The 257485-nt window shown below is 47.0% G+C and overlaps 6 protein-coding genes across 17 annotated transcripts; 3 read left to right on the top strand and 3 right to left on the bottom strand.

Annotated features, from left to right (window-relative positions):
* Positions 1-3641: 3641 nt before the first annotated feature.
* Positions 3642-47792, top strand: FAM20A (FAM20A golgi associated secretory pathway pseudokinase). 2 transcript variants are annotated; one of them, XM_044981746.1, is made up of 11 exons: positions 3652-4245; positions 27270-27454; positions 28613-28663; positions 30128-30206; positions 32252-32344; positions 37238-37353; positions 38652-38832; positions 39593-39702; positions 41238-41319; positions 41921-41980; positions 46245-47792. In XM_044981746.1, exons 1-11 carry the CDS (start codon positions 3896-3898, stop codon positions 46507-46509), a joined length of 1572 nt encoding a protein of 523 aa, XP_044837681.1. In that variant the 5' UTR covers positions 3652-3895; the 3' UTR covers positions 46510-47792. The 2 variants fall into 2 exon arrangements, with proteins under 2 accessions (XP_044837682.1, XP_044837681.1); XM_044981747.1 differs by lacking the exon at positions 46245-47792 and having other exon boundaries at positions 3642-4245; positions 41713-41980.
* Positions 47793-49428: 1636 nt separating this feature from the next.
* On the bottom strand, positions 49429-71092 carry PRKAR1A (protein kinase cAMP-dependent type I regulatory subunit alpha). Of its 4 annotated transcripts, none has more exons than XM_044981749.1 (12): positions 70898-71092; positions 68996-69066; positions 67978-68156; positions 59294-59467; positions 58450-58541; positions 58127-58188; positions 57536-57582; positions 56414-56572; positions 55455-55515; positions 54811-54932; positions 53881-53962; positions 49429-51878 (listed from the first exon to the last, which is right to left on the bottom strand). In XM_044981749.1, exons 3-12 carry the CDS (start codon positions 68152-68154, stop codon positions 51706-51708), a joined length of 1149 nt encoding a protein of 382 aa, XP_044837684.1. In that variant the 5' UTR covers positions 68155-68156; positions 68996-69066; positions 70898-71092; the 3' UTR covers positions 49429-51705. The 4 variants fall into 4 exon arrangements, with proteins under 4 accessions (XP_044837684.1, XP_044837683.1, XP_044837685.1 ...); XM_044981748.1 differs by having other exon boundaries at positions 68996-69063; positions 70898-71091; XM_044981750.1 differs by lacking the exon at positions 70898-71092 and adding an exon at positions 70155-70447 and having other exon boundaries at positions 68996-69063.
* Positions 71093-92648: 21556 nt separating this feature from the next.
* On the top strand, positions 92649-135044 carry WIPI1 (WD repeat domain, phosphoinositide interacting 1). Its single transcript, XM_044982348.1, has 13 exons — positions 92649-92830; positions 96453-96535; positions 98999-99168; positions 104001-104097; positions 116851-116948; positions 117856-117948; positions 118645-118715; positions 120900-121007; positions 122380-122544; positions 123165-123272; positions 124294-124415; positions 127309-127409; positions 134507-135044. Exons 1-13 carry the CDS (start codon positions 92748-92750, stop codon positions 134552-134554), a joined length of 1347 nt encoding a protein of 448 aa, XP_044838283.1. The 5' UTR covers positions 92649-92747; the 3' UTR covers positions 134555-135044.
* A 1647-nt stretch (positions 135045-136691) lies between these two features.
* Positions 136692-217489, bottom strand: ARSG (arylsulfatase G). 4 transcript variants are annotated; one of them, XR_006572767.1, is made up of 13 exons: positions 217233-217489; positions 183096-183964; positions 179080-179267; positions 177218-177265; positions 176169-176280; positions 175141-175278; positions 163300-163496; positions 161451-161531; positions 157366-157474; positions 148154-148274; positions 141333-141489; positions 138591-138681; positions 137032-137081 (listed from the first exon to the last, which is right to left on the bottom strand). XR_006572767.1 is itself a non-coding variant. In XM_044982066.1 (12 exons), the coding sequence occupies exons 2-12, from the start codon at positions 183317-183319 to the stop codon at positions 136783-136785; spliced, it is 1608 nt and encodes a 535-aa protein (XP_044838001.1). In that variant the 5' UTR covers positions 183320-183964; positions 217233-217438; the 3' UTR covers positions 136692-136782. The 4 variants fall into 4 exon arrangements, 3 of the variants coding, with proteins under 3 accessions (XP_044838001.1, XP_044838003.1, XP_044838002.1); XM_044982066.1 differs by lacking the exon at positions 141333-141489 and having other exon boundaries at positions 136692-137081; positions 217233-217438; XM_044982068.1 differs by lacking the exon at positions 141333-141489 and having other exon boundaries at positions 136692-137081; positions 175141-175275; positions 217233-217438.
* On the top strand, positions 200302-214195 carry SLC16A6 (solute carrier family 16 member 6). The gene is made up of 6 exons (XM_044982070.1): positions 200302-200552; positions 205375-205616; positions 206375-206518; positions 208363-208491; positions 209997-210818; positions 211517-214195. The coding sequence occupies exons 2-6, from the start codon at positions 205382-205384 to the stop codon at positions 211756-211758; spliced, it is 1572 nt and encodes a 523-aa protein (XP_044838005.1). The 5' UTR covers positions 200302-200552; positions 205375-205381; the 3' UTR covers positions 211759-214195.
* A 1466-nt stretch (positions 217490-218955) lies between the features above and the next one.
* Positions 218956-241900, bottom strand: AMZ2 (archaelysin family metallopeptidase 2). Of its 5 annotated transcripts, none has more exons than XM_044983904.1 (7): positions 241780-241900; positions 237910-238192; positions 236384-236557; positions 234513-234641; positions 224622-224785; positions 221679-221855; positions 218960-220871 (listed from the first exon to the last, which is right to left on the bottom strand). In XM_044983904.1, the coding sequence occupies exons 2-7, from the start codon at positions 238190-238192 to the stop codon at positions 220725-220727; spliced, it is 1074 nt and encodes a 357-aa protein (XP_044839839.1). In that variant the 5' UTR covers positions 241780-241900; the 3' UTR covers positions 218960-220724. The 5 variants fall into 5 exon arrangements, with proteins under 5 accessions (XP_044839840.1, XP_044839841.1, XP_044839839.1 ...); XM_044983902.1 differs by lacking the exon at positions 241780-241900 and adding an exon at positions 241674-241768; XM_044983903.1 differs by lacking the exon at positions 241780-241900 and adding an exon at positions 241261-241481.
* Between the last annotated feature and the right edge of the window lie 15585 nt (positions 241901-257485).

The following is a 257485-nucleotide window of genomic DNA, read 5'->3' as shown; positions in this document are numbered from 1 at the left end:
AACTGTCCTTATGATCTAGAACAGTGGTCCCAACCTTTTCTGGGTGGCGGGCACCGGACGATGAACCACCAAGGACCGTGGCCAGCGGACAAGCATCCGCCGAAATGCCGCCGAGAAGCAGCAATGTCAAGAGGCGTCGCCGCTGAAATGCCGCCAAAAATCAGTGGCATTTCGGGGGCGACGCCTCTTGGTGACGCCACTTTTCTGCGGCATTTCGGGCAGCGACGCCTCTTGATGATGATGCATTTCGGCGGATGCTTGTCTGCCGGCCAGTACGCAGGCGCACATAGATACTCTGGCGGGCGCCATGGCATCCATGGGCACTGCGTTGGGGACCACTGATCTAGAAATATAAATCAAGGTCTTCCTCACCACTGCCAGGTTCTCTCTCCTTGGGTACACTAAAGGCCTGATCCAAAGCTCACTGAAGTCAATGAGTCTTTCCCTTGACGTCAGCAAGCTCTGAAGCAGATCCTAAGCCAACACCTTCGAAAGCAGGGCCCCCTCTCAGACAATCACCCTACAAGTGTTAATTTAGCATGTTAATTTAGCATGGCAAGAGACAGGTGCCTGGTCAGAAGCAGTGACTGACAACCTTTAAAATATAGCTGAAAACCCAACTATTGTGCCTGCAGTTACCTGGGGTCAAATCTGGTTTAGATCATAAGTGAAACCAAGTTTAATGGTTTCATCTTACTCCCAAGAGGGCCCAAGGCTGCTGCATGGTCAGGCCCAGCTGATGGCCTCACTGTAGTCACGAGGAGTCTGGTGGCACCTTAAAGACTAACAAATTTATTTGGGCATAAGCGTTCATGGATAAAAAACCCACTTCCTTAGATGCATGGAGATAACAGATACAGACTAACTCGGCTCCCCCTCTGATACTTGGTCTCAGTGTAAGAGGATCAGGATTGGGGCAGATCACACCCAAGTTGTGTTGTCAGTGTCACTAGATTGTGTAGCCATTACCTGCACTGTGACTAGCACTAGCAATCCCTTGTTTTCACAAGAACTAATTAGTTCATGAGAACTAATTTGACTCCTAGTTGGTGCCCTTGCTTGTCAATATTCTTCAAAATCCATATACAGCTTTTCCTGAAGAAAATGCTGAATTCTAGAAAAAAATAGCTGATATCACAGCACTTTAAAGCGAATCCTCTTCAAATAACTCGAAACTCTTTAGCTCGTGAATAAAAGAGAGAACAGAGCAAAGGATCTCTTCTTTGGAAAGAGTGTAAAATGGCCCAGGTCTTCCAAAGAACAAGAGAATGGAGGAGAAATGGAAGAGTTGGGTTTGGAATGTTCATTTCACTTATGCCTGTTTCCAAAGCAGAAAGCGCTCTGTGCTGTGTAGGAGACCGAGGGTTGTGCGTCTCCCCACAGCATGCTGGGGGACAGATGGGCCTCTACGTTCTGGTTACTGTAGGAATGGTTCATGCTTGGTGGAGTAGTTGGGAAATACAGGTGTCAGGATAATCAGGGCACACATCTTGAGTATAAATCTTCCCAGAAGTTTAGAAGAAAAAAATAGAAAGGACCAGAATTTCCTCCACTACCTGCATACAAATAAAGGGTGTTTTTATTGGGATAAAAGGAATGGGAGGCATGGGGCTGCATTTTCATTCCATGTACAGTGTGTGGGGTGGATTCTGACAGCTCTAACACTGGTGTAGATCCTCAGTAACTCTATCCAAGTCAGTGGAGTTACACCAGTATCACTGAGATCAGAATGTGGCCTCCTAATTTTGAGTTACCAGCCCTAGTTCGGTGATGCACCACCCGAGTTTGGTGATGCTCGGCAGCATAGTACAGGTGAAGTGGAGAGATAGACACCTATGCGCCCTCTGAATTCCTAGCCCAGGCATAACTTAGAGCAGTCAAGGGGTTACTCTAAATTACACCAGCCTTGAATGGCTGCCTATGGGCCACTTTTCCAGTACAGCACAGCCAGAACATATAGCATACCAGCTTCTATCCCCAGACTGCTGGGGCAGCACAGGAAGGCAGTGTAAGGTTGCACTATGACCCCTACATTGGTAGATTCCCCATTCGCCCCTCCCCCTCTGGGTTTTGACAGCATATAGGGCTAGGGTGCAGAATCAGAGCTTTCAGGTACAAAACACCCTAAAACACAGGCATGCAAAATCTGAGATGAGAATTCCTGCAGCCTCTTTTCAATGTATCTTTTCCCCTCTATATGATAGAGTAGGGGTTAAAAATCATGATGCAGAATCTCAGGCGGTAGCTCCACTGACAGCAGTGTCTCCCACCTGTGGATCAGGCCAATTCACACTCAAAACAAAAATCCCTTAGCTTTGTGAAAAATAAAGCTTGTCAGTTTGTCTGCTAAAAAATATAATTTTCCTTTCCCCCTTTCTGCTGTTAATTTTCTGTTCATTCCGCTGGAACAAAGAAACTATCTCAGCCTTGTCATTCACCCTTTTGTTTATATTCAGTCCCTCCTCTCTTTCACTTCTGTGGGCTGAGGGTTAAGTAAGGTGCTTCTCAAGCTTAGTGGGCTCACTAGCCAGGTTCCAGCAGGGACCGTTCCTTTTTTAGCATTATGGGGAGGGGCACAGCCTCTGCTCTTGTCAATTGCTGCACCATTTGGCTTCTGCAGGCTGCAGAGGCAAAGTTAAATCCAAACAACAAATTGTTTTGTTTATTGAATCATTTGAATTTAGATTTAAATAAAGGGCTATGTGCTTTTTTTAAATCAGGGCCAGAATCAGGAGTAGCTAGGATGAAGCTAGTGGAATTACAACAGGGGGTATCAAACTGGGGGGTCGGGACCCCTCAAGGGGTCATGGGGTTGTGAGCTGTCAGCCTCCACCCCAAACTGTACTTTGCCTCAAGCATTTATAATGCTTTTAAATATATAAAAAGTGTTTTTAATTTATAAGGGGGGGGTCGCACTCAGAGGTTTGCTAGGTGAAAGGGGTCACCAGTACAAAAGTTTGAGAACCACTGAATTACAACCTGTCCAAGCCCCTTTTTATACACCTGCAGCGATCTGCACAGGTAACTTTCCCTAATGTAGACAGGTCTGAAGGGAGAGAAGAATCCATCCCAGCCTTCCCCCTCAGTGCTTGGCCTCAATACTTGTGCAGTCCTGCTTGCACTGTTACGCCCCCATCCTGAAATTATATATATATATAATATAATGTTTGTTTAACTTCAAGCTGGTGCTTAAGGCTTGGAAGCATGAAGTACCTTAAGCAGCTACCCCCTCCCGCCTCCGCGGTGGCTGCCTTTTAGTGGAAGGTGAAATGATTCCTATAGCCTGGACGGAGTATAAGCCCTGCCAGAAAGGACGGGCAAAGGAAAGCCGGTCCCCAGAGTGGAAATGCGGTGACCCCTGGAGCTGGGGCTGCAGGAACTAGTGTAGCTCGTCCCATCCCTGGGGGAATCCCGTGGCACCTCGGGGGTGAAAGGCGGTGCCTGGAGACCAGCTCCAGCTCCTGCTCCCGTATGAACACGAGAGGGGCCCATCCCTGAGCTCCCGGCGAGCTCATCCCCTCTGACGCGCCCCTCGCTCCAGGGCATTTCCGCAGCATCCCACGGAGGGTTCGGGCTTTCGTGGGCGCGTCTGCCCTGCTGCAGTGCGAGCTGGCAGGTGATCAGGGCCGGCTGGAGGGGGTGGTTAGCGCCTAATACCTCCCCCTGGAGCGGAGCCACACGCGCGCCGGGCACCGCTGCCCGGGGGGGCTCTGGCAAGGTGCGGGCTGCGCGGCCGCTCTCCCAGCGGCTCCGGGTGTGAAGCAGAGACACTCGCCGGGCGCTCACCTGCCGCCAGCCCGGACCCCTCCAGCCCTTCCCCTCGGGGAGCGCCCCGGTGCCTGCGCTGCCGCTTGCGCCCTCGCCCGGTGCCTCGCCGGGCTCCGCCGCGCGGGCCATGCCCTGGCTCCGGCGGGGCCGGCTGCTCATCCTGCTGCTGCTCGGGGCGCTGCTCAGCGCCGATCTCTACTTCCACCTCTGGCCCGAAGTGCGGCGGCAGCTGGCGGGGGCCGAGCCGGGCTGCCCCTGCCGCCGGGCGCCGCGCCCCGCGCTGCCCCCTGCGCCGGCGGCCGCCTCCCCGAGCGCCCGGGCGCGCAGCGCCGGCGGCTCCAAGCTGCGGCGGCTCTTCGCCCACCCGCTCTACCGCGCCCCGGAGCCGCCGCCGCCGCCCTGGGGGCCGGAGGAGACGCTGCTCGGCCGGCAGGAGGCGGTGCGCTACTACCGCAGGAAGATGGTCCGCTGGAACAGGTGCGTCCCGCCCGGGTCCCCTCCCCGCCGGGGCCAGGCTCCCAGCTCGACCCGGACCCCCCCCCCCTCCGGGGACAGCCCCCGACCCTGGTACCCCCTGCTGCTTCTCCCCTGCCCCAGCTCGCCCAGCGCCCCCGCCCACCCCAATCCCACCGCCCCTGGCGGATACCTGCCCGGCCCCCATTCCCTGCCTGTGTCGCTAGGCTCCCCGCACACAGACACTGTGTGTCTTGCGTCCTGGGGGCAGCTGCTTTGCTCTCCGGTTGGTCTCTCCAGACCTCCAGGCTTCTCAGCTCCCTCGGGCCCTGCCACCCTGTCCCCAGTGACTGTCTGCGGGATGCCCCATGCGGGCCCATGGTCACCCTCCTCTCAGGCAGCGTCAGGCCAGATGGAGACCTCCCCCAGGCAGTGCACAGCTGGCTTCACTGTGCTCTGTGATGCCGGGTGGGAGGCTTCCTGCAGGACCATTCTCCAACTTTGCTGTGAGAGCATGTCCCAGGCTTTCCTTTCTCCAGGCAGCCTGTGAGATCATCTCTCTGTCTGGGTGGCTCTTCTCTAACTTCTCTGGGCTGATTTCTTAAGGCAAAAAAAACCCACAGTGCTGGCCCAGGCTTACTTGGGCAGGTGGGTGACAGCCAAGCGCTGTCCGTGGTGAGCGAGGCTGGGCTGACTCTGCTAGACAAGTTAACTCCTTTTCAGGGCTTTGGACTGTGGTTCATACCGCATGTGGCCCCAAGGCATGTAATGGCCTCTATCAAAGGTTGGCAGTGGGGACTGACCCTGGGATCTGCAGCACCAGAAGTACAGCCCACGGGCAGCACTGTTGCTGTATGCCCACCAGAAAACACCTAGCCACTAGCCGGAGTGTGGGAAAGAAGTGAGCAGCCCCTCCTCTAGGGATCCTCCAGAGCAGGAACTGTGGGGAAAGATCCCAGGGCAGGACGGAGGAGTCAGGCTGCATGGACGGTCCATGATGGAGGAGAGGCCTGGATGTGGCCCTAGGTGGAAAAGGGTTCCCCCTCTCACAGGATCCATAAGGTTGGGAGTCGGAGGAGCCTCCAAATTTACAGGCAAACTCCCCCAGCTTCCTTTCCCCCAGCTCCTGCCCAGGGTTTTTCCCTGGGAGGGGTGATCTGGCCCATTCATGTAGCCTCATAACACAGCTGGGCTGGAGGAGATGAGTTTTATTATCGTCATCCCTGTTTTGCAGAGGGCATTGTTGAAGCTCAGCAATGGGCTGATTTTTCAAAGGTGCTGAATGCCTCCAGCTCCCACTAACTGCGGGTGCCTCAAGGCCTTTGAAAACCAAGTGGTAAATATCTTGCCCAAGCTCAGACGGGCCGGTCCGTGGCAAAGCAGGGAATGCTCTGACCCAGGTTTCCTGACTCCCAGAAGAGCTTCCCCACCCTCCTAGCCCATCGACAGCCCCATAGAGCTGAACACTCTGCAGCTTCACCCTTAGCAAGCAGGACAAGTAGGTTCCTAGCTGTGCTTGAAACAAAAACGACTGTGGCTGGGACGGAGCCTAGTTCTACGAATTCTCTTTTATTTCCCTAGGTCAGAGTATGTGGAGCAGGGATCCGGATATGGCCCTAGCAATGAAAATAAGTAATTGCCTCTTCTAAAAAAACAGTCACAGTACAAAACAAATGTGTGTCAGCGAGGGGGCTGTGTGCCAAAGCGCGCTGAGACGATAACCTTTGTAAATGCAGTGCTTGTGCTTGTTTAGCTACTTATCTGCAACCTTTAAACCACAGGGTCACTTTTTCTGCTTGACTTTTCTGTGGGACATATGTTGGCACGGCAGCCAAAATCATCCTCACAGACCTGCCTGCATATCTAGTTGGCGCACGCGCTCTAAACCGTGCAGCTTACGTGTCACAATTTCATCCTTTTTAACAAGAAATGATCTTGGATCCAGAAGATCAATGGGAGCTTGTGACTCTGCTCTGGGTCAGCACTGCAAACTGTACGTCTATATAACCCCTGGGATGTAACAGTGGAGATAAACGAGCCTGTCACTTACCATAAGGGCCCGATCCTGCTGTCCCGCTGGAGTCAATGGCAACAGACCCATTGACTTCAGTGGGAACATAAGAACATAAGAACATAAGAAAGGCCGTACCGGGTCAGACCAAAGGTCCATCTAGCCCAGTATCTGTCTACCGACAGTGGCCAATGCCAGGTGCCCCTGAGGGAGTGAACCTAACAGGCAATGATCAAGTGATCTCTCTCCTGCCATCCATCTCCATCCTCTGACGAACAGAGGCTAGGGACACCATTCTTACCCATCCTGGCTAATAGCCATTTATGGACTTAGCCACCATGAATTTATCCAGTCCCCTTTTAAACATTGTTATAGTCCTAGCCTTCACAACCTCCTCAGGTAAGGAGTTCCACAAGTTGACTGTGCGCTGCGTGAAGAAGAACTTCCTTTTATTTGTTTTAAACCTGCTGCCTATTAATTTCATTTGGTGACCCCTAGTTCTTGTATTATGGGAATAAGTAAATAACTTTTCCTTATCCACTTTCTCAACATCACTCATGATTTTATATACCTCTATCATGTCCCCCCTTAGTCTTCTCTTTTCCAAACTGAAGAGTCCTAGCCTCTTTAATCTTTCCTCATATGGGACCCTCTCTAAACCCCTAATCATTTTAGTTGCTCTTTTCTGAACCTTTTCTAGTGATAGAATATCTTTTTTGAGGTGAGGGAGTGAAGCCCAGGTGCCTTGTTATAAACAATATTCAGCAGCAGAGAGCAAACGTATGAATGCTTGTAGCACGCCTAGCTAGTGACAGAGAGGTGCCCCTTTCGCCCTTCCGAGTCGTTGTTTAAACAGCATCAAATAAAAATAACAGGCTGCTACACAAATTTGACTCCAGAGATTAATACAGAAAACAAACTAAAATGGTGCTTGAGCAGAATCCTAACTGTGTGATGAGACTGCTCCCCCGGAGCCTTTTCCCTAAGGCTCTCAAAGCACTGCAGAGACATTCGTTAACAATGCCTCCCGCTCCCCTTTGGTGGGCCGTCTGCTCAGTTTACACACAGGCAGACTGAGGCAGAAAGAGGTGAAGTGACCAAGTCGGTGGCAGAGTGGAAAATAATGCCTGGTGTGCTCACTGCTGATACTTCTCGAGAAGCACTTCCCTGTTCTAACCATTAGACCACATTCCCCACACTCCGAGATACTCTGGGCCCCATTCCAGCCCCAGTGGGTGCAAGCCCCAGGGAAGTTAATCAGGGGAGTGCCCACATATGTTGGCGCTGAATTTGCCCTTTTGTCCTTGCATGGCACACTTTCCTGTAATAGTGCCCCTTGCCACGGTATATGCCAATACACCATGTGATGCTGCATCAACACACCTTTTCTCTCATGCTGTGGCTCTGGGTCCCGTCTCAGAAGCCTGAGGACACCGCCTCTTTGTCATCACTGCAGCCCCAACCATTTTCCTGTGGTCCGCAGTTTTTCTGGACTATTGGAAGCTACTGCCCTCCCCCTCCACCCACCAACTTGCTGTCACAGCAAGAAAGCCTGGCCCCCGCTGGAAAGGAATTGCAGCAACGCAGCCGGGCAGGCTTTCAGAAGTGACAGTTGTGCAGAGAAAGGCAGGGGGAGTAACTGGCAGCCGTCTGCGCTGCGTGCTGTGTACAGCAGTTTGTGAGGAGGAAGAGGGGGTGTGAGCAAGGACTTGGGGAAGGAGAAAGTCCAGGGAAGGAGCTGAGTGAGCGCGTGAGGAGAGCTGGTGGGGAATTTTCCAACAAACCATTTTTACATCGGAAAATGCTGATTCATCGACACCGAAACAGCTGCCAGGAAAGGGGCAGGTTTGCCAAAACTACAAAATTTGGAACATGCTTGGGGAGAAAAAAAAAGTTTTGATCTGGTTAAAATGCCCTGGTTCGACATTGGCTAAATGAAACATTTTGTTTTCCTGTTGGAAATGACTTTTCGGTTTGAAATGTTAGTTTATTTATACCAAAACATAAAAGTTAAAAATGTTGAAAGATCAAAACTGAGACAAAATGCTTGGAGTGGCCCAAGGGGATTTTTTTTTCAGCCTATCAGTTCATGAAATTTGAGGTTTCAGTTTTGGGGCCTGCTTCAGGATGAGAAAAAAATTCAACATCTCAAATTTGTCATGGGGCAGGAGACCAGTTTCTGGCAGCGGCTAAGGGGGGACCTGGTATTCTGGAGAATGCCAGTCAGGTGGCTTAAATGGGAACCACTCAGCTGGGGAGTGAAACATTCATAGATGCTCCCTAGAGAGATGCAGCTTATTCTATGTCATGCTACCCAGTCCTAAGATGTTCAGCCCAAAGAAGATCACATGAGAAAGGCGGTCAATTGCGTTAGCTAATGCTCAGTGAATGATTATCCTTAGCACAAAACCAACACCCAGTTCAGCTTATTTAACAGTTCCTGTGCTGGAGAGACACAAGCTCCGAAGCTGCTCATAATTCATGCTTGCTATCTAATTTATACCCAAGATAAACTCCAAACCTGCTCCTACTTTACAAGCAAAAGCACACACCCTTGCAACAGTGTTTGAAAACTCTTCGCACACTACTACATAGATCCTAGCAAGCACCACTTCCTTCCACCCACTAGGTCTGCTGCGAGGGGAATCCAAACCTTTGCGCTCTGCTTTCCATGGGGTGTTTCGAGCTCCTGGAGCTTGAATGGAGTCCAGCTACTGCCTCATTCTTGGGGTCCCTGCATGCACTCTCAGGGTGTTGGAACTCGTTCTCCATCCACCTAGCCCCTCTGGGTGCAGCACTGACCTTTCAGCCTCCCCAGCACTTAAACACACCCCTCGTCCAGAACTCCACCCCACCGGTCCAACGCTGCTGGTTTCCAGTTGAACTCTCTCGGGGGCAAGCAGTGGTTGTGAAGCAGTCAGCACACACACGCTTTGCCCAGTCTAACATCTTTATATTTAAAACAGAGAAGAGTACAGATCATACAAAACTATAAACACTAAACGCATGGCCCTGCCTCAGTTTCCTCACCACTCTTTGGGCTGGAGTCTGAGTCTCGTGGATTGGCCAGAGTCCTCCAGGCCCTCTGGGATCAGGAATAGGGCAGGAGGGCCCTGCCCATATCAGGCTGCAACCTCGCCCTCCTGGCCTGGAGACTATGGACCCCCAAGTTAGCAGATCAGCCTCTACCCTTTTAAAATCTTCAGCCCCCCACCCTCCCATGTCAGGTGACACCCTTGCCAGGTTCCCCATATGAACACAAACCCCTCTCAGGTGACTGTTACCAGGGTGACTTGGTCCCTGCTAAACCAGTTCTTCTGGACAGGGACCAGTCCTTTGTCAAGCATGAACTAGTACCCAACAATTGGGTACTTAAGAGCCAAATCCCCTCTATGGTTATTCTTTTGTCACCAGCCTTTGGAATTTGCAACCCAGCCTAGCAGCAAACAGTGTACAGCCTGACCCAGCCCTATAGGATTCATAACCTCACACAGAATTCATCAGTTGCACAGCTATAGTCCCAATCCTGCACATTACAACAGCCAGTTTGTCGTAACTAACCGGTCCTGGGCCAGAGATTAGCTTCCCAAAAGCATTTGTTTTCTGTAGGTCAATGGGAGTCAGGCTGAATTTGGCCCAAGATCATGCCCAGAATGACAGTTTCTAGCCCCACCTTTGAGTGGCGAGTTTGAGAGTTTCTTAGCTTCTGTGCAATCTCCCTCACCTGGTCTGGTCAGGTCAGCCCCTGGCCTCGGGTAGGTGTCAGGCCTACAGTTCCATTGCAAACACAGCCTCCTGCTGCACTGGTGATCACATGGGTCCAGAGACAGAACCTCAGCCTAACAGATGACCCAGGTATTCACGCCAGTCCTTGTTGTGTATTTGGTTGTCATGGTTTTGTTGCTATGGCAACTGAGTTAGATTATTATGGGTTAGCTCAACCGGTTTCAACCGGCTGAGGAGCTCTCTGTATATATGTAAATAAAATGGAGGTTTTGGTTAGCTGCCTGCTCTCTGGCCTCAAGTGATTGCTTCCTACACCGGCTGCCCCAAGGATATAACAGTCCTGGCACCTCCAACACTGTGGACGCACCTGGGCTTGCTCCATTTGGCAAACACACGGGGCTTGCATACATAGAGTGACATTTTTCAAAAGTGCCTATGCAACTTTGGAGCCTTCGTCCCATTTTCAAAAGTGCTTTAGGTACTGAAGTCCCATTAATTTTCAATAAGATTTAGGCTCCTAAGGCCCAGATCCTCAAAGTTATTTAAGCACCTGTTGATTTCAATGGGAGTTAGGCACCTAAATATGTTTGAGGACATGCCTAAGAGAGAGAACACAGAAGGGCATAAATATGTCAGATACCCAACGCCTATTGAAAACCAATGGCACTTAGGCACCTAACTCATTTAGGCAAATTTGATAATCCCACTGTGTCACTTTTGACAAAGGCACTTAGGGTCCTAAATCAGTTAGGCTCAGCTTTTGTTATTTTATTTTTATTGTTATATAAAATGTAAACACACAACAAAAATAAATACATGCACAAGATGGCCATACCAGATCAATAAAAACATTCAGTGTTCATTAGGTGTAAAACCGGGGGAGGGGGAAGCAAATCAAAGACCTGAACCTGTAGAAGTCATGCAGGGCATCGATTGTTAGAGCGACTAACTAGCTAAATAACTGAGAACACAGGCTCCGCTTTTTAAATGTATTTAGGCATTAACTAATTTAATTCAGGCATTTAGGCTCAATGTTGCAGCACCTAAGTGATTTAGGAGACTCATTTTCAAAAGGGGTTTAGGCATTTAGGAGCCAAAATCCCATTGACAGTAGATGATGTTTAGATTCCTAAGTGCCTCATTTACTTTTGGAAGTGAGATGTAGGCACCTAAATCAGGTAGGCATTGCACTGCTGAGTGCAGCAACCTCTGAATACCTTTAAAATTCTGGGCCGTCACCATTCTTGAACAGTTCAAGCCTGGCCTCTTTGTGCAAATACTATCGCTTGCTTGCTTTTCAGGGTAGCTTTATGCCCAGTCCCAGATTCTTTCGTAAGTGCCACACCAATGTGCTTTGAGCAGGTGCGGCTCCAGACCCCAGCACGCCAAGCGCGTGCTTGGGGCAGCATGCCGCGGGAGGCGCTCTGCCGGTTGCCAGGAGGGCGGCGGGCGGCTCCAGTGGACCTTCCGCAGGCGTCCCTGCGGCGGGTCCGCTGGTTCCGCACGGCTTCAGTGGAGCCTGCAGGACCGTGGGACCGGCGACCGGCAGAGCGCCGCCCGTGCCATGCCGCCCTGCTTGGGGCGGCGAAATGTCTAGAGCCGCCCCTGGCTTTGAGCTAGACGGTTTGAATGGTGGTTGAAAAGATGCCATCTTCTTAAAGAAGTCTGTCCTGTGAGCAGATCAGATCTATCAGACTGGGGTTGTGTTGCGCCCTAACTTGCCATCAGAGCTGATCAGAACATTTCAATGTTGGTGAAAAATGGAAACAGAGTCATGGAGGTTTTTTTGTGTGTGTTTTCCAGCCAACTCTGCTTTTACGTGCAGACATCTGTAAGTCTCTGGATGTTAGTGCATACATTAAACACTGGAATAATCTCTCGGGCAGTAGACGTCCCGCTGAATCACACTCACATACAACAGTGCTGAGGGCCATATGAGCGCCTGCATAGGTCTGAGACATAAAATTAGACAGGCCAAAGGAGTAGAAAATACCCTGTAGGGGAGAGTCTTGTGTTGGCAGAGGGATGGAGTAGTTCACCTAGTGGAGTGTTCATTTCATTCACTTTTTGTTCTAGGCTTACAATAAGCCTTAGCCTTATCCTGTGTTTTAAATTCCTGCCTGGTGTGCAGTGCATTAGATACCAGGAGATGTCACCAGTTGGGGGAGATGCAACACAGCCTTTCACCCTGTGCAATCCCACTCATGGCAACATGTGACACTGAATGGCACCTCAGGTACTGTATACCCCGGAGTTCTGCTGGAGGTATAGGTCAACGCTGACTTTGAGCCCCTTGGTCAGTGACGTCGTAGTGGGGCACCTCTCACTCCCACGGTGCTTCAGGTTATATTGGCCTTTCCCTGTGTATTGGCATCACTGCTGTCTCAGCACAAGCTCACTTCACGCAGTGATGCCTTGTGAGTGTGGGCCCTGGGCAATGCTAGGGGCTGGTGTCTGAGCTGCAGAAAACAAGAGTTAGTGCTTGGCTCCCTTCACCGGCTCTGGCCTTTTGCTGTTTCATACTCAGGAGCCTTATCCTTCCAGGCCCTGCCTAATCTCAGCTGTCTCTATCTCTGTGCTCGTTTCCTTCTGCTTCGCCTCTCCCTTCCGATGTCCTCCCCGCTCACGTCTCCCTACTGCTCCAACACGTCCCCATCTCATGCTTGGCTTAGTATTATTTTTCATGTGTATTACCATAGCACCTAGGAGCCCAAGGCACGGACCAGGACCCGTTGCGCTAGGAGCTGTACAAACACAGAACCAAAGGACAGTCTTCACACGTTCATGCTGCACCCTAGTCTCACCACCAACTCCCCAGTCCTTGTCCCCCAAGCACCCTCTTCGAATCACTGCTTTAAAAACAACGGGTGTTGGGGGGGGTGAGTGCTAACGAGACAATTCAATTGACAGTAGGATACCAAGGGAGAAAAAAAATCACTTTTGTAGTGGTAATGAGGGTGGCCCATTTCAAACAGGTGACAAGAAGGTGTGAGTAACAGTAGGGGGAAATTAGTTTTTGTAATGACCCATCCACTCCCAGTCTTTATTGAGGCCTAATTTGATGGTGTCCAGTTTGCAAGTTAATTCCAGTTCTGCAGTTTCTTGTTGGAGTCTGTTTTTGAAGGTTTTTTTTATCTTGGTAAGGCAACTCCCATCTTTTCATGTACTATGTATAAATATACCTGCTACTGTATTTTTCCACTCCATGCGTCTGATGAAGTGGTTCTAGCCCATGAAAGCTTATGCCCAAATACATTTGTTAGTCTCTAAGGTGCCACAAGGATGCCTCGTTCTTTTTGCTGATACAGACTAACACGGCTGCTACTCTGAAATCTGTCACCATACTTTAAAATCTTTTGCCTTCCAGAAAGCCTCCAGCCCTTGCGCGCCTCTCCACCACCTCCCATGCCTGAGGTCTGGTGCTGGAGGCAGGGCACCTGTCGTACTCTAAGTGTAGGTGTTGCAAACCACAGTGCACTCTCTTCAGGATTTACAAAGAGCCATAGCAGGTCACGGACACTCTTTGTAAATCAGCCTGTTGACTGAATAGATCCCCAGCCCATTATCTCTTTGATTGGCTGAGATCTTTCCAGAGTGAGGGAAAAGCAAGCTGTGAAAACGGGACCATCAGCAGGTGTAAACACTGTATTCCCATTGAAGTCATTTTACATCAGCTAAAGAGCTCACCCAAGATGCCTAGGGAGTGGGTAGCAAACAGGGGAGGGAAGGGAGTCATAAAGAAATGTGCCATGCACAGATTGCTCCCCCCGGATTCTGTTTGAGATGGAAACCTAGCCACATGTGGATTATTTTCCTGAGACACATGAAATGCTTTGAACATGAGAACAACCTTGATCACGTAACAAACCACAGCAAAACATTAATGTAAATAAAAAAAATGAGGAGTCCTTCTGGCACCTTAGAGACTAACAAATTTATTTGTGCGTAAGCTTTTGTGGGCTAGAACCCATTTCATCAGCTGTATGACATAAAAGATACAGGAGAAGGTATAAATACATTAAAGGATGTGGGTTGCTTTACCAAGTGTAAATGACGTGTTGATTAGGGGATGAGGGAAGGATCCTCTTGTCTTCCCCCGGTGGATACTCAATGCACTTTCTTTTGTTGGGGCGAAGGGAGGCTGAAACTGCATTCCATGCACTTTTCCTGCAGCTGTGGCCGCTGCTGGGATAAAGGACGCTCCACAGAGCATCCATGTAAACGCCAGGATGTGCAGTGTGTGGCTGGATCTTGAGGCTCTTGTACAAGGGATCACTTTGCTGTTGGATTTAAATTCACTTCAGCAGAGATCAACATATTTCTGCCCTGGTTTACTTGTAAAGCAGTTAATTAAGTTTCAACCACCAAGTTCTGCTGAAGAGGCTTTGGGGGGAAAATATATTGCTCCTTGTGCACAGTCAGACACTGCACGAAAGGTCACAGAGCATGTCCTCTGGAACACCAAGGCTGACATTGTTCTATAGCGAACTGAAATAAAAGGAACTCCCAGTCTTTCTCCTTTGCGCTGCATACGGGTACCACTCCATGTCATTGTATATCACATCTTGTAAACGCCCAGCTAAATATGTACACAGCTGTGGCCTATGTGCTGCCCTCATCCCTATACTGGGCCTGATTCTCCACTTCATTACTTCAGCATTACACTGATGTAACAACGGAGCATTGCATTGCAGTGGAAAATCAGGCTCGCTTCCTCCAGATAAACACAGGCAAGAGACATAGTTTGATTCCGATCTCATTCATTCCAGAATTGAACTTTGTTGAAGTCTATGGAGGATTTACGCTGGTGTGAGCAACACCGGAGTCTGACCACATGTGTCAGTAGACTAGATGAGAAAATATGATGAAGACAGCACTGGCAGAACGCTACGCTCAGAGTGGACGAGAAAGAAACTCAGGGGCAATTGGTGCAACTATTGGTGTAAACCAGAGCTAGAGCTCAATTTTAAAGAACAGAAAACAGACATGAGAGGAAGTCTTGTCCAGTGGTTAGGGCATTAGCATCAGACTTGTGAGACCTGGGGTCAAGTCCACATACTTCCTGTGTGGCCATGTCACTTAGGCTAGATTGCTGAAGGTATTTAGGTGTTGCAAGGCCTAACTGATTTAGGAAGCTAAAGCTCATTTGCAAAAGAGCTTTAGCACTTAGGAGCCTAAATCCCGTTGATGGGATTTTGGCACAGAAGAATCTAAATCCCTTTTGAAAAGGAGATTTAGGCTCCTGAATCAGTTAGGCCTTGCAAGCACAGCAACATCTAAATACCTTTAGAAATCTGAGCCGGAGGCGCTGTGTGCCTCAGTTACCCCTCTATAAACTGGTGATCATGCCACTTTTCTATCACACTGGGAAAGATTCCCAGACTCCAGAGATCATGGTAATGGGGGCCAGATATGTATCTTAAGTAGAAAAAAGATTCTCAAAGAGAGGCATTAACCATGGCACAGCACAGTACTCTTCAGCCTGGAAACGCGGCAGTGTGCTGGTGAGACCTTCTTTATTTTTTTCAAGTGGTAAACAACATCTGGCATATGCTAGTCACATTGTTCAGTGCCTTAGTGGACGGTGCTCAGATATCATGAGGATGAGCGTGGCAGAACCTGATTAGACTAGAGAAGCAGCCTGAAGCATTTTCTGTGCTAGTTAACAGACTAGTCCAGCGCTATGCAGGCCAGTGAACTATACTGTAGTGATATAAATAAATATTTACTTAGCAATGCTAGTTTCTGAGAGTCCTGGATTCGCCACTGCTGCCCTCAGGCATGTCAGTTAAACCCACCTTTTCATCAGTGGCCTGTCATTTGGATACCTCCATTATGTGATGCCCAGTGTGAGACACCTAAGACCCAGTTTGCAGGGGAGCTGAGCATCTCCAGTGCCCATTGAAGTCAAGGTGTGAAGAGGCACCTTGGAAATGCTTGAGCACCGTTTAGTTTTTACCGCTGACGTGCCTGGCACTTACCCTCTGCAAACAGCCTGCTGTGTTGTGATTGTGTAGAACAAACTAGGAGCTGATGGGACCTGTGCCTTTTAATACCTTTGCACAGTACGTTTACATGGCTGAGCAAACTGGGCACTCAAGGCAGTGAGGTGGCTGTACTTATTCACAACAAAAGCTGGAGAAATATAGTTGAGGGTTACTAAGTAAAAACCATTTAAGCATTATCAGGTTATGCTGCCGTTCCTGTGACTGGCCATTGATTTGGAATTTGCTTTGGGAATAATCTCAACCAAGACACTATCTTGTTATAGCAGCACCTTAACAATAACAAGCAACAAAGAGGCCTGTGGCACCTTATAGACTAACAGAAGTATTGAAGCATAAGCTTTTGTGGGTGAATACCCACTTCGTCAGATGTCTGATGAAGTGGGTATTCACCCACGAAAGCTTATGCGCCAATACTTCTGTTAGTCTATAAGGTGCCACAGGCCTCTCTGTTGCTTTTTACAGATCCAGACTAACACAGCTACCCCTCTGATCCTTAACAATAACAGTAGGCTGCAAGTTAGATGCTCAGAGTGAACACCAATTTAGCTATTATGGCAGATATGTGCGTGTCTGACATGTAGGGTCTATATAGGAACTATCTATAATCTGCATAGGTTCTGGAGCAATGCAAATCTCTATTGTGCTCCGCAGAGAGATTACATTTTTAAAAGCCGGGCAACGTGTCGGGAATATATTAGAAATTTGAAACTAAGATGGATGTTCCCGGAGCAAGTGCACTGTGGGAACTTTAAACAGAATCAGATCACATAGCTGATTTGATGACACCCTACATCACCAACAAAAGCCCATAACACTAAATGCTGGCTGCTTACAGCAACACTCCCATTATTCTGCTGCCTTCTAACCCGGGGCACAGGTCCTACGATTTGGTAATAAGTCTACCCCCTTCACTTTGCAGCTTATTTGGTTTGTGGTGAAGAAATGATTGTAGTTTGCCTTTGGTTATGACGTTTATTTATTACCCAGCCAGGAGCGAATCCGTGCTGCCCAGGCAGTCGCTTGCCCTTGTTTGACTTAGCTTTGTCGCATATTCTTTTGGGGGGGTGTGTATTGATTATTCCTCACTCACTTTGAAATAAAATATATAGTTCTCATAAACATGAGAAGCCTTCTGAGACCATGCTCAGACTGAATTAACTCACACCCGCCTCCCTCCTGGGGCACTAAAGGGCAAATGGAATATACATTTGGGCTCAGCCCAGGCAGCTTCTGGAAAGGGGCTTTTTATACTAGGTGTGACCTGTCCATTGATTCTGTAATGCAACCAAAGTAGAGCATTTTATCCATTTAGTTTATGCCTCCGGTAGGAAGTCGGCTCACCCCAAATACTGATTAACTTCTGGCCCCGCCTCGGCAGGGGGTGTTACGGGACTGCTCTGTAAAAGAGAGACGGCTGTATAACTGAAGTTGGTTAATGGGAAAAAAATCTCATCTGCTAGCACATAGGAATATGCAGTAGTGCCTGTAAGTTAGTGGGTTCAATAAAGTTGTTGTTGTTATGCTCTGCAAATGGCTTTCATTGTACAGTGCCTAACCGGTGGTCAATGTCAGCATTCACCAGTCCCCTTGTCTATTCGGTGCCACAGTTGTGTGCTCCACAAACCTCCAAACTCCTATCGTCTGCGACCTTGTGACCGTCAGAGGGAAGCAGGGAAGGGGTGAGCCCCATACTATCATCAACCACCTCCCAAAGCAGAATTGCAGGTCCCAGCCCCGTTCCAAGTGCCCTGATTTAACACTTCCTCTTTATTCAACTCTTCTAAAGTGCTGGATTGAGAGGCCCGGGGACTGTTCACATTTATTCCCAGGGTGAATCTCCACTGGTTGCTCCCGAATGTCAGTCCAACTTGCTACGGAGCACGTGGGGCTTTGACCATTGCATGGAAGAAAGCCCACAGATGTGCCTTTGAGAAACTGTGAGCTGAATCCTGCTCCAGGAGGTACGCAGAACCCAGCAGATGCAGGTGGGAAGGCTGGAGGAGAGCAGTGGAGTGATGATGTTACTGGGAGATGCGCCCACAAAAGAAGGCGGCGTGTGGTCCCGAGAATTTGCCAGGCCAGGCCAGACCATTGGTCCATCTACTCCAGCATACTCAATTCCTCAGGGCCCAGTGGAAAACACCAGCCTCTTTGCACGTTGCTGCACCGTGTGTATCCAGCAGTGACCCCTAGTGAATTATTTAGTTACGGTTTAGGGGAAAGGAGCAGCTTCCGGTGTCGCTTCTCATCCGTAATCCCCACACCCTTCGGCCACAGCTGCAGGTCAGGATCAGCCTGGCTGAAGTCTGCAGGTGCCATCCAGTCTGAGTGCACAGCCGCCTGCCTGCTGCAGGGCACCGGGGGGGGCTGCACAGTGGTTGCCAGGTGTAGATCAGTGAGTGCAGCCCCACATACAGCGAGAGCCTTCTGGGTTTCCTCTCCCACAGCATGTCGTTTTGTTCCGACCGCTTTGAACGCCGCTGACTCAGGCATTCGACCTCCGTTGCTTCGATGCCTTTAATTTTGTTTACGTGGGGAATCCAGAAAATAAAGCTCCTTGTCAGAGGCAAGTTTCTTTTCAGCTTTTGTGTTGCCCAACAGTGTGTGTTTTGTTAAGGGCCTGGATTAACTTGGAGCTTTCCTCTTCTAAAGTGTCCAGTCCCAGCCAGTGCCCTTCTTTGTTAATGAACCACTTGTTATCAGCTGCAGGCTCCTGCTCTCTTTCACTGCTCTACCCTGGCACTTCAATGCAAGCTGGGCTGGAGAGGCTGCGTTCCCTTTATCAGGACTGTATATGCTGTCTGGGGCTCTGCTGCTATTAATGAACAGCCAGTGCTCCCTCCTCCAATGGTCCCGCCACTAGCCAGTTAATTTCACTGCTGTTTAGCAAGGATTGGCCCAAAGCTGCAAATAAAATGCTAATGAAAGGGCGCAATCCCCCCCACCCCCGATCTCCCCAAGTTTTGCTATGAAACCCAGGAGTGCTGCTCCGCTCTGCTTACCAAGGAGGGTCCAGGTTCCGGTAATTGTCTTTTATACCATTAAATCAATGTAGTGCTGTCAAATTGCTTCATAGAGTTATCATGAATGCTAGGGCAGTAATAATGGGAAAGCTGGTACTGTCACGGTGTTTCACAGCACTACATTAACACTTTACATTGATAGGAACTTTTCTACTATCCAGGACCTTAAACACCATGGGGGAAAAACCAACTGTGGTGGTCCACACAGAATAAAAGAGACAGAGTTTGATTGTAATTAATATAAAAAGATTCTTTCACAGAGGCTTCTGGACTCAGACACGACCTTACCTCTCCAGCTTGGTTGATCTCTCTAGACTGGGCTGCCTACCATCACCTCTCAGGGTCTCCCTAAGTCCTGACCTGGAGTCCACTGTCATGGAAGGCCCCGATCTTGTGTTATATTTTGGCCTCCTAAATGCCTTCCTCGCCCTTTTAAAAAGCATGCAACCAACATGAAAACAAACACCAGTTACCCAAGCCCCGAGGTACAGCTCTGGTCCTTAAGAAAGAGTTTCATACAGAGCTCTGTGTAGGGCCAGTGCAACCATTTAGACGACCTAGGCAGTCGCCTAGGGCACTAGGATTTGGAGGGGTGCCATTTTCTTCGGCAGCAACCGCGGCGGCCGGATCTTCAGCCGCCCCGGTCACCGCTGGCATTTAGGCAGAGGGAGCCGGGGCAGGGGAGCACGGGGAGGGCCACCTGCAGCAAGTAAGGGGGGGGCGGCACTCAGGGGAACTCCCCGCCCCAGCTCACCCCTGCCCTGCCTCCTCCCAGAGCACGCCGTGGCTGCTTCACTTCTCCCGCCTCCCAGGCTTACAGCGCCAATCAGCTTAGGTGCTGCAAGCCTGGGAGGCGGGAGAAGTGAAGCAGCGACGGCGTGCTCAGGGTGCTCGTGGGAGGAGCAGGGGCGAGCTGGGGCAGGGGGGTGCCTCAGGGCAGAGGGTGGAGGGTGGGGAGCTGCCACAAGGGGGGCGCCTCAGGGCGGGGGGGGGAGCTGCTGCGGGGGGGCGCCTCAGGGCGGAGCTGCCGTGGGGGGGGGTGCCTCAGGGTGGGGGCACAGCGGGGGAGGGCGGGCGCAAGGTGGAAGTTCCGCCTAGGGCGCGAAACATCCTTGCACTGGCCCTGCTCATCTGAAATCCCGCTGCGTGCCAGGGGAAATAGTAAGGCCTAGCCTTGTGTAGTAGGGCCCTAGGGCCAGATCCTGAGACCTGTCTGGGCTAGGTTGAGCACAGCACCCAACTGCCTTTGCACTCCCCCAGTCCTGGAGCAGCCAGGCTGGGTTTGGTCCCATATGTCTACACCGCTGCCTAAAGCCAGGCTTTGACTCAGGTTTGACCCCACTTCTGTCCACACACAATTCTGCCTGTATTGCGCCTGATCAGCAAGCACTCAGCTTGCTCAAGCTGCAGACCTGAGTCAGAGGAGCTGCATAGTTCCGTATGGACGTTAGCACAGCTCTGAGACTTGGGGCCAGCAACTGTTAACCTACGTTTACCATGCGGTGTGGACACACAAAGTTGGGCTTGGAAACTTCCAGTCCACAAGCCCGGGTCCCACAGCCAGCCCTACAGTGCAGTGTAGACATGCCCACAGGGGCCATTCCACCAACCCAGGCCCCAACACACACCCTGCGCCAAGTGGGGCAGGCAGGGGTGACAGAGCTGGCTACACTGGCTCTAGCTTGCTGGGAATTCCCTGCACCAGTAGATCGCCCAGCTCAGGCAGCCTTCCAGCTGTTTGCAGTAATGTAATAAGCGTTAGTTACTGCAAATACATGTCACCACGTCTCCTTTGTCTGGGTTAATAACAGCTTTAAATCAGCCGAGCGGTGCAGGTCATTTCTGGCACTGCACCATTCAGATCCCAGGGCGCGGAGCAGACACCAGCCCCGAGGAGCGAGGGCGTGACTGACGGCATTTGCTCTCCTTAGGGACGAGCTCGCCCTGCTCTGCAATAACAACGGAGCTCGGTGGGGCTGCCCCCGTTTCTGGTGCTCTTGGACCACATTTTCTTGGGGGTACGTCTGTATTACCACCCAAGCCAACAGCCTCTGTTACATCTGAGTCCAGCTGCCTGTCCAGTTACCGAATGGCCCCAGGAGCAGCCTCTGGGACCTTCCCACTTGGACCCTCCTCACCAGGCAATCCAAGGTCAAGCGCTTGCCTGTCCTTGAGCCCGTCTCATTCCAGGCCAGAGCTTCAGCGGGTTTAACCAGCCTGCTGTGAGGGGAGCTATCCTGATTGATCAGCTGTCTGGCCCTGTATCGCCACCTTTCTCTGACTAACCAGCCTTTGCGAAAAAGCAACCATCTGCCTGGCACATAGTTACTCCTGGGGAGCTCTTGTGTGACATAATCACCCCCCTGCAGGCACCGCTTCCAGACAAGCTGCAGCAGAAACATCCGCCGATAGGATGAAAAGGATGCTAGGACTGCAGGTCTAAGATGAGATGAAGAGCACTTGCGTCGTTTTTCCAGCACACCAGCACATATTCATCACCATCGTTTGGCCTCTTCCTGGGCTTGGTACAGTGCCGGAACAGACTGAATCGCGCACACTTTATCCTGCTGTTCTTCACTGGACTTAGAAATAGACTCCATTAATAATACGTCACTGTGATAGGGAGTGTTCCAGCTGAGGGCCTTGAAAGACTTGACTAACCTGTCAGCATTCAGCTTCACAACACCCCTGAGACGGAGGAACGGTTACCCCCATTTTATAGATGGGAAAATTGAGCCACAAATTGCCAATGGCGTTTGGGGGATTCAGAGACTACGGTGCTGGCGAACAGTATAAAACCCTAAGATTAGATGGGTAGATGAGCTGGAATCACAGAGCAGAAAGGTAGAAACAGAAGGCAGACATCCAAACTAATCGTCCCTCGTACATTCACACCCTCCTTTGCCAAGCACTTGAGCCCTGTCGCTGAAAATACTGCCCAGAAACAAAGCACCACACTCCGGGACTCTTTCCTTTGCCCCCACCCACCTTGGCTAGTTCCCCAATGAGTCTAGTTAAAGGGCCCTCAGATGCCTGAGCCTGGCTGCTGTAAGAGGGAGTTTGCTGACCATGTGGGGTTTGTCACCGGCCTACTTTTCCCCTTCTCTCCTCATTCATTTACTTAGCAGAGGTTGGCTCTCCTGCTTTTAGGACCTGGCAGGCTTTCCAGTGAACGTGTGGAATGTTCATTTTTCCCGCCGGGACCGAGGAAAGCCGCATGCCACGGTGTCACTGGCCTGGCTTCGGAGTATGCTGACCCAGACCAAAAAGTCCAGGGTTACTTACATTTCAGGCGTAAGCTGTTGAATGCCCCCTGGCTCAATGATTAGCCCTAGGCACTAAGCTGTCGTTTGCATGGACAAACGCAGTGAAGTTACTGGGCCAGTGACTGTCCATGAGAGGTGGGGGATGGGTAAAAGAGGAGCACACATCCTGTCTATGCATTTTACACCCTTTCTCCGCTCAAGAAGAAAACTCTTTCCATGAGGAAGGAAAGTGGTCAGCTCCCCACACCTGCTCCTGCCCTGTCCCTGCAGCAAGCCCTCACCTGGGGCCAGAGCACCCACACTTTGGGTAGGATGCAAGCCAGAGACAGCAGGAGGCAGGCCGGGGTCAAGCCGTAAATGTAAGAGAAAGATTTTAACTTTGCACGTGCCCTGTCACTCAGAGCAACCACCCCATGAGAGGAATCCACTTAAAATCGAATGCAGCTGCAGGTTGTATCGACCTCTAAGCAGAATTCCTTCTGGTCTCTTGGATTCTCTTTAAGGGCTGGTGGGGGGGAGGAGGGGTCCCTAGTGTGGAGTCCTGTTCCCCAGGTCTTGGTAGGAGATTATGGGGGCTCAAAGCCAGTAAAGAGGCACAGGTCCTCCCCAGGGAGACCCTCATTCGCCAACAGACCCCCTGTACTCTGGGCAGACATAGAGAGGTCTGTAGGTTCTGGGGAGCAAATGTGAACCCCTTTCCGTCAGTGGGAGAGAAGGAGAAGCCAAGCCCTCCTATCCCTGACAGAGCAATTAGCTGAGAACACTTCAGGGGAATTCACTCCCTAGCCCCTTCCTGCTGACTGTCCCCTCAGGAAGAAGCTATTAACCATGTGGCGCAGTATTAAACCAGCACTGCTCTCCCTAGGTCTCCATGCTCCATCTCAGGGTGGATTTCCTGCACATTCCTGCTTCTGAGCTTGGCTCAGTAAACAACACAGAAAATGGCAGGGGAAACCTAGCAGCGCTATTTCTGCACTGATTGTGATGAGTAGCAATGGTGGGGGCTAGAGGTGGGTAACACCCAGGCGGTCAGGGGACAGACGCTGTGTAAAACCCTTGCACAGCTCTGGCAGGCCACCTCCTGTTCCACTGTTGGGCCTCTCACAGCTGTGCTTTGGGTTTTAATGACACTGAGAGCCACCCACCAGCAGGAACTAGCCGAAACCCAGCAAATGCGCGGCGGTGCTATGACCGTGGCGTCCCTAACCAGTGTGACAGTTAATATATGGTCAGTCCTGCAGCTTGCTCTGGGTGTAGCAGGAAGGAAATGTAGGCATGGTCTGTGTCTGCTCTCAGACAAAACTCCAGGTGACTCCCATGGGAGATTTGCCTGAGAAGGGTTCAAGCAGGAAGCGGGTTTGAGCACTGTGGTGGAAGAGAGGTGATGGTATGTGACCAGGAGAGTCGAACAGCTCCGGACGCAACCTGGAGTAGCTGGGGTCACTTCCTGATCACCACACATGCCAGCACCGCCTTCGTTCACTCACTAAATGAACATGTCGACGGCGAGCGTGTGAAAGGGATGATGGAGAGGGAATCTCCAAAGCGGTGTGGCTGAGCTAACAAGGGGGCCTATGCAGAGCTCATCAGTCTAAGGCAAGGCCAGCCCTCCTCTGACTGTGCCGATGCAGCTCTCCAGCTAGATTACAGTTTCAAGGTCTGCGTTTAGAATGACAGGTTTCTGAAAGCCTCATTAAATTGGCTGGTAGTTACAATTCGTCTCACAAGATCTGAGGCACGCCGCAGCCAGATCTATAATTCCCTCGTGTGCTGGGGTGGGGGAGCAGACGTTTTACGAGATGTTCTGAGAGGCTCCGACTCAACATGGCAAAGAAACACTATTTAAGTGCCATTTTCTCTTCTTTATGGGGCACTGCAGAAGAACATATGCTCTAGCAAGGGTGAGTCCCTTGTATCCCCTGGAAGAGCTCTGTTTTGTGGATACAAAAGCCAGCAAATGAGCTTAAACTGGAAGTTTGGAAAGCTGCCGTCGCTTCCCTTGTCTATGCCATCTAGGATTAGTTCTCCGTGCCGTGTGCCTGCACCGTGAGAATTCTGTGCTCACACTCGAGCTCACTATATTTTACCACCTCTCCGTTCCACTCTGGCCAATGGTTGGAGCAGAATCAGTTAGATGAGGAGACGTTTCAGCCACACTTACGCCATCTGAGGGTCATGTAGGGCAGGGACTATGACAGTGAAAGGGGAAGCAACATGGGGAGTGGTGAAATCTCAATGATCTAGTGGGGTGGGAATATAGACAAGAAACTTAATCTCTACCAAAATAAAACCCTCTGCTGCATAGAGCTGGTCAGAAAACTTCTGAGGAAGCTGTTTTTCATTGGAAAATACCATTTAGACTAAACCAAAATTTGTCATGATGTCGCATCAATTGCAACAAAACATGATTTTGGAAAAAAAAAACTGGAAAAGCCTTTATAAAATGTTGAAATGGCCTATTCTGACATTTCCAGAACAAGGAGGTTTGATTTTTCATTTTGAAAAGATGATTGTTTAGACACTTAATTTATTTTATATTAAAACCAATTTAATTTTTTTAAACGTTCCAAAAATCAAAAAGAAATGATCAAAGTGAGCCATTTCAATGGCCCTCCAACAATTTATTGTTGCTTTTAGGAATTTCATTCCACAAAAATAATTGAAAGTTGGGCTTTTTGTCCCATAGACAAACTTTTTGAAATCCCAATTTTTTTCACAAAACAGCAGATGTGTTTGCCAACTAATGCTCTCCTGGGGACATGATCAGCGAGTAAACCACGTGTGGCAGATGTTAGTCCTGTTGATTCGTCCACTACTGGAATGCACTCAGCTGCTGTAGAGATGAACCTGGTATAAGAAACTGTATAAAATAGAATAGACGCTTGGCATTTTATTAGCACCAGCCATCTGAAGAGCTCAGGCTGCTTTTCAGGCATTAATGAATTAAGCCAGAGAAATTTCCCACTGGCCTTGGCCCTAACGTACTCTGGTGTGACTAGAGCCCTGAGAAACGATTGCAATGAATCCCCAACCCATGCGGAACATGGCCGGTAAGTTACAAAGCAGCGACTCAAAGCAGGTTTGCTGATGCGGATGAATCAGGGCGAGGGGAGGAGGGGAATCCTTTATCTGAGCAAGCTTGGGCAGATTTAGGGCTTGGCCCTGAAGGCGTGTGAAACCTGTGGTTCCCCAGGATTCCCATCCAACACCAGCTGTGACTCTGCTGTTTCCACTGAGTTTGGCTTTGAATTTTGGGGCGTTTTTAAATCCAACCCTCAAAGTAAAACTGGTGGGAAAAGGGAAGTGCAAAAATTCTGCAGATCGTAACCAAAATAAATGTTCACGCAAACCCCTGTGAACTGAAACCACCCAGCCTCTCAGGGCTCTGATTTAAACACGCGCCAGCTGGTATGGGTCTCTAAGCCAACCCAGCCCAAACCCCTCTAGACTGGGGAATTGCAAACACATCATTGCAAATGGCAATGGCAAAATACACCATATTCTGGGATGTATTAGCAGGAATGTTGTAAGCGAGACACAAGAAGTAATTTGTCTGCTCTATTCTGCGCTGATTAGGCCTCGGCTGGAATATTGTGTCCAGTTCTGGGTGCCACATTTCAGAAAAGATGTGGACAAACTGGAGAAAGTCCAGAGAAGAGCAACAAAAATGGTTAAAATCTAGAAAACATGAGCTCTGAAGGAAGATTGAAAAATGTGGGTTTGTTTAGTCTGGAGAAAAGAAGACCGAGAGGGGACATGATAACAGTTTTCAAGTACATAAAAGGTTGTTACAAGGACGAGGGAGAAAAATTGTTCTCTTCAACCTCTGAGGACAGGACAAGAAGCAATGGGCTTCAGTTGCAGCAAGGGAGGTTTAGGATGGACATTAGGAAAAACTTCCTGTCAGGGTGGTTAAGCACTGGAATAAATTGCCTAGGGAGGTCATGGAATCTCCTCGTCACTGGAGATTTCTAAGAGCAGGTTAGACAAAGACCTGTCAGGGATGGTCTAATACTTAGTCCTCCCATGAGTGCAAGACTCTAGGTCCCTTCCAGTCCTATGATGCTATTCTCTGAAATGTGCCCTTTTCAAAATGACTCTCTTAGGCACTTGACTGCCCCCATCACTACAGTACCCGAGGGCCTCGCAATCTTTCATGGATTTATCCTTACAACACCCCAGTGTGCTAGGGAAGTGCCCCTGTTATCCCCAGTTTGCCCATTAACATTCAGCAGGCGCAGCTTCTTCCCAACCTGGCCTTTTCTCGCCTTTGTTCAGTTTGCTTTTCATTTGCAGGCATCTCTGTATGAGTAAGACCCTTCTGCGGACTCTCCTTCCCTCCCTGCCTTCCAACCCCCTAAGAGTTTCATTGAACAGACTATCAGAAGATCCCGCTCTGTTGGCCCACCAGCCGGACCTTTCAGACTGCTGCCCCAGCAGCTCCAGTGGGAAGCTATTGTAAAACTAGGAAAACTTCTGCGGGTATCTCGTCCTTCCTCCCCCATTTGTCAGTTTATTTGCCTCTTGTGCATTGTCTCAATCCTAGCTTGTGAGGCAGAGGCTGTCTGGCTGTTAGCTTGCCTGGAACTCCAGCAGGGGTCCCTAGCTACTACGCCAGTATAACCCTAAAAAGGTAATGGACCGAATATTTTTGCTCTCTCTGGTTTGGCACAGAGAACACCACCTTAGGAATAATGGTCACATGGTGAAGACATGACTTAGGAGGCCTGGGCTCTGGTTCCAACTTGTCACAGTCTTCCTGGGCAACCTTTGACAAAGCACTCGCGCTCGCTCTGTGCCTCAGTTTCCCCACCTGTAAAATCAAGATCATAATCCTTACCCACTCTCGTAAGGCAATTTGCGATCTCTGGCTGGAAAGCTCTGTATCGCGTGGAACTGTCGGTTAATAGCGTTTTCCCAGCTCTTTGAAAACCAGCAGCCTGCTTGTTTTGGAGCACTAAAGATTCACATTCAGTGACGTGCCCTTTTCATCGTATCACGTAATGTTTTTCAGGAGACATAAGCTTTCCAGAGAGGAGCTCAACCTAACTTCTCCGGACTCACTGCTGCAGCTTGGGCGGGAAGCAAGCTGGCTCCAATTCCACCTGGGCATCAGTCGCCATGGGCTGTATTCCAGATCCAGCCCTGCCATTGACAAACTCCTCCATGACATGCAAGATTTTAACACTGTCAGTGCCGGTAAGAGTTTCCATATACTCACATACAGCAAGAGTCAGGAAAGGCTGCTCACTTGGTACCATAATAGAACTGGTTGGAATCTTTCAAATGAAAGGATTTTTTGTAAAATACATACACAAATTTAGTGACCATTTGCCAGCCTTGGGGTTTTATTTTTATTTTGTATTAAAGTTTCTCCAAAACCTTATTGAAAACGTCACTGACAAATTTCAGTGCATTGTCAACGTGCTTTTAAATAGGAAAAATAGGTTTTCACTTTTTCAACCTGCTCCTAAGTGCCCGAGGGTGCGTCTACACTGCAAACAAAAGACCCGCGGCGGCGAGTCTGGGTCGACTGACTCTGGCTCGCGCTGCGGGGCTTGAGAGAGCCGGGTAAATGTTCAGGCTTGGGCTGGGGCCTGGGCTCTGAATCCTAATGAGGGGAGAGGGCCTCAGAGCGCAAGCTGCAGCCGTAGCCCCAGTGGTTCCCAACCAGGGGTCCACAAGCAGGTTTCAGAGGGTCCGCTAAGCAGGGTTGGCATTAGACTTGCTGGGGCCCAGGGTAGAAAGCCAACCCCCATCTCATGGCGCTGAAGCCCAGGGCCCTGAGCCCCACTGCCTGAGGCCGAAGCCTAAACAAGTTGGATTTGTGGGCCCCTTGTGGCGTGGGGCCCAGAGCAATTGCCCTGCTTGCTTCCCCATAACGCTTGCCCTGGCTTGGATATGCAGAAAACCAGTTGTTGTGGCAGAGGTGGGCCGGGGAGTTTTTCGGTGCGCCATGGAGTGGTAGGGCCTCAGATAGGAAAAGGTTGAGAACCCCTGCAGCACACTGCTACCTTTACACCCACACACGAGCCCCAGGCAGTTGACCCAAACTCTGAGACTTGCTGCCAGGGGGATAGTCGCTTGTGAGAAGTGACTGCTGGGCTCACGCTGGTCCCTGACTCCGCCTTCTCCGAGAGTTGTACTGAGCCAGACACCAGACCTACCTGACCTTGCTTCATTTCGTTTGCATCTTAGCAAGTTGGTTAGCTCCAGCAGCACCAATCTCCAGCGGCACCAATCTCCAGTGGCACATGTCTGTTTTGAAATGGCAGCAGCCGGGTCGTGAATAATGGCTGGAATGAGTCCAGGTTCAATGTGAGCGATTTTCTCTCATCCCTTTTTCTTTCCCTGCAGATTACAGTCAGGACGAGAAAGCTTTATTAGGAGCCTGTGACTGCACCCAGAGTAAGTGATTCATTTGTGTCCTCGCTACTTGCAGCTCATTTTACCTCCTGGTACTAGCTAGCTTAGCAAACCTGACACCTTGTACGGAGAGGACATTTTTTTCTGTTAAACGCAATGCTTGTAGAAGAAATAATAGCTCTGAATTTTCCTTGAATCCCACATGAACATTTCCTGCTTCATTTGGCAATTCCTCAGCCTTTGTGCAAACTGCTGCCTTAAAAAATAAAGGTGAAAGTTGCAAATCCAGCCCAGGTCAGTACTGAGCCAAAGCCCTTACCTCTCTGCTGGCTCTTTGGTGGCCTGTGTGAAGAAAGCTGATGGCCTGAGTTCTGTTTCTAGTGGAACTGGGATCCAGATCACAGAAGCACGTGACCACAAGTGGGATTAATTGGTGCCTTTGCTTTTAGTCTCAGAAAGCGAGGCCAAGAATTGGGGAACTGCTCCCAAACTCATTGAATGCACTGGGAGTCTCTGCATTGACAGAATGAGCATTGAGTCAAACCCGGAGTGAGCATGGATGTGCATTAACCCCCTCAGCCCCTAGAGGGGACCCTTCCAGGTTGGGGTTGAGACCCCTTCGCAGGGCAGCATGGGGGAAGCTCACACTGCTCCATGCCCAGGCTGTACCTGCTCTGAGAACAAGCAGAGAGCTCCATTCTCCAGGGCTCTCTATGCAGTTTTGTCACTCAAATGCTGAAATCTATGGCCCCAACCTTAAATGAGGGGGCGGGGCTTCAGTTTCCTTGGTAGGCTCCGCCCACCATCTCAGGATGTAAACCCGCGGGCAGCTTTCACCAGCATGAAATTCGCTTTAAATGGCAGTGGGTGCCAATGTAACACTTATGTCACCCCACAGGGCGGCTGGGACCAGCTCTCAGCCCTGCTGTTCACTCTATTTTTTCTAAGAGTGTAATAACTTGCACAGTGCCTGGTGAGAACAGCTGAGTAGGCATACCACAGCCCATGCCCCAGGCTCCTTGGCCATCCCCACTTACGCTCCTGCGCTGGGTTGAAGATTTTCCTAGAAGGCAGAATCCAGGCAGCCAGCTCCCACCCGGCACTCCCACTGCAGATTTTTTGACTTGCACGTACGCACAGAACCACCAGCAACTTTTACTCTTGCTTATTGTTCAATAAAGGCAAGTGAGATGGAGAAATCCAAGATCACAGAGGAGAAATGTCAAATGACTGAGGTCTAAAAATGCTAAAGGAAAAAAGTCTGCCTAGCATAGAGCAGGATCAGGGGAAATTACCGTGGCAAGAACTATAGGGGTGAGATGCAGCAGCGAATTAGCAATAAATAGACCATCTGACATGAGCTATTTTATCCAGACTGAGTTGGGAGATTTACTCATGTGGAGAAGGAAGATGAATTTCTCTGACACCAAATGATACTTAAGAAATATTTTACCAGTGTCAAATCAAGAATTTCCCACTCTGTTTTATTCTCCTCCCCAACGCAAGTTGTGAAGCCCAGCGGTGTACATCTGAAACTGGTCCTGAGGTTCCAGGACTTCGGGAAAGCCATGTTCAAACCCATGAGGTAAGGAGAGTGTACATACACATACGTATTAGCTCTAAATCACCTGCAGTCGCTTTTTCCCAGAACAGCCTCACCTAGCAGTTAAGCAAGGTGGCCTACGCTATAATAAAGGCAATTGACCTCTGGCTTCTTTAGCAGAGCCATCTGTGCAAATAACCACTGACAGCAAACAACCCAAGATGTTTCAGCAGGGGACATGATGCAAGTGAATAGCTCCAGGCTGGAGTGGATGGGGTGAAGCAATGGGACACTGACAACCTGGCTTTGTAATAACACAGGTTGACAAAGGACGTGGAAATTGCATTAGCATTTTTGTCTCCTTTACTCAGTAACCCTTATCTTGACGGCTCAAAAGTCTGCCATAAAAATTAGCTCTCAGTGACTGTTCCCACTGTGTCACAGGTGTGCCTGGCACAGAAAAACACACAAAGTTCTTACACCTGTTGTTGGAAACCGGATTCGCTCCACACTGCTGACAACGCAAGACAGTGCTGTCTGTCGTGTATGTGTGTGTGCGTGAGGTTGTTGAGGCCTATACATTTCTGCTGTTTCCCAGCTGAATTCCTGTTTTCCTTCATTTGTTTTTTTTATTGAAGTCCCAAGTATATTTCCAGGCGCTAGCTCCTGGTGTTGCTGGGCTTGACTAGCAGTTTTAAATTGCTTCTGCGTTTATTTATACCCCTTTTGGCCCTTTACATTTATTTCCATTCCGATTGCTTTCTGCGCACCGCCTTGGCTCGGCATGATGGGCCGAGCTTTTCGGAGTTCAACTATGTGCTTATAACAGAGGCTCCTCTCCCTCTCTCTTCCCCCCATGGCTTGTCTCTATTAATGCCAAGAGGTAAAATATGTAGTTTCCGAAGGCACTCACTCAGCTGTGGCTGGTAGGAAGGTATGTCTCAGCTCGCCTGCTGTGAGGAGATGAGGCCAGCAAGCTTTGGATTGCAGCATGCTTTCCTGTTAAACACATGAGCTTGGAGGACTGATTAGCTCAGGGGACATGGAACCGCGGAGACGGTGGTGACTCAGAATCACTATTTGGTGGCCTGAGAGAAATAAGCTGCTGGTCTCAGTCCTGTTGCTAAAGGACAGATGTCCACAGCTGACAGTAAGGGAATGGCTACATGCTATCAGGAGATGTGACTGCAGCACGGGCAGACTTCATTTACCTAGATCTCAGCTAGCTCTAGTAACTACAACGGTGAAGCTGTAGCAGCATGGGTGGCTGCACAGATTAGTCCTCCTCCCCCAGGTCCCTGGGTGTATACTTGAGTGACCACTGTCACCACACATGCTGCAATCACACCTCCCAGTTGCAGAGTAGACATACCCCAAGTCAATGGTTCTCAGACTTTTGTACTGGTGACCCCTTTCACATAGCAAGCCTCTGAGTGAGACACCCCCCCTTATAAATTAAAAACACTTTTGATATATTTATAACCATTATAAATGCTGGTAGCAAAGTACAGTTTGGGGTGGAGGCTGACAGCTCGCGACCCCCCATGGAATAACCTTGTGACCCCTTGCGGGGTCCCGACCCCCAGTTTGAGAACCCCTGCCCTAAGTCTTTTGGTGCCAGTCTCAGCAGAAGGACCAAGAATCAAAGAGATGGGGAGAGTGAGACGCTCTGCCCCCTAGCGGTGGTGGTGAGGAGTGAGGCATGTTGGCAGGGCAGCCTGGCCCCCGGCTGCCTGCTGCCTTGTGGGTAAACAAGGACTCTGGGGCTGCCAATCCAGGCACAACACGCAGAAGCACCACCCACCTTCCGCCTCTCTCCGTATGTCTGCCATTCCAATAAATATTTGCACACTGCTCTGTCCAGCTGCTGCTTTTAATCATTCCTGGCCCGTCACCGGTGTCTTTAAAATGACAGCTGTAGCCTGATGCTCTTGTCCTTCGGCGAATGTCAGCACAAGCGTTGCAGGTCTCTGCTGGTGCACGGGGCTCTTCTGTAAAGCTCACTTCCCACCTTGCTCCCAGGTTGATCCCATCCTTCCCCAGGTGTGTTCTCCTGGCCCGGTTAGTAACCCCTTCATTTCTTTCAGACAGGAACGAGAGGAAGAGACTCCAGAAGATTGTTTCTACTTCGTTGACTTTCAGAGGCACAATGCGGAAATAGCCGCCTTTCACCTCGACAGGTACCTGTGCCCAGAACACAGAGCTTCTAAGTTACTCCTCTTCTCACTTCCTTGGGAGAAAAGCCATTAAATCAGTTCCTAAAAACCCGCAGGATGAAATCCAAGTCATAGTATGGGCCTCCTCCTCCTTCTCATGGGCCAGAGTTTTAAGGGTATTTAGGTGCCTAACTCCCACTGAAGTCAAATTCTGGGCAGAAGAGCGTTGATGTGAGGAAGCAGGATTGGGCATTGCATGACTTGAGCAGCTTTTTGGCCAACGTCAAGCACAGTGTCAGTCTAGTATTTCATACATCTTTCACTGCGGGACTATAGACTGGATGCACATCCCAATGGAGTCAAAGGGAAGACCCCTATTGACTTCACTAAGCTTTAGATTAGGCACGTGCATGACGACGGACTTGATGATGAATTACCTGCAGTGAATGGGTCAGTGGCTTGCTGGCCTGGTGAACTGTCTTGTTTCTCCGAGGCAACCACCCCAGAGTTAGGCAGGGGAGTCAGAGGAGGAAATGAGAGAGGGGGTCGATAGGCGCATGGGATTTAATAAGCTTTTCCCTTTTTATACCCCCTTCCAGCCAAAGACTTCCAAGCACGTTATAAATGCTAATTAATTCCAACTCAGAGCACCGACTCTGTGAGGCAAGAAAATGTTTCCTCCATGCTATGAATGGGGAAAATGAGGCACAGAAAGGCAGGATTAGAACTCAGGAGTCCCGACTCCCAGTTCACTGTTCTGGCCAGGCCACTCTCTCTCCCATCGCTAATCAAAACCTCTGCTCGCCCTAAACTCCAAACGGTCGGACATTGTCCCCTTCCTCCCTTGCAGTAGCTTCCAGCTACAACGGAGCCAGGGTTCTTGCAAAGCAAACCCTTCCCTAGGAGGCTGACACTGGTTTGCAAGATCTGGAAACCGCACTGGCTGTGAAATATTGCTTTAAAGTAGCTGAGTGGCTGGACTCCATTCTGAAAACAATCAGCCAAAAGGGGATACGATTAGAATCCCAGCTGTTATCGTACGTCCTCAGTGCACAGATGGAGCCAGATTTTAGCGAGTCTTTACTTGTGCAAAACTCCTGTTGAGGTCAACGGTCCTTGATTATTGAGCTGCAGCGTTTAGGTCCAGATCTAGATTTCAAACCCCTCCAAGTCTGGGAGTGTTTGAATCCCACGTTTTTAACTGCAGTTTGGAGGGATGAAAGGCCATTTGCTAAATCCAGATTTGTTTCCATTTTCGAGTCAGGCCCATTTCCAAGGACCATCAAAGGGGACAGCTTTGCATTATGGGAAAAAGCTGCAGCGGCTCCTTGTGCCTAGTCATTACACATTTTGGCCCTGATCCTGAGACGTGCTTGATGGAAGTCAGTAAGAATTTGCAGCAGCTGAGATCCTTTTGGGATCAAGCCTTTAATCACACACAATATCCTGAGTCACTTTTGCTCGCTGAGACCAGAAACAAACACCTGACAATGCAGGAGAGTTTGTTCCGTGAGCCGCCACTTCAGAGGGAAATGCAGAATTGCATTAGGCCTGTTTTCCATACTGTAAATTCTCCAGTCCTTCTGAAGTGAATTATCGGCTCCATTCAAAGTGCTCACTGCTCTCTAGTAAGGCAGAACACTAGTCTTGTCAGCCCTCACATTCTTTTCCTTGAAGTTGAGTTCAATTAAATAGGGGCTGCATGACGAGGGAGAGCCTTTCATCTCCAAGGTACCTGTCCAAATTTGGCAGTTTCCATCCCATGTCTATTGGAAACCCGGTGAGCCAGTGGTTTCAGTCCAGTTCCAAGTAGCCACATGTCCTCATTCCAAAAGCAGCCATGAGTTGGCAGTCTTAGCAGACTATCTGAGGTGACTCACCCTTCTTAGCCCTCCAAGTGGTCTGGCCCAGTTAGGGCTGGGGGCCGTTTGGGGTGTAAAGCCTGGTTGACATTCACAAAGTTGTACCGATTTAGTTAAACCATTACCTCTTTGTGTGTGGACATTCTTAGATGGGTTTAAACTTGGCTTATAGGGGTTTTGGGCCCATCAGGACATTTCAGGTGCTGGCTAAATCGATATCACCAGTTTTAAACGTATGTAAAAGCATCCGCTGCTCCAGTTTATCTACATCAGGTTTCAAATTGATTTGAATTAAACCGGTGCAACTTCTGTTTGCAGCGAGCCCACAGTGAAACAGGCTGTGACCCTGAGGGGGGATAACCTGGTGCCCTTCACCAGCACTAGGTTACAGGTAACAACATAAAATGAAATCCCATTGGAAAAGGAGCCAGCTTTCCTCTCCCTTAGGAGAGGTCCCACTAAGCACAAGGGAGAAGTGCCAAATTTTGCTACATTTTGCACTCCATCTTCTTCCTTTCACAAAGCCAGCTTAAATGAGGAATAAGGCTGGCTGTTAGGCCTGTAGCTGGATCATTCAAACCCTGGGCTAGGGCGTCAGGAGAACTGAGTTCTTTCCATTTCTAGCTCTGCCACTGCTCTGTGACTTGGAGCGACGCACCTAGACTCCCTGTGCCTCAATGCCATCTAACCTCTCTGGGACTCAGTTTAACCATCTATAAAACAAAGCTAATGACACCAGTGTGACATCAATTTTTAAAAAGGGCTCCAGCAGGCCTGTCTGCAGTACTGGGTAAACTAGTTGAAACCATAGCCAAGAACAAAATTGTCAGATGCATAGCTAAACGTAATTTGTTGGGGAAAAGTCAACATGGTTTATGTAAAGGGAAATCATGCCTCACCAATCTACTAGAATTCTTTGGGGGGGTCAACAAGCATGTGGACAAGGGGAACTCAATGGATATAGTGTACTTAGATTTCCAGAAAGCCTTTGACAAGGTCCCTCACCAAAGGCTCTTAAGCAAAGTCAGCTGTCATGGGATAAGAGGGAAGGTCCTCTCATGGATCGGTAACTGGTTAAAAGAAAGGAAACAAAGGGTAGGAATAAATGGTCAGTTTTCAGAATGGAGAGAGGTAAATAGTGGTGTCCCTCAAGGGTCTGTACTGGGACTAGTCCTATTCAACGTATTCATAAATGATCTGGAAAAAGGGGTAAACAGTGAGGTGGCAAAATTTGCAGATGATACTAAACTGCTCAAGATAGTTAAGTCCCAAGCAGACTGCTAAGAGCTAAGGAGTCCAGGCAACAAAATGGCAGATGAAATTCAATGTTTATAAATGCAAAGTAATGCACGTTGGAAAGCATAATCCCCACTACACATATAAAATGATGGGGACTAAATTAGCTGTTAACACTCAAGAAAGAGATCTTGGAGTCATTGTGGATAGTTCTCTGAAAACATCCACTCAATGTGCAGCAGCAATCAAAAAAAGCTAACAGAATGTTGGGAATCATTAAGAAAGGGATAGATAATAAGACAGAAAATATCATATTGCCTCTATATAAATCCATGGTTTGCCCACACCTTGAATACTGCATGCAGATGTAGTCGCCCCATCTCAAAAAAGTTATACTTGAATTGGAAAAGGTTCAGAAAAGGGCAACAAAAATGATCAGGGGTATAGAATGGCTTCCATATGAGGAGAGATTAATAAGGCCGGGACTTTTCAGCTTGGAAAAGAGATGGCAAAGAGGGGGGGGGATATGCTAGAGGTCAACGAAATCATGACTGGTGTGGAGAAAGTAAATAAGGAAGTGTTATTTACCCCTTCTCATAACACAAGAACTAGGGGGTCACCCAATGAAGTTAATAGGCAGCAGGTTTAAAACAAACAAAAGGAAGTATTTTTCCACAGGTTGACTCTGTGTTGTATGCAACTCCTTGCCAGAGGGTGTTGTGAAGGCCAAGACTATAACAGGGTTCAAAAAAGAACTAGATAAGTTCATGGAGGACAGGACCATCAATGGCTGTTAGCCAGGATGGGCAGGGATGGTGTCCCTAGCCTCTGTTTGCCGGAAACTGGGAATGGGCAACATGGGATCGATCACTTGATGATTACCTGTTTGTTCATTCCCTTTGGGGCACCTGGCACTGTCCGCTGTTGGAAAACAGGATACTTTGGTCTAACCCAGTATGGCCGATTCTTATGTTCACCTGCCCCATTTTTTAAAGTGCTTTGAAGTCTGAAGAGGAAAGAGGCCAGATAGGAGGGAAATATTGTGTTTTTCTAAGTGCTCGGTAATTGACAAGCTAAATCCAGTTTCATGTTTGATTCTTGGAAGCTGAGTGCATTGCTCAGTGTTTGCATCAGGGCATTTCTGATCCTGCCCAGTGGTTACTGACTCAGGAATCAGCAATGGTTTTCCACTCCCAGAGTCATTAAAAATTCCCTCAGCCCCAGGCCGCTGATTATCCGAAGTGAGATCAGTGAGATGAATAAGCTGTGACAATAGGCTAAGCGGCTCCTGGTGTGTGCGAGCCCCTCCCAGCTTCCCACTGTCTGTGCTGTGCTGTAACAGGCTCAGCCCATCTCTGCAGAGTGTCAAACACGACATTGTGCAGGTCCTTGGCAGGCTCTCGCCCTTGAAAGAGACAACAGACTCATATGGATACACGATCCATTGGCTGGGGAAAAGATGCTTAGAAATTACAGCAGATCCTGGATGGAATAGCCAAAATGTCTCCAAACTCTTACAAGGCCCATCTGTCGAAACAGCAAATCCCAGATCATACCTCTTTTGGTTTGGAGCGTAAAATGGGCTTGCATATTTGCTAGAGATCACACAAGAAAGATTCTAATTGGGCAGTGCTGTCAGACTTTTAAAAAGGAGCGTGGTTTCAGAATGGAAACAAGCTCCTTTACATGGAGCGGGGTTTGGATTCAGTTGCTGGACCGCTTTCCCAGTCCTTCCATGTGCTGAGAAATCATCTCCCTTCCCCACCTCCCGGACTCTCCTCCAGGACCCTTTGATTAACACGTTCTCGCTTTTGCCCAGGATCCTGGATTTCCGACGGGTCCCACCCACGATCGGAAGGTTGATCAACGTCACCAAGGACATCCTGGAGGTCACCAAGAATGAAATCCTACAGAGCGTCTTCTTCGTTTCACCCGGTATGTGAGTGAAGGTGCAGAAGCGAGTTCCTTTTACGAATACATTCCTCAGTACCAAGCTGATGGGGAAAGAGGTGTACACAGGAAAGGTCCAGAGGAAGTGTGTGCTAGATGCTGCATTGGAGAGATCAAACTCGGCATGACACATGTTTACGATAATACCTCTATAGCGTCCTCCATCGAATCAGGGCTTTGTAGTAAATGAGGGTGGTGTGTTTAGCACCCTGTCTCATTTGTTGCAGAAGATGGAAGGTGTGTGGTGAATAAGACAGGGTATTGCAGGAAGAGAAAGGGATGATCCCATGGTTAAGGCAGTGGAATGCTGGGCTGGAGAACTGGATTCTATCCATGTAATTAAAGACTGTATTGTAAGGCACATGCACAAAGGGGCTGAATTAAGCACAGGCAACTCTAAATCTGGCATCTCCTAACTTCTGAGTGCTTGACTTGGCAACCTTACTAATGTTCTGTTAGTGGGGTTTGGTGTATGTAACATTATTATGTAGCTAGTTAAACATGAAGTGGGGAATAACAGGTGGGCTACACCCACCGCTCACACTCAGCTTCCATCCTGCAGAAGGCAGTGGTGGGTGTGGGTGTGGGTGTCTCTCTCTCTCTGACATTATGACTTGCAGTCTCTTCAACAGGTAGAGAGGTAAATCCTCAGCTAATGTAAATTGTTATAGCTCCATTGACTTCAATTTACACCCGCTGAGGATCTGGTCCAGAGAGTGTTTTTTTTCCATCATTTGCAACTTTCCTACAGGATTTATTCCCCCTCCAGGGGCGCCAGAACAGAGGGGACCAGAGGGTTATGGCTCCATCACTTTTTACTATTCGTAAGGGTGAGGGTTGGAGAGGAACGAGCAGGGGGTGGAGTCTTGGGGAGAAGGGGCAGCACAGGGGGGCGGGGCCACGGTTCGGACACCAGTAGCCCCTCACTTTTAAGGAGCATCCGCCACTCCTGCCCCTCACAAGCACACACGCATAGACAAAAGCCAGTGCTGTATGCAGTTGACTACAGCTAACCATAACGAATCGGTGGCCATCTAGGACTTCCTGTTACAATGCTAAATGTCATGGCCACTCAGAACTGCCTGGCAACACTGAGGTCTTCCTGATGCATAAACACCACTTCCAGCACCTGAGTTAAAGGTGAATCTCCATTGGGTGGTGGCAGTGTAGGCTCTATGACCCAAAGCAGAGCCATTCCAACCCCACCCAACAGAGGGCAGTGGTGCACATATACAGTCGCCAATTCATTATATTAACCAGCTGGTGCACCGTTCTTCCCATAGCCAGCAACGTGTGTTTCTTTGCAAAGTGCCCATACATGTGCAAGACGGAGTACGCCGTGTGTGGGAACCCTCACCTGCTGGAGGGATCCCTCTCCGCTTTCCTGCCGTCCCTCAATCTGGCCCCGAGACTCTCCATCCCAAACCCCTGGATCCGGTCCTACTCGTTTGCTGGAAAAGAGGAGTAAGTGGATAAACGGCAGAGGAGGAGCAAGAAGAGGGCGAGTGATCGGGCACAGGGGGGAGGAGCAGAGGCCAAGACTCAGAGGCCGCCTGCATGTAGCCAACCAGCTCCTGATGCCTGGGCCTGGTGCAGAATCTCTCCCCACCCCTCTCCGGCTGCTGCTATTAGGATGGTTTTAAGTCAGCCGAAGGGGAGTGCGGATTGGGGGATATCGCGGCTGTGGCCAAGAGACAAGAAAACCTGCCAAGCAGGGTAGCCAGCTAAATGTGGCAGGCACTGAGCAGTGTCCCCGGTGGAAGCAGCTGGCACTTGTCAGCAGAGCCGCCGCTGCTCATGCCAGCCTTGAATCCAGCCCTTGGCATCTCAACGCTGCCCATTCTCCGGGCTCAGGGAGTCGTGGCAAGCAGGGCCGGCTTTGTGACCCGCGGGGCCCGACTGGAATCCTCGGCGGCGGTCCAGGGTTTCGGCGGCACTTCGGCAGCGGGGGGTCCACTCTTGGTCTTTCGCGGCACTGAAGGACCCTCCGCCGCAGAAATGCCGCCGAAGACCCGCGGGGCGGGGCCCCCTTAGGTGCGGGCGTGGGACCCTCTTCAGCACGGGGCCCAATTCTGGGGAATCGGGGGAATCGTTGTAAAGTCGGCCTGGTGGCAAGGCAGAGCTGGCCGGGGCAACCACGATCACATCTCTGCCTTCGAGTGGCTCCCGGATGATGTGTTTGAGAAGCCACCTTTCGTTCACGCTTCCCCTCTGTTTCCTGTAGGTGGGAAGTGAATCCACTTTACTGCAACACGGTGAGGGAGATTTACCCCTACAACAGCGGCAACCGGCTGCTCAATATCATCGACATGGCCATATTTGACTTCCTGATAGGTATGATGGACAGAATAATAATGAGCTCCTGCTCGCTCCCTTCATCTCCTCCCTTCATCTTGTGTCTTTCCTCCCTTCCCCACCCCCCGCAGTAATTCTCAAGGACACTCCGTGGCTCAGAAGCCAGTTTTCCAAATCTTACTCTTGCTCTGTAGAGAAGATTTGAGAGATTCAGGCCGTCTTCGAGGCTCCCGTCTCATCCTGCAAGCACACAATGCCCAGCCAACACAGAGCCCCCCGGTGACCTTATGGACACAGGCTGTGCTTAATTTGGAATGAACAAAGTGCCGGGGCTCAAGCAGATTTTTTACATTCATAACTGACACAGAAAGCCCAGAGGTGCCGGGGCTCTGAACTGCCGAGCCCAGAGGTGCCGGGGCTCTGAACTGCCGAGCCCAGAGGTGCCGGGGCTACAAACTGCCGAGCCCAGAGGTGCTGGGGCTACAAACTGCCGAGAGGTGCCGGGGTGCAAGGACTAAGGCAGTGGTTTTCATTATCTTTTTTTAGTGGAGATGCCTTTGCAATAGCCTGGGTGGGTACATGTCTCCTCAGCTCATCTCTGCTTTATCAGCTCCCCTCCCTGGCTCTCTTTCCTACCCATCATTGTCCCCTGGGTATTTCTCTTGCTTCATTTTGTCGCTCTCCTGTTTGGTGGCGTCCCCTCCCCTGCTCAGCGCGTGGCAGTGGATTCAGAAGGGCGCAGTGGGGCCAGAGAGCACAGAAGCAGGAGAAGGTCGCTGCAGCCTGACCCGTGTGTGAGAGCTGTGCTGGGGCAGCGACGGGCGCTCGGGGATGGGGGCCAGGCAAAGGAGGGTAAGCCTTCCTGTTTGCAGTACAGGCCTGGGCAGATTTGGATCCACCGTCCCTCTGCAGTCTGGCCCCTTGTGGTCTTGTCTCACTAATCAGACCCCGGCTGCCAGGTTGAGGTCAACTGACGCAGAAGTTTATAAGCGGTGCCGATATCCTTTCATCCAGGAATTTACATGCCCTTGTCACTATAATACCTGAGCGCCCTTGGCATAGACAGATGTCCACCTTCCACTCACCTTACAGGAGGAAGATCCAGAAAAGGGAGCCTGACCTAGCGAAAAAACAAATCCTGGAGTTAGCAGTTCTGGGGCTCATCCCCTTAGGTGACTCATTTCACCTCACTCTGTGCCTGTTTTCCCGTCTGTAAAATGGAGTTAATCGCTCATAGATTCTGAGACACTGTGGTGATGAGGGTCATATACGCACCTCACTAGCCAGCAGGGAGGTAATTTCATTACTGCTGGTAAAGCACTTTGAGGTGAGATCCTGGGATTGGGGGTACTAGGGGAGATCAGACTATTACTACTGTCAGGTAACTCCAAGCCTCCTGACTCACAGCTGGTGTTGCACAAATACCCCACCCCTAGCCAGGTAACCCTTGCTCAGTGCAGGCCTGAAGAATGACATAGCGGCAGAGTTTTCACCCTGGCCAGTTCAAAGGGGTACTCAGTCACTGCTCAGTGCATGGCAAGAACACTATGTTCTCTCTCGCTCTCTCTCCAAAGGGAACATGGACCGTCATCACTATGAAATGTTCACTAAGTTCGGGGATGAAGGCTTCCTCATTCACCTGGACAATGCCAGAGGGTAAGGCACTCGCCCCAGCAATGTCTTTTCGGGCACCTGGAATGTGAGATGGAGACACGAAAGGGGGCTGAGTGCCAGGGGGCATGGGAGTAGGCAGACAGTGCTGGGGGTCAGATTGTGCTGGGGGGAGACGTAAGTGGGGCCCAATGAAGCTGGGGGGTGGGCAGATGGTCCAGTGGTTCAAAAGGGGCAGATGGGAGGGGGCAGGCCTCAGGTGGCACTATGAATGACTTGATCTCTGCCCTGACATCCTAGAATGTGCATCTAAATTTACTTTGGGAGAAGAATTTGTTGCCCATGAAAATGAAAGGCGTACTGCCCAGGCACGCACAATGGGGATACAACCTGCCCCTGCACAGCACACTCTAACCTGTAACATCCCTGCTCCTGCAGGTCCTGGCATCTCAGCCTTTCCAGCATGCCTCATGGCCAGTTTTGTTTCATTCTGTTATGTGAACCAAGGAACAAGGGTCTGATCCAGCCCGGTGCTGAGTGCCTCCTCTGAACACTTCTCAGATAGGATCGGACCCTCTAATCACAGCTTTGTGCCTGGGGCGTTGGTAGTAGCAGCGGTTCACCCTTGCCTTCGTTTGTCCCCTAGCTTTGGAAGACATTCCCATGATGAAACCTCCATCCTGGCGCCGCTCTCCCAGTGCTGCATGTAAGTGAGATGGCAAGCTTGGTTAATTGTACTTGCTAGCCAGTCATGCTAGGGTAGTCACCTGCATTACCCCAGGGGAGTCTGGGAAGAGAGCTGAGACATTATTCTAATATTACACAATATTATAGCATTATGGCCTACACAACTGTAGGATTCTATGGTGTTACCCCACACGCTCTACAATGCTGCAACATACTATAGCGCAGTGGTCACCAACCGGTAGATCGCGATCGACTGGTCGATCCTGGAACCTCTGACCCTCGATGGCGATCTCCGGCTACTGACAGTCCAGCAGCGCAGTGGGGCTAAGGCAGGCTCCCTGCCTGCCCCAGCCCCACGTGCTGAGTCCCGGAAGTGGCCAGCACACCCCTGGCGGAGGTGAGGGAGGGGGAGGGGATCTCCGCGCTGCTCCTGCTTACACTCCCATTGGCCAGGAACAGGGAACTGCAGCCAGTGGGAGCTGCAGGGGCGGTGCCTGGGGGCAGCGGGCTGAGCCACGTGTCCCTCCCACCTCAGGGGCCGCAGGGATAGCCGCTTCCGGGAACGGCACAGGGCTGGGGCAGGCAGGGAGTCTGCCTTACCCCACGGCACCGCAGACTGGGAGCCACCCGAGGTAAGTGCCGCCTGGCAGGAGCCTGCACCCCAACCTCCTGCCCAAGCCCTGAGCCCCCTCCCACACTGCAAACCCCTCAGCACCAGCCCAGAGCCCGCCCCAGCCTGGTGAAAGTGAGTGAAGTTGTGGGAGAGCAAGCAACAGAGCATGGGGGGAATGGCATGAGCAGGGCGGGGCCGATCCTGGGTTGCACTTAAATTCAAAACGTGATCTTGTGTGAAAAAAGGTGGGAGACCACTGCTCTAGCGTTACCCAGCATAATATTATAGTACTAAGCGCTACAACGCTGCAGTATACTATAATATTGTAGCATATTAGACTTTCCAACTCCTAATGCTTTCCATTTCTCTAGTCCCTTTTCAGCATCTTACATCACATCAAAAAAGCCCAGCTGGGCTGCCCAACACCCCAGGCGTTACATAAGGATTTGGTGCAGAAGAGCAACTCTTTGAAACAGCCATGCTTTTGTAACGCCAACAGATGTTGGTGGCCAGGATCAAACCTGGGACCTCTGGCGCTTACTGCATGAGCTAAGACACCAAGGCTGTTGCAGGCTCATCAAGCGCTAGCCTGTCTAGGTGCCATTAGAGGGGGATAGCGTGCCACACCCAAGCAGGCCTGGGTTACACTTTCTTCCCTAGAGGTTGGGTAGCTGATCTGTCCATAGGCTTGGAAGGACTGGATTTTTATCAGTAAATGACCACACACATTGGGTTCTGCGTGCATGGTGAAATCAATGAAAAAATATTTCCACCGCTAACAATCAAAATGTACAGAGAGGCAACGTCTGAAAAAAATGCTGCTTGAGAAATTATCAGGGTTTGATTTAAGGCTATTTACTTTGTTGTGATGGGCGACATTGTCAATTGGTGTTTTAATATTTATAAAGTGTTAGAGCTTTTTGAACCTCACCCTCCGCTGGCAGGCAACAATTACTGTCTGACCTGCCCCCACCGTAAGTTCATTCAATGGTAAAATCAGTACAAATCAGGGAACAGAGGCTTAACACCCACTATTTTGCGCAACTGTGAACATTTTAAATCAACACAAAAATCTAAAACACTGAAAAATAAACCTAGATCTCCATCAAAATGATCAACAAATCAAGGCATAAGGTGAATTTCAGCCCCAATTCTTTCGAAGCCTGCCCGGAACACTCAGACAATCTCTGCCTTTTAAAGGCCTGGGAGAATGTGGATATAGTTAATCAGTCTGGTTTCCCTCTCTCCAACTTATTAAAAAGCGCTCATACATTTTACTCTGAATCCTATCTCAGCTACTCCCTTATTAATTCACATAAATCAATAGCTGAAAGTTAAATTAAAGGGCTGGTCCCTGTGGTCTGTGCACTGTGATGAGTGCTGCTGGTCCCTGTGGTTTCTCTTTAGGAAACGTCTAACCTATTTCTTTACCATTCGTACACTTGTATTAGCCAGGTCGAATGTTAAAAGCAGCTATTCGCACCTAGCAAGACTTTTAATTTACAGTCAGAGGATTTCAGTAAATCCTTCCCATGGATTTCTATTCTGTATGGTTGAAATTAACTACTCCTCACCAGTTAGCCAGACCTGCAATATCTTCACAACTCCATCAGCCAGGGGGCATTTTTAATTTGGTTCCTTTGTAAAATGTAATAGGTACAAGACCTACCCCCTGCACCGTCCAGGAGCCAACTAATTGCATCATAGAGTAAGAGAGCAACTCAAGCACCTGCAAGGATACATACCCATTGTGCCTTCTATTTTATTAAAGAGAATAAAATGTCTCTAGGAAAGCACAAAAGTGCCAGTCATACCTCTTAGGGCCAGAATGCTTCCTTCTGATCATCTAGTCCAGTGGTTCCCAAACTGGGGTTTGCGAAATGTTACAGGGGGTTCTCGGGAAAAAAATCCTTAATAGCGGACAGAGCTGTCCCTAGGGACCCTGGGCAGCACGGGGCCAGCAGCCCTGGGCCCCTGGACTTCCAAGAGCTAAGCAGATCAAAGCAAGCAGATCTATCACATTGAGATTTCAACTTCAAGATTCCTTATAAGAAAAGGAAAGGGAGGTGGATATTTTTTGCTGTTTTTAAAATTAAATAGGCAGCTAGTCTTGTTTTTAAAATTATGAAGAACAAGTTGAAGCTTTGTTGTAATGTGCGTTGTTTGCCTGGACTGCTCAAGACCTGAATGCTTGTGTAGGAGGAACTCTTTGAGATGGTTTCTTAAATACTTTCATGCTGTTCCACATCTGATACTACAAGGAGCCTTGTCTTATAACAGGCTTATTCAAAGTGATACAAGCTACGAAAGTGAGATCTTGGAAGAGTATTGCCGTTCTCATAATGTAATAAAAATACTGTAATAAATAATAATTGATATAAATAGTGTGTAATAAGCATGTCATAAAACAAATTTTATATTTCCAAGATCATTGCTTTTATAATTTATACTCAGGTAAGGGAGAAAATTCCTGGAAATATTCATTTTTAGGAGGGGGGTTGTGAGACTTGACATTTTAGTGAAAGGGATTCACAGGCTGTTAAAGTTTGGGAACTACTGATCTAGTCTGATTTCCTGTATAACACAGGCCAGAGAATTTCACCCACCCATTCCTGCATGAAGCTGAAGAACTTGTGGTTCCACTAGATGAGCATAGGCCATACCCTCACGTTAGAGTAAAATCTACGGATTTCAGTGCCAATTTAACCCAGCTGAGACTCTGGACCAGCTGTTTGTTTTGTTTTTTTTTAAATAAAAGGACATCGTTCTAGACTTAATGACTCTAATGGAGATGCTACCAGCTCCCTTAACAAGCTGCACCAAAGTCCTTCACCGTTAAACATTAATATCTTATTTCCCCTTTGAGTTTTTTCAAACTTCAGCTTTGTGTTGTGCCTTTGTCTAGTAGGGCTAAAGAGCCTGCTAGAGTCAGGTAAAGGTATTTATACACATAGGTCAAGATATGCTCTAGTTCAAGATGTTGCTGTTACCATCACTTACAAAGTGTCCTCAGTGGTTTTATAGCTATACAGCAAAAGAGGTTCCTTGTCCGAGCTCAAAAAAATCTAAAGCTAAGCAGAGAGAAGACAGAGTGGTACTTGGCAACCTTAAAGGGCTTCTCCTGGTTGGTAAAGTGTCTAGAGGTTCTTGGCTCAAATCTCATATAGCCACGCAAACATGTATCATCGCTACACTTCTGTTACATTATGTACTGCAATATTTTAAAGGAACTGAGGCCTGGGGGGAGAATCAGTCTAAGTTATGCAACTTCAGCTACGTGAATAACATAGCTGAAGTTGACACACTTAGATCTACATACCACAGTGTCTTCACTGCGGTGGGTGGACTGCTGACGCTCCCCCGTCAACTCCACCTATGCTTCCCGGAGTCTACAGAAGAGCGCTTGATTTATTGTGTCTTCACTAGACATGATAAATCAACCCCTGCTGGATCAATCACTCTGGAGGTAAGTGTAGACATGCCCCGAGTGTTCTGCAACCATCTAAACACCACTTTGTCAAAAATACTTTGACCCAAAAAAAAAAAAAATTATGAAACCCATTCTACCCGTCATCCACTAGCAAATTGCTGGGCTGACACAGCAGCTTACTGCTGGGAGGATACAAAGAGTTGGTGTAAAAGAATCTGACCTGAGTCCTTGTTTTCCCAGAATAAAGAGGACAACGTTATTACATCTGCAGCTCCTGGCCCTGCCTGAGTACCGGCTCAGTGATGTCATGAGGGAATCCCTCCTGCTGGATCACCTGTCACCTGTCCTCACTGAACCTCACCTCTTGGCTTTGGACAGACGGTTGTGGCTCATCCTGAAGACCGTGGGGAAATGCATAGATGCACATGGAGAAGACAAGGTTGTGGCCAACGACACCAGGCAGCTGGAAGTGCCCTTTTTTGACAGAGTGACACCAACCAGCTAGAGCCTTCAATTCTTTTGGGGGCAGGGAAGAGCCCCTGGCAGCCAGCAGGTGAACTTTAATTGCTGATAATTTTCACCTACACAAGCCTGTTGGATTGAGAGGGGAAGCTCTTTGGAAGGGCTCAGATTCTTACTGGGCTTTTATGGTGATTGCCCCACGAAAGCTTCAGTGCATGGGGTAAACTTTTGCCAAGTACATTTGCACGCCAGGGCCTGACCACTACACTCATTCCATGAGCTGCTGTCCTTCAGTGGAGCAGCACCGACGCAGCTGCTCTGTAACTGCAAGGCACGCCCCTGCTAAGAGCCTGGGCATTAGCTTGCTGTACCTGCACAGGAGCCGCGTCCTGTCCTTGAGCTGCCCCAAAGCAGGATCCAAAGAATGAAGCTTGACTAAAGCAATGCTGAAAGGAAAACGTGCTTAGCAGGGCCAGGTTCTGAGCGAGAGTTCATGCCTTTGAGTCAAAGTGGCCATCACTTCAGGCTAGGGCGGAATCTGTCACTTTAAAGTCAGGAAAGCACATGGGGCCAGCTCAGCACCACCTGTCTACTACTCATGCAATCAGAAGCACCTCCATCAGCCTTGGGTAAAATGACAAGCAGCTCCAGGTGAGTTGTGTGTCACAAGGCCCACCTCACAGAGCCAAATTATTTGAGTTTTGCAGCTGGTGTTATGGGGGTGGGGAGGAAGAGAAATTATGCCGTGGGTTGTAAGGGACAGGCAATTTCGCATTCATATTATTTAGGCCCCAGCAGTGCAGTTCTGCAAACAATAAAGAGCTTGACAAAGATGCAGCACTGTTAAATCCACTCAGCCAAGAGCTGGGCTGCTAAGCAAGGGGCTCTCTCTCAGGTTAACGCAGGCACAGAATAACAGTGTTAAAAACCAATGTTTATTTAAGCAGTTGTAAAGCAGTCCATCAGAACACAGTGGAAGCTAGCAACAGATTGATTCTCTCTAGCACCTCTGCAGATTTCAAAAAGTATCGTAGGAACTGGAAACCAAAACAAAACAAAACATGCCAGCTCCTCAAAAGGCCTTAGATAAGCTGTCCTCTTCCCCTTGCCTCCCTAGGATGAGGCTTAAAAATAGTTTGCTAATTGAACCTTTACCAACCAGTTCCATTTTTTAAGTGTTCAGAATGATGGAGCTGAGCTTTTTTAGTAGCCCAATGAAAGCAGTTGAGAACTTGACAGTTATTTTCCAATGATTTGTGCCAAATTATCAACACCACTGTATTTTGTGGTGTGCTTGATAGAACGTTTGACACCTGTCAGCTGAGAATTTGATGCATTAAACCTTTATAAACAGACACGTGGATTTCAACTCGAGTTCTTAACCAGCTTTCAGCAAGCTGCCTCAGCATTAGAGTTTTGGTGCTAGCCGAAGTTTGCCATTTTAAGCCAGTGAGTTTTCCGTAGTGATAATGGGTGCAAAATGAAGATTAACCTCAACTTGAGCTTAATCAAGTCTGTCCCCATCCTACCTACCCTCTCCAAGGCACTGTACTTTAAATTTACCCAACTCCAGAATTATTTTTAAATTGGCTATGTTAACATACTGTAACAGGTCCACAGCAGACTGCAATTATCCTTTGGAGTAATCAGAGTAATGTTTTGGCAAAGCTAACATCCTCTCAGTGATTCTGTGGCAAATTAGTTAGTGGTAAATCTTTGCTTCCCTACTCTGGGTTAGCAAGACAGATCCCCAGTTGTTTTTCTGTTTGAGGAAGTTTGATTTGTTTTGTCTTTTATTAAAGATTCCTCCAAATATTTTAATGTAATAAAGATAAAAAAAACAAAGAATAGGTGCCTGGCTTGAGTCTTAATTCCATCAAGTGTTTCCACTGAGCTTTTCTACCAAAGCAACTCTGTATAAAGCAGTTAACTAGTTCTCTATTTTCAAGCAGTGCTCAAAAGAGCTCTGCATACTGGTGAGGGTTCCCTGCTCTCCTTTACATTGATTCTAGTAGAGCAGAGAATGGGTTAAAATAAATGGACTTGAGAGATTTAGCTTCCAATGTAGTGTAGTTATTTCAATGCATGTCTTGATGTTCTCAAAGTCAGATCTCCCTCTACTGGTGATTTTAGTGCAAATGTATCAGAAGGAATTAGGGCTGATCTCTTGCTCTAAAATGTGCTCTGAGGCTTCCAATCAGCTGCTGATTTCACCAGGGAAAATAGATAGGAACACCCCTGGCTGATTACCCAGAAGCCACCTCCACCAATCCCAGATCGGGAACACATCAGACCAGATTTTCCTCACCCGTAGTGAGTCTCTAGCTGTCAATGGTGTTACTTTTGCTTTACACATCAGCAGGGGTGAGGTAAGAATCGCACCCACCTTTCTTTCTTTTCATGTGCCCAGCAAGACATGCACATATAGTCACCAGATAGTCAAAGTTTCCATTCAGGTCACGTATGAGATGGAAGTGGACAATTTAGAGAAGCTTATGAGCTCCAATAATGGAGACCAGGTCAACAGTTTGCTATCTTGAATGGGGTAAAGCGAGTTCAGTAGTAGCTAGATTGGGGAAGGCAGAAGAGGCATAAGATGCAGATTTTACAAACATTTATTCTATTAGTTGTTGTGTGCACCAAATACCTGTGAACAGATGCTAGACAGACAACTGAGAATGGTCAGGGCTCCAAAAAAAACAAACAACAAAAAAAAACCCACCATGTTATGTGTCCAAGAGGAACAGCTTTGCTAGCTATAAAAACAGACCACAGGGTAAGTGCTGTGAAAGGAATTCTCATTTGTGAGCTAAGCGGTGATTTGAACTCAAGTCTGCAGAGGTAAAAAGCTAATGCATTAAGCTACTTAGCTTCCTACAAGTCATTAACAATTCATCCTTGAACACCACAGCAAAATAAAATGGGGGGGGGGGAAAAAGAGGGAAAAAAAAGACAGATTGCATTTAAGAATTTAAATCATTTTTATTGCTTTACCTGCCATTAGGACAATCTATAACAAAAGGAATAATAATATATTAGCACATACAGTACATCAGACTTATATAGTCAGATAACAATACAAAAATGGTCCTCTGGTTGACTATAGCTCTCTAGGGCAGTAGACTTCATAAATTTGCTAAAGGTGGCCTAGCAAGAGATTACTTCTAAAGCCCTGAATGTTAGCTAAGGCAAACTATGCCAAATTGTGGTTTCAAACATATTTAAATTGCACACAAAGGTAAAGCTATAACTGTGATTAATATTTAACTCAGACTTAGCTGGTTTATCTTAATCTTGTAGGTAAAACTACAAAAGGGAGTAAACAGCAAGCTAAAAAGATGCAATAGTGAAACCTGATTAGAAAGCATTATATAAAAAATGTGCATTTTTTTTGTGGAGCTCTAACTAGTTTACATAGGTGTTTGTTTTTTGGTGCATCAACAAGGATCAAATCAAGCTTCAAAGTAACTAAAATATATGAAGAAAAAAACCTAGTTAGACTGAAAACTGAAGAAAATAGTTTTAGAAAACTAGTTTTGTTTACTCCTGTAGAGCACTGATAGGAATCCTCCACTCAAAGATCTTTTGAAAAACAAATAGTTCACACAAGGCAAGCATTTCACAATTAATCCAATCACAAGGAGTTTGTGGATATATCCCTAAAACTGCAAAGATCTGATACTGTCAACTTTGTATTTATGTCTGATGAGCACACATTTTAAAAATGTCTACAAGCCTGGAAAGTAGTCTACCATGTCCAATTACCTCAAAAAGGAAAAAAGAAGGGATCCATCATTAGAAACAGTTGCAGAATGAATACAAAAATGCTTGCTGTCACTCCCAAATACAACCCTACTCTAGTTTATATAAATTACAGTTTAAAGGAAGCCTTAAGTTGCCTACATTATTGAACTGTGGAATTCAGTCAAATTTGTTGGGTAATATTGGTATGCACAGAATAATACAACACAAAGCTGGTAAATACTGAAATACATTTAAGACTCAGCAACAGTTTCCAAAAATATGTAAAATATTTTCTCATGTGAATCTGAAAAGCTGGGCAGGAAACAGAAGATGCAGGATTTGTGTTCAGACTAACTTTAAAATGAAAACTAAAAAGGTAAAATAACTTCTGGTTGGTTTAAAAATATATATACACACTTAAAAACAATAGAGTAGCAGGAATAACCAAAACATTCACTTTTTCTGCCTCACATTCTCCCCAGCATCTCTATTCATCTCATTGGGCTAGCTGCTCCACCCAGCATCTGATGCTGGTTGTGAACAGGCAAAATTAGTTTCCCGGGTACCAAGGAGTTAACTGAGCAAAGAATCTTTTGAAGGACAGAGTCAACTGTGAAATAAGTAGCAAGCAAAAGTTACAGGGCAAAACAATGTACGCTTCCAATTCCTGCACTGCATCCGGAGCACAAACATTACTATTTGGCACTAGCTGGGTAGTTGTACAATTCTTGTGCCAGTCTAAGGACAAGTGACTGAAGTTAAGAGTTTAACCCAAAGTTTGGCTATGGTTATGAACAGGTATGATCTAGAGGGGTGAATCCACAGCTGACAACAAGACAGGCAAAGATCAGTTGCAGTGAGGGTCAGGGAACTAAGTAATATCTGCAGCAGTTGACCAGAACTATAAATCTTAAAAGCTTTTACATGAAACCTGACAAAACATAACCAAGCAATCTTGAACCAGTACAAGGGTACAGAGCGACTGCTAACTTCCAACTGCAGCTGTAACAGCAGCTGATACCTCAGGATTGAACTGAGGATTACAGTACCCAGAAAATTTAAATCTAGAGAAGCTCAATTACAAGGGCAGTTCTCCTTTGAAAAGAAATACAGTAGATTAGGACCACAACCTAAAAATATGAACAATTTGAAAAGTATCTGTAAAAAAAATTTTCTCCACTGTTACATCCTTACTCTATGGCAATTAGCTTGGTGCCAAGAGACCTCTTCACCAAAAACAAGGCAGCGGTGGCCCAACTTGGACACTAGACATTGCATAGAGAGAAGCAGTAACAGCAAAAGTCTCCATAGAACTCTTTCTATTTAACGGGATAGAGAGCACAGAACTAATGCTCTAAAATAAAAATGGTGCTTTGATAAAGCAATTTTTCTTTAAACAGACAGGAAGCTGCAAATGCCAGTGGCCGTGTGGCTCTGCACAAGAGAATAAAGCAGTCTGCATTCGTGAAGCATGTATTTGAGAGGGAGCAAAATTTCAGACAGACAGGGATACAAAGCTGTTGTACTGCTGGATGTTTCGTTTGAGAATATCCGAGCACGGACCCAGGACACGCTCAAATCGGGGTCGGTCAAGCTTTACACATTTCAATGGGCCACGAGCAACGACTGTGGCAGCACGAGGACGGTTCATCAATAGAGCTATTTCACCTGGGATGACAAAGCGAAAACACGGTTAAAAGAACTGTAGCTACCACACTATTTAAAATTGCTACAAGAGTGCAGAGTAGATAACCCTAGGTTTTTAGCACTGATCAGAAAGATCTGTGAATAGAGTTGCATTAAAAATGAAATCAGTGTTTAGAAACCATTGAAGGATTGTCAAGTCAGCTGCTTCAAGAATAGTGTCTTCTATGAAGGTAGACTTGTATTTAAAAAAAAAAATTGGGGATACTCTGGGGTGTTCAGGACAGTTTGCTGCACTGTATTTGTATAGGTTTCACTATTCATAGGCAGGCCAAGTCATTTTTCTAGTGAATGAGTGGTAAACAAAAAGGTAATAGGTAATAATTGGAGATATACCAATCTCCTAGAACTGGAAGGGACCTCAAAAGGTCATCGAGTCCAGCCCCCTGCCTTCACTAGCAGGACCAATTTTTGCCCCAGATCCTTAAGTGGCCTCCTCAGGATTGAACTCACAACCTTGGGTTTAGCAGGCCAATGCTCAAACCACTGAGCTATCCCCTCCCCATAAAAAAGTAACCGTTTACAGTAAAGCACCTGCATAGTTATTAACATGTTGTAGAAATGACTGTTTATTTATCTTATCAAAACATAAGGATTGTAGGAGCTGGTATCAGAGGACATCTTTTTAAATGTAAAAACCAACAAAGCACCATTTGAATACAACCAGCTCTGAAATCTATGACTACTAATTTGAGAGATAACAGTTCCCTTAGTTTAGATATGCTTTGGCAGCGGGGTAATGGAGATCCCATATCGGGAAACCTCTAGCTTCCCATTTAAGAAAAAACAAAGTCAAAAAGCTTTGTTTCAAAAACCTGTTACAGTTGTTAAGTAACAACACAGTTAACTATCACAGAGCCTACATACCTAGAACAGAGACATGTTCAACTTGGCAGTTCTATTTCCACCAGAACATTCTGTACCTATGTGTAGCAACAGTAACCCCTACAAATACTTAAGTGAAGAGTTTGAGGAAATAGACATTTTTCCCTGATTACTTTGCATATACTCAACCTCAATGGGTTTTTTGATAGAAAGTTGCACTTCCAGTTTCATGCATCTGCCTGAGGACCGTGCACATTACTAGTCCTCTGCATGTTCTTCAGGCTCTGCAAGAGGCTAAATGCTAATTAAAGCAACAGCAAAGCTGAAAAACTGAATAGGCCATAGGTAGGCTTCTGCACAAAAGGAAAGGAGAGGGAGAGAAGGCCTGTGCATTTTTGCATTGCTCTGAAGCCATTCCAAGATATTTCTTTAAACCTCAGCAGAGGAGTTAAAAATAAAGCGAAAACGGACACAATTCAAAAACTATTTACTACACTATTTAAAGATTGCTGGACCCAAATAAAGTAAGTCAACAGATTTTTAAAAAAAAACCCTACATGGTCAAGTTAGTGTCCATTCAAAAAGCAAAGTAATTTACAGTTAATTTTACATTACCCACAAAATATAGTCTTAAAATATAAAGAAATGTATATTTCATCACAACCTTAACAGATGCAACATATATACACATTAAAGCCCTTCTGAAGAAAATGTGTATGTACATGAAAGACTTTGTTTGAAGCTGATTTACATAGTTTTCCATAAATCAATAAATGTTATATTCTATCCAACTAAATATTTTCCTTTGCTATCAATGTATCAATTTTTAAACTAAAAATACAGAGGCTAAAGATGTCTTCATAATGGAAGATGGTTGAGACCTTGGAACTAAAGGAGATGGTACCACCTTTCCACAATACATGGACTTCTGAGCTTTTAGTAATTTACATGGTACTCAAAGGATTATCAGTGTAGTTACAGAAGTTAATCAAAACAGATATTCTCAAACAATTGGCAGATAACCAAATCCATCCTGCCACTATCACCCTCTTAACCCACAGTAAGAGAGAGATATCACGCAGCTATGGAGACAAACAATGACAACAGTGCAGCCAATTACACCTGCAGCAATGTAACTCACCAAAATAATCAGAAGGTGCCAGTCTGCCCACTTCAACAAATTCTTCATTCTCCGACCTCCGCTGTAACACTGCAGCTGTGCCCTTTAATAAATCAGTTATTAGTAAAAGGAATTTGCCAATATCATTTGAAATATCTTAACTTTCACAAGAACTCAGCTTCATTGCAGCGTGTCATACAGGAAGTGTCTTATCCATTAAAAACCCCATTACACACTTCACGTATGTCACTATCCATTCATATTAAAACAAGGGTCCTCTGGGTCTCTCCTTTAAATCCCCTTAGGATGGTACTTATATGCATCATAGAAATCCTACTGCCTTCTTTGTTACTTTACAGGCATCATATAATTTGATTAGCAGGAAACACTCAAGAGATAATGGAACCAGTAACAAGAAACGTTACTAGCCATCTCCTGATCTATTCCTCTGTACTCAGAAAAATTAGGGAAATAGTATTGCCCTCTCAGACCTGCACTATGGATTATCAAGACAACTTTAAAAAAAAAAGTCCTTAGAAATATTGTGGTTCATATATTATGAAACTAGCAAGGCAGTTTCTGGAGATGCTTGCTTATCTAGAGATGCACTATAGCACATACCAGAACACCTACAGCTACTTTCAGGTATAGGACCAGAATAGTTTTACACCCACCAAAAGAGGATATCTAGGGTTTCCAATTCCCTCGGCTAACAGGTACTTGAGTGGGTTGATTTATGGACTAGACCAGCTACCTCACTGTCTTGGAAGTGTCATTTGTAAAAACAGCAAAGCAAGTTTACCTTCACCTTGCCCGGGCTCCCAAAAGTGTAAGTTTTAGTCACGTCATTCTCAGAATTTTACAGACACAAGGAGAATAAAATAAATTCTTAGAACCAGATGTTTAGTTTTGTGTAACTCAACATACTAAGCAGAAGTAACATTCACTTACCTCTAAGATAATAAAGAACTCATCTCCTGGTTCTCCCTGCACCACAATTTTCTGTCCATCCTCAAACTGTACCGGTTCCAAGGCATCAGCTACAGTGAGACGCTCCCACTTGTCCAGAGATTCTAAACAAAGTCAACAGTCAAAGGCTTTAGTATGTGTCATGCAATCTCTGTTCCCACTCTCAAAACATTACTCTCTCTCTGGTAGTACACATTTGTAAAAATCAAGACCTTAATTATAATAGTCTTAGGCTATGGCTACACTAGAGAACTTACAGCAGCTCTCAAGTATAGCCACTCTAAGCCAATGGGAAGAGAGCTCACCCCTCGACCTAAATAATCCACCCCCAACAGCAGTTATGTAGACAAGAGAAGTTCTTCTGCTGACATAACACTGTCCACACCGGCACTTAGGCTGATGAAACTTATGTAGCTTGGAGGAGAGGGGTGGCTTATTTACACCCCTGAGCAATATAAGTTACACCGACATAAGTGTAGTGTAGACATTGCTTTAGGATTATGCAAAAAAGCAGCACACACTATGGACTTGGTTTTAACAGATTACTACTACAGAGGTTTAACTGGGTATCCACCTCACTACATCCGCCATTACATCAAAGTTTAAAGTGAAACCTTTTCACTCACCCAATATAGATACTTTACTAAGGAATTCTTCATACATCTTTCTCTTTCTCAATGTACTGCCCTGTTTAAAAAAAACCAAACACCAAGATAAGCTTTTATTTTCTACTCATAATTTTGTAGTAGTTTTAAAAGAAAGTTAGATAAGCCACAAAAAAAGGCCACACAATTCAACAAGACTTAATATATTCTCTTTTAAGGGACCAAATTTGCAAAAAAGCATCAGTGCCTTCAAATCTCTGACCTCAGTGAGATCTGAGAGTGCTCAGCACCTCACAGAAGGCACTCAGGCAAAGGCTTGCACAATATACTGTCCCTAAATACTTAAAAAAAAACAAACGCATTCTTCTTGTAATGAACTTTGATAAGAGTTCAAGATTTGCCCATATCCATTATGATCAATGCTTTACATAATTTATAGCCCAATACTGCAACCATTACTCATGTGAGTAATAATGCTGGAGTTTAAGGGACTACTGGCAGGAGTAAGGACTGCTGGATCAGCCTCAAGTTTATTCTAGGCTGCATGGTTGACTGTAGTCGCTTATGACTATTTAAACACAGACCAGCAAAGTGGCAGGCTTAGAGAGTAGGAGAATCAAAGTCCAACAAGAGCAATCACACTGTTATAGCAGATCAAATATAAGCACAGATACTGCATTTGTAATTTAAGATGTGTCTTGGCCTAACAAGACACTCAAAATCTTTCCCTCCCCTTCTTGCCAGATGCACACAAAATCTGTGTGAATGACAGCACTGTTACTAGTCATGACCTAAACGAGTCTGACATTTCTTTTTATCCAAGATACAAGTCCCTCTGCATGACAACGCAGACAGAGGGCCTAGTGACCAGATCACTCAACGTCACAAAAAGACATTTCCGTTGAGTAAATATGCTACCTTGAATTAACTGCACAACCCATACATTCAAAACAAGGGGAAAAAAAAAAAAGAGAACTTGCCATAAGGATTCTTCTATAGCTGTCTCTGTCAATACCCCACAATTTCACATTTGTTTTTGCTTTGACAGTTGCTGCTCTGGGTGTTCCATAAATCAGGGCAAGTTCTCCAAAGCTGCCGCCTTCACCAACGTTGGTTGCCCACTCGTTGTTCACATATACCTGAAAGGAAACATATTGGTCAACAAGGGCAAACAACTGGCCACAAAGATACTTTAACATTTCCTCTTATTGTGTGCTATATTTTTAAACTATATTACACAGGGAAATATTCTAGTTTAGATCACCCCTGAAAGACTGGAGATTATTTAAGCATGAATTTGGCACCATTTCCAGGTTGTACTGAGATTTCAAAGACTTTGAGGAAAGGACTGTCTTTGTATGTACTATCATAATACTACTTTGTAGGTATATTCCATTTTTCATCCAAGGATTGTGAACTTAAGTCTCAGAACTTGATAGACCTGTGAAGTATTAACTCAGTTTTACAGCTGGGGAAACAGAGAAAAGATCACAAGAGGTTATGGCAAAAATTGGAATAAAACCCAGGTCTGTCTTTACTAGTCCTGTGCCTCAACTACAGGAGTATACTCCAGGGGTAGTCAATAGGTGGGCCAGATGCTTTTGAACGGACTGCAAAAGTCTATTTACTTATTATCAGCATTGTTATTTTTGTCTCTGGCGTCTGGACCTTGATTATACCTTGACCAAGAAAGTTGGACCTTGACAAACAAATCAATTAATCAATAAATAATTGGATTACCCCGGTATACTCTCTCTCCCTTTGTTTCTGTGCTCATATAGCATGAAACATTGTCAGCATTCAAACTGTTCATTTGGAGTCGCACAATATAGGATGTGTTCATGTTCTGCACAGTTGGGCAGTCCCATCCACAGGGCTGCTCAAAAGGAGCCAAGAGTAACAGACAAAATAAGCTTTCTTGAGAAGGATCCTGTTCTAAAGGAATATCCCAAAAGAATGGATAACAGAACAGTTCTGCCAGAGAAAAAATAATTTCTCATTTTCACATAAAGAAAGGCCACAAGAGGTTACTAGTATTTCTGCAAGGGGTGGATACATTCGCAGTTAATACAATTAAAATCTCAGCCATTACTAAAGCTTACATCCATTTCTCCTTGATCAACAACATAGAAGTTATCTCCTTCATCACCTAAAGAAAAAAAACAGATACAAAATTCAGTTGCAAAAAAGCTGTAAAGTGATTCATGTTTTATAAAAATGGCAGAGGAAAATTAAAAAGGCACTTTGGGGGTTTAATACATTAACCCTCGGCACCAGGCCTGCCAGAAGATGCCTCAATAGGGCTAAAAAAAAAAGGGCATTGCCTATTTTATGCTGGAAAAATGTGTCAATACAAGTGCATTTCCTCATCCTACCTGTGCCAGGGACACCTGCTCTTATGAAAGAGAGCAGCAGCCTTCCCTCTCCCCAGTAAATTCACCCAATATATTCTACAGAACCATCAAAAGAGTTTTCAAGCTGCTGATACAGACAGGGACTACCTGCAGTGACTCCACTCTCCTTTCCCCCCGGCCCCAGCCCCAAAGTAAGTTGTGGTTCACATAAAAAGCAAGCAAGCAGGGTCTACCAACAAGTGTTCTTACAGCCATAAGAGCAGAACAAACAAACCCATAGATCCAGAACCTTCTCACAACCTACAAATTGTTTATTATCAATGCAGCACTGTTACTTACCTTGCTGGATCACAGTCTCGCCTGCAATGTAGGTGACTGGGAACATAGCATCAAAGATGTCACTGGAAGAGATTTTTCAAAGTTATCAACAGTTTGGTTGCCTGTTATATGCACATGTGTTACTACTGACATTTGAGAGAGATTTTTCAGGATTTCTCTAGTTATTGACCTGTCTGGACTGACTGCTCCCATAAAGCTGTTCAGTTTTGCAAGTTGTCATTTGTTTAAAATGTTTGTTCTTTAAAACACTAAAATCTTTAAAAAAGCAACAGTGAAATCATACTATTAGCAAAGCAGAGCCAGATTAAGAGATTAACTCCTACCTTCTTTCATTATCATCAAGATGGGCAAATAGCACATTCTTCTCAATTGCTTTAGCCAAAGCAGCCATAGTCTTGTAATCTTTAGGAATAACCTAGAGCATAATCAAAACCAAAGTAACTCCGATTATAAATGTTGAAGAAAAAAATCTTTGCACTTAGATGGCCAACTAAATGAATCCAATTACCCCAATAAAACATTAGTATGGCCTCATTTTTTCTTTCAAGTGCTATAGAAAGAAGAGGAAAAGCTTGTCACATTAAGATCTGTTTGAGCCAGTATAAAGAAAATAGCATAAGTGATCTCTTAAGGTTAACTATACAATTCCATGCTGAAGTTTGCAATTTCTCTCGCAGACCCCAAGGATCTGTTTTGACCTGGGTTTGCTCAAAACAAGTAGTAATATACCCATAAAAGACGGAAGAAAGCTGTCCACCATAATGGTGCACTGTATTGAAATTCTGCCAGAGACAAGAAACAAGAAGAAAACATATCCAAAGATTTTATGGAGCAAGACAGCGGAACAGGATGTGATTTGTCCAGAAGTGGGAATGGCTCAAGTGAAACCAAAGTCTTGTTACCATGCATCACAGGCTACAACCCAGAGTAAACATGCTGGCTTGGCATGACTGCTTTGTAGACCTACCATGTGGGTTAGCAAGGCCACACCAGCTGGGTACTATCCAGAACTCATGCACAAAGCTGCAGTGGTTTGGTATGCATTTATGTAACATCATTGGGGCAACACACAGAGGACAGCAATATGCCCCCTGGATAACAGAGAGGCCTAGATATGACCAAAGATTAGATTTGCATGGGTTTGGGAATGGTTAAAGTATAGGCCACCTTTCTAACGTAAGATGCAGCATCCTCTTCTGTGTAGACTTCTGCACTGATGGCCCCACGTCTTCTTCGGCCCTTCACCACAGGGTTCATAGGTGGAGGAGGGGAGATTTCATCCTCACGCGAGTCTGAACGTGATCCAGATTTCTGTTGATTCAACAACTGTTTTGCTTCCTCCTAAACAGGAAGGAGATGTTTCCGTGTCACATAATCCAAGGGTAAAAATGCAGTTACATATCATATTCCAGTTCAATCTGCCAACATAAGAGATTCCTCTCTACTATTAATATCATACTATGGCAGATGGGAAGATACTTCTATAACAGTAAGGCTGCTATGTTTTAAAGCAGCATAACAGACACAAGAGTCATTCAAAATCTATTTCCCTTATTAAAATAAACTGGCACTTTCACCCCACTCTTATGACGTAACCAGCACACAATGGAGGAACTCCACCTTTTAAGTGCTGCTGCTTGCATAGGATGTATTCAACAAGTGAGCCCAGTAGTTTTTCCCTGGACTGAGTTGTTTTGGGTTTTTTTGCTTTTAAAGACAGAAGAGCAGTTACCCAGAAAACCATGTTATAGAAGCAGCTAGAAAACAAGGTCAAATCATTGACCAAGAAGGTATTTAATAACCTTAGGTTATTTTAACAGAAACATAAATGAGTTATTGGATGGATATTAGTGTTCATAAATCCAGCCATTGGTTTACATTCCAAGCCACAGATTTGTTAGCTTTTATAAGAGGTTTTTTTTCCCCCATACTGATCACTTGTCAAGTTGAGTGAGAGACACCAGACTATCAGAACTGAAATAAAGTTAAATCTAGCTAGTCAGTCACCCAGAATACTGGTTCCTCTATATGTAGATAAATCTCTGCATTAAGCATCTTCACATAACTATCATTTTCATATGACTTTGTATTATGCCTGTTCATATAACCTTGCATTAAGTCTTCCCATATAACACCTCTATTTTCATACAACTTTATATCAAGTCCTTTGATATAGGAACTCTACATCAAATCCTTATACAAAAACTTTCTATTGAGCCTTGGTATAATGTTATAGCCCCTAAGGATAATTAAGGTAGAAGAAAAATGTCTTTTCACAAGGAGTAGAAGATCTCCCCCTTTTCATCTACTGCCCTGTTGAATGAATGAGGCGTGAATGAGCAAGGCATGGAAGGCAAGCACCTCCAGACAGCTGCAAGGGCTGGAGAAGGGATGGAAGCCAGATCCAAGAACAATAGAACTTGTCAAGTGGGCTCTATAAGAAGATCAGACACACTGACGCCTTGGGGGTTAGAAGCGAGCACCTTCTTTTGAAAACACCCTCTTTGAAAATTAATGTGGCAGCATTAAGACAACACCCAGAAGGAAGCACCACTGATGACCAACTGACAGACACAGATTTTGCATCTGGTATAGATTTGCATGAGAGGGCAGCTGCTATAAACGTGAGGTGTCTTGCAGAGGATCCTGGGTCTTGTCTTGTCAACATCAGAGCATTGATCCGGATCAACAGTAGCTCCACCCCTCCCCCATCTAACTCACCTGGCCAGTGAAGTTAAGGGGAGCAACTAGTTAGTAACACCACCACCATGACGGCGTGTGCTTGTGTGTGAGCGCGCATGAGTTTAATATATATCATATGCATATGATGTAGTGTTGATTGATACACGTATTACCAATAAATGTGGTGCTTTGCCTTATCCTCAACCAAAGTAAGGTTGAGAGGAGATATGATTGCTCTCTTTAAATATATCAGAGGGATAAATACCAGGGAGGGAGAGGAATTATTTCAGCTCAGTACTAATGTGGACACGAGAACAAATGGATATAAATTGGCAGTTGGGAAGTTTAGGCTTGAAATTAGACAAAGGTTTCTAACCATCAGGGGAGTGAAATTCTGTAACAGCCTACCGAGGGAAACAGTGGGGGCGAAGGACCTCTCTGGCTTTAAGATTAAGGGCTTGGCTACACTTACTAAGCTTGATAAGTTTATGGAGGGAATGGTTTGATAGGATAACACTATTTAGTCAATAGGTCAATAACGTGCTGCCACTGGTAATTAGTACCGAGAGTCAATGTTGGGATATTGAAAGTCTTTTTCCTGAGTGTCTGGCTGGAGAGTCTTGCCCGCATGCTCGGGGTTCAGCTGATCGCCATATTTGGGGTCAGAAAGGAATTTTCCTCCAGGGTAGATTGGCAGTGGCCCTGGAGGTTTTTCGCCTTCCTCCGCAGCATGGGGCAGGGGTCGCTTGCTGGAGGATTACCTGCTACTTGAAGTCTTTAAACCAGGATTTGGGGACTTCAACAGCTGAGTCAAGGGAGAGAATTATTTCAAGAGTGGGTGGGTCAGTTTTTGTGGCCTGCATTTTGCAGGAGGTCAGACTAGATGATCATAATGGTCCCTTCTGATCTTAAGTTCTATGATTCTATGATCCTCCCTGAAAAGATCCTGTGCAGTACTTTAAGTACAACATATATGCACTGAAGGAGTTGACTCGGGGTAGGTCTACACTGCAGGTAGGAGGTGCTATTCCCAGTGCAGGTAGACAGACTACACTAGCTCAGCTCAAGCTAGTGCACCAAAAATAGCAGTGTGGACGTTGCCACACTGGTGGTGGCTCAGACTAGCTGAGAGAGTCCATGCCTGCCTGATGTCCTGGATCTGCACTCATGTGGCTGGCTCAAGCCAACACCAATGCTGCAATAATCACACTGCTAGCTGCAGTGTAGACAATGAATTAAGTAGATTTGATATTGCTAGAACCAAAAGTGGAACCAAAGTATTTAAAATCATGACAGCTTCAGCTAAGTTTTCCAAGCATTTTGGTATGGAACTTTGGGATAGTTCCTCAGTTTTTAAGGTCTTATCTGCTGTGCCTGGATCCCAGGCCACTTTTAATTGCAGGCTCTGATCCAATGTCCTTGACCGAACTCTCCCCTCCCACGTACCGCCAGGCAGTGTTCTGCTCGGCTGCCATCCTCCACTCCGGATATACATGCAATGCCACTTAAATGCTATGTATAACCAGAGTGCTTTGGAAAGAAAGAAATCAGATAACCATTACAGCGAGTTTACATTTTATGCTTCTTTGCTGGCCAAAGAAACTCCACTGGCCTGTTTAGTCAGTTTCACTTCCTGCTTCTCATGCAGGAATGAAATAGTGTGTGATGTTTCAAAGAGCTGGGGCATATTTAAACTTCTTTCTATTTTTAGGGAAGAGTCCATTACACTCAAGTTTTGTTAAAAATAGTTCAGTGACATAAGGGTTGGGTTTAAACTACAGTATTTGACAGCATCCTTTCTATGGCATATATGACAACATCTGCAAACATTCACTCATCTTCCACAGCCCACGTCCAAGGATGGCCGTACCACACATACTCAGAATATACATAGAAAGTTGTTTTAAAATTATATCTATTTATCTGTGACACAAGATCCACTCTATTTGTTCCAATACTATAGACATATCAGGAGGAACACAACTTGAAGTCCAGTAAGTTTAAGAGTTAGGAGTACTGAAAGTAATACACAGTCCACCCCAAATTACCCTTCCAAATCTTGTCATTCAACATTCATGTTCTTTTTTTAAAATATGATTTCTCTCCCATGTGAAAGGTCCAATCAAACAATAGGGTAACTGACTTATGATACAGGGGACACGGTGAAACTAACTATACACTAAATGTTTTCAAATTTACTAAATAAAACTGAAGAGGTAGAAATGTATCTTGCTAAATTACTCTCTCTTACAGCGATCAAAAATGTTATACCAGACAGCAGTAGTATTTTAATTAGTATCCCCTTTTATAGTTTCAGGTGTTAAGTCATTTATACCAGTTGAGACCTTTAGGTGCTACTGTAGAGCAGAGAGCCACTGTACTAGGCCCTGTACAAACTTAGAAAATGGCAGTCCTTGCCCCAGAGAGTTTACAATCTAACCATAATTTGTGATAATAGGTCAAAAACTCCACTTTTCCCCCTCAGTTTATAAAGGCTATATATCGCAGCTAGATATTGGACAGAAACGTTTTGCATGGGGACTGGCAAGAGAATCATCATAATTACAGGGATGTCACATTCCTCCAAAAAAGGAAGACAATTTTATCAGTGACAGCAACTTATGCATTAAGCCTGTACTAAGGTGTCATTTGCTGACTTGGACCCTGATCTTGCAAGCTGCTCTGACAGCTTCCAGGACTGGGGTCTTAACTGTTCACACCATCAGGTCACAAAAAATTATGGCATTAGAGACAATTTAGAGCATTTTACTGTGGGCAGTCAAGCAAACATTTAACATTAAAAAGAAAAAAAGTAACTGTTTGTTACATGACCAAATATCTAGAAAATGTAATGAGTCTGTATAATGTGTACTATATATAACACAGAGAGAGAGTGTAAGTATTCTGAAGGTAGAGTTCTATCTAGGGACAAAACTAACATTTTTTAATAGGCCATTATAGGAAGTACTCTTTCAGTTTCAGAACTATTGGACTGCACAGTTAGATATTTTAATTACTTCTGAACCCAAACCTCATTAAGTGACTCATTAGTCTCCGTTGCTTCTGTGCAATTTGTACTTCTAATGGACGGTAGCAAATCAGCATGCCACTCTAGACATCTGAGAAAAAAGTTAGCATCCGATGGCTTAATACTAAAACAAGGAATGTTAAAAGATCTCCTTTAAATCCACAACAGCAAGGTGAATTTAAGGGAAATAACCTCATTGTGCCCGTGTTTTGTACATAAGTCACTCACTGTGTCAAGCGCCCTGCAATTCCTAAGCATGGGAGAGTGTTTTGGCGGGGGGTGGGAGGAGAGGGAGGAGAGCATGGCACAGCACAGGGGAACAGGACAATTTAAATCTTTTTTGTATTACACAGTTATATATTGACAGTATTTTTTAAAAAGTGTACTTATCCCCATGGACAGCTATGCCCATTTTTTAACAATTACCTAACCGACTGTAGTAGTGACCTTTGCATTATCTACACTAAGCTTCTACAGCTCATAAGCCAGAGTATGAGGCCAGGCACAGTATTGTGTAGCTAGTAACTTATTATTCTTCACCGGTGTTAAGTAAGTCACATGTTTGCAGAGTAGAACACACACAAAAGTCTTAGTCTGCCACACGTAGACCAACTACATGGACATTTTATTTAAAGTGTAGTAGTTTGGTTCATATGGAAACATTCTTCACCAAATTACTTTTAAAAGGAGGAAAAAAGGCTCTAATTCCTATAAATAAGTTGGACACAGGAATTTAATACATATATCTAGGTAGAAGTTTCAAAACTGATTTTTTTCAAACAGATGGAAGCTAATTTTTAAGGCATAAAATAATGAATTATGGTTAGAGATACATCATGTGGAAGAGGTAATCAGAAATATAGAACTACAGAAAGGAAGAGCTGAACAGTGATCTTTATTTCAGCAATATGTTTAGCCTCAATTTTTAAAGTAATGTTTCTTACTAGTATGTTTTTTGTCCATATTGCTACAGCAGCCTCTATCTTCCCCCATTTAACAGGGTTACGGGGGTATATCAACAGATAGGTCAAGATGTATCTCTGACAAAACAGAACTTAGAAAGGTCCGAAGGCCACATTCCTTTGCAAATCTCTTCACTCACCCAGGAGTTGGAGGTGATTAATAATAGTGCTTAGCACTTGTGCTCTTCAGCCACAGATGTCAGAGGACATCTTGTTCTAGACTAAAACTTTGCTGATCTGTTATTTGATAGCTATTTAGGCGTTATGACACCTGGTTAGACTAAGGCCAAGTTTAGAATCAGTGGGCCTAATGGATGAAACTAGTTAGAGAAGAGTACAATTTGTTTTTTAAATACAAATCTGCATATAAAAATGGACTTCAAGACAAGCAAAGTGTTTAAATTCATATCATGCTTTCATCTGAGATTAACGAGAGATAAAATAAATAAATAAAATAAAGTGATTGCACTAGAGTCAGTTAACATTATATATGGTGATTTATCTTTGATAATACTGAAGGACCTTTACTGAAATTTACAAAAATCCATTTAGGGGGAAAATGTAAATATTGAACTACTGTTATTTTTAACCTTCTGACAGGTTTGGACTCTGAGTGAATACAGCTTGCTACATTTGAAACAAAAAAGCCTTGAGTTATTTCAGCCTGGACGAATACATACACTTAAGTACAGAGCTAGCAGGACCTGTTGTCTTACTAAAAAGGAATCTGAGCTTCCTTTGCCAGATTAAATATTGCATTCACTGCATGTTAGCCTACTACATGGAAACATGTGTCTTTTCCCCTTTTACATCCCAGTAGCTATTCTAACTATGTACTGTGAACTAAATGCACTAAAAAGGTAATTATTTTGCAATATTCAAAACAGTTACTCTAAAAAGTGCTGAAATGCAGAATTTAGGATCTATTTGTGATTAGAGTAACTCAAACCCCACACCGACAATCAGTGAACTTTACAGAAGTTGGGTAGTTTGCTAAAGGCATTTTATGGAGACCGTTCTTGAAGATGCAACTACACATTCAGGTTAAAAATGTAGGAAGTTGGACAGAAGATTATCCCAGTTCTTGGCCACAAAACAAGGGATGTTTTTCTTCAGATATTGTGCCCAATACTAGAGTTTGTATTAAAATCTGCAGCATTCACTGATGGATCCAATAACTAAACAGTGGTCTGCATGATGGAATCATAAGGAAGATGCCACAGTTTGTTTGCTGTTTGACCTTGCTATTCTACAGATTGAAGTACAGAGGGGAAAAACTATTAGCAAAAGTGAATTAGAATAAGGAGAAAAATATTATATATGGTGTCATAACTATAAAGGGAAGGGAAGGGCCCTCCTGTGTACAATACTATAAAATCCCTACTGGCCAGAGACACCAAAATCCTTTTACCTGTAAAAGGTTAAGAAGCTCAGGTAACCAGCCTGACACCTGACCCAAAGGACCAATAAAGGGACAAGATACTTTCAAATCTTGGTGGGGAGAAGGCTTTTGTTTGTGTGCTCTTTGTTTTGGAGTTGTTCACTATTGGGACCAGACATCAATCCATGCTCTCCAAATCTTTCTGAACCAGTCTCTCATATTTCAAACTTGTAAGTAACAGCCAGGCAAGGCGTGTTAGTTTTATCTTTGTTTTCTCAACTTGTAAATGTTCCTTTTTGCTAGAGGGTTTACCTCCGTTTGCTGTAACTTTGAACCTAAGGCTAGAGGGGGTTCCTCTGGGCTCTATGAATCTGATTACCCTGTAAAGTTATTTTCCATCCTTACTTTACAGAGATGATTTTTACCTTTCTTTCTTTATTTAAAAGCCTTCTTTTTAAGAACCTATTGATTTTTCCTTGTTTTAAGATCCAAGGGGATTGGATCTGGACTCACCAGGAATTGGTGGGGGAAAGGAGGGGGGATGGTTAAATTCTCCTTGTGTTAAGATCCAAGGGGTTGGATTAGTGTTCACCAGAAACTTGGTGAAGAAGTCTCTCAAGACTATCCAGGGAAGGGAGCTAGTATTTGGGAGTGGTGGCAGCAAAATCAGATCTAAGCTGGTAATTCAGTTTAGGAGTTCACATGCAGGTCCTCATATCTGTACTCTAAAGTCCAGAGCGGGGAAGGAACCTTGACATATGGATTCTGTAAATCCATATAACGAGAAGAGTGCCTGCAACTGACTATAATGTGAAGTGACAGCAATAGCCACCACAGTACTTACCAAAGACTATTGGTTTGCAGATGCAGAATAGCATAGATAGTAACCGGCAACAGAAAAGTACTAGATATAAATATGCTGGTAGAAAAGATCAGTTACACCAAGTTTTGCCCTTAATCACAGCTTACATAAAAATGCTATTGTAAAGATGTTCAGAGATAAGAAATAGGTATATTAAATAATCACTCACTCAATGGGGCTAGTCTTCGTTGCAAAAGTGGGCATTGGAATGTGAGGATCATATTTACACAGTGCTTTCCATGCACAAGGATCCCACAGTACTTTACACAAGGTGTGTGCAAGAATCATTTAGCTCACCTCTGGGACAGAATGTACCAGCCATTTAACAGAAACACTGAGTTCAGGACAGAAAGCAAAGACAAATTTATCTATTTGAAATGTGGGTACGAATCTCAGCTGAAGTACAAGAGGAAAGTCACCAAATGTTAATTCTCAGTGAACAAGTCTGGTTAGGATTACTATTTTTCCACGCTCACCAATATTATATCTGCAACTCACTATAGAAAATTAATTAGCCTCAATATAAAAGTTGAACATCCATCACTAAAATACTTCAGGGTTATACATAAAAATAAATTTAATAATTTAGGTCATCATAAATCAGGCCATATGTCCCACCTATTGACCCCAGTACCAAACTGACAGATTTTATTTTCAGTAGCTAACTTGAATCGGTTTCCTTACTAGTTTCTCTCTCTCCTCATCATATGGGCATACTTTTGGTTGCTATAGGGATGCTTTTCACTAGTGAGCAACTGGCATTTAGCTATAGAAAGGACACTTTCTTTTCCAAACAAATACTTTGCTTCAGTTTCAAACTTAAACTATTAATAAAAAATATTGGTCAAATCTGAATCTCAGTCTTTATTTTAAGAAACTATGAGAGAGACTGTAAATAAATGCATTCTCCCCCCTGCTCCGCAGACTTATTTTTACCTTCTCCAATCTTTCAAAATATTCCCTGAGGAATCCCATGGGTCTCTCGGGTCGAACTGTACATAGCTGTACAATGCAGTCCTTCAGAAGCTGCTGGATGTTGTGTTTTTGGACATAGAGTTCACATTCTCTGAGGCTACGCTCCTCCTCGCTGGTGTTGCTGCTAGAGGTTGCCATTGCTGATGTTTAAGGAAAAAAAAAATTACATGAACTGCATAGAGAACTAAGATGATCCAGCTGACGTGCTGCCTAGCTATGCTTCATATTAACTTTTGTTGCAGTGATCTTGCTTAAAAAAACCCTAACTTATCTGCAGGGCTAGTAATTAAAATAAATGTTCAATTCCCAAGTCTGTGCTCTGGCCCAGCAATGCAAAGAGGTGATGTACTTGGCATCTGGGAAGAAATGGGAACCTTGGGCTGCTCTACAGAAATTCCCACAGGCCCAACAGGAGCAGAGGTTCCCCTCGCACTCCCTAACCCCGCTCCCCAGCTGAATGAAACTCAGCAACCCTGGCCCCCTGAGCATTCTGAAAGACATGGAGTCATATGGGCATAGGCTGTCAATTACAGCCCAGATTTCCTGCCCCAGTGAGGTCCCTCTCACACCACAGAGGCAAGTTTTAAAAATATTTGAAGTATGGTGACACTTGTTAAGGTAACAGCAAAAGTCAGCTCCCTGGACAGCTAATAAAAGCCATGGAAATACAGATGTTTGCCCAATGGAGATGCTCTTTACTTCAAAGTAAAGAAAATGGGGTGACATTTAGACTAAAACACTGTAATTCTGAAGTATGCTCACAGTAATTAGAACTATTAGATTTCAAAACAATACATATAATGCCAGATCTTAATAGGATTTATTAATAGCATAATTTCCAGTGCATGAAAATTTCCATGTTACTTTATCCATTTTTGTTTATGCAAGTTGCTCTCAAAAAAGGTTAACAGAGAAAAGGCTAAAGTAAAAATATGTTTAAAAAGGCATTTACATAAAAAACACATGTAAAGAAAGTTACCTGGGGCACAGATAGGGACAGCTCTGGATACGTAGAGAATTTATAATGCAGTGTGCTGATCCCAAAATCTGCTTTTGGGAGGGAAAAAAATTAGACAGAAAATCAGATATTAAACATGCTACTTAACAGTCACTGCGAAAATCCAAGTGCTACAGTCCTATTACACATGCTTTTTCCATTTAGGCACGGGATTGACAAACATAGCATACACAGCAATATAGTCAATATAACTAACTATGCTCCTTTGAAATGTGCTACTAGAGATTATAGGAGGACTAAAGTTAATTTAGAACAGACAACACTTCAAACAGGTTGCATTCTTGTCACTTATCTCAACAAAAGTATGTAGAGAAGCAGCTACATTGTAATATTTATGCAACACACACATGTGGTTTACACTGAGGAAAGGCTGCCTGAAAGTTCTACAGTTACCCCTTCTGTTTTGACAACTTGCATGCTGAAGGTCAATAAGTAGCCTAATTAAATGTCCAAGAGTAACTTTGTGGCTCCATGACAGCCTGCAAATTAGAGTCTATGGAAAAAGCATCATGATGCAGATAGACAGCAAACGTGAGTCGCTAGTGGCTCAAAGAGACTACTGTGAAAAAACAATGCCAATAGAGTACATATCAAGCAACCAAGCCAGCCCTATTTTTTCCATTGAACTTTCTACATTTTGTAACAATAAAACTTATTTTAAAAGCCACCATACACAATTGCAATGACTTTACTATGAGAACCCAAACAACTCCATACTTCGGGGAGTTATAAATCCTGATCCAAATTTTGGACCTTAATCCCATCTCTAATTTTTAGTTCAATTTCCAGTGCCAAAATTGAAGCCTCTACGTGGAATCCTGATGTGAACAACAACCAGAATATATTCAAACCACAAAATAAGCTCCTCAGGTGCGGTGAGGGAATCCCCCCAAACAGCAGCTGAAATATTAGCCTCATCCATTTGTGAGGGAGATTCCCTCATTCTGAGATTAGTTTTGGATTTATAAGCAGCAACAGTCTGAAGGAGAAAGACTTAAATAAGTGAAATTTGAAGTCTCATTGAAAACCTTTGCAAAAATCCTTTTAAGAAAGGGGATGGATTTTTAATGTTTTAAAGTCCAATGTAAACCCTGAAAACCTAAACATTTTCCTATAATACCTTCGCACTTTCAGTGAAGCAAAACTTGGCAGATCTGTGGTTTACTGGCTGGGTTTGGTGCAGCACATAAAGGAAACTCCTTTCAAACTACCCCAGCTTGGGATCCCCGCAATTCAGGTGGAAAAGGTAACCCTGCCAAGTCGGATTCCCTGCAGGAGGCAGCACCCTCTCCCAGCGATCAGATCAGGCGGGATTCACATTCAGGGGTGCATGTCAATAAAGTGAAACCTCCTCTTCCTGCACGGGGGCGCAGGGCATGAAGATTTCCCCACGCCCACCCCATGCAAAACACCCACACACACACACACGCCGCCAGCATAGCAAACCTGCTCCGGGTCTCATGCTCCCAGACAAGGCCATAACACCGTATCTCCACTATACTGCTCCCAGCCCAGCCCCCCTCCAGGTCTCCCCCCCCCCAACCCAAACCCAAGGCCCTGCCCTCCTCCCCCACCTCCTGGGTGCCCCACCAGTGCCCTGGCCTCCTCCCCCGCCCTCCCCTCACCCCCAGATCTACCCTCCTCCCCCCACCCCCCTAGACCGCTCCGCCACCAGCGCCCCCCCTTCCCCTCCCCCATCAGGGCCCTGCCCTCCCCCGGGGCCTTCCTCCCCTCCCGTGCCCCGCCCCCTCGCCCACGGAGCCAGGCCTCCCGCCGCTCCGGGCGCGCGGCCTCTCCCGGGGCCTCCTCCCGCCTCGGCTCCCGCCCAGAAGCCTCGCGGGCCGAGGCCGGGCCCGCACTCACCGCGGGGTCCGGGCGGCTCCCTCGGCCTCTCTCACCCGCGTCCCCCCCGACCCGGACTCCGGCCTCGCTGGTGATCTCGGCGGCGGCGGATCCCACCGGAAACCAGCTCCCTCAGCCAATCGCCGGCCAACCTGACGTCAATGCGCCTCGCTCTCACTGCGAGCCGTCACCCCCGGCAACCTTAAAGGGGACGCACAGCTCCGTCCGCGCCTTAAAGGAGCCGCCGACACATTCGTCGCCTCCCGCTGATAAGGGACCGCGGCGCCCCCGTTCTGTCCTCCCCGCTCGCCTCCCGTTGACAAGGCTCCGCAACCGGCCCCGCCCCTCAGGGGTCGGCCAGGCCCAGCCGCCTCCTCTCCTCTAAGGAGCGGCGCGCCCCGCCCTGCCCCGCCCGGCTCCAGCCTCCCCCGGGGCGCTGCCGCCCGCTCCCTGGGAAGGGGACGCGGTGGGCGGCGCGGGCTGGAGCCGGGCGGGGCACGAGGGCCCGGCACGTGCTGGGCACGGGGCCCCGGGTCCGGGCTCGGTACGAGCCCCAAGGGCCACGCGCGGGCCTGGCCAGGCTGGGCAGGGGGCCCCGGGTCTGGGCTCGGTACGAGCCCCAAGGGCCGGGCACGGGCCTGGCCAGGCTGGGCACGGGGCCCCGGGTCCGGGCCGGGCACGAGCCCCAAGGGCCGTGCACGGGCCTGGCCAGGCTGGGCACGGGGCCCCGGATCCGGGCCGGGCACGAGCCCCAAGGGCCACACGCGGGCCTGGCCAGGCTGGGCATGGGGTCCGGGGGGCTGGGTACGAGCCCCAAGGGCCGTGCACGGGCCTGGGCACGGGGCCCCGGATCCGGGCCGGGCAGGGGCCTGGCCAGGCCGGGCACGGGGCCCCGAGTCAGGGGGGCTGGGTACGAGCCCCAAGGGCCGTGCCTGGGCCTGGCCAGGCCGGGCACGGGGCCCCGGATCTGGGCTGGATACGAGCCCCAAGGGCCATGCACGGGCCTGGCCAGGCTGGGCACGGGGCCCCGGATGCGGGCTCGGTACGAGCCCCAAGGGCCGGGCAGGGGGCCCCGGGTCCGGGCCGGGTACGAGCCCCAAGGGCCGGGCACGGGCCTGGCCAGGCCGGGCACGGGGCCCCGGATCCGGGCCGGGTACGAGCCCCAAGGGCTGTGCTCAGGGCGTGGGACATGAAGACCGGGCTGGGCTTGGGATGAGGATTGGGGCTGGACACAAGCCCCTGAGATGCTAGGCTGGGGATGAGGGACAGGCTGGGCACAGGGCCCATGTCCCAGGCATGGCCTTGGCTAAGCACTGGCCCCGAGGGTCCAGGCCCTGAGATCCAAACACGGGCTGGGCTGGGGACGAGAGCCAGGCTGGGCTGGGACTAGATATGGGCTCTGGGAACCAGGCGTGGGCTGAGCTCAATATGGGTTTTGAGGGTCTAGTCGGGACATTAGAGGCAGGCGGAGTTGTGCCGGGGTTAGATATCGGCCCTGGGAACGGGCTCTGAGGGGCATTAGTTGGCTGAGCCTGCACCAGGTGCGAGTCTTGTGGCCGAGGACAGGCAGGCTGGACTGGATATGGGCTGAGACAAGTCCAGGCCCTAAGGGCTTGGTTCAGGCTTGACGTACCTGTGTGTGTCTGGATTCAAATTAGGTCAATCATTTTAGTTCCCAGGGTCCCGCATCACTTTTGTGTTGTTTCCCCCCGGCTGCCTTTCTCACGATTGTTGCTGTAATGTCCAGCTTTTCATCTGTCAAATTAAATTAAAGTGTCAATCAGAGTTCTTTAGAAAGGAAGTATTGTTATCCTCACTTTCCTGCTGGGTAAACTGAGGCAAGTAGCTGTGAAGTGACTTACCCCAGGTCACACAGTGGGCCATGGAGTCTAGGTCTGCTGTGTCTCACTTCAGTGCCCCATCTGAATCATTAACATCAGAAATTTAGACTCCTGTAGCTGAGGCTCTAGGCAGAGTCACTCACACCAAAGGAATCACGCCTACGCCCCTGTGCATTTGCTGCATGTATAATTTTGTCTCTGTTTTTGACTTTGTCATAGATTGCATCCCACATTTGGGCCTTGGTAGGCTGAGAGGTAGGGGGCTGGGTGCCAGGCTCAGGACCAAGTATAGATCAGATACCAGGTCTGTAAGAGGTGTTAAGGACATCAGCACTGGGCTCTTACAGTCTTCCTCCCCAGTGTTCTTATCCTACATTGGGTTCCAATGGGAATTAATTGAGCAGCTTCATCCTTTGTCTGGGAGGAGAGGAGAAGAGAAAACACCCCACCATAGGTTAATCTCCGATATAGCAGGCATAGGGTTGGTCATGCTGCAACTGCATTTTGCAGAGATGTCTGCACAGCACTATATGGAGATATACCTATCTCACAGAACTGGAAGGGACCCCAAAAAGTCATGGAGTCCAGCCCCCTATCTTCACTAGCAGGACTGATTTTGTCCCAGATCCCTAAATGTCTCCCTCAAGGATTGAACTCACAACCCTGGATTTAGCAGACCAATGCTCAAGCCACTGACCTATCTAAATTGTACCAGGATTGAGTCCAAAAAGGACAATATGCACTCACAAGACTTTCCAAAATAAGAAGTTTCCCAATCAGCCAGCTGGCCCACCACCCATCGCCACAGGCCAGATCCACTGGAGAAGCCCAGAAAAATACTTAGGCTTTGCAACGTGGTCTGATAGTCAACAAATTCAGGCATTATTGTATCAAGGGGGAGTGAATTTTCAGAATTAAGCATCCCTTTGTGGAAGCCTAAATACCAAGGTGGTGGGCACCCTAGAAATAACATCAACTATACAGCTAGAAATGACATTGTTGCCAGCATCTTCTTGTTTAAAGCTGCAGGGTGTAATTAGTGATTCAGTATCTGTTATGAATGTCTCAGTTGCTTTTTAAAACATTCATAAAAACAATTTCAGATCTCTTTATCATCTGAGATTCGCTGTTTGGATTTGTTAGTTGTGTATGGTTAAAGCTTCCAAGGAATTGCTCAAGTTCTCAAAATTAAGGTAAGCTGATGCATGCCACATGTAATGTAAAAAAACCAAGAAAATAAGAAATGAACGTTGGTCCTCAGTCTGCTGATTTCTATATCAATAGGAACATTACCTTTGTTGCAATTGCTTGAGAATGTTTAAGCTGAAATTTCATCTCTCGTTTAATTCCATTGAAGCCATTTATGTTGTACCCTACAAATCTAAATGCACCAAGAATTGGAGTATAACGTGCATGTGACCCTTGTCATCCCAAGCTGCTAATGCTTTCACTGTCACTTTTCAAGCCCTCGACAACATGCCTCAGTGTTGTTTCTTTTAGGTTTCTCTTACTTTCTTACTATTTCTCACATTTAAAAAAATAATAGGTTAGATCTGCTTACAGGTATAAGAGACAGGCCCAAAGCAGCTCCCTGGTTCAAATCCTTTGACCTTTGGAGATCTCAGCTTCGTTACACAAGCGTCTCTCTGTAACAGATTAATTGGAAAAATGCCCCACCAAACTTTGGAGAATTTCAGAGCTAGATCCCAATCTAGAGCTGAACATCACAGTTCGAGCCCATCTCTATATGTAAACTGTGAGGAGTCCTTAATGTTTGTGAAGTGCTATTGATATTGAGCATTATTAGTAAACGTCAAATCCACTTAATGCTTTAATTATAGCTTTTTTCCCTAGTTAAACTGAAAAATCTTACACGTATCCCTGCAAACAGCTGTATTTTGTTCTATTTTTTGGCTTTCAGCTGTTGACACATTGCGTCACTGTCTGTTTGGACATGTCCTTGTACAGTTTTGGGATAGAGCCCATATCCTGCCATGCCTAGAACAAAGATCAAACCAGTAAGTAAAATTTGTCTCACAGCACTCTCTTATCAAGGGGAAATGACAGTATTCTACAGGACTGATGCAAACCACTCCATCATACTGCAGTCAGATCAAAGGTGCTGAAGTGTTGTACTTAATATGTGGAGCAGAATACTCTGGGATTTGTAAAGACATCCTTGCAATGCTCATCTGAGCTCCCTTCTGTTAAGTGCTTTTGATGCAGCTCCACCTTGAATACAGCTCCTTAGAGCCTTCTCTGTGTGAATTAAATTTCCATATTCCTCCCAAATACCTGCCAGTAAATATTCATGTGCTGACTCTTCTTAAGGCTGTTTCTCAAATCGTGAAAGAAAAAACTCTGTTAGAGTCTATCCATACTGCAGTCAAAACCATCCAAGTGACATTCATGTTTCAGCACCATTGTTGTAGCAGAGTTTTAAAGCTTCATCTACACAGAGTCAGGGGACCTAGTTACAACATGATTTTAGTTTGTAGCATAGATGCAATGTTAAGTGTCCTCCACAACCATGCTAAACCCTCAGAAATATCCATGGGCACATAGTACGTCTTGGAAACCTTGAACCCTGCTTTATTCCTATTTGCAGTGTCAACAGGTCTTGAGAACCCTGTTATAAACACATGCTATATATTATCTCCCACTTGAGAGACTACACTACACATATTTACCAAGTTGGTAACCAGGTTGTTGTATGCCTGAGCCTGCACTTGACTTCAGTGCGTTCACAACATGCATCACATACGGTTCCTAGCAGTGTGGTTGTGAACCTTTCTGTAATGGTATAATCACATCATATTGCAATAGTATTATAAATGAAATAACTTAGATCACTGTCAGTGCTGCTCCCTAGGTAATGGCTGCGGCAGTATGGGGAAGCTACCCAGGTTTCCCCCCAGAACGTACAGATGCAAGCATGGCTGTGCTGCGTGGTAGGTACAGAGAGGCCAACTCAGCTGACATGAGGTTGTGGAGGGGAATGGTGCTGCATGGATGTTGTTGAATGATTTTAGCTGCAGCCTTGTCAGAGCAGCGTGGTTACATTAACGTGGGTCTATCTCCGGTGAAGCTCGGCCCTCTAGCATGGTTTTGCTAGCTCAGTTCTCAGCTCCTCTCCTCTCTGGAGGGGACTGTCTATAGCTCAGTTATAAGATGGCTTGCGGACAGAGAAAGGGGGAATCTTGTTAGAACCCTTCTAGCCACAATCATGCTTTAGCAGTGGTGTTGCTATCATGGTTACAGCCATAAGATGAACTGGGCTCTGGAACGTTCACTTTTCCAGATTGGTAAGTGCCAGAACAGGGTCTCAGCCTGAAGGAGATCGGATGAATTCCCATGGACTGTGAATCACGAGGTGATGTACACTCAGCAAGCAAAGACTTGTGGATGTGACTTAAAAGGATCTCATGGGGCTAATTGTTCTAGTTGTTGTCTAGGAATGTTGCCCGAGGACTGGACTTTCTGGAGGGATTAGTTCAATGGCCTGTGTTATACAGAAGATCAGATTAGATCAAGGGTCTCAAACTCAAATGATCACGAGGGCCACATGAGGACTAGTACATTGGCCCGAGGGCTGCATTACTGACACTCCCTCCCCTCCCCCGGCTGCCCTCAGCCCTGCCCCCTCTCCACCCCTTCCATGAAGCCCCGCCCATGCCCCGCCTCCTTCCACCCCTTCCCTGCCCCCAAGGGGTGCAGGAGGTGTCTGGGAGGGACTCAGGGCACGGAGTTGGGGTGTGGGGTGCAGGAGGAATGAGGGGTGTGGCAGGGGGTTGGGGTGCGGCAGGGGGTCAGGGCAGGGGATCAGGGTGCAGGAGGGGTGCGGCAGGGGGCTCAGGGCAGGGGGTCAGGTGCAGGGTGCGGCAGGCGGCTCTGGGAAGGGCATTGGGGTGCAGGAGGGATGCGGGGTGCAGCAGGGGGTCAGGGTGCAGGGTACAGCAGGGGGTTGGGGTGTGGCAGGGGGCTCAGGGCAGTGGGTTGGGGTGCAGGAGGGGTGTGGCAAGGGTGCAGAGTGCAGCAAGGGGCTCAGGGCAGGGGGTTCGACTGCAGGAGGGGTTCGGGGGGTGGGCTCTGGCCCAGTGCGCACCGGGGGCAGGGCAGGCTCTCTGCCTGCCTGCCCTGCCCCCGCACCACTCCAGGAAGCAGCTGGAACATGGGGGAGCAGGGGCATAGGGGTGTTTGTGTTGCTGTTGTTTCAGGCACCACCCCCAGCATCTCCCATTGTCCAGGAACGGCCTCTCCTCCCCCAGGTTCTCTCCGCTTCCTGGAGCGGCGCCTGCCCTGCCCCCGGTGCGCATCGGGCCAGAGCCGCTCTAGGTAAATGCTGTGGAAGGGCGGGGGGGGGGGCGCGAGGAGCTCATGGGCCGCAGAAAATAACCTTGTGGGCCGCGTGTTTGAGACCCCTGGATTAGATGATCAGAGTGGTCCCTTCTGGCCTTGTAATCTATTCATCTATTACTTCTGCTGACTCAGAGGACACTGCTCCAGCCAGCCATCATGAGCCAAACTCATCCCTGGTGAAACTCCACTAAGATCAGCAGAGTTACTCCAAGTCTCAAGTTGCCTCCATACATTAGTTGCATTTTTGTCATGCTCTAAACAGTGAAGTGAGGGAACCAAAAGCAAAAGCTTTACAGCAATGAATCCAATTGCAGATCAGTATAACTGGTCCTTCCTCCCTTTCTCTCTCTCTCTCTGGTTCCCTCCCATCTTCCTCACACCCACACCACTGAAACTGACCTCCCTGGCAGCCTCCTACGAAGAGAACTGAAGGGGCTGGGATGATGTGCCACATCCTCCGGAGCTGAAATACTAGCTGTAAAGGAAGGAGGTTCAGCCTCCCCAGACAGGTGCAGCTCAGTCACCTCAGTGTAGTGCTGGTTGTCTCTTTTAGATTTAAAATGACCAGCTACCAGAAGAAAGCCTGCTGGGAAAGAGCCCGACAAGGGGGTAAACCCAGACTGGGAGCGGAGGCTTGGCCACACAAAGGTGAAAAGGTAGCAGCAGTAGTTAATGGTAGCGAAATTCCCAATCCACGGAGGAGCTGAGATATGGAGGGAAGATACCACAGCCAGAGCTGGGTTCTTTATGTACTTTGAAGTCTTTCTGCCCATCAGGTTTTGCACTTTGCTCTGCTATTATGTTTATACAGTAAACCGTCAGATTCCCCTTTAGACAGCAGCTGCTGCCTGTGCAAAATGCAGCTGCTAATATCACCCTCCTTTCCTGTCTTTCTGACCACATCACCCTCTTCAACCACACCACCATTGGTATCCTGTCTTTGCATACATCAGAATCAAGCTCCTTATCCTCACCTTCAGTGTCCTACACGATATCTGCTTGGCGTTCACCTCTATTCCTTTCCTTCTCTTCTTCCTCTTCCCTCACTCCCTAAACTCCTCCCAGCCCCCTCTTCTTTCCCACCTTTTGATCTCTTTTTCCTGCTGTCAGCTTTTCCCTTCTTCCGTGCTGCCTCCTATGCTTGGAACAGCCTTACCCATTTGTTGTTCCTCAAATGCCCCCCTAGTGTGCTGCACTTCTCTTAGTCGGATACATTCCTCCCTTCTTTCCTACTCTCCTCCCCAATGACCTCTCCACACCCTCTACTCCCATCAAGTGCTTTAGGGAAACCTTGTTAATCGCTGCGTACATTTAGGACATAATTTTGCCATGGGGAAGCATTTAATGAGTTATTATTTTACGGCACCCAATGGTGTGCTGGGTGCCTGGCAGCACAGAAAAGAGAAGTTCCCTGCCCAAAAGAGCTTACATTCTAATTTAGACATGACAGGGAAAGTGACCAAAAGGTGGTGATGGGAGAGGAAGGCCTGGGGTTACAGCAGTGTGATTACACAGTTACTCAGTGAAGCCATGAGAGTCATGGGGCGGGGGTGGGGGATGGGAGAGGGTATACTATTAAACTATGATGATGCACTTCTCATGGGGGCTGCAGTAGAAGCTGGCCTTTCCCTTGACATATGGGATCACAATAAGTCTTAAACAGGAAGTGTTTATTATAGAAAACAACTAGAACAGATACAGATTTCCACAAAACTTGTGTTCCAGCTCTGTCTCCCTTTTTTACCAGAGGGCAACTATAAAGCCTACAGAGGATGAATACTATCATGGAAGAGTATATTGGTTCTTGACCCCTGTGCTATTAAACATTTGTCTCAATGACCTGAAAGAAAACCTAAAATCATCGCTGATAAAATTTGCAGACGACACAAAAATTGGAGGAGTGGTAAATAATGAAGAGGACAAGTTACTGACACAAAGCGGTCTGGATCGCTTGGTAAACTGGGCACAAGCAAACAGAATGTGTTTTAATTCCACTAAATGTAATTGTATACACCTATGGAGAAAGAACATAGGCCATACTTACAGGATGAAGGACCCTATCCCGAGAAGCAGTGACTCAGAGAAAGACTTGGGGTCGTGATGGATAATCAGCTGAACATGAGCTTCCAGAGCAATGCTGTGGCCAAAAGGGCTAAATGCAATCCCTGAAGGCATAAACAAGGGATCTTGAGTAGGAACAAAGAGATTATTTTACCTCTGTATTTTGCACTGGTGCTGGGATACTGCATCCAGTTCTGATGTACATAATTCAAGAATGTTGAAAATTTGGAGAGGGTTCATGAGAATGTTTAGACAACATGCCTTACAGCAGGGGTCGGCAACCTTTGGCACCCGGCCCATCAGGGTAAAACTGCTGGCAGGCAGGCACGGAGCCCCGCAGCTCGCCATTCCCAGCCAATGGAAGCTGCGGGAAGTGGCGCGGGCCAAGGGACGTGCTAGCCACTGCTTCCCACAGCTCCCGTTGGCCGGGTACGCTGAACCACGGCCAGTGGGAGCTGCGGGACCCCGTGCCTGCGGACTCTCCAGATAAACAAACAGGCCCGACCCGCCAGTGGCTTTACCCTGACGAGCCGGGTGCCAAAGATTGCCGACCCCTGCCTTATAGTGATAGACAAGGAGCACAATCTTTTTTAGGGTGACCAGATTTCCCGATTTTATAGGGACAGTCCCCATTTTGGGGTCTTTTTCTTATATAGGCTCCTATTACCCCCCCACACACACACACCCTGTGTCCTGGTTTTTCACACTTGCTGTCTGGTCACCCTAATCTTTTTAGTTTAAAGAGAAGGTTAAGGGTGACTTGGTCACCATTTATAAGTACCTATATCAGGAACAAATATTTGGTAATGGGCTTGTTAATCTAGTAGAGAAAGATATAATATTATTCAATGGTTGGAAGTTGAAACCAGACACGATCAAACTGGAAATAAGGTGTACGTTTGTATCAGTGAGGGGAATTAACCATTGAAACAATTTACCCAGGGTCGCAGTGGACTCTCCATTATTAGCAATTTTTAAATCAAGATTGAATGTCTTTCTAAATGTTATGATCCAGACATTGTTTTGGGGAAGTTTGATGGCCTGAATGGATACAGGAGATCAGACTAGATAATCCCAATGGTCCTTCTGGCCTTGGAATCTATGAATCATCGCAGCAATCAGGAAGAATTTAAACTAGAGGGTCTGGACTTTGAAGACCAGCTCTAGGAAGGAGTTCCATGCAAAGATTGTTGTGGGAAAAGAAGACACATTGGGTATTCCAAATGGCATTGGTGGTGCAACATGGTAAGAGACAATAGGCAGGACAGAGTTAAGCAGGGCCTTGGAAAAGGAGAACAAAAAGTTTAACATTGATGTGGTGGAGAACGAAGGCAGAGTCAGTGCATGGATTTGGAGGGAGAATGAGGGGAATGTGGTCAGATTGGCAGGCCAGGAAAAAGTATTTCTTTAAGAAGCTGTGCTTTGCATACTGTGGAGGTGATGTGGATGTTGGTGACACCAGAGATAAAGAGGTTTCATTAATAAAGATGGGAGGTAAGGGCACGGAAGAGAGATTTTGCTCTACAGCTGATTTGCTGTGCAAACTTTGACATGTTTAACTCTAGTGCCTCAGTTTACCCATCTACACAATGATTATAATAATGCCTATCACGACCGATGTGTAGTGGTGCTCAGTTAATGTTTGCAAAGAGCACTGGTTGAAGGACACTGTAGAAGGGCAAAGTATTATAATAATCTCACATCTCTTTCATCGATTGCTTCATATTATATTGAGGTCTTGTGACAAAGAGCCACGTATTGGGTAGTCAGGATACAGAGTGAGAACCGACGTCAGTAGATGTGTGATGTTACTGGTATTGACGGGGCTCCCGACTCTAACCGCCTTGCGATCTGCGCTGTGAACTGACATGCAATATTCATGGACCCTGAAGGATGACACAGGGAAGCCAGCTGCTGCCTATCAACCGCACTGCCACTTGTGTGAAATGGTCCCACTGGAAAATAAGTTTGCTTTGGGCAGTGGATCTAAAATCATTTCCGTGTGTTACTTTGAGAAAGAAAGTGACTGGTAAGCCCAAAACACAGAGAGCAGAGACAACTCTTTGAAAGACACAATCTTTAACCTATTAAGTTAAAAGCCCCCTCAAGTAAGTCATCCGTGCCTGCGGGCTTTGTCATCATGAACCGCAGAACTATCAGATCTCACAAGCTCTGCGGGTGTGGGATAGTACAGTTCTGAGACAGGACTTCCAAGAAACACACATCAAGGAGCAGAGGTTGCACTTTTCCCCTCTGACTCAATACAAAGCCAGTGATCTGACATAGCACGAGGGAACGTAGTGCTGCTGGAGGTGCCATCCTCTCCTTAAGGTATGAAACTGAGCACCTTTATTTTTATGTCAGCAAAGAGTCCGTGACACTTTATGAAAAAGCCAGGGTGCCCTGGCTAAATCCCGCTTGAGTAGTTGCATTCTGCCTGCCTAACGCTCCTCCTGTAGTTTCAGCAGGATACAATATTCTTCCGTTCCTCTACATTAAGATGCTGTACGTGGTTGCTGAGCACTGTTAAACGGCTGCCATGTTGCGCTACAGCTGCAATTCTGTGGTGGGTGAAAAAATTCCTGGGTATTACTTGTAAATCAGCTAGTTATAAGAACACTCCTGGAAATATTTCCTGGTATTGTCATGCATATGTCTATTCAGACACAGAGTCTCATGAGTTTCTGTGGCTCTGGGTGAGAGTATGCAGTAATAAGTGCTCACGTGTTTGAGCCCTTTCTGAAGTACTCCAGGATGGCACGTAGATGGAAGACAGTATTGCAAAGCACCAGAAAAAGACCCTGTAAGGACCAGTCCTCCAGGGGCAGGGAGATGGACTAGATAACCCCACAGGTCTTGCCTTCTTTCTAATTCACATGGGGGCGATATTGCTTCGTGCTTCTACAATCCCAAAACAACTCAAACAGTTCATCTGCTGCTTCAGCATCTGCAAATGTGATTCTCCCACCTTGTCAGTTTGTACTGAAGCAAACTAATTTTAATGGGACAAGAGAGAGTGTAGCAGCCATTAACTTATTTTCCTGAAACAAATGTCATCTAGTTACCAGGGTTTGTTTATCAGTGGACTGTAAATAATTTCACTAAAAGGATCCCAACTTCCCTAACAGTTGGAACGCAAGCACTCTGGAAAATGTCATTCACAGAACAGCTTCACTGCAGAGTTATATGCCCCAAACTTCCCACGTATTTATTCTTCCGGTGTGCTTGATGCGTAACAACAGGTGGCTGAGTAAACACATAAAGAAGTCAATCTGATCCACTATACTTAGTCTAGATTGGCACCCAAATAACATTTTACTGGCTGCAGGATCGAGTGATTTCTGGTGCAGGTCTGTACTTTCCCCGAGCTTATACACAAACACTGTAGACATTTTTACAACTCTCGAAGATGTCTCTTTCAAAAAACAAAAACAAAACCTCAGCCTTTGAACTGTCAGCTGGCTCCTTGTTTGTGTGCTGAGCCTGAATACAAACCATATACAGCAGGTGGGAAGTACACCCTTTTAATCCTCAGTGTAGTGGTACTTCTGAAACAGAAGGATGGGCCAAGGGGTAGTGGTAATAGGATTTTAACCAAATAATACATGTCCAGAAGCTACTCAGTGTATTTACTTGTGCCTCTAAACAGGTTGTTTTCCCACATTGAAGTTTTGAGACAGGAACCAGTCACGTGTGCTTTTTAAGGATTTATTCAAATAAGCAAACAAATATAAAGCTAAGCATGTATATGGACTTGTCTACACTTAAAACCTGCCACAGCTACAGCACTTCAGTGAAGATGCTACCTATGCCCCTGGAAGGGATTCTCCTGGCAGAGTAGGTAACCCACCTCCCCAAGAGATGGTAGCTAGGTCAATGGGATAATTCTCTCACTGACCTCGTGGCATCCACACCAGGGGTTAGGTCAGTTTAACTGCGTCGCTCAGGACTGTGGATTTTTCACACCCCTTAGTGACATAGTTATACAGGCTTAATTTCTTAGGCCTGGTCTACACTAAGGGCAGGGGTCTTCGCGTAGCTGAACTTGAAGTACCCTAGTTCGACTGACTTACCCGTCCAAACACGGCGGGGTCGAACTCCGCGGCTCCAAGGTCGATTCCGCCACCGCCGTTCGCGGTGGTGGAGTTCCGGAGTCGACCGCAGCACTTCCGGAGTTTGAACTATCGCGTCTAGATCAGACGCGATAGTTCGAACTCCGAGAAGTCGAACTCACCGCGTCGACCCGCGCGGTGAGTATGGACCTGCCCTTAGAGACATAGGCCTGTTCTATACTAACTAATTTATCTCTAATTTCCCTAAACTAAGCCAATAAAACACAATGCAATGGTCAAATCAAGGTTACAACTTGAATCTCAGTAACTAGATCAATGGTTCAATTTATTTGGCTCGCAAATTACAACAAGAAGTTATTAAATCAATTTATAAGGTTAGCACAAGAATTACTTCAGTACTTCACAGGGAAGTTCAGGAGGAATGCCTTTCTTTTAATCTAATCAATTGGGTTCAGGCCATGTCTACACTACAGCCACTACAGCATGGCAACTAAGGGCAGGTCTACGCTACAAACTTGAATCGGTGTGGCTGCACCGATGCAACTGTGCCACTGTAACGTTTCTGGTGAAGACGCTCTAAGCCAAGGGGAGGGAGCTCTCCCGTTGGCTTAATAACTCCACCTTCGCGAGAAGCATTACAGTGGCACAGCTGTATTGAGACGCTGTCCCGCCAACATAGCGCTGTCTACACGGGGGGTTATGGTCGGTATAACTATGTCACTCCAGGGGTGTGGATTTTCACACCCCTGAGCAACGCAATTATAGCAAAGTATGGGTATGTCTACACTTATCTGACGCTGCTGCGATCGATCCACCGGGGGTCGATTTAGCGGGTCTAGTGAAGACCCACTAAATCAACCATAGATAGCTCTCCCATCGACTCCGGTACTCCACCAGAACGAGAAGAGTAAGGGAAGTTGACGGGAGGGTGTCTCCCATCAACATAGCATGGTGTAGACACTGCAGTAAGTCGACCTAAGCTACGTCAACTCCAGCTACGTTACTCACGTAGCTGGAATTGCGTAACTTAGGTCGACTTAACCCCATAACATAGACCTGCCCTCAGTGTTTAATGTAGAGCTGGTCTAAGGTACTGCAGCTGTATTGTATTGTAGACGCTTCCTACATCAATGGAAGGGGTTTTTACCATCTGTGTAATTAATCCACTCCTCCGCGAGGCAGTGTCTAGCTCAATGGAATAATTCTTCTATTGATGTTGCCACCTCTACACCAGAGGTTAGGTCAAGCTAATGACAACGCTCTGGGCAAGACATTTTTCACAGCCCTGAGTGATTTACTTAGGTCAATCTAATTATTAAGTGTAGAGCAGGCCTAAGAGTCTACTAAAAACAGAAGCTGACTCTTGCCTTTGTTCTAAGGAAGTATAACTCTTAAAATGGTTTCTTTATAACTTCCCACTTTGGTGTTCCACATTCAGTTTCCCTGACCATACAACCAATGTTAAACTCTATTTCCTATGGTAGGATCCCTTTTAGAGGAGACCTTAAAAGAAAAAATAGCCCACCAGATGATGTGTCTGTTCAGCGCGGACACAAGAGAGCCCACGGTGCTTTTCATAAAAGGGAGCACGTGCTGCTGCTGTTAGCCAGAAACTTTCCTCTCCTCTCTTGCTTGGCATGCTGGCTGCTCACAACCCTCCCATACAGAGGTGGACATCATTTGGTGGGGAGCTATTATTGGTCTAAATCCTAACATTCTTATGTGGGCGACATTCCCATTGAAGTCCCTCAGCGGAAGTGTTGCTTGAGTGAGGACTATGCCATCACCAAGTGAGAACATCACCAAGTAAGAACATTATTACCACTGTCACCTCAGAAGAGTTACGTCCCTCACCTCAGCAGGTGCTAAAGCCAAGGGCCAATGACATATGGCCGCAATTGTCTTCTTCCCTCCATGATCATGATTGCAGCCCCTGTCTGTTTTCATACACAAACCCAGCTCATTGGGAAAGTTGACTCCCAGAAGCAAAGCAGCAAGGGGGATTTGACAGCGATGCAATATTTCTGCAACTCAAATAAGAAAGCCATCAAGGAAAACAAGGATTCTGGGTTAGACACCGTTCACCAGAACAACATCAGGTGGGAAGTACTCACCATGGCTGGGTGTGACCTTGTGGTTCTTACTCAAAGACAGGAGAGTTTTGCCTGAATAAGGACTGCAAGATTTAGCACATTAATCTAATTCACAAAAACACAGGGCCAGACTGGTGAGCAGTTATTCATCCAAGTAACCACATTAGCTTCAGAAAGATTACTTGTGCAAGTAACTTCTTTTTAAATGGGAGTAAAGGCTTCACAATCTGGCTTAGGTCAATATCTGAGGTAAAAAATAGGTAAAAGAAATAGCTACATTGGAAGTGATACCCCTTTTTTAATCAATGGGCTCAGTGAAGTACCATTAACCCTAACTGGAGAGACCTTGAGTCAAATTCAGACCACTTGCATGCATGCATTCAACTCTAGTCATTCGGTGGAGTTACTCATATTATCAGTACGTTCTATGGTTTGTATTTATGTAAATCTACTATATATATGAATTGCCAGTAGATGGCACTCCAATACATAGCATCATTTCTGGGTTTTGTAAAATAAGCTCCATAAAGCTTGGTGTATGCACTGCAAATGGCTTCCTTTGTGCAGCTCTGTACACCCATTCTTAACTCCTGCTTACACTGGGTCTGAGTCTGCCCACTCTCCTAAACTAGGGAGACAAGTCAGTTCTCACAGTAACTCCAGCACTAAGCTCTTCTGTGCAAGCTGTGCAGCCTTTCTTCCATCCTCTCCATTGGATACACAGTACACTGGATCAAAACAACCGAGTCATGGACTGATCACCTCATTATAAGGTCACAAACCTGAACTATCCATTTTCCAATACAGCCAAGCTTCCTGATTTGTCAGATGACAGATTTCAGGTCATATTTACAAAGTGTAGCAAATCTGTGTTTCCTACCTGATTGCAGAGTTCATATAGTTCTGATTTGGGATTGGGAATTACTTGGTGTCTTTTTTTTTTTTAATTACTCCAGAAAGTGAACCACCTCTCCACCAAAGAGGTGCAGCACAGACAATGGAAGGCTACATACAGCTACTGTTCTTCTGTCCTACGCTGGACAAGGCACCTGCAGGGTTGAGAGGCAATTTCAGACTCTGTGCTGGCCCAGGATATGGTGTCTCTTGTGAGGCAGCTATTGCTTTGGAGGAAGAAATAGCAGTCAGATTTTTCAGAGACTGCTTGGAGTCTAATATTAACGGGTTGAAAACATTGTTTTTTCATTGCAAAATTAAGTCAGCAGTGTGTCTATTTTGGAGGAGATTCCAGCATGACCAAGTTTAGCAGCACTGGTGTAGATGGAGCATTGGTGATCTGGGCCGTACAGGTAAAGACACAATGAACAAGACCATTTTAGTTCTAGATTTGGTATTTTTTCAAAGCCATGGAACAATTTATATAAGCATGGGCCATAAACAGGAATAGCAGTTACAAGGTTAACAATACATTGATTTTAAATGGCAGAGTTTGTATCATTTGAGTGTTTTCCTCGCACATGCTATCTGAGCAGTAGAATCAGAGAGATGGAAGACACTTTTGATGTTCTGTTTAGTCTAGCTCCTGGAAACAAATGCAAAATGCTCCTACAATATATTCTCTTCTGCTTTGTCCAATCTAGTTTTAAGTTTCCCTACTGCCAGTGCTTAATTACTGCCAGGACTGAGCCCTGGCACCTCTAGTCTTGGCAGTTCATAGCCCCCATAGATCTGGGCTTGCTGCATCAATTATGAATGTAAAAAAATTGCTTGAGCCCTGGTACCTAATCACTTGAATGCCAGCACCGCTTCCATTACAAATTAAGCGCTGCCTACTGCTGGGGTTTCCACCACTCCTCAAGGAAACCATGCCACAGTCTAAGATACTATGGTTAGAAACTTTTCTCTGGCATTTGCAACCATTCACACTCTATAACACTGATAGAGAGATATGCACAGCTGTTTGCTCCCCCAGGTATTAATCACTTACTCTGGGTTCATTAATAAACAAAAGTGATTTTATTAAGTATAAAAAGTAGGATTTAAGTGGTTTCAAGTAATAACAGACAGAACAAAGTAAGTCACCAACCAAAATCAAACAAAACACACAAATCTAAGCCTAATACATTAAGAAACTGATTACAGGTAATAATATCTCACCCTCAGAGATGTTCCAATATACTTCTTTCACAGACTAGACTCCATCCTAGTCTGGGCCCAATCCTTTTCCCAGTATATAAGAACGTAAGAACATGAGAACGGCTGTACCGTGTCAGACCAAAGGTCCATCTAGCCTAGTATCCTGTCTACCAACAGTGGCCAATGTCAGGTGCCCCAGAGGGAGTGAATCTAACAGGCAATGATCAAGTGATCTCTCTCCTGCCATCCATCTCCACCCTCTGACGAACAGAGGCTAGGGACACCATTCTAACCCATCCTGGCTAATAGCCATTAATGGACTTAACCACCATGAATTTATCCAGTTCTCTTTTAAACGCTGTTATAGTCCAAGCCTTCCCAACCTCCTCAGGTAAGGAGTTTCACAGGTTGACTGTGCGCTGCGTGAAGAAGAACTTCCTTGTATTTGTTTTAAACCTGCTGCCCATTAATTTCATGTGGTGACCTCTAGTTCTTGTATTATGGGAATAAGTAAATAACTTTTCCTTACCCACTTTCTCCACATCACTCATGATTTTATAGACCTCTATCATATCCCCCTTTAGTCTCCTCTTTTCTAAGCTGAAGAGTCCTAGCCTCTTTAATCTTTCCTCGTATGGGACCCTCTCCAAACCCCTAATCATTTTAGTTGCCCTTTTCTGAACCTTTTCTAGTGCCAGTATAGCTTTTTTGAGATGAGGAGACCACATCTGTACGCAGTATTCGAGATGTGGGCATACCATCAATTTATATAAGTGCAATAAGATATTCTCAGTCTTATTCTCTATCCCCTTTTTAATGATTCCTAACATCCTGTTTGCTTTTCTGACCGCCTCTGCACAATGCGTGGACATTTTCAGAGAACTATCGACGATGACTCCAAGATCTTTTTCCTGACTTGTTGTAGCTAAATTATCCTCATCATATTGTATGTATAGTTGGGGTTATTTTTTTCCAATGTGCATTACTCTACATTTATCCACATTAAATTTCATTTGCCATTTTGTTGCCCAATCACTTAGCCCTTGTTAGTTTCAGCAGATGTCTTAGGTGGTAAATTACTGGGACCCCTTTGTCCTGTTCCACCCCCCTTTATAGCTTTGGCACAAGGCGGGAATCTGTTGTCTCTCTGGGTCCCCATTCCTCCTTCTAAATGAAATAGTACAAGATTTAAGATGGATTTCAGTATCATGTGACATGGTCACATGTCACTGTAAGACCCCAGCCTCCATTCTTCCAAGGATGCCCCCCCCCAAGAAGGTTTGCAAGAAAACAGAGCCATTTACAACCAATTGTGTTAGTCAATGGGAGCTATCAAGATTCTAAACCACCCATTAATGGCCCACACTTTGCATAATTACAAGAGGACCTCAGAGTTATACTTCATATTTCTAGCTTCAGATACAAGAAGGATACATGCATACAAATAGGAGGAATATATTTAGTAGGTTATAACCTTTGTTATGATACCTTACAAGAGACCTTTTGCATAAAGCATATTCCAGTTACATCATATTCACACTCATAAGCATATTTCCATAAAACATATGGAGTGCAACGTCACTTGCCAAACCAGTTTCTCCAGAAGCGGCTTGGATCCTGTGGAAAGGAGGATCTAAGGCCTGGTCTACACTGGGCGGGGGGGTGTCGATGTACGATACGCAACTTCAGCTATGGGAATACTGTAGCTGAAGTCGACGTATCTTATTCCGATTTACCTCCCGTCCTCACAGCACGGGATCGACGTCTGTGGCTCCCCCGTCGACTCCACTACCACCACTCGCTCCGGTGGAGTTCCGGAGTCGACAGGGAGCGCGTTCGGGGATCGATATATTGTGTCTAGTGATATATTGATCCCTGATAAATCAATCGCTACCTGCCAATATGGCGGGTAGTCTGGATGTACCCTCTGAATCTCAAAGGGTAAAGAGACACATCCTCCTTCAAGGATAGAGGCGAGTTTTAGAGAATAAGATCCCAGAGCTTGCTGAGTGGAGCCCTGGGGGAAGTTAGATCTACTGAGGTGCCCATCAGGAGGACAGGGAGACTCTAGATAAGAATGAATGTAGACCTTTTGTTTTAAAATCTTTTTTTCCTATGCTATGTTTTAAGAAAGCTGGTTTGGGTCACTAATCCACTGATCACAAGCTCCCAAAGGGCAGAATGACAGAAACCATACCCAGTTAGACCTGCTGGGTGAGCAGGGTCGACACACAGGGTACTGTAGCCCAGCACCCAGTCTAAGAATGGAAGAATCGCATGATTACACCCAAAGAAAGGTAAAGGCTCAACACTGGTGATGGGTGCACTCAGAGGCCAGAAAGGGGGCTGAAGTGCAGTTAGCCCTGCATCTGTGACACAGCCCCTAATCTCCAAAGACAATCTATCAAAAACCTGAAGTCTGACTCAGCTATGTTTGATGTTTGTTCAGAGCTGGTGGTATTTTCCAACACTCCCTTCACTAAGGCGAGCATAGTATGTCTTCACCACAGAGGTTAAATACTAGCTGTAGGCAGCTAGCTGCAAAGAAGATTGGTCAATACTCTTGCAACAGTGTTGGATGGCAAAATATAAGTATGGTTACAACTTGTATTACACAAGTCTCAGTTGCTCTTGTGGATGGATTTTAAAAACCTGTCTATGGGTAATTTTATTATTACTACCCCAAACAGCAAGCTTTCAATTACAGGCGCTAATCAGACCAAATTCCTTAAAATAGGCATGACGTTCATCTGTTCAAGCTCGACTTTTCTTTGGACATTAATATTTCATCAACAAGCACTGCTTGAACTTGAATAGCAGGTAATATAAGACCAGCTTTTACATTTTGTTTTTAAAAGATTTAATATTAATAGAAGCATTTTCCTGCAATTCTCTTAATTTCAACTGTTCCTCCTGCTAATGTTTGCAAATTAGTTCTACACTACAAAGTTTAAAAAAACTGCATCTGAAGAAGTGTTTTTTTACCCATGAAAGTTTACGCCCAAATAAATCTGTTAGCCTTTAAGGTGCCACCGGACTCCTCGTTGTTTTTGTGGATATGGACTAACACGGCGACCCCTCTGATACTTGACTACAAAGTTAGTTCAGCCTAAAACATTGCTCAGGGCTGTGAAAAATTTCACTCTGTGTGTGATGTAATTAAGTCAATCTAAGCCCAGGGGTGAAAGTAGGCCGGTAGGGGCCGGTATGACATACCGATAAGAAGCCAGTACCGGCCTGTACGCAGCTGTGGCAGCGCTTTAACGTCGCTGCCCCTTTTACCTCCCCGTTGGCCATGCCAGTAGAGACCCTACCAGCAGGACCCTACCAGCAGGGCCGCCGATGGGGTGCAAAAGGAGCAGCTGCCCCAGGGCCAGCGATTTAAAAGGGCCCGGGGCTTCCGGCCGCTGCTACCATGGCAGCAGCCCCAGGCCCTTTTAAATCACTGACGGAGCCCGCGCGGCATGAGCCAGGCAGCGCGGATGGACTCGCTAGGGTAGGCTGACCTCCAGCCCCGCTCCTTTCACCCGAGGCCCCACCTCTTCCGCCAGAGGCCCCGCCCCTTCTGGGGGCCCGAAGCCGGGCCCCTGTACCGGTAAGTGTTTCGTATTACTTTCACCCCTGCCTAAGCCCCAGTGTACCAGTAGGTCAAGGAAAGAATTCTTCCATCCTTCCGTCGTCTCTGTGGTAAGTGTCTACATTGCAAGGCTGCAGCTGTGCCACTGTATTGTTCCAAGTGTAGACATTCCCTTAATCACTACATTGCATTGTGCATTAGAACCATTTGCCATGAACTTCACTGGGCTCAGAAATAGTGTTAATTTGGAGCTATTTGTTTTAACAGAAACACTTTCCCTAATATACGCACGTTGTCAGAGACTGATAATTCTGACATGTTTGTGGGTCGTTAATTCTAAAATACTGGAACAAAAGAGATTTCTATAATAAGGGCCTAGATCCTGTGAAAAGGGATTCATCCAGGTAGATACTTATGTCCACATGGAGTCCAACTGACTTTGGTGGGACTCTGTGGATCCTTTTACAGGATCAGAGCCATGTCGTATAGCCGTATGATCACGTACCTACAACAAATTCTCTCATGTTATCCTTACACGTACAGCATTCCCATTGACTTTAGCACTCACATGAGGATTACTCATCTAATTAAGGGTTTGCAGGATCTGCCCTCAAGTTTCAATACACTCGTTTACTTAACCGTTAGTTTAGTTATATTAACTTTTAGAACATTTGTGATTTAGGAGCATGTTTTCCTTTTTCTTGGTGTTTTCTAATTAATAGGCCTGGACCTACATGTGACATGAATAGGTTCGTTCCTCCACGATTTCAGTAGGACTGGCTGCTCGACTAAAGTTATTCACATTGTATGAGTGCTGGTGGGCTTGGGCCACAAGGTGCACAAAACACTTGGCAGTTCTACAGCACCTTTCATCCAAGGACTTCAAAGTATTAGGGATTACCGATATGATGGCAAAGGATGAGCTGGTTTTAAGGCAGCGCACTGGGACTCAGGAGCCCTGGGTTTGATTCTCAGATCTGCCATCGATAGCCTGTGTTTCCTCCATCAAGTCGCTTGATCTCTCTGTGCCTTAGCTAAATGTAGATCAAAGTATTACTCCCTTTCTCGTACCCATTATTTGTCTGGTCTAGTCAGGCCTCATTCCGGCAAAGATTTTTACAAATTTGCCTAGAGTTACACACTTCAGCTACTCCCATTGACTTTAGAGGGACCTACACTTCAGTCTTTGCAAGATCAGGAGCTGTCTTACTCTGTGTTTGTACCCTGCCTAGCACAGTGGAGGGGCCTGATTTTGGATGGGACACTGGTTGCTAAGGGCTTGGTGCGTGGGAGGGGGAAGGACAGAATTATTCCAATAGCTGAATGGTGTTAGCTATCATCCAAGGCACTCATTTTAGCTAGCCAGGAGGGGCTAGGGCCCAGCCCAGCTGTTCCCTCCCTTCCAGCTGTTCCCTGCCCCCAACCCCTCCCCCCCACCACATCTGTCATGAGTCCCGTCTGATGCAACCACAACACAACCACGTGGCCATAGGCAGGCGCTTCTCCCCTCTAGCCAATCACAGCCAGCCCTGTTGGCCGAAGGGGCGGGGCGTTCCCCTCCAGGCACGCACGCGATAGGCCGAAGCGAGCGCAGCGGCGGGCGGGGTGGCGGGTCCGAACGCCCGTTGGCCAATAGGAGGCCTCGCGCGGGTGCGGCGACGCCCGCCCGCCCGCCCGCCGGGGGCTCCAGCTGTTGCTGCGGCGGCTGGCCGGGCCCGCGGGGAGCCAGCGAGGCCGGAGCGCGAGCCAGGCCCCGGGGTCCGCGCGCCGCCCATGGAGGCCGCAGCTGGAGCCGGCCCGGCCGAGGCCGCGGGGCCCGAGGCGCTGAGCTGCTTCGCCTACAACCAGGACTGCACGTAGGCGCGGCGGGAGCCCGGCCGGCCGGCCGGCCGGCGGGCGGGCGGGCGGCTGGGTGGGGGTGGGAAGAAGAAGGGGGGGAGGGAGGCGTGCAGGGGATTGGGTGGAGATGGGGAGGGAGAGAGGAAGGAGAAGAGGGGATGGGGAGAATGAAGGCCCGAGGTGTGCAGGGGATTCGGTGGAGATGGGGGGGGGAGGGAGGAGAGGGGAAGGAGAGAGTGCAGGGGATTCGGTGGAGGGGGGAGGGGATGGGGAGAATGAAGGCGGGAGGCGTGCAGGGGATTCGGTGGAGATGGGATGGAGGAAGGGAAGGGGAAGGGAAGAATGAAGGCCCGAGGTGTGCAGGGGATTCGGTGGAGATGGGGGGGGAGGGAGGAGAGGGGAAGGAGAGAGTGCAGGGGATTCGGTGGAGGGGGAAGGGGAGGGGAGGGGAGGGGGAGAATGAAGGCGGGAGGCATGAAGGGGATTCGGTGGAGGGGGAAGGGGAGGAAGGGGAGGGGAGGCATGCAGGGGATTCGGTGGAGAGGGGAGGAGGAAGGGAAGGGGATGGGGAGAATGAAGGCGGGAGGCATGCAGGGGATTCGGTGGAGGGGGGAGGGGAGGAAGGGGAGGGGATGGGGAGAATGAAGGCGGGAGGCATGCAGGGGATTCGGTGGAGAGGGGAGGGAGGAGAGCAGGAGTCAGGTGAGGATAAAGGAGAGAATGGGGCAGGGGATGAGAGCCAGCCAGGCTAGGGTGCTGGCCCTGACTTGTCCCCAGAGGAGGGGAGGGAGAGCCCGTTGCTTGGCCCGTGGCAGGGCAGCTGCACTGGCACGGGAACAAAGAGGCAGCTGTGTCTCCCTGGCTGGCTCGTGTACCTGCAGCTTCCAGGCCAATTCAGGCTAGTCCTGGCAGCCTCGAGTCTGACTAACCAGGCTGGGCTTTAGCTAATTGTTGCCGCCTCTCAGGCTTTCCAGCTTGTGCCAGTTTGCTGGGTCCCAGCAACTCAGTTTCTGTCCCACACTGGAGCAGCTCTTCTGTTGGGAAAGAGTTGGCCCCAGCATGGCAGAGCCTGAGCACTGAGCTTATAGAAAGGGTTGCTTGTGCCAGAGCTGTCAGGGTGCTGTTGTTGAAGTTTTCTCTACCAATAATATTCATCTGTGCCATGTTTGAGCCTCGGCCCCTGGGGATAGCTGTGTGTTGGCATGCAAGTTCACTCCAACTCAGCTCTCCCCTCTCCTTCAGTACAACAGCCTTCCTTCTTGTAGCGTAGAGCCAAACCACTTCTTGTGTTGGGCCCAATCTTGCAAGGTGCTGGGCACCCTGAAGTTCTTGCACATTGGAGACCAGGCATTTCATGGGATGGGGCCCCTTATGCCACCCAATTATTTACATTCCAGCTGAGGGGATAGAAAGTTTAACACCTTGCACAGTATACTTGTTACACACCCAGGGCCATGTGTCTGTGGCAGTGCACAAAGCATCGTTGTGTGGGTGAGTGCCTGCGTGTCACAACGTACGATTGCGCCCTTCTCAATCTGATATAGTTAGGGCACTGGAGTTTAATCCCATCTCACATCACACTTCCTGCTTTACCAGTTTGTGCTTTCCTCACTTAGTGTCATTATTGTGCATTCAGGGCTTGGCTGGTCATGAGCTACATTGATATTAGCTGTGCAGACCTGTAATGGCAACATCTGGATGCCTATGGAGATTGTGAGCCTTAGTTTATGCCCCTGCTTTTTTCTTAGAGCCATTCAGTGCACGTTTATTGGCAAAATGGGCATTTAAACAATTGTTCAGCTATGAACTATTTCTTGGCAAGATGACTTGTGTGGTAGCGTACTAAGTGAAGCTTCCATTGGGCGATCTCTCTGCTTTCCAAGGCAGGGTGAATACTATCTCCAGTTTACAGATAGGGAAACCGAGGCATAGCAAGTGTCTGCCAACTTCACCTGGTGAGTTAAATATCAGGGCTGAAATAAAGCCTAGGTCTGACAGTCTGCTTTTGTAGCCACTAGACTTGAGCTTAGTCTCCAGTACATTTTAGAAGAGGAAAAAAATGTGAACAGTATTCCTAATATTTAATAATTCATCTCAACCATGAGTCTCCCTAAGTAGCTCAAAACTATTGCAAATACAGCATAACAAGTTTTGCAGGAGTAGGGAGGTAGGTTTTCCTAGTGGTTGAATCCACCAGTGGATGTATTCTTATGCCTGTGTATTTATGGAAAACGGAATGTGTTCTATAGTTGCTAGAACACTAGCTTGCAGGAGAACTGAATTATCTATTCTGCAGTTAACGGGATATCTGCCATCAAGAGTAGGCCTTGGTTCTTGGTAAAGTCTGGTACCAATCACCAGTAGCTGTCCCTGCATGGGGCACCCCCAAAGAGGGAGCTTTCTTGGCAATTCTTCTAATAAAGTAGCTAGCTCCATTAAATAGTGTCAAATACAGTTTTGCTTAACCTGTGGTTTGACTGTCTACTGGAGAGCAACTTTTACTGGGTCCTCGGGTGCTCACTTAAGAGAAGTTTCACTTTAAAAGACACGGGCTGCATTCTACCAGTTCACTTGCCCTTTACTACAAGACCAAAGTCAGTTGCTAAGATATCCTTATATATGTACTCAAGGAAGGTACAGATACCAATATTTCTACAGAGATTTTGAAAGAAATAAAGTTCTCTTGTTACGTTTGTGCTGCTATCTTACCGTACATTCCTAGCTACTAAGTATTTGAACAAAGAGTGCTTGGATGGAGTTGGTGATGTGCTTCTGATGTGGCTACACTGAAGAGCGCCACTGTACAAATACTTCACTGTTCTCCCTTGGTCTCTGATGTTCTAAACTGGTTGCTGATTTAAACTTAGATGTTGACAGTGACCTTAGCCAAGATCTGGCTAGAGCAAGTCTGCAGGGAAAGAATAAGCCAGCACTTTGCGCACATATTCTTCTACATACACTGGTGCTTCATTATCTTTCTGGGTGTCCTGGAGGCAGCAATCAAACCAGCGAGTCCTACCCAGCCTCCCAAAACTCCAGTATTTCTAGACAGACATTTAAAGACAGTCTCTCATCTTAGATGCATTGGAGTCAGAGAAAGGTCTTGCTTCTGCTGGCTAGAAGTCTTTATTGGTAGCCTAACAAGTGTATTATTCTCTTTCCCTTCCCCTAGCAGGCTTTGGAGATTTTTCTATGTATGGAAGTTCCCACACAGCTTTAGTAATGATGCTCAAGTTAATATAGTTGATAGTCATTAACTTATCAAGGAAGTTAGTAGGGACTTCAGTTTAAAAGCCAGATGGCAGGATATGGCCCCAGTGTACTTCAGTTTTTTCCTGCTGTGAAACAGGACTATTGAACCCTCTCAAGGTATTCTGCAGTTTAATTAACATTTGTAAAGCTATCAGCCTCACCTGCAAATTGCTATTAAGGCACCTGTTGTATGCACCCAACAGTCAGATAAAAACCCTACTACTGGGGTGGACAGTTATATCTGCTTTGGGTTGAAATTTGCATATATGACCAGGGGAGTGGCTCCCTGTAAATGCTGCATTGTATTAGGATCTACTAATTTTTCTATGACACTCAGTGGTTTCAAGGTTAGAGCAATACACTATAAACACATTTTGTCTCTTGCAGCTCCCTGGCAATCGGAACCAAAACTGGATACAGGCTTTTCTCCCTAAGTTCTGTGGAACAGTTGGACCAAGTCCATGCAAACAGTAAGTCTGTTTTATCTTGATGCAGCAGAATATTGGATGATGGTAGGCTTTAGTTTTTATTACTGCACTTGTGATCTGTCTCAAAGGAGCAATTCCATTTGGTTAGCTTTCCTACTATTGCACAGATGGCATCTGCCTCTACTGTATCCTCATTGGAGTAGAGCTGTGCTAGTTACACCTGTGTTTAAAGGGACATTGTCAGGTTAAAAAAAAAAAAGTCAATTGGAAATACATTCTTACCCATATTACTAATACCATTGTAGATTATTAGACCTGAGCATTTAAGAGCCGATTCACTTTTCACCATTAGGTTGTGAGTTCACGCTTTCCAGTGTTCAGACTGAATGAAGTGCAGACACTAGTCAGTCTTGCTTTCTGGTAGTTTCATATCTCAGTTCCTATAGGTTAGCTCAGTACAACTGTTGTTTGAGTTGCAGACACAAGACGACTTAAATGCAGATACTTCCTTTAGGATCAGTAAGTTTTAGACACAAAACTTCAGCCGTCTACCTGAATTTGATATTAAGAATAAGGGTATGCTACCAGGATTTCTCTTTTAGGGACCCATCTTATTTATATGGAGATATACCGATCTCATAGAGCTGGAAGGGACCTTGAAAGGTCATCGAGTCCAGTCCCCTGCCTTCACAGCAGGACCAAGTACCATCCTTGACAGATTTTTGCCCCAGATCCCTAAGTGGCCCCCTCAAGGATTGAACTCACAACCCTGGGTTTAGCAGGCTAATGCTCAAACCACTGAGCTATTCCTATCTGTAAGGGGCTCAACTCTGTTGAGCAGTTTTTTTGTTGCCAAACGGTATATAATGCAGTTTTGTTTGCTGAGATCAGACTGCATTATAGGTTAGATTTAAAAATGCTCTAACCTAGATGCTCTGCTAAAGCCCTTTAACCTTGTTAGAACACAATTTAGCCCTATGCATACTGATGTGCCAAATAGATCAGCCAACTTGGTTTAAGACCTTGAAGTCCTGCATAGGCCACCCAAGGCCCTATGTCAGATTATACTATTTTGTCAACCAGATTGGGGGCCAGCTCCTAGAAACATGGTAGTCCCAACAGATAGAGCGACATTTCAGTCTCACAGCATAGCTGGAACCGCACAGTGTTCCTGAAACAGGCTATAATCTTGGATTTCTGCAGCATTCAGGGACACAGTTTGGTTCCACTAACACTGGCAGCTGGAAGAGTGTTCTAATAGCATCACAGACTACACTGTTGTAACAGGGTCCCCCAAACGGAATAAGTGACAATGTACAAGAGACCTTAGAGAACAGGCTGGCTTGCCTACTTTAGGGGGACAATCCTGATCCACGCTAGTTAGAGAGCCCATACTAGAACCTTGCTATCTCCAGAGTTGCCTGTTGTTTTTACACCCCACTTAAAATACTGTAATCCAGCTCAAGCACAAGAATAGCCTTTAAACAAGATTGGAGCTAGCATAGGCCTGCCCTCAGTGTGGGTCAGTGCAGGGATCAGGTAGAATATTCGCTGCCTGCAGCTAGAGTGAAAAAGGAAGAACTTCTCCCAGGTTATCTGGGTGTAATGGGGAGGAGGGGTTGTGGTAGTAAGAGAAAGAGCCCTATATATCAGGGGTTCTCAAACTTGGGGTCAGGACCCCTCAGGGGGTCACGAGGTTATTACATGGGGGGTCACGAGCTGTTGGCCTCCACCCCAAACCCTGCTTTGCCGCCAGCATTTATAATGATGTTAAAGATATAAAAAAAGTGTTTTTAATTTATAAGAGGGGGGGTGTCGCACTCAGAGGCTTGCTATGCGAAAGGGGTCACCAGTACAAACGTTTGAGAACCGTTGCTCTGTATTTACAGGAAGTCAGCCAAAGTACCATGATGGCTCATGGCCACTGGGGGGTTGGGGAGGAAGAGAATATCCTATGTCTTATCTTCCTTTAGGCCGTCCCTTTCCTCGGGGAGCCCAGAACAGTGCAGCATGTACTTACAGGAAATAAGACTGTGCCCTGCTTGTCCCCTGCCTCAGGGAGTCCTGATCTGTCTGCTCACAGATTCATCTCTTCCCCTGTAAGGAGCTTCTCTAGCTCCCTCCCAGGACATGTATTTCCCTGGATTAAGGTAAACACCTGGGAGGCAGGCCTCATTCCCCTCTATATCTTGTTCCCTCCTGATTAACTACAGCTGGAGGGCCCAAGAGAGGCTAGTGATTGGTGGCAGGTATTGCAGGCACTAAGTTCCTGTCTCCAAAGGAAAGACCAATCAACCCTTTCCTGTCTGGGCCCAGTGCACCCCCCAGCAGAAGGCCTAGCTGCAGCCATGCCAAGGAAGGGTAATCGTTAATAAAAGCAGAACTGCCATGAGTAAGCACTAAACCCTTCAGCTCCTGAGCTAGGCACAATGCATGGCGGATTTAACTCTTAAAGAGCCAGACCCAAGATGAAAGTAGCCTTCTCACTGTCTTTTGGCTGAGCAGATGAAATCCCGGATATTTACATCGTGGAGCGCCTCTTCTCCAGCAGCCTGGTGGTCGTGGTGAGTCACACCAAGCCTCGGCAAATGAACGTCTATCACTTCAAAAAAGGGACGGAGATCTGCAACTATAGCTATTCCAGCAACATCCTGTCCATCCGGCTGAATCGGCAGGTAAGGGCATCAATTACTTGTGCATTAATAGTCGATAATAGTCAACCAAGTCTAAACGCAATAGGCTCGACTCTGCCACCCGTCGCTCTCGTTCTCGCTCCATTGACTTCTGGGAGGTTCTTCCTTTTCCTTTAGCCTTACACTCTCCTCTGTGCAAAAAGGAGAGGTCAGAGAGGCATTTTCACACCCACTGGTACCCACAGGTGATCTACGTCTTGAACTACTTTCGCCCTTAGACTCTGTCACTCAGTTACATCCACCTAACAACACATAACTTGCATCCCCTCTGAATACGACTCAGGCATGTCCCTTAGTGAAAAGTATGTTTTAAATACATTCCTTCCCACATTTCCTTACAGTAACTCCGTGGGATGGGGATGCTAGGTCCCAGCAAAATGTTGCTGGTGAGCTTTGAATTGGAAGATGATAAATTAGCAGTAAACAGTTAAACAAAGCTGTTCTGATTCAACAAAATCGCATGCTCCAAAGGCATGTAAACTTTTTTTCCTACCACATCTTCTCCCTGAATGTCATGCTCTGGCTTCTGACCTACTGTGGCATCTTTGTCACAGATAATATAGTCAAAGTTAATAACACAACCCTGAGTGTAATTTGAACTATGAGGCTTCACCTAAAGGCTAATGTCTCAAATAGCATCCATCAGCAGCTCATAGCCTCGCTGTGGTTTTAAAGGTATAGCTCGTACCTGAGTCATGCTGAGGAAAGCTTTGAATGTCCTGCTGCACTTATCCTGTATCCTAGCAGCTCTCTGTTGTTATTTTTTAGGATGTAAAGTTTTTTTTCCATAATCTCTTCCAAAATACATTATAGGTTATAAAGAGTGTATATTACAATACAAAAATAAACAGACTGTATAATTGTATATAATCAACCGTTTCTAGGTTAGCAATAGTGAAATCTGCAGTAAGCATCTCCAACAGGCAAGCCCTGTCTTGAGTTTCCATTAAAGTTTTGTTTGATCACGGGCTCCCTATAGCTTGTGCTATACTGTAATTAACTTTGTGCTAAATTAATTTCTTCACTGAAATGTATGGTGGCAGGTAAGAGTAGCTGGTAAACTCATCCCTTCCTTTGGAGTTCTGATTTATGTATTGCAAATGTCAGTGTGGTTCTAGGAGCTCAGTGTTCATTTTGGTGGCGCTCACTCCCCTGTGCAGTCTCATGGGCCAGACGTCTGACATGGAAAGGAAGGATGGTACAGTGGTTAGGGCACTAGCTTGGGACTTGGCAGACCCAGGTTCATCGCTGTGTGACCTTGGGCAAGTCACTTGGTCTCCCTGTGCCTTAGTCTCCTAGCTGTAAATTGAGCGTAATGGCACTGTCCTGTCTCCCGGGGGGTTATGAGGATAAATACATTAAAGACTGAGGTGCTCAGACACCATAGATAGATGGTGTAAATGTCTGAGGGAAGATTCTAGTGATAAGGTCACTGTCCTGAGAAGCTAATGCTCTAGCCCAGGTGGATGCAATACAAAATGGTTATGACCCAGCACTGGAGAACAGACCGTACCAGGTCAGCACAGGAGAAATGAGCAAAAGAGAGTTTTGAAGGCACAGGAGGGTACTTGTCACATGGGATGAGCGCTCTTCCATACCTAGGGAATGATAACGCACACCCTCTCATGCTTGCCATGGGGCATAACTGTTTATTTCACATCAGCTGTCATTAAAATGTGTATACAGTGTAGCCATGCTGGTTCCAGATATTAGGGAGACAAGGTGGTCTTTTCTATTGGACCAACTTCTGTTGATGAGAGAGACAAACTTTTGAGCTTACACAGAGCTCTTCAAAGAGCTTGTCTTTGAAAGCTTGGCTCTCTCACCAAGAGAAGTTGGTCCATTAAAAGATATTACCTCCCCCACCTTGTCTCCTAAAAATGTGTGAAGCAGATTCATCTAGAGTGTTTGCAGGATGCTATGTGACAGAATCGCTGGCTTACCCAAATATCTGAGAGCTCGTGCACAAAAATGTCTCTAAATACTGGAGACAAGGTGGCCCAGCTCCCTCAATATGAATGCATTTTGTTTCCGTGCATTACAGCATGAAATCAGTACAACCTGGGCCAAATTTATCTGTGGTGTAGCTCTGACTTCAGGGGACTAATCTAGCCCCTCTTGCGAGTTAATCTGCTGGAGATCAGGTTATGCATTCTCTGTGTTATTCTGAACACCCTTGTCTTGGACCTGAGTATGGAAACCATACTGCACTGGAGAAAGTCCATCGTAGTGTAAAACCCATCCAAGTGAGAGAATCACTGTCAGCCGTGGACGTTTAAATAAGAACAGAGCTCTTTGGGCAAACAGTTTTGTCTTTTGATTTGATCTCTTAGTGGAAAATCTTTGTTATTCAAACTGAAGAATTCATTTGAATTAGACTCTCAGTTGCTGTTGATTCATGGAAACACTTTATTTCCAGCCCTGTTATTACTTGCACATGGTGAAAAACAAGATTTTTTTTTAATGCTGGAGCAGGGTTTTGTGCTTTTGACCAGTGAGAAGGAGTGTTTGTATTTTAATGAAAATTCCCTGTGTTTTCCTTGGATCTCTTCTTGGCTGCAGTCCTGCTGCCGAATCCTTTTGATGTACTTAGCAGAAGGACACTCGTTCCTTCTCAGGGTGCAGGTCAAGATAACGACTCTGTTTGTTGGTATCTAAATGAAGGCATAGAGGAAAGTGCCACGGAGCAGTAAGCAACAGAAGTGATGCATTGTACGTAATGTACGTTGTATTGATGATAGTTCCGTCTCCCTCAGCCCAGGAATTGCTACACACAGTTCTAGGGCACCGTCCCCCAGCACCTGAGCAAGAAGTGCAAACGCCTCCTCTAGCTCCTCATCCATTTCAGCTGCTCAAACCTGCCCTCCTTGGGCCCAACTCTCCATGACCCGCCCCTTGTGCAGTGCTTTACACCAGTGCAAAGTGAGGGGCAAACACGCCCGGTCTCATCTGGTTGCATTTGATGCTGGTGGTGTCTGCTCAAGGGGCAGGGCAATGGAGAATTAGGCCTTTTGTCTGAAACTCTCCCTCCCTGCTCCCGCCACTCACCTGGTATCTGCCTTCCTAGGATCTTGTTCCTCTTGGTGCAGGAAATTTCTTGTCCACAGCTCCTGTCACCTGGAACAGCGTTGTTGTATTTCTGCCCCTCGGACACTCCCATCTCACATCTGAACCCCCACCCCCCCATACACCTTTCTCCCTCTGCTTCTCTCTACCTGTATATCAACAGCATTGTATTGTAGAACTCTGTGAAGCCTTGAGACGCCTTTGCATACCATACACTTAACACACTTCATTTTCAAGTCTCCGTTATAAAGTTGAGGGTTGTTCTTTTGGAAAGTGCCATTGAAATTATGCTAAATGTAAACCTCCCTGGAAATCCTAAATGGTTTTGGGAAACAAAGCATTGGCTGCGGTGGTTAACAAAAATAGAAGCTTCTCTTATAAGAAGGCTTTGATTTCAAGTAGCATTGGTTGAGCCTGTAGTTACACGCCGAGGCCAAAGTTTTCAAATGTAGGTGTCTAAAGTGAGTCACTAAGATCCAGATGTAGACCTTAAATACGTGGCCTGATGGCCAAAGGGATGGAAGCACCTGTAGTTGCAGACACCCAAGTCTGAAGGTTCTGGCCTCGCCTTTTAGTGCCAGATTTTCAGGGGGGCTAAGCAGCTGCCATTTCTCTTGATGCTGGGGGGAGCTGCAGGTGCTCAGTGCTTCTGAAAATATGCCCTCAGCTGCCCAGAGCTCCCTCTCTGTTACTCATCCGTGCATAATACATTGGTGGCAAATGTCAGATTACAGTGCCACTGTTTTGAGGCACAGTGATGAGTGATTAGGGCCCTAATGTTAACATCATGACAGCATTAGACATGGCTTTGGGGAATTCATGTGTTCCTGGCAATGAGTGTTGGGAGTGGTTTCAGGCTAGGTGGGTGAGTGGAAGAACAGCACAATCAGATGGAGATGGTGCAGATCACATTAGCCATCATACCCTATCCTACTGCCAAGATAAAGTGTTCCACCTGAGCAAATCAGCCTCTCTGTAATGTGTGTCTCCTAGTCAGAACTTGAATGCAGTTGGCTATGCCATAGACAGCCACGGAGATAGATTCCTGCTCCCTGATTCCAAGTTAAAAGGCACCCATGAGTGACAGGTGCTTCTTTTGGAAGCGGTGGGACCCTCATCACTTGGATGTTTTCAGCTAGATTGGACAAAGTTAGAGCGAGTGTAGTGTAGGGAGCAATGCCACGCTGCAGAGGAAATAGACTAGAAGGGATCTAACAGCCTCTACCCCCTCCGTTTTTTATGATTGTAAAGTGTCCTGCTGCTAAAGAAGCCACGAAGAGAGAAATGTTAAAAGGAAAAGCCTGGCTGGGGTGGGGAAGGAATGAAACTCTGTGGTATTATGAGACCATCTTCATGCCCACAGTTAAGGCTGCACCGAGAGAATCCCTAGCGTTCACAGAGCACTTTACATTTGCAAGTGCTCTTTAAAATCAACTCTCTCGTAAAGTCAAGGCAAAAAAGATTGGGGGTCTAATCCTGGTTCCAAATGCAGGCAGTTCTTTGCAGTCATGTGGTGCAAAACTGAAGGCTTCTCAATTGCAAGGGATTTGAGAGGAAGATCTGTGCCTCTTTGATCCATTTTGGAGTTCAGCGATGCCTGGTAACTCTCCCTGATTGCAAGGGCCTGAACGAAAGTGTGAACTCCGCTGTGAAAGACAAATGTAACTGGCACCTGCTGACATGTTTTATGTGTGTAGGGGGAGGGTTAACAAGTTGTGGTTGTGTACCTGTCAACTGTGTTGTTGCAGAGGCTGATTGTTTGCCTGGAGGAGTCAATTTATATTCATAACATTAAGGACATGAAGCTTTTGAAGACAATCCTGGATACCCCTCCGAATACAACAGGTAAGCAAAGGAGATCGGATCAAAGGAAACTAATGACGAGCTGGGTGTTCTGCAGAGAGCTCCGCAGATTTGAAACTTCGCTGTAAGAATTTAAATCAAGCCAGTGTCGGCATTCTTACTAACACATTTAGTTTAGTGTTGAGAATTCAGAAATGCACTGAAGAGAGTAAATATCACCAGTGACCTGTACGTGTGAGAGGAGCCTTGTCCCAGCAATGCAGAGCTGGGGGAGCGGGAACCAGGAGTGGAGAGGGTGCACAGCTGAATGGGTGAACCGCACCAAATTACAAGGAAATAACTCCATTGAAGGACTCTGGCAACACTGCTAGGACTCAGTCTAACTGCATTTATCTCAGTGCAACACCCTTGTTGTAGATTGTATAATACATGGCTGCCTTTAAATTCCCAAACATGGGTTGGCTACGATTGACACTCTGACATGAGTTATGGTAAAAGGAAGGAGATTTTGTTCTCTGAGTATTAGGTTTTTAGCTGAGGACCTTGGAGGTACAGCATCCAGGATGCATGTATAACTGACACGTCTGACTGCTCTAACCCCTAAATCTACACCGGCCTACACCAAAATCTCTTCCAGAGCTGGCCTCCAGCAGGCAACGTTCTGTCTCAAGCAACCACTTAAAAATATCCCTAAAATTCCTAGTATAATTGAATTCAGCCATACAGTCAGGTGGCCCTGACACTCTCCTCTCCCACATCTTAACCTTCCTGGAATTTGCCTTTATTTTTAGATAAAGTAACAGTCTTAAGGCAAGACCATACTTATACTTCACCCCATGAGATCCTTCCTGAATGGGAAGATTAGAATTTCTCCCTTCAGGACTCCCTGCTCTTTCTTCTAGCTGTCTTACTTCAGAGATGCTCCCAGCCTTTTGTGTTCCTGTGCAAATGAGACCCAGCTGCTTTTGCTGACAGAGTGAGTCAGCAGAATAGCTCTGCACCTCCACACAGGGTCCTGTAGCTTGACACTTGATTATAGACTTCTAGTTAGATCATGGCCCAGGCCAGTGTAGACCCTAACAGAGGCCTGTGACAGCCCAGGAGGTGTTTACTATGGTGGAAAGTCCTCGCAACTACTCCTCTGCCAGGGACCTGCATGGGGCCAGCCCCAAAAGTGTACAGTGCTGGGCGGGGAGTGGCCAGTATGTCTAGGTACTGCACTAATTCAGTTCATCTCTCTGAGCAGCCTCTGCCAGAAGAGCTCCTGTGGAGCCTGGCCACAACTTAACGCTGTTCCTTGCCCGTGGCAACCTCAAGGGAGGGTAGGCAGCAGCAGAACCCACCTGGCTTCCCTCAGCTGAATCCCCTCCTGTCCTCCTTAGGGGAAATCCTGCTCTACATCCACTAGCCAACTATTTATTTTGGTGGTGGGAGGATAGTCTGCAGTGGCTGCTTACGGTGGGTTCCTCTGTACACTGTTCTGATGTCACAGCCATGGATTGTGGCATCTCTCATTGTAGAGTCACTGATGCAATTCATCTCTGTGGAATGAATGCCGGGCTCCTTGGCTTTCCAGGGACACAGCGCCTGGCCCTCCAGAGTGACCTACTTCAGTCCCTTCACAGATGGTCTCTTGCTGAGGATTAAATATACTAAAGATTCACATATAATTTAATGATATTAAAAAAAAAAAATCCCCCAGGGGACACAAACACCCAGGCATGCCGCTGTTCTCTAGTAGCCGGAAAGGGTCATCGTTGTGTTTCAAAAGCAACAGCACGTGATGATAACATGGATTATCTGAGATGCCAGGGCAGTCAGTCAGTATATTGATGAAGGCATCAAGAGGGGGTTTGCCGCATACAGCAAACCATACACAGCCAGTGCAGGACCGCCCGGGGGGGGAGGGGCAAGAGGGGCAATTTGCCCCGGGCCCCACAGGGGCCCACGCCAGAGTTTTTTGGGGCCCCTGGAGCGGGGTCCTTTACTCGCTCCAGAGGCCCCCGCCACCGAAGACCCCAGGCCCCCTGAATCCTCTGGGTGGCCCTGAGCCAGTGTCCTTGAGTCGGAGGGGAAATGCTCTCAATAACTCTCTCCACAAACTCACTGTAACCAAGTGTTGGCGAAACAACGTTTCCTGTCATAGTTCCACAGAGAGGAAGGTTGCGTCTGATTAGTGTTGCCTTCTCAGTAACGTTTTGGCAGCTTCCTCAGCACAGGTAAATGCCCCGCGAGGGTGAGTCTGACTATGGTTTTCGTGTGCCTGAGGGAGCCACCCTTGGTCATTGGAGTGCCAACCGCACTTAGCGCACTGAGTGACGATCATCTCCCAAGAGCTTTGCAGGTTGCTAACAAGTCCTGTCTGGCCACCACTGCGAGGGAGGAGAGGGAATACAGCCCTGTTCTGCAGACGGCGGAAACTGGGGCAGGAAGGTTAATGAGTGAATCTGTGCGAGAGGCAGAAAACTGACTCCTGAGTTCACGGTGCTCAGATCCATTCGAAGGTTAAGATTGTGTCCGTGTGGAGTTGTAATTAGGCCAGTTGCATTTTTACCAGTGATGTCAGTTGCTCAGCTGTGGAATGGCTGCAGTACGGTTGTCGCATCGCAGACGGACCTGGACAGATGCTCAACAGTCAGTATGATTGGATAGCAAGAGTCAATTTATTTCTCTCCAGCATACATCTTTATACACTTGAAGCAGGCAAGCAAGCAATTGCTAATTGGTTAACAAAATACACACAAGCACTGCTACAACTTCATAGGATAACATTATCCTAGACAGCCTTCTAAATTTATTATCCTATTATGCCTGCTAGAGGGAAGTTAGCCAAGGCCAACTTCTCAAAACAAAACTCACAACCTAATTAACCCAACCTGAAAACCTAAACATCTCAGGCTTCCCACACTACCTCCTAAAAACCTAAACATCTTAGCTTCCCACACTACCAACTGCCAAGCTAGCAAAACATATTCCAACACCTCCCCCCTTAACTCAAAATCAAAACAAAAAAATTAGCAAAACAAATCCAGCTCATAATATCAAACTACAAGCTACACAAGCCAAAGCAAAGGGCAAATTAAAAACACCAGCTGCCTAACTAAACCGTAACAAAATCTTCCGCAGTGCCCTGCTCTCACCTATCACATTCTCCCTCCAGGTAATGCAAGTGGCCCAAGGGGCCAGGAGGGTCCTGCCAAGGTGCGTGCCACACAGCAACAGCGGCGGGCACACCCATAACAAAAATATAAAAGGCAGGCAACAAAAATACAAAGCATGCCTAACATTAACCCCTGTAACAAATGTGCAGCCCAGCCACGTAGCGACGACAGCCATGACCACAGCCAGAAATCTCCCTGGTGCTGGCGGATGCCCTCCGCTAGATGGCGCAAACGATCCAGATCTGCGTCGATGGCCGCACTTGCATCTGTAATATTGAAGCAGCACATACCCACAAAATCAGAACAGGGATGACCGTGTCGCAGCAATAAATAATCAATGGCTAAGCGGTTTTGCAAAACTCCTCGGCGAACTTCTCCCATCTCCTGGGTTAACAAGGCAAGAACAGTGGAGGTCAAATTCAAGGCCTTCGCCACAGTACAGGCAAGGTGTGCAACGGCATGGTAATTATGCACCACCAAACCAGGGAGGCCCACCAGGGTGAAAGTAAGGGCTGCTGCCTCTCGTTCTGAAAACAATGTAACATCTGCCTTACAGGTAGGGCTCAAGGGGATACTCTCCCGCCGTTGGCGAGGCCCTTTCACTATGGGATGGGGAAACAACAAAGGGGCCACACGGCCAATAGCACAGGGGCCACCTGAACTATTAGCTGGAACATAAGTAAAGGCTGTGCGGCCGCATAACAAAAACCACCCCAGGGGCAGCTTCATATGTCCATAGGCAAAGGATACATCCCTCTTATGGCGACAAACAAGCTCCATATTATCATGATTAACAGCTACATGCTTAGCATTAACAAAATTCATACACGTAATAGCAGCTGTCACATTAGCCAAACGAAACGAATACATGCTGGCATCTAACTTATCTAAAGTGGCTCCAGGGCCCAAAGCATACAACTCTGCATAAGGTATATCCCTGGGGATACGAAACAACCAAGTGTGCTGCTGCAGCACCTCCAATTCAGTACACACACCCACAAAGCAGGTTTCCATAACAGCCCCCACTGCAGAAACATGGGGCAAGCAAAAGGCCGTAGTATTTATGGCACTCTGCGCCAAAGTCAGCCAGGCATTTACTGGGGGTATAAGATCATACGTGGCGCCTCCCCTCACAAGGAGCGCCAAAACAAGCAACAGAGCAAAACCAGGTGAGGCTGACTCTCCGCATCCAGCAGAATAGGAGCCCAAACCAGGGGCACGGAGACTTGTGGGACGCGTTGGAGCACGGGCCATGCTGCACTGCCCGGAGCGCACGTCTCCAAACCTATGGGCAACAAAAGGGTACAAAACAATTAATATGCAATCACACAGAATCAAAAAAGGCGGGCAAAAATCCTGGCGTGGCCAGCGAGCAATTATTCTCCAGGGGCTCCGGTTCCTCGGCGTCTGGGCGCGTCTCGTGTGGCTCTTCCGTATCTGTCTGTTGTTGCGCCCGAGGTTGCAGCCAAGGTCGGACCCATTTCGCCGGTATCCACCTAGGACCTGCGTCAGTGGCAACACAAGCATAACCCCTCCCCCACGTTAGCAAGTCAACTGGTCCTTTCCAAACTTGCTGCTGATAATCAAACCATTTAACCGAGGGTCGTGGGCTTGTACCCTGCTCGTCCCCGGTTATCCCGCCAACATGTTTAATCGCGGGGGGTACTTGGCTGTCTTTCCCAGGCTGTAGCCAATTGAGCACATAAAGAGCTTTCAGCAACCGAGCGGCAGGCGTCTTGTCCAGAGCGTCTGCCCTTTCACTCCGAATGCCCCCCTTCTGTCTCAAAAGAAGCGCCTTTAAGGATGCGTGGGCACGCTCAATAATAGCTTGTCCAGTAGAATTGCCAGGAACACCGGTAGAATGCTGCACACCCCATTGCGAAAGAAACTGGGCAGTGCGATGCGAAACATAACCTCCGCCATTATCAGTCTTGATGAGCGCAGGAACTCCCATAACAGCAAAACAGGCTTGCCAATGCTTAATCACATCGCGGGAGCTGGTAGAGGTTAATGCTGTTGCCCAAATAAAACCAGAAAAGGTATCAATGGTAACATGAAGATTGCGCAAGGTGCCAAACTCAGCAAACGTGGTAACATCAGTCTGCCAAATTTGAAGGGACAAAAGGCCACGGGGATTAACACCAGAAACAAGGGGCAACACATGTTGTTGACAGTCAGGGCAGGAGGCCACAATAGCGCGAGCATCGGTAATAGAAATCGCAAACTGGCGTGCCAAAGCACGAGCAGACTGGTGAAAAAATTCATGAGAGACCCGTGCCTGAGCAAAGGAGTTTGGAACTTGGGCAGCGCCAACCAAATGGTCAATCAGGGCATTGCCTTCGGCAAGACCATCCTGCAGTCCCGAATGGCTCCTAATATGCATAACAAAATAAGGGCACCGGCGAGCATTCAGCAAATGCCAAAGCTGAAAAAGAGCAGTCCACAAAACGGAATTCGTGACTCGGCCCAACAAGGACCGTTCCAAACGACGAAGCACACCCACAGCATACAGGGAATCACTAACAATGTTCAATGGAGTATCGGGCCACTTTTCAAAGGTTCGAACAATAGCACGAAGCTCCAAAACCTGCAAGGAGCCATCAGCAAGAACAAACTCATGGTGCCAGCGGTCGTCAGCAAACCAAAGAAGTCCCGCACGCTGAGCACTACCGCTGGCGTCTGTAAAAACGGTGAGGCCAGCAACAGGACTGGATCGTAACATCAGAGCTTTCTCCAAGGGCAGCATAGTGGCAAAAAACCGATGTGGGGGAAAATGGCTACTAAACTGACCGGCATAATCCATGGTGGCAAGTACAAAGGAAAAATGAGTAGTAAGCAACTGAGTCACGGTAGCATCATCAAAGGGCAAATAAATCATGTGCGGATCCATGCCCGCAATGGCTAACAAACGCTGTCGGGCCACTCGAATGAGATGAGCGACTGCATCAAGTCGCGTGGTCACAGTTGTAGCATAATGCGAAGGCGGAAAAACCCACTCAATGCCCACAAGTGGATCTAAAAGGGCTTCATGCCACTGGAAAAGTAGGGCCGTCAGGGAAACATCCGTAGAAAAAATGGCCAAACAAACAGGTAAATCCGGATAAATGCGTCCGGAGTACCGTGTGGCTAACTTATTCGCAATGGTTTGCAGGGCAACATGATGTTCAGCTTGAAGAGAGCGAGGCTCATCCGGGGCACGACCACCCTTGAGCAATGAAATAAAGGGTGCAAGATCCTCATTTGTAATACCACAGAGACCGCGAATCCACTGCAGGTCACCCACAAAACGTTGCACATCATGTAAATTACGAATATCCAATTGAATGGTTAAGTTCTGTGGCCGCACAATCGAATCGGTTATCTCCATGCCAAGATACCGATACGGGGCTTGCTGTTGAATCTTTTCTGGGGCAATAACCAAACCAGCCTTTTGCAACACAGAATCAATCTCAGCAATGGCTGCTTCCATGGGAAGGTGGGCACTGGTAAACAACAAATCATCCATGTAATGATAAATAATCCAGTCAGGATGTGCCGCTCGCAGGGGCGCTATGGCCCAAGCAACATACAACTGACAAATGGTAGGAGAATTTTTCATACCTTGTGGCAGAACAGTCCATTGATACCGTTTAACAGGTTCCGCCTTATTGACAGAAGGCACGGAAAAGGCAAACTTCTCTCGGTCCGCAGGATGCAAAGCAATGGTAAAAAAGCAATCCTTAAGATCAATAACAAGCAAGGGCCATCCATGCGGAAGCATAGTAGGTGTGGGCAGCCCAGGTTGGAGGGCGCCCATGTCCTTCATCACAGCATTAACAGCGCGTAGATCTTGCAACAAACGCCAGCGCCCAGATTTTTTGGGTATGGTAAAAATAGGGGTATTCCAGGGGCTAAGGGAAGGTTCAAGATGACCCTTAGCCAGTTGGTCTTGCACAAGTTCATGTACTCGGGCGAGCTTGTCTTTGTGCAGCGGCCACTGAGCGACCCAGACCGGTGTGGTGGTTGTCCATTCCAGCTGTAGGATCGGCCGCCCCTCAATGGCCGCTAGGCAAAAGGTGAATTCTGCAGCACAACGCCCCACTGACTTAAACAATCTCGACCTAACAGCCAGATCGGAGCCTGCATCACGTAAGGACGAACCTTCGCGCTCGTGGCCGGATCTTCCACATCAACAATGGTAATAAAATCCACACTAATGCGAGTCAACTGAGTCCCGCCAATCCCGCTCACAGGCGTGGCGGCATCCCGCAAAGGCCAAGACTCCGGCCAAGATCGAGAGGGGATTATAGTCACATCGGCCCCCGTGTCCAAGAGGGCTTCATGAACAATCTGTCGCCCATCGGACCCCTGGAGGCGAACAGTTCGAATGGGCTTACGCGGAGTAACTTCCATGGCAAAGGCAATTTGGGGAGGTCCGGTAGATCCAAACCCCCGAGACCCACGGTCAATCTGGGTCGTCCTGGGCACACATCCCTTAAAAGGTATCAACTGAGCCAAACGTGTGCCAGCGGTAATGGTTATAGGGGGACAAAGGGCACGTACCATAATTCCAATATTTCCCGTATAGTCAGCATCAATAAGGCCAGGCAAAACAAAAATACCTTGTTTTGATGTCGACGAGCGGCCGATCAAAAGGGCACTCAGTCCAAATCCTAAGGGGCCGTCAGTATTAGAAGGAAGAACATGAACTTTGTCATCCTCTATGACTGTGTCTGTCGCTGTGGCCACATCCACTCCGGCACTGCCACGGGTTGCTCCGGTGAGGCGTTCCAGGCAGCCGGATTGGTGGCTGGAGGCATTTGTGTCGTCGCGCTCCTCCGAGGGGCGCTCTGCGGTCCGTTTCCCGGCAGCAGTGTTCCATCCTTTCTGCGGCGCGACCAACACTCAAAGGCGCGATGGCCAAACTTATCACATCGTGAACAAGCGCCGGTAGCGGCTTTCGGCGACACATCAGGGGGTCGCTGCCCACTTTGCACAGGGCAGTTCCGCCGGATATGTCCGGGCTTTCCACAACCAAAACAGAGGCCGCTTGACCGGGCTGGCCTTCTGGCCCCTCGCTTCCGCCCGATCAGAGGTTGTAATGCAACGGCCAGTGCAGTGGCATGTGCCTTAGCATGAATTGTAGCTTTATCCGTTTCTTCAAACATAGTAGCCCTGTTACACGCCTCAATCATTTCCATCAGGGTCGCAGTTTTTGGCAAGGTGGCTAGTATGCGGCGGCAAGTGGAGTTTGCATTCTGGGTGGCCAGATCAAGTCCAACTGCGGTTCTGGCCTCCGGCGTCAGATTGGGGGATCTATCAATAGCCTCTCGGAGGCGATCCAAAAAGGTGGCATAAGGTTCCAACGGGCCTTGTGTAATTTTAGCATATGGAGGGGCCGGCTTCCCCATCTGGGGCACCGCTTTAAGGGCAGCCAGAGCCAGTTCCTGTGATTGCTGCAGGATTCGGGGGTCAAGGCGGGCTTGCAGATGCGGGTCAACAAATCGGCCGGTCCCCAAAAACATATCAACGGTGGCTACACGCCGAACATCATCATCCGGTAAATCCAAATTGCGAACAAGGGCCAAATCAATTCTTTTAGCCCAATCATCTTTCCACAAAAGTCTCTGGGTAGGCGTAAGAAGCATATCAGCTAGCTTAATCGCATCATATGGACACATTGCCTGTGCGGTAAACACCTGTTCAATTATAGATTGTACATACGGATTATCTAGTCCATAAGCCATAATCGATTTCTGCGCCTCACGAATCAACTTCCAATCCAAAGGAGCCCACTGCCGACGGTTAGGATGTTGAGGGTCTGGTGTAAGCACTGGAAAAGCCTCAGGTGTCAAACCTTCAAGGATGGCTTCTTTTAAAACTCCATGCCAGCGCCGCACCGGATCCGGAGGGTCCCCAGTTGAAGGGTCCCCAGGGCCAGGCGGGGCGGAAGGGTTAGTCGGGTGAAAACACTCATGAAGATGCGAACGCGATGATCCAGGTGGAAAACCTTGCATTTGATCCAACTTATTATAAATGTCTTGTAGCTGTTGGCCCTGGCGCTCCATCTCCTTATAAAAGGCGTCAGACTGAGTAAATTGGGTAAACGTAGTCAAATCAGGGTATCTCTGCAATGTCTGTAATGGCACATGTTCCGTCCGAGCCCCCTCTGCTTCCCCGCAATCGTGACACCCCCAGACCCCGTGGACACGGCATGGCTTTGTGGGGGGTGCAGACGGCGAAGCTATCTCCATAGGCTCGGGCGTATCGGGGGGTAACGGAACCGTAGCAGGATCAATCACATCGGGGCCAAGGGCCACATTGGAGGGTAGTGGGTCCATAACAGAGGCAAAATCATCCAGGTCGGGAGCCAAAGGTATCACCGTGGGCTCGCCGCCGAAAAACTCCCGGGCTCCAACCGGCAACACAGAAGGCACTTCGGGCGGTGGGTGGAAAATCTCAGAAACAGCCGCCTGCACTCCTGCTTCGGCCGCGAGAGTCTCCACTATCTTCTTCGTTTTGTCCCATACTGGGCTCAAGGAGAAGGCTTCCTTATCGCCCTGAGCCACCGACTTCCAAAGCTCGGAGCCTAGCCGCTCCCAAACAGTTGTATCAAAGATTGTACTCGGCTTAACGAAAAGTCCCCTTTTCTGTCCCCACCGTAGCAGGCGGGATAACGTGTCAGAGGGGAGCTTTTCTCCCTGCCGTTCCGCGATGCGTATCAAATATTCATGCACCGTTTTTTCTTCCGCTGATGCAGCGGACCCCATGTTAGCCGCTCACCTCTGAGCTCAGATGCGCCTCTCCTTTGGACGCCCGGGGGCCGGCCCTTCTCCAGCACTCCCCGCCGCGGCTCGTCCGCCTGGGTCAGGCCACCGACACTATCAGCATTCGATTCGAATCACGTCGGGGTCACCATTTGTCGCATCGCAGACGGACCTGGACAGATGCTCAACAGTCAGTATGATTGGATAGCAAGAGTCAATTTATTTCTCTCCAGCATACATCTTTATACACTTGAAGCAGGCAAGCAAGCAATTGCTAATTGGTTAACAAAATACACACAAGCACTGCTACAACTTCATAGGATAACATTATCCTAGACAGCCTTCTAAATTTATTATCCTATTATGCCTGCTAGAGGGAAGTTAGCCAAGGCCAACTTCTCAAAACAAAACTCACAACCTAATTAACCCAACCTGAAAACCTAAACATCTCAGGCTTCCCACACTACCTCCTAAAAACCTAAACATCTTAGCTTCCCACACTACCAACTGCCAAGCTAGCAAAACATATTCCAACATACGGTGGCCCTGGCAGGACATTCTGCTCTCACAGGGAAGCTTCTTCCAGCAGGCTGTTCTCTTGCAGAACTTTCCCTGGGCCGGGAAGAGCCATATTGTCTGGAGACTTGAACTCAGCCCATCTCTGGTTTTTGTTTCCCTCCTCCCTCTCAGGGACTGTAGCATCAGGCCCGGCCTCTGCTTCAGTTTCCCCTTTGTAGATCCAGTAAGTGCATGGAGGCTCTCCTGTATCAAATAACACCCCTTCCTGGGTTCTGGTTTATGAAACTAACAGCACAGTTCAATTTCAGCCTAAGTCAAACTAGTCTTCTCCTGACTCCTGCAGCCCATTTGTGCTCGGGGCCACCCTCAGCCTGCTCAGTTATGCTAAGGACTGGACGGATCCCTGGAGTCTGACAGTCCTTGAGGTAGCAAGGAGCTCGCCATGTCTGCCCATCCTGAGCAGCACCCAGATTCTGGGCCCATATGTGCTTAGTTTGGGAGCCCTTCACTGTGTAGTGTGAATACTTTGAACTGAGATGATCCTGCACCGTAGGAAGGAGAAATCGGACAAGTTGCACATCTGCCTCAGTGGCTGGGCTGCTCTTTGTGCCTTTAAAGAGGTCAGCTCTGTATATTTGTATTCTTACCTTTCCCTGGCCTGGTTTCCTGTTTGACTCTTCCAGACAGGCCTGTAGCAGGGCACGATTGACTCAGAACTCGGCTTCTTAAGCTTGAAAATTCTCTAGCTCCTGTGTCATCTCCAGCCTGACAGGAAACTGATTCACTGAACATTCTCCGTGGTTACCTTTTAAATGGTAATGACCGATACCCAAGGCCTTCCTTTGGAGGGAACTCGTTCCTTGTCTCTTTGGCCTTTTAGCTGCATTTATTATGAAAAAGTCTCTGGTATATCCTTGATCTTATCTCCTCCCTCTTGACCCCCAAAATCACACAGTTCAGGCTTTATCAGCTGCCTTGTATTATTTTAAATGCTTTTCCCACTGCTGCCAAGTTTACATGGCTGCAGCTCACCTCAGGCCAAGGTAGAGCAGTGACTAGCACTGTATAAATACCCTAGATTGATAAAGGGATATCTCGGGTTATTGGATGCTGCTGTAGCTCCGGGGCTTTTGTTCAGTTATAAACAATGATCTGAAACACTAGCTGCAGCTAATCCTGCACTGCTATTGGGCATTTGCCAAGGCAGTGTCCTGGCATGACCGGCCCCATGAAGTGTGTGTGGGGGGAGAGGTGCATTTCCTGTTCGGAGAGCTGAGCACACAGGCTGGCTGGATCTGAAATAGCCTCTAACTCCGCAGTCTCCCCCACATGTGGCACCTTCCTAGCAGTGCTCTGTGAGGTTTTACAAACCCACTAAATCAGAAATCCATGTTCTTGCAGGGCCAGCGGTCCCCTACATTCTAACAGCAGCTGCGGTGTGTGGTTGAGGGTGACAGCATTGGTTTTGGAAAGAACCAAGGTTCATTTCAGTACATGGGCAGAGCAGGCAGGGATTGGCCATAGGCCGAGCGTGCAGTATCCTAGAATGAACCCTGTTACCATCTGATAAGCATCTGGGCTCCTGTCCTGGAGCCAGACACGCCCCCAAGAGGTGGCCCGTGAGATGGGCTGGCACGCCGTGTGGTGTACTCTGCACAAGGTCCTGCAAGCGCTGCAGCCAGCCCCGAGAACAGGCTCAGAGGCACCCAAAAGGGAAATGAAGACCTGTTACTTCAGCTACCCCTGAAACTCACATGAGGGTAGGAAAGGTGGTCTAGTGGATGGGGCACTAGATTGGGACTCAGGATCTGGATTCAGTTTCCAGCTCAGCGACAGGCTTCCCATGTGAGCTGGGGCAACTCACTTAATTACCCTGTGCCCCATCTGTAAAAAGGGGGTGCTGCTTCTGTATTGCACAGGGGTGTTGTGAGACTAAAATCCACGAGTGGTGGTGAGGGGCTTGGATACACAGTGACAGGGGTCAGATAAGGACGTAGCTAGAGAGAGCCCTTTGAAATGTTGCAAGTGATTTATTCTCTCCATTCCCAAGGGTGGTAATTCAGATGAAGGGGGAGAAACTGGACCCAATATTGACCTCTAAGAAAGAATCCTCTTTAAAAGCATCTTGGAGGGTGATCAGCCCTACCACCACATGCCAGTAGGTGTCACCAGAGTTGAGGAATTTCCTAGTGATTTCCAGCCCACTCTTCGGGAAAGCCCATATGTTTCGTGTGGCTGGACACTCCTCCCCTGAAGCAATGGAGCTTGAAAATCCAGCATTTCTGTTGCTGACTGTAACCATTCAGTTTTTATTGTGTGTGCTCACCCTATACCTGACAGCATTTTTCTTTGCCTTCATGCCTTGCTAGGTTTATGTGCACTCTCTATCAACCATTCCAACTCCTACTTGGCGTACCCTGGCAGCTCGACTATTGGGGAGATTGTGCTTTACGATGGAAATAATTTGGTAGGTGTGAAGTGACTAGGGGGTTTCAGAGCATGGACATGTGGATACTTCCATGGACAGAAAATAATCTGTGTTGGTATACAAAGACCGCTACAGAAATGCCCAGCTGAGCTCTTTTAATAAAAGAGAGCGAGAAGAAAAAGTCCACATAAACATACTGCACAGAAATCGACCACTAAGATTTGGGGTCTCCTCCATGCCTGCTCATCTGGACACGGCATGTGGTTAAACTAATTATCTGACACATGCCCAGAGCAAAAGTACTGAATTTAAGATCAGTGTATTCATGGTCTAGTTCCTTGGTAAAGAGAGCAACCTTCATGAACCTCCTGAATGTAGCAACCTGGGAGAAATGTGTCATCATGAAAGGAGCTAGAGGACAGATAGAGAAGAGCCAGTGAGCAACTTAAGCTGCTCCGGTGCGTGGCGTATAGTGAGAATTATTAGCAAGTCCCCGGTCCTCCCTTGCCAGGGTTTCCTTGGGGTAAAATCCCAGGAATAGGTATTGTCTTGGAATATTAAAAGTTCTGCAGAGACTGAACTGTCCCTAGAGTTCTGGGATGCTTTTGCCTAGGTAGGTGCCAGGCATCAAAGGAGAAGGGTAGGAGGGCAATCACTACGTTGTGGCCTGATTTTGAAATGTGCTAGGCACCCCTAACTGCCAGAGGAGTTGTAAGTTCTGGGCACTACTTGGAATGAGGCCCAAACTTGCTTTTGTAACATGGTGGCTGTGGTAGGAGGAGAACTGAGGGTGAGGTGGAAGGAAGTGTGAGATACCTCCTGGATTTAGCACGAAGCTCAAAAGGCACATCTACGAATCAAGTGTAATTGGGTATAGAATGTGCCGTCAGATAGCAGGTGGGGCGTCGCACTTTGGTTTACGTTCCTGTTACCTTTTTACCAACAGAGAACAGTCTGCACAATTCCTGCCCACGACGGGACCCTCGCTGCAATAACCTTCAACTCCACGGGATCGAAGTTAGCAAGCGCTTCAGAAAAAGTGAGTGAAAAGCCCGCTGTGAAGAGACTCCTTAATGCTTATGGGTTTGCGGAAGATCCGCAGAGCAATCTAGTATTTGGATTAGATTGTTTGTTCCTTGGGAAGTGGTATCTTTCTGTTTCATGACCAAGGCTGCCCGGAGAGGGGGCAAATGGGGCAATAGACCCCCATGAGAGTTTTTCGGGGTCCTTCACTCGCTCGGGGGGCCTGGAAAACTTTCGCAGGGCCCGGGCCCCCAGAGCTGCTTCTCCCCCCGCCGCCGAATTACTGCCGAAGCGGGACCTGCCGCCAAAGTGCCGGGTCTTCGGCGGTAATTCGGTGGCGGGGGGCCCCCGTTGCGGGTCTTCGGGGCACTTTGGCGGTGGGTCCCGGAGCAGAAGGACCCCCCGCCACCGAATTACTGCCGAAGCGGGGGCCCCCCGCCGCCGAAGACCCAGGCCCCCTGAATCCTCTGGGCGGCCCTGTTCATGACAGTGAAGCTCTAGTATTGATTGAGGGGAGGAAGGGAGCTGGGGGAGAACAAACGAAAGAAAAGCAGTTGTGAGGAAGAGATCTGATTTTGCTTTGCACTGATCCTTGGGTGGGAAGGTGGAAATGGCGTTTGCATGTTCTGAACTCCCCAGAGACAGCATTGAGGAAGGGGCATGTTTCTTTTCGCCCTGCTTGCTGCATGACCTTTATTCTGCATTTTTACAGGGCACTGTCATTCGTGTATTTTCTGTACCTGATGGGCAAAAACTCTACGAATTCAGAAGAGGAATGAAGAGGTCAGTTCACTCCTTAAAATTATTGACAAGCATGCGAAGGGATCAAGTAACAGCACGTTAAATACATTCTCACTGCAGACATTCTTGACCATGTAGGACCTTGGGTGCTTCGGCATATGTTACTGTCCTTCTATAGGAACGTGATAGTGCTGCGTACCTCCCCGATTTTGCCTCTGGCAAGCTGAGTGACACAGTTCAGTTGCTTGCAGAACTGGGTGATTCCAGAGAGGTGGAGGCAAATTGGACACGTTGACTCTCTCTGTATAATCTCCACTTGAAAGGAAAGGTAATTGGATTTCCACTCTAAGTAATGAAGTTACAATAGTTATACCATTCTACAGAGATCTGATTCTCACTTTGCCTGGGCTAAGTGGGTGCTAAAAAGCTACCCTCTGATTCGGTTGGGTTTTATGCCCACATTGTCTAGAGGTAAATGACAGTGCCCTGGTCAAGGCTACAGGTAGGTCAAGATAAGGCAGCTTACATCGACCTAACTCTGTAAGCGTCCACACTAAAATGTAGCTCCCGCTGGTGTAACTCGCTCTCCGCGAGAGGTATAGTGCTTAGGTTGATGTAGTTAGGTTGACGCAGTGTCAGTGTAGACACTGAGCTGCTTACACTGACTTTCAGAAGCTGTCCCACAATGCTGCACACACACTGCCAGTTAAATCAGTGCGAGTGTTCATGGCGAGGACGTGCACCACACAAGGAGCAAAGCAATTTAATTACCACGGTGGCTGTACGTCAATGTAACTTAGGTCAACTTAATTTTGTAGCGTAAACTTGCCCCATAAGGCAACAGGAAATCAGCTCTGTAGAACTAGCAGAGCGGAGGAAGCTAATGTGCATCTGAATTATCCAATGCCTGGCTCAGAAGAAGTTTGAATAATGTCTTTGGGTTCTTCTCCACTATTAAGGCCTTGCTGACACTAGAAAGTCATACTGCTTAAGTATACCAGCATAGCTCATTCTTGTACAGGAAGGAGAATAAGGTCTGCAGCCATAAGACCTTTTTATCCTGGGATAACTGCATCCACACAAGGGATTGTACCAGGAGAACTCTATTTGTACCCTGTAATCAGGTGCAGACTCACCCAGCGGCGCCTCCTGCTGGTCGTCCCCAATACCTATGTGGGCCTAGGACCAGGCCCTGCAGCCTGGGGAGTTACTGGCCTGGGGCTTCCCAGCCCCCAAGGCCTTTCCCCAGCCCTGCCTCCCTCTAGGTCCCTGGGTGAGTTCCCCAGCAGCCAGGCCTGTCTCTCTCCAGTCAGAGTGGGACCGCTCAGCTTCCAGCTGCCCTGGCCGCCTTATAAGGCCTAGTTGTGGGGCGTGGCCCCAGCCGCAGCCACTTCCGCCAATCAGCCGGGGCTTTTCCAACCCCTTCCGGGCTGAGCGGGTCTTCACCCCGCTACACACCCTGACCAGTATAGTTCTGCTGGTACAAAATCTGCACAGACCAGGCCCCAGAAATCCCTGGTGAAAGCAAGGGGCATCCCCTTTCCTCTGAGCAGTAAATAGAGCAGCTCTGAGCGCGCTTTGCCTCCCCCATGACAGCACCACCTCATGCCACAAAACTGTCCCACCTCTTGCCTTCCGTTACCCAGTGTGGCGTGGCTGGGAGATGAGCCTACGTAGCCCCGTCGCTCTTGGCAGTTTCCAGAGAGGCGCCGTGCCGCTCCTCCATAACCCTAGTATGGGGCGCCGGAACAGGGGCGGGCAGGTGGGCACGGCCTCATCACTTTTTACCGGCTGTAAGGGTGAGCGACGGGGAGAGAGGGTGGAGAGGAGCGAGTGGGGAAGGGGGGTTTTTGGGGGGAAAGGGCAGGGCCTCGGGAAGGGGTGGCCCAGAGGGCAGGGCCGCGGTTCAGGCGCCAGTGGCCCCCTCACTTTTAGGGAGCTTCTGCTGCTCCTGCCCTAGTGATGGGGCCAAGGCCACATCTCCACTCTAGGGTTGTGTTTAGCCCGGCCAGCCAAAATCCTGGTTCGTGCTAAAACGTTGCTAACGGGGCTTCCCTGGCAGCGTAGCCGGGGCCTAGTTGGGCAAAATGTCTCACCAGGTCGCCAGTCTCTGGGTTCTCTTCTGTCAGTGGAGAGGATTTACAGATGGCCGGGTGTGGCAGCTGCGGTGTGTCCCTCTTGGTTGCGCGCCATTCGGTGACAGGCCCTTTGTTTTCTCTGCCCTAGGTACGTGAACATCAGCTCTCTCGTGTTCAGTATGGACTCGCAGTTCCTGTGTGCTTCGAGTAACACCGAGACCGTGCACATCTTTAAACTGGAACATACCACAGACAGGTGAGAGGCTCTGAGCTAAGCCACTCGCCCCAGAGGGTACGTTTCCCTCTGCGGGGGAATGAGCACACGTTACTGTTAGCATGAACTAGGCCTTCCGTGACACTGGCAGCAAACCGCCCTTTTGGCTTAATAGCCTGAGGGACTTGCTGCTTGGAAGAGCTCTCTGCTCTCCCCTGCTGTTGGGTGGGAAGTGATGTCAGCACCCCAGGCTCACCTCTAGCCTCCCCCCTCCTTGCTAGTGTCTGGCTGTATCCAGCAAGATCCCCCCCTGCTCGGCAGGATGCTGCTGACGTCAGAGTTGCTATAGCAAATCCAAGCAGCGTTGCTAAGGAGCTGCTCTGTGCGTGTGGCTGGACGCAGGGAGAAGGGTCCCACTGCAGGCAGCAAAGCAATTAGCCGGCCACCAAGTCCATGGAGTTTGCCTGCTGGAAGCATTTCCACCACCTGTGGGCTCTTCTTGTTACAACTTGCTGCCCCAGCTGGTACCCTAGACGAATCCACTGTAGGAACACGGCTGCAAGCATCGGCCCCGGCAAGGGGAATGTTTAAATCTGAATAGAAAAACACTGCTAATCCATTGCTGAGGATCTGCTCTGAGGTGGCCTTCAGCGCAGAGGTTGCAAATGGGGCCTTTCCCCTGCGGTCTGCAGAGAGGGCTTGGTGTATCGGTTCCCATCGAAGCTGCCTGTACAGACCAGCACGGTGTGAGGACAGCTTCCCTGCCATACAGCAGGCTGGCTGCATGTTGCCATAAGGGTGGGAGTTCTCTGTGTCTCACATGGCAGGCTCCATAGGACCTTCTTCGGAGACACATTCCCCATGCAGATCTGATGGGACCAGTGCAGTTTTAAATCAAGCTGTGGAGGGGCAATGTGCCCTACTGGATAGAGCACTGGTTTGAGACTCAGGCGACTTAGGGTTCTGTTCCTAGCACTGTTCCTAGCACTGCCACTGGCCTGCTGGGTGACCTTGGGCAAGTCACGTCGTCACTCTGTCTGGGCTGGTCCATTTGAATTACACTTTAGCAAGCCTGCATTAAAGTAGGTTCCGTTTTACTGGCCATATCTAACACTCCAATCCTGCAAGTCATTCTTTGGCGGGAGTGAGGGGTGGACGGTTTGCACAAGTTACCAGCAGGACATTTTTCTCTTGGTGCAAGCAAGTCATGGCTATTGGGAAAGGGAGGTTATGCAAAGACTGTTCAGGGAACTCTTGTGATTCAACTTGCACAGGCTGGCAAAAGGAAGATGCCTGTATGGTTGTTTTAATTTGTATGTAAATTTTAACTAGCCCTGGTCTCTGTTGTTTTGTTGATGCTAGTTGTGGTAGCTACTGCACATAGCCTCAGTGACAGGTGTTTTATTATCCCCAGCCGGCCAGAAGAGCCTCCCACCTGGAGTGGTTACATGGGAAAGATGTTTATGGCTGCTACCAACTACCTCCCTGCTCAGGTGTCGGATATGATGAACCAGGACCGAGCCTTTGCCACCGTGCGCTTGAACTTCTCTGGACAAAGGAACATCTGCACGCTCTCCACGTAGGTTGGAACATCTGCATTCTCTTCACCATCAGCTGGCAAAGGGTGCTAGACACAGAACACAACTGGGTTGTTTCCTGATGTGACACAGGCAGAGAAGGATGGTGTATTAGCTTGTTGAAGGTGCATTTACTGCACATAGGTTACCTACAACAGTCTGCTCCAGGGATGTGGCAGGCAAAGGTGGAGGTGCAGATTAGGTCCTCTGCACAGCCCTTCCTTAACTTTGGGTGATCACTGAGGTCTTGTCTACACACCAATCTGCATTGCTTAGTTAAACCAGTGCAAACTGTGTGTGGACCCTTTAAGGCTATGTCTACACTACAGGTAACCCGGGTTGGATGGGGTCGGGCACGCCCCATGCCTGGCCTCCCGTGCAGGGCTTTAGCCCCTTGTCTCCCTGCTCCAGTGCAGAGTGTCACTGCCCATCATGGGGGATCTAGGGCAGTGGGAATGTGCGAGGTATGTATGTGAGGATAGCAGTCAGACCCTGGCCATGGCTGTAATTTCATGTGCTACCACTTGAAGGGCAGGCAAGCATCCTGGTGGAGACGCCCAGCTCTGCATTCCTCCCACAGTGCCCTGCTAGCACAGAGATCCATGACTTCGTTTCTTATTAGGATTCAGAAGCTGCCACGACTGTTAGTTACAACATCAGACGGACACCTTTACATCTACAATCTAGACCCTCAAGATGGAGGAGAGTGCGTCTTAATTAAGAAACACAGGTAAGCACATCACAGGTGCTCTGAGCCACTGGGCCTGGCTGATGCACCGACTGATCTTTAAAAAGGGAAACTTCATCCTAAGGAAACCGAGACACTAGGATTTAAAAAGTGACTAGATTTTGGGTGCTCAACCTGAGGCTCTTTGGAGGAGTCTGATTTCCAAAGGGCAGATGTTAGGCACTTCCTGCCCCTTCTGGTGTCTCCAGCTGAGCACCCCGACATCAAGGCATCACAATCACTAGCTGCTTTGTGAAAATCTCAGCCTGGAGCCGTTCTGCTTTTGGATAGGGGACATTTTCAGCCCACCTCTTTGGAGAAGTTTGTTCCTCTCTGAAATTCTGGGGCCCTGATCTTGTACCACCGAAGCCAAAGTACTTCCACTGCAATCAGATCCTCTGGCTGGAGAACGTGGTCCGTGCACTGGAGAGGCAGGAGTTCTGCCCCTCTGGTGCTCTAGAACTGATCCGGGAGGAGTGATTGTGCAAGGCAGTACAGGGAGCTCCCATAAACACAAATAGCCGTCTGGCAGAGTGCAGTCTTCTCCTGGGAGATTGTTTTAATTTGTGTGTCCATTTCAAATGAATAACCCCAGAGGGTTACATAGCTATGGATAATATTAAGCCTTTGGGGTGGAGTGGAAGAGATGTGTCTGTCTATCTGCCTAAGCATTGTCTGTTAAACCCACAAAACGAACAAACATAAAAGCTGAGTGCTCAGCATGCTCCAGCGTGCCTGGCTAATTCAGACATCAGTGACAATGGTCTTGCCATGTACCTCCTGCATGGCGCAGGCCCCAGATGGGCCATTTCAGGTTCATGTTTGGTTTCCTGGTTTCTGTGAGCTCCTAACGTTTTTGTAGTAGGGTTGGTATCTCACAGAAACTTTGGATGAGCCTGTTACTTAGAAGCTCATTATCCATCACTGTGACCTGTACAGGGGCGTTGTTAGAACTGCTGCAGAAGAGGGGAATGGACAAGATCAAAGCTAACTCTTATTCCTTCTCTTGCTTCAAAACAATCAGCCTGCTCGGCTCGGAAAAGACAGACGAGAACAAAGAAAATGACCTCCGGCCTCCATTACCTCAGTCTTACGCAGCAACCGTAGCCCGACAAAGTACGATGCCTTCATCTTCATCCATGCCAGGTGAGCACATGGCAGGTGAGCTGGGCTTGCCCCAGGGGCTGGCATTTCTGAAAGAGTGACCAGGTGAAAGCTGCTTGTAGCAAAGCCAGAATTTTTCACAGCAGAGCATCACTGAGCAGAGGCTTCCCTGGCACTGGACTTTCCATGTTGCAGCCCATTGAAATGACTTGGGATGTTTTGTTCTGCTTCACCATCACCCTGTTCCTGCTATCCGGTCCACCCAGGCTAATCTTTATGCTCACACAGTGTCCTTTGGGTCTCAGGGCCCTTCTGCACTGATCCAACTACAGAATGGACTTTCATTGCAATCAAGTTCATTGTAAGTTCCATGGTGGTGTCCTTCCCCACACCCTATGTTTTATTATGTTCACCAGTTCTGAAAGGCCAGTGCTCATGTATGCATGAGGCAGAGGGTTGCTCTAGTGAGCTGAGCACAGGAGAGGGCATCGGGAATATCTACATTTGAAATTCCTCTCTAATAATGACTCCCTCTGTAGCCTTGAGCTAGTCACTTAGGCCTGGTCTACGCTGGGGGGGGGAATGTCGATCTAAGTTGAGCAACTTCAGCTGTGTGAATAATGTAGCCGAAGTTGACGTACTTAGATCCTCACCGGAGTGTCTTCACTGTGGTAAGTTGTCAGCTAATGCTCCCCTGTTGATTCTGCCTGCGCCTCTCCCTCTGGTTGACGGGAGAGTGCTCGGCGGTCTATTTATCGCGTCTAGACTAGATGCAATAGATCGACCCCCGCTGGATCAATCGCTGCCCGTCAATCCAGTGGGTAATGTAGACAAGCCCTTAACCTCCTTGCGTCAGATGACACCATCTGGCCCGGGTGTGTTGTGAGGTTTAATATGATAAATCTGTGGAGCTCCACAGTGTATTTCAAAGAGCTCTGAATATTAAAAGCACGGTGTAAATACTCAGTACTATTACTCACCCTCCTCATTTGTAGCATTGAGCCCTATGGCAGCACCTCGGTCTGTAAATCCATGTGTCTTTCTCCTCCCTTCTCTGGAATATAACCACCACACACACCCTTTAGTAGATTCTCCCTGTTCAGAGCTTTGAACACTTTCCAGACCTGAGCTTGTGTTTCATCCTTGCTTGTAGCCAGTTTCCAGTACCTTGGATCTGTGCTGTATGTCCAAGAACCCTAAACAGTATAAATAAGTGACATGTTGAGGAGATCATTCTTGGCTCTAAAGAGTCTGGTCTTTCGATTTTCAGGAGTGAGACAAACTGATTACAGTCAGTTTACTGCAAAACACCACGTTGTTTTCCTACTTCACAGGGGCGTCCTAAGGATGAATTGGCTAATACTTACAATGCTTCGACAGTAGGGAGCACTAGCTAAGTACTAAGCATGATTAATAATCAAAATTATGCTGCAATTCTGCTGGGAAGAGCAGTAACTATATCCTCACTTGCATTACAATTTGTTACTGATAACAGTTGTCAGATCTGTGTCCAACCATTGAGACGGTGGTTGTCCAGAAAAAGCCAGATCTCCGTGGCACTGCGTTGGGATCGCAACAGCTTCTATTGAAACCACTTTGCCTCTTTGTACAGAAACTAGCTCTAAAATGGTGCAGGAGTCCAGGGGGTGACTGCCCACTTATACTTCCTAGTCGTCGAGATTTGCATACGCACTAGCCAGTAGAACAAGATTTTTATTACAAGCACCTGGGCTTGCTCTAATGGACTCAGTAACCTTTAACACATCTCCTCCCCAGTTTAAAATAAATGATTCCATCATGACAGCAGCCTTGCAGAACATTATATCTAAGGTGATCAGAAATAATCCTAATTAAAAACACAAAGCAATATTTCAGGTTTCTAATTCTTGGGAATAAATCAGCAAGACCAAAGTCTCTGACAAGCTTTTACCAAAACATGGAGCGTGATTCCTCAGCAGTTTGTTAGCATCAAGCAGTCTGCTTCCTTATGCAGAATGCATGCCAGGGAGAGTGAGTTTGCAGGGGTGGGTGTGCATCTCTCCAGGCACTCGGGCACAACTTCTGTTAATATTCAGTGGAAGTTGCACATATCCACTGAGAGCAGAAATACATCCTCTACAAAGGTCCTTTTACAGGATCTTTTCTTTTATTAAAGGTTTCAGAGTAGCAGCCGTGTTAATCTGTATCTGCAAAAAGAACAGGCGTACTTGTGGCACCTTAGAGACTAACAGATTGATTTGAGCATAAGGTTTCGTGGGCTACAGCCCACTTCTTCGGATTCATAGAATAGAACATATAGTGAGGAGATATATATACACACATATTGAATACATTCTTGGCATTATCTCATTGCTGCAAGGCGCAAATGTACTTTAAGCTAGATCATTTGGTTGTCATAATAATTATAGAAACAAAAAGACAGTGAAACAGTATAAAGCATGATTACAATTTAAACTCTTTCACTTTCTTTGGGAACACAAGCTGGTGTGATCATTTCTCTGGACATTAGTCTGTATAGCATGAGACCTAGTTTACTATTGGAAACTGATTTATTTATTTATTAAGCCTCTTTCTTTCGTGCATCCTACAGAAACAAATGCCACATCTTTGAGTTCTTCCAGGTCTTCTGTATGAATGACTCCTATGCTATAGCTGTGTGGCTGTTAAAGTTACTGCAGCAAATTATCCAAGCCCCTCTTGATTTGCCTGTGGTGGAAAGCAGAAAACTTATTTTGCAGACACTAATTCCTTAATCTGTTCCCCAGACTACTGCTGGCAAAGACAACACCCCCCCGACCCCCAGCTACTTTGCCAAACTGCTGCAGAAACCAGCTCTGAGCTTAAATGCAGTGAGAAGATGGTGTCTTTTCCTGCTCAGCTCTGAGCTTCTTGGATTCATTTGTCCTTAGTCTTTTGCCTTTCTTTGTTTTTACAGGTTACTCAGAAGATGGGGGCGCCCTGCGAGGAGAGGTTATCCCAGAGCACGAATTTGCAACTGGACCAGTGCGTCTTGATGACGAGAATGAATTCCCTCCTGTGAGCATTAGGAGTCCTTAAAACGGCAGTACAGCCCTCATGCTAAGAAGGAAGTATTAACTTCTTACAGAAGAGATGTTGTTCCCTTTCTCTAATGTGCCCCGATCCATTATCAAGCCTATAACAGCTATGTTACAGGGACACCGCCAGGTAGTTTACGCCCACAGCTGTGGCAGCTAGGGATGGGGGTACAGTCTACAAAATTCCCAGAATTTAAGCACCTACAAATGTGGGTAAAGTTTCAATCTGGATCTGACCTTTAAATCTTGGGCCTGTCTCTCATATTAATAGAAGTAGCTTTAACTGTGATGACGGCAGCATTTTTAACAAAAATATTATTATCCCCAGCAGTATTTTCAGTGCAAACATGTCCCAGCGTTGGGCTGGTGCAGCTGCAACTAGAAGTGACCAGAACAAAAGTAAAATTGAGCCATCTTTTAATTCCCAAGCTGAGTGAAATGTAAAAAATCCCAGGGGATGCGGAATCAGAGGGGCAAAGGGGGCTAACGCCACCACAATGGAAATATTGGGGAGGGGGGGCTGATCTGTGCTTCCACCCTGGCATGCCGTTCTCTATACCATGCACAAATGCACGAGGGGTGGTAGGGAGAGAGGCAGCTGAGCAGGACCCAGGCAGGAACACACCACGCGCACACACCGTTGAGACTAAGTAGCTCCCCTTGCAGCGCACCCATCCCACTCCACAATCTATCCCTGACACTCGACTTCCCCACACTGGCCCTGACTTTCCCCATGTAGAGCACCTCTGATCTGCTGCCCCATGCCCCCAATTCACAGTGAGTTTCCGCCGCCTCTGGAGAAAGCCCAGACCTCCAGCCCAAATGGGGACAAGCGTACTAGAACTTAAAATCCATTTCCAATCTTTTAACAATTTTCCGCATTAGTCACCAGAGGTAAGGACACTTTTGCTTTTTAAAACTGACTTTGAACCTGGCAGTGTCTCTCCGGCTATGTGATCTAGTATCCAAACACTTACTATGTTGTTTGCTTAACATTTGAGAGGGCAGATGTTGGTTACCTGCGATAATAATTTATAGTAGTTAGCAGTAGTTAGCAGCCACTCCATAATGGTAACACATTAATACACCAGGACACTTTGACTTGACTAAATTGTTGCAGCAATTTACTGTGGACAGAAGCTTGAGCCCTTTACTCAGTCCTCACCCATCTTCAGTGGAAGTTTTGCCTGCGTAAGGACCAAGTAAAAACTATATTATGGTCTCAGGACGTGACCCACAATTGGTGGATGAGATTTTCAAAGTTGACTAGGGTTTAGTGTCAAGTATCAGGGGGTAGCCGTGTTAGTCTGTATCCACAAAAACAACAAGGAGCCCCGTGGCACCTTGAAGACTTAACAGATTTATTTGGGCATAAGCTTTCGGGGGTAAAAAACCCCTCACTTCTTGAGATGCATGGAATGAAAATTACAGATGCAGGCATTATATACTGACACATGAAGAGAAGGGAGTTACCTCACAAGTGGAGAACCAGTGTTGACAGAGCCAATTCGATCAGGATGGATGTAGTCCACTCCCGATAATAGATGAGGAGGTGTCAATTCCAGGAGAGGTGAAGCTGCTTTTGTAATGAGCCAGCCACTCCCAGTCCCTATTCAAGCCCAAATTAATGGTGTTAAATTTGCAAATGAATTTTAGTTCTGCTGTTTTTCTTTGAAGCCTGTTTCTGAAGTTTTTTTGTTCAAGTATAGCTACGTTTAAATCTGTTATAGAATGTCCAGGGAGATTGAAGAGTTCACCTACTGGCTTTTGTATGTTACCGTTCCTGATGTCTGATTTGTGTTCATTTATTCTTTTATGTAGGGACTGTCCGGTTTGGCCAGTGGCATTGCTGGCACATGATGGCATATATCACATTACTAGACGTGCAGGTGATGGTGTGGCTGATGTGGTTGGGTCCTCTGATGGTGTCGCTAGAGTAGATATGGGAACAGAGTAGGCAATGAGGTTTGCTACAGGGATTGGTTCCTGGGTTAGCGTTTCTGTGGTGTGGTGTGTAGTTGCTGGTGAGTATTTGCTTCAGGTTGGGGGGCTGTCTGAAAGACCGTGTAGAAGTGGGTTTTTTACCCACGAAAGCTTATGCCCAAATAAATTTGTTAGTCTTTAAGGTACCACCAGACTCCTTAGGATCTAGTGATATTCTAAAGCACATTGAGATGTCCTGCTGTAGAGGGCTATATAGCTGCAGAACTCATGAAACTCACTGCTTTAGTTCAGAACTGTGCATGACACGGCCATGGATTACACCGTTCCCTTCCGTTGTCGGCAACATAATTGATTTGAAACTTGGCATGACTCTTCTCTCTTCCCCATTGGCTTCCTATTCAGGGTATTTAGTTTGAAGTGTTTACCCTTCAACCATTCCATATTGACCCCTGGGTGCTGAAGCCAATGTTCTAGAAGGAGTGGAGCCCACAAAAAATTCCTGTGCTTGTTTCCAAGGAACCTGCACTTGAGTGTGTGTTCTAGGGACAAGCAAGTGCCAACAAGCAGGAGCTGAGCTGAACTGACATGCTCACGTGAGTTTGCATGCTGTGACTGGATTGTATGAAAGCAGCCGAAAACCCCTGCGTCCACCAACCGGCCCTTTATTAAATGGACTTTGATCTGTCAAAACCTTGTGCTGTAATTAACTTGACAGAACAACTTACGCGTGTGACTTACTTCCCAAAACAGGCCCCTCTGCTGTGAGCTAGCAGGAGGAGCTTCCAGATGAAGCATTTGGACTTGGAACTTTGTTTTTCCTCCTTGCTGCTGAAGGTTCCAGTTGCTAGTGCAGCATTTGCTTACACTGTGCTGCTTATAAGTAAGGCTGGTCGGAACACTTCGATGTTTGGAGATGTATTGATTTTGATGAGGTTTTCAACAGAAAGGTTTCTGGGGTCAAGGGTGGACACTCTGGTCAGTTTTGACTAGCGATCAGAATCAAAGCCTGCCCTTTCCAATCCAAAAACAGATATTTCAACCCATTTCCGTTTCGTGAAAATGTTTGAAAGGGTTTGGAACAAAAACAAATTCTGAAACCTTGAAAGCTGTTACAAAATGGAATTGTCCCCGCCCAGCCAGCTCGACTCATTACGCTTTGTTTTTGGACAGTTTTGTGGAAGGAGCAACATTACAGTATCCTATAGCTCCTCTGGTTTTTAAATACCCTTCCTTCTACTGAATTCAATCACTGCTTAATGTGACTAAATCATTAGTATTAAAGGTGCCATAGCTTGGATCTGATCCAGAGCCTGTTGCTGGCAATAGAAAGGTGCCACTTAATTTAACAAGGAAAGGGTCAGGCCAGATCTCAGTGAGAGGAGGAGATAAAAAGCCCGAGGACCTGTGTTGATTTTAAAATCTGACCACAACTAGAAGTTGTTTGGATGACACCCATGTTGCTAGGAGCTATTGAAACTGGTAGTGACTTGGAGAACAAGGTTAATCACCTATTTCACTTGCAGTGTTAGGAGTGGACTTGATTCTGTGAAGTCCACTTAGGGACTTAGTGTCTGTGCTATTGATTTTATGAGGAAATTGCTACTTAATGGCTGGCAGTATAGTACCCTAAGATTGATGTCTCGAGAAGAAAGCACTGAAGTCAATACTTGATCCCTGCAGAATGCTGACTTGCTGGGAGGACCAGAAATCCTGGGAAGGGAGGAATGAACCCACATTATTTATTCTATGTACAGGTCCAGTTTTAAATGTTCATGTGGTTCTGGCCACACACAGCTGCACAAATTCCAGCTGTGACTTCTGCTTCCCTATGCTAGTGATCTGACAGATGGCAGTCAGTATTCCAAAAGAGCTTTCCAGGAGCCTAAGTAATTGTTGATTTATGCACTTTATGCCTGAGTTTAATGCTGATGTGATTTTGGCCACATAGCCAAAGTAGCCTTTCGGAATTCATTGCAGCTTCTTCAGGACACCATGATCACAAGGTGTTTTTCTGAATGTTCTAAAGAGATAGCGTGGTCATGAGGTTTTATGGACGAGTCCTATAGGACTGAGCAAGCATTTATTAGCGAGAAGGATGAAACCTATAGAGCAGCTTCAATAGAAATGAAATATACATGCCGAAGAAATCTCTGCAAAGGCCCGTAGAATGTACAGTAACTCCTCACTTAACGTTGTAGTTATGTTCCTGAAAAATGCAACTTTAAGCGAATCCAATTTCCCCATAAGAATGAATGTAAATAGGGGGGTTAGGTTCCAGGGAAATTTTTTTCACCAGACAAAAAATTATATATATATACACACACACACACACAGAGTGTTTATTAAATTGTTTGTTTAAAACATACAGTGTGTGTGTATACACACACACACACAGTGTATGTTTATTAAATTGTTTGTTTAAAACATACAGTGTGTGTGTGTGTGTGTGTGTGTGTGTGTGTATATATATACACACACACACAGAGTATATGTTTTAAACAATTTAATACTGTTCACAGCTATGATTGTGAAGCTTGGTTGAGGTGGTGCATTTAGAGGGCGGAAGAGGGAGGGATATTTCCCAGGGATGCCTTGCTGCTAAATGATGAACTAGCACTCGGCTGAGCCCTCAAGGGTTAATACATTGATGAGAGGCTACATAAACAACAAGGCAGCAGGAACACAAGGGAGGGGAGACAGCATAGCAGAGAGAGACACAATGCCCCTTTAAGTAAGCTGACCCACTCTTAAGCCCATTGTCTTTTTAAGTGGATCAGGAAGTTGAGACAGCAGCTGCTGCCCCAGGCTCTCTCTGTCTCTCTCCGTCAGTGTCCCCTCCCTGCTCTATATGGAGAAGGGGTAAGCGGGGTGTAGGAGCAGGGGGGAGGGGGACACCCTGACATTAGCGCCCCCTCCCCCCGTTCCCAGCAAGCAGGAGTCTCTGGAAGCAGCTCCAAGGCAGAGGGCAGGAGCAGCACATGGCAATGGGGCAGGGACAGCTGAACTGCCCGGCAATTAATAGCCTGCTGGGTGGCTGCAGCACAGGGAGCTGATAAGGGGGCTGCCAGTCCACCCTGGTTCCAAGCCCCCACCAGCTCGCTGCAATGGGCTGCTCTTCCTGCAAGCAGTGGATAAAGCAGGCAGCTGCCAAACAACGTTAGAAGGGAGCACTGCACAACTTTAAATGAGCATGTTCCTTAATTGATCAGCAACGAAACAACGTTAACCGGGACGACTTTAAGTGAGGAGTTGCTGTATTAGGAAAGAGGATCTGTGCAGAATGTAGAGGCCGCCTACAGAGCTCTAATGCAGGGTTGTCATGCACGGTTACACGTCTTTTGGATTCTTTTACACGTGCTGAGAACCAAAGAATCTCGTATCAGGAATGTTAAGATGGAGCCTGATAGCAAGAGGGAATTTCATTAGAGGCATTTTCTGAACTCCAGCTAGAGATTGCAAAGCGACAAGGAGCCTTTAAAATGGCTTCCATGCTCAGGACCTTTTGTTCTGTTACCTCCAGATTTAATGACACTTGAGTGACCAGTACAAAAGGGTTGGCAGCTGAAGCACACTGCTGCCACTGTGAGCATATAGCTCCTGTGTGCATGCCCAGCAACTAGCATTGTCAATAGCAGTGAGAAAACCGATCCTTGCAATGGGCCATATCCATCTACCACCTGTTTGCTGCAATTTGGGTTACTGAGCGGCTCGTAGAGGCTTTGATGAATGTTTGCCCATTGCAATACACCCCCCCAGTATTCCTGCTTGGCCAATAACAAAGAGGCTGTCTGGAAAGCCTGTTGCAGTCATTATTTCACTGTGTCTTTACTTTACTAGCTTCAGGTTTCATTTGAGTTAGTTCAGCATAAATAGTGTGGAGTGCTAGAAAAGAGCGTCCTGTAATGGACGCAGTGTAGTTAGCATGAGTTGTGGATGAAGGTCTAATCATGATCATCAGAGAGTTAACAAACCTTGCTTAGCACAAAGTAGCTTAGTCCCTAGGGCAGAATAAAGGTGACATTGCAGCCGTGTAAACCAGGAACAGCTTAGCAACAGGCGCAGGTGAGAGCTATGCACTAGATAAGTTGCAATGAGCTAGGACGCTGTTGCCAAGGAACAGAACTTACCTATAATTAAAACAGGGAGCGTTGTATTGGTCAGCCTTGCTATGCCGAAGTCGGTGGAGATACTGCTAAGGATTGTTGCCGAAAGCATTATTTACTACAGGTTCCAAGCTGTCTAAACAACTGATATTTTGGTACCCCTGAAGTGAAAATATTGCAGCCACGCTTGTGTTGCATGTTATCAGTGCTTGCCTAGGTCATGGTGTTTGTTTTCCACGTTGGCCTTCTGTCCTTTTGATCATACTAACTCCACTACGTAGACATTGGGCATTACTATGAATTTTTGGCTGCATTTCTTTATAGTTGCTACCTGCGGTAACAAAGAGCAAAAGTGCCTCTGTGGAACTGTCTGTTGATAATGCTGCTCCTTGGTGGGAAGCTTCTCTGGACGTATGGCTGGCCTTTTGCTCCTTCTAGCGTTCAGTGTCTCTGCAACTCAGCCCAAGATGGAGGAGCTGGGGGGTGATCTAGCCAGCAGGCATCTGTGCACTGACACCCAGAACACATTAGCTGCTGGGTGGAGTCTCCGTAGAGCAGAGGAACCCTTCTGAGGGTAGTGGGTGGGGGAGCACCCCCCCCTCCCCAGGCTTTTCCATAAGAAGGTGCAGTTCTTGCCCAGAGATCTTTGGTCCCCTTGTTGTGGCTTGTGTGTGTGGTGCTGGTATGAAGTAGCTATTTAAACGTCCTTGCCATTGTGTATTTCCTGCCTGTGTCCTGAGGAGGCTGCTGTATTCTGTTACCCGAGTTAAGAGCTGACACATAGTGATCCAGTATGTCTGCATGCTTTGTCTGCTTTTAATCTCTGTGTTCTGGATGCGATGGCAGCTGGATAAGGGACACATTATCACCAACCTATACATGGAGGGCAAACACACAACTCCCATTGACCAGAAAGTAAAACACTGCATGGCGTCTTCTCCCCTGCACATGTGCAAAGCCTTCTGCGATGCACCCTGCTTAACGGCCTGTCGCTGGGAAAAGTAAGGCAGTTCTGTTTTGATTTTGGTAGATAATCTTGTGCCGTGGAGGTCACCCGGGCAAAGTGAAGAGGTCATGATGAGACGCCAACCTCAGGATTCGGGACAGGCACTGGGAGGTGGTTTGGAAAAACCCAGCAGTGTGGAAGAATGGATTTGTGGGTGCCTACAACAGGGCGAATAACCAGAGGTGCTGCATTGCTTTTACAACAGTATATTCAAGTGGTTACCTCACCCCTCTGGCCCTGTGTTTGACATGGTATACGGGAGTGGTATAACTCTACTGCATGCACAGTGCTATATTTAGCAAAGGAGACATTAACACCCCATTGTAAATGCTAACCTGACCAGATTTGTATGTAACCTGAATTTTATATACATGGGTTTCCCTTTTCTAATTTATGCTGTTTTATGTGTATAAATTCTATTAAACTATGTCTTTGTACAGTATATACATAATGTTTTATCCATGCAGAGTATTTTTGCAGTGATATTAGGGGGAAATCTCCCAATTTATTATGTTTGAGCTCTACCAGAAGACTAGTAATAAAGTCGTCATATGTCAGTGGCTGCTCGGTGTGAGAGTTCTTGCTGTTCTCTGGGGGGCCCTACGGATGTCAGTCTTGATTCAGGTTTATTAGTAGAACTGCTCCTAGTTTTGGTTTCTACTGTTTGTGAATCATCGCCCGTTGCCCTCAGCTGCACGTTGACTGGTTTGTTTCAAACAATACTATTTTGGGAGTGAAGGGCATCGTCGTCAGAGATGGGAATTGAGACTCAAGACGGCTGCTGCCATTGCAGAACCTGGACTAACTTACAACCCTGCCCAACCCTTTCTGGCTTCAGGAGCATTGTCCAGGACGTGTGACCTGTGGTCTCTGTTTGCTGCTGTGACACTGACCTGCTGCAACCTTGGGGGATTCACGTAACTTTTGCCTGGGATTCCCCATTTGTAACATGGAGATAATGGCCTAGATGTGCAACAGCCTGGGAAAGGAAGGGGCATTGGGGCTTTCCAGCACCATTCAGGGAACTGCCAGGCACCAGGTTGGTCTCTGGGCTGCGCTGCCTTGTGCCAGTACATAACAGCTCCCAAGGAGCAACTTTAGTGGTCAAGATTGCAGGAGGGCATCATGCTCTGGCTCCGCCCCTTTCACACCCCCTCTCGAAGCCATCCCCAAACGCCCTCATGCTGTGCTAGAGGAATCCTCTCAAGCTGGGCTAACATTTGCCCATCTTGGCAAAGTGCTGTGAGAGCCTCAGCGGCGCAAGTTGCCCTGGAAGTACAGGGCATTATTCTAAGCGGGAGCCTTTGTAAATATGGATAAGAAATCCTGGGGGGCGAGGCTGGGGCTTGGCCTTACTACTTGTCGTCAGCTGTTTAAGTCTCTAGGAGGAGGTCAGTTCTCCCTGCAATTCCCCTGTCCCTAGGAGACAGAGCTGGGCCTCTGTCTTCATCTCAGTTTCATGTAAAGCCCAGACTGGTTTAACCCTAGATGGAAAAACCCACCTGGAGACAGGAGTGACCACCTTGTGCTGCCAGAGGGGGTAAAGATTACCCCTCACCACCCCAGGAATAGTGGGGGATGTCTGGCCCTCTGAGCCAACAGATCTCAGGGCCTTGACATAGGCCAAGGCCACGTGTACAAAGGTTTAATCCACTGCTTCCTGGGCCTCCTTCCTCCCCATCTATGCTCCCCTGGGCTCATCCTCTCTCCTCACATCCCATCCCCCCAAGTCCCTTTCAAGGCCAGTTTCAGATCACGGAGAGGCAAGTGACAGGCAGGTTCATCTTTTGCAGCAATTCTCCAAGGTACAGGCAGGGGGCAATACCATAGACAAGGGTTTTGACCCAAGAACTGCCTCTGTCACCTAGTGAGCCCATGATGAGCATTCCCCCCTCCTCCCCGCCCCTCAACCACAATCTAGATCAGTGGTTCTCAAGCTGCGGCCTGCTTGCAGCCCATTCAGCACAGAGCTGTGGTCGATGTGACACCCATACAGGCCATTCCAGTAGTGTTGGATGTTGGCCCACAGTGGTAAATCGTGTGAGAACTACAGATCTAGATCCACCAGCTCTTTATGCAGGAGCAGAGAAGGTGATCTTCTCAGAACACTCCACTCACCGTGGCTATGCTGTTCTAAACACTGTGCAAAGAGAGCCATGTCTGCTGTCCGTGCCGACGGTAGCTACACACTGATATGCTAGTCCTTCGAGCTGGTCTAGACAGCATCAGCTTTATTTGCATACAGCACAGCTAGATTGGCACAGACTGTCCTGATAGCTGATTCAGTGTGAAACGATTGTCTACGGCTCCCTGTTACCGCTAGAGCAGCAAGCCTGACATCGGCAAACTATGTGCTGTGGATTGCAGCAGGGCATCGCCGCTGGATCGTGGGAGTAATCAGCTGTTGAGATGTTGTCTGTTGCAATATCCTGAAGAAAGTCTGTCAAAGCCCTGGTTATCACAGGTAGCACAGCCCGATACTCGCCAGCCTTCATGTCCAGAGGCACCTGCTCCTGAATGTCTTGCTCCAGATTAAAAATGAGCGGTGGCTGGTGATGCTCTTCCAGCCCAATGCTTCCGTCACAGGCTTTCGCCCCACCTGGAATGGAAACCCAGAGGAAAAACTCTGAAGTCCCCTGGCAGCTATCCCTGCTGCAGTGTCATTAGTTTCTAGCAGACGTAGCAGCCTGAACACATGCAGCAGGGACTTCTGTTACCAAGGGGTGCCAAGGTCCTAGGCTAACCGATATAACTATGGCAAATGAGTTACTCACAAGCAAAGGAGATCAGTGAGTTTCTAGTGTAGGTCTGACCTCTTATACCTACAGTTGCTACCACATTGCTGGACATAGCTTAACAACCTAGCAGCAGACGGAAAAGCTTTTGAGTTCTACATGGATTATTCTAGTGATAGGCTAAGGAAAGTCCTGCCTAGCAACATTTACTGTGCAGTGGTGCTGTATCGGAAACATCTGTAAAAGTGACTGCCTGCTCTTTAGGAATCGCACCAGAGGAAGGACAGGGAGCTACGTTATATGAAGCGACAGTCCTAGGGCTTGCTGTGATCTCTGGCAAACGGTACTAGCATGACAGCCTTCAGTAATGATAGCTCAGAAACCCTGTACGGCACTGGAGACTGCAGCTGTGGTTGAAACCCTCCAGCAAGGTTGTGCGTTGGTTTGCACGGGCTGACCCGAGTTTGACCCAGTTATGAAATTATAGCGCTTGCAAGCTCTACAGGCAAGGGGAGGATAGGAAGGCAGCTTGTGGGCTGCTCTAAAAGGGAATTGAGACGCAAAGGGCAACACAGAGACACAAGAATAGCCACAAGAAGGCTAAATGAACCGAAGGTTAAAAATAAAGGAAACAAGATGAAGAGGAACATGAGCAGGTCCAGTGCTGCTGGTAAGCAGAGACCCTGGCAGGGAAGGCACCTGCTCTGTAGGGGCTACATACTACATTGGAGATGCCTCAGAAAAAGGCCACATGCTATGAACAGGAGCAGTGGAATTGTGTGCAATTCTGAAGTTGGGGTGAGGGTCCCATTTTAATCATCCACCCTCTGAGGTTAATGGAACCTAAGCATGTCCAGAGGGCTGCAGAGGAGCATGCATTCCTCTTGCTGTCCTCTCACATCAGGATCCTTCCTCTGTAACTTTTGTTGAAGTGCTCTGGGTGTCTGCCTCCCAGCTTTGTTCCCAGAGGTCACCACTATCAGTCGTTGTGGCCATCAGAGGTGCTGTGGCTAAAGCCCTCGTTCCAGGTCCTGACTCAAAAAAGCACTGCAGCATATCCCTACCTTTAAGCACATGGCTGGCCCCACTGGAGCCCCGTGCCTAGGTGCCTTGCTGAACCTGGGGCTGAGAGAGGAAGCTGCTGTCAGCCCCTTCTCTGGGAGGCATCCTCAGCTTTGGAATTCACACTGCCCTTGGTCTGAAGCTGCCCCGAAGCCTGCAGGGGAGGGACCCGTGGCTGGGGCAAGGATTTGATTCATTTTCTGGTTTGCGGGAGGCTCCTGGATTGGTGCTTGTTTGTACCAATCTGCCCGGATTTTTAAATCTCTCCCCCAGAGCACCAGGGGCTTTTCCTAAATTCAAACAGACTATACCTGTAGTGTAAAATGCCTTATATTGAGCCAGCCGTAGCGTTTTTATCTCTCCGGCCTTGCCAGCTGCTCCGCTATTGGGGTGAAACAACGTCTAAAGGAAGAGAAGAAGGCAACAAGTTAGGGGACACCAGCTAAGATTTTATCTGTTCCTGCCCTGAGCTCTGACACAGCCCCGGAGGAGACCAGGCTGTGCTGGCGGAGGCAGCCATTCTGCCTTCCCACCAGGTGACAAGTCTGGAGGCCCAAGCATGCTTTGGAAGCAAAATTCTGCTATGGAAAAGTAAGAGCATTGATGTTTCTTTGCTTTGATCCCCTGGTGACAGAGCAGGGCTTCCATACGTCATGCCGTGAGAGATCTGCTTGCCAAGGTAAGACACTGGGTCTGGTTCCTTAGATGTTTTTATTCGCCCTTTCTCGCCTTTTCTCTTATATCCTGTTCCCTGAGGCAGGGCCCTTGGAGTCCATTTCCTTCCCTGATGAACAGCCGACGGGCACTAATTGTGCACTAGAGATCTGATCAACCATTGTGCCTGTTTATAACCATCACTCTTGTTTTCACATCTCGCCAGTAACAGGGTGTCAATGCTGGAATGAAGCTGACTAGCCAGAATGTAGCAGCTCCTTGCAAGGGTTGCTAACACCCTTCTGTTGCTTTAGGCGATGGCACAACACTAAAGACCTACTCTGAGATTGTCTGTGTTCCAACAACACCAGTGTAGCTGGACGCGATCGAAGCTGCAACTCAGTGGGGCAACCTGCCCCCACTGCATTATTCCTGCTTGGCTTAAAACATGATCAGCTTTAACAATGACCTCATTCTGTCCCTGCCTCAATACAGCCCTACAGAATCTGCCCTGGTTTCACACCACTGAAGTTAACTACTCTGAGTTTTCTACTCCGATACCAGCCCCGTTACATGAACCGGACTATCCAGTACCAAGGCCTTTCAGAGAGGAGCGGCAGAACATTTGGGGCTAGCGAACGGAATGTGTTTAGCAAACACAAGCTCATGTTCTACTGTAACTTTCCCTGTGAACTCTCTCCAGTATGACGCTATGAGAACAAGGAGCATCCTGGTCCTTCCTGCTATTATTACAGCTCAGCCAGTGGCAGGGACATCTAAGAGATCTTTACAGCTCTGTGGGGCCAGCAACCAAGCCACAAGTTCATAATGACTTCATGTCTCTTGTGAAGCAGAGACTGTACTCTGAGCTCATGCCCTGGAACAGCACAGTTCATTGCCACTGAGTCACTCATTCCACTGTAAGGAAGTCTCCCTTCACAAACAGAGAGACACATTAAGGGGAGTTAAGGTGACAAGGGGTGGGGTGGATTATGTCTAGTTCAATCTTTGACACCCTGAATCCGTACTGGATGATCCCCTGGAGGCAAAATAAAATGACAGGGCCAAGTAAACTTGGTGGGCCAGTCTGTCAGATGATCTCCGGTTGGAACCCCGCGGTCCCAGAGGGGGATGAATCACAAGAGGTTTCCTCCCTGGGAAGGAGTTGAAGTGATTCATAAAGTTTCCGTTGGGCTAAAAATTAGAAACATCTGCTGGAGATGGAGGCAGCTGTCGCGCCAAGTTTAGCAACAACGTTCACAGCTGATCAGCGAGACGATTACTTAGCAGGTGTTCCCACTGTCACCGGACCGTACAACACGGCAGTGGAGGGGAACCAGCACGCTCAGGCTAATGTGGGCGGGCAGCACAGCCCCCATATTCAAACTAAAAATTAACCTTGAACATTTTTCCATTTTCAGAGATTGGCTACTATATTTACCCCCCGAGGAAAAGCAGGATCTTAACGTTTTCATATGAAGGTTCCAGGTGGAGAATATAACAGAGACTGGGTCTGACTGGGCAGTGTCTACTCAGTGTGTTTAACTCCCTTTGACTCGACATCTGGTCTTCTCTTTGCAAAAGCCCTTGTTGTCCCACCTTGATGCACTTTTACGGAGCGAGAAGCCATCCCAGAGGTTCACAGAGCTATAACACACCACCGAGGCGTCTGCCCTCGTGTCCCAAAAAAGGGAAAGGAACCCACATAGTGGCACTTTGAGAAGACATTGTCAATGGGGATCTTCTTCAAACAACATGCTTACAGCTGGTGTGTCGGTCTCAGAGCAGGTAGCAGTGAGGTAGACTAGCTGCCTCTTTTTTACTATCTATAGCTGAGAAGTTTGCACATACTGGAGCTCAAAGCAGGCAGGCCTGATTTCATGTCCTATAGGACTCCCATGCAGATGGTATACTCTGCCCATATCTGGTACCTTTCAGGCAAATATCTCCAAGTGTCTGACAAACAATTACTGATGACATTTTACAAATGAGAAACTGAGGCACAGTGAGGCTAAGCAACCTCCCAAGGTCACACCGTGACTCAGCGGCACAGACCTACCCCCGCAAATCCCTGAGCAGCCAGACCCTGCTGGCTGGAAAAGGTTCAGGTAGGTGGGAAGGGGAAAACAAGAGCCGTGCCGTGAAGCTAGCCTCCAGCACAGGCTCCTGCTATCCTAGCAGCTCAGTTGGTGTCGTCATAGAACCGACACAAAAGCAACAATCTCCTCAGAGATGCAGGGGGAAGTGTAAATGCTCACAGGATCTAGCATCCTTCCAGCCCACTGCTCTCTGAGCAGCCTCAGGAGCTGGGGTTACCATGACCTCTAGGTATTTCTGTGGCCCTCGTCGCCATGGTATCCTGCCTGGCTGGGTACCATTATTGGAGCCTTTATATTAACCTGCCTACGAGTGCTCCAAATCCTCACAGTCAGCCTTTCTGGTGGAGGCAATCCCTGGTTCTGCTAAGCCGCCCTTGGAATGCTGTTACCAGGAGAGCTTCAGCGCTGAGGCTCTGGAATGCTGATTAATGCTGATCTTTTGCAGGCCCCAGCCTGTCTGAAGAAAAGACCAAGAGGGGGAAACAGAAAAATATGTTGTTGAAGTGCTGCTATTTCAGTAGACTACAATGGAAACAAATAACAGCCCCTCAGGAGGAGCCAATCAGCACTCCGAGCCTTCGCCTCAGGACAGCGAAATGCTGTTTCTCATCTACTTTGCCCTTTCTTCTTTCCCAACCAAAGGGAACATTCTTTACCCAGGCCATCCCTTCAGGGACAGGATCTGGATTCCATAAGGCAGTAAGCCTACAGTGCACTCTCCTAATAGTGCTGGGTAGAGTACAGCCCTCAGCACAGCTATAAACAGCAGCGTAGACAGCTTAGGAGGGAGCCGGAACCTTAGGCTATGTACCCGGGTACGTATCTGACACGGTTCTCTACACACCCAAGCAGCTCTCCCCCTTCTACACCGCTATTTTTAGCAGTGCAGTGTCCCGCTGCCAGAGCCTTTCCCCACCACAGGGAAAGGCTCCAGCAACAGGGAAAGGTTCTGGCAGGGTAGAGGCAGCGGGGAAAAGCTCCAGCAGCTCCCCACTGCCGGAGCCTTTCGCTGCTGCCATAGCCTTTCACGGACACAGGTAGCCCGCTTTTCACTCTGGCGTGTAGCTCCACACCCTACCTGCCACTGCCCGTGGTGTAGACGTACCTTCAGAGTGCCGCTTCTAGGCCTGGCGCCTGGGCTACACCTAAAATGTAGGTCAACTCAGCTACTGTGCTTAGGAGTGTGAAAAACCCACACCCCAAAGCACCGTAGTTATGCTGTCCTTCCCCTCAGTGTAGATGCAGCTACATTCTTCTGTCAAGCTAGCTACCATCACTCCGGGAAAAACCACTTCCGGCATAAGCGGTAAGCTAAGATATGGGTTTATGCCAGTCCCTGTAGTATAGACATGGCCCTATTGACAGCAGATGGCTGGGTCAGGCCCATATCATCCTTGGAGTATCTTAGTGGCTCTAAAAATTCAACCCCCCTCTTCCCATCAGACATGATCAATGCTTGAGCTTCCACCTGCTCCGCTTCACTATAGAAATTATGTGTCCAGCCACACAAGAGGGAGGGGAAGAAAACTTCACCCAAGAAAATCAGAGGGTTAAAAAAAAATCTCCAGATACAATTAAATGCTTTTTACTGTATAACTAATCTGTCAAACTCACTGCTACAAGATGCGAAAAGAGCTTTGGAGGATCAGATATTTGAACAGAATAAGATATTAGACCAACCTCATCATGCAGTTTCATTAGATATTATACAAATGTAGAAAGGATATAAACCCTCATGCTTCAGGCTATAAACCAACCAATAACTGCTTGAGGCCAGGAAGGAACTCCCCCCATGACAATATTATTGCATATCTGTTTCTTACGAAGGTTCTACTCCTTCTTCTGGAGCACCTGGTTGAACACTGTCAGAGACGGGACACTGGACTGGTTGAACCATTGATCTGATCAGATATGGTGTTTGTCTAACATTTGGCTGGCCTTTATTCAAAGAACCCTATGCATATGAAAAATGTGGAGGATCCACACCAACCTGCAGTCAAAAGAGAAACTGGTAATGGCTTCAAGAGTTATTCTCTGTTTCCTGGACTCCCCAAGACAACATGACTGAATTCAAATGTACACTATTCTCCCACCCACACTAATAATTCCAAATGGCATTTGTGTTTAAGTCCTGTTCACTTCCCAAATGGAGCACTTCTTTCTGAAATTACTTTGATGGCTGTTGAATTTATGGACCCTGATTCCTATTCCCATTTTATGAACGGTCATCTTTTTTGATGCCCTGGGATTTTACATCCATGTGTTCTCTATCCGGGAAAAAGCCAGATAAATGAATACAGCCGCTACTAATGAAGGAATAATGTGGTTTACACAAAAAATGCCAAGTTTTGGTGGGAAATTTTATAAACCGTTGGTTTGCTTTGTTTTCATAAACGTTTCCTGTACATTTCCCACCAACCCCCCCAGTTTTTCAACAACTTTGCACTTTTCAAAACTGTTTATGGGACTGTTTTTTGGTTTAAAAAAAAAAACAGGTTTGGCATTCTGAAAAATTTAATCAAAAATATTTTTTTCCTGTAAAAATTTCCATGTACACCGAGACCACTGTAAACTGCTTTGTTAGCACGAACGAGCCTTGAAGTGGGAGTTAATAATACATTCACACCCACCATTAAGGCCCCTTTAAAGTAGCTGGACAGCGTAAACTGGCCTTAGGGCTTGTCTTCATGGTGGAATAATGCGCTGTACAGGGGTGTAATTTCTAAAGCACACTAACCTAGAGCATTAATTGTTCCATGTTGATCCTACCGGTGTGAACTAAAGGTCTCCTAGTGTGCTTAATGTAGTGCTGTTCCAAAGAGCATTATGTTAAAGTGCACCAGCAGGGTCTACATGGACTAATTAATGTGCAACATGTTAGTGTGTTTTAGACATCACACCTCTGTCAGCACGTTACCCCCGTGTGCAGACAATCCCTTAGCATAAATGAGAATCAAGCCCAGTGGGTCTCCTTACATGCTTAAAATTAGGTCTCGTCTACACACAAAAGTCGTACTGATTTAACTATAGCAGTGGCATGAACGTGGTGCACTGACTAGCATGTATGCCATCACATCAGTATAAAGGTGCCATATACCAGTATGGCTTATTCCTATGCAGGAAGAGGAATAAGCTGTACCAGTATATGGCCTTGTCTACACTTGAAACATTTGCCGGTATTGTTATACTCAGGTTAACCATCTCTAAAGGTAAGGTAACTCCCTTCTCTTCATGTACCAATATATATCTATGCCTGTATCTGTAATTTTCTCTCCATGCATCTGTAGAAGTGGGTTTTTTACCCATGAAAGCTTATGCCCAAATAAATCCGTTAGTCTTTAAGGTGCCACTGGACTCCTCATCTCTAAAACATCTATTACAATTCTTACTGCACAGATAAATTGCTTATCTCAACTGAAGCCCTCTGGTGAATGGCTCTAGTCTAGAGAATTGCAAAGCTTTACTACTAGGTATGTTACATAGCTAGTGATTCTTGACTTTATTTAAAAAAAAGCTGATCATTTTAAGTTTGAACTAAACTACTTAGTATGTTTCTATTACTGAGCGGGCATCAGGAACATTCCTTTGACATTAATCTACTGAAAAAAGCCTATTTGCCTGATGCTTTTATCTATGATACATTTCATATGATTTGTTTTTATTGTGAACAAACTTTATTCAAAACAGGACCCTGGCTGCAGTTCCAGAGCCCGCATAAGTGGTCCTACTAGTGAATATAGGTGCTGTTGGAGTGGAAAGCAAAGGCTATCTAAGTGAGATCATGCGAGGAGATGTACAGACACTGCAGTCAGCAAACTGCCTCCCAAATAAAAACAACCACCTCAATCAGCTGCCAGAACTGTGCATAAATCAGATGCTAGGGGAAAAAAAAGAAAAAAGGAACTGGTTCAGAGAGGATTTGTGTCAAGGAAAAGCCTGTAACATCAAAGGCAGTTTTGCTATCACTAGCTCACAAGTACAAGATAAAAGGGAGTAGATTCTCATTGCAAAGTACTTGGCTATGTGCACTCAGCAGGGAGGTACAGCAGAAATGCAATCAGCTCCCCAGCATGAGTGTGTTGAGAGGCACAAGGCCAAGTGACTGCTGACCCATGGATGTGCCCTTATTAGAATATAATACACAAGCTCTGAGGTGCTGGATTGCTATGACAGACTCGCCTGTTTCTCCCTCCGCAAGGCGTAGCACACACCAGACCAAATGTGTCAAGGTGGCGGGAACAACTCAAGTCCCAGCTGGCTAAAGGACGGGGAGCCAGGCAACTTCAAACGCATCTGGCTTGGACTGTGGTTCAGGAGTGAACCAGGGTCTCACTCGCAGGCAGAGAACACACTGGATGGGGCACCAGCCTTTCCGGCTTACAAAAGGCAGGGAGCTGAGCCCAAAACTGGCTGAAAGGTTGCCCTTATCCTAGAAATAGCAAGCTACTGTTTGCCCCACATTTAACCAAACCCAGGGAGGGTCTGGCCCTGACAGGGTTAATTCACTCCCTATGATCCTCCACGGAGAACTACAAAGCCTGCTCACCGTTAAGGGAATGCTCAAGAGACACAAGCTGATCATTTGAAAGGCCACATAGCCAAGGCCTTCCGTCTCCGTGGGGATATTTAGAACAGGGCAGGACAAAGCACAGCGAAATGTAGCATAGGGACCAGCCCTGGCAGGCAGGGAAAGGAGCTATAAACACAAGGTTCCCATCCCATCCCAATTTCCTGTTCTGAATGGCTAGGAGTCTGCAGGCTTTCTCAGGAACACAAGTGGTTTGACTTGAGGCAGGAGTGTGTTATTAATCAGTGAGTAACCACAGACAGGGCACATCAGAGCTCTAGTGGCGGTAAACTGGAGACAACAGGCAAACTCAATTAGTACCCAATGCAACCTTTCAATATTTGTTCCTATTATGACAATCTAGGGTTTAAGGTCAAAATGTAACTTATTCCTTCGGGTATCAACATTCCCCGGCAGTTCTCTCTCGCACTGACTAGTAGCCCTGCTGCTCTGTGTTACCCCCAAGCCAGCACCGCACTCGCTATTACCCTGCACTCCCTAGCACTGCACTCTCTCTGGGATACGCCCCCTTCAATTTCCTCTCCCCACACTTTTGGAAATTCCCATGGTGGAACACGGCAGCTCTGCTAACAGATCTCCAAGCCCATGCCCATCTATCATGGCTATTGTATTTCTCTGGAATTGCCTGGAGGCTTTCAGCCACTGCAGGGCGAAGAACCACTCAGGATGGTTAATTCCCTGGCTAGTGCTTAAGTACTGGACATGCTCTACTAATTGTAGCGTTTCACAGTGGCCCATCACTACAAACTCATTATAATAAGGTCCATCACAACTCACACAGCCAAATGGGCTTTTGCCATATCTCCCCCACCTCCGTTGTTTATCTTAGGATTCAACAAAGGCTTCCATAAAAAATATTAAATACCAAACACGCAATGGACTCAGAGGGCAAATCCAAAATCCCTACTGGGAGCCAGATTGAGAAGCTCCCAGCAGGGCAGACTTTCAAAACAAAGAGCAAGATTTTAGATGTGGGATGCTCATTAAAGGCCATTGGAGTCCTGCAGCCAAAATCTTGTGTAAGGCTCAGAAATGGCTGTCCTGCTAACTGCATTTCTCATGCATTAGGGAGCTGTGAGAAGGTCCTATTGTCATGTGGATTGAAAGCTGCAGGATATGGGACTGGCTGCCCTACTTACAGATTGATAATGGGCATGTTGTTCAAGCCAGGGCTCAGAACAAACAGGAGCTTAATCATGACCCTGTTTGTCAAATCAAGACAGACACGCTACTGGTTTCAAGTGCCTGGGATTTTTGTTTCTCTCTAATTCTAGTGCTACAGCGACCCCAATACCACATGGGATGGCGTTCCTGTCACTGCATCTCAGCTATGAAATGCACAGGGAGAAAGATCTGACAGGTCAACTACCAAGCATAAAAGGAATGGGGCAAGGGCCAAGTTCTGGTTCTCGGATACTCACAGACAGGTCCCAATGACTCCAGTGACACATGGAGCCAGGTGAGTGCTGTCCAGCAGGGCAGGGGCACTTTAGCCTGTAATGCCATATTGATGGGCCACACGCTCCCGCTAACCAAGCTGCTCAGGGTACAAATCAAGTTTTAACTACTCTTTTTAAAAAATCTTTTCTATCTTGCCCTGCCCTGCCCTGCCCCGCCCCACCTCTGCCATGAAATCCAGCCTGTGACATTCTGGCCAAGCTGGGAAATGCCAGAGGAGCCCACAGAAATGTGCAGTTCCAAATCTGGTAAGGTTAATTTGTAACTGCCATCTTGCTGCTAAAGGAGTGTGCTCCAGTCGGTAGTCAGGCTTGGGAGCCAGGAAACCTGGGTTCTATTTCTGGCTTGTCCACTGATGCGCTGTTACTTCAAGCAAGTCCACTCTCACCTCCCATGCTGGTCTATCTTGTCTACTTACATGATAAGCCCTTGGGGGCAGTGACTGTATCTCACTGTGTGTCTGTATAGTGCCTGGAATCTCAGCTGAGACCTCTCGGTGCTACCATTGTGTACTACAAATAAAATCAAGCCATCGCATATTCTTCTCCAACCCTTCCACCAGCTCCCGGCAATCTCAGCAGTGCCCGGAAGAGACCACCCTATCTTGAGTGAAGAGGCAGCTCAGATTCCAGGCTAGCTTAGCTTCAGATCTCTCTTGAATGATGCCAAGTAATGTTGGGCAGTTGATAATATGGAGTCCTGTCATGTGATGTCAGACCTGAGACCCATCAGAGTCAATTTATGTAAGACCTCAAAATGAGCTGGGACGGGAGTCTGGGAGATAGCATAATGAATCTACTGTTCGTTCCCTAACTAGCCCTCTGCACCCCACTGCCCCCAGCCAGTCAAACCACATCCCTAAGGAAGCTGTGTCCATGGTAGAATTTCCCACCATTCTGCCAGTGTGTGCCTACATGACACCATGGTTAAAGTGGCATCCGTCTGTCTACAGCAGGATTCCCACTGTGACTGCACCGACGGTAACGCTCGCATGCACAAGGAACAATTAACCCTCACTGAGGTGGTGTTTGTAACTCCCCCTGCAGCTGAACGTTAAAGAGAGTCCACTACGTACCTTGTGCCCCTGGCGCGACTGCCCAAAGAGAATCTCAGACGCGTCTGAACCATCGAAGCGCCTGTCGGGAGGCAGGCTTGCTTTTGCCAGGGACACCAAGGTGGGGAAAATGTCTGTGGTGCTGGAGCAGAGAGGAAGCTTTCATTAAAACATGAAATTAAAATCATTAAAATCCCAACCACACCCCTGAGCTTGGAGCAAAAGAAGTTGAGCTTGTCCCCAGCGAGCCCTTCCCAGGCCTAACAGTAATGTCGGGGCCCTCTGGGCCTGGATGCTGGGGGAGCGCTGGAGTTCAATCCTGCCGCTTATCGAAGCTAATGGCACTTGTGAGTAAGGGCACCCATCCAAGAAGCCTGCCAGAATCCCTAGCCTCGGCATAGTTAATGAAAGAGCCCTGGTAACGTGAGGCACAGCTTGCTGTGGGCATGCTCTGTACGGGAGACGCAATTGCCTTATATCCCATATTGATTAGCATATTTTTAGGATAGTGAGTACATGTGCATGAGAAGAGCCAGCACGTCTTACACAAATCAGTCTGCCAAAGGACACAGCAGCTGGAAAGAGCTCAGAGGCCCCCAGCGACAGGACACGCTGAACAATTTCACTACTAAAATATGGGAGAATGGGTCAAAATGGGCTTTGCCCAGCACAACGGTGCTGGAGCTGCTAGGGAACATGGTTTCTCCAGAGGCATTTATTGGGCTTCCTCACCTCTGTACAAGCTAAGCACCGCACTATCCTCAATCAATTTGTCCGCACCTCACTCAAGTGATGGAGACCCATGGTCAGACAGAGCGTCTGTGGCAGAGATGTTCCCTGGGGCAGGGAGGGTCTTTTTGTCCTGCGTTTGTACAGCACCTAGATGCTACCACAGTACGCACGATAATCAGGTGGGATTTGAACCCCAATTCTCCCAAGTGCTAGGCCGCACCCTAGCTCCTAGTTCAGCCCCTCTGCTGGCACAGCTGAGCATCTCCTGCCAGAAAGGAACACAGAAGCACACAGAGGAATCCTTTGGGCCTCCAGGGTCTCGGATACCTGGGAGTCCACATCAAAGAGGAAGCTGGCCAGAGATACTGCAGTTGCGGCAGGGCCACATAACCCTTTATGAAGTCCCCCCGGAAGGTGCCAAGTTACCCTCTGAAGGGAAAGTGCTAACTCAGTCACTTTTCACTCCAGTCACAGCAGATCCTGTAACCTAGGAACATGTGGTCTCACTTATGCATCGCACACCGGAGCCATAGAAACCAGACTGGAAAATGAGAGCAGTGCTGTTTTGTACACTTATACCGAAAAGCCGTCAGCATTTCCACCATCATCCTCTCTTTCTGGGGGTTTACAGCTCAGCCACAAAATACTGCTCTGGGCTAATTCTTGGTTACTCCATGTACTAAGCTCCTGCTAAGGGTGTGGCACACAGAGAGGAACAGGCATCCTGCCATCTAGGAGCTGCAACGTATAGACTCGTAAGGCCAGGAACGGGAAGGGCGAGAGTTTCTGCCTGCTGTTTGTGGACTGCAGCCAACTTTTAACGTGCTGATTGTATATGAACATGGTCTGATGGACTGAGCATGGGATTGGGACCAGGAACTCCTGAGCTCTTGGCTCTGCTACTGACTTCTTGTGCAGCCTTGGGGAAGTCATTTACACTTTCCAGGCCAAATTCACCACTGTCATAAGCAGGCACAACTCCAGTGAGATCAGGGGCAAATCCAGCTCTCTGCATCTCTGTTCCTCCTCATCTAACCCTCACTTTCTGTAGCTCTGTTTCCCTTCTAATCCTCCCAGTTGGTGGCACAAATATGAATGCACTCCCACGAGGGCCACGTATGATTCCTACATCCTCTGGAGTGGACAGCCACCATGGCTGCCAGGGAGCATGAGCGTCAGGCAATCTAGGATGGTCAAAACAAGCTACGCACCGACTTTGGGGACAGATGTGTCCTCCCAGGGCAGCCCCCAGTCCCTTATAAAGGAAACAGGATGTCAGTATGGATCAGTGACATTCCCCAGAAATCCCTGGACCACGTGCACACGGAGAGGAGAAACATTTCATGTTAAAAAGCACTTCAAGATCCGCAGATGAAAACAAGCAGGTAAGAACTCAGCAGTGTTCACGACCTGCTTCGGTAAGAAACACGGGCTTGGGGTTTTAAAGAGGGCTAAAGGAGTTAGGCCCTTAACTCCCATTGACTTTCCATGGTAGCTGGGAGTTTGGGACCCTATGAAAACTGTAGCCTGTGTTCCTTTGACTCCAAAACCTCTCGCAAGTAGCTTTGAGCAGGCCCCTTACGCTAGGCTCCCACAAGAGTTACAACAAGGCTGCGAGTGTCGGGGCACAGGGCTTCCATCGCTGGCGTGAACTAGCAGTGTGGATCAGCAATGAAAGCGCCTCTGTTTCATCAGCACATTCTCCTCCTCAGGGGTTTATTCTTGAAGCGTTAAAGGAGGTTGGATATAAGAACAGATAACTCCCAGCCTGGAACAGCAGCCTGGGAAAGGCTCTTATCCCTTGCATGCCTAAGGCATCTGAACAGGGTGGTAACTCCCTGCTTGCTGGAAATCCAGGAAGGTCTCTGTCCCAGTGCCGGCACTTACAGACGTATGACGGAATTTGCCAGCGTGGGAAGAGTTCCTTCAGCCTCCTGGACCTCCAGGCAGCTGGGCTGAGCCAGGCGGGTAACCCCTCTGCTTTAGGAAGTAAACATTAGCGGGGGGCAGGTTCCGCTGATCAGGACCCACTGGCAGGAGCTCCAAGTTCTGCTGCTGACTCCGTGCAATCTCAGGTAACTAGTTTAACCTGCATCTTAGCTTATCAGGCCTGAGGAAGGCAAAACAACCCTACAACGTCCCTGTCACACAGAGGCACTGAGAGGTGGATTACTACTATTGTGCTTTGGGCTGGAGCAGAAGTGCCATGCCAAGCAGCAGTAGGAGTGCCAGGTTTCGGGGCCCAGGCCTGAACTCCTGACTCAACCAACCCTCCCACGGAAGTCAAGGAGAGTAACGGGAGTTTTGCCTGAGTGAGCACTTCTGGCCTGGGCCCATTGGTACTATCTCAGTTGCGTGAGTTGGAAGCAGAGGAACTTGACGCTCCTATTTCTCCGGCTGCCAAGAGACCGAGCGGCCACGCAACGCCGAGGAGAGCAGAAAGGCAGGCTCAGTCTAACGCCCTCTCCTAGAGGCTGGCTGATGGGTGAGGCAAGTGGGGAGGCTGTTAAATAAGTCAGGCTCCAAACAGAGAACACTCAGGCCTCATCGCCGAGGGAATCCCACCCAGGCCAACAAGGTTCCATCAACCTAGCGACAGTTGCTAGGGGAGGTGGGGTTCCCACACCAACGGAAAACCCCCTTCCATCGCTGCACGGGGTGACAATGCTGTAGCTACGCTGCCACAACGCCCGTAGTGTAGACGTGGCCTATGGCTCCCATTGAGCCGACCCCGAGGCTGCCACCTGCCTGCAGCTCCCCTACGGGCCAGGCGAGCGGCACCTCTCAGGATCTGGCTCTTAGCATTACCTCTTAGAACAATTTCAAACCGTTATGCCAAAAATAGGTTGGGAACAGCAGCCAGGCTGGTGGAAATGATCGGAGACTCAGTGCTGGAAAGGGATTGTGTAAGGGGAGAAAAGAGGGATATGTGAGAGGGGCACATCAGACCCACTGGCCATGCTAGAAACACCTACATTTCACCCAGTCACAGCTCCTAACCATGGTCCCAATTCTGCAAAGGGACCTTCATGGCCTCACAGGCAGATGCCTTTGCAGGATGATTTAATATTTACACAGGAGTGCTCACAGGGCCCCATCATGCTAGGTCCTGGGCAACCTCATAAAACTCTGCTCCAAAGAGTTTACAGTCTAAACTCTGGGCTGGTGCAATCTGTCTTGAAACCACACACAGGCGTGGGGTTATTCCATAACACAGCTCAGGCTCACCCAGTTTGGTGGGCCTTGAATGGGAGCCAAGCTCTGAGTTCGTTAACGCCCTTATTCCTGCGCTCTATGTTGCATGTGACACTGTGACTCCAACTCTTGCTGTCAATCTCTTTCCCCATCCCCCTGTGAGCAGTCTCCCCTGTGACTGGCTTTTGATCATGAAGATTTCAGAGTTCTCCGGGGGTATCACGTTCCAGCAACCCCTGCAGATCACAGATGTCAGGAGGTTTCATGCTGTAACAGAACCTTTGATGACAATTCATCTTTCCTGTCAATGTTCCAGGTCTTCAGCTCTAACACAAGAGCTCTTTCTTAGCTGGTATCTCTGGATTCAGAGTTTGCTGACGGCTGAGCTGGGAAGACACGAGCTGGATGTGCATATCAAGGGAAGAAGAGACTTCTAAGCCTGTTGACAAAACTCCAGCCATGAACCGGTCCCCGGCCAGGCCAACCAGCATAAATACACTGCAACTACTGTGCCTGGGGTCAGCTCGAGACTGAAAGGGTTAACAATTTGCACTTTAGCTCTTGTGCCAAGTTACCTTTGGTATTTTGAAGGTGCCTGCAACCAATATAAGGGATGGCACCTCCTTCCCTGGGATGGCAACATCCAAACCTCAAAACTCACTTCCTTGGCTAAGAATCAATGCTGCTGTTCCTGACAATTTAGTACATCTCTCTAGGTGAATGTGCATTTGCGACCTTCCAAGAGCTGGGTGAAGGCTAATGTGGTGCAAGAGGATGAATCTAAGAAGTAAAGCTGGGAAAACATGGCAGCACTAAAAGAGGAAGATGCTTTTGCCTACATAGCAAACACTCATAAGGAGACCTGTGGGTAAATAAAGCCATTCAAACTTTCTGCTTAGGGTCCACATCTATTTGAACAACACTGGAAGTTCTGACACGACAGGTATTGCTTCCAGCTCATTGTATGGCAAGAACCAGGATGGAATATTTTTTCAAAAATCAATGAAGCAGAGCAGCAAGTAGCTCACAAGGATCCTAGATGACATCACAAGAGTAACAGTCTCTCTCTTTAAATCCACCTCAAACCATATTTTGCTGATGAGACAACGTAGATGGCTATGCAGCAATAAACAGCTATTAAGCAAGATGCACACCTATCTCTGCAGAAAATACTGCAGAATAGCTTTGCTCAATCTGCAGAATTTTGCCAAGAGAGTGTGTAGTAAATGATGGTGCAATTTGCTTCTTATTCATCCCAGTGACCTACTTCAAGGCCCTACTTTTGATTAGTGAGGAGAATGGTGAAGGCACGGCAGGCTCTACTAGTTAAATATCATTAAGCAAAACAGTTAGACACGGCACATTTCAGTGGAAACAAGCTAGAAGCTGCACGTTTGCACTGGCACACAGGAGGACAGTGTGTGTAAAAGAACACAGAGTGCATCAGCATGTTTCTGTTCAGTTCTGACTTGCTTTCCATGGTTCTGTGCCCTGCTGTCCACTGACCTGGGCTTCCTGCAAGCTTCGCTCAGCACTGCTCTCCCCAGGATAGCCACACAGAGTACAGAAGCAGTGCAGGCCATTCCGAAGCCGGCCCAAGGAATTTGAAGGCGCTTCTACCGTATAATCCATAAAGGGTCCAACCCTGCTGGGCTTATGCAAGCAAAATGCCCATATCAACGTAAATGGGAGCTTTCTGCACGCAGAGGCTGCAGGATCAGATCTTTAAGAGATTACACTCCATGTGCACCTCCAAACATCACCCCACAATGGCCTTCTGCATCACCATCGTTTGAGGGTGAGGGGCAACCTTCATCCACAGAGAGGTTTCTCAGTCACACAAAAATGCTGCTTGGCTTCTTCCCCAATGGGAGCAAAGCCTTTACCCTGACTGCTTTAATTGGGGCTGGACATTTCACCCCATGCACCTTCCTCCTGCACTCAGATCCATCGCTCACAACTCCACAGGAACGCTCCATCTCCTCCCTGCCGGGATATGCTCCCAACAGCATGCAGAGTCTTTCCCAACACCATGTAGCGCTGGTTGCATTAGCAGCCCTGACGGAGAGACTGGAGCGCAGCCAAGCTAATATAAAGGCGTGCCTCTTTCACAATGCAGCCAGCCGCTTGCATTTCCTGGGCTTGGCGTGTTGCAGCCTCCCTTCCTTCAGGGTGATCATTTCAGGTGGCGCCTACGCTCTCCAATGCCAGTTGGGATCACAGGAACAAGAGATGGGAAAGACCCATCCGGACAGTCCTTGGGACTATTGCCCTTTCCAGGGCAGGGGACAGCAATACATGGCATGCTGCACAGACGTTAGCTAATGAATCTCGCCCACACCTCTGTGCAACGAAGAAGGTTTAACAGGAGGATGAAATGGTGGTGAAGAAGGACTGAGGCCAACATTTCCAAAAGCATCCACTAATTCTGAATGCCCAGCTCGGATGAGCTGCTTTATTCATCAGCCTGAGACACTGAGTGCCTTGTTTTCAGATGTTCAAAGCACCCACATCTCCAGCAGGAGTAACTACATCTCAGTAGAAGGCCCAGGGGAGGAGAGTTAATTCCTGCACCAATCTGGGGTGGGCACAGGGATTGATGGGGAGCGTAGCTCGTGAGAACCCTATCCTGGGCCTGACAAGTGTCAGCTCAGCCTGCAGCTCAGGTCAGAATAGCCACAAAGGCTGCTAATTTCCACTCTGATTGCAACATGCCACACCATGCCCCCTACCCTGGGGCTCCTGCAGTCAGGGGAGAGTAAAAGTCCTGGACACAACAGCTTTACATCTACTGTGGGATTTACAGTTGCCTGGACTGGGACTCAGGAGACACCAATTCAATTCCTGGCTTTGTCACAGACTTCCCGTGTGACCTTAGGCAAGTCACTTAGTCTCTCTGGGCCTCAGTTTCCCCTCTGTACAATGGGGAGAACAGCCCAGCCCTTCCTCGCAGGGGTGAGTGAGGATCATATCCATGTGCTTTGATGCCCCAGTGATGAGGGGCCCATAAGTACCTAGAGAGGCACCTAAAAGCAGAGGCCACAGCTGGAAAAGACTGCCTTTGGGTGTGGGCCCAGGCCCCAGGGTGAGCTGGGGCAAAAGTTCAGAGCAACAGGCTGCACTACCTCTCTAACCTGAGAGAGGACACATCGGCAATGCAGCTGATAAGAGTGCTCGATCTCTGCCAGATTTCCTGGAGGTGGATTCCTATTGGTTTAATGACAGCAAAGAGAAATACGCTGCAGCACTAGGAAAACAAAGATGACCTTTCTGTGAAAATATCTGGATCAGATTCTGTAAGAAAGGCTGCTTCCAAAACAAGCTATCGAGGGATCACAGGACAGGCTAGGGGAATGGGATGGAATCCATTGCTGACATGTCATGGGGAAAAAGAAATCTGGACAGTAAACAACCCGCACAGTTTTGCGTGTGAGTGTCAGGCAGAGAACCTCACAGGCAGGTCATCAGTACAGAGCCCTTCCTGATTGGTAATGACAAAGCTTATCACCCACTCTTATCCGCCTGGTGGTCTCAGTCCCTAGCTGACTAGGGTATCCCGCATTCTATGAGACACGAATCAGCGGCCTTGTCGGCAGTCCAGCCAGAGGCGCCTGCAAATAAGAGAGCCTGAGAAATCAAACTCTCCCATTACCCCTAGGGAAAATCTCTCCTGGGGAAGGGGGAGGAGGGAGAAAGCTGGCACTGCTGTAGTCTCTGCTACACCTTCAGTCCCTAAGGCTCCCAATGGTGTGCCTTTAACGGGCATGAACGTCAGGTATAAAACCCCACAGCCTCCCTGTACCCAATCTGTTAGACTGGCTACAAAATCCCAAGGCTCCACTTTGTTCAACCATCATCGTATATATTCCCACTTTTCCTACAACTGTCCTGCCCTTTACCCCCAGTGTGTGATTGACATTCACTAATGCCCATTTATTGAGATGTTGATTTACGTCACCACCATGTGCGTCACCACCGGATGTGGCCGGTGAGTGGAGTTCCTTAAAGACAAGCCGTCAGCCCTTCACTTGCAACATCCTGCCTTTTATTGGTCTGTGTCACACACTTGAAGTTATTTAAACCTCTTCAGAGTTTGTTGTCTTTAAATTTCCTTGTCCAACACTGACTCCCCATCAATGCACAGGGGATAACTGGATGCAGGCCAGGCAAGAGGCACCAGACTTGTACAGTCCTGCAGATCTGCGGATTTAGGTCCACAGATATCTGCGGACCAGGTTTGCAGATTGCGGATCAGACGCGGATACAACTCTTGCATCCGCGCAGGGCTCTGTGGGTCTGGGCTCATGTCAGTCTAGTGACCGAGAACCAATAGATCTGGGTGCCACGTTACCCCAGGCTCCAGACCAGAGCAGCTGCACTGTAGTGCTGTTTGCTGCCCCCAGCCTGGTCAGTGGGTTTCACAGGATAGTACATAAAGCTGGATTGCCCACCCCTGGGGCTGTGCGAGACTGGAGAATTTCATCTTTAACAACAACAAAAATCTGGAACTGGGTATTTCTGAGAGCCTGCAAGTGCCCTTCAGCCCCCTCCTTCTCTAATCCAGCCACAACTGTGTGCCCTGAAACTCTGGCAGCTGCCTAGAGTTATCGCTGTCAAACCTGCTGGACTGGGTCTGGTAGATGTAAAAGCAGCAGATAATCCACAGTCTCTCCCTTCTCCACTCAAAGCTGCAATGCATTCACTAACTGTGATGTGGGCTTTACACTCTTTCCTAGAGCATCCAGTCCTGGCTACCCCTCGGCCCACCCCACGCCAGGACAGGGGACCAGGCCAGGCAAACAGTTGCTCTGATCAGTTGGAGCACAACTTTTGTGTATAATCACAATTCCTTTCTTCCCTGTAAGGGGGATTAATCCTTGGAATGTTTTACCTCAGGCTGTCCTGGCAGCGTTCACCAGGCCGGCCCTCAGTAAGAGAAGGACAAAGACTTGGATTCCACCAATGCCAACGATACACACTTCGCTCCAGTTTTATCCACAGCCCTGCTTGAGGTCAGGCAGGAACATCCTCCCCTGCAGGCACGCTGGCAGCGATCCTGGATTTTCCTCCACCTCCCTCTGAGCCATGGAGCAAAGGCTCATCTGTCAGGACCAAGCCGACAGATCGTGGTTTGCTTCCCCGCGTTTAAAGCAGAAATGCCAGCAGTTTAGTCCATGCCCTGAGAGCACATTACCTGCTTGGGAGAAAGACTATGGAAGATCCAGGCCTCCTGATGCAGGCTCCCAGTCCTGTGCTTAGACCATTAGACCTCACCTAGGGAAAACAAAAAAGTTTTGTCCTCCTACCTCAACAGTGCAGTGCTCGTCACGTTTGCAGGGATCCTGCCAGGCCAATAAGCCAGCGCTGGAACACGATGTCCCCCTTCCCAGGTCGTTTGCTTGGCTGCACTCCCACCTGGAAGACAGACAGGTGTACTCACAGTGGCCCTTCTGCACAGGAGCTTTTTGTGAACCCAAACCCCTCCTGATACAAAGTAAAGGAATTATCCAGAGTCACGGATACCAAACAAATTACAAAGGAGGAGGATTGCATCAGAAATGTGTAGCTGTGTCAAGAAAAAAAAAATCCTGCTGCACAGTGAATTCAAAGAGTAGCTTCCTCCCAGCCCCCCAGTTTCTTTAGGATGAAATTCACCCTGGGCTAGCAGCAGACCCATGCATGGCTTAATCCTGTACATTCTGAGTCCTTCCAATGTTTGGGGGTTTTAAACTTACAGCATTCTTTTTTTAGAGAAGGAGAGAAGAGAAAAGTTGGCTGGATTTCCCACTTTTGCCCTTTTTAACAAAGATTTGGGGTTGGAAAATGGATTCGATGACCCGGAGGTCCCTCCCAGGCTAATTACTTCTCATCTGTTTTGATGAGCAACAGAAAAATCGCAGAGCTAGTTTCACAAGACATGTAGCTGGGGTAACATTATTTCCATAAGCCTTTGATGTTGTGTGAGAACCTAACACAGAGAAATGTTTAGCTTGCGGTTACTGCTGATTTGGTTTTGTTTCTATGTGCAGACCTCATGGGCTGGCTAGAGGGGCGGGGTGTACATGCGTGTGTTTGTACAGTATCAACTGCAAACAACTCCAGTACATGAAAGCGGCACCCTCCAGATTGCTGAAGTATTCATACAAACACATACCTGCCAGGCCTGCACCTTTAAACTAAATCCCTTCTGACCACATCACAAACAATTTCCCCTACTCTTAATTACCCACTAGTTCATTTCCCAGCAAACCTGGGTCTACCTCTAGCAAGGGAGGAAATATAGTCCAGTGGTTAGAGCTCTAGCCTAAATAAGTCGCCAGGACCAGATGGTATCACCCAAGAGTTCTGAAGGAACTCAAATATGAAATTGCAGAGCTAACTGTGCTTTGTACACTAATCTATGTCTTAAATCAGCCTCCGTACCAGATTTTTAATTTGACCCTCCATAGTCCAAATAAAAAGAGGCCCTTGTGTTTTTTAAATAAGGTTTTGCTCGTACCAAGTTACAGCTGGGTTAACCGAGTCACAATAAGGTCAAGTGATTTGTATACAGACCCATAATGAGTCATAGCAGGCAGCAAGAGAGAGTCAAAGGGAATTCACTAGCTGTGCTACCTATACCACGTACTGTGGTGTGTTTAGTTACACAGGAAGCCAGAGCAGCCTTCTGACAGGCTCAGGGTGACATTTTCAGTAGTAAACACTACGCTGAAACAAAACAAAATAAAACAAAAAAATCCACGTGGATTTTTTCTCAGTAATAAAGGTTGCACAAATGTGTGATGCCATCAAATTACAAAGGTCAAGGCTTTCTACAAAAACTTGACACCAGATCGAACAGAACATTCCCTTGCAAGTAATAACAAATCCATCCCAACAATAGGTCAAAAACTAGGACGTTTCCAGTGGGGAGACGGCACTGCTCCCCCTTTCAGTGCGACTCCCAGGCGAGGTACAAAACAGAGGGAACCGCGCCGGGGGGACACCATCCCCATATGCCTGGGAGGGGTGATGGTGGGTCCACTGCTTCCTTCCATAGCAAATTCAACACATCTCCAGCACCTCCTCAAGTCCAAGGCGATGCAGCTGACACATGTCAGGGTTCCATTAGAGTACCAGCCCACCCAGGTTCGGGTGTAACAGCTAAGGGCCCAAGCAGCCAGAGGTGGGGAGACAGTTTCCCCAACGGTTTGGGGGCTGCTGCAGAGGAGAGGCAAAGTTTTTATTCTGCTGGACAGAGCTCACGGAGAGGGTGGGGAAAAGCCAAGACTGCAGTATTGCTATTCTCCCTCAGGAAGGGCCTAAGCTAAAGCCATCAAAGTCCCTGGAAAGACTCCTGGGATTTGGATCAGGGCCTAAGGAAAAGCCAGGGTTGCTTGAAAAGTGCTTTCATTAATAACCAATGCTCTTTTGTAAACTTGCCAGCTAGTTTCAGGCCTCACCCAACCCATCTAAAAAGCCTTGTCACCACAGGAATGACACTCACAACACTGACAGCCTCCCTTGTTCCCCTAAACCTCTACCCAAAAAAAATCCCAAACACACCCTCTCCCAATCAGAGATTTGAGCCCAAAAAGGGAGAAGTAGCAGAGACACCATGAAGTCCAGCAGGGACTGATTTTATGTGGTAGGTGCTCAGGTACTGCAGTAATGGGCGGCAGTCGAGAACAGGCAGACAGATCACATACTCTGGGGATGTCAGCATCGGCAAACCACATCCATAAGAAGACAAAAGAGACCTGAGGCAATAGAACAGAGATCAGCACCTATAGGATTGAGATGCTATAGAACAAAGATATTAGCGTCACATAGGCACTTTGAAATATCTATAAATATTCCTTTTTTGCATGAAGTTTAAGAAGGAACCTAGAGGGATTTTAAATATCACTGCTCCTGACAGGTGTTTCTATATCCTTATGGAATCTGTCCCCTTTCTGTGAGGTCTGATCTGATCTGTGAGCAATGGGTTTCTAGCCTTGGTTTGTTCTTGTAGGGTTGCGAGTGGGTGCTAGGCTATCTGTTGTTATCATAGGCATAGGCTTGGTTGCTCATAGGTGTGTTGGGTTGTTGCTAAAGATTTATTTTTTTATTAGGCGAGAAGAGAATACAATCCCGATTTGCTGATTTTTGGGAGATGGAGAAGGGGAGAGAAAAAAAAGTGATAAAAAAATAACCAAGCAAGAATGGCAAAAAGATGCAAGGAAGAGGGAGTACCCCTTGTTTGGCTGGCCAGCCCCACAGCCACCTTTTCTCGGAATCCCACACCAGTTTCCTCAGGGCCTCTACTATATTTGGAAGATGTCAGGAAACAGATGAGGAAAGAGATGCTGCCTCACTCCGCTGTCCCCTCCCCTTCCGTCCTGGAGCAAATGGGGAAATGTAACCCGACACACAGTCACAGTGCGTAACACAAGCAGAAGCGGGAAAAGCCTGAGTCATGCTGGAGTCTTTTGGCTGCTTCTGTGTAAATAATCAAAGCCACCACACAGATGGCTCCATTGGAGACAGCAAACACTAAAACCCCACCTCCATACAGTTAAATTTTAGGGCTTACGATGACACTCACTTACAGGCCTGATTTCCAGAAACACAGGGCACCCTGAACCCCTACGGAAGTCAGTGGGAGCTCAGCACTTCCAGGACAATCAAATCCAAGTTCTAAAGTAATTCTCAGCACAGCCAGAGCACAGGTCTCAGCCTGGGTCACCTCAAGAGCTGGGTGGACTTGAAGACCTTTTATATGCATCTCTCAGCATCCTTCCCAGGCTGTCAGGACCAGATTATAGTTTTATATCTATCTAGAAGCTAAAGTATATCACACCATAGGCCCAGACCTAGGGGCTGTCAGTTAAAAAATTATGTTTGTAGCTATTGTGCAATAAGAGAAAAGCTTGAAATATGAGCCATGTGTGAACAATACCTGCCTGAGTCTGCAGACAGCCTAAGACAATAGCTCCAAGAGGCCCAAACTTCTCCAGTCATCTGAAGGCTGCTGCTTCCATAAGAAGGGGTAAGGCCATGCATGGGGGAGGGGCCAGGAGGCTCCATGGGCATGTGTCCAGGACCCCAGATTGCCTTAATTCAGCCAGATGCCCCAGGATATTTTGGGGAAACACCTGCCATTTAGTACTAGCTGGTCCACTCTAAAGGAAAGAAAATTGCTCTTCAGAAATTGGAGCTCTGCAGGTAAATCAATCCGTGGCAGAGCTGGTCGAGCAGTAGCCAGACAGCTGGGAGTGAACTCTGCCAGAGGCAGGGAAGTGTCCTCTCTCTCCCTTCTGCTTGGTGGCCAGATTTGAACAAGGGCCTTCCAGGAGCAGGTCCCTCCCAGCAGGTCACATGTGATGGCTACCAAGATGGTAACAGCATTGCGAGCAGCCTTGTCGGTTACCTCGCTGCCTTTGCCATGCCCCGGAGAATGGGCCCACGCTCCCTGCAAGCTCGCACTTCTGAGCCCAAGGGCCGTTGTCTCCTGGAGGAGAGAAAAAAAACCCTCTGTGAGTAACAGCCTGAGACAGACAAGTTGGACTGAAACACAGCGAACGAGTCAGACCATGAAGGCCATGGGAGAGAAGCCAGCCTCCGTCCCTAGGGCACAATCTCAGATCAGCTCCATCAAAAGGAAGCGTTACGCTGATTTTCACCTGGGAAACTGAGTGAGGATGGCCCAATCTCACACAGCTTCCATGGAGCAGATTGTCTGGTGGCCTCTCTGAATCGAGGGTGCTCCAGACAGAGCCCCCTGATGTCTGGGGGGAAGTGGGGAGCTGCTGCGGATGATATTTTCTCCCCAGGGGGGAGCTCATAGGCCCTTTAAAGAGGCAACCAATCCCCTGCTCCCCTCCTCTGCAGTGCCTGACGGCTTTTTACCTCGGCAGGCGCCTGAGTGAGGACTGACTGAACGGCTGACAATGGAGGTTAGTTTCAAATAACAGGGCCATGTTTTCTCAAGGGGGCTGAGCTTCCACTCAGGAGACTGAGGGTGGGGGAGGGTGGATAAGAGCAATTTGGCGTTAATGAGCCGCAGAGCTGTTCCTGTCATCTGAATGGCAGTGAAGCAAGACATCCTCCTTAGGGAGGCGTCTCAGCAAGAGTGGATTTGGGTTTTTTAATTAACAGGGATTTGAGGTTTAATTTGTGGACACGGATGTCCAGGTTCATCCCCCCGCCTGAAGCGGGGCAGCCTGGGGAGGGTGGGGGGTGGGGAGATGGTTGGAAAACAAGTTGCCTGACAGAAGGGATCATCGCCGAGTCTGATGGAGCAGCACGGCCCTGTGAGGCCCCAACCTTTCCTATAAAGCAGGTGGGGGAGTCCAGCCTCCCTAGCAACCCCCCAAAGCGGGGGAGTCTGACCTATCTAGGCAAATTTACAGCCTCCCATCTGCACGGTGTTTGAGTGCCAGTGGACCAGCACCTCAGGCAGGGTCTGACCAACAGGAGAATCCAGAGGAAACTCTCTGGGGATCCCGGCCCCCATTCCCCACACACCCCCAATTTCAAGGGGGAGAGGAGTCCCTCAAGTTTCATGATGGGCCTGAGAGCCAGTTCCTCAGAGTAACCGTGTCACTCTCAGTGGTGTCTCCTGGGTCTCACCAGAGGCCACCAATCAGCATTTTCCACAATCCAGTTTCGAGAATTGCTCTGGGCATGCAACGGACCAGACCGTCTCAGTCCATCTTGTGCCTGCAGCTCCCCTTGCCCATTGCTTCCCGTCTCCCTGAAAGCCCACTTGGCCAGAAGGGGTTTACTCGCCCCCCCCCCCCTCCCCGGTATTCTGGGACAGAAGGGCCAGGGAAGGGAACTCAACAAAGATGGCAGGGGGACGTGAGACAGGCAGGATAATAGGAATGGAAGAAACAAGACCCGCAGAGATCCTGCTCTTGGTTACACCGGTGAAACTCCGCTGACACCAGTGCCGCAGCTCCCAGTTCACACCAGAATAGCCGAGAGCAGAGCTTGGCCTGTGGCTTTAGTACTGCTTAACGCAGATGAATACTATGGAGCAGATTTCATGGAAGATGAGATCCACCCCCTTGTGCAGAGCCTGTGAACAAGTCCTCCTCTCCCCCAAATTAAGCCCCGCTTCAGCCCCTAACACAATGCTAGGGCTGTCCCTAAGACAGCGTCCCATTTGCAGGAGGCTCCCCTTCACCCCTCGCCTTGCCTGCGGATCCCAGCAGTATGTAAATGTCAGTTATCGAGATGATCTGCTGTTACTGCAGCTGGTTTTATTGCTTCACCTGTGAACCAAAGGAATGTGTTTTCCTTCCCGCAGCCGTCAACTTTGTCCTTTATCCGTCCCACCAGGGCATCCATCTCCCTCAGGCTGGCTCGGTATGGCCCAGGGAAGGAGGAGCTGGAGGGAGGCTGAGTGAGGACCAAGGGCACGTGCATATGGGCCAGCGCCAGGTATAGGAAGAACGGGCGTCCGCTTTCACTAGACAGGAAACACAGGAAGTGTGTTTAGCAGGCTGGGTATGAGAAAGGTGTGGGGGAGGGTGGAGAGCTTGGGCAGCCAGGGCAGGGCACGGGGAAAGGTTTTCCACAATCTCTAATGCGGAAGGAACTTTTACAGAAGGCCACCAGTGGGTAGGGCACTGCACTGGGACCCAGGAGATCTGGGGTCGATTCTGGCTGTGTCATAGATACACCGGGGAACCTTGGGCAAGTCACTTCACTGCTTGGTGCCTCCCTTCCCCCTCCCACCGTCCACCTGACTTATCTATTAACAGTGTGAGCTCCCTGAGGGAGGGACTCGCTCACTCTGGGTTTGTACAGCACCTAGCACAATGGGGCCTTGAACTCAGCTGGAGCCTTGCGGCTTCACCTCATGGGCCTCCACTTTCGTAGCTGAGGAAGATTAGATAGAACCTGCTGTGGCAAATCAAAGACGACCCTCTTAGCCCTTTCTACCACGCACCCAGCCCCTCATCCTGGGACTCCGCACCTTACTCCCAGGACTCTCAGCACCTGCAGCGCGGGAGGAGAGAGCTCGGGACTGGGAATCCAGCCTGCACCAGGGCATGGCGGTGCTGGACCCCTGTGAGGGAGGAGAAGTGCTTGGAGCTGGGGGCTAGCAGGAGGAGTCACATGAGGCAAGCAAACAGGATCTGTCCCTCCCCTGCAGGAACAAGCCAACGAGATAGGAGACTTGATACAGAGGGGCCTCTCTGCCTCAGGCTTAGTACACACGGCAGCCTCTCTTTCTGATCCGGAGGCCAGGTTCTCCCCCACGTCTCCAGCCCTGCAGTCCAAAGGCCGTTCTAGGCAAATCACTAAGCCCAAAATCACCCAGTCAGCTGTCAGGTACTTCACCCCCCAGGCCTGTACATCTCCCCGCTCTCCTAGGGCCAATAATCAGAGCAAGCGCAAGCTACGGTTGGTGCCGTCATAAACATGGCAGGCAGTGATGCCCAGGAAGGGGACCTGTTTATAAGGGCCGGCGAGCCCCCAGCCGGTGCAGGAGCACGGAGCGGACGCAGACTCTCTCTCATGCCATGGGGCAGGGCCCAAGCAGAGCGTTCGACAGAGACTGAGGGAGCCTAGCGCAGACAGCAGCGTCGGATTCCCAAACAGGGCTGGGGCAGAGGGTCGGCCGCACCCACCTTTCCGCACTGGCCGTTCCTGCCTCTGGGAAGGGGCAGCAGGGGCTGCTCGCCTGGATTGACGGTGCACACCTCAGACGCCAGCGTCTAGCCCTGCCCGGATCAGCCCCGCCTGCCCTCCCACCTTCACATGAGCAGACTGGGAGGGGGAGGGATGGAGAGGGGTCATTGGCTTTTCTGCAGATAAAAATCTACATGAGAGGCGAAGCTCAAGGAAGAGACCAGCAAACCTGCCTCCCAGGTGGGTTCAAGCAGCCTCGGCACCTGCCCTGGAGTCGAGCAGCTGCACGAAGTCCCAAGCCCAGCCTCATTCTTTCCTGTCACTGGGCGAGAGTCAGTTTTTCCCTGGCGCTGGTCACGGAGCCCAGAATTTTATTTGCTTTTCCCCCAGTTGCTAAGCGCCCGCTGCATCCACCACCGCTCCTGGCCCAGCCTGAGGAACCCGGGAGCGCGGGGGCTGTTTCCTCGCCCCGATTTCACTTCCTAAGCTCATTTCTTGGCAGTCAGAGGCACTCGCTGCTTGGCTGCCTTCCAGGCCTAGTTCTCCTCCCTGGCTGCCTGCAGTCCCGCAGCGATCCACAGAACAGGTTCAGCAGCTGCAATGCAAGCTGGCTCCACCGTCCCCCTGTCAACATGCCACAAACCTGACCCAAAGGGGCCACAGCCAGGGCCTTGCCAGCACAGACAATCTGAGGGAAGTCTCTGGCTGCAGCTCCCGGAGCACGATCAGCATTAGCTAGAGCGGGAGCGCTAGCCTAGGCCACCACATCCTCCTACTCTGCTCTGAGCAATCCTAGGCGGCAAGGGGGCTGGCTCTGCACACTAGCGCCCCCACTTGGTGGAGCTGTGCCGTGCTAGGGTGATGGTGGGCGTTTTCCCTCCAATGGTCAGCCCTGCGTAGGAGAGGGCCGTTCTGTCACCAGGGCCCTGCGAACCTCAGCATCAGCCAGAATTCCCACGGCTCTGCCCCCCAACCCCACCAGACCCCATGCCTGCGGAGTTAAGGATGAGGGGGATTGATGAGTTTTGGAGGGAGGCTCAACTCTCCTCCCCTTCAAGAGATTCTGAGGCCACCTAAGAAGGAGGATGATAACGAGGTTAGGCCACGAGCGTAAGACTTGGGAGCCCCAGGTTCAACTTCCTACTTCACCCCAGACTCCCTGTGTGACCATAAGCAAGTTATTGGCCGCTCTGTGCCTCAGTTTCCCATCTGTACGACCGGGACTGCCAAGTGCTTTGCGAACTACTGTGTTTCCCTTTGTTTTCATTCCCCTGCAGAAATCCAAGGTAAGGTCTGGACCCCGCTGCATCAGGAAGTAATTTTAAAGGATTAAAACACAGACGGAAACAACGACGTCAGCTGCACAGTGGCGTCTCAGAACTGCAAACCAGACGCATTCAACTTCTCACAAGACATCTTTAGAGGAGAATCCTGTTATTGAACAAACCGGAGGGCTGCTGATCGTCCCCTCCGAAGTTTGTTTTTAAATCACCAGTGGACACATCCTGTTTTCTTGTTTACGGGCTATATTTATTTCCTCAAAAGAGGCCCACTCTCCCTCAGGGCCCTGTGAAGGGAAGGGTGGGATGACAAGTGATCGGGAGGAACTGGGTCATCCCAGTGACACGTGCGTGTGTGCGCGCACGCGTCAAACAAAGGCCTGGAAGTCACTGAAGGACACTGCAGTCTGCCTCACTTATTCCCAGCCTTGCAAGTCTGTGCAGCCTCTGCAGCCAAACCAGGGTCTTATCCTTGCAGCCTGATCAAATTTTAAAAGAATTAAGATGCTATCATGATTCCAGCAGAGCACATTTTGACTCTGCGGCCTATGTTTCCTTCCTTTGCCTAGTGGATGTCTCCCACATCAAGTGAAAACATCAGTCAATCCTAAAGCTCCCTGAATAGCCTTTTTATTCCGCAGCCTAGCTGGAGCCAGCCGAAGTGTCACACCCTATTGCACTTTGTTGTTGGGCTGTAACATTCCCGTACAAAATTTAGCTTTAATTAAAATAGGCATGTATGTTTCTAGCCATTACTGCTGTGGAGGGGAAAATCACTCTCTATGTGGTGTGATGCAACAGTGTTTTCCTGACACTGCAGAGCCTGAAACAATAGCTCAGGGGAAAGATGGGAAACTGTCCCTTTTATTTCAACAGGGTATCAACCTCTGAAACTTTAAGTAAGGACAATTTCAGCAACAGCGTTGTTAACTGCTTCAGTGCCAATCGTTTTCACAGACCCAGCCCAGCTACTCTGAGCAGGGTCTAAACTGAATTAGAGGAGAATACCACCATTTTCACACACCCACACATGGACGCTCTACTCAACAGGACCTCGTTTTCTGAGTGCTTTTCTAGAGTCTGTCTCAAGCCAATCTCTGCAAACCCAGGGACAACACTGCAGCAAAATTTCACCCAAAATTATTCACCCGTTCAGCACAAAAGTATGTTCACGGTTCCCTTGACTTCATATCTAGGGAATACTGGTGGAAGTAAATCAAGATCTTAGGAGCAGATCTTTTTGTTCTGTGTTTGTACCGTGCCTTGCACAATGGGACCTAGGTCTGGGGCTACTAGGTGTTACCACAACACACATAATGATGTTAATAATTTGGCCCGCTGATTTCAATGGAAGTTTTGCATGAGGGAGCATGTTTGGATCTGGCCCAAACAGCAGGAGTACAATGTTTCTAATAGGAGGTGGGGAAGGAATCCAGAAATAACCGGATTCATCCCCAGTCCACTCAGCTGTGAATCCTGGTTGCCTTTTGCATCCACACTCCACGATGATTCTGCAAAAAAATATATAAAACTTAAATCCATAACTCATGGGTGGGGCTTTTAGAATAAAATCCTTTGACTTTGTACCTCACGTTCCCTCGGATATGTGTCCCTGCTCAGCCTCGACACATCTCGCTACACAAAGCATAGCCGACGCACCTCGTGTTCTGTCATTGCCTAGCAATGTGAGAGAGGCAGGCAAAGAAGAACTATAGCAAACTAAACTATTGAAAAGTTAAGCAGCAGCAGCCAAACCGGACTCTGTTTAATCGAGTTCTCAGCAGATAGTGAAACATTTCCCCCAAATAGCTAGAAATTGCTTCAAAAGTTTTTCCGTTAACCCTGCGTGTGTACGACCATGCACGGTGCAGCTGCTTCTAAAACAGTCACGTGGGATCCGGGCAGCAATTCACGGACAAGCCTTCCAAAGGCCACGGCCCCACTGAGGTAGGCAAGTGCCCTGATGCATGTGAACCAGCTGGGGGTTAAGTACGTGCACAAGCAAGCCCCAGTTTGGGGTATCTGTGCTCCTAACATGGGTGCAGATAGAAGGCAAGATCAGGACTGTAGCAGGTTCTAGTTACTCTCACGCCATGACTGCAATGAGGGCTGGGTACCAAGGTGATAGATAAAAAACAGATTAGCACAGAGGTAACTCAGGGCAGAAACGGCCCTGGAAAATACATGTTTAAGGTGTGTCAATACCAACCCTGCCTGGTTTAGATAACACACTCTGAGGCTGGTCAGAGTTCAGGCTCAGACTTTGCCACTGAGGAGTGAGGCAGGCCTAGCGCTGAACTGACAGGCTCTTCTTGGTGCACGTCAATAGGACGCCAGCCGTGTCAGCTTGTTCAAGGGCAGTGGGATGGTTCTAGGATCCCCTTTTTCATCCCCAGAGCAACTGGCAGCTTGTGGGGAAGGATCAACTGCAACCAGCAGTTCCATGGCTTCTGGAACACAGATTTGCTTGCTCCTACTGCCCTGGCAGGATCCAGAGGAACCCTGGCCTCCAGCTCTGACTCGGGGGTGTTTAATCCTGCCCCAGCAGCTGATCCGGTATGAAGAGAATCGGATTCAGGGCCAGCCCGTGCTACCAGCACCAGAATGCTCCGGGTCTCACTACACAGAAAGAGGCTAGTTGCACATGGCATAAATCCCCTTTCCAACCTCTGGCACCAGTATCCCTGTAGAAGGCAACACCCTGCTCTGACTGAAGTCAATGGCCTCACTCCCTTTGGTTCAGTGGGAGAAGGATGAGATCTGCCACACACAGCTGAACTCTGCACTCGAGTGCTCTTTTCAATTAGGCTCTGCAGCCGTGTCTGTTTGATGACTACTTAGCATCTGCCCAGCCTCACACCATGCAGAAAGCTGGTCTGTAAAAGTGACAGTGGAAAACTGATGGACAATAGGAACCGAGAGCTACTCTGATCTTTGCCTTGGGACTTGCTATAGTCAGTCCTGGGTCAGTGCTGGTTTTAAGGCTTAGTTTCTCACAAGTCACCATGGCAAGAAAGAAACGCTCTATACACCTTAGGAAATGGAGGAAGCCTGGCTTTCTGCTATCCTAATCCTAGCAAGCCAGGATAAAGTGGACCTTATAGTCACAGCATCCAAATTACCATCCATCTGGATGGGTTGTTTTTTTCTGCTTGAATTCCAAATATGAGTTCAGCTGCCACTGTCACCAGAACCACCAGTGTAAGAAGCCAATGTTTTATCCCACTTAAAATGGTATAAAGCTTTAGGGTCAGACCCTCCGCTGTCCTGCAGCTTGGGCACATACAGACCCAGCAAAGTGGAAATGACTCTGCTCTAGGTACCTCTCTGGCTTCTGTCACTGTCATACCTGAGCCCCTCCCATTACAGAAGAGATGCTGACTTTCCCTCTCTTTTTCCCAGCAGGCACCACGAAGCAGGGCTGCAGTTTGTGCTTGGGGACTGAGCTGATGGGTTGGAGAGTGCGGTCATGGGAAAGCCTGGGAAGAGAGGCTGGTTTACATTCGGCTCAGAACACAGCCGTGCTCCTGGTCACTCCTGTTTCATCTGTGAGTAGCATGTAGGCTATGAACTAGGAGTTGCAACATAATTTTAGCAGCTGGAGTAAGGAAGGAGAAAACCCAAGATGGTAATTAGAAGGATGTGGTTTTCTAGATCTACGACTCTGTGAGCTGCCAGGGCAAGGAATGATTTCAAAGACCAGTGTGAATGCTTTCAAGGAGAGTGCACCCTCTAGCATTGCTCCTAGATCCTTTATCAGAAAGAAGCAAAGGAGTGTGAGCCCCAAATTCACATTTCAATCATGTGTGTTTTGCAAACTACTAGGCTACTCAGGACACCTCTGCAGCCATTGATCTTGGCTGGCTAGACAAAAGTCTATGACTCTAAATATCTATCTATCTGTCCCATCAGACACTGGTATCCTTTTCATCTACATCATCAATCTTCCCACATCCCAGTACGCTGTCCCAGCTGAAGGGAGAAGAAACAAGTTCCCTTCTCAAGGGCTGTCAGCTTGACAGCAAACAAGCGATTTCAAAAGCACAGTCCATGGGCAGAGCTTAAGTGCCCCAAAGAAAATAGCATTTAACCCCAGACAAGCGGGGCTTGCTCGTGCGCTCCAACAGCTCTGATATTCTGGAGTCTGCCCCTCATGTCCTTGCCCCCTGTTTTAGGCCTGGTGATGCTGGGAATTGCTCAGTTTGGCTTTCCAAGCTCAGGCCAGGAAGCAGGATGTCATTTCTGAGTCCTGTTTTGGTTCTTCTTATGTGAGTGTCAAAGGATCAAAAATCCCCCTCTTGTGCTCAGAAAACTCTGGACCTGATTCTCAGTTACTCGCGGGGAGGAGTGGGCTTGCTGCAAGAGATAGCTTTAAGCCACCTTTACATACTCCATATCTGGGAGCCACGCAGAGCCCTGTCTGGCCTCTGGTATAAGCTAGAGCAGTCCCAGGGCTACTCCAACTCATGTTCGGTTTCCCATGGCCCCTGTGAAACAGAGATAAGCCATAGCGTAATGTACTCCAGCCACAGAGCAGCATACTCTAGCTACATCCCTGACATTCAACAAAAATTATTAGGGGACTGAAGCACATGATTTATGAGGAGAGACTGAGGGAACTGGGATTATTTAGTCTGCAGAAGAGAAAAGTGAGGGGGGGATTTGATAGCTGCTTTCAATGACCTGAAAGGGGACTCCCAAGGGATGGATCTAGACTGTTTTCAGTGGTAGCAGAGGACAGAACAAGGAGCAATGGTCTCAAGTTGCAGTGGGGGAGGTTTAGGTTAGATATTAGGAAACACTTTTTCACTAGGAGGGTGGTCTGAAATGGGAGGCAGTGGAATCTCCTTCCTTAGAGGTTTTGAAGGCCCAGCTTGACAAAGCCCTGGCTGGGATGATTTAGTTGGGGTTGGTCCTGCTTTGAGCAGGGGATTGGACTAGAAGCTCCTGAGGTCCCTTCCAACCCTGATCTTTTGATTCTCCCTGCACCAGGGACTGGGAAACAGAGCTGGCTTAGAGCCCTTTCACTAATTACACACCAGCCAGGGAGGCTCCCAGTTTAAGGGAGATTCTCAGGGGGCTGCTTACATCTTTAAAGCACCTTTACAGTATCCAAGCAGGGCCAAAGAGTAACAGAGAATTAGGCCTTAACTGTATGTTCTGAGATCAGTGAACGGTACGGGCCTTCTCAGCCCATCAGTGAGGGGCCTTGAGCCAAGCTCACTTACACTGGCAGCAGCATGGGACCCTGCAGTTCAGCTGTCATCAGCCCTGCACAGATGCCTGAGTGGGGAGAGAGACAGGAGTTCAAACACTACGTGAATCTAGCCCTACTGTGGTTCTAGGCTCTATCAATACTGTGAGGAGGAGCTGGGTCCTGCCCTTGGTCCACACAGCCCACCCGCTATACGCTGCCCCCTTTCAAAAGATGCTCCATCAGCCACACTCACCCCCCCGCCCCCCGAGTCCTACCAGATACAAACAACAGCCTGTATCGCAAATATGGTGCGTCTATTTAGTGCTGGGAGCCATCACTCCCCCCAAGAGGAATTCTCCTGCAACCCAGAGCTCTGCAGAAGCCCCCCAGCTTGGGCTGGATTAAACTCTGAGAATCACACCAGGTTTTTGCATCTCAAAAGAAAAAACTTCCCTTTTCACAGAGCCTGCTCTGCAAACAACATAGCTCCCCCCACCCCAGCACAAACACACAGCAATAGGCTGCTCCCCTCGCTCACCCAGCCTGATAAACCGTTCCCCTGGTCTCTCCCCCACCCATCTCCTTCCGGAGTGCCCCTTTAATTACTGGCAATAGGAGTCACCTGTTGACCATCAGTGGTTCCCAATGCAGGAGATGCCTGCTCTTCTCCCACAGGGAAAGCAGGGCAGCTGTGTCTGGTTAACTCCTGCTGGTAGCTTCCTTCTCACATCTCTCATCCTTTGCTGGGGCTCAGAATGGGGTTCCGGTAACTAGGACAAACATGCAGCTCTCTTCCTCTGGAGAGCACCTTACCCCAGGGCCACCTTCACCTGTGAACTCCTCACCAGGGCCTCAAAGTAGCTGTAAACCCATCTCTTCTGGCTGGTTAAATGAGGCTTCTCTGCATCACTGGAGTAGCCCAAAGCAGCCAGAGCATATAGGTGACCCTGGCTCAGGGTCTCCACTGGGCTGTGGGACTTCCCTGGGAGGTGGTGAGGGCAGAGGGGTGGGGTGAAAAAAGGGAGACCTAGGCTGACTGTTGCTAAGCCACGTTCTAGTGGGGAGATCTAAGAGACTGTGGACTGGGCTCCTAAGGGGAGCAATGGAGGCACCCTTGCAGGAGTCTTTCAGGGCCTGATCCTGTGAGGTGCCCTCAGCTCTTTGGGGAGACCCGAGGGGAATGGGGACATTGGTAACTGCCGCCACAGGCTCTCACAGCCGGCCTGGACAAAGCCCTGGGCTAGCCCCTGCCAGATGGGCTCTACAAAGGCCTGTTCCACCTCTAATTTCTAGGCTCCCTGAACCCCCACTGGACTCACTGGGAGCTTTGCTTATGTGGGAACTGAGGAGAACCTCACTCTGATTGACACCAATGGGAATTTTGGGAGGGGAACAGAATCGGGCCTTAAAAGCTGCAGTATTTGGTCCAGTAACAACCCTCCCTTTCCTGTGCTTCCCCGGTTAATGCTGATTTCACAGCATGTGGGGTTAAGCCCCTTCTTGCTCTCAGAATGCAGCCTGGCCCTCAACATGTCTGTTACATAAATACAGATTAAAAGATTGGACCTTTCCAAAAAATCTCACCTGTAAGCACACATGACCGATGCACTGGAGACAGCAGCACTTTTACTACGAGCTTTGCAGAGCATTCTTTTGTGGCTAGCAGCCTTTTCCCCCTTGAAGAGTGCTTTGAAAAGTGACTCCACAGAAACCTTCGACTTCACAGATCCACTCCCTGTACATATTCGGAGGGGGGTCCACTCACTCTGATGACACACTAAGGTTCAGTTTCACATAGGTGTGTTGGTGGCTAATTCCCACATTTCAATAAGAGTTAGGATCCTAAATACCTCTGGGGATCTGGGCCTGCAAAACTCTCACTGCGATGCTCCTGTTAACTCTGGGGCGGTGAGATGGTACCATCAACTATGCTGGCATCAGCAACAGAAATGCAAACTCAGTTCCCACGGCTATGCCAAATTCAGCTCTCAGAAATGCCAGAGGGTGGAATAGGGCAGGGGGAGGGGAATGTGGGAGTCAAGGGAGGGGGAGGGGGAGGGGGACGAGATGGAGAAGAAGGGGGATGATATGGAAGCAGGAGCCCGGCATGTGGCATCCTCTCAGCAGCAGCTGGGGCTCCCCCCTTAAGCAGGCCCCTCAAACCCGCACCCTGACAAGCCCTAACGCCCTACACCTGGGCCCTCCCGCCGAGCACCTCCACCCCACTGATCCCCAGCCAGCTGCACCTGGACCCTCACCCCATCTAGCCACACTCTCCCAGCACCTGGACCCCTCATTCAGCCCCCCACAGCCAGACCCCCCCCCAGCGCCATCTTCCCAGACCCCCCTCTGCTGAGTCCCAACCACCTTCACCTGCCCCTGTGCATCCACTGAGCCGCCTGCATCCAGATTGCCCACCACAGAAACCTCTCGCCCCGCACCGGGATCCCCCCCCCCCACTAAGCCCCTCCACACTTGGATCCTACTGGGCTGAGCCTGCCCACCCACACCTGGTGCGCCTGGTGCAGAGGGGCAGGGCCCCAGGGTCTTTCTGGGGCAGGCGCAGCCCTTGCACTGTGTCAGGGTCAGGTGCAGCCTCACTGCGGAGTCCCTGTCCCGGGGGAAGTGGGGGCTTCAGGGTGATCTCCCACCTCAATGCAGCCAGTGGCCTGTGCTCCCCACTGCCATGCTGGACCCACAGTTATTTAATGACAAATAAAATTTGCAGAATTTTAAAATATTGTGCCCATAATTTTTTTTTTTTTGGCGTAGAATTCCCTCAGGAGTAACAACAACTCTATTGAAAGAATATTACAGTCGCAAAGTCAAAGACTCCAAAGCAGGGGTCGGCAACCTCTGGCATGGCAACCTCTGGTAAGCACCCTGGTGGGCTGGGCCAGTTTGTTTACCTGCCGCGTCGGCAGGTTCAGCCAATCACGGCTCTCACTGGCCGCGGTTCGCCGTCCCAGGCCAATGGGGGTGGCAGGACGCCGCGGCCAGCACATCCCTCAGCCCGCGCTGCTTCCCGCCGCCCCAAGGGAGCCGCGGTTCGCCGAACCTGCCGACGCAGCAGGTAGACAAACTGGCCCGGCCCGCCAGGGTGCTTACCCTAGTGAGCCGCGTGCCAGAGGCAGCCAACCCCTGCTCTAAAGTTAGGAAATGCCAGAATTTAGATTGCCTGGGCAACCTTAATTCAAGCCCCTTGTGCATACGCATAATGATACAGGCTTTAATTACATGGTCACATACTATTTTTTCCACCAGACCCCTGCCTTGGTCAGTGCACAGGATGGACAGTGCTCCCGGCGTGAGCAGTTATTCAATATTTTATTTTATCCTCATTGCTCCATATGGCTCATTTACTGAACTCTGTTCAAACCCTGCTCTGAAGACAGCATTAATAATGGGCTTGTAGTGGGTAGCTGCCCCACTCCTGGAAAACAAGGGTTAAAAGCAGCCCTGGAGAGGGCTGCAGCTGTGAAAGGCCAAGCTGATTGGAGTAGCAGCCACAGCTGTGGCCAGCTCAGTTAGGACCCAGCTGGCCCTGATAAGAGGGCTGTGGGCCAGAAGCTGGAAGAGTCTCACTCTAGCCCTGGAGTGGGAAGGGCTGATGGTCTGGGAGTAGGGTAGGGCTGGGGAAAGGCAAGAGGGGCTGGGGAAATCCCCAGGCTGCAGGCCTTGCTAAGGGCCAAAACAGGTACTGAGGTTACAGAGGCAGCAGCCCAGAGATAGGGAGAGGCAGCTAGTCCAACTTCCTTGCTAATGATGAGTGGCCATGACAAACTGCAGTCTGCCCCAGTGAGCAGGGGCTAGATGATGATTGGCAGTAGCCACTGAGGCAAGGTGGGTTTAGAGAGTTGGGGGTTCCCCTGGGAGGGGAGACCCAGAGAGTGGGGGTGCTGCTGGGGCAGGAGGCCACCAATATTTGGACATTGCCCCAAGCTCTGCAGAGAGAGAGCTGCAAAGTGGTGTCTCGGGGGAGGAGGGGGCAGCCTTACCTTGCGCGCTGGATGAACTGAGTTGCTTTTTCTGCGTACTCTGCAGCCAACCCAGTGAGGTTCACAGGCTGTTGGATGATGGTGATGTTTTCAAAGAGAGGAAGAGCCACCTTGGTGTAACAATCTCTCCCATGGCTGCTGGAGAGAACCCAAGAGACCCTGTTAGTAACAAGGGAGGCTTTCTGAAGGAAGGAAGCAGGCCTGCTTGTGCCCTGACGTCACTGGGGTCTGTTCGCAACGTGGCCCAGTCTCGGTTATTCCCCTTGCACCAGAAATCCAGCCTCTTCACTCTCGGGTTTGGCCGCAGACGTGAGACAGACAGAGCCCTACAGGGGATCTGAACTCAGCCCCTCGCTATCCCCTCCCACTGCGGGAGAGCGAACACATTTTTGTTACCACTGGGAGGCTCCAGCCTAGCTCAGGGCCCCTTGCTGGATGGACGCTCAGTAAGGACAGTCCCTCGAGAGCTTATAGTCTCAACAGATGGGAACGGAGGCATAGACAAACTGAGAGACTTACCCAAGATCGGGGGAGGGGGGTGTCTGTGGCAGAGCTAGGAACTGAACCCAGATCTCCTGTGTCACAGACAAGTGTCTTAACCGCTTCCCTCCCATAGGCCCCGTTTGGTCTCTGACTTCAGCAGGAGCCGGCCAGGGCCAGGGCCCCTCGGGCTGGTGCATGAAGGAGCAGTGACAGGTTCCTCAGGGTTTCCTTGGCCTGAGGGAGCAGTGCTGTGATGCCAGGGAGGAGAGTGAAGGGGATCCAGAGGACCAGCCTGGCCCCCCAAACCTGCTGTGTTTTATACGCACTGCAGGGTGAGAGGGGATAGTCCCGCTGGGGCAGAGGAGACCTCAGTGAACATTCCAAACCCTTCATCTTTACAACCCCTGCCAACTTCTCTGTTCCTGGGATCCAAGGGGAAAACATTTTCCATTCAGCTCTGACATTTAGCAAGAGGGAGACGCCTTTTATCATCCCCACTCCCATCAAAGCCCAGACTCCGCTCCACCCCACCGGAGAAGCTGTACCTTGTGGCTGCAGAGCGGCGGGGGCATGCCGGACAGGGAGGGAGGTTGTAGCCTGGGGTGTCAGTGCAACCCATGTCGTGACTGTAGGGGATCCCAAAGTAATAGTCAAAACCTGGGATCCAAACGAGCGCGTTAGCCTGCTGTGGCCGTGTGCCTTTTATACACTGTTTACACAGTTGCTGCTGCTGAGTTTACAAACTCAAGGATGGGAACGGGGTCAGTTCTAGGCAAAACAGCTGCTTCGACCCCTGTCCTGGAAGCAGAACCATGCAGGTGAATGCTCACGCCCATGGGGCTCCATGGGGGTCTGACTAAAGGTTCGGGACTCTAGTTCATGTTACAACAGGATGAGGATCCATTGAGACGTCATCGTTTGTACTTTCCTGTGGTTTATTCCCAACATGGTCCTCTCTTCACAGGGCTCTAATATTGAGTTAATGGAAGGCAGGACCGAGTAAATAGCACAATAAGAGGGACTCTATTCTAAGAACAAATTGACAGCCGTGCTGGACTTTCCTGCAAGTGAAGACAGACTTTTTGGGTCAACTCCACCTCAGAGATAACTCCACCAACCCCTGTGAGAGCAGCCCTGCCTGTGAACTTAAACACAGGGAGATCCAGAGCACAAATATCCCCTACTCCACCTCAGCTACCAAAAGGAATTCACACCTCATAGACTGCGCCCCCACTCTGCAAGCCCATGGGAGCTGGGCAACAGGCATCCCCACCCAATAACTAGGATTACTCCTTCCACAGGGAATTCAAGTCACTGGCCATCCCACAAACCCCTCCTGCTGCTGTGGGAGTGGGTAGGGGTTGCACAGTCTCCTGTGCAGCAGAACTTCTCTGGCAGGAGACAGAGCAGCACGTGGCCAGTGACCTCCTGCAGACTAATGATCTACAGGGGAACTCACAGAGGAGCCTGCTCCTGGCTCACTCCTCCCATTCTGAGGGCAATTACCAGGAAGGAGGAGGAGGAGAATGGGTTTAAAAAGAGAAAGGGATGGTGGGAAACAAAACACTTGCTGGGTTTTACAACAAAATCTTACCACGAAAGTTGGGATGATAGAGGCCGCTGTGCCCGAGGTGCCATTTACCTGCATGGAAGCAATAGGAAGTCTTTTCAGAAGGAAAACTTTGTAGGTACGAGTAATTACACATAGTGTCCAGGGCCTGACATTGTAATCCAGCAACAAGTCACTGTCTTTGCAGGTCCTGTTTAAAGCATGCCATTTTGCCAAGGGATCCATTCCACAAGGGTGTTAGACCTCAGAGGAATTTCATAAAACAATTGTTACGTTTTCTCAAGTCTCGCTCATCCTTAAACCCTTACCACGGTTCTGCCAGACATTCAGTTTTCAAAGACAAGACATTCTAAGAAGTTCGGAATGATCCATTCTTGGCTTCCTCCTCTGAACTGCCACATATGTGCTTTCAAAGATCAAGCACTATATTCTCACGCCCTGCCACAATTTGGCCCAGCGTGATGACCAACCAACGGTTTAATTATGAAGCTTTAGCTATTCAGAACGATATCCTGCCATAATTGTGCATGCAAAACAACCTTTGAAGTCAGAGAATGATTTTGCATGTAAGTCAATGTAAAGAAATGGCAAGATCTGCATTTAACTAACTGAATTTCCTGGTTTTTGTGACTTTCTTTCATTGCATTTTAATGGCTCTGAATGAAAGTGTATGTTTTACTCATTATCCACAGATGACTGATCTGATACACTAGAATGACTCCCTTGGAAGTTGGTACAGCGCTCCATATGCTTGCCGTAAGGAGTTCAAAACTCACGAACTATTGACACAACACATAACATAGCTTTTCATGCTAGCACAAGGTATTATATCAAGGAATATTGGGTTCTGTGGCCACAGAACCATTCTACGTGTTAATATTTTGATTAAAAGTTACTATATGTAGGAAAAAACACTCTTCTAAAGTTAACCAATTCGCACATTTAAATTTTGGAGGGAGCCAAAAGTTTAGTTCACATCATGATGTAACCACCCACATTTAAAAAGGCAATTTTAAAAAAACATCATAGAACTGCAAAAAGAGAGGGAGAAAAAGTGAAAAGTCAGAAAAAAAACATCCTTTAAGTTCTCATTTAATGAAGGCGCTGGTTTCAATGTAGGGAAAAGAATCCCAAGCGGAGGATGGGCGCCTGTATATATTTTCACAATATTGAAGAAATAAAGATATAGATAGATAGATAGATGATATAGGCAGAAAGTACACTGGAGAATATATATTGGCCGAATGGTCCAGAGGCAGCTTGAACCACATAGTTCAACCTGCCCCTGGACCGTTCTGCCAATGTGCCTCAATGCTAAACCAGAAGGGACCAATCCTAGAGGTGAATGAAGAGTCAGTCTTCATGGCATATTTCAAGGTTTGTCTTAGCTGCTGTGACTGCCAGCAAGGGAGCTAGTCATTTCGTGCCAAATGAGATGATATTTCTCACGACATAGATGTGATGCTCAAGTTCCCTCCACTGAACAGCCGCCACTGAACAGCCTCCACCGTTATTTAATGCTTTTATTACAGTAGCACTCCAAAGCCCCAAGCAAGGTCAGGTGTGCAAGGTGCTGCACAGACCACAGAGACAGACACAGTCCCCACCCCCAAGAGTGTACAACCTAAGTGGTGGTAATCACTTGTAGCCATTCCCTGCGTGGGTTGGATCTGAGCCAATGAATTAGCTCCATGGTCCATCCTGTGTCTCTTGAGCAGGGGTGTTGGAACAATCTTTATAGAGTGGGGTACTGAGAGCCATTGAACCAAACTGTATATAATGGAAACCACTTCAAGCCAGGGACTGCCACCTCCAGCACCTATGCCCCGAGCCCTGTCTACCACTGTCTATATGATAAACTGCAAAACAGAACATGCATTCATTACCTATTACCGCAGTGATGTATCCTGCTTCCTTCAGAACTTCAGCTAACGTAGTCTCATTGAGGGGGAGGCCACCCACTGATGTGACAGCAAAGTTGTGGGTCACTCCATTGCGAATGCCGAGCCTTCCTGTGAGCAGGGAGGCACGGGATGGGGAGCAAGTGGATGCAGCAGAGTGAAAATCCACAAATCTAGAAGAGAAAGAGGCAGAATGTACCTTAGGATTTGTGACTGGAACATCTGACAAAAAGCTGCAACAATGACCCCCGCTAGCTGGCAAAAATTGACATGCTCCCACACGCTGGGCTTTGTTCGAGGAGCCCAGGGCTGCAAACAAACATGCATGGGGTTGCCATTCACCTGCCACAAGTGCAAATGACCATATTGTACATATTAGCGGCCAGTGAGATGCCGAGCTGCCTGAAGATAGCGGAGTTCTTCAAACTACCATGAAGCTATATGGGTTTCAAATTGCCACCCATTCCCTTAACATTTGAGCATCTTCTGCCCAAAGGAAATTGGGAACAGTGAAGCCTTGAGTGGATGTCATGGTGTCTCTTGCTCTTCTCCCTCTTCGGGCACAGTAAACTCTGCTGGGAGTAGAGTGTGTTTGGGGGAGGGAGCAGGAACAGGGAGCGGTTGATGCTGGGAACATCATTGTGATTATATGGTGCAGACACTTCATCAAGCGGGAAGGTGCTACAGAGTTCCCTAAAGCCTGCCCGACTCCAGATTCATCCACAACCAGAGCCCTTCAAATGAGACGGATTTGTCACTGGCTTTCACGCGCTTCATGATCTGCATTGTCCCAAAGGAGGGCAACTGTCTTGGCAGTTCATCGATGGAGCTGTGCTCACTAATGCAGTGGGGCACTGCTCCATTTACTGCTTTGAAGAGGAGGACCAATGCCTGGACCGGGTGGCAGAAGTGGACTTGATGAGCTCACCACGACTTATACACTAGAGGAGGTGGGCAGCTGCATTGTGTACCAGCTGAAGCCTCTCTCTTGGTTCTCCATTCAAAGACAGGGAAGTGCTGTGACCCAGCCTAGCGGTGATGAGGGCACAGCTCTCGCCCAAGGGGAAGGGAGGGGGTTCCTAGCGAGGCACAAGCAATCAGATGCACAAGCGCAGATGCATTTTTTCACGGTGGCCCTGGGCATTTCAGTCCTTAAATACCAGACTCACCACTTCCCTACTTTGTATCTTCCCAGTCAGACCATTCTCCTCACACTCACGACAGCAGTGTGAGAGGCTTGTCTTGTCTGGAATACACAGCTGGGTCATTTCCTTAAATTCTATTGTTGATTCCCCATCGCTAGAACCAACTTCCCCCTGCACCAAGGACTTGATACAGTTTTCTGAGGCCTTTCTCACGCAGCCAGCACTTCTCCTCAGCCTGCCTTGACCTGAGGCTGTTGTCCCATTTCTGTGTAACCTCACACTGGCTCCATCGGTCAGGTTTCTCCATCTAATTCTAGGAAATCATTCTCTGAGCAGCCCCAGCTCCGTACAGTTCCATGCACCAACTGCTAAATAGCCAGCGGGACTGAAATCCTAGGTAGGAACCTCAAAAGGAGAAAGCACTAGAAAATATATCCCAGGGAACAATCTAGCAGCGCTGGGGAGAAGGGAGGTGAACTACAGTGCCTGATCTAGGAGGTTTTTTCTATCTCACATAGGAGCTAGACTGGAATTGCCAGACTGGAGCAGATCCATTGTCCACAGAGCTCAGAATCCTGTCCCGACCAGGCGCAGAACCAGATGTTCCAGAGGAGGGCACAAGGACCCTACAATAGGAAGATGTGAAATGCCCCCATGAAGGTCTCACCCTAATCCCTAAATAGTGAGAGTGGGTGATTTAAACCTTGAAATATGCGGTTTGATAATGGCAGTGAAGCGGTGTGGCCACCCTTCGAGCCAGAGGAGGAGGAACCACTCTCTCTGCCCAGGTGGGCGGAGTCAGGCCAGGCTTGACCCTCCCACCAAAAGTTGAGAGGCGGGGCTGGAAGTACAAAAGGCGGTGCCTCTAGCTCCGTTGGAGCCGAGCCAGAGAAGGAGACAAACGTGCCTTGCTGGCTGCAGCCCGCTGACCCTGCGGCCAAGCCAGGTGGCACCCTGGCCCCGGAGAGGACTGAAGCCGGGGAGGAGCTGGTGCACTGCCGGCAGCTGAGTACCCCGATGAAGCAGAGGATCCTGAGACCACGGAGCCCAATCTGGAACTCTGGTAGGAAGTAGCCCAGGGAAACCAGACTTCAGTTTGGTGGTGTTGTGGCTTAACAGCCAGTCAGCGTGTTGTGGGAGGATCCCCGCTGACCCAGTGGTGGGACACCCCACCACTGTTAGGGCCCTGGGCTGGGATGCAGTGTAGTCGGGCGGGCTTCTGCCCCACTACCCCTGGGGTGGCAGACTCCCCACCACAGAGTGCTTGCTAGCTCTCCCCTGCCTAAGGGTTAGAGCTCATAGACTGCTTTATTGTGCTGCCTGAGTACAGGCCTGAGCCTACAGACTACTCATTAGCCCAGCCCTGCCTGAGGGCCTAATCCCTATTGACTATTTGGGGTCCTACCCTGTTACGAAGGCTGGAAGGGCCATGATCCCAATGACTAGTGAGGTGGTGTGGCCTCCCTCTGACCCACAGGGAGAGGGACGACCACAACACCACTACAATAACCTTTCTAAAACAGGAGTTAATGAACTGGCAAGAGAATAAATCATGCATTCTTGTAACCTAATCCTAGCCACATATTAAATAGTTAATGTTTAGGAACAGCTTTGAAAATGTAAAGCTCTATGTAGATGCTCAGGGTTATTGCTACAATGCATTGTATATCCTGATAAAAAGGAATATTAACATTATTTTCCAGCTGAGATTTCTCTCTGGCTTCTACACAAAAAGACATGGTATGATTTCCTCCACGATTACCATAACTTGTATTTATCAGTGTCCATAAAGACAAGACTTGTTCATTTGAACCAGGACCTGCCTCTAAATATTTGCTGAGATGAAGAAACGTCTTTACTGCTAGGCAATTAGTTCATGCAAATATTTGACTATCAGCTGTTACTAGGCTGTCAGAACCCAGGTTCTCTGCCACAGTTAGCATGAAGAACAAATATGTTGCAAACAACCAGAGTTCGAAGCAGTGATGCTATGTTCACTGATCTCCTGTGCATCTGGGCAAGTTTTCCAAGGCAGTCCTTATGCTTATTCAGGAATTCTTTCTTGGGTCACCACCTGCACCTTTTTGGCTTGCTGCTGCCTGCAGACCAATGCCATAAATAAGAAGGACACTGTGCACTTGTATCACCCCTTCTTTTGGAGATCTCAGTGGTTTAACAGACACTAAAGCTGGAACTGTCAATGAGGCTATGGAAGCTAGGTTCCCATCTCCAAACCCACCCAGGCCCCTTTGAAAATGCCAGCCTTAAAGCTCAGCCTCGCAAGCCCTGTGTGAGGTAAGGGAGCATTATTATCCCTATCTTGGTGAGAGGGAAACTGAGGCACGGGCTGGGCAAAGATACTGCCCAAGGTCACCCAGAGCTGGGAATAGAGCTGATTCAGCTTCCTGGACTTTAACCACCTTCCCTTCCCCTCCCCTCCCCTCCAACCAACTCATGGGAAATCTGCCTAATTCTGAGGCAGGTGCACTATCTTTTGGACCTTCATCCTGCAGGCCATGCAGCAGGCAGGGCCCACAGTGTCCTGCCCAGCCACACCCCATTGGTGGCGCTAGATCCCTGCTCTTGCTATTTTGAGGGCATATGTGATGTAAGTAATGCACATGCCTCCGTGGGGGTGAGGGGAGGGAGTGTCTCAGCATAGGGATGAATTTGAGCACAGGTAGTCCACAGCATGGTTCTCACATGGATCTCAGACAGGATACACTGGCACTTACTGTTGTTGTTAAGAACTAGTCAGAACCTCTGTCCATTTTACTGTTGCCCACCTGCTATTTGGGATCACACAACAGGTAAACGGAAGACTCAGAAATAGCCAGACGCCTCTTTGAGGCTTACCTCATTCCTTCTGCAGCCATCTGATCCAAGTGAGGAGTGTCCTTGGTTTCTGCCCAGTTGGCCCCAAGATCCCCCCATCCAACATCATCTGCCAAAATGACTATGAAATTCGGCTTGTTCTGAACTGTTCTCTTCTCACCCCCACAAAGATCTGAGAGGTTATAGAAAAGCCCAGATAAACAGCCAGCCAGCAGCAGAAGCATTTTCAGGAACAGAATCTCCATGGTGTCAGGCGAACGCCTCCTGGAGACCTTTAGTGTGAGTGAGTAGGTGGTGGTGGCCTATTCCTGCCGCATGCTCATTTGAGAACTTCCATTGTCGTGCTTTCCTCAGACGTGAGTCAGCTGTTTATTGCCACCCAAAGCAGCCCTGGGATTCTGCAGAGAAGCAAATTTCACATCTTCGGATGGTGCTGAAGAGACGAGTTACAAAACTGTGGTATTGACTTTTAATCATTTGGAGATCGACTGAACCATAATCTTCCTCTCTCTTTTCCATTTGCAAACAGCTGACATGCTAAGTGAGATCTTGTAGGAAGTCACAATAATCATATTGTCATTTTAATAATTGTGGGGTTTTGCTAAATATGCAATTAAAATAATGTCATATTCATATACGGTTTACTTGTTTTTTCCCAAGCTTCTTTATCCTGATTACAAACTGTTCATACGGCATCCAATTTTATAAATTACTTAGTCCCAGGAAGCCTGCAATTTAGATTACTGGTGTTTACAGGGGAATTCTCTGTTTGGCCTTGTAAAGTGATGATGCTCATTCTTCAAAAGACTAGACAAAAGTTGAAGTTAAATGATGTCGAACTGTTCTTTGAATTCCATAAGGGGGACACCTTTACATCACAGCAAATGTTCCTGTGCAAGAAAAACAAGAGACAATTAGCACTGGAAAGAGTTAAGCTTGTAGACCCTAATCCTAGTGAGCGTAAGAATTGTTTTTCTATTGCAGAGACATTTCCTTTGCTTTTCAAACACAGCAGTTGCAATTTTGCTGTCAAATTTAAGGTTGCTGTAACTCAACTGATAACTACTCCAGTGCCTGGAAACAAACGCAGTGCCCATTTTCCCTAATCACCACATATCAAACCTACAGACTCTGATTGTATAAACAATCAAGCCTGACTTCTTATACAATTAAGAGTTGAAGATCCTGGAGAAGTAATTTTGCCTAGATTTGCAATGGGATCTCAGAGTTGATCTTTGAGCATGAGGTCATGAGTTCAAAAAAGAATTAGATAAGTTCCTGCAGGATAGGTCCATCAATGGCTATTAGCCAAGATGGTCAACCCCATTCTCTGGGTATTTCTAAACATCTGACTGCTAGTAGCTGGGATTGGAAGACAGGGGATAGATCACTTGTTAATTGCCCTGTTCTGTTCATTCCCTCTGAAGATCTGGTACTGGCCACTGCTGGAAGACAGGATTCTGGGATAGATGGACCATTGGTCTGACCCAGTACGGTGATTCTTATGTTCTTATGTCATGGGGTGTTACTAATCTGCATTGCAGACAGCAAACAGGCAGATAGGATTTATGTGCAGACTTTCCACAATTTTTAATAATTTACAAGGTCTAAGGTCAGTTAGTAAAACTCAATTTTAAAAATTAAACCTTATTTACACTGACTAGACCCACTCCTCACACTGAGCCAGAACATGACACGCTCCCTCATCTGGAATAGCAGCTTATCCCATGAGCAGTCCTGTTGATGTCAGTGGGATCACTCCAGGAGTTCTCTACATGAGTGAAGGTGAGCAGAGAGCAGTGCTGGGCTCACAAACACAGGGCAGAGCAGGAGAGGCTGGAGAGAAGCTGATGTAGTGGCTGTGTGCTGATAGATCGTCACGGAAATCAGGGTGGTAGCTGGGGGCAGATTTGGTCCACGGTGGCTATAGGAAGGCATGTAAGGCAGAACTAAGGGACCAAATGCCTGTAGGGCTGTCTAGAGAAACTGCCTAGAGTTCTAGTTGGGGAACATGTTGAAAGTTACGGTTTAACTAAACTAATCAGCCAAGATTTACAAAAAATGAGCTGATGCCTAAGAAATCAGCGTGAATTTCATGAGACAGTAACAAGAAATGAGGTGGCAGGAAGCTCGTATAATTTACAAGCCTTCAGGCTATTTATACAAAGCCATCAGCACAAGGACTAATCTGCAAGGACAACAAGAATGATATCAGAGGATGAGACATTCGATTGGGCAAAGAACTGGCTTTAATATCAAATACAGAAAGCACTGAGTATGAGCAGCTTGAAGTGGACGGAGCAAGCTAGCTGAGTCCAGCTAGGGCCAGTATTATGACAGATGTTTCCAGTTGTGTATCAATGCCCTTGAGAAAAGAATGTGCAGCTGATGATACAAAACTTGAGTCAGTCAACACAACTGAGGAGGGCAACAAAGTTAAGAATGATCTAGATAAACTCAAAGGAAGAGTAAATAAATGAATAATAAAAACCAAAAGGACCATGAGATGCAGGGTAAAAAGAGAGAAAACACAACAAACACCATGTGTAGGTCAAGATTTCAGCAGCTGGCAGTGGGAAATAAGTCATAATTTCCCAGTCAAATTCATTACTAAGTTTAAAAAGTCTTAGGGCTTCAGTTCAGATCAGCATCTTTCTTTAGCCTTCTAACTTATAATAAAAAAATCATCATAATAAATATAACCTTGTGAAGTTATTTAACACCTTTCATCTGAGGCTCTCAAAGCTCTTTACAGACATTCGTTAATGAAGTGTGTGAGGTACAGAACAGCCCTCCAGACGCACAGACAGTCTAAGTGATTTGTCCAGGATCACACATGAGCCACTGCCTGAGCCAAAAATAGACCTCAGGAGTCCTGACTTCCATTCGTGTGCATTAACCACAAAACCACAGTCATTCCCTGGTATATTACAATACCAAAAAGAACCTCTATCAGACCGAGAGCTAGATTAGATTGGTACTAAATTTCCTTCACTTCTGGACAGAATTCCCATTGTAGTGAAACAGACTTATGGAGGCAGAATTCCTTCAGAAAGAAGGTTTTGAACGAATGAGCCCAAATTGTTTCCTGCACGGCTCCGTTGATGAAAGTTTTTCCGTTGATGAAAGTTTCTCCGTTGATGAAAGTTCCCTGACAGATTTTACTGGTTTTCCTATTATCAGCCTCTGGGCTGGGTTGGTTGTTTTAGTTAGTTTTTTTTTTCTCCTAATGAAAAGGGAAGCATCTGAAATAAGTAGGGACAGGATACTCTCTTTTCTCAGGCGAAAGGTGCTTTAGGCTGCCGTACACTGCAGAGCTTTTTAAACATTGCCTTGTGTACATAGAGAAACATCCCATAAAGTTTGCCAACTTTCATTGAAAAAAAATATTCCCGGAATAAAATAAACCAATTCTTAGAATCTTTTCATAAAATGACTCCGGTTCCAATCCAGCCCACGGGATTGAGCCAGCAAACACTATCAAGTGGTGCATTTGCTACTGTGAACAGTTCCCCAGGGCGTAACCTCCAAGTGCAAATTTGCCAACACCAAGCGTTCCAGAATCTTGAGACGGGCTTTGAAATCACAAGATTTTAAAAATGAATAAATGGGGAGAGGGGGTTCTTGTTATTTGCTTTCTGGATTTTGAGCTTTTAGGGATCACTTTTGCAAGCTTTTCCCACAAGCATGAGGGCTAGGCTTGCGTTGTGACTTGCAACAAATAGTTGGACTATTCTTTTAGCCATTTTCTGTTTTTCGTTCTGTGCTGCTCTGGGTTGAGAGTGATGGTCAGGCCGACGCATGAGTCTGTGCTCGGTTTATTCTGCTTTTATGTGGCAGGAGAATTTTGCTGCGGTGCATTTGGGGAGCCAGCCCTTGTGCCCTGTACCCCTCCACTTTGGCTGGGCTGCCCTAGAATAATAGAGGTACGGTCGGCCTCCCTACTACCCGCTGTACTTCGCTGTCGAAGCCCGTTCACCCCCACCCCAACGCTCCGTGATCAGATACCGAACGAGATCAGAAGGCATACAGAGGTGACCGAAGTAGTGCAGGCAATGTACGATGCAAAGCAGAGATGGGCAGGTCATGTAGTCCGCAGGCAAGACAGTAAGTGGACAACCCGCATCAGTGACTGGATCCCCAGAGACCACAAGCGACCGCTGGGCAGACTGAAAATGCGCTGGGCCGGTCCCATGATAAAACTCTTTGGCCAAAAATGGAAAGAACATGCTCGCAACGAAACAGAATGGTGTGGTGTCGACTTGCATTCGTGGAGGGATGGACAAGGACAAGCTGGACAAAGGTGACAAAGGTGACGAGGGCTAGAGACTTATGCTTTTATTTAAAGAAAGAAAGAAAGAAAGAAAGAAAGAAAGAAAGAAAGAAAGAAAGCTGACATTCTCATGTAATCCCGTGACCCCAGAAACATGTCTACACTAGGAAGGCTTTGCTGGTATAGCTACGCTGGTACTGTATTGCACTAGCAAACCCTCCTAGTGGAGACACAGCTCATACCAGCAGAAAAAAATCTTTTGCCAATATAGCTTATGCCATTCCCCAAACAAAACAAGCTATCCCAGCAAAAGGAGTTTTTTTGGTCAGTATTACTGTATCTACACTAGAGTTTTTTGCCATTTTATAAACATCGTAGAGAATCACATCCTAATCGACATTATTATACTGGAAAAAGTATCTAGGGTAAACCTGGCACAAGTGTTTGGAAGATTGGGGTTAGAAGCAGCAGCAGCCGAAGGTTATTAGCCTGTGCAGGCTGGTTGTGGGTCTGTATGAAATAAGCTGGTGTCCCTCTTCCAATTCCCAATAATGGGCAAGTGTCCATTACACAAAAAAACAACTGACCTTCTTAGGCAAGATTCTGATCGCATTTGCACTGGCATAAATGTGGAGTATTCCACTAACTTAAGTACAGTGACTCTAGATTTACACTGAAGCAGCTGACAGCAGAATCCTGTCCCTTGTTGACTCCCCTTTCACCCATGGTCCCTTCCCTTCCAGCTTCAGAGCAGGGTGGCACATTAGGAGGTCAATGCTGGGGGAAGCTGACACCAAGGCTGCAGTGGATAGACCTGTTCTACGGACAGAAGGCTCCGGTCTCCAATGCAGGTTCTAACACCCTTCAAAATTGCTACATTCCTTTTTTTTTTAAATATCTTGAGGATTTTGTAACCACTTTTTTAAAGTCCATGGGAAAGTTGGTCACACTCGCAAATCGGCTCTTCTACCGTAACCAATTCTTAAACTCTATTTGAGTCCTTATTGCAAACAGTGCCTGTACTCATCAGAGAGGAAGCTCACACTGATACTATTGTCAAAGGACTGAACCAAGAAATGTAGTTTGTTCCAGACTGTTCAGAAAGCCCTACTAAAAACACCAGAAAAGAAATCATACTGAATCTGATTTGCCACACAAAGCATGGTTTGCAGAAACTCTCCATGCACACTACATCCTAGCCACATGCACACCAGTCTTCCCATTCTAATAGCACAGTAAAGTCAGCAAGCAAAGTAACGCTGAGCATCATGAGAAAGAGCCTAATCTGCATTTCAGAGTAACAGCCTGTGAAAATGTGTCCTTTTGTGCAATAAGGGTGCAAAACATGCGACGGCACTCCTAGCTGAAACTGCCCAAGCAAGGTATCTTTTCAAATTGTATCTATGAAAACCAAGCCCTGCTGGTAGGATACTTCCTGCTAATAAAAGAGCTTATGGCTTTGCCTGATAAATCTCATCTAGTGTGAGTGACCTACCCCAATAATACAATGCCACACCTTGGCCTGACCAAACTAACTGCACCTCCATCCAAGAGTGAGCCTGAACTTTTGCCAGATGTTTCAATTTATTGTAGGGAGGTAAGCGGGTATAACACGGCTAACACAAGCAATCCGAACCATTTTCAAAGGACACTGTCTTCTCTCTAACTGAAAAGGAAAAAGTCATTTGAGGCCTATGTCTGTGCATTACTGTCTGATCAAATTGCTTGATCCTCTGGGCTCTCAGGGTATGTCTACGCTGCAGCTGGGAACCTGCCCATAGCTGGGGTAGGCAGAAAGGCACTAGCTATGATGGAGCTAGCGAGCTCAAAATAGTCATGTGGCCGTTGTGGCACAGGTGGCAGCGGGAGTAGCCACCTGAGTTCAGAGCCGCCTGGCCCTCTGGGTATGTTTTCAGGCAGCCAGCCCGTGACACAAAGTCCACACTGCTACTTTTAGTGCACTAGCTTGAGCGGAGCTAGCACGCTGTCTGTCCACCCCAGCTGGGAGGCTTGCTCCTAGCTGCAGAGCACATAAACCCTCAAAGGTCATTAACGGAGATGTGGAACAAAGTACAAAGAAACCTAGACATACCCACGTGGCAGATAAGCTATGCCAAGTTTTCCCTGCCCAGTTACCCGGACCAACGAGTCATGCAAACTCCTTGTTCAGCAAAGTACTATAGCATGTGCTTTTCCCATTGACTTCAATGGGATTTACGCGTGGGCTTCAGTGCTTTGCTTAGTAGATGGGGTACTCAAGCACATGCTTATGTGCTTTGTTGAATCAGAGCCCCCAGCTGAGAAAACAATTGTTCAGAGGCAAGAGAAGGGAGGGGTGTCTCGCCGGTTCAAAATGCTGCAACCCAGCAACAAATTCCCCTGCCACAGTGACTCCTTAGAACCACTGCAGAGCTTCCTGAGGACCGAAACTCCACTCTCTTCAAAACGAGACCAGGCCAGTTACTGAGTTCTGGGGGCTGCGGTTGGCTGTCCTAGCTTGACCTCCGCATTGTTTGAACATAATTCCTTCTTTAACTGCCGTAGGATTTGGATGTTTGCACACCATCCTGCCTGAGGTTGCATATCTGAAGACGGCATGTTTAAGTGCACGGGGCGGCCGCTGTACGGTTGCCACCATAACAAGCTGAGTGTATGGAAGCCTAAAGCCACTGCTGAGCTTGCCCATCCCTGCACAGTTCAGTGGCAAGGCATCAGAAGGCTTTAAAAAGGCATAAATTATAAATATGTCTTTATGCAGCATCCTTCAGTTTCTACTAGGAGAGAGAAATGCCGCCCATAAAGCAGAGCTTTGCCCAGGCCTCCACTGCAGTAAATGGTTCTTGAACACCAGACAGCTATATTTTAACAGTGAGGTCAACTCGAGTATCCCCCTCTCAGAAGAGAAGCTGTGCTGTGATGTGACTAGTTAATGGCCACCGTAAAGTAAATCCAAGCAGGTTGGGCCTAGCCAGAGGGGAGAGCAGTAAATGTCTGTATGGTCTTTATTTTTTCATCTGTACAGAAAACTGTATCCATCAAATTGTCACCAGTCTGCTCTGGAGAGAATGAGTCCTGGGGCCACTGTGAGCTAATCTCTACACAATTCCAGACTGGCCTGGAGAACGGAGCTGTCAGCCAGAACCCAACAACCCGACAACGTCACCCCTTTGAACTGTGCCCCTGATCAGCCAGCTATGGGAGAATCTGCCCGTCTAAAGCACAGAGAGCGGCTTTTCTGAGCCTGCTCGCTGAGTCCCCGTGATGTCCGTCCCAAAGGCCTCAGGGACTGACCATCTCCACTACTCAATCTCAGACCCCAGGGCGCGTGTGGAGCTAATGTGGGTCAGCAGCCCCAAAGCAAGTTTAAATCAGAGAGTGGAGTGTACACCTTAGCCCCAGTCCCCTGGTGTCCAAGCCATTGTGTGGGTCCCCTGGGGCTGAGCAGGCCCTATGACTGGCCTGAAGCACATGGACAAGCCATGGAGCGAGGTGCTGATGCGGTAGGAGAGCTCCCCGCCACCGGGGGCACCAGAGGATCCCCAGGAGGGAATGCAGAGTGGAGCGGAGGAGCTGGGTTGGGTGGGATGAACCAGGGGAGGAAGGGCTAAGAACCCAACACCTCACGCTTGTAAATGAACTGCCCTTTCGCCAGACGCCAGCCGGTGCTGAACGCTGTTGCCCACCTTCCCACAACACCCCCATCTCCAAACAACTCAACGGCCTCCTCGGCCACGTCAGCATCAATTCATTTTATTTTCCCACCTGCTTTCAAAATTACCCAAGAAGCTTCTCCAGCCTGCTCAAAAGACCACCCGCCTCTCTCTCCTCCCCTCCCTGTTTCTCCTTCATCCCATTGTGCACCGTCTCTCACCACAGCTGGTGCACGAGCCTGCCCCCCTGCAGCTGCTGCAATCTGGAACGAGCCTTCCTTCTCTCCACCATCCTCAGACCCAGGGCCGGCTTTAGGCCTAATCCACCAATTCCCTCGAATCGGGCCCCGCGCCTAAAAGGGCCCGACGCCCAGTGAGAATCCCTTCCCTGGCTACAGGCGCCTTTTTAATTTTTACTCACCTGGCGGCATTCTGGGTCTTCGGTGGCACTTCGGCGGTGGGTCCTTCGCTCGCTCTGGGTCTTCGACAGCACTTCGGCGGCGGGTCCTTCAGTGCCGCCGAAGACCCAGAGCGAGTGAAGGACCCGCCGCCGAAGTGCCACTGAAGACTCGGAGCACCACCCGGTCAGTACAAGCCCCATGTGTTTTTTTTTAACGTGTTTTTTAGTTATCCCTGCCAGGGCCCCATCGAAACTGTTCGAATTGGGCCCCACACTTCCTAAAGCCGGCCCTGCTCAGACTTCACCCGAAACTGCACATCTCCCTTGCCGATGCCTCCTTGATTTCCCTTATTGCCCTCCGTGAAGTGTGAGACAAGGAGGGTGAGGCAATAATCTTTTACTGGACCACCTTCCGTTGGTGAGAGGGACCGACACAGCTACAACTACACAGTATACAACAGCCTGCGACATGTGGGCAGTTTGCATGAATAACACTGCAAAATAAAGTGGGAGGGAAAGTATCAAGGAGAGCAACGGAAATGAGCAGAAATGGGGGGAGGAGGAGGAAGGCAGACGTGTGGAAAAGGACAGGTGGATGAGCAAGGAAGAGTTCAATCAACCGAGAGGCCAGACAAGGACAGGGCTGCATTCAAGCTTTGCCCAAAGGAAAGGTGGTAGCCCTATATTCTTTCTTTTTGTTCTTTATTCTAAGAACACTAGCATGTTATTTTCTCACCTGGAGCCACACTTCTCTTCCACTGCCTCAAAACTACTTGCACCGTAACCCACAGGGAGAATGGGTGGGAGGATAGGGCCATGAACTCTTCAGAAAGGTCCTTTTCACGCAAAGGTATTTAGACATATGCTGATGGCTTCAGGGGCTATGCTCTTTGAAGTCAATGAGAGTTGCCAACTGAAAGTTCATGGGAGTTCCCTGAGTTGCCAATTGAAGTTAAAGAAAGCTCAGATTGTTTCTCAATAACATATATCTCTGTGTATGTGTGTGATCATTTACTACCTCTGATCTGAGTGACAGGGACTCCGGAGGGCTCTACCCACTGAGAAATTATACTTGCCATATGAGATGCAATGAGCACTGCTGAATGACTTAAGAACTGAACAAAGATCTTGATTTATTTCCTAATTTTTGAAAGTTTATAAACCAGATTCCTTAAAGTTCTTCTGAGTCCCATTTGAACTAGGCAGAGTTATTTGTGTGTTGTAGTTTTATATTTATATTACCATGGCAATGTGGCAAGTTTCCACAGTCTATAAGTACAGCAGAGCAAACAAGATACGGTTTTATACCCCAGTCTGGTCTGAATGAAGTACTCCTACCCCACGTCCTGTGTAGCTGCAAGCCCCATTCCAGAGCCTGGCAGCTGCGACATAACGCCATTCTAGATCGCCTGGCCAGAGCCATCCCACTACTGTAAACTCCGCCATCCCCGGAACCAACAGCCAATTGCAGCCGGACATCGTCATCACCAATGAGGACCGGAAGATCATCATCATGGTAGATGTCACAGTGCCCTTTGAGAACAGGACCCTGGCCTTCCACAATGCCCAAACTCGAAAGATGGAGAAATACACCCCTCTGGCCAAAACCTTGAGAGCTAAGAGTTACCAGATTCAGACACATGGACTGACCGTCGGAGCCTTGGGTGCATGGGACCCCAGTAACGAGCGAGAGCTGAGAGAATGCAGAATCGGTCAACGCTACGCTCGGCTGATGCGGCAACTCATGGTGTCAGACATCATCAGGTGGTCGAGGGACATCTACATAGAACACATCACCAGACATCGGCAATACCAGAAGGGATGAGCTGGTGTGCTGATGAGAAGCACAATCAGGAAAGTCACTAAAATACTTTAAGAACATAAGAATGGCCATACTGGGTCAGACCAAAGGTCCATCTAGCCCAGTATCCTGTCTACCAACAGTAACAATGCCAGGTGCCCCAGAGGGAGTGAATCTAACAGGTAATGATCAAGTGATCTCTCTTCTGCCATCTATCTCCACCCTCTGACAAACAGAGGCTAGGGACACCATTCCTTACCCATCCTGGCTAATAGCCATTAATGGACTTAACCTCCATGAATGTTTCTAGGGGTACGTCCATACTACCCGCCCGGATCGGCGGGTAGCAATCGACTTCTTGGAGTTCGATATAGCGCGTCTCATCTAGACGCGATATATCGAACTCCTAACGCGCTCCCGTCGACTCCGGAACTCCACCACCGCGAACGGCGGCGGCGGAGTCAACGGGGGAGCCGCGGACGTCGATCCTGCACCGTGAGGACGGGTAAGTAGTTCGACTTCAGCTACGCTATTCGCGTAGCTGAAGTTGCGTACCTTAGTTCGACCCCCGCCCCTAGTGTAGATCAGGCCTAGTTCTCGTTTAAACACTGTTATAGTCCTAGCCTTCACAACCTCCTCAGGCAAGGAGTTCCACAAGTTGACTGTGCACTGTGTGAAGAAGAACTTCCTTTTATTTGTTTTAAAGCTGCTGCCCATTAATTTCATTTGGTGGCCCCTAATTCTTGTATTATGGGAATAAGTAAATAACTTTTCCTTATCTACTTTCTCCACATCATGATTTTATAGACCTCTATCATATCCCACCTTAGTCTCCTCTTTTCCAAGTTGAAAAGTCCTAGCCTCTTTAATCTCTCCTCATATGGGACCCGTTCTAAACCCCTAATCATTTTAGTTGCCCTTCTCTGAACCTTTTCTAATGCCAGTATATCTTTTTTGAGATGAGGACACCACATCTGTACGCAGTATTCAAGATGTGGGCATACCATCGATTTATATAAGGGCAATAATATATTCTCCATCTTATTCTCTATCCTCTTTTTAATGATTCCTAACATCCTGTTTGCTTTTTTGACCGCCTCTGCACACTGCATGGACGTCTTCAGAGAACTATCCACAATGACTCCAAGATCTTTTTCCTGACTCGTTGTAGCTAAATTAGCCCCCATCATATTGTATGTATAGTTGGGGTTATTTTTTCCAATGTGCATTACTCTACGTTTATCCACATTAAATTTCATTTGCCATTTTGTTGCCCAATCACTTAGTTTTGTGAGATCTTTTTGAAGTTCTTCACAGTCTGCTTTGGTCTTAACTATCTTGAGCAGTTTAGTATCATCTGCAAACTTTGCCACCTCACTGTTTACCCCTTTCTCCAGATCATTTATGAATAAGTTGAATAGGATTGGTCCTAGGACTGAGCCTTGGGGAACACCACTAGTTACCCCTCTCCATTCTGAGAATTTACCATTTATTCCTACCCTTTGTTCCCTGTCTTTTAACCAGTTCTTAATCCATGAAAGGACCTTCCCTTTTATCCCATGACAACTTTCCTCATGGACTGTATTTCCTAAAGGGACAACCTACCTAATTCTCAATTACTGAGGGACAATCGCCACTCATTCATATATTTTGCTTTCCACAATCAAATCTCTGTACACTTTTCATGAATGATGTACCCGAGTATTCAGATTCTAATACCTAAACTGTATTGTTAAATCTATTCACCTAAATGTGGGTTATTGCTGATTATGTATTCTATGTATCATATGACTTTTAAAAACAAACTTTGTATTTGTGGATAATCTAAGTACTAGAACGAGATGTACAGACACTCTTTTCTCAACCTATGTTTTATATAATTTTTTTAACATTAGCTTTAATAAAAAATGTAAATCTGTTACGAGTGGGCAAAAGTCATTGAATTTAAACACAAACAGCAATGATTAATGGTGCAAGGCTCAAGAATTCAGAACAAGAGCCCCGCTTTAAGTTCACAGACAATGCGTGTGTGTAGAGGGATGTTGAAATTTAAAAAACGAGAAGAACCAGAATCTGATTTTATCAAGTACACAGTATGTTCACTTAGAGAACAAAGCACCGAATACCAACATGGGTACACAAGGTACATAATGTGCCTCTTTTAATTTAATTTTTCAAGCCCAAAAGGTGCTTTTTCCAGAGGCTAAATAACAGTCTGAAACACAGACTTCTTTGGAGACAGACTCCAAAGAATGGACCTTTTTGAGTCAGGAAAGCTCATCACATCATCAACCAAGTTAACTTAGAAAGCAAAAGCTGAGTGCTGGCACAAGATGCCAGACCAGGCAGCTGCTAAGATTCAAGCATTCTGTTTAGCCCCAGAACAAGCAGAACCAGCATCGGTAGAATCAGTGCATGCCTCCTCGTATGGCTCAACAACATACCTGCCAATGATCCTGGTTTGGAGGAAAGTTTCTCCTTTTAGTCCCAAGGTTACCCTCATTCCACAAAAATTTGGTTTCCCCTCACTTTATTCTGAAAAATTATGGATTAAGAACCATGGAGCTGAGGCTACCGAGTTATTTACTCTACAGCAGCTTTTGCCAAACTGTGTGTTGCGACTCCTAGAAAGGGTCACAGGGCCTGGCGAGATGTTAAAAAAAGAGGAAAGAAAAGAAAATGTAAGAAAGCCAGAATATGTGCCAGTTGAAGAGGCCCCTGTCTTGCAGGGCCGGTTAGGCTCAACTCCCTGCTCCAGGTGTTACGGCTTTGCTCATGGTGCACGGACTCACAACGCCACTCACTCAAATTTGGCTCAACCATTCCTCCATTAGAGGGGCCAGGCCAACCCTGCGTGGTGCTGTGACACAAACCCACGCACCAGGGACCCGGCTGCAATGCCCAGAATGGGGACCCAAGCCTATCCAGCCCTGCGGGACAGGAGCTACCACTGCCAGGTGAGCACGAGGTGGGCTCGCTCTGCAAACCCCCTGCTCTGCAGAACCTGTTTTTCCAGCCTTTAATTTTCAAACCCCATCACCACCTCTCAGACCCCTCGGTCACGTTATCTGATGTGAGCCCAAAGGAGGTCACAGCATGAAAAAGTTTGGGACCTACAGCTCCACAGAAGGAGCCATGAGGCATTTTACGTTTCTTACATGGCTAATTTTGTTGCATCGCTCATTTGGGTCTTTGTCACACGTTGTATCCCACGTTTGGGCCGTACCAGGGTGAAGGTTATACCCAGCAATGTGCCTCAGCCTCAATGGTCCAGTCAACCTTTTGACTCTGCTTTGAGGGGATCATCTAAGTTCATGACCAGGGCACTTGTTGGATGGTTCTTTGGGCAACTGGACTGAGACCAACAAACATGTTTCTGTAGTGTCCACATCCTGTTTAAAGTTCAAAGCAGCTAAGCTCTTTGGGACAGTTTGTTCTGTGATTGTACAGCACCTCGCACAACAGGGTCTTGCTCCACGACTAGGGTTCCAAAGAGCTACAATAATACAAACAAACAAACAATAATACTATCTATAAGGTAGGCTGTCCTGCCTATTTTATGACCAGATCACTTTTCTTTGACATGAAAACCAAGGGAAAGCTTTAAAACAAATAACAAACAGTTATCTGTTTTTTCTAATGATTAAAAGTGAAATCCGCACTCAGGCTTTTAGTTTGCTTGTTAAGGCTGCAAAAAGAGACCTACCATTATTGTCAATTATTAGAGGGGTAGCCGTGTTAGTCTGGATCTGTAAAAGCAGCAAAGAGTCTTGTGGCACCTTATAGACTAACAGACGTTTGGGAGTATGAGCTTTCGTGGGTGAATACCCACTTCGTCGGATGCAAGTAGTGGAAATTTCATGGGTATTCACCCACAAAAGCTCATGCTCCCAAACGTCTGTTAGTCTATAAGGTGCCACAAGACTCTTTGCTGCTTTTACCATTATTGTGGCACTAAAAAGGAAATTAAATAGTCCAGGGATGGCCAACCTGTGGCTCCGGATCCACACGCGGCTCTTCACAGGTTAATATGCTGCTTCTTGCATAGGCACTGACTCCAGGGCTGGAGCTATATAGATGCTAACTGAGGAGTGCTCAGTGCTCAACCCCCGACTCCACCCCTTCTCCTGAGCCTGCCATGCCCTCGCTCTTCCCCCCTCCCCACTGGAGCCTCCTGCGCACCACATAACAGCTGATCGCGGCGGGCGAGAGGCATGGGGAGGGAGCGGGAGGCACTGATTGGTGGGGCTGCCGGCAGGCAGGAGGCGCTGGGAGGAGGTGGGGAGCTGGTGGGGGGCTGCTGACATATTAGTGTGGCTCTTTGGCAACGTACATTGGTAAATTCTGACTCCTTCTCAGGCTCAGGTCGGCAGCCCAAAATAGTGGTTAAAAATAATTAATGACTGCATAGTCCCTGGAAGATGCAGCACTTGCAGGTGCTAAGCGTTATTATTAAAAGAGCAGCTTACCAGATTCCCTCCTCCAGCCACAAGTACACCTGTTCTTCTTGCCGATACAGACTAACACGGCTGCTACTCTGAAACCTCCAGTTCTGCTGCTTTATGCAGGCTGGGGCTGCTGTTTTGCACTGTCACACGCACTAGCCATAGGATCCCGTCTTGCATGTCTTTCTAAACTGCAGATGCCAACTGTATTTGGGAATGAAAGAAAAGGTTGGATGCAGCTGTTTCAAAGCACGCATCAGAGTGTGTGTAGGGGGGACCCACTGCTTCCTTTGCTTTACACACTTATCCCTTCTGGCTCCTTTCCACACAGAGAGGAAGGGCCCGTCTCTAAACAAACAGGATGCAACACTGACCCTCCAAAACGGTGCGGGGCTTGACAGTGAAGTGGAGGGTGGCCGGCTGAACGGGAGGTTGCAGGGTGAACTGAGCGCACCACAAACAGCTCCCATTCGTCAATCCGTTTTGGCTACACGCTAAATAAAATGCGACTCTTCCTGCAGACCGAGTCCCTTACACGCAGCACGGGTGACAAGTTAACCCTTTCTTTTCCCGTTCTTCCACAGTTAAAAGCGCGTCAGCATTAGCAAAATCACCCACTCCGCATGTCCACGCAGTAAGATTTAACCCACCCACCCCCGCAAGAGTCTCCTTAACCTTTTGCCCAGAGGGCGAGTGATTTTAGTTTCGGCCAGGGCAGGCGAATAAAATACAATTCTCTTTTTTTCCCAGCCCGGAATTGGGAGTCAGGAAGCGAAGCGGGGAAAATTGCACCACAATTCGGCACGGCCGGGTTTGTTGCAGAACCACGAGAAGCAGCAGCTGCGTGGTTAATCACCAGCCTGCCTGCCCACAGAATTAGCAAACCAACCGCCCGACTCCAATGGAGCCGGCTCCGGCAGATTCAGGGGTGCAGGCTGCAAGCTGCTGCCTCGGGGGGAGACCCAGCCGCTTGGCTCTTTCCTCGGGGGGGTGCTTCTGCCATGCAGCGCCAGGAGCCACCGCCATGGCCCATTGCAGCGAGCAGCGAGCCGCTTCCGGCGGGGATTAAGTCTCACACACACACACACACACACCCAAACTGGCAGAAACCTGTTCTGCCCGGACCAGCTCCAGTCAGCGGCAGCTGCAGGAGCTTGAACCTGGGACGCGCTCGCGCCACCGAGGCGGAGGATGCTGCTGCTGCTGCTGCTGCTGCCGGGCTCGCGCCCGCCGGGGACCCGAGCGCGGGGAGGCGCTTGCAGGGTTTCCTCTCCCCGGGGAGAGGAGATGCCGAACACGGCGGGGGGCGGAGGGGGGGGAGTGCAGCAGCTGCAGCCCCCCTCCTCCCCTGATGCGACCCCTTTGCAGCAGAGACCCCTCCCCGGCGCTTGCCCTTTGCAAGGGTGAAATTAGCCGCTGGGGGGGGGGGTGCTGCGGCACTTTGTTTTGTCCCAATTACAGTCCCCCCCAATTACAGCCCCCCCCAAGCCACAGCCCCCCGGAACGCGAGCTGTAACTGCTCTGACCCAACTTCTCTCCCCGCTGCACTCCTGCGGGCGGGCCGCTTTCTCGGCGGCGTGCGCCTTTGCCCGGCTGTGCAGCGGTGCATGGGGATGAAATAACACGGCATGTTACAGCGCAGACGGGTCCTATGCTGGCGTCAACTAACGGTAGATCTAGGGCCGTGGCTTGGTGCCAGCCGGGCATCCTTTCGCATTTCTTTCTGGGGTCTCTGCTGTAAACAGGGAAACGTTTGCCCACGTGTCCCCGGGGCAGCCTCTGGAATCCGGCTTGAAGGATGCTGAAGGTGGAGCCCAGCAGGTGCCTGCACCCCAGCCGCAGAACGGGGAAATGCACGGCTGCCCCCCGCCTCCCCACCCCCCAAGCCAGCCAGCCAGCGGGTCCCATTCCCAATAATCATGGCCTCCTGGGTGCTACTGGAAGCAGCAGGAAACGCAGCCTTTCCTGCAGCCCCTCTCCTGGCGAGCTTGGGTTTGAAGGCCGGGTGGCCAAACCACCGCCCGGCGTGCGGCTGTGCAGGGCCGGCTGCGCCTCCGCAGTCGCTTGGCCTTGCTAAGCCGGGCCCCGCGTTCGCTGCTCCGGCGGGAGAGCATCCCCTGGCTTGCGCCCAGGACGGGGGGCAGAGGGGCCATCGCTAGGTCTGGGCTAGTAATTAAAGGGGGGTGTGTGCAAAGGATCCAGGGTGTCTGGGAGTGGGGGCAGCGCTAGGGGCTTGTGGGGAGCGGTCCCCCTGGGGTACTGGGGGAGGAAGAGGGGCACCCTGGGGCGTGCACCGCAGAGGCAGGACACCCGTTGGTTGGTTGGGTGGGGGTCAGAGTCAAGGGGAGTGGGGTATTTGGGGGAGGGGAGGGTCAGACCCAGGCCGATGATGCCCCCCCCCTCCCCGAGGAGCTCGCACACTGGCTCTGGGCTGCAGCCTCCCCTCCCTGCCCCGCCTCCCCAGCGCGCACCCCCGCGCCCCCCTCCCTGCAGCGCACGCCGGGCTGGAGCCGCCGCTGCGAGCCGGGCCCGGCGCGCACATGGCGCTGCTGAGCTGCCGCGCGCGCCGGGTCCGCCGGCAGAGACCGGCTCGAGCCGGTCTATATAAAGCTGGGAAGTGAGCGCGGGGGGGACAGCAGCCGCCGCCCGGGCAGGAGCAGGGGACGGGCCGCCGGGCGCCGCCGGGGAGCAGCCGGGCACAGACCCTGGTGCTGCTCAGAGTGGGGCTCCCCCCCCCCTTCTCCAGCCACAGCCCCCCCTGCACAGGGGTCCCTGCCCGGCTGCCCTCCCCAGCCCCCTCCTCCCGCACCATGCTGCCGATCCGCGGCTGAGCTCGCCTGCACCCCGCTCTGGCGTGGGGGGTCCCGCCGCCGCCGCCTCCTCCCCCAGCAGCAGCAGCAGCAAACCTGGTAAGTGAGATTTATGCTTCAAAGTTTGTTGCCTTGTGGCCGTTCTTTATTTCTGTAACCGGGAGCATCCGTGTCCAGGGCACAGCCGGCTCCCCTCGCTCCCAGTGGGAACTGGGCTTAAACCCTCAGAAAGTGATGCCGAAAATCTGCCCCCGCACTCATTTCCCCTACATCACTTAGGAACCAGGAGGGCTTTTTTTTTTTTTTTTTGCACCCAGATAATTTTTGCCGTGGTCCTTCGTGATCTATCGTTTTTTTTTTAAAGGAACTTGGTTGTATATCTCAAAACTGCTTTTCTAGTAGTGTCCCTCGCTCAGTTCTTCCATTATTTATGACCTCTGTAGTGCCCCAGATTTGCACACCGGTCTGTATTCCTAGTGCCCCCACTGCTGCGGGATCAAGATTCTTTCCAACAAACTTTGGAGAGAGAGTTGGACGCTAATGATCTGCTTTCTGGTGAGGGCAAGTTACACATCAGCAAAGTAGGGCCATAAAGCTAAGCACATGCTCAACCCCATTCTTAGTCAGCAAAGCATTGAAGTGTGTGTAAATCTCACGGAGGTCAGGACATCAGCAAGGGCTTAAATGTTGAATGGACGGGAACACATCATCCAATGCTTTGTTGAATCAGGTCTGCTTTGGAGAGGGTCCTCAGTGCCTTCGGAGAGCAGACGAAGCAGCATGGAGAACCAGAGCAGGTAGGGCTCTGCATGCTTTTGGGAGGACACAGTATTGGTAAAATCTGCCAGGTGGATCTGAGAGCTCTACTGAAGGGGGAAGAGAGGAGTGCCAGCACTCTGTCCACCGTGTGGCTAGACAGCAGAAGTTTTCCCTAAGTTATTAAGGTTCATTTTCAGCTCCTGTTCCCAATCCCCATTTTACAGAAGGTTTAGGATGCTGCTGTTATTTGATATAGTGCCATCTGAGAACAAGAAGCTTCAACCAGTTTTCTCTGGCTGGATTTAAATAATGAGAACAACAGTATGATAGGAAAAGTATATACAGTAACTTTGTACAATACCTTTACAAAAACCAATAATATATCAATGTTCATTCCACACAGCATCAGTGTGAAAGGCAAGAGACTTGCTGTAGCATCTCTGAAATACACAATCCCTACAAGAGTTTCCCTAATTGTGAACTATGCTGGGCACTGACTGTCTTCTGTTCAGAAATCAAACAGAATTTAGGGCCACTGCTAGAAATACATCATTTTTAATTGCCATTTCTAGCTAGCTGTAAGGAATGTGGTCTTTGTGTGCACAGTCAGTGTGTGTACTTGTTGAGTTACAACATGAATGGATTTGACTCTCTGTGCTTAACCAAAGGAGGCAGGTCATTTTCTTTAAGTTGCCAAGTCTTTCAGCACAAACATGCCCTACTGCAGTCTCTTCAGCCAAGTAGGAAAAGTTACAATTTGTGTAGACAAAATTTAGCCCAGGTTTACTCTTCAGTTTCCAGGAGTAAGTGTTATCCCTATGGGACTCGTTTCAAGGGGCAAAACTGTAAATTCTTAAGCATCATCAAAAAAGTAGATCTTGTAAATTGGTTAGTGACCTGTATCAAATGCCCTGCAGCAGCTTTTTCTACCCTTTCCGTAAGGAATCTTGAAGTACATTTTAATATACCTAAGTGCACGTCCTGACTGAGTATTGACATGATAGAATGGAACAGCTTTTAATGAATGAGCCCACAGCCTCGCAAAGGGTATGCCATACATACCGATTTGTTACACTTAAAGGGTGTGTCAGTATCTCTATTTGAAATTCATCCTTGAATTCTACACTTAGGCTGAAATTAGCATACAAGACCTAACAGATACCTTGGGCTTTTCCCAAATGAATCTTTCTAGATGTTTTGAAGCAACTCAGGTAGAAAATGGGGGAAGGAAAACATTATTGTGTAAAGATTTGGGGGCTGGGAATAGCAGAGCAGGGATAAAGCGACCAGCTGGGAATAGTTCAAGATCCAAGGTTAGTACTAGTGTTTCGGGTCCCATTGTTCTGAGCGCTATACAGGAAGAGGTACATAGTAAGAGAGAATTTACAATTTAATGCATTGTCTGTACGTAAGCCCTAATTGACATAGCTTCATCGCTCCTAATCCTGGAGGTAGATGCAGCTAGGTCAGGGGTGGGCAAACTTTTTTGGCCCGAGGGCCACATCTGGATATGGAAATTGTATGGTGGGCCATGAATGCTCACAAAATTGGGGGCTGGGGTGCGGGAGGGGGTGTGGGGTGCAAGCTCTGGGCTGGGGGTGCAGGAGAGTGCTCTGGGCTGGGACCAAGTGACTTGAGGGCAGGAGGGGGATTAGGGATGGGGCAGTGGGTTGGGGCACAGGAAGGGGGTCAGGGGTGCAGGTTCCGAGCGGTGCTTACTTCAAGCAGCTCCCAGAAGCAGTGGCATGTCCCCCATCCAGCTCCTACACAGAGGCGTGGCCAGGCAAGCTGCCCCATCCACAGGTTCCGCCCCTGCAGCTCCCATTGGCCACAATTCTTGGCCAATGGGAGCTGCGGGGACAGCTATTGGAGTGGGGGCAGCGTGTGGAGCCCCCTGGCTGCCCCTACACACAGGAGCCAGAGAGGGGACATGCCACTGCTTCCAGGAGCTGCGCAGAGAGGGACAAGCCCCGGATACCACTCCCCGGCTGGAGCAGGGCAAGCCCCGGACACCGCTCCCCGGCGGGAGCTCGAGGGACAGATTAAAACATCTGGAAGGCCGGAGGAGGCTCCCGGGCGGTAGTTTGGTTCAAGATCCAAGGTTAGTACTAGTGTTTTGGGTCCCATTGTTCTGAGCCCTATACAGGAAGAAGTACATAGTAAGAGAGAATTTACAATTTAACAGAAGAGTGCTTCCATCAGCCTAGGTAGAGATCCTACCATGATGGAAAACCCGCTTCCGTCACTGTAGCATACATCTACACTATGAGGTTACAGAGGCATAGCTACAGTGCTGTAGCCTCCGTAGCACAGACAAGCCCTAACTAGAAAAGACAGAGAAAGGGTAGGAAGGGACATAGGGATAGAGAGAGAAGGTGACTTGCCCAAGGTCACACAGCAGGTGGGTGACAGGGCCATCCCCTAGTAGACCATGACATCTCTCATACCTCTCTGCCCATCCTACTCAGAAGCACAGGTCTTAGCCCTCCTCAGCTACTGGGATGATTGTTCTGACATAGGGCCTTGGTTTTTTAGTGAGAGCTCCAGAAAGAGAAATGACCCTTTGCACTTGTGTATGCTGAAGACTTACAAAATAAAATGGAGTCTTGACCTACTCTGGTTATCTGGCAACAGGGACTCCATGACTCATGTTGGTGCTGTCACACCCACTACAAGGCCAGTTTTCAGAAAACACTATTGGAGACTAAGATTAACCCCGGGTTGTGTGGGTTTTGGGGTTGTTTCTGTTGATTTGTTTTTTGACATAGTATTTCAGTACTTTTAAAAGCTAACGGGCCACATTTATCCCTGGTATAACTCCACTGATGTCAACAGAGTTACACCGGGATGATTTGGGCCTAGCTTAATATCCTGTATGGTATTAAAACACTCCAGAAAACCATGCAGTGTTGTTAACAATAGGACTTACTTTACATGTGTATGCCAGGCCTAACCTGCAGATTGGATTAGTGGTGAGTGTGAAGTCACCAGATGCATGATTGGGTGTTTGCTGATTAGTGCTCAGTGAATCTCTGGCATGTCATCATGATTGAGCCTTGTGGTAAGGAGACACATGTGGTTTTCCTTTATAATGTGTTCCTCTCCTTTACTATTGCTGTTAGTGTTCAACCCATCATGCTGAAGCAATTTGGTCTTTCTGTGTGGCAGGTCACCTTTAAGCATTGGCCTGCTTAAACCCAGGGTTGTGAGTTCAATCCTTGAGGGGGCCATTTGGGGATTGGTCCTGCTTTGAGCAGGAGGTTGGACTAGTTGATCTCCTGAGGTCCCTTCCAACCCTAATAATCTATGATTCTATGAACTTCCTCAGCATCAGACAAACTGATCCTAACAAATCCTCCTTACCAGGGAAAAAGCTTCAGAAGTAGACCAATGTTTCGTTGCCCCAAGAACCACTAGAGGCTGAACCACCTCTAAATACATCTTGGCCACTTGAGGGAGAGGTGAAGGGAACATATTTTGATTTTTTGTTTTGTTTTTTTTCCAGGCTGTCTTTGTCTTTGATACAAGCCACTCCACTCTCTTTCCTTGAATCTTAGCAGCCACTATGAGTGCTCAGGAAAGCATTTAATGTCTTTAAAAGCCACAGGGGGAAAAAAAGCCTCTAGCTGATTTAGGTAACTAACCAGCTCTGCAAAAACCATGTGGAGCTGTGTTGAAGCTTTGGGCTGAGACAGCAGAGAGGTCCTTGAGGAAGTGCAGGAGGGAAGTCTCATCCTCCCCCTACTGCTTTACTTTTTGTTCAATGTCAGCAAGTTAGAAAAACGTGATTGTTGGGGCATTGTTCTGAAGTCTGTGTCATTTCATGAGTCCTTTGGGGCTCCCATGTGGATTTTTTGAATGAATTGTATCCCATCTGCATTTAACTCAGATGATTGCTTTTAATCACTGGTTTTGCTGATTGGGACAGCTTGTCCTGCTGATGAGTGATGAGTTTCTGGTTCTTGATTCAAAGGGCCCACTGACAAACCACTCCTATCTCATCATAGAAAAGAGAAACGTCTACCTGAGTCCCGTGTTTAATCTCACAGCAGCAGAGCGAGAAAGCGACTCTCCTCCCCAATATTTTTCTGTGATGTTACAATTATCAGACTTTGTAAAAAATGAATTTTAAAAGATGTCTTATTTTTTCCCTCTATTCCAGATTAAGAATGACTGTCAAAGCTATAAAAATGTCATGCACCACCCCAAATGTTTATACTAAAGTGCCTGATGGAGGATGGGGATGGACTGTTGCTTTTGCTTTCTTTGTTGTGGAAGCACTTACATATGGTATTATAAAATCATTTGGAGTCTTCTTTAATGATTTGATGGAAAGCTTTGATGAAACCAACAGCAGGATATCGTGGATAATTTCAATATGTGTGTTTGTACTAACTTTTACAGGTAAGTGCACAGTACATCTTCAGTTTGAACTGAAATTATTAAGGGTCTGTGTTCATGTCACTGGTGCGCCCGTATAAATATTGGGATTTACACACACACACATCACACGTAGTGTATATACTCCCCCCTCCTCTGAGCTATCTGTGGTTGACAACCTGCATATCCCACTATCACAAACCATAAAGAGCAAGGAAATGAACAGGTAAGTCATTCAACATCCCATTCCCCACTCTACTCATCAGGTCCCTTTCTTCGTCTCTGCTACTTCCACAACTCACATCTGCATTCTCAGTCTGAACCACCACAGATAGGGCCTGGGACGAACTGGGCTCTGTACATGTCTCTGCTTGTGTGAGCTTGGACAAGTCATTTAACTTCTCGGCATCTCCGTTTCCGTAAATGGGGGGGGATGGATAATGATGAGCACCAGACTTGTACTTTTGTAAAGACACTTGCCCTATATAGCTGGTAAGGGCTATGAAAGGTGACATTGTGGCCCCATTGAAGTGGGAGTTTTGACTTCAGTGGGGCCAAGATTTCAGCTACAGTATTTATTTCAGGCTCTCCCTGGGTATAAAATGCTCGGGGAAGGGTGGATAGAGTGGCAAGGGTGTGGGAGTAGACCGGCATGGAGCAAAGAAGAGCGTCAGCGTGACCAGAGGGATAAAAGGAGGAGAAAATGGGGAGAAGAGATCAGAGACGACAGGAGTTTTGCAAATTACTGTCATGCTTTATGCACTTTTGTCCCCTCAATGCAGCTCCCTTGTCTACAGTCCTGAGTAACCGTTTTGGTCATGGTCTTGTGGTGATGGTCGGAGGGATACTGATCAGTACTGGAATGGTGGCAGCCTCCTTTGCACGCACAGTTGTCGAGATGTATATCACGATTGGCCTAATTTCTGGTGAGTTAGGATTCCCTTATTCTAAACTGGCTTAAATTTTTTTTGTTTTTTTTTAAATGACTCTTCATCTTACTCCTTATGCTCCTCCCAATCCTGCTTCCTTGCTGTTCCTTTTATCACCTTTTGCCGGCTCTGTTTCTTGTTGGTTGTTTTTCAGGCAGCCACCTACACTTGGAACTATCTCCCATTTCTCATTCAACAAACCTTTTCATATTTCTCCTTAAAACCTATTTCTTTCACAAAGACTCCCTGTGTCAGCCACTTCAAAACTGATTTCTTTTCAAACTCTCCCACAGAACTTTTGCCCTGGTTTTTTTGGGTGGGGGGGAGGCAGAGGGGGGAGATGTCAAGGGGGCGTATTGCATTTTAAGATCTCATAGGCATCAATGTCTATATTTTCCAAAGCCCATGTGTACACTTGATATATTAAGTAATTCAGTTTGTGTGTATAAAAGCCACTATTTAGCTTTGCAAAGAGGATATTTAGCTTGCAATATATAGCTTGTGTGTGTACACACATGTACGCACACGAAATCTTCTGGAAGATTTCTGAGTATTGTTATCACACCAAAGTCACTTGCCTTGCGGGGAGGAGTCCCATTGCAGACTCTTGTGAAATTATTTCCCTTTCCAGAGAGGAAGGATGAGCTTGTGGTTAAGTCACTGAACTGAGACTCTGAAGAGCTGGGTTTGTTTTCCTGCCTCTGCCTCACACTTCCTGTGTGACCTAGGCCAGGTCACCTGGGGCTTGATCCTGAAAATTGTCAAACGATCCTGTAGATGTGCTGACCACTGTCAATTCCCTATGACTAGGACCCTACCAAATTCAGTCAAATTTGGTCAATTTCATGGTCCTAGGATTTTAAAAATCAAATTTCATGATTTCAGCTATTTAAATCTGAAATTTCACTGTGTTGTAATTGTAGGGGTCCTGACCCAAAAGGGAGTTGGAGAGGGGAGGGGGGGTCACAAGGTTCTTGTAGGGGGAGGTTGCGGTACTGCTACCCTTACTTCTGTGCTGCTGCTGCTGGCATTGCTGCCTTCAGAGCTGGGCAGCTGGAGAGCGGCAGATGCTGGCTGGGAGCCCAGCTCTGAAGGCAGAGCTACCAGCAGCAGCGCAGAAGTAAGGTTGTCATGGTATTGTATTGCCACCCTTACTGCTGTGCTGTTGCCTGCAGAGCTGAACCCTTGGTCAGCAGCTGCTGCTCTCCGGTCGCCCAGCTCTGAAGGCAGCGTAGAAGTAAGGGTGGCAATACTGTCCCCACCCACCCCCGCAAGAGTCTCAGTTGTGGGTCAGGACCCTCAGTTTGAGAAATGCTGGTCTCCCCCATTAAATCTGTACAGTATAGGGTAAAAGCACACACAAGACCAGATTTCACGGTCCATGACACATTTTTCACAGCCATGAAATTGGTGGGGCGGGGGGGATACCTATGACTTCAGTGGAAACTGAAGGTGCCAGCACCTTGCCAGGACTGAGCCCTTGAATCTCTCTGTAGCTCAGTTCTCCATCTGTAAATTGGGGATAATGATACTTGCCAACATGGCCAGGGTGTTTTAAAGATAAAGCTATTGTCCATGAAGTGCTCTGACAACAGGGTGATGAGCACCACAGACAAACTAGTAACTAAATAAATTATTCTTGGAAATTCCCCCAACTGGGAATTCCTAGTTATTTGGAAGTAGGATCTAGTGGGTGTGGGCTATGCTAGGTCATTCTGTTTTTCCCTAAGTGAATTACTTAGTTGGCAGACTTGATCCCATAATTTCACCACAAGGGAAGCTGGCATTAGCATCCAGCTTCCTTCCTCATTGTCATGACAATTTCTGGCATTTATTCACAGGCTTGGGATACTGTCTGTCTTTCCTCCCGACTGTCACCATTTTGTCACAGTATTTTGACAAACGGCGTTCACTGGTCACTGCAGTGGCATCCACAGGAGAATGTTTTGCTGTCTTCTCTTTTGCGCCAGGTATATAGACCAAAATATTGTAAACACAAGTGTACGTAAGCAATATGTTGTGTGATCCTCCTACCGACCAAATGAGAGCCCGATTCTTACATAAGCTGACGCCTTAATCACAACTATATTGATTTCATTGACACTTGTAGTTACTGGGCCAGTGCTGTCCTTACTAGGGTAAAAGTCCTTTTTAAGACATTGCCTGAGTAAGGACTTCAAAATTAGTCCCAGTGGAATTTTTGGACAGACAGCTTAAATGCCTGTCTCCTGCATAGTGTTAAGTTTAGATTCTAGTTATTCTGGTCACAAGACAATGACACGTCTTATTAACTTTCACTGAAATTGGAGTTTGTGGGGGTGTGCCAGGAACCCAGAGCTACAAGGAGACACAAGGTCTCTGGACAACTATCCCTAGCCTTCTTCTGCATTCCTCTGCCTAAGAATGCAGAAGAAAACCCATCTCCTGCATGGTGTTACGTCATAGAGGAACGATCTGCCCCTCTTATTATTGGCAAGAAAAAAGATCAATATCGGGGGAGAGGCTTGGCTTTTTAGTCTCAGTCTCTGCTGGCCGAACAGGGTAAGCTACACTGACACCCCATCTGGTAGGTTCCCTGTACAGCCCTGGCAAGCTAAAAATAAGGCAGGATAGTTACCATGGCTACTTTATAGCATGAGTTGTAACGTGGAGTCACCCTCAATCTCTATCTTCACTAATCTTTCAGAATATGTGTCATGTGAAACCCAACCCCAAGGTCTTGGGAGATTGAATTGTATGAGGCCTTCCTAGAATTCCATAAGATGAAGTCTTTTCCTAGTACTGTACTTTCTGGAAATCCACTCCCCATCATCTTTTTTTCTACTAGCACTTTTCAGAATAGCTAAAAGAGGAGAAGCAACCTGCCATTTCTCTACTGATCAGATAATACAGTCTGCTGGTGTGGTCTGCCTTCAATTAATGCAAAATATTTTTTTTCAGTTAAAGAAACCCTTGTAATGAAAGGCTTGTATGTAAGCACCAGCACAGTTTGAATAGAGAAAAAAACTTCCCCCTTACTAACTGGCTTCAGGATGGGGTCAGATAGGAAAGGAAACTTTAAAACTAACACTCATTAAAAATACTACCTAGTTGCTCCCTGCTGATCAAAGTGCCTGCCAGCCCATACCAGTTAAGAAATGTCTGAAAAGACTGTTCACCTGAGAAGAGAAGGGAAAGCCTGTAGTTACTACAGGTCAGACTCTAAATACTAGCCAATGTAGACAGCCTAAAACTGGGAATCTGGAATTCTGATAGGGAACCAGTGGGTGATCTCAAGTAAGTTGTACTTCCAAAAGTGGCCATTAGTTTTTAGGTGCCTAATTTGAGACACCTAGGACCCTATTGACTTTAGATGGAGCAGAGTTTGACCCAATAACTTTGATTTATATTTTTTTAATGTGTATGATTTTTTTTTAAATGTTGGAAGCTTCCTGTTATTTTTTTATAATTTCTTCCCTGCTCCCCATTTCCCCAGCTATCACCTCATTGAAGGAGCAGATTGGTTGGAGATACAGTCTCCTGATTGTTGGGGTGCTACAGTTAGGCATTGTCATCTGTGGATTACTGCTGCGACCTATTATTATCCAAGCACAGGAAGAAGTGAAAGTGTTACCAACAGAAGAGCAGACAGAGACTAAGTATATGCTTGAAAATGAGCAAACACGCACCTCAATAGATTCAATTGACTCAGGAGTAGAAGTATCTACCTCACCCAGCAGTGTGCCTGGAAACACCAAAGCAGAGCTGAAAAGTGAAGAACCAAAGGAAACCATACAGATGCTTGTTGAAGCTAGCAGCTCCCCTAAAGAACCAAAAATCCAACTCCTGGACTTCTCTGTGATGAAAGACCACGGCTTTATTTGTTATGCACTTTTTGGTCTATTTGCTACTCTGGGATTCTTTGCTCCGTCACTCTACATCATTCCTCTTGGCATCAGTCTTGGTATCGATAAGGATCGTTCTGCATACATATTGTCTGCAATGGCCATTGCTGAAGTCTTTGGAAGAATTAGTGCCGGTTGGGTCCTCAACAAGAAGCCTATCCGCAAGATTTACATTGAACTCATATGTGTCATTCTGCTCTCCATAGCTCTGTTTGCCTTCCCTCTTGCCTATGAATTTTGGGGACTGATGATATGTAGCATATTTTTTGGGTTCATGCTTGGAACTGTAGCGGGCACACACATTCCAATGTTAGCCGAAGATGACGTGGCTGGTATAGACAGGATGTCTTCTGCAGCGGGAGTATATGTCTTCATTCAGAGTTTAGCTGGGTTGGCTGGACCACCCCTTGCAGGTAACTTTAAACTATGTACCTTTTTGAATAGCTGACATCAGCTACTATTATTATTGATGCCTCTTCCTAATAACCATGTTGCAATGGGTTAGGCCTCCGGTTAGTGCTGCTCCTGTGCCTGGGTGGGAAGTTGAGAATACCTTATACCTCTTTAGAACAACCTTTCTGACTGAATTAGGAAAGATAGTGGTAGGCTCCAAGCAATGTCCCATCCAGCCCTCTTGAGCTGGAAAGGAAGTTGCTGCAATGCAGGCCTGCAGTGTCTTGGAGATGAGGCATCCTCTATAGAAGAGCCTCAAGGAAGGAAAATCCTGCACTGCTACCCTGTTCCAGTTAGAATCCTAAAACTGGCATTTTTCTAGGTTTTAATGAAATATACCCATGAAAATGACTCATTTATACAGTGCTTTCTAGCCAGACCCCCTGCAAAATGTCAGGCTTGTATTGGCAGATGTCAGTTACATATATATTAAGTTGACCCTTGATATTTTAAGGTTTAAAAAGGTACCCATAATGGTTGGTTAGCTGATTACCAGTACCTGTATCTTCAAGTTGAAATATCATACAAATACAGTGGCAACTATATCGAAAAGTTGGGAGGGGTGGTGTTTTTGAGGTAATGGGATGGGCAGGAAAATGATAGATGAGTGTGAGATGTGACTTTTATTTTTAATGGATTTAAAATGCTTTCTCCATAGGTGTGCTAGTGGACGTGACACAGAACTACAGATCAGCATTCTACTCCTGTGCTGCTGGTATGGTACTGGGTGCTGTGTTTCTGTCTTTAGTAAGACCATGCAAGACAGTACTGTGTCAAGGTCAGAAGCAGGGCTTAGAAGAAAATGCATCAGAAGCTTTACAAGACATACCCGATGACTTTATTGAAATGGATCTTGGAAAAACAGATGATTCAGTAAGAAGCTGTGACAGCATAGCATGAAAAAGCTGGTCCTTATAAATCCAATACGCTCTTTGTTAAATCTGGGAAAAACAAGTCAGCTCTGCTCCATGTTCTAAAACTATACTTCAAAGGGAATGCAACGTTTTAATGTGAAAAAGTTGCCATCAACTATTATTTTGGAAAGATTGCTTTTATTTTTTTTAAACCAGCAATGGTAGGTTCCATATGAGAGATGGCCACGCATTGCTAGCTACATAAGAATACTCCTGTCCCGCATGAAGAGATGTGGTTCACATTTCTGCTTCCCTAATACATGACACATAAAAGTTCTATGCTCTTAAGTGGAAAACAAAGTTGTACGAAAGAAAATCAGAAGTGGCCCCTACAACTAAATCTATTAGGTCACAGTCTTTTGTGATTGCCTGGCAGGCTTTCCAAACTGTACATCTTACTCAATCAACAGAATAAATAATGCAGAAGAAATTATTTAATAAATAAATATAATTTGAACTCGAGTTTTCTATCAGAAGGACATGGACTCTTGTTTCAGATCATTGTAACAAGACCTGGGGGCAGTAGGGTAGGCTAATTAGTTAAAGTAGAATTATTGGTAAATTGTTTTTTAGTTAACTTGAATTTTGTAAATGCTGGGAAGTTGGAGGTTACCACTTATTTTTATGGCCAGTTATTACTGCAGATATTTCACTATAAAGTTATTTCTCTACAAACTAGCATCCTAAGAATCGTTTCCTGTTGCTAGCAAGATGTATTGTCTTTAATTTAAACCAGTATTTATTTAAGTTATTCTAGGATTGTTAAAGGCTATCAGATAAATAATTTGAATTGGAGAGAAAAAAATATCTGACTTAGCAGAAAACCTTTTTACCTCTTTGCATCAATCCTTTCAATGCCTATCTTGTAAACTCAGTTTTGTTTTGAAAATCACAGGTTGTTGTGAATGCTGCCTGATTTTACTGTGGTGGTCTTAAACAACTATGCTCTTAAAATAATTCTGTGGTAAACTGAATGCGAGATACTATCCATCTTTTAATAGACTGTAGGTCATAACCTCAGCTGGTGTAAACTGATATAGCTCCACTGAATAACACTAGCTGGGAATCTGGTCCTGTATGATTAGCACCTAAACATACCTGCAACTTTCACTTACCACAGCTGCACATAAAGGAATCTTTGTAGCACTACTGAATTAACATGAATAAAGTCAGTGCAGCTAATATGAAATAGTAAAGGCACTTGACCATTACCAGTAACAGTTTACGTTATTAGAATACAATCCGTGTGTTCTTAAGCTTCTGTAGGCATCAAATAACTGGTCTTCTACAATGGAAAGAAAATCATCACTGTGGGCACTACTTTGTTCCCATTGAAGTCAGTGAGTTTTTTGCCACTCACTTCAGTGACAGCAGAATTGGGTCCTTATTGTGTTTTGTGTTTTATTACCCACAAAGAAGGGAATTCTGAAAGACAACAAACCGGCTGTTCACTCACTCTTATTTTGATAGATTCCTTTATGCATTATTATGCCACTCGGCAACTCAGGGGGACAAGTAAAAAGTTTGTTTGGTTCTAAGTACGCATACAGCTTGACATGTTTCTCTGTATTTAAGTGGAAGTGGCACTGTATATTAACTGCTATGCTAACATGTCTATGTATTTTATCAGCCATAGAAATGTGGGACAATCTGTATAAAACTCCTCTCTTTAGGAAGGTGTTTTTCTTTAAACTGTCTTAGATGTCCAAAAAGAAACACATTCCTGCAACAAAGTGGCTATAGCAATCCATTGTTACTGCCTGAGAACTAGTGAGACTATGCTGCAGTTGTGTCTCTTTTTTTTTTATATATATATATGCCTTCAGCACTTTATCATGTACAGCAGAACCTCGCTAAATTGCATGAATGACTGGAAGATCCATTGTACATGACTAGATTTTGTGAGTTAGCGGGTAAGTGAACAAACACGATACTGCTTCACAAAACTGTATTTATTTTTGTAAATGTTTATTTTTAATTTATGCTAATGCTTCTGGCATGCTGGTAAATGTACTGTAGAATATAATTGTAAAATTAATGAAGTCTTAGTAATACGAGACCTCACTACAGCACTTTGCTATTATAAACTTGTTTAGAAGTGGGAGAGGCTGCCAGGTTGTGTATGTGAGAAAACTACCTGTTCTGCAGATTAACGAGGTTCTACTGTCACTTTTTTACAAGGATTTCCAATACAGATTCAATAATAATGTCTATAAATGGCTGCACAATAAGTTTCTGTTTATGTCCATAGCATGAGTAGGCACATGTATGTTCGCATGCATATGCACACAAAAGATCCAGAAAAGCAGGCTTTAACGTGTTCAAAACAGGATTTGCTGGTTTGTTCTGTAATGTATTTAGTGAAGTCTGGAAGTGATATAAAATACTGAGTTTTACAATAAAGTTTTTTGAAAAACAAAACACTTTTTGCCCCTTTCATTTCCAGATCTCCAGTGCTGGTGCTTCTAGTTGTCCTGTAGTAACCTTGCAAAAAGTAACACACAGCCTTGTGAATAAAAGGCTTGATTATTATGATTCCCTCTTTAGAAAGGCTTTCAAGAGTGCATTGCTATCACATGCAGCTTGCTGAGATTGAAGTACCATGTTTACCCAGTGGACTGAGCAACCATGCATTCTTTTACATTGGTTGCGTGTGAGACGGTGGATTAACACACCTTAAATGAGAACCAGTGCTCTTGTAAAATGTATACCACTGTACTCTGGGCTATAATCATGCATCATTCTGACAGGTAACTGTGCTTTGATAACACATACACATTTGAGGAACATCACTGTCATATCTAAGCAGTCATGCAATTATTATACTGTCTCAGTGAATAGAGAAGAATGTTATATTACAAAGCAGCTGTGCCTCAAAAGTGTAAATTGCACAGAGCCATAACACTTCCTGAGGCATTAACTTTCTCTTCTGCAAAACCCTGGTTCTTATATTAATTTAATCCAATCCAATTCTCCCCATTCCCTCTCACAATTCCCTATTAATAGCTCATAGCATGAAAATGGGCAGTAAGCACTATTACTAGTTATTCATTAGAGGAGAAATCAGTGGCACTTTCTTAGTGTGACTTGTTTTATTTATACTATATATATCAGTCCTGGAACAAAGAGTGATCACAAACAGCATGCAGGCAAACATCTCTCAAAAATCCCAATTTCAACACCAATGGCCAGTTTTCAGGAAGCAACTCTGCCACAAGAATTAACTGTTTAGATTAAGGGGGACAGTAAACATACTATTTGCAACAGATTCCCCAAAAAGAACGTGCATCATGAAACTATAAACAGAGATTACACATTTGCTCACATGCTAACAAAAAGAACTAAATGGTAACTGCCATCTGGTGACTTCCACTATAGAATCATAGAATCTCAGGGTTGGAAGGGACTTCAGGAGGTCATCTAGTCCAATCCCCTGCTCAAAGCAGGACCAATCCCCAACTAAATACCATCCCTGAAAGATTTTTGTCCCAGATCCCTAAATGGCCCTCTCAAGGATTGAACTCACAACCCTGGGTTTAGCAAGCCAATGCTCAAACCACTGAGCTAGCCCTCCCTCCATAACATTTTTTTCCTGAGTTAACTTCCTCCCCACCCCTCCACACACACCTCAATTTAAAGTAATTCCATTTGATCACATGGGCCAGATTCTCTATTGTCCTGTATGTGGTCATTTAAACCAGAGCAAAGTGAGGTAAAAACACAACCACTCTTATTTGGTAACATTTTACATCCACTTTGCACTGGTCCAAATTACGAAAGGTGCAAGACAGAGACTCAGACACTATATCTGCAAGTTAAGTTAGTTCATTTATACGATCTGTTTCTTTCAATCATGACTATAAAATAACCTCTCTTGTAGTTGTCTGGTTCATGGGGTCCAATGTCATCCATATATCTACAGATAAAGGAAGTTACATAAAATAACTTGCAGAAGGGAAAAATAAAGTGTTTGTATCCTGTATGATATATAAATAAGACCTGAAAGATGAGGTTTTACATTTTTTCCCCCATCAAAATATTAGTAATGTCATGTCCGAACCCCAAGAAAATAAAAAATTAACAATTCCCCATTAGATGTCGCTTTCTTGGTATCTGATGTCATAATCAACCTGTCATCCAACTGACCAGAGTAGACAAGACTGGAACTAAGAGACCAGAGAGGAGGAGTTGTTTCAGGCCTCATTTGCACATTATAAAGAAGGACAGTCTAACAGGGTGTTCAGCCTTAGTGAATAATGTGCTCCCAGAGAGATGAATGAACATACTGATAAGATGCAAAGTAGAATAAGGTAAATCCTGCAAACCATCACAAGACCTGACCCTGACATCCTCACTCAGAAGAAGTCAATCCCACTAGAGTCAATTAAGATTTTGCCTGGATAAAGATTGCAGCATTTGGTCCAAACCACAGAAATCCTTCCCCAGTAGTTTCTGTTGCTGGATTTTTTCCCTATATATCCTTTAAGACACCATGCGCTGCACTGGCAACTAGCCAGACATATAAGGGTCACAACTAAAGGTTTGTCTACAACAGGAAATGGACTGGAGTAGCTATTCCAGTGTGGATATCTAAACCAGACTGTGCTTTGAATTCACACACCCTACCTCATTCCAGAATAAATCCCCTGTGTGAACAAGGCCTAAAGCCAAATCCTGCCCCTCTCTATCTTGAGCCATGCTCAGGGGTGTGACAGTGCTGGCCTCACATAAGGGGCCTTCTCTGTCATCTTAGCAGTGCAGGGCAGGCTGGCTCATGAAGTGCCAGGGTGAATGTATAGTGGGGCACACCTTGCTGCTCTGAGAAGCAGCAATATGCAGCTCTTCCTGCACACTGCAGCACAGGTACAAGGAGCTGGGCACCTGGCAACACTCACTAAACCAGCAGATTATGCCTCTGTAGGATAGCAGTGTCCAGGATGGTGCAGTAGCAGGGCCCACATCCTGAGCAGATTTCCTGCCCTGCTGCTCAACAGGTGTGTGGGAATGGGAGAGAAGCCACTCTCTGTACCCCGTCCCCACACTAGCGTAGCCATGTCTTACAAGGCAGGATTCCACCTCAGTTATACATATATCATCACAAATAAATATCCATCAACCATGAGATATGCTTAAGAATCTCTCCCTATCTTCCCCTTACCTTCACCCCTACACACACACATTGTGAGTTTATCAACTATAACCACACCTTCTGCTCTGCCCTCCTCTGCACCTTCAGAGATCTGGCAGCTGCAAACACATTACTGTACAAAGATACACAGGCGGCATATAGCTCCTAGGCCACATTATGCCCCCCCCCCTCCATACAAAACAAGGTTCACAGTTCATGCCAATAAGTTCTCTAATGCAAACAGGTTTAAAGAGGCTGGCACACCACCACCAGGAAAAGACAGTGTATAATCAAACACCCCACACACCCAAAATAAAGATTGGTGCACTCACTGGTGTACAGAGAGCAGCCTGCTGCTGCTTGCCTGCCATGTTTAATCTTCCCCGCTGCACAGCCCGTGACACGTGTGTGAGCGGGTGAGAGACAGGCCCTGCCCCTCCCACCGCAGTCTGACTGCTATACCCGTGGGAGGAGCAGAAGTCTCAGAAGCCTATGATTGCTTTCCAGCCCACTCCAGAGTAATTCATCTGCCCGTGCAGCTGTTTGCCAGCAGCACTCAGGTGGCTAAGGGCAGACACAACAAAAGGGAGCAATATTTTTTCCTGCTTCCAATGACCCACACAGACAGAACCAGGAACTGCTCTTCTGCTACTGGGTGTAGTAAGATGAGGCCCTGAAACATAAACCCTTATCAGAGGCCCAGTATGAGGCCCTGCTCACAGAAGCTGGCAAGGAAAGGGCTGATGCTGCAAAAAGAGACGTACCTAAAAGGTACTGGACACCAGATATCAGAACATTCGCATACTTGTACACTCCACACAGATAACAAGGAACAGGCAGACACATCCCAATGACAGGGCCAAAAGGGTACTATGATGAATAGAGTTGTTTTGTTCGAACCAACATGTACAAGGTGAGAGGCGGCACCTTACTACGTAGAGGGGTTGCACCTCAATACGTCAGGAGTGATGTGTAACTTGTTTGTACCTCTGTATAAGAATGCATCCCTGAATGGATGTCTTTGTCTGGCCTAGGGGGCAATGGAAAGTCCCGCCACTGATTGAGCTGGTCCATTGTTAGGGAGCACATAACTACTAGCTAGCAGCACTTTAGCAGCACCTTGGACTTCTGTGCCAGGGAGCTGGAGACTGTGTTCCTCTTCGACAATAAACCTGGCCCAGGTGCCTTTGTACCTTACTAGAGTCTGTGGTCATTGGGGGTTCTCTCGGGGTCTGCTGGGTCAGCGATCTGCGCAGAGCTGGGGCAGCACGCAGAGGGAACACACGCACGCAGCCGACTGATATCAACATTGACTAGAACAGAGCACCACACCAGGAGCGTCTGATGACACTGGGTGTAGGAGAAATCTTTAGCCCTGCACATCCAGCAGACCTACGAAGTCCCACTCATCCGGAGAGTCATTTGAAAGCAGAGTGATTAGTGTTGTTATTTTAAAGCATGTTCTTTTTGTGAGGGGCAAGGTAGGTGAGGTAGTATCTTTTATTGGACCAACTTCTGTGATATTACCTCACCCACCTTGTCTCTCTAATATCCTGGGACCAACAGGGCTTACAACTGCACCGCATACAACCTTTTGTGAGGAAGCATTGTGCTCTCTTTCAATGAGACATTTAAAATCAAACTTCTTCCCCAATGTTCAAACCCTCTCAGCCTGAAAATCCTGGCTGAGGAGAATATTCATGTTACACATGGAAATAGAGGTTCTAGTGAATTTGCCATCCATGGTTACCTTCCCTATGCATAAACCACTTAATCCTTGCAAGATTTCCTTTCACTAAGTCATTTTCTCACACACACACACTTTTTCTCCTTATTTCCAAAAATAAAATGGAGTTAAATAAATTGTGCCTGCACAGAAAGAGTCAACTGGGGCACAAGTAATTATTCTGCTTTTGCTCACCATTTCTCAGCTATGTTTTCTGCATTCTGTGGCACTCCCTGTGTTAGTGGCATAAGGTACTTTCACACCTCCTTTAAATATTTCAAACTAAAACTCATTGAAAATGGAGTTTGGAAATACACTTTCTTTTTATGTAGAGGGAGAAATTCCGGTGCCTGTGAATTATCACAGTATTTAAATACAAACAAATTAACATTTAATTTTTTAAAACATTGTCATTTTAAAAATAAATATTTATCCATTTAAGATTTAGGGTGAAATCTTGGCCCCACTGAAGTCTTTTGGCCTTTTCCATAGTTTTATCCCTAGTGATTATCATCAAATATATGCCAAACTTTAAAAATATAACAAAAGCAGAGATGTAATGGACATCCTGTGTGGATTGATTATTTCAAAACTGGTGGAAACAAAAATCCACTGATAACACAAATAAAGGTGCCAAGGGGCCTGGAGAGACCTGGACCTTGTTCTGCAAACACTTAAGTATGTGAGTAAACTTTATTCACCCAAGAAATAAGATTAATGACAATGGGAGTACTCATGTAAACCAAATTACTCCTGTGCTGAAGTGCTTGCAGGATTAGGCCCCAATCCTGCAATCCGATTTGCACAGATGAACCCCTCTTCCTGAGCAGAGCATACCCTCCATTCAGTATAATCTGCCCACATTGATCAGATTACAGGACCACAGAATGGAAGCTCTATGGGGTACAGATTGTATCCTTTTATTAGACTATCATGTGTCATTTCCACAAGCACAGCACGATGGAAATAATAATAGCAATAAATATTAGAACACATTGTAAACTGATTTAAATTTAAAATCATAAAATGTTCCTTTGGAATATATTTTTCCATTGGAATAACATTGGTTTATTTATAAATTTAAATAGAAAGCTAATTACTCATAATGCATAGGGATTGGGAAGGAAGCACAAACGTACCTTTGTGAAATAGAGTGCAAAAATAATCCAGAAAATTGTACACAGTGTGAAATCTGGCCCAGCAGCCTTGCTTTGGGGTGATGATGGGAAGAAAGCAATTTAGCAGCAACAGACTAAGGAAGTGTCCTAACAGGATTATATAAAGAAAACTGAAAGCATAATTGGGTCTTGGTAACTGTAATTAAAACAATACCCTGCCACGGGAAATTAAACCCATCACACACAACACATCAATTAAATCTATACTGCTTTGTCTCTTTTAACCAGGTTCTTTTCATTCTGTTCCTAATTTAAAAGTACCCAGACACCATTTCCTGATTCTCTAGGAGAAGACCAAGTAAAAACTCACTTTGGTCCTGATCCTGCAAATGACACTCCATAAACAGACCCCTGCACCTACAAGGAGACAACTACAGGTTAGGGGCCTTTGCGTAGGGACTATATGCAGGTACTGGGGATGGAATCCTCTCCCTGATTTAGTGACAGTGCCTGGACAACTTGCACAACCACTCCACATTTACAGCTTCAGTGACTCCTCATTGTCCAATGCTCCTAATTTTCCAATACTAGAAAAAAAACTAAATAAAATAAACACCACAATCCTCCGCAAACATTTAAAATATGTATTTTTAAAACTACACGTTAGGCCCTGTTTACAAGATGTTAAATGTTCTTTTGTATATTGCTGCATTTAAGATTAAAATGTACCTTGATTTCTGACATGAGAGCAGCAGAGACCAAATATTGTAAGGTCATGGCAGAAATAGCTACTGTCTGGGGAAGGAGGGTATAAAGGTTAAATGTTCAGCGACAAAGGGATGGATTTTTATTTAAAGATCCTTACAATGCAGTGGATGATCCATATCAAGTTACAACAGTTTTAGAATTAGTCAGTCTGAAAGTAACTCTTTAAATAGAGAAGAATGATTCCCCTTTGATACTACATACCTCCTACAGCTTTATTTCTGCAAGACATCAAGACATTTTAATACCCACTTTTGACACTCCTTAAATGCTTCCACAGGTTTCAGCAAGCCCATCTTGGCTTCATTTCTGAGTTCAGCATCCATTCCACTACGATCTTCATCCATCCACCCCAGTAAGGCCTAGAAAAGATACGCAAGCTGAATGGCCATTCATGTTTCAGATGAACACTGGACCAAATTAAAATACTGAGCAACTCCAAAACTGTTCGCTCCCTCTCTCCATTATATTCTATTGGTAACAACAAATCCAATTTACATTGATTAGGATCTTTTCAACAGGCCAACTGTGTATACAGCTATTCTGCCTTCCATCTTAACTACACAGAATTGTCATTGTAAGTAGCTGCTTCTCAAGCTCACTACTTAGTAGAACAAGTAAACACTTAGTTTCCAATAAACCACAGGGCCAGTATTCTGCATAAACAATCATCTTTCTTTGCATGTCTCAAACCACAGTTTCCTCCTGGGGCCATGAACGTCTATGCTCCTGATTTTTTAGTCTTGTAAGTACTGCAGCAGGGGACCAAAAAGGCACCAAGAAAAAAACCAGACACAAACTACAGTTTCCATAGCAATGTTTCAAACAAAGCAGCAGAAACAAATGCAAGAAAAATGTTTCTTCCTTCTGTGTGCATTTGTGGGATTCACTCCTGCAAGGGGTCAAAAGGTTAAAAACTGGGATTGGATAATGCATGCTAATTACTGGATAATCAAATTTCATGCTCTTTGGCATGGGCAAACAGCCACAGGGATCTGTAAGGAATCCCCCCATATACAGCGTTGCACAAGTAGTCAAGTGCATCATGACACAGAAAGAAGATTTTCATTTTCTCTGAAGCATTAACTATTGGCAGGGTGCTAGACCCACAGGAGAGGTGGTCTGTTCCTCAGTGGCAAATCTTCCATTAGTAAGCAATATCTTTGTACCTGGTATCTCTCCACAATGCGAAAGCCAATGGCAGACTTCAACTTGTGCAGACAAATTGGACACAGATCCAATGGGCGTCGGTCTGATTCCTCCAGGTGATTGGAACCCTGCATCACACACTGCAGCCACTGACAGTGATGGAGTCCAAAAATGTGCCCAATCTCATGGGTCAGGGTCTGAAACACAGGTCTTATTTTGTAAATTATTGTAATCTATACTTTTCCCCTCTTTCTTCCACTCTCCCTACACTGGCAGTACCCATGATAGCACCTTACAAAATGGGCCAATGATAAAACGGATCCACTTCCAACCCACTCCAAGACAGGGCAACAGACCTGGTACCAATTTTAGTTACAGAAAAATGAAGAGGGTAGCCTTGTAGTTAAGGAAAGGAAGTGAGTGTTCAATTCCCAGTCCTGCCACAAACTTCCTCTGTGAACTGGGTGAATCACAATTGCTTTGTGCTTCAGTTCCCCAGCTGCAAAATGGGGACAGTAATGCTTACTTTCTTCCATCCTTGTTCTGTATTATGGATTTGGGCTCTAAGCTCCCTGAGGTAGGGACTGACTCTTCCTATCTGTTTGTACAGCACCTAGCATAGCGAGGCCCTAATTTCAGCTGGGGCCTCTAGACACTGTTGTAATAAAAACAAGATATCCCGCTCCCCAGACTACGCTCAAGGGATTTAAAAAACCCTGATGTTTGTTTATCAGGATAATTCTTCACACATCTGCATAGTGCTAACATCCAGGGAGCTCAAGGTGCGTCACAAACAATAGCAAGCTAAGACTCGCAGCCCCCGATTGACCCGCAGAGGTTGAGTTTACCGGCATTCAATTTAAGGATTTACTGTGTTTTATTTAGTTCAGTCAATATTGAGCACAAGGAGGCATGGTCTTCCTTGATTTGGAAATTAAAACATATTGATTAGGTGAAGTGATTTCTCCAATTTAGAAAAATGCACCTATTGTTCCCTCTAGGTCCCCGGACAAAGGCTATCAAACCACATCCATCTACTGACAACAGGAACCCACTAACAACAACAGCAAAGAGTCCTGTGGCACCCTATAGACTAACAGACGTATTGGAGCATGAGCTTTCATGGGTGAATACCCACTTCGTCGGATGCATATAGTGGAAATTTCCAGGGGCAGGTATATATAAGCAAGCAAGAAGCAGGCTAGAGATAACGAGGTTAGCTCAATCAGGGAGGATGAGGCCCTCTTCTAGCAGTTGAGGTGTGAAAACCAAGAGAGGAGAAACTGCTTTTGTAGTTGGCAAGCCATTCACAGTCTTTGTTTAATCCTGAGCTGATGGTGTCAAATTTGCAGATGAACTGAAGCTCAACAAAGACCTTCCTGCAGCTAGAAAAAAAATCTCAAGCCCTCAGGTATTCCACAGACACCATCTCTTCTGGAAGAGGGTGATTAAACAGATAGGCCTGGAGGTTACTGAACAGGCCCCATCCAACCAAAGTGAAGTAGATTGGTAGTGGATCCAGATTAATGGAGCTGGATCCAATCCAACCAAAGGGCTCTTAGCAAACAAAAGCCCCTCCCCATTGCAAAAACGCTCATGCCACTCCTGGTTCTCTGCCCCATCAGTGCTAACCCCTGCTCCCCAGTCCTCACAGCAAACACCAACACTCTCTTGAGATGAACTATATCCTTGGAGCCAAACTTTGTCACTTCTTTGGGCCTCTTCCCAAACCAGGGTTCAGACTGACGGATCTGGCTTTAATCCCCCCTTGCCAAGTACCCTCTACTGAGAAACTCTGCTCCCATATACTACTCCTGGGGGAATTCTGTGCCACCGTGTAATGCAAAATTTTGCAGAAATTAATGTTGTGCCCACAGAATTTCCTTTCCCCCACAGAAATGGGCTGCAGTGCTGCTGGCTGCCACCAGAGGCCACAGGACCCAGCAGAGCCCAGTTCATATATAGAAGACACTGCCGGCAGGGAGGGAGTTAGAGGTTCCCCAACAGGGGCACTTCTCAGCACACCCTGAGGGAAGGAGATGGCAGCGTCCAGAAAACACCACACAAGCCTGGGACCAAGCATCAGGCTGTTTATCCCTTGGGATCTCTGGGCTTTGAGGGGTAGGGGAGCAGGTGTCTAGGCTGCAGGGGCCATGCCTGGGCTCTGGAGGTACCCTGCAGCTGGGCTGGGGCGGGGGGGGGGGTTCAGGTGTATTAGCTGGGGGGGGTGGAGCATGGCTGGGCTCTGAAGGGGAAGGGTTGTAGGTGTCTGGCCCCCAGCAGGGCTCTGTGGGAGAGGGGGCAGAGAAACTCGATTGTCATAGGGGTTTCTTTAACTCTCTACTCCTGGGAGAATATTTTTGTGTCTCTGTATTGTTACAGACATACTTGCTGACAGGTACTGTTAAATAAATTACCAAAATAATTGAAACTGGTGTGATTATGTAGTGTTATTTTGACAAATAAAATTTGCAGAATTTTAAAATTCAGGTAAGGTGCCTTGTACTTCAGTTATTCCTGCAATAATTTTGATTTGACAACTCAGAAAAATCAGCACAGTGGGAATATATTGGACTCACTACATGGAAGTTCTGGATTCATTATTTGAAAAGGAAATGTACTGTGATTACGTAGTGTTATTTGGACAAATAAAATTTGCAGAATTTTAAAATATTGCACGCAGAATTTTTATTTTTTCAATGCAGAATTCCCCCAGGAGTAATATATACAAGTGTAAGGAATATCAGCTTGAACATTCCACCTGATCTCAACTGAAGGGCTGGAGGATGAAGGGTCAGATTCTGCTGTCATTTACATTGGTGTATCTCCATTGACTTCACTGGAGTTGCTCCTGATTTACACCAGCAAGAGGAGAATTAAACCTTTAGAAACAAAAGCTATTTTTATTTCCAAATAGAAATTTAAGGCTTTCAATAACTCTCTAGAGCCCAACAGGCACCGACCTTGCAGGACCTCAGAAGCAGCATACTGTTGATTGCAGGAGTATAATAGCCATCAAAAACTGAATAGTCTGCTGAGGGAAGCTTCTTGACATTCTTCAGTCTGCCTTTGTAGCTCACACTATAAAAGTCACTGTCATACCTGGCAAAGCTGAAGATCCCCATTCCTTGAGAAGAAATAAAAAAGGAATTCTATTAGAGAAGACACCTTCACAGTTCAGGGCAACTGCCCCTGTATTCTCACTCCGCAGTCCCTTGAGGGTGCATTCTAGGCTTTTGGGCAGCCATCTCTCTCTCCCTCCTAACCAGGGGTTTTCCACGCTGTAGAGTTCCCTGCCTACACTGATATTCCCAGCAAGCCAGACTGCCTATAACAGGCCATCGTCTGTGCATTGGTTTCTCTGTGAAGACTCGTGAAGAGCATAATTGCCAGCAGTTATAAGTTGAGCCCTACCCACAAACACAACTGTGATTAAATTTACAACGATCTGAAGTCCTAGATTTGCTATTTTAAGTCAATGCCAAAAGAGCACTTCTGTGCATCTAACACAATGTAACCCAAAACACAGAAGTCTTCAAACACAGGAAGCATCAAAATAAATAATAAACATTGTACCCTGCGTTTTAAAATCACCATTTTGCTTTACCACGTGTTCCAGTGAATGTACCCCTCAGTTTATGGCTCAGCACAGAAGTACAAGTAGATCTACCCTCATCTATTTCTGAGCAAGCTAGCTACTGTTTAGCAGAGCACTGGTTTAAAGCCCTGGAAAGCAGTACAAAGAGCAGCCTCTCAGAAGGTAGAAGAAGTGCTTACATGTACTACTAGCGACCTCTTCTGGTCACAGAAGGATTTGGCAGAGCTCAGAGCAAATATCTGAAAAAATAAATACAAAAAACTTCTTGTACTCAAAAACGAACAGGAGTACTTGTGGCACCTTAAAGACTCAGTTTCCCTTGATGTTTAAAAGCCCAATTAACCTTATTCATATTGAGTAGCATTTCCTCCTTTGTGTAATCCCATTGATTTCATTAGAACTACTCATATGAGCAAGAGTTGCAGATGTAAGTGCTAAATAATTGTCCTATATTGACAGTGTAACACAATCTTCAAAAACGGGGAAAACACATACTTAGGATCCCATAGCGCACATGATTTTGCACATGCACAGTCTTTAAAACAGGCACATGGATTATTACTGTTAATATTTTGCACTTATATGGTGTCTTTTCATCTCACCATGCTTTACAGACATTAATTTCACGTAGGGATACACTGTGGCACAGGGAGATTAAGTAATTTGTCCAAGGCCACAGAGAAAATCAGGAGAAAAGGCAGGAGTAGTATCCAAAACACCTGGCTGCCTGTCTTGTACCTTAACCATAGGAAGATATTATTGAAATGCATTACACTACGCAGGATCTATGCCACAGATACAGTACATTTCCTTTTCAAATAATGAATCCAGATCTTCCAATATATTCCCACTGTGCTGATTTTTCTGAGTTGTCAAATCAAAATTATTGCAGGAATAACTGAAGTACAAGGCACCTTACTACTGAGCACTTCCTGTATGACAGGTCCCTGTGAAAAACAATGTAGTGGGACACTGAACATTACTAGGCTATTTATGTCCTTTTGGATGTTATAATTAGCAATGTGATGAAGAAGACATACGGCCAGCGCCTCGCATTATTATTCACTGAGAATGGAACATGACTTTTGTGGCACCACTGATTCACAGTGACTCAGAAAGGAATGGATGACTCAGGTTGTCAAACACAATTTACAAGGCTCCCTTCCCCACATTCATGTGTGTAATTATCAGGGGTATTTGGTACCTACTTTACATTAACCACCCCAGGTTGCTGTAAAAAACAAAAACAGTCCATTTGAAAATCTATTCTTGCAGGATAAAATCCTGATGTCATCAACAGAAGTCCTGCATGTAAGAAGTCAGCAGGCCTACACCCCACATGATCAAAAGTTTCTACTGAGAATCATTGCTGATTTACAATAAAGAGAGAAGTGCTATGTATAGTAGCAGCAGAAAGAGAAACAATAATGTACACACACAAGAATGTTCAGGGCCTTAACTCTGCAATGCAGCATGGGAGTTCCACACCTGGCTCTCACTCCTCGGGTTTGAGGGGGGTACAAGTGATACAGGGGAAAAGAACTTTGCCACAGAGGGAGGAATCGTCTTGTGTTGCCCAATAATGACCCATCTAGCTGACCATGTAACAGCAATGAAGGGCCTCCAAAAAGTATCCATCCATGCGTATCCTGTCAGAAGGATGGCTGAGTTAAAAGGCCTGGAGGATGGTAACATTAAAATGGGGAGTGTGAAAGCAAAACTTTCCAGCCTCCCTAAGAGACATGGCCCAGCAGGACACAGCCATTCCCAGGGAGAGGGACTGACTTAAAAAAATAAGTAAGATTACAATCACAGTTAAAGCTCCTCTTGCACATAAAGAAAACACAGTACAATACAAACAAGTAGCAAAAAGGGCAGGTGCCCCTTTTCTAGGGGTCAAAAGGAGCGTTCTAGCTCTGCATTTCCCAGCTGTGTGTGTGTCTCATTCTGACGTTCCACTAAGGAGCTTTAGATCTGATGATTTTCCCTGTGTGGTTTTCTCCATGACACAAAGCAGGACAGATCCTGAGAGGTACCAATCAGCTACACCGCCCAATAAAGTCAGCAGGTGTTACAGTTATTCAGCACCTCTGAGGAATTTCACCATCATGTTTAAGTTTACAGACAAAAAATGCAGACTGCCAGACATTCAATGTAGCTTGAGAACTTGGGGTGGGATTCACGACAGTACTTAGGCACCTAAGACACAGTTTGGGCTCCACTGCAATCCACAAAATTCCCAGCAAACCTTGTAAGTGCCTAAACTCTCTGGACACCTAAAGTTTTTCAGGGCAAAAGTTCTCTACCACTGTGAAGTGATGCTAAATTCTATAGTGCAGGAGCTCTGCAGAAATGAACTCAAGTGGTAATTCTACAAATTGTGAGAGAGTCTCCAAAATGTGTGCGTGATGCCGTCATAAGATAGGTTTTGAATATGGGCACTTTAACATCTTCCCAGTGCATTTTATCTAATTGAAAATCTGCACAACAGCAATTATGAGTAAGGCTACGATTTAGTCACGGAAGTCACAGAATCCGTGACTTCCAGTGACCTCTGTGACTCCAACCTACGTTGGTTGGGAGCTGCAGGGTACTCCACGGCCCGTGGGGGCAGGGAGCTGCGGGGTACCCCTGCCACATCTGTCGGCCCTTGGATCTCCAAGCCACCACTGGCAGCAGGGTTCCCCACAGCTCCTGGCTGCCACAGAGGAACCCCCAGAGCTCCCACCCACCATGGGTGCTGTGGGCCTCCGGAGCTGCCAGTGGTGGGGGAACCCCTGAGCTCTCAGCCGCCGCAGGTGGTGGGGGCCCCCAGAGCTGCTGATGGAACCCCCAAACTCCTGGCCACCACAGGCAGTGGGGAACCCCCAAGCTCCCGGCCGCTGCGGGCCCCCAGAGCTGTGGGTGGCCAGGGGTACCCTACAGCTCCCAGCTGCTGCAGGCAGCTCCTAGTCCCTGCGCAGCTGCCCCACTTCAGGCAGTCTGGACCCACGGATCCCCATTTTGTCGGGGATATATTTAGTAAAAGTCAGGGACAGGTCACAGGCAAAAAAAGAAAAATTCACTGAAACCGTGACCTGTCCCTGACTTTTACTAAAAATATCTGTGACAAAAACTTAGCCTTAATTATGATACTTTATACATTAGCAATAAATACACATATTGTTTCAGCATAAAACTCCATGTATCTCAGATTGTATATGTCAAATGGTAAACTAAACAAAGTGCATCCAAACAACACATGCAGTTAGTCAAAAAGCCCCGGCGCTGCATGTAAACTACTGTTTTAACACCATTAATGCTCTCCACAAACTTCAAATAAAGTGTTAAAGACTCCACCAGATTATTTTACACTGGTCTCAAACTTCACTCAAATTTTAAATTTTGAGTTTGCAAATTTGGAATGGTATCAGGTGATTTACTGTATAATAAGGGATTACAGACTTCTCTCCTAAAGCAGGATTACGAACAAAGGTGAACAATGGGACATTTTCTGTCTGCTTAATGTCAAAGAGATAATACGAAGAGATACCACTATTTCTTAGTTAATTTTAGCAATTGCATATGGGCTTCTTTGGCACGTGAGTTTATGCTCAATTAGCTGAATTTTCAGAAGGGTCTCAGCCATGGGCTTCAGTCACCAATGTATTACTCCAGTTTTAAAGTTGGCATAACTCTACTGAAACTAGATGAGTGGAGTTACACCACTGCCAGAGGGACATTTAGCAATGGGGAAATCAAGCCCCAAATCTTTATCTTTGAATCTGCTGTTCAGCCCATGGAAAAATTTGCAATTTGAGCACAAACAGCATTTGCTTCGCATTCACAATTCATCTGAGTGGACACCAAACACAAACACATGTTGTCACAAATACATGGACCACTGCTGAAGATGTGGTCTGTGTCACAGAAACCAAACACAATGATCCATACTGCCAGGCAATTAAAAAACAATTATTAAAACAACCAACTACAAAGCCAGAAGCCACGCTTGATCCTTACTTGATGTTAATTTGTTTAAATTGCTCATGAAAGGCTGAGAAAACAGAACATTTATTTGTTTTTATTATATTTTCATCAGGTTTAGACAGATTTTTGCCTCCCCAATCTATTCATTTTAATTTCCCAGTTGTTGTAGAGGAAGCCTAGGCACCTCACTCGACTTGGTGGATGGCCGGGATATTCTTGGATTTTCTAGGTGCCAGAAGTTAGGTGCTGTGTTGTGTTGCGTTGTAACACCTAAGTCCCTTCATGGATCCCACCCTCTATGCTTAGCTATTGAATAGAACGGGTGCAGCAGAGTGAAATGGGTGCAACTTCCTTTTTAGAATCTCTGCCCTTTCTGAAGCACAGCTACGTGAATACAGATTGCTATTGTTAAATGCTATTCCAGCATTAGCCAGGACATACACCTCTACCCCGATATAACGCTGTCCTCGGGAGCCAAAAAATCTTACCTCATTATAAGTGAAACCGCGTTATATCTAACTTGCTTTGATCCACCGGAGCACACAGCTCCGCCCCCCTGGAGTGCTGCTTTACCGCGTTCTATCCTAATTTGTGTTATATCGTGTTGCGTTATATCGGGGTAGAGGTGTAGCTGGTATACGCAGCACACACTATGGTGCAGGTGGAATTCCACCTTCCATTCTAATCACTCCTTTTCAATTAATAATTATTTTCTTAAATTAATTTATTTTAGGCTGAAATTTGGCAGGCTTTGTTGAAGCTCAGAGGTATTTTGTGGCTGTGTGTGTATAAAGTTTTATTAAAATCAGTGCAGACATTTTAACATTAAAAAAAAGACCTCTTCCAGGATGTATTATAGATTGTATTAATCTTTTACAGCCTCCAAAAGCATGATAGGTGCCTTGCTGTATCAAGCAGAAGACACAGGCCTTGCCTCAAACAACGTACAATCTTGACCCTGAGCACCTCCATCTCCCATTGGCTGCAGAGTCTCTCAACATCTCCCAGGACTGGACCACACTTTATAAGGCACAAGAGCAGGGGATAGAGTTAAGGCTGAGCTTTCAGCTTTAATGCAGAGATTCCAACTGATGGCTTATTTTTTTCAAAACTGCACTATTACAAAATATCATTAAAAAGGTATTTTAAAAGTTCCCTAAAAGGGTAGATGGGGCTGTTCCAGGCAACTCTAGAAGTTTATGTTTCTATTTCAACTAAAGAAATATAGTTCTTGATACTTGTCTCATTTAGGGTTCAGAGGTCATCTCCACCTAATAAAAATGCTCTCTGAAGGCACATTTTGTGGCAGGCAGGCAGTTCTGAGGTTAGGAGTCCAGTAGCACTGGGAAACACATCCTTTTAAGGCAGCTCTGGATATCAGTGAATGAGCTTGTGCACTGGGCCTATGTGCATGGTCCCTGCATTTCATTTAGAATTTGGTTCAATGTTTTGGTCCTGTTTTATTTTTGTCTTATTCCATTTGCTCATTTTGTTTTAGTTTTGGTTTGGAGTGATTTTGTATTTTGACTAACATTTGGTGTTCCCAAGTTTTTGATCATAGCCATATTAGGGCCAATCCTGAGACTGATGTCAATGGCAAATGAGCACATCCAAAGCCTCCCAGAATCAGGCCCTAAGCTGTATTGCTTAGTTCAGGAAGGTACTTAAGTGTGAGGCTAACTTTAAATGTGTGAGAAGTCTCATTCAAGTCCACAGGGCTACTCACAAACTTAGTCACATGATTAAGTGCCTTGCTGACTTGGAGCCTGAGCCAGGTTTTGTCACAGGTGATGCACAGATAATTTAGATTCCTCATTTCTAGAGTCACCTGACCAATATAGGGGAAATAAAAATAAAAAAGGAACACTGAAATGGAAAAATACTGTTTAAATTAAAAATATACATAACGGGGCCAAAATTTTAACTGTGAACCTTTAAGGTGAACATAAGTCAATTGATTCTTTTCAAACAGTATTTTGTTAAATAAGTTAGAATCTCAATTATGAAAAAAAGAATCAACATATAAAAAATTCCAAATTCACCCCATGTGTAAGGAAGGGCAATTCCACTGATTTCTATGGGAGTTTGGCAAACAGAGTGCTTGTTGTATCAGGCCCATAAGCCGGGAATTGAAGAATGAGTCAAATCAGAAGCACCTATGCAAACTGGATTTGATTGCTAGCAATCTGACTCTGGCGAAATAGACAGAGCTACTTACACTGTGCTTTGGACAGATGTCAGACCAAAATCTACTTGCACTTATGTCCAGCAATCCCCAATGAAATCAATGCAGCTGTCCAATTATAACTGAGTACAGAATCAGGCCCATGGCAAGATTGCTTTTTATGCCAACTAAGTCTTGCAGTTAAATATACATGCCCACTAAGCCCTGCTGCTAAGCGAACCATTTTACCCTGTCACTGACCTGATCAGATTTTTGCGAGCATACATGTTTTTGGAATAGCTAAGATGAGAAAATGTTTTATATTTTGCTTTGAATACCACAGGCACTCTATTTTATGGTGAAAAAGCCAAAGAACAATATTTTGAGATGTAGATTTTTGGGTATCATAGACTAAAGGCTGTTGTGGTCCATGAAGTGAACTCATGGTGCAAACATGCAATCAGGACAGAGAGGGCCTGTGTTTTCTTTCACTAATGCAGGAGTCACTCCATTGCCCTTGATGTACTGACTCCTAATTTACAGTGAACTGACACCAGACTCAAAATCAAACAGTCTAAATGTTATGATGACTTTATGCATTAAAAAAAATTACATTAACAATCATTTGGGTTTTTTGCAACAGCGAAAGTCTATCACAACCTAGAGGCTCAATTAGTACCCCTAGGGAATGCCAAATTCTGATTTTATGTGACCGGGAGATTTAGGAGTACAAGGAAGACTAGATCATAAGACTGCAAGATTTTTTTTTTAAAAAGTTATTTTCATTTAAAATTGTACACAACATAAAAATGTACATAACATTACATCTGCTGCGTGACTAACCTGTCAAAATACTTCTAATTTCCAGTATATCTAGTGAAAGACATCGCCCACATCTTAGCCTGTTAGATAGAGGGTGTGACAGTTCTTAGTGTACTCAAGACTGAGAGTCACCTTGTTATCCCCTACCTCCAGCGTGAGGAAGTCCTGCCACTGCCTGGCTGGGCGTCATCTCCCTGACACCATCAGCCCTTCAGCCACTCAAGCCCTCTCCTCTTGGACTATGCCAGCTCTAACTTTCCCTTGCAGGTGAATAATAGGTGCACCCCAGTCCCCAAGTTCCTTTGGATCATTCCCCTACGACACTGGCAACTCACAGAAATCCCAGATCCTCTGCTCCCGAAGGAGCAGTGTATTTAGGGTGACCAGACAGAAAATGTGAAAAATTGGGACGGGGGGTGGGGGGTAATAGGAGCCTATATAAGAAAAAGACCCAAAAATCAGGACTGTCCCTATAAAATCGGGACATCTGGTCACCCCAAGTATATTCCAGTTTTATCTTAAACCACCGCTCCTGTAAACCACACAGTCCTTATGAGCACTGAAATAAAGCTAATATTGTTTTATTGTAAGAAAGAATAAAGATTTAACTAGAAACAAGAGAGCAGTGGAAACATATGGTTACAATGCAAAACAGAATCACAAAATGTCAACTTGGGTCTATATTTATTAATAAATACCTTTCCTACCAAATAAAGTAGGTTTCCCCCACAAAGTTCAGTCTGTTGCAGAGTTGTCTAGTTTACCAAGAAATATGATGCAAACATGAATGAAAACACCCTCGTTCCACAAGGAGTTTCTTTAGTGAATGGATCCAGAGGGTCTTTCCTCCTGTTATAATGAAACCAACCTTTTGTTCCTATTCAGAGTCAGGGCAAACCCCTGTCTTGTTGTAAAGTCCCTTTTTTTAAACCTTCAAGTGGTTTCGATTGTTTGCAGTTGCCTCTGATGGTTTCCCATTCAAAGTCTTACTATTGCACAAAGCTAAACTGAGCCTTGCATTGCATCCTCGGCTAAACAGCAAGGGGTGACGACTCCCCCACCCTGGAATAGGCATTAACCCCAGTGACTAATTTTTACTGCAAGTCATCAAGCATTCTCTCTCATTTCATATATATCCATCCCATACATACACCTCACAATGATTATGAATCTTGACAAGTTATGAGTCTTCTGTAGATAGCTTATGTTTCTCTCTATGGATAAATACCCTGTACACTGTTTGGTGTACTGGGTTTGTCTGAGGTGAGAGTTGTCTGCAAAGAACAGGGGACCCTTTGCCAAGGGGTTTTGGTGTTGCAGAAGGTTCTCAGAGTCTTTGTAGCAGCAACTCACTAATTTTGGCTGTTCTTTTTCAGCCCACCCTCTGCTTGTAGCAGTAAAGAATCAAAGAAAAATAGGCGATTTGGACAGACATTGACATGTTCTGAGCTGGGTTTAAGTTGTTTGGGCAGCAAAGCCTTCTTTATTTGCATAAGATTTTATTTTAAAAAGCAAATGCATTGTTTACTTACCAGAGTATGAAAAATTACATCTTGAAAATGTGAGCTCAATTTCTTTGGCACTTCTGTAACTCTCTAGACAAACACACAGAAACCAACACCAACCCTACTGTGTCAACCAAAAAATCCCCTTTATGGCTGTGAACTTATCCAACAAGATTCAGTATAGAAAGGGAAACATATTTAAAGTTATGAACAAAGTTTTAGGGCAAGATTACGCAACCTATGGCATGCGTGCCAAAGGCGGCACGCAAGCTGATTTTCAGTGGCACTCACACTGCCTGGGTCCTGGCCACCAGTCGGGGGGCTCTGCATTTTAATTTAGTTTTAAATGAAGCTTCGTAAGCATTTTAAAAACCTTATTTACTTTACATACAACAATAGTTTAGTTATATATTACAGACTTATAGAAAGAGACCTTCTGAAAACGTTAAAATATATTACTGGCACGCGAAACCTTAAATCAGACTGACTAAATGAAGACTTGGCACACCACTTCTGAAAGGTTGCCAACCCGTTTTAGAGATTTTTCTTTTAACAGTAGATTAATCAAAACTGTTTCTTACTTTTTAACTGTCTTTTGAATGTAGTGATTTTGAACTGTAAGAGTTCAAATAATACCACATACTATTTTAAAAATTATCTACCCATAAATTATATATCAATTCAATTAATATTTTTCCATATTTATCATATTTTATACACATTTTAATAGTAAATTGATTCCTAGCATTTTGGAATCATTTTAGTTTTCTCCACTGATATACTCCAGACATAATACCTTCTGTCAAAGAGGCTTGGCCAAAGACAAAATTCCAGGACTCCCTTGGATAAAGATCTATCATTGTTATCCCAACAATACAGAAAGCATCTTCTGGCTTTTTCTTCTTTAGGTATTTCAAGAGGTCCCCTGTATAAACAACAGAAAACAATTCCTTTCAGGAGAAGCATGTGTCACCACAGAAGAAACCTGTGAAAGCAGTCATAGGATTATGCCAGTGGTTCTCAACCAGGTGGGCACTCAGAGGTGTTGCAGGGAGTACAGCAACCCATCTAGATATTTGCCTAGTTTTATAACAGGCTACATAAAAAGCAGTAGCAAAGTCAGTACAAACTAAAATTTCATACTGACAATGACTTGTTTGTACTGCTCTATATAATATACACTGAAATGTAAGTACAATATTTATATTCCAATTGATTTATTTTATAGGGTAAAAATGAGAAAGTAAGCAATTTTTCAGTAATAGTGTGCTGTGCCACTTTTGTATTTTTATGTCTGATTTTGTAAGCAAGTAGTTTTAAGTGAGGTATAACTTGGGGGTACACAAGACAAATCAGATTCCTGAAAGGGGTACAGTAATCCAGAAAGGTTGAGAAGCCACTGGATTATGCAATGTAGGGGTCCAGCCACATTATCAAACTGAAGCCACTAATGCTGCTAACATGCGGTCAGACTCTGTAAAAACCCGCCATACACAGAATTTCCAATGGGAGTTCTGTTTGCAGGATTGGTATCAGGATGAATTGGGGCTTGTTAACACACTGTATTAGTGCACAGAAAGCTACAGCACACTAGCTTGCTGTGCACTAAGTCACCACGTGGACCCTGCTAAAGTGCACTGAAAGTTTCATAGTGAGCTTTGGCAAAGCAATAAGCCTAGACAAGCCCTTAGGGTAGATAATATTTTTCTATTCAATGCAGTTTTACAAGAGTGGTCAGGCTGCTTAATAAAGGTAGATGCTTGAACCTATTGCAGGTTAAAAGTCCTAAAAGTCAGAGGGACACTTGATGGTCTCAGCAAAGTTTCTAGTAGTCACATCACAAAAATCACCACCATGACTGACATTCTAAGGGTCAAAAAAGATAACATTAGAAACAGAAGAATGGCCATACTGGTCAGACCAAAGGTCCGTCTAGCCCAGTATCCCGTCTTCCGACAGTGGCCAATGCTAGGTGCTTCAGAGGGAATGAACAGAATAGGCAATCATCAAGTGGTTTCATGGCAATATCCAAAGAAATTGTATCTCAGTCCAAACTAGCTGGACATCTATTTGATCTTTAGACTCATACATTTGTGTTCATTTTAAATAACTAACGTTCAAGAGAAAACTACTTGGCTAGCTGACCATTTGGTTAGTTTAGGGAACTTAGTGATCAAACCTGAATGCACTACCATGTGTTATATTGATATAACAGAATGACTCAACTGCTTTTTCGAAGCCTGATGCAGATGCTCTTATTTGAATGAATCACCCCACTGATGGCAATGGAACTACTCACATGAATAAAGGTTGCAGAATCAGGTCTGAAACCAGAGCTGGGATTAGGCTCTTGCATTACTGAGTCCTAGACTTATGCTCAAACAACTAAGCGACACTTCTCCACTACACTGTAAGTCACATGACTGGAGATTCTGGTGAGCTGCTGACAAAGAATCTGAAGTTATCCATCCTTCTCTCTGTCTGCCTATGGCACTGCTATAACCGCCCCCCCCAAACTGTAGTATCTGAACACCTCACAATCTTTAACGTATTTATCATCACAACACCACGACTTAAGAGTTTCAAGAAACTCAGTGTTCATTTATTATCCCAATCTTTTAGCAATGAGCTGGTTCCGAACTTGATGTTCTTCTCCTCCCTACATACCTGCATGAATCTGTAGATTGTATGTGTACTCATTCACTCGAAAAGCACAACCTGTGTGTGAAACAGGAACCGGCTCCAGGATTTTTACAGAGAGGCCATAGTAAAAGGCTTCACAGTAATCCTTCAACCATTTCATATAATCCTCCGTACTAACTTTGGTGTCCCCAAAAGAACCTATATAAGCAGTCCAAAATAACATCAGGTTATAAACCTGCTATGGCAGTTCATCCAGTCAACTCATATTTTTAAAAAAATCCCCCAAAAGAATGACAACTTTAATATTCCGTCTTATTTCATGTTTGTTAATGAACATCACATTTACCCCCAAGTTATCAAAAGAAAATACGAGCAATATTATAGAACACAGAACAAACACAATTGTAACCTTTCACCATTTCCATGCAATTCCAAGAAAGCCTCTCTTTATTTTATTAACTTCTATTCCCTTAGCCTAAAAACAAAGTGACCAAGTTATTCTACTGCAATACTCCAAGATACTACATCTCATAAACAATGATACAGCCATGTTTGGGATAATTATTGTACAGTAATGAAGTGGGAGGTTTGTTTGTTTTTTAAATAAGGGCATTGTTTATCACGGTCAAGTGCTGAGATACACGATATTAAAAAAAGCCAAACAATACAATGCTACCCACAAGAGGCAACACAGAAACTGACGTCAGTGCTGTAGTCTGCAATAGTGAATCCATTACTCATACCTGTAATTAAAATTTCAGCTTTAAGAGTAATGGCAATTCCCATAAATACTGATCAAATATGGATGGAGTAGGGAAACTGAAGGACTGAGTTTTAGCATATTGTATTTGTTTTTTTTGTTTGTTTTTACCCTCAATGGGTTTCTTTTCCCAAGATTATGACTGTTCCTGTTTTTCTTAAAACACATTTTTATACACAAGTTAATCAAAAACTGTGAAAACTACCAGGAATTATGATTTAAATCCATCTATATTATTTACTGTGATCCTCAATGACATGTCTCTATGCAACATACTACGGAAAAAACATATTAAATAACAGAAATTTGCATTTGTATAGCACCTTTCGTCCAAAGAAACCAAAGCACATTGTAAACATTAAGCTTCACAACACTCCAGTAATGCTTAATTAAGTATTCACCATTTTGAAAAGGGGTAAACCGAGGCACAGAAAGGCCTAATCCTACAAGTATTTATGGATGAGTTTACCTCTACTCACATGAGCAGTTCCATTGACTCTAATAGGACTACTCGGATGAGTAAAGTTAAGCACATCCATAAGTGCTTGCAGGATCAGGACTTTAGTGAATTTTTCATAACACCATAGCTGAATGTCTGAATCAGGAATAAAACCCAGGAGCCCTGACTCCCAAGTCCCCTGCTCTAACCACTAGACTACTTTGTCTGAGATCTACTGTAAAGTTTTTTTATTTGAAAATTGGAACATAACACCTAATTAGTTCATATTTAATGGGACAAGCATATTAAAGACACAGATGGCTTGGTTCAGCGATCACAGTTAGACATTACCAATGGGCTGTACATAAATGGCACTTTTCCGAGATGTCGGTCTGCTTCTGTAAGGATCGTTATAAAACTGTTCAAAGTCCTGGGTGGGCTCAGGGTGTGAGGAGATCCAGTCTGACTCCGAATGAAGAGTGATGGGTCTGAAGAGAACACTGTCTGGCTGAAACGCTTCATTCAGCAAACGCTTCTCCCTAGACTCAAGATTCTCATACAGCTTCACAAGCTGTGTGTTCTTGGAGATCAATGCTGTCTTCAGGACCTGCTCAGAATGTTTAATTACCTTCATCTGACCAAAGGGAAAGAGATAAAAGACCAAAAGCATTTATAAAATCCAGGTTTCATACCTAGCATGTATTCTAAACAGCTTCCTTCCTTCCTCTACCACCACCTGATGACCCCTAGCTTCTCATTCCTTTTCTGAGGTGTTGGTAAGCTAACAAGCTGTTTTCCACAGCCTGTTGCTAGCTAACCAGCCAGGATTGCTGAGGCACAGGCCCTTTAGCTTCCTCTTTTCCCTACAATTTCCATACCCAGCCCCTAAACACACAAGCAGCTTCTGCTTTTTGGAGGGGAGGGGGAAGTGACCAGCATGGGAAAGTTTTGCTACAAACTCACAATTCCCAGTCTAGTTCTATGTATTATGTCATTCCCTCACGTCATTCTCTGCTTTAAAAAATCCCTGTTGCTACTATATCAGTCTAGTGCAGGGATTTTCAAACTGGGGGTCAGGACTCCTCAGAGGGTCATGAGGTTATTACCTGGGGTGTCGCGAGCTGTCAGCCTCCACCTCAAACCCTGCTTTGCCTCCAGCATTTATAATGGTGTTAAATATATTAAAAAGTGTTTTTAATTTATTAGGGAGGTTGCACTCAGAGGCTTGTTATGTGAAAGGGGTCACCAGTACAAAAGTTTGAGAACCACTGCTCTAGTGGCTCCCACTCCAACAAGATCTTTAGAACTGATTCTAATCTCACTTGCTCCAGTGTAAAAACAAACAAACAAAAACAAACAAACAACAAAAAAACAGTGCAACTCCCTCAGCTGACTTCAATAGGTTTATGCTGATGTAGGAGAATCAAGACCAGGAAGCTGTTTCTTCTGTAAGCTTAGTCAATGCTAGCAACAACTGACTGAACAAAAGGCATTGTGATAAAAAAAAAAACCCACAAACAATTCATCATTACGCAGTGGGTGAAGCACTTATCAGTATAATACAAATGAATGCCAATTTTCTCCCCCATAAGGACACTTCTGTTAATCATCCACCACTTAAGATAGTATCTTGCTATTTCATCTCTTGCTTCTCCCTGTACCTTCATCTGTGATTAGCGGACTCTGGGCTTTGATAACAATTGTGCCTGCACTGCAGGGTGTATTAGGAAATATAAAGTAGACTCAATAATTAAGAGTAACAAAGAGTCCTGTGGCACCTTATAGACTAACAGATGTATTGGAGCATAAGCTATAAGGTGCCACAGGACTCTTTGTTGCTTTTTACAGATCCAGACTAACACGGCTACCCCTCTGATAATTAAGAGTAGAACATAATATAAACATATATGTAAATTTATGAGAAAGGAGATTTTATAGATGATATTTTCATTCTCCTAACAATGTGTTACAAAAAGTATTAGGCAGGATTGAGGAGATTTTTGAGGAAACAATGTTGATACAATTAGTACCAGTCCATTGTGCACAAAGACTGTATTTTATTTTAACACACTTTTGATTGTACTCGTTGCTGTTTTTTAAATGAGAAAAAGAAAAGTATCAGATGCAGAGAAGAGGGACTATTTTTTTTTTTGTGTTGGTCAGACCTCAAAGGGGGACACTGAAATTCATCCCTCATGCCTACACATCCCATCCCAGGGTGCATGGGGTTAGTACAGAATCCACCTCACACCTCCAAATACATACCCTAATCCCATAACCACACACCCCACAGCAACCCCAATTACTTCCCCACACAGACCCCATTACATTCCACTACAGCCACACGTGTACAACCCACATTACACGTCCCACACATCAGTCCCAGCATCCCCACTAGTTAGGGTTCTCAACCCTCTGGGATTGTCTTGCAGTCTCCAGAAATTAAAGATTAGGTCATCTGATGAAACCTCCAGGAATATGTCCAACCAAGGCTGACAATCCCTCGCCCCTCATAGTGGCCCACACACACACCCAGCATCCCCCAACCATACACTCCTCCCAGCGTTGCCCCTTGCCTCCACAGCATGTCTCCCACACCTCTCCTAGCATCCCACCGGCCCCCACAGCACCGCCTGCTTCCCCCAGAACATGCCCAGCACCCCTTGCCCCCCACAACCCTACCAGTACCCCCAGCCCCCCCCAACCCTACCAGCATCCCAAGGCCTCACAACACCCCACACAACCCTCCCAGCATCCCCAGTCCTGATGGCACCGCCCCCAACCCTCACAACACCCCACACAACCCTCTCAGCACCCCCTGCCCCCCCTCTCAGCAACCCACACAACCCTCTCAGCAACCCCCACAACACCCCCCCACCCTCTCAGCAACCCCCACAACACCCCCCCACCCTCTCAGCAACCCCCACAACACCCCCCAACCCTCCCAGCATCCCCTGGCCTCACAACACCCCCCACAACCCTCCCAGCATCCCCAGTCCTGATGGCACCGCCCCCAACCCTCACAACACCCCACACAACCCTCTCAGCACCCCCTGCCCCCCCTCTCAGCAACCCACACAACCCTCTCAGCACCCCCCCTGCCCCCCCACCCTCTCAGCAACCCCCACAACACCCCCCAACCCTCCCAGCATCCCCTGGCCTCACAACACCCCCCACAACCCTCCCAGCATCCCCAGGCCTGATGGCACCGCCCCCAACCCTCACAACACCCCACACAACCCTCTCAGCACCCCCTGCCCCCCCCCTCAGCAACCCACACAACCCTCTCAGCACCCCCCTGCCCCCCCACCCTCTCAGTAACCCCCACAACACCCCCCCCAACCCTCCCAGCATCCCCTGGCCTCACAACACCCCCCTCCACAACCCTCCCAGCATCCCCAGGCCTCACAACACCCCCCCCCAACCCTCCCAGCATCCCCCGCCCCCCCAACATCCCCTGGCCTCACAACACCCCCCTCCACAACCCTCCCAGCATCCCCAGGCCTCACGGCACCCCACAGAACCCTCTCAGCAACCACTACCCCCGACCCCTCCAGACAGCCCCACGGCACCCCCACACCTATCCCAGCGTCCTCTCTGCCTCCCCTCTCCGCATTCCGCCTGCGGAACTCCCCTCGCCCCGCCACCCCAGTGCGGCCCCACACCGCCCCGCCGAGCGGCCGGGCCTGGGCGCGGCCTTACCCTCCTGCCCCAGCGCCCGGAGGCGGGGCCCTGTCCGCTGTCCCAGCGGCGCGGCAATCGGCAGGGGCGGCTCCAGACCAGATCCCGCCCCGCTCCGAGTCCCAGGCGGGGCGCGCCCAACCCGCCACCCCGCGGCCCGTTCGGCCGGCGTCGGGTCCTAGCGCCTCAGAGGGACTCAAACCTCACGGGCGGTTATAGCGGCTGCTGGGGGTGAGGGGCCGGAGCTGCCCCTCCCCGCATTCCCATAGGGGCCCCCCACATCCTCCAGACCCGCGTAGTGCCACGCCCCCTCCCCTCAGCCTCCCCGCACCCCATAACTCTCCCCCGCAGACGACCACCCCCCACACTCTTCCCAAGCATCCCCCTCGGCCCCTGAAGCAGAGCTCTGTGGTGCCAGAGCTGGCCTCCCTCACCCCAGAAACTGGTCCAGTCACAGAGATCGCCTCCCCCACCATCGCTCTCCAGTATCCTGGGGCCAACCCAGCCACAACCCAGCAAACAAATGACTTTTTCCATCACCAGCTCATGATTTGTAATGAATTGCAGGTGCGACGTCTTTGCCTTCCGGGCTCCGAGCCTGGAAATCCCACTCGCTCCATGTTCTCGAGCTTTTCTCGGCAGCCACAAGGGTTAGATAGTTCCTTGAAAAAGAAAGCAAGCTGAGCTCCATGTGCCATCTCTTGCTGCCAGCAGCTGGGGCTTTAAAGAAATACACCCCCAGTCATAAGACTGGAAGAGTAGCCAACTATGCTCCCTATTCCAGCCTGAGCAATGCTAAACCCTGGCCTTGTTTGCATCAAGCATCACAAGGACCCCACCCCTAACTTTTGACCAACCCAGGAGCGGCACCAGGGTTTTTGGCACCCTAGGCGGGGGTCCTTCCACGCTCCCGGTCGTTGGTGGCAATTCTGCGGCGGGGGGGGGGGTGTGTCCTTCCGCGCTCCGGGTCTTCGGGGCACTTTGGCAGCGGGTCCTGGAGCGAATGAAGGACCTGCTGCAGAATTGCCGCCGAAGACCCGGAGCGCGGAAGGACCCCCCCGCCGTCGGAATGCCACCCTCCCAAATCCTGGTGCCCTAAGGAAGCGCCGGCCCTGGACCAACCTAAGTTAGGGCAGTTGCCTGGAACTGGGCCCCAGATGGGGTGGATGGCCTACTAGGCAATGACCCCAAAGAACACAGGTTTACGTTATGCAGCTTTCCGTACCATTTCTGTAGGGATCTAATCCTGGCCATGTATTTCTCTTTTCTGGTTGTTTAAAACTTCCATAGGGATGCCCAGAGGGGGCAGGGATGGAAGAAAAATAGTGGCATGCTCCCACTCGAGACAATAAAATGAGACATTACCCACAGTGGACTATTGTTTCTCAAAATAATATGATCATCTCTCTTCTTTCTTGCATATTTTGATCAGTACTGCAATAGTTAAAACAAATATTTTTTTTTATTGACAAGCTACAGAGCCAACACATTGCAGAAGTACTGCTTTAGGCTGTATGCAGTCTCAGACAGATGTCCTTCCACCAGTTTGTACTTGCTTCAAAATGGAAAGATTTTCTTTGCAAACACAGGGGCTACAGACTTTTTATAAACGAAAGCTTAAATTCTGGAGCATGAGAAAACATCCTCTTTTAAAAGTACTACCAGTTGGGTAAACTTCTGCAAGCTAGCTCAATTCAATCCCAGCAGCTGTATTTGAGTTGTTTGGAGTCATTTAATTGTATCCAGGGAGCCTTTACATTTCTTATGAAGCCACTATAGGATACCAGAACTCTCTCAACCTGTTGTGGCACCATAGTGCAAGTGAGTGGAGTGTTATTTTAAGGCTAGATGATGGGAGTTCTGCATTCAGATCCCTAGACAGATGAGGTTCAAGACTGATGATGGCTGTGGGATTTTAAAAAGGCTCGTGACACAGGGCAGAGCCACATGAATGGCTCAGAAACAGCATTGCCAACAATTACTCTTTAAAGGAGGAAGGAGTTTATGGCCTCGGTACCCTTAGTAAATCTGGATCCACGGCACTGGCAAAGGCCAAACTAGAGAGCTCACATGTGATTGGGCTCTAACAGGACACTACCTATGCTGATGGAATGACAGTCTAGCATTTAGGCTGGCAGTTAATGCCCAACTCCCATGGATTTGGGCATCTAACTCCTACTATATTTTTCACTCCATGGATCTGATGAAGTGGGTTATAGTATTCTGTCAATCTGCAGAAGACAGCTGTCCTTCTGTGAAACCCAACATAACTCTTGGAGCTTTTCTCTCAGGGCAAACTGCACCAATTTAACTAAATCAATTGCTAAACTGATGTAATTAAAATCAGTGCAGCCCCCTTGGGTGGACACAGTTACATCAGTTAATTAATATTGATTTAGCTTAATTCAATTACCTAATACTTAGTTAAATCAGTGCAATATCTGTGTGTGTAGACCAGGCTTAAATCTAATGAATTTGCAGGATTTTTCCTCGTTTTGGGCAGCTTGGGGTGCAGTGTTATCTAAGCTACTATAGGCAGCAGAGAAACAACTGTTATTTCCTGTTATCCCAGCTGCAAGGTGCAGCATGAGATACGGGGAGGGGCCCTGTGACAGATTCAGCTGATATATCTGTGGTTTTTACAGGAATTAACTAGCTCTGCCTCTTGGAGGGTTTTCAGGAAGAAAGCAGTTCTCGCAGCTGCCATTCTGTAAAGAAAAAATCCCCCTCAAACTCAGATGTCATTTCCTGTCATTTCAGCTGCGTTAGCATGGCATCCTGAGACGTGCGGAAGTGCCCTGTGAGAAATGCTGTGTCTGGCTTTAGGATGTCTAGCCATCATTTTATGCCTGTCTGCAAGTTCTGAGGAGGATGCTCTATTTCTGAGAGTCTCATTACACTTGTGCAACAAAGCATGGGGAAGGGACTCTCTCAAATTCTAAATCATATTGGGCAAAGTCACTCCTAGGGTAACTCTATTGACATCAGCAGAGTTACAGCCAGGAACAAACATGAACTGTTATCTTTGAGAGAGTGGCTTGGTAATGAGATAGTTTACCATAGACTCTGCGTACCAGTCGTGAAAAAAAATCAATGTCAACAGCCAAGTCCTTACTGAATTTCATGGAGTCTCTGGAATTTCTCCCTTTTAGGAGTAGAACTCTTTCAGTAGGGTTTTAGTTTTTGATTATTCAGATTTGAGCAACTAACATTTTTGGGGGGATTAGGATTCAATATTGTGAGTATCACGCTTGTAGTGGAAAGATTTTTTCAAAAAGTTTTGTAGTGTATCCAAAAGACCAGTCAGATGAATTTCCCTAGTCTCCTCTGGAAGTTTGTTCAATAGCTATTTCCCCTCAACCGAGATATACAAACGTAGCCACGCTGGATCAGACTGATGGACCATCTAGCCCAGTATCCTGTCTTATGACAGTGGCCAATGCCAGATGTTTCAGAGGGAATGAACGGAACAGGACAATTATCGAGTGATCCATCACCTGTCATCCACTCCTAGCATCTGGCACACAGAGGCTAGGGCCACCCAGAGCATGGGTTGCATCCCTGACCATGTCAGCTAATAGCTGTTGATGGACCTGTCCTCCAGTAACTTATCTAATTCTCTTTTGAACTCAGTTATACTTTTGTCCTTCAAAACATCCCCTGGCACTGAGTTCCACAGATTGATTGTGTGTTGTGTGAAGAAGTATTTCGTTTTGTTTGTTCTAAACGGGCTGCTTATTAATTTCATTATGTGACTCCTGGTTTGTGTGTTGTGTGAAAGGGTAAACAACACTTATTTATTCACTTTCTCCACAGTATTCATGATTTTATAGACCTCTAGCATAGCACCCCTTAATTATCTCTTTTCCAAGCTGAGCAGTCCCACTCTTTCAATTCTATTATGGGAACTGTTCCATACCCCTAATCATTTTTGTTGCCGTTCTGATATCTTTTTTGAGATGAGGCAAGCAGAACTGCATGCAGTTTGCAAGCTGTAGGCATACCCTGTATTTATATAGCGGTATTATATTTACTGTCTTTCTAATGGTTCCTGGGGTTTTTTTGTCTGTTGTGTTAGCTTTTTTGACTGGCACTGCACCTTGAGCTGATATTTTCAGAGAACTATCTATGTGTGCAGTCGGTGCAAGGAGCTCCTGGCCCTCAGAGACCATGTACGGACTTTGGAGGCCAGGGTGGCGGAACTGGAGGAGCTGAGAGAGGCAGAGAGGTATGTTGATGAGGCTTTCCGGGACACTGTAGAATTGTCCCACCTCCATTTAGACAGCTCCTGTGCTGTTGAGGAGGAAGAAGGGCCCAAGGAAGTAGAGCAGTCAATGGGAGCAGAGGGAAACCTTCCCGTAGTTGGGACCCTCCTTCCAGATGGTGCTGGGGTTACCTCTCGCACTGAGGTTGCCTCTCCGGGGGAGGGAACTCCAGTTTCTAGGAAAAGGCAGGTGTTAGTAATGGGAGATTCGATTATTAGAAATGTAGATAGCTGGGTCTGTGATGACCAGGAGAACCGTATGGTGACTTGCCTGCCTGGTGCGAAGGTTGCGGATCTCTCGAGGCATCTAGATAGACTTATGTGTAGTGCTGGGGAGGAGCCGGTGGTCGTGGTACATGTAGGTACCAATGACATAGGGAAGGGTAGGAGAGATGTCCTGGAAGCCAAATTTAGGCTGCTAGGGAAGAGACTGAAATCCAGGACCTCTATGGTGGCATTTTCAGAAATGCTCCCAGTTCCACGCGCAGGGCCAGGTAGGCAGGCAGAGCTTCAGAGTCTCAATGCGTGGATGAGACGATGGTGTAGAGAGGAGGGGTTCACGTTCATTAGGAACTGGGGAAACTTCTGGGATGGGAGGAGCCTATACAGGAGAGATGGGCTCCACCTAAACCAAAGTGGAACCAGACTGCTGGCACTAAACATTAAAAAGGTTGTAGAGCAGTTTTTAAACTAGGAGATGGGGGAAAGCCGACTGCTGCAGAGGAGCGTGTGGATCGGACACAGACTTCTCTTAGGGGAGAGTCTGATGATAGAGAATCTCCAGGTTATAGTCAGGAGCAGAGGAATGAGAAGTATAATGTAAGGGCTGGATCAGATGATAAACAGTCACATAAAAAAGAATCTGGCACATCAGAAAAAGGCAGGCTAATAAACAGGGACAAGTTTTTAAAGTGCTTGTACACAAATGCCAGAAGTCTAAATAATAAGATGGGTGAACTAGAGTGCCTTGTGATAAAGGAGGATATAGATATAATAGGCATCGCAGAAACCTGGTGGACTGAGAGCAATCAATGGGACACAATCATTCCGGGGTACAAAATATATCGGAAGGACAGAACAGGCCGTGCAGGGGAAGGAGTGGCACTATATGTTAAAGAAAGTGTAGATTCAAATGAAGTAAAAATCTTAAGCGAATCCACAGGTTCCATAGAGTCTCTATGGATAGAAATTTCATGCTCTAGTAAAAATATAACAGTAGGGATCTATTATCGACCACCTGACCAGGACAGTAATAGTGATGATGAAATGCTAAGGGAAATTAGAGAGGCTATCAAAATTAAGAACCCAATAATAGTGGGGGATTTCAATTATCCCCATATTGACTGGGAACATTTCACTTCAGGACGAAATGCAGAGATAAAATTTCTCGATACTTTAAATGACTGCTTCATGGAGCAGCTGGTACGGGAACCCACAAGGGGAGAGGCGACTCTAGATTTAATCCTGAGTGGAGCGCAGGAGCTGGTCCAAGAGGTAACTGTAGCAGGACCGCTTGGAAATAGTGACCATAATACAATAGCATTCAACATCCCTGTGGTGGGAAGAACATCTCAACTGCCCAACACTGTGGCCTTTAATTTCAAAAGGGGGAACTATACAAAAATGAGGGGGATAGTTAGACAAAAGTTAAAAGGTACAGTGACTAAAGTGAAATCCCTGCAAGTTGCGTGGGCCCTTTTTAAAGACACCATAATAGAGGCCCAACTTCAATGTATACCCCAAATTAAGAAAAACAGTAAAAGAACTAAAAAAGAGCCACCGTGGCTTAACAACCATGTAAAAGAAGCAGTGAGAGATAAAAAGACTTCCTTTAAAAAGTGGAAGTCAAATCCTAGTGAGGCAAATAGAAAGGAGCACAAACGCTGCCAACTTAAGTGTAAGAGTGTAATAAGAAAAGCCAAAGAGGAGTTTGAAGAACGGCTAGCCAAAAACTCCAAAGGTAATAACAAAATGTTTTTTAAGTACATCAGAAGCAGGAAGCCTGCTAAACAACCAGTGGGGCCCCTTGACGATCAAAATTCAAAAGGAGCGCTTAAAGATGATAAAGTCATTGCGGAGAAACTAAATGGATTCTTTGCTTCAGTCTTCACGGCTGAGGATGTTAGGGAGATTCCCAAACCTGAGCTGGCTTTTGTAGGTGACAAATCTGAGGAACTGTCACAGATTGAAGTGTCACTAGAGGAGGTTTTGGAATTAATTGATAAACTCAACATTAACAAGTCACCGGGACCAGATGGCATTCACCCAAGAGTTCTGAAAGAACTCAAATGTGAAGTTGCTGAACTATTAACTAAGGTTTGTAATCTGTCCTTTAAATCGGCTTCGGTACCCAATGACTGGAAGTTAGCTAATGTAACGCCAATATTTAAAAAGGGCTCTAGGGGTGATCCCGGCAATTACAGACCGGTAAGTCTAACGTCGGTACCGGGCAAATTAGTTGAAACAATAGTAAAGAATAAAATTGTCAGACACATAGAAGAACATAAACTCTTGAGCAATAGTCAACATGGTTTCTGTAAAGGGAAATCATGTCTTACTAATCTATTAGAGTTCTTTGAAGGGGTCAGCAAACATGTGGACAAGGGGGATCCGGTGGACATAGTGTACTTAGATTTCCAGAAAGCCTTTGACAAGGTCCCTCACCAAAGGCTCTTACGTAAATTAAGCTGTCATGGGATAAAAGGGAAGGTCCTTTCATGGATTGGGAACTGGTTAAAGGACAGGGAACAAAGGGTAGGAATTAATGGTAAATTCTCAGAATGGAGAGGGGTAACTAGTGGTGTTCCCCAAGGGTCAGTCCTAGGACCAATCCTATTCAATTTATTCATAAATGATCTGGAGAAAGGGGTAAACAGTGAGGTGGCAAAGTTTGCAGATGATACTAAACTGCTCAAGATAGTTAAGACAAAAGCAGATTGTGAAGAACTTCAAAAAGATCTCACAAAACTAAGTGATTGGGCAACAAAATGGCAAATGAAATTTAATGTGGATAAATGTAAAGTAATGCACATTGGAAAAAATAACCCCAACTATACATACAACATGATGGGGGCTAATTTAGCTACAACGAGTCAGGAAAAAGATCTTGGAGTTATCGTGGATAGTTCTCTGAAGATGTCCACGCAGTGTGCAGAGGCGGTCAAAAAAGCAAACAGGATGTTAGGAATCATTAAAAAGGGGATAGAGAATAAGACTGAGAATATATTATTGCCCTTATATAAATCCATGGTATGCCCACATCTCGAATACTGTGTACAGATGTGGTCTCCTCACCTCAAGAAAGATATTCTAGCACTAGAAAAGGTTCAGAAAAGAGCAACTAAAATGATTAGGGGGTTAGAGAGGGTCCCATATGAGGAAAGATTAAAGAGGCTAGGACTCTTCAGTTTGGAAAAGAGAAGACTAAGGGGGGACATGATAGAGGTATATAAAATCATGAGTGATGTTGAGAAAGTGGATAAGGAAAAGTTATTTACTTATTCCCATAATACAAGAACTAGGGGTCACCAAATGAAATTAATAGGTAACAGGTTTAAAACAAATAAAAGGAAGTTCTTCTTCACGCAGCGCACAGTCAACTTGTGGAACTCCTTACCTGAGGAGGTTGTGAAGGCTAGGACTATAACAATGTTTAAAAGGGGACTGGATAAATTCATGGTGGCTAAGTCCATAAATGGCTATTAGCCAGAATGGGTAAGAATGGTGTCCCTAGCCTCTGTTCGTCAGAGGATGGAGATGGATGGCAGGAGAGAGATCACTTGATCATTGCCTGTTAGGTTCACTCCCTCAGGGGCACCTGGCATTGGCCACTGTCGGTAGACAGATACTGGGCTAGATGGACCTCTGGTCTGACCCGGTACGGCCTTTCTTATGTTCTTATGTTCTTATTATCTACAATGACTCCAAAATCTCTTCCTTGAGTAGTAACAGCTAATTTAGACCCTATCACTTTGTATGTATTATTGAGATTATGTTTTCCAACGTGCGTTCCTTTGCATTTGCCAACATTGAATTTCATCTGCCATTTTGTCACCCAGGCACCACGTTTTGAGAGATCTCTTTGTAACTCTTCGCAGTCAGCTTTGGACTTAACTATCTTGAGTAATTTTGTATCATCTGCAAACTTTGTCACCTCTTTTTCCAGATCATTTATGAATAGGTTGAAAACTACAGGCCCTAGTATGGATCCTTGAGGTACCCCACTATTTACTGCACTCCATTCTAAAAACTGACCATTTATTCATAACTTTGGTTAAAAGATATAAAACAGTTACTGATCCATAAGAGGACCTTCCATCTTATCCCAGGACTGCTTACTTTGCTTGGTGAGGAACCTTGTCAAAAGCTTTCTGAAAGTCCAAGCACACTATATTCACTGGATCACCCTTTTCCACATTTGTAGACCCCCTCACAGAATTCTAATAGATTGGTGAGACATGATTTTACAAAAGCCCTGTTGACTTTTCCCCCACAAATCATGTTCATCTATAGGTCTGATAATTCTGTTCTTTATTTTAGTTTCTACCACTTTGCTGGTATTGAGATTAGGTTTATGGCCCTGTAATTGACACAATTGAACTATGGAGCCTTTTAAAAAAAAAATCAACATTACTTTAGCTATTCTCTAGTCATCTGGTATAGAGGCTGATTTAAGTGATAGGTTACATACCACAGTTAGTCATGCTGGTGTTTCATATTTGAGTTTCTTCAGACCCCTTGGGTGAATGCCACCTGGTCTTGGTGACTTTTTACTGCTTATTCATTTGTTCCAAAACCTCCTCTACCACCACCTCAATCTGGGACAGTTCCATTGATTTGTCACCTAAAAAGACCAGCTCAGGTGTGGGAATCTCCCTCACATCCTCTGCAGTGAAGACCAATGCAAAGAATTAATTTAGCTTCTCTGCATCAGCCTTGTCTTCCTTGAGTGAACCTTTCGCAGTGCACCTTGATCGTCCAGTGGCCCCATGGATTGTTTGACTTTCTGCTTCTGATGTACTTAATTTTTTGTTGTTGTAAATTCCACAAACACAATTGACATGAACTGTGTCAAAAAGTGGCTAACAGCAGAGAAAACAGTGACTGAATCGGTCATGGAAACTTGCTCTCACCCGCAGCTGTGATTCTTTCTGCCTTCTGAATGCAAGCAACCTTGAGGGATTTCCCCTGAAGAAACAAACAAACAAACAAAACCCCCAAATATTAAGAGTTCCTGGTTTCTGCCAGGAGCAGCCTTTCCCCAGGACACTGGACAGTTTCCTGACTGGTTTATAACAAAAAACAAACAAATGAAGATCTAACACTTATATAATGCTTTTAATCTTCAAAAGGACTTTACTAACATTACTGAATCCTGCCAGCAGGTATAATTGTGCTCACTGCTCAGATGGAAAAAATGAGGGTTTGTCTACATGGGAAAGTTTCACTAGTTATACTGGTATAATTGTACCTGAATAACTACTCCTGTGGACACACTTATTCCAAAATAAGAGTGACTTTTTTGCCGATTAGTTTAAACCCCTTCAAAAGTGACAAATTAAACCAGGAAAAGCCAATCTTATACCAGAATAAGTGTACACACAGTATAACTATAGCAGTTTCAGTTCACATCTTATTTTACACTGGTCTAACTGTAGACAAGCCCAGAGGCAGGGACATTATCTGCTTTGTCCAAAGTCACAAAGTGGAAGTCATAGTGAGAGACAGGATTAGAACTCAGGAGTTGCTGGATCCCAATCCTGTGCTCAGAACAAACTGGTTGTGCATTTCATATCTTGGATCTCTATCATTAGTATTTTAAGATTTGTCCTATTTTTCACAGTCATCACCCTGAGATCTCTGCTTACTGGGTTTCCCCACAATGGCTGAGATAAGGAGTCACCAAAAGATGGAAAGGCATTTAGGTTTGGCATGTCTAAGTCAAAGAGAAATCCCTTTTAATGCAAACTCAGGGGAAAGAAAATCAGGCCCAAACGGCAAGAGTATGTGCTCCAAACCGTTCCAGCTACAGGGACAACCTATTTCCAGTTGCTGGTGACTATTACAAGCAAGGATCTGGAAAACATGAGAGCCTGGACCTGTGAAATCCCATGGAGACATGCTGGGGATCCTAGATCAATGAATTAAATATTTAATTATTATTAATAATTAAGTAATTAATAATTAAATAATATTTTGCAAGTGTATAGAGTGGACCTTTCCTCTAAGGATCTCAAAGTGCTTTCCAAGAATTAATGAGCCCCTACGACACTCTTTTGAGGTACGGATTATCTACATTCACTAAATGGGGAAACCAAGGCACAGAGCTATTAAGTGACTTACCCATCACCATACAGCAAGGCTGCAACAGCGCCTGGAATCAAACTCAGAAGTCTAGATTCCTAGTGCCCTGCTCAAACCACTAGACAGTACCACCTCCACCATAGAGGCAAGTTATAGTATTAAGAAAAGGTGTTGGGCTAAATTCATCTCTGGTATAACTCCACTAACCTCAATGGAGTCACCCCAGGGAGGGATTTGGCCTGCTATAAGCCAATCGAGGAAGAGGAGGAAGCAATGAAGCTAAGCTGTACTCTGGTGGAGTAGTTGGCTGTCATCCAGCTACTTTCACGCTTGATTCCCACTGCAGTGAACAGGAAATAAAGAAAACAATTTACCTTGCTAATGTTTTAGATGAGTGATAATATGCAGTTTAATTACAAAAAGTGTCTAAATACCATCCATGCATTCATCCCTGCTGATTTAGACAGTTGGGGTCTTCTCCAATTAGGGAAGAAATCTTCTGCAACCTCACAGTAACTGAAGCTTTGACAGAGAGAAAGAAACAAACATCCAGGTTGACTTGTCATTGACCTTTGTACGTTTAAAATAATGTCACTTTTCTTCAATGTCACCCACCGAAAAAGGACAGTGAAGGTTATTTTGTATTGGATTTATACCAAGGATTGGCAACCTTTGGCCCGCGGCCCGCCAGGGTAAGCTGGAGCTGGCCTTGCCTCACACAGGGGGTCTCTAAATCCTGGCCTGAACTAAACAGCCATCCAAGAGGCAGATTACAGCTTTACAACCACCCTATGCAGACGCTGACAATTGTGTTGAGTCCTTACTCTCTGCAGGGATGTTGTGTGTCTCCCAAAGGCCTGCCCCTTTTATTACTCAGCAAGGTTGTGAGAGAGCACTGCTATTTGCTGAGGAGGGGGCTCTGCCTCACCCATTAACCTTTATGTGCAGCTTCACCTAGCCTCCACCTGCACTGGAGCATTACCTCGGTGTACCCTAAAGCAGGGTTTGCAGAATCAAGTCCTTAATATTTAATCAAGCCCTGAGGAGTGAGACAAGACTGACAGAATGTGTCTGTCTGCACACGTGGGGGCGGGGAGTATTTCTCTTGCCTTTATTGGGTGTATTTCTCATTTCTTCTGGATGCTTTGATTCCTTATCTTGAATCTTCTGCAGCTTGTTTACTGAACTGAAGTTTAAGGATTTTCTATGGCTCTGCCACCACAGTCTCGCCTGCCAGAGGGTGGGGCTGCTCACGTGTTCTTCTGAGAGCTTCTCAGTGGGGAGGGGCACCCAACCCTGCTCTTCATTTACCCAGCCTGCACATAAACAATGCAGAGAGGGAGAAAGAAGAGAGAACAGGGGATTAAAATAATATCTTACACACAAGTTAGGGACCAACATCACATAAATGCAGAGCCATGTACCGTAGAACCAGCCAGAGTCAGAAGGGACTTGTGCTTTATTCCAAACCCTTCTCGTCATTCGTTTCATCTTGGTTTTTTTTTAAATTTGCAATTGAGGATGAGCACAAAGAAAAAAACAGGTCTCAGTCTGTGGGGGTGGGGAGAGAAACAGCTGAGCAGTGTGTCACTCAGCCCAGCCTGAAGTAGTTAAATACTGGTACAAAGAATAAGCAATTGTTCATGCCGGTCCCTGTTATGGCTGTTGTCCACTCTTTATTTGCAGACAGTACACACAAGAGGCTCTTTATCCAACAGAGTACGATCTGCTGCACAGTAAAATGCTCACTTTAAAAAACCCTCCACCCCAGCCTTCTTTGGTGCTCACATTAGTTCCTTCTTTTTGAAATATATCAATCGGATGTGCACATAACAAGCATGTGGCATGAGCCTTCGCCATATTCCCTCCCTCCCTCCTTTATACTTTGTCATCCCTTGGTGTGCTGAATCTAATTTAGGCCAGATCCTGCTATCAAGAACCTCTGCATGTACTAGCATGTTTTGCACCCGTTTTTCAGCACCCAGTGCTCACAGTGTAGGTGCTAGTGGAGAAAAACTCAACTGTTTGCAACAATGTGTCAAAACCACCGGCAATCACCTCAAGGGTCAGAAGCAGGATCAGGAACAGAACCCATTCTCCTGGATCACAGGCCTGGTCTCTGTCCACTGGACTACTCCACAAAAGATAAAAGCATGACACACATCCAAACAAATAGCTCAAAAGGGAAAAATCTGGGTTTAAAAGCTTCTAATTTTAAAACACTTCACGTGTTAAAACAAACCTTCAACCACCACTCTTACAAACAACACGAGTTCCGACAGGACCCTGGTTTAAGCTCTTATCCAGAATGCCCCAACAGAGTAAACTGTATAGAACTCCATTTACCTACCTTGTACGGATGGGCCCACCCTCCACCCTGCTAAGATTTGAGCTTGTGGTTTATGGAAGTGCAGCAAAAACTGATACCACTCTGCTTAAACACCTGGGTAGGTAAGTGTAGTACATTAGAATCTGATGCTTCAAGCCCATCCCTCCAAACTGTTAAAGGAAGCCCAACGCTTCTAATTATTGGACTAATTTAAAAACAAAGTAACTCCAGTTTCTGACCAAGCACCCTTAATATATCTTGATTGAAAAAAAAAAGTTTATTTTGTTCCCCCCTACCTAAGGGTTTTGCTGCTGTTTTTTAGATTCACTAGGATGGGAGAATGACGTATGGGAGATCCATACAAATGTGCATGACAAAGAATATTTTACTGCCAACTTCTGCAGTCATATAGTAAATTTAAGTGTTTCGTGAGGCTTGAGGTTACTCAATTTTTAGACAAGTGCTTGGTTGTTTTTTTTTCAGGCGGGTGACTACATATGCAATGCTTTCCAAGAGAAGACTATCCGTTGACAGCACAGTTTTTGGAGGACAGTTTCAGGTATCATGGGAGCTGTTCGATGTGAACAGAAATAAGTGGCCTTGGCTTAATCCCGGTGTTATATGCAGAAAATAGACCCTCCTCATTTTGCTGGGATCTAGAGCATAAGCAGAGTTCTCACCCCCTTGCTTCCCCAGCACCTTTCTTATTGGACGCAGAAGAGCCAAGCACTGAATCAGAGCAGACTTTGGTCCTGTTTACACACCTGTCCTGCACGGCAAATGCTTCTCCTTGAGGCAGCTGCTCCTGTGGCACTTTGCACTCGAGCTGAGAAACGGGACAATGGGCAAGTCAGCACCTGCCCAGGAATGAGCACCCGAAGTCAGTTTGAAACCACCTCCCTGGCTTGCCTAGCAGAGCAGCCGCACAACTGGATGCAAATAGCTGTGCAGGAGGCTATTTCAATGCAGCTTCATGCAAGCTTTGCTCTTGTGTCAGTTTCCTCATTGTGTAATCTGTGCTCCTTTGACAGGAAGGAAGAGGTTTAAGAAACTACTCACAGTGCAGCTTTTGTTTTTTAAATAAAAAGAGCGACCAAGCCTTCAGCTTGCTCAAATGGGCAACTGTGAGACAGACAGGACTCCTCCCTAACCTAGTCATTTATTGGCTGAATATTGTCCCAGTCAGTTTCTCATTCCTTTCCCCTTCCCAAATTTACCCTATTTGCCGTTGTAGCGTAGTTTGGCACTTGCAAGCTCTTCTGACTGGTATGATTAACTACCAATGGTTCTTATTTTAGATCAGTCTTGCAGCCTGCACATTTCAGAAAAAGATTCATTTAGTAGCATAGAACTATCAATCACACACAGACCTGGGAAGTCTAGAATCTACATCGGGGTAGCCAACCTGAGCCTGAGGAGCCAGAATTTACCAATGTACATTGCCAAAAAGCCACAGTAATATGTCAGCAGCCCCGCCCCCCATCAGCTCTTCCCCCCTCCCCCCAGTGCCTCCCACCCACCAGCAGCCCCTCCAATCAGCACCCCCACTCCCAATTAGCTGTTTCTTGGCATGCAGGAAGGTTTTTCTGGGGGGGCGGGGGGGAGAGGAGAAGAGAGGAGAGAGGGCATTGCAGGCTTAGGGGAGGGAAGGGGTGGAGTGGGGGCAGAGCCAGGAGTTGAGTAGTGAGCACCCCCCCGGCACATTGGAAAGTTGGTGCCTGGAGCTCCAGCCCCAGAGTTGGTGCCTATCCAAGGAGCCGCATATTAACTTCTGAAGAGCCGCATGTGGCTCAAGAGCCACAGGATGGCCACCCCGATCTACATAGTTCATATATCCAAAAGGGAAAGCCCAAATAATCCTTGATGTCAGAGGGGCCTACGACACTTCTGTCTTCTGCTGATGGGAAGTGGGAATACGTGGTACTAGCTAGTTTTTGGCACTATGGCTGGTCATTTAGAGTTCTAAAGGGTGTTCAGCTTAGCCCTCCAAGACCAGAGGCTGTATTCTAGACAGAAGAGAGGGTAAGTAAAGGAGATTATATAAAGCAGTTCAAAACAGAGAAACCCTCTTATTACATAGGTATCAAAGTCAAAGCAACTCAGCAAGCACTGATGAGTCACTCAAGTGCAGGCATTTCTTCAGTGTGAAGGTAAGTGGTAAAGTGAAAGCAATGATGTGATATACCATTTTTAAGGAATAGTTCTACAGGGACAGCTAAGTTACAGCAACACCTTGATGACCTCGATCAAACCTTATTGCAAAGCAGGGGGGAAAAAACCTTCTTTTCCAGTGATCTCGCACTACACCTTTTATCTCCTAATTTCCACAAGGTCAAGTATTTTTCTCAGTCAACCTGTAAGATAGCATACTCTTTTAGTGCTGAAGAATGTTCTTTACAAGGAAGGGTGATGGGGAGATGGAAAGCAGCCACCTCCTCCCCCCCCATTACTTCATAGGAAGATTAGTGTGGTGTGATGGAGTTGACACTGAACTTAAGGTCAACAAAGCAGAAAATTCCGTGCAGATGGCAGCTATCATGCATTTAATCAGAGGATGACTCAATATTTTTGACACTTCAAACAAATATGAGCCAGGTCCTGCAACGTGCTTAACTCCCATTGCATTCAGTGAGACTTCAGCACTGCAGGAGCCATGTAGCATCCCAGGCACAGGTCCATTAACTGATGGAGAGGGGATCAGCACCATCCTCCTAACAGTTTAGTATTGTAGCTACACAAAATACTATGGTGAAAACTTGACACTGCTGTATTCTATGATCCAACAAAAGGAAGGCAGCAAATCCCTGCAGCTATATTTTGAATAAGCTAATTAATTTATATAAGGCTTTGCCATTTAACCCCATAAAAAGCACATAAGTGCCATTCAGATGACCCAACTTCTTAAGGGTTTTGAAATTCTGGTCACAGGACTGGTGACCAAATGCTGTGCGATAGTGAGGGGAAAAAATGCTGTTGATTTGTTCAATTTTTACATTGTATCTCCTATGCTGAAAGGATGCCAAGGGCACCCAGAGCTTTGGAAGGATGCCCTTCAGCACAGTTTGTGCAAGACCAGAAATCATTACAATGTCCTTGTTACAAAAGTTTGAATTCAAAATACATTAGTGAATATTTTAAATCAGTGGCAGAGTCTAACTTTGCTATTCTTAAGCCTTAAACAAGGCCCCTTAATCATATTATAATGAAAGTTAAGTACTGAAGGTAAAGTAAATTCACAGCACCCAAATGCGGCTGTATATGTTTATTTATCGTCAGTAATTTTTTTTAAACACAAGGCAAATATTAATAGCTGAAAGGCAACACTTGCAGAGTATGTACAGAGCAATGTA

The sequence above is a fragment of the Mauremys mutica genome, chromosome 12 (assembly GCF_020497125.1).
Source record: "Mauremys mutica isolate MM-2020 ecotype Southern chromosome 12, ASM2049712v1, whole genome shotgun sequence".
Lineage (NCBI taxonomy): Eukaryota > Metazoa > Chordata > Testudines > Geoemydidae > Mauremys > Mauremys mutica.
Note: the sequence above shows the minus strand (reverse complement) of the source record. Positions and strands in the feature narration are given on the sequence as shown.

Excerpts from the sequence above, each read along its gene's own strand:
- FAM20A (XM_044981746.1), top strand. The coding sequence starts at position 3,896 with ATGCCCTGGCTCCGGCGGGGCCGGCTGCTCATCCTGCTGCTGCTCGGG. Across the intron at positions 37,354-38,651 it reads CGTCTTCTTCGTTTCACCCG|CCAGCAACGTGTGTTTCTTT; the intron begins GTATGTGAGTGA and ends TTCTTCCCATAG. Across the intron at positions 38,833-39,592 it reads TCGTTTGCTGGAAAAGAGGA|GTGGGAAGTGAATCCACTTT; the intron begins GTAAGTGGATAA and ends TGTTTCCTGTAG.
- PRKAR1A (XM_044981749.1), bottom strand. The coding sequence starts at position 68,154 with ATGGCAACCTCTAGCAGCAACACCAGCGAGGAGGAGCGTAGCCTCAGA. Across the intron at positions 59,468-67,977 it reads ATTTTGAAAGATTGGAGAAG|GAGGAAGCAAAACAGTTGTT; the intron begins GTAAAAATAAGT and ends CTTCCTGTTTAG. Across the intron at positions 53,963-54,810 it reads AGTTCTTTATTATCTTAGAG|GGCACAGCTGCAGTGTTACA; the intron begins GTAAGTGAATGT and ends GATTTATTAAAG.
- WIPI1 (XM_044982348.1), top strand. The coding sequence starts at position 92,748 with ATGGAGGCCGCAGCTGGAGCCGGCCCGGCCGAGGCCGCGGGGCCCGAG. Across the intron at positions 121,008-122,379 it reads CTGGAACATACCACAGACAG|CCGGCCAGAAGAGCCTCCCA; the intron begins GTGAGAGGCTCT and ends TATTATCCCCAG. Across the intron at positions 124,416-127,308 it reads TTCATCTTCATCCATGCCAG|GTTACTCAGAAGATGGGGGC; the intron begins GTGAGCACATGG and ends TTGTTTTTACAG.
- ARSG (XM_044982066.1), bottom strand. The coding sequence starts at position 183,319 with ATGGAGATTCTGTTCCTGAAAATGCTTCTGCTGCTGGCTGGCTGTTTA. Across the intron at positions 148,275-157,365 it reads ACGAGCACTGCACTGTTGAG|CACCACAGACATTTTCCCCA; the intron begins GTAGGAGGACAA and ends TCTCTGCTCCAG. Across the intron at positions 138,682-148,153 it reads AGTCGCGCCAGGGGCACAAG|ACGTTGTTTCACCCCAATAG; the intron begins GTACGTAGTGGA and ends CTCTTCCTTTAG.
- SLC16A6 (XM_044982070.1), top strand. The coding sequence starts at position 205,382 with ATGACTGTCAAAGCTATAAAAATGTCATGCACCACCCCAAATGTTTAT. Across the intron at positions 208,492-209,996 it reads TGTCTTCTCTTTTGCGCCAG|CTATCACCTCATTGAAGGAG; the intron begins GTATATAGACCA and ends CCATTTCCCCAG. Across the intron at positions 210,819-211,516 it reads GGCTGGACCACCCCTTGCAG|GTGTGCTAGTGGACGTGACA; the intron begins GTAACTTTAAAC and ends CTTTCTCCATAG.
- AMZ2 (XM_044983902.1), bottom strand. The coding sequence starts at position 241,715 with ATGGTGGGGGAGGCGATCTCTGTGACTGGACCAGTTTCTGGG. Across the intron at positions 224,786-234,512 it reads CCAAGCCTCTTTGACAGAAG|GAATGGGGATCTTCAGCTTT; the intron begins GTATTATGTCTG and ends TTTCTTCTCAAG. Across the intron at positions 221,856-224,621 it reads TGCTTCTGAGGTCCTGCAAG|ACCCTGACCCATGAGATTGG; the intron begins GTCGGTGCCTGT and ends CCTGTGTTTCAG.